The sequence below is a fragment of the Pinus tabuliformis genome, chromosome 5_2, assembly GCF_031772625.1.
Source record: "Pinus tabuliformis cultivar Carrire ecotype Pingquan chromosome 5_2, CPIR1, whole genome shotgun sequence".
In the NCBI taxonomy this organism is placed as follows: Eukaryota; Viridiplantae; Streptophyta; class Pinopsida; order Pinales; family Pinaceae; genus Pinus; species Pinus tabuliformis.
The window spans coordinates 491,354,035-491,642,392 of NC_142306.1; the positions used below are offsets into that span (position 1 = coordinate 491,354,035).

At 37.8% G+C, this 288,358-nt stretch overlaps 1 protein-coding gene and 1 pseudogene across 3 annotated transcripts; one reads left to right on the top strand and one right to left on the bottom strand.

Annotated features, from left to right (window-relative positions):
• Window positions 1-15,203: 15,203 nt before the first annotated feature.
• LOC149159847 (uncharacterized) lies at window positions 15,204-240,140 on the bottom strand. Of its 3 annotated transcripts, XM_089436586.1 has the most exons (6): window positions 240,028-240,140; window positions 239,579-239,876; window positions 238,756-239,024; window positions 161,208-161,329; window positions 161,003-161,085; window positions 15,204-15,656 (listed from the first exon to the last, which is right to left on the bottom strand). In XM_089436586.1, the coding sequence occupies exons 2-6, from the start codon at window positions 239,810-239,812 to the stop codon at window positions 15,354-15,356; spliced, it is 1,011 nt and encodes a 336-aa protein (XP_089292712.1). In that variant the 5' UTR covers window positions 239,813-239,876; window positions 240,028-240,140; the 3' UTR covers window positions 15,204-15,353. The 3 variants fall into 3 exon arrangements, with proteins under 3 accessions (XP_089292712.1, XP_089292713.1, XP_089292711.1); XM_089436587.1 differs by lacking the exon at window positions 240,028-240,140 and having other exon boundaries at window positions 161,003-161,034; window positions 239,579-239,998; XM_089436585.1 differs by lacking the exon at window positions 240,028-240,140 and having other exon boundaries at window positions 239,579-239,996.
• On the top strand, window positions 127,558-154,308 carry LOC149159848 (putative MO25-like protein At4g17270 pseudogene; annotated as a pseudogene).
• Window positions 240,141-288,358: the final 48,218 nt, after the last annotated feature.

Sequence of the window (288,358 nt, forward strand, 5' to 3'; positions counted from 1 at the left end):
AGGTTGTTCGATGTAAACTTCTTCTTCTAATTCGCTATTCAGAAATGTTGACTTAAAATTCATTTGGTAGACTTTTATTTTTCTTGAACATGCATAGGCGAGAAACATCTAGATGGCTTCCATTCTGGCAACTGGTGAAAATGTTTCTTCAAAATTGATTCCTTCAACCTGTGCATATCCTTTGCAGACTAATCTTGCCTTGTTCTTGGTAACTTGTAATCCTTCAACTGTTTTTCTCCCCTTGAACCTTTAATGAAACTACCATCTTGTTCAAACTACCTTCCTGTCAATCGTAGACTTGTGCCATATACTGTTGCATAGACTCCTCTTGTACAAACATTAAGGAGTCAACAAGCCAGATTGTTCAAAATAGTGAGTCACCTAACGGGCCATCTTGACTTGAGTCATTATCTGAAGCAACTGCTAATTCCTCATGACCTTTTGCTTTTACAAATCCTGAAAGCATAACTGCTAAAACCTTGTTATCTACTTTGTCTTCTTGTACCTGTTTCCTTTTCCAGACCTTCTTATTCCTGCAATCTCGAGCCATGTGCCCATAGTTATGACACTTGAAGCATTCAATGTTGTCCATAGGCAATTCCATCTGATATCTGCAACTGTGAGCGAGCGCTATGGCCATAGTTATGGCATTTGAAACATTCAATATTTGGCCCATCTAGCATGTATTCTCTTTTGACAAAATCATTGTGGAACCTGTCTCATGATCCTACAAACTTGCTTCTAGGGTTTTGCAGATAATGATTGTACATGTAAAAAGTTTCACAATCCCTAGCCATATGTCCATAGTTAGCACATAAAAAGAAATAACCATTAAATAAACGGACATACCTGGAAGATTTTTCATTCTTCTTTGGAGGCAGTGTTGTAGTTTTTGTGGTCTTTTGTTCTTGATTGCTTTGGTCTTGTTCTTTGGAGTTGCAACATGCTTATTTGGCTTTTCACTTTGATTAACTTCCTTCTTAGAATCATCCTGCGAAGCTGTGGAGCTTGTACCTTCATCAACTGGAGCTTTACCATTTTTAATTGCCTTCATTTTTGCTTCTTTATCTGTCTTATCTTGTAAGTATTCTTTTCTCAATCCCTTGATTTTGTTGATCTCATCACGGGTTGCATCAAGTTCATCTTGCTTTTGAGCAAGATCTTCTTAAAACCGTATTTTCAAGATCTTCCTTCTTTTTTCGGCCTCCTCAACTTGTAGCTTGAGAAGAGTGGTATTATCTACTTCTCTGTTGAGAACCTGTATCTGTTCCTTTTGCTTCTCATTTTCAATCCTGAGCTTGCTTATTTCTTTTGGCGAACAACGAATATGTATCTTTGATCATATTCCTTCTTTTCAATTTCTGCTTCCTGCATTTGTTGTGTGATCCTGCTAATCTCTACAACTGTTGTGTCAAGTTCTCGTTGCTTCTATTGGGCTTCTCTCTTGAGGTCTCGTGTCACTATTGATTTCCTCCAATGCCCTTGAGCTGTTGGCTTAGTTTTGGATAGTGTTTCCCTTCTTCACTTCCTTACGCAGCAAGACTACTTCGACTTCTAATGCTTCCCTTTCTCAGTTGCTTTCTTCCAACTTCTTTTGAAGTGACTCTTCAATACATTTTTGTTCTTCAACTTCAATTTTGATACCTTGAACTTCTTCTTCAAGAGTATTGGAACGGATCTTCTAAGCCTTGAGCTCTTTTATAAGCTTGATTGCCTCCTTAGAAAATTCTTCTATGGTCAAACCTTCTTCTTCATTGTTTGATACCTCTTGTTTATTGTGCTTGGCCATAAACAATACTCTCTCATTGGCTTCTTCTTCACTGTCACTGTCTTCATCGGATGATGAGCTATCTTTGACATTTGAGTCACCTGCATATATATTCTCAAGCTTGTCCCATACATTTTTGGTGGTTTTACAACCCAACACCTTATGATAAGTAGATTCAATAAGTCCACTGATAATAATATTCTTTGTTTTTGCATCATTTACCAAATTCTTCTTACCTTGTTCATCTGCGGTTGGTGTAAAGCCATTTTGAACAGTGTCCCATACTTCGTAACCTTGCGCCAAGAGATAGACCTCCATTCTTCCTTTCCAGAGTGCATAATTATTTTCATTGAACAAAGGTACACCATTCTTGGTATGCTCCATGATCTCCTTCCAGTTGTTAAACTGTTATTGAAGGAACCAAGCTCTGATACCAATTGTTGGAAATACTGAGAGAGGGGGGAGGTGGGGGGAGGTGGTGAATCAATATTCCTTTCAATTAGTATTATTATTAATCTTTTAGAGCATTAGTTAATATTCAATTATTATCAGTGTTTGTTCAATGATAGTAGTAAAGAAAAGGAACACAAATGCACATAGTTTTTAAGGTGGAAACCCCCTTTGGGACAAAAACCACCTGAATGCTTTTCTAATAATTCTTTAATCTTCAACTCCAATTGAAAAGAAAGCTCCAACTTCTTAGAATCTAGAAAAACATTCTTCTCCAACTCCCACTAGATGGACGCTCCAACGCCCAAGATTCTTCAATAGTCAACTGAACGGATGCCCCAACACCCAATGAGCTACAACTCACCCTAGCACCACCCTACCACCTTGAAGTTTTCACAGGCTTGAACCTGTTGGTGACTTCATGCACCAGCCTAGCACCACCCTACCACCCTATAGAAGAATAAAATAAGAATGGACTCCCGTACCAGGGAAAATGTCCCACTTTACAATGATATAGAATGATGTAGAAGAAGAAGACACACTAGACCATAACCCCAACTATGACACAACCACCTAATGATGATCCTAGACCTCTCGACACTGCCTCTTCAACTCTTGGCAGATAGACACTTGTACAACTTTTACAATGATGCTTTTACAATGACTTTGTACAATGATACTTTCACAATGATTATATGCAGTGCTGCCCACTTGAAGACTTCATGTGGTGAACTTCTTGCTGCTGTTCTACACCTTGATTGCTACTTTTGTCATGCTACCCTTTCTCACTCTTCAGAACATTACATTATTCATTGAGTTTTCTCTTGATGAATATATAATACCTGCAAAAGTATTCAAGGAAATACCCATGACATGATAATAGCAAAACTTACCTCATCCTGCAGAGCATATGTAAGTGCTAAACAAAAACAACAAATTATAATATAAAGAACCTAATGCAATTAAGAGATGAACATGCATATACACAAGATACTTACCTGGATCTTACCTCTGCTGCATTATTTTGCTGCACCTTGCTCTTTGCTGCCCTAGAAAGTTTGGTCCTTTGCACCCCTTGATAGCACTTGATCTAGTTTTTTTTTTCTTTCCTTCTAGGAACATGATATTGAATCTGATGTATCTCTATGATTTCATATCCCCAATATGTGATCTTTGGTCCTGTAGTAGCCCTCTGAGTCTTCTTTCCAATGCCACAGGTTTGACTTGATTTGGATTCTTCAAGACAAAGTTATGCCCAATCTCTCAAAGTGACCTAATTATGGACTAGTTCAATAGAGCGAACTTGTATGATGTGCCACGTGTCATTGTTTCCTCCTTCAGCTCTGAAATTGATACATAGAAAACTACAGTCCGTGCACTATCCGCCACTTTTTATAGAATTCCAATCTGCTTCTCGAAGAGAGAGTTATGGCGATTTTCCCAAGGTCACCTATTTGAGATGAAATTGGGGAGCCTGCAAAACCCCTAACTTCCACAGATCATATCTATGAACTTCAAGTTTGATATTCTTTTCAGCAACTTGTTCTCTAACAAAATGATATTTGTTTGGATTGTGTTTTGTTTTTGATGCATGACAAGAATCTTGGAGATGTTGATGGCATTGGTGTTATCACAGAAGATGGGAATAGGCTCACTGAATTGTACTTGAAGATCTTGCAAGGTTTGTTTCATGCAAAGGACTTGAGTACAACAAGCTTTCGCTGCAATGTATTCTGCTTCCACTGTAGATAACGAGATTGAGGTTTGCTTTTTGCTCAGCCATGATACAAGAAAACCACCTAGATATAATGCTACTCCACTAGTACTCTTACGATCATCAACGCTTCCTACCCAATCTGCATCTGTAAAGGCTTGAATAATGGGATTGTTTTCCTTGGGATACCACAAGCCATATTCTGTTGTGCCCTTTAGATATCGAAGAATTCTTTTGACGACAGTAATATGTGATTCTTTTGGTGCTGCTTGGAATCTTGCTACTTGTCCAACTACTTGCATAACATCTGGTCAGGAGGCTGTTACATATAGAAGACTACCAATCATAGATCTGTACAACTTCTGATCCACATCCATAGATGAGTCGTCTATGCTCAATTTGCAACTTGTTACCATCAGAGTAAGGGTGGGTTTGCAATCTTCCATTTTGAATTTCTTGAGCATTTCCTTGATGTACTTGGCTTGACATATAAATATTCCTTTCACTTGCTCAGATATTTGAAGCCCTAAGAAGTATGTCAACTCACCAAGTAAAGACATCTCGAACTCACTTTGCATCTTTGTATCAAAGTTCTTACTTAGTCGATCATCATTTCTACCAAAGATTATATCATCCACATATACCTCAACGATTGTTAAATTATCTTTATCTATTTGTACGTAAATATTGTTATCAACAGTACCTTTCTTGAACCCTTGTTGACGTAGATATCCATCAAGACGAGCATACCATGCTCTGAGAGCCTACTTGAGACCATATAAAGCCTTCTTTAACTTGCAAACATAGTCTTCTTTTCCTGATAGTAGAAAACCTTCAGGTTGTTCGATGTAAACTTCTTCTAATTCGCCATTCAGTAATGTTGAATTAACATCCATTTGGTAGACTTTTATTTTTCTTGAACATGCATAGGTGAGAAACATCCGGATGGCTTCCATTTTGGCAACTGGTGAGAATATTTCTTCAAAATTGATTCCTTCAACCTATGCATATCCTTTGCAGACTAATCTTGCTTTGTTCCTGGTAACTTGTAATCCTTTGCAGACTAATCTTGCTTTGTTCCTGGTAATTGTTTTTCTCCCCCTGAACCTTTAATAAAACTACCATCTTGTTCAAACTACCTTCTTGTCAATCATAGACTTGTGCCAAATACTGCTGCATAGACTCCTCCTGTACAAACATTAAGGAGTCAACAAGTCAGATTGTTCAAAATAGTGAGTCACCTAACGGGCCATCTTGACTTGAGTCATTATCTGAAGCAACTGCTAATTCCTCATGACCTTTTGCTTTTACAAATCCTTAAAGCATAACTGCTGAAACCTTGTTGTCTTCTTTGTCTTCCTGTACCTGTTTCCTTTTCAAGACCTTCTTATTCTTGCAATCTTTAGCCATGTGCCCATAGTTATGACACTTGAAGCATTTAATGTTGTCCATAGGCGATTCCATCTGATATCTGCAACTGCAAACGCTATGGCCATAGTTATGGAATTTGAAACATTCAATATTTGGCCCATCTAGCACGTATTCTCTTATGACAAAATCATCATGGAACCTGTCTCGTGATCCTACAAACTTGCTTCTAGGGTTTTGCAGAAAATGATTGTACCTGTCAAAAACTTCACAATCCCTAACCATATGTCCATAGTTAGCATGTAAAAAGCAATAACCATTAAATAAACAAACATATCTGGAAGATTTTTCATTCTTCTTTGGAGGCGGTGTTGTAGTTTGTTGTGGTCCTTTGTTCTTGATTGCTTTGGTCTTGTTCTTTGGAGTTGCAACATTATTCTTTAGCTTTTCACTTTTGATCAAATTCCTTCTTAGAATCATCCTGCGAAGCTGTAATGTATTCTGCAATTTTGTTATTAGGTAGTGATACTTTCAAAGCGTACAACCATTGAACACATCACACTGATCCACATTACACTGTTGCTATCTCCTTGAGAATATTCAATGCACTATGGTGCAAATGCCCCATGCACCTATGCCACAACTCCCAAATCTCCCTGCTTGAGTCATGGCTTCCTCTACTGTTTAATGTTGTGGTTATCTCAAACTGAAATCTGTATAGAATTTTGGACCTAACCCCAATATTTTTTGCCACATTGGAGTTTGAGGGTTTTATAAAAACCTTCCCTATATGAAGGTCATCTTGTACCCCATATCCTGCAATGATGAAAATGAAACGAGATTCTTCTTGAGCGTAGGAATGTAAAGGACATCTCTAAGATTTAGAGGGTTTCTTGACTCCCTCTCAAATCAAACTATACCAGAGCCCTCAACCCGATACTTTCCATCATATCCCATATCATTGTCAAACTACATATCCCTTTCTGATAGTTCTCTGAAGTACTTCTTATTTCCTATCATATGACAGGATGCAACATTGTCTACATACCATAAACTGGTAGCCATTGAGCTTTCCATAAAAGTAGTGAGTGAAAAATCCTTCTCAAAATGAGAATATAACTCATCTATCTTTATAGAGGCTTCTACTTGGTCCTTCCTATAACCTTTCGTCTTGTTAGGGAATTTAGTGGCATAATGCCCAAATCAGTGACATGAAAAGCACTTGATGTTACTAAGATATTTCTTCTTCTTCCCACCCTTCGATCTTGGGTCTCCACCACCACTACGCCTTTTTCCCTTGGATCTACCTCCTTTGTTATCAAGGGAAAAATTCTCTTCATCTTCCTTGGTATTAACATGAGACCCAACTTGTATCTGAATTTCCACTTGAACGTAGTCGCCCCACAATGGCTCCCAATCTGGAAGCTCTTCTCTGGCGCAAATCCCATCTATGAAGGCTTTGCATGACTTGGTTAATCCCAATAGGGGAAAATTCACTAAATCCCTATCTGGATCTATCTTTCCCACACTCGCCAATTCTTCTCTCACTTGGGTAAACTTGGTTAGGTAAGGCACCATATAATTTGACTTGGACATTTTAATATTCCTGAGCTTGTCCTTCAATACCAACTTCCTAGCCTCTCTCAAACCATGGTATACAATAATGATGGCTTCCCACATGAATTTGGCTATCTTCTTCTTAATGAGGTGAGGAATATTGTGGTCTTTGACTCCCTCCAAGACAATTCTTCTTGCCTTGGCATCCTTCTTGTTATGTTGAGCTAACTACTGAGGGTCAGTAATTGTAGCTGGGATTTATCCAAAAATTCCCATACCCCTTTCTCCTCCAATACCATTTCTATCCTCTTACACCATGAAAACAAGTTGGATTCACTATCCAATCTGCCCTTAAATCTGAGACATTGATATGCCATATTGCCAATTCACACTGCTCAAAGAAAATGTGCACTACCTAGAAACCCTAGTGGTAAAATCAATATGATAAAATCACTCCCTTTGAATCAAATAACCCATTCTTGAAGTTAAAACTGTGTTTGGCCTTCACTCAAAGTCTAAGCCCTTATACCATGTTAGATTTCCTTAAAACCCAATTTTTGATTCACAATTCTCTAAGTTTAAAACCCTAAATACAAACAACTATTGCACTATAAAATTAAATTGCAAATACACAGAATTTTCTAACTTATCATGTAGAACGGAAAATAAATAAATAAGAAGATAGACACATTCAACACATTGAACACTATATATACCTAGGAAACCCCAACTCCAAGGAAAACCTCCAATTGTGTGTAATTTCTATTAGCTCCACAAATAATAAAATTTCTAGAGATTTATATGGCAAGGAATGCTTCCCTTTTATAGAAAAACTACACTCAAACTCTTATATGAATCACAAGCAAGACAACCGCTGTGCAATTCTTGCATATATCTTCTCTTCTGCGCACATGTGCACACTATACAACTGTGAAGGTCGATTTCTACTTGCACATTGTAACTCGTTGTCTCACTGTGTAGGTTATGGGATGGGCTAAGGCTATTCAACCTCTTCCTTCCTATAACCTCTCGATCCCATATTTGCTTGCTGATTGTTGAAGGCCCTTCTCTTGTTGAGCCAATAACACACTCTTCGTGCTCATCAAACTGACCACTTTATCTGCTATTATACTTTCGACCTCAACCCTAACATCACTCTTAATGACTAAGATTGAATTGTGATGATGGGATAAGATTAAATCACAAGTTAAGTTCAGAATTGTTAATTTTTCCTAAGTCAAACTTCAGGAAATAGTTAAGTAAATTAATATTCTGCTAAAGTGGTTATCTTTTGGGTCTGTCTACTAGCCTTAACACCTAAGCAAGTAGAACCCTTACTTCTCTACTCTAATCAACAACGATTTTTTGTAAATTTTTTAGTTGTAATAAAAGGTTTATTTATTATACTTTACTTTGCGAAATGCATTGTACATGTAATGAATTTGGAAATTATGGATCTAAAAGGAGTGGTGGGGTCCTTAACTATTATCTTTGTTGGTTTCCCTAGTGCTCTCAATATTTTCATTAGATAAAAGGAAATGGGAGTTTGAGATACACCCAATATGGGTGGTGTTGAGGGCGTTGGTTTTGAATTTAACTCCTCATTAATGAGGACTTATAGTTTTAGTGGTTTTCTCCTCCTCACTTTTTCCTTCTATTACTGGGGCATTGCTTGACCCTTTAGTGGAGTAGCCATAACTATTTTCTTATTATTTACTATATTTGGAGTGGTCTAGGGAAATGATGCATCCTATGTCACACTATCTCTTGAGTGGTTTTGTGTAGATTCCATGAATTGTAGTTAATTTACTATATTATCTTGAGGAGCACACTTATTCTCCTTTTGTTACCTAGCCATTTTTCCTCCACCCAATATTTTTACAACATAAATGGAAATAAGAAGATAGACAAATTCAACACATGGAACACTATATATACTTAGGAAACCCCAGCTCCAGGGAAAACCTCTAATTTTGTGTAATTCGTATTAGCTCCACAAATAATAAAATTTCATTCTTATCCTGAAGATGAACCACACTGGTTGGTTCGAAACGCGTCGACCAAATATTTTCAATGTGAATTTTTCCAAAAATTTACTTATATTAACATAAATGGAAATTCTTCAACAATTTATAATAATTATGGTGATCGAATTCAAACTACTACTATTTCTCATACCCGATGATTATATTAGGATGGATGTGTTGGTAAATATTTACTTATTCTATCAATGCAATGTGTTAGAGATTGAGTGTTTATCTAACTCTGATCGCTCTTTCTTATCATTTCCTTTAGTCATAAACAAATTGTATTTAGGGGCCCATAATTTATCCTCTCCTTCCAATGCTAAAGGAAATCGTCTGCACCACTTTGGGGTTCCTCGATGGACCTCTGTGCCCTGTTATTTTTTTGCAGACTTGTTTGCTTGTTTTTTCTTTTAAGATTGTTAGAGCATCTCCAAGATTTTCTTGCTGGTCAGGGTAACTTCCAACGTTATTATGTTCTTGTTGGTCAGAGTATCTTTCGACATGTTATCTTGCAAGTCAGTGTATCTTCTGGTGTTGAAAGAATAATGAGTGGCTGCCCATTATTGGCCTATATCTGGTGCTCCCTACTGTTGTCTAGGATTCTCTTTGTGGACAGAGACGATCCCTCTAACCCAATGAGTGGGACTAGCAACCAACATGAAAATCTATTGGACACTTTCCTAAGTTACAATTGAAATAAGAGACGAAGAAGATGGCCTACCTCATTCTGATGCTATCACATCTTCCTTTGTTGAAGACCTTGAATCACTTGCGTCACGGGCTTGGTCCTGCTGCTCACAATGTTTAAACACCTGCACAAGAGATCAAGACACAACAAGGCATGCAAATACAAATAACATAATCAAAAGTAACCTACTTAACAAATCAAGGAGTGTTAAGATAAATGATACATGAGCATACACATTTATGGAAAATGAACCAACAGTTGTATATTAATAGAATAAAGGAGGAAGCATACAACCAAGCCTTGATGTCAATAGGCTCTCCTTGAATGAATGTCCAATTCCAAGCTTAAGCTCTCCAAGCACTCCTTCTCCAAGCCAATTGAGTATCATGTAGGCAGAATCTTAGCATAAGAGTGCAAATAGCCAAAGAACAACCATTTGGGAATGGGAGAGGATGAATATATAGGTAAGGAAAGGGAGTAAGGATCTCTCCAAAACTAGGAGAAGGCCCTCATCTCAAGGACGTAGCTCATAGGGATAAGACCAAAAGGCCAATTTGAGAGAACTCGACCTCATCCATGCCGAACAACCTCCAGCTCATCGCTCTGGAAACTTCTAGATCATGAAGCTTCTCATCCTCTTTGGGAAAATTTCCTTTTAGGGATCATTGCAGGTATTCAAGCAAACAGAGTGATGGCATCGCGGGGCTAGTATAGTGCAACTAGCGACCATCACGGTTTTTAGTATCATAAGAGTGATGATTATATTTTATGGTTTTAGAGCCATTTTCCAATCAAGGCATTTTCCAATTAGTGTTTTAGGGAGGATCTAAGCTACATATTTGAATGAGTACACTGCATGATGGTCATATTTCAGGCACTTCGGGGTATGTCACAGGGAAGTGCGGGAGGTGTGATAAAACACTGTGTAACAGATGACCCCTAAAGCATGAAGGCAGAACAGGGAGTGATGGCTAAGATGATTTACGAGCTTTTGCAAGGATGAGAACAAACACTGTCAGGAGACCTACAAATCAATGATGCATATACATATACATATTTGAGATCAAAACATGAATCCACGGTATGGACGCAGCCATCTGAATAATAAGGACTATGTGAAAGGATCCATGGTATAAGCACAACCATCCAAATGAAAAGGATCATCTGTAAATCTAAGATCCAAGGTATGGATGTAGCCACCCGATATAGAAGGATCATCATAAATGTAAAGTCCCATGGTATGGTCACAACCATCTATATAGCAGAAACATGTGTACAATCATGAATAACACATAAATCCACGCAACCTGAGTCATATCAGACAAGACTTAGGGTCTTGCGCTCCATCCCAACCCGATCAAAGTACGAATTCTAACATGCGAATGAATGTGTCGAAGTTAAACATGCTAGAAAACTACCTGATTACTGACCAATGATGTGGACCATTAACAGACACGAGAGAAACCACCAATAATGAAAATGTCTCTCAAGGTACTACAATACAATCCATGAATGTGAAAAAATAAGCTGAAGTTGAACACTCGTGGAATCACCCTATCGAAGGACAATGATGAAAACCTGTCATCGAATGCGAAGAAATTGCCATTAAGGAATGCAAGCTCTAAGCTACTGAAAGGGAGTCTCTAAGTCATCTCCCTAGATAAAGAGCTGAATTCAACAGGAAGTGATCCGTCGAAGGAGGGCCATGATCAGTCCCCCATCATTGACATGAAACGAGGAATAAAGTGGAATGAAATGAATAATATCCAAGACTGTAACAAAAGGTCAGACAATGTATAGGTAATAGACTGTAGATAGGACTTCTCTTGAACATTGGCGACACGACTCCGGAGTGTGGCAGCATTTGACTCATCACAAGACTAAAGGTCACGATGACGAAGTGGAATAGTCAGATGAGAGGCAAAAATGGATCACCCAAACCCGGGAGGGCAAGTGACTGAGGATATCCCAAACCTGACATGAAAAGCAGAAGAGTGTCATGTTCAAGAGCGACATGTTGCCTATACAAAGGATGTTTCATTTTCATTTTTCCCCACTATTTCTAGCGAGTACCCCAATTATTTTTATCACAAGCTTGAAGGGGATAGCATATGCTTGTCATATAAGTTCATTCTTCGAATGAATCCATCCTAGTAAGTTTTACGAGCCCTAGGAAGGAGAAACTTGGTCTCATCATGGTGACGAGTCTTTTGTTGTAAAATTTTTAATGAGTCTGACGGAAGAATAACTTGGTATCTTTTTCATATTTAGAGAGTTTGAAAAAGAGACGAAAAAGAAAACTCCATCATGTCCCTTTTCATAATTTGTCCCTCGAACCCGAAAAGGTAGAAAACAATATTCGAGAGAACCTCTTGACCATGTCGACCAAGGTGTATCTTTTTCGTAAATAGTCAATTTCAACTCGAAAAAGGGGTAAACGTATACTGAGGCGACGTCAATTCATTTAATTTAACGAGTTTGAAAAGACAAGTATTCGACAATCTTTTCATGTTTCGAGAGTTAGAAAAGAACTTAAAGATGACTCCAGGGGGGTTCCTTTTTCGTTTGTTTTTAACAAGTCCAAAAAAGAGATAAAACAAAAACTCGTTGAATCAGTCAAGAATAATCAATGTATCCACCAAAAAGTACCTGTAATTGCACAAAGATAACCACTGATCACTGATATCGAGAAAAAATAATAAAATATTAATAAAATAATGGAAAAAATGAAATTAAAACTTATAAATAGACTACAAGTCAAAACATTTTTACCATTTCACTGGAGTAAGTTTAAGAGTGCATTTTTACCCCATTTTCCTCGATTTTCAAGCGAACGGTGTGGGAGATCCACAGCATCATTTCTCGAATCGTCAGCAACAGGTAAGAGCTCTGCCTTTGCTCTTGGATTTCATTACATTTTTATGCATTTTCATTGAATTTTTCTTCTTGGAAAGAGGGATTTTAATTTTTTAACCGCGTGGGCGATCATCACGGGTTTTCTCATCGGACCCACGATGGTCGCCCCTGAGCCGAAAGGCCCTCGTGATGGCATTGCGTGTTTAATAAAAACAATCCTCTCTATGTACAGAGACGATCCCTCTATCCCAATGAGTGGGACTAGCAACATATGTGACAATCTACTGGACACTTTCCTAAGTTACAATTGAAATAAGAGACGAAGAAGATGGCCTACCTCATTCTGATGCTATCACGTCTTCCTTTGTTGAATACCTTGAATCACTTGCGTCACGGGCTTGGTCCTGCTACTCACAACGTTTAAACACTTGCACAAGAGATCAAGGCACAACAAGGCATGCAAATACAAATAACATAATCAAAATTAACCTACTTAACAGATCAAGGAGCGTTAAGATAAATGATACATGAGCATACACATTTATGGAAAATGAACCAACAGTTGTATATTAATAGAATAAAGGAGGAAGCATACAACCAAGCCTTGATGTCAATAGGCTCTCCTTGAATGAATGTCCAAGTCCAAGCTTAAGCTCTCCAAACACTCCTTCTCCAAGCCAAATGAGTAGCATGTAGGCACAATCTCGGCATAAGGGTGCAAATAGCCAAAGACTAACCATTTGGGAATGGGAGAAGATGAATATATAGGTAGGGATAGGGAGTTAGTATCTTTCCAAAGATAGGAGAAGGCCCTCATCTCAAGGAGGTAGCTCATAGGGATAAGACCAAAAGGCCAAGTTGAGAGAACTCGACCTCATCCATGCCGAACAACCTCTAGCTCGTCACTTTGGAAGCTTCTCATCCTCTTTGGGAAAATTGCCTTTTAGGGATCATCGTGGGTATTCAAGCAAAAAAAGCGATGACATCATGGGGCTAGTATAGTGCAACTAGTGACCATCGTGGTTTTTAGTATCATAAGAGCGATGATTCTAAAATTAGGGTTTTAGAGCCATTTATTTTAGGGGAAGCTCAAGACATTTTCCAATCAGTGTTTTAGGGAGGATCTGAGTTGCATATCTGAATGAGTACATTGCATGATGGTCATGTTTCGGGCACTTCGAGGTATGTCACAGGGAAGTGTGGGAGGTGTGACAAAATACTGTGTAACACCTACCGAGTTTCTTTGAAGGGCCTGCATGCCCTATATCTTGATATTAGTCACATGTAATATGGGAACTATACTGGAACATATGCTATATGTAAACATATTTTTATTTAATAGAAAGTTTTTGGTTTATTCTTTTCCGAAAAACAATAAGGAAATCATGTTGTTGGTCCATGGTACTACATTGCTAATATCATAAACAAAATACCCATAAGGCAAGAATTGTGGTTTTCCTTGAGCATTTTTGTAGGCATCCACTAACTTATTCATAATGCGACAACACCAGTTGAATATTTTCTCTTCACATAAGCTTTGATTATGTGAAATTTAGTTTTGGTGCTTTCATTGGTTCATTCATTGCACATTACTTTGTAAGCCACTAACTTTGAAGCCATGATGACTAGTCCATAGTCAATTTTATCAATGCCTACTCCATATTCTAAAAAAGTTATACTTGTAATATAATTCCTTCACTATGCCACATCACTAAGGCTTCAGGTCTCATGTCATAAGAAGTGGCTTAACATCTAGCACAATGATTAAAAGTCTAGTTATGTCATGCAACATTTTGAGGTTTATTATAATTTTATACACAACCATAAGATAACACCATCAATGTAAAAGATAAGTTACTAGATGTAACCCACTCAATTGGATGTCTTCTTGAAACATGGAACAATACTTCATAATCTTTGACTTTAATAATGGGTCAAATGTTGAATAGAAATTCAAAAACTCATTTTTGTTCTTGTTGAACTTCCATTTTGGCATAAGCTTCTAATTTCAATGTCAAGAACTGTTACGAATATGAGAAATCCATATATGGGAGTGCCATTGGCTCTAAAAATTCCTTCAAATATCCTTAAGATTATGGAACTCTCTCATTGACCACCTTGGCTTGAAACACTAGATTCTTCGTGGGTTAAACAAGATTCTTCTTTTTGTGGAGTGACCTTTGTTTAATGTCACAAAAGGACCAATATCATTAGATACCAAACACCAAAATTATTTATGTTTTGCACAATATTACCTCCATCCCAAATATTATCAAACTCACGACTACTAAAATTATAAGAAATAATAACAGTTAAACTCATGCTTATAAAAATTATAGACAACAACAAATTAAACATTTTCTTAAACATTTTCATAAATAAAAACATGATACAAAATGTTATACACAAACACAAATACAAATAGACAAGTCAACATTATTACCTAATATCACAAATCATCTAATATACATTTAATTAACACATACATCAATATTAATGTAAAATTATAGACAACAACAAATTAAACATTTTCTTAAACATTTTCATAAATAAAAACATGATACAAAATGTTATACACAAACACAAATACAAATAGACAAGTCAACATTATTACCTAATATCACAAATCATCTAATATACATTTAATTAACAAATACATCAATATTAATGTCTTCAGATTAGGACACCACAATACTATATAGAATGCTCCACACAAACTCAAAACATATATGCACACGAGTTTATTTCCTAATATGACTAAATATCTAATATGCATTTGAGTAACAAATATTTAATATTATTAAATTGTCGCCCTTGTTTTACAAAGTTCTTATAATATATAAAACTCGCAAGAAATAATGTAAATATTAATAATTTAATGGATCTTAAAACAATAAATAAAATTGGCCAGAAATATTGGATATGCTAATTGATGAGAATAATTTTTCCACCTCTAGCATATTTCTCAGATTCAATAATTGCCTTCCAGAATTCTTCTAGTGGGAACATCTGCCCAACAAGAGGCAGGATAACATTTTGTTCCATTAATATTAAGATATCTGAGATGCACTTTTTCTTATTATCCTCATTCTCAACAAAGGCATTTAAATTCCACCAACTTACTTTCACTTCTCTCATTAAATCATTGATACCAACAATGACATCTTTTGATCCGAGAACGCCATATATGAAAACAGTTCCCTTATCTCTCACATTTCCTGCTACAACCTGCCAAAAGTTAAAAGTATCAGAGAGTTGTTGATATTCATTCATTAAGTACTTGATAATTAAATTGAATTTTGAAATTTAAAATTGTTGATTTTATTAAATTATATATATATATTTTAAATATTAAACCTATTTTTATTTTAAATAATTATATATTAATTCAGCTTAGATATGTTTAGATACAAATCTAAACATCTCAATTAAATCATATATCATAAGTACTTGGCTATAACATTCTTACATTTCTTATATTTTAAAGTAATTTTCTTCCATATCATGCCAAGTTGTTTGGCATAAGCACTCACTGAATTGGATCATAAGGCTTTAGTTATGATGTAGGTGAACTAATCAAGTATCAAATTAAAGAGATATCTATGTGGTTTAAAAGAATTATGTAGTGTATTAATTAAGTTTTCAATTTATTGTTTTTTATTTATAAAAAAAAAGTTTGTTTATATTTATTTTTAGGTTAGAGTATATTTTCTGTTTTGTTTATAGGAAGATTATTGGTAATTTGATGTAGTTTTATGTTTTGTTTTTTTTAATATAAGTTGTTATTATTTTTAGGAAGTTTTTTGTTTTGATGAGGAAGTTAACAAATATATTAGACTAAAGAAGAAATGTATAAAGATTATCGAATGATTGTGGAAACTCACTAGAATTTGTTGGAGAATGGAGCTACTCTCCGAAACAATGTGCATAGGTTGAATTATTGGGTGATTTTTTTAGTAACTTGGAAAGAGAACTAATGTGAAGAGAAGCAAAAAGAAATTACTAGACTCACCAAAGGTCATAGAAAACTCAACAAAGGTAATATGCATCACTTGAGGAGTTGGGGAGGTGTATTTTCAAGCCTAGCAAGTGAAGTGATGTGTGAATCCTCACCCCTCATTGTTGACACCCATAGAGTTGTGGGTTGATTCATTAAATAAAAATTGTAAACTTTAAATTGGCTAAAATTCTAGGAAGAAGGCCAAATTAAGATTTTGTATAGAAAGAAAAAAGGTAGTAGGAGAAGCCATGAAATGTACTGTTGCAACTAGTGTGTGCTTAAGAATGAAAATGAGTCACTAGGCATCAATTGGGAAGCTAAACACATAACCCGGGGAAGGAAGTGATGCACAACCCTCATCCCTCATAGTCAAGAATGACTGAAGACCAAAAGGGTTCCCTAAAGGTAATGCTAACTAATTAAGGAAATATGAAGACATATTTGTATGTTGTGTTAGTGTAGTGACGTGCAGTGGCTTAAAAAACATCAACTAGCCCAAAAAAAACCTTAAATCTATCTAGAGTCAATGCTCTTGAGTCAAGAGGTTGAGTTTGTATTTTTTGGCATCTTGAAAGGTGAATAAATGCCTAGGGAATGAAGGGAACTCACCAAAACCTCAAGAAAATGACTTGAATTATATATTATTAATAAATTTGAAAGTGAAATTGTGGTGCAAAAGAACTCAAACAATAATGTGCATGAGTTGACTTCATGAATTTATCATAGAAACATTTCACTATGCATTTCCAAGCTTGATTAAATGCACAATGGAAGAAATCCAATAAACGCACTAGCATTTCTATGCTCTTATTGTATATAGATTTTTGTATCACCAATCTTTATAAAGTAGTTTGAAGAGACTTCTCTAACACAAGTGCTTAATTGAACATGTTAAGCCCTATATAAGCCCCATGTTATATTGAGTGATTACATTTCTATTGTTATAATTTTATGTAGGCTAGAACCTTTCATGGTCCCATTTTATTATAATTGTACCTTTTGCCTCCCATATATACACCAAGGAGAACTAGTCTTAGGATCATGAAATCTTGTATTGTATATTGGATTCATTATTGAAGGAGGGTTCCCCCCGAAGAGGATTGTAATTATTGATTTCTTATCATTTCTTTTTCTAAATATGTCTAAAATCTATTATTGTAACAAAATGATACATGGAGGCACTGGCCTTTGCAGTTCTTAGCCAAAGTTCATGGCATATTGCAACCAAAACAAAATGAAGACTGCCCAAATGAGGGAAACCATTGCAGTCCAAAATAGATTTGTTGCCCTCGCAGGGGAAACCAACATGTGAACATAGTGTGATATTCTTTTGAAAACAGCTTCAAAACTAACTATTTTGCTCAAAAATGCAGAAATAAACCCATAGGACTGGGTGTCGGGAACCTGAAACCTGAAGAAACGTGTTCTTCAAGAATTAGGCACCTGTAGGCATCGAGGTCATCCTCTTCTTTTTGCAGTTCACCCGTGTCTTCCTTCTCACTCTTGCCGACCATGGGGTGGTCCAGATTTTCTCGATTCTGCTCTGCAGTGCCTTCAGCTGTTTGAATTCAGCTGCGTTTGGAAACTGGGCTATCAGATTTGAGAGCAGAAGGCTCCTCTTGAAACGTAACTGTTATGGTGGCCTTGATAAGAGGTCGATCCAGAGAGCATTGGTATGTGAAGTGAGCTGTATAACTGGAATGCTGAGAGCTGGAAGGGAGAGTAGTAGCTAATGGACAGGTTTGCAAAGGCTGGGAGCTAACAACACGAGTGCGACCCCTGCCACTGCGTGTATCAGGATAACGAGCCGTGAAATGATTTGACGAGGGGGAGGAAGAGTCAAAGACAGTTGAGGGAAAAGAATGGAGCGTTCTGCCTCTGTTGCTGCCCCTCCTGCAACGCATTTGTTGACGCAGCCGAGGCATAATTTCATAGGGAGAAAGGGACTGACTGTGAGGAGTAGGCACATAGTAGAAAAGGTCACTTAGGGTGGCGTTATCAGAGGCGGAAGGCTCACAAGTGAGGGTGAGGTTACATAATAGGCTCTGCGAATAGTGCTTGCCCTTCCCGAACTCTATACAACAAAGAATTTGGCATCTCCTGCCTATTGTCGTGCGAGTGCTTGGCTCCACGACAGCCAGGGGGCACTTACATTTTAGAGTCAGAGGAGCATAAACAGATAAGGATGCAGGCTGAAGAGCGCCTGAGGTCTCCATAATGAAGGGCCGAGCCGGGATGGCAGTGGTAAATTGGTGTGAGTGCAACATTGAAGCGCATTTATGAAGGGCTGTAAGACATTTTTATGGCGCGGTGTGTGAGATTACGGGCGGCCATGTGGCTACGCCACTTGCCGGTCCCTATCTCCACCATCGCATCAACCATTGAAAACACCTGCATCCAGGAAGTTTCTTATCATTTTTAAGGTGCAAAGTTCATAACATTTGATACCAAAGCATATGAACCAAGGGTTTTGTTGTTTCAAATAGGCCATCTTAGAATTTTTACTATAAATTTTTTCTACGAGGTTTCAGATGGTGAAATTGTGATCATATTGAGAAGAATTCTTTGAAAACATCTAGTTAAAATTTAAGATATCGGTTCACTATATTATGCTCCTATACCAATAGGTGTCATATATCATGATTGACTTGATGAGCTATGTAATATGTTCATACCTTTACTTGTTGCAAATGTTTTCCATATTTGTGAAAAAACAAAAAATTAAAAAATGTAAAGAGGGTATGCCCTAGAAAAAGAATAAAAGGGTAAAAAGAACAAAGAATAGGTCAAAAAAGAAAGAAAATGAACCCCAACAAAAAGAAAAGACCATGAAAGTGTGCAAGGCTAAATGCCACTACTTTTTTACTTTTGTATAATAAAGATTGTGTGCAGCTTGTCATCTATGCCACAATTTATGAATAGTCAAATAGCTTAAGCTTGGCTAGTTCATATTTTCAATTTTATGTTTTAGAGATAGAGAATAAAAATCTGACCAAACTGTTTAATCTTGGCAGATAAGTAGATAGGTAGAGTGAATAAAATGAGTTCAATAGTTTAATCTGAGCTTTTGGATGTAATAAGGTTAGACTTAGATAGATATCTTGTTGTAAAAGAAAAGAAAGTTTGACAAGGGTTTGCCAGTCTAAGTGCACCCTAATAAAGAAGTGAAAATGCTAGGTAAAGTAGGTAGGGTAAGTAGATGATGGTTGTAGAATAAATTGTGATGAAATGGTTAAGTACAAAGCTTAAATATTGTAATCTTCATCACTAGACAGAAGCATGTATCACATGGAAGGCACATCAACATTCAAAGTCACAATAATTAACTTCCCCTTTCATTTCTCCTAAATTTTCACTAATTTCCTAAGTGCTAAAAGTAATTACCATAGTTAGAGGGGCTCAGAGCATTTGTCTGACTTTTGGAGGGACCGGGCCCTCGGCCCAATAATTTATAATGCCTAAGTATTTAAAATCAATATTCAACCCTTCATAAAATCATTCATTTCCTTGATAAATTTTTACTTAGGAAAATTAAAATATTTTCCATAAAAACCCTCATTTTTCACTTAGCCTAAGTTTTAATATACACATGAAAATATTTTAGAGTTAGCGCATTTTCCATTCAACGTCATATTAACTACTAATTTATGTTATTAAGTAATTCCCGTATAAAAATTTACCTACTCCCGTATTATTTTAACCATGTAAAAACCCCAAATTTTTACATATCTCGCCTTGATGGTTAAATATAACCATAATACATCATTAATTGGGATTAATTAGTTAATCTGTAACTAATTAAGAGCCTCGACCCCCACCACATTAAATAAAGATTAATTAACCCTCATGGTTAATTAATAACTTTCCCAACCAGTCTCGTTGTTCCCGATATGATTAAAAAATCTTTAATTGTGTTGGGCCCGCCCTCATTAAACTCCCATCACTTCGCCTCCCTGATAGCCATTTGATCAAGCCCCCCACATCCAATGGCTGTTGTGCATATCGCACGGCCCTCTGTGACCGAACGTTAGCGCGTGATCGCGAAAGCGGTTTTGCAAACAATACCCTCGCCATGCTTCGCTCATTGTATGTTATTGCGCGGATGAGCCCAAATACTGCCTCCCCTCCAAAAGCGATGCGATGAAACCTACTTATCGCTTTCCCGCAAATGAAAAAAAAGTCAAATCACCTCTGCTGATGCAACCTGTTCATTTAAAGCCAACTTTCATTTTCATTTACCCGCCAATATCAACCGTTTACTCGTTTAAACACAAAAACCCCAGTTTTGCTCGTTTTCACCTGATTATGCAGTAAAACCCTATGTAACCCATCTGCACCACCTGAAGCCTCTGTTAACTGATTTGAGCATGGTTTATCTCCCGAAAAGCATTCTTGAATCACTCCACAGACCTTTCAAGCTCAAATGAAACCTTTTCGACCTCCCGTGCAAGCAAATGCTTTCTTAACAATTTGTTTTATTGTACAGGTGTGTTGAGAATGCAACAAGATGATGGAGATTAGTGGAAAGAAGTCGCTTTCACTAAGTGGGCCCACAGGCTATTTTTGGCACAAAGTCTATTTTTAGACATATGGATTATGGTCTATGAGTTGAAGGATGCTATTTGTGGATGATTGGTCATGTTGGTAAAAATAGATGGACTTCTATTTTTAGACATATGGGCGGTTTCTATTTTTAGACTGTCAGGCTAAAAATAGAACATTCGAATATTATTAGCTCATACTAATATTTGGACTATAAACATTATCTTATCCTCTTGGAGCACTTCAGTTTGAGCTATAGATGTGGCACATGCAGCTGTCAGAAGGAAATACGCTTTTCTTGTGGGTCAGTTGAGCTATTGCATGCAGGACTTTAGTTAGAACTCATGTGGTTGAGTTTGGTGGAGTTGATTGTGGAGTTGATGGAGTTGTGTTCAGTTTGACTTGGTTGAACTAGTTGTATTTTAGTCTAACTAAAGAATACTCTAGTGATGAGTTGTGTGAATTAATTATTAATTAATTCACTAATTATTAACTCATAAAGCAACTGAAGAATATATCAGTTAACTCAGTGCATGTACAGTTCAGTGGAGACAGGTGTTAGAGGTTGAGATTGCTATCAGTTGTGACTATAGTTGTGCATGAGATTTGCACATGCATGGATGGAGATTTCCCATGAGGCTTGCGTAGTATAACCAAAGGAATTCGATTTCACAGTGATTGATTCTCTTGCAGGATTGCGCAGTGGAGGCAGGCAAACAGTGGAGGAGATTTGAGGCTTCAGATCTGAGCTAGTTTGTGTGTAACAGGTGGAGATAGTACTGAGTACTTGTGAGGAGTATTGTACTATGTATTGTTACATGTTCTCTATCATTATAATATACAGATAGTGTGGGGTTTTCAGCTGTATGCTTTCCTCGGGTTACATACTGTGTTAATGTGCACATGCAATTGATGTTTCATTGTTTTTGATGCTGCTAAATTGATGATCAACGTAGAGGAGGTTATGTATTGTGCATGTATTCTGCAATAGTGTATAATCGGGATAATCTCTATGAATAAGTGTCATATTATTCAAAATTTCTACAAGGTGATCAGAAGACCACAGCCTCGGATAAACAGTCTTAATCCTAATCATAAGACCTGTTTACTCCAAGATTGTTATCAAGTATATTCAAAGAGAGACGAAAAATAAAACACAGTTAAAAGACAAGCAAAGGAAACATGGAATTAAAACGATTTACTGTTGAAATAGACAATAAAAACATAAACTACACATGGAAGGTAAAAAGGACACAGTAAAGAATAGTCAAAGTGTATCATGATTAAAGAGTATCATATTGAAGACCAAGTCAAGTAAATCAGCTAGCATGAAGATAAATAGTAGGGAAGACAGTTACAAAGTATAGCATACAAATTCATGTCAAAGTGAAGACAGATCAAAAACAGAGCGGTAAAAGTAAAAAGTAAACAATAAACAGTAAAAGTAAACATGAAGACATTAAGGGTTAAACAAAGATGAAAACACTTTCACCAGCTACAATGAAGTTTATCCAAAGTAAAAGTGAAAAACAGTCAAAAGAAGTTCAAGGTTAAAAGATGAAATCAGAGCAAAAATGGTACATTCTTCAGAAATTTCCTGTTTAAGTCATAGTTTTGCAGAAACTATTGTGGCCAATCCAAGAAGTATTTTGAGAAACTGGAGGAGGTTTTTGTTCCTAAAAGGCTAATATATAAAAACCTCTCACTTTTTACACAGGTATTACCAAAAGGGAGATAAGTGCATGTCTTCACAGCCTATTTTTCAGTTTGTGCAAAGTCTGTTTTTGACATCTTTTTACAGAGAATATTGTGAACAGCTGGAGATGAATTTTGGGAAACTGAGAGAGGTTTATCTCACAAACATTCCTATCTACAAAAACCTCTTTCAATTTTTACATATCTATTACGGATTGAGATATAAAAGCGTATCATTGGACCCTAAGTTTGCATAATTTCTGGGGCAGAATGCACAAAGGAAGGATGCAGTTAGTGATTGGGATGCCTCATCATCAACTAAGAGTTGCTATCAAATTCGACTTTCTCTTCTTTGTCACCATTAATCCATAGAAATAGTGCCAAATAGATTCATTAGTTTTGAATGTCCTTTATTTAAGTTCTATTAATGTAAACAGTTGGAGATATTTGTGAAACTAATCTTGATATTTTTTCAAGATATTTCAGTTTACAATTAGTATAAATACTTCTTCATTTGAAGTATTTTGGATGGATTCTTAGACATTGCTGTAAAATCGATTACTTTGGAATAAAGTGTTGTTGGACAAATCTTGCATGGTTGGCTGGATGAAGAATTAATGCAAAGGACTTTTCAAAGGATTCATGTGTCAAACACCGGACAAATAAATATCTTATATCTCATGTGTTATTGTTTCCTTGTTTATTATACCAATTGTGTTTCATATATGAATATTAAAACGAAAAAGAATAATTCAGAAAGTGCTCAAGTGTAATCTGTCTTCAATTGTTTTTATTCTAAATGTTTTCTTTTAAACTAGCATAAGCAATGAATTCTTAATTGCTCTTGTTACCTAGTTTAGTCATTTTGATCATTTAGTAAAAAATTCTTAATTGCTTTTTATTGGTGATCATCAAAGTTCCCTCCTCTTAAAACATGTTGAAGGATTCTTAATTTCCCTCCATCCCTTTTAAGTCCATTCCATCTTTTCAAGTCTCTATTTGCTCCCTGTTTAGCTATCTTGCCCTTTGGAGCCATCCTTTGTTGAAAAACCAAATCCAGTTGAGCCATCTTCTTTGACTCCATTAGCCCAATGGCCTAAAATATTCAGTCCTATCTCTCTGCTACTGAATTTCACCACCAAATACAATCAAAACCCCTAAGCTGTCATAACTAGCCTAATATCTTCCAAAACAAAGCTAAATCTTAAAGAGAGAGCCCTCTCTGGGTACAGATTGGCTAGATTCTATACCTAAAAGTTGGTTTGTGGTTACCTCGGGACCCTTTCCCTCTTCTTACAACTTCAGGGAAAATCTGAGTGATAACATAGTGGCGACTCCACTGGGGACGAATAGTTTGTTTGTTTGTTATTATTGTTTGCTTTATAAACTACAGATGGAGCCTGAAGTTAGCCAGGTAGCCTTTGAACTGCTCTTGCTTTGCAAGTGCATACTAGATGAATGCTGCTTCAGTCTATCTCTGGTTTAGTTTATGAACTGAACATCTAATTTCCAAACATTCGACCAATTCCTCATGTCAAATAAATCTTTAAGAAATCTCATATCTAAAGCCTCTTAAAGAAATCATAGAAGTTGTTTTCAAAATTCATAAAAAAAAAATAATCACAAAATACTCAAAATTTGGCTTCTTGGAGAACTAACTTTTTCTTCAGAATTGTTTTATAGGTTTAGATATGATCTATGATGGTGGACAGGGATCAGAAACACAAAGGTTAAAATCATCCACCTGGCGACTTCAAATCAATTTCACAATCAAGACTCCACTGGAGGAATGAACTTGAAAGAACTGCGTGAAAAGATCAGGCTTTTAGCTTGGATTGTTATCCAAGACACTATGTTCTTTCTCATTGATAAAATTTTTCAATGTATATTGTATTTTACAAATGATTTTAGATTAAATTTTTATTATTTTCCTTTGAAAAATGTAGATATAAAGTCTCCTTACACATTTGAACAACAGTCTTCTAATTCTTATGAAGATCATTTTCCAATTGAGGAGAATAAAAAAATTAAGACTAATCATACAATCCCTAGACATATTCCAGTGCCTCATAAAGTTCCTGATAGGTATAAACCACTCATTTTACCTCCTACACTCCATGCTTTCCCTAACGATTATCCCAAGTATCTCCCTAAGTTTGATGGAGAGAATGGTATCACTACCCAAAAACATATTCAAGCTTTTGAAGATTATCTTAACTTATTTGAAGTAGATGAAGAGGATGTCAGTATTAGCCTTTTTGCTCTTTCTTTGCAAGACAAAGTCAAGAGTTGGTTGAAAACGCTTCCTGAGGCAAGCATCTCAAATCTCAAATAGTTTCTCAAACTCTTCCTCGATAGATGGATAATCAAAGTCAATTTTCTCATAATCATAGACGAATATAATTAGTTAAAAAGACATCGAGATGAAACAATACAACAATTTTCAGATAGATTTAATCAAATCTATTATTCAATACCATTAAATATAATACCTCCCCTTGGTTCAGCTCTTTTGCATTACCCAAGAGCATTTGATTCAGAGATAGAATTTTATCTAAGAGAAAGAAACCCCTCAACAATGGAACAAATGCAGAACATGGCAGTAGATGTAGAAGTTAATCTGCAAATTAGAAGAGAAAAGTTGAAAGTAGAAAAAGACGAAAAACTCAACATTTTGATAAAGAAAATAGAGGAAATGATTCATAAGATCACAATGAAAGTTGAATGTTTTGTTCAAAATCACCATGACACATTTGTTTCACAAAATGAAGAGATTGACAACCATGAACAAATTCTTGTTAATTTCAACTACCATAAATCTGAAGATAGAGTTATAGAACCATATGTGGAGAGGAAATCTACTGATCTAATGTGTATGTTTGATGACAGTACTTCTTTTGATGATTTTCCCAAAAATGATCAGTATGATGATAATTATGTTCTTCAAATCCAAACTAACTTTACAGAGCAATCAACGGCTAGTTTGGGGAATAAGGAAGTTTGGGTTCAGTAGCTTGAAAATAGTGATCATCTTGTTCATTTCAGCTATGAGAATGAGGAGGAAAGTGCAGAAAATTTTGAAATCAGTGAAGGAACTTTACCATTTTGTTTTGCTTCATTTCAATTTATCAGAGATAACTATCATGCAATTAGAAATCAAATGTCAACAAGTTTTGATATTAACTATCTAGAGGGCAATAAAATCCTTGTTCAAGACTTCTCATATCTAGATTTGTAGCCCCAAAATTCCATTGAATGTTAGGTTGCAGAAGAAGACTTGGAAGCTGGAACATATGATCAAATGATCCAAGATGATTCCTTACCTCTTTGTTTTGAATCATTTCAATTTTTAAAGGAAATCTAGTATACAATTTTTAAAGAAAAGGAGGAGCAGCTTGTAGAAATCTAGGAAGTCCCATTTGAACCTATATGTAATAAGTTGCAGCAATCCTTCCAAGTTCTTTATGATCCAGTAACTGATAGGTTGGATGATGAATGAAATCATAATTTTTCTCCATTAACACACTATGAGAGTCAAAATAAAGATGATAATAGTTTCACCATACAAACACTACAATCAGTAGAAATATCATCACAAAGCTCATCTGAAAGTCTACAGGGTGTTAAAGATAAAAGTGACATTTCAGTTTCATGGCATGGAGGCCATCCACAACAGATGTACAGTTTTTTGAATCAGTTCAAGAAAAGTGTATATGTTTTACAAGATCATTTTGTACAGTTTATAGATTCAACAAAGGAGATCAGGAATTTCCTTATCTTCACAAAGGTTAACAAAGCTATATTTGATTGCAAGATCTCAATTTTAAACTCCAACAAGCACAAGCAACAAAGATCACCAATGTATATTATGCTTGAGTGGTTGCATTGGTTGTTTCATTTTACTTAACTAGCAGTCAAAAAGCTGATTAGAGTAAGTAGGCAGGATTTCAGTTTGATTTAATTCAGTTTTTAGTAGATTATGAAATAAATCTTTAAAGATTTGAATCCAATCAAAAGGCCTTAAGGTCTTGATGATTTACTAATTTGGTTTGAAGGTTGCAGCACCTTTTAGTTTCAGGTCAGATCTCAAGTTGTGCAAGAAAAAGGTTAAAACGAATTTTGATAAAAGGACCAAGGCTAAAAATTCCTAGCTAAGTGACAAGGTGCTCAAGTGGGATTCAAGAAGGAATAATAAATGTTTAAGTGTTGATTGGATGGTAAAATTGTGAAGTTGAAGCTCGAAGAGAAGGCCCTAAGCTTCAGAAGTATTACTGTCATACATACTGTTGTACTCCTATACTAATAGGTTTCATATTTCATGATTGATGGGTTGGGCTCTGTAATATGTTCAGCATTATCCTTGTTGCAAAGGTTTCCATATTATCAAAAAATAAAAAAATTTAAAAAATGTAAAGAGGGTATACCCTAAAAGAAAAATCAAAGGGTAAAAAGAATAAAATGGTCAAAAGAAAAAATGAGAAAAATGAACCCCAAATAAAGAAAGACCAGGAAAGTGTGCAAGTCCAAAAAGTCACTACTGTTTCATTTTCTATAAATAAAGCATTGTGTGTAGCTTTTTAACTTTTGCCACAATTGATGAATGGCCAAACAACTCAATCTTGGCTAGTTCATGTTTGAATTTCCTGTTTTAGAGATAGAGAATAAAATCTGACCAAACTGTTTAAACTTGACAGATAAGTAGATAGGTAGAGAAGCAAATGAGCTCAACAATTTAATCTGAGCCCTTGGAAGTAATAAGTGTAGACTTAGGTAGGCTTACCATGGAGAAGAAAAGAAAATAAAAGTTGATGAGGGTTTACCAGTCCAAGTGCACCTGACTAAAAATAAGAAAAAATGTTAGGCCAAGTAGGCAGGGTAGGTAGAGTGGTGTTGCAAAAAGATACTTGTGATAGATTTTTGCCTCTAGATGTGTCTCTCTTTATCTCTATCACTAGTACATGGCGAACATTACTCTTGGAGCAGCTCAAGCGAGGTAGATTCATGACTAACTTCCCTTCATGTTTTTCCCCAAGTCACTTACTAATTCCCCCCTCAAATATTAAGATCTGCTTAATATCACTAAAACCACTCTTCTCATTTCATAAACCCCTTTTCACTTCAAAAAGCCTAAGTTTTAATGTGACTTGCGAACATTGGCTTAAGCGCTCAAAATCATTTATCATATTAACTCTGACTTATTATATAAATCCCATATATTTATTCCCATCCCGTACTATGTATATATAATACAAAAATCCCAATATTTTAAATATCCCTGCCTTGGTTGAAATATAACCATATATATGTTTGTCAGGGATTAAAGGTTTATCTGAAACCTTTTAATAACCCCCACGCGCAAATCGTGGGATAATTAATCACCTGGGTTAATTATAACCAAGCCCCGCAGACCAATGAAAATGCCCCTGATACCATTAATAACAGTTTAAATATACCAGGCCCGCCGCTTAGCCACCCGCCATCTCCAGACTTCGTCCACTGTCCGATCAACCACCGCACATCCGACGGCTGAAAAACATTTCGCGCAGCCCTTCATCGCCGCGCTTTAACCCGCGGGGAACCGGCGGTATTGCCCCCATACCACTGCCATGTGTCGCGCTCCCAGCATGATCGCTCGTCCTCCGCCCGAAACTGCGCAACCCCAAAAGCAGTGCGGGCAAAACCGTTTACCACCCCCCTTTGCTGACGTCATCCGCTGACGGTAGCTGACCTTCTGCTGACATCACCCACCATATCACCACCACATCGTTCGCCACGTACTCCCGCTGACGTCATGCTTACGTCATCCATCCTTCAAGTCGTAAATTCTTGCCAAAATTCATTTTTGACAATTAAAAGGGAAAAGGGTCATTTTTGCTATGTTTTTTGCATATAGCGCCCTGTGTTCTCCTGCAGATAAAATCAACCGAAATCAAATGTTCCAGCTCCATCGATGAGCTCGCGGACTCTGCCGACCCGCCATTTTACAGCTTCTTCCTCTTCAAACACAGTTAAAAGCAAACCGAGGGAGTTCCGAGCTCACAGAAGAAAGAAACAGAGATATACAGGGATATTTTGTTACCTTAGCCAGTGAACCTTCAGAAACATGAATGGCCAAAGGAAAGGCAATGAGGAGACATGTTAGTAGTTCTATTTTGCCAGACAGTGGTGAGCCGGGGTCGGTTCAGCATTAAAGAGCATCAAAACAAGTCAAAGAGTATCAGTTCAAGAATTAAAGTGTATCAGACGAGCATTGAAGATGTCAGAACAGAATTAAAGAGGGCAGATCAGAATTTAATGCACAGTAAAGATAGGCAGTCGGCGCAGAGCTACTACAGAAGATAGCTGCAAGTCGAACTCTAAAAGCCTGCCTCCAGCACAACATTAGTTATCTTTCTCTAGCTGCCTCTATGTTACTTGTAAATTATTTTAGGTTAAAACTAGATATTATCTCACCGCTGTGATGAGATATCTCTTGTACATATTTTTGTTGTATAAATACCCCATTCATTAGAGTTTGAAAGGGTTGGGTGCTGTGTAAATTCCTAGACTGCGTTGTAATCTTGAATATTTTGGAATACAAAGCTGTTGGAACCAACTGTTGTCTGGCCTACTGGATGAAGAATTGAAGCAGAGGACTTGTCACAGAATTCTTGAATCAAACTCCGGATCAATAAGTCCCCTATATCTCGCGTTTTATAGTTTTCTTGTTTACTATATCATCTGTGTTTCATAATCTGAATGATAAAGAAAATGGTTAATTCAGAATTTGCTTGACTGCACTCTGTTTTCAGTTTTTATTATTCTCTGTGTTTTCTTCAAAATTAGAATAAATAGTGAATTCTTAATTGCTCCTGTTTTGCTGATTCTCTCATGTTGTTTATTTGCTAAGGAATTCTTGACTGCTCCTTATCAGTAATCACACATTTTCCCCCTTTCAATATGTTGAAGGATTCTTAACTGCCCTTCACCCATTTGAGCCCATTCCATTTGCTTCAAATTTTTCATTTGTTCCCTTTTTGACTACCTTGCTCTGTGAAGCCATCCTCTGTTAAGAAACCAAATCCAGAAAGCCTATTTCTTTGACTCCATCACAATGGACTGAACTGTTCTGTTTTACCTCTCTTTTCTATTGAATCTTACTACCTGTTATCACTCAGGTTGTTCCCAAAAGTTGTAAGAAAGGGAATACAACTGAGGTAACCACAGACCAATATTTTAGACATAGATTCTAGCCAATCTGTATCTAGACAGGGCTCTCTCTTTGTGATTTAGCTTTGTTTTGGGGTGTATTAGGCTAGTTATGAAGTGCAAGGGTTTTGTTTAGAGTTTTGGTTGGAGGGATGGGGACTATATAGAACAGTGAGGTGAAGCTGAAGCATTTCAATCCATTGGGCATGATGGAGTCAAAGAAAGATGGCTTCCTGGGTTAAGTTTATTATCAGAGGATTTATCGCAGAGCAAGGTACTCAAAAATGGAACAATTTATAGGCTAAAATCTAATGGAATGGAGTCAATGCGCGAAGGGCAATTAAGAATCCTTCACCATGTTGACAGAGGGAAAATGGATGATTATTGCCAAGGAGCAATTAAGAATTCCTTAGCTAATATTCAAGATGAAAGAACCAACAGAAACAGGAGCAATTAAGAATTCACTGTTTATGCTAATTCTTGAAGAAAACATTAATAATAACAGAGATTGAACACAGAGTGCAAACAAGCAAATTCTGGGTTATTCTTTTTCTCTATTACTTAGATCATGAGACATAGATGATATAGTAAACACAAAAACTGTAAAACACAGGTTAGAAGAGACTTATTGATCCATGAAATGATTCAAGAATTCAGCAACATGGTCCTTAGCATCAATCCTTCATCCAGTGAGCAAGATAAAATGGTTCCAACAACCTTTTATTCTAAGATTGTTCAGTATTACAGTGACAGCTACGAATATCCACCTCCTGCCAACCCCAAATACCTTGTTTGGGGGGGTATTTATACAAAAATGCTTAAGATATTGTGCAAAATATCTGATAGAAACAAATATCTATTGACAATTAATGTTTCATTTACATCGATAGAGACAGACAATCTCGAAAACAGGGAGACAATAAATGGTGCAATAATTCATGCTGCGCTGGTTGATCTGAATTAAAGAGAAGTACTGGAGGTAGGTTTTGTAAGTCGGTCTCCCAGTTGCTTTTTGCGGATCCTTTGCACTGATCTTTCTATTCTGGCCGGACTTCCTTTAATACTGATATGATACGCTTTAATTTGCAGGACCGTGCTTCATTTTTGTTCTGCGCATTTACAATAGATGGTGCACAATTTTGATTTGACCAATGATAAGTCTATAGGATCTCCAGCATGCTTTGCCACCACTCTGGTCCTGGTATTTGATGTCTTTGCAGCTTCCTTAAAGTCTCATCTATCCCTGTATACCTGAAGAAATTAGGTGGGGTGGTGAATAGATGCTTCACCTCATGCTCTATGTAAAAAAGATTTTCCAGGCTGTCATACAGGGACTGGCCAGATGGAAGTGCCTTTTCTGTTGAAGTACTTGAAGATGCACTAGCTTGATTGACAGAAAATGTATTTAATTTGTGTATATAGTCCTTGTGCTTCATCAAACGATCATTATCTCCCACAGGACTTGGCAAACCCTTTTGATTCAAAACTGTAAATTTGTCTATAAAAGAGTCAATTTCTACCTGCATGTCCTGGCATCTTCTGTCCAAGTTTTGCATTAGAGTTCTCATGGTTAGAACTCTCTTGACATCCAAAATGGTACCTATTCTGTCTCTGATATCTAGTGTTGCCAGTTCTTCATTGGTTTTGTTATTCAAAAAATTAATTAGCCTGTTAGCTTGCTCAGGCATTTGCCCCAATACAGCTCTTGTTTTTTGAACTTCCACTTGGGCTACTTTTATCAAATCAATTTGTTCATAAATGGTCTGAATAGACCTCCATATACCACTAAGTGATTGAATGATGTTGTTCCACAGGATTCCTCTGATTTCTGCCAGAGGCTTATGCAGAGAGAGATCTTTTTCTAAAGATTTTACCTTATTTTCCAATGCTTTGACTTCTCTTGTCTTTTCTGCCACACTCATTTTAGATTTATCATAGCTCTGCTCAATCTTAGCCAGTTTTTCTTTGACTTGCTTCAATTCAGATACTTGGAGTTTTAGCTCCTCCATGGCTTTGATTAACTGCTCTGTGGTCATGGTTGTACTGCTGCCTGGTGCTGTTGTTGTTGATGTTGTTGCTGATGTTGCTCCTGTGATGATTTCTGCAGTTGATGCTGGGACAGTGGAGGGCACTGCAGTTGTAACTGTGGGAGGGGCAGTTGTGGCCATTGGAGTTACTTGAGGTGGCTGGGAGGTTGACACTCCCTGCTTTTCTTGTAATGCTTTCTCCAATTCCTGCTCTGTCTCACTTAATCTTTCATTTAACCTCATGAGCAGGTCCATCATGTCCTTCTCGGATTTCTGCTACACAACATCTGCTATCTGTGGATGCATAGAAGGAGGCATCTTGTGCTGTTTCCTGAGGGCAACAATGTCCTCTTCCTTCTTCCTTATTAATGCTTTTATGCCTTTGGCATCTTTGGGATCATGTTCTAACTCAATGATAATATCTTCCAAGGACTTAATCCTGTTATCCTTTGCCAGAGAGGAAGTTTTCTCTAACTCTAGCTGAGCAGAGGTGTTTTCCAATGAATTTTGCAATTTATGAGCCAACATTGCCTTGTCAGCTAGTGTAGAATATACTATTTCTCCCGTCTGTTTGTGCAGCTCGATCTGATTTATTGGGTGAATGTCCTTGACCAAGACCTCCAGATTTGTCCTTATATAATCAGTTGCCGATTGTGGTTGCTGTACCTTGGGCTTGAAGTAGCTCATGATCATTTTGCCCTCCTTTATATCATATGCAGACATCAATCTTTGCTATTTTTTGGGGGCCATTTTGAGATATTGGTCATAAATTTGCAGCCTCAATGGATCATTTCTGGCCTTAATCTCTGTGAATGTTCTTTTGACATCAGAGGTCTGCTTGCTTGGTGGCCTTGTGGATGACACTTCCACACTATGCTGCCTTTCCAGCTCTTGCCTGTGTGAGCTGGTTGATGTGTCTATCAGTGGGGATGTCTGTGGGCTGGTTGCCCTCTCACCTCTTAGGCTTTCTAATGTCTCTTCAATGATTTCCTCTTCAGATAGAGGATTGAGTCTTTGCCTCTTAGCACTTGGTTGTTTTGCAGGTCCACTGATGGGTGTGGCCTCTTCTATGTACCTTTTCTTACCTTTTTCCTCATTTAGAGGAGTCTGCAATGCTGGTATCTCTGGTGCTTTGGTATGTACCGGAGGAATTTCCTCCTGCTGATCTGTCATTTCTTGCTGCTCTGTGCCTGCCACTTCCTTGCCCTTTGAAGAACCTGAAACTGGTGTGCTGGCCCCTTGTATAGGTTGCTGTGAAGTCCCAGCAGAAGATGTACCCACTCCGGCTTGCTGAGGCAGTTTGAAAGATACTTGTCCAAAAGAGTCCAAGTCAAGGGTCTTTTCTAAATCTTTCATAGCTTGTTCCATTTTTTGTTGCTGAGTAAGTTCTTCTACTAATGTACCCTCTATCCATTCATCCTGATTGGCATATTGTTCTATTTCTGGGATCCTATGATGTGTGTAAGCGGACAACCGATTTTTTACTTTTCTTTCACTTATAAAGCCATTTGAGTCATATGGTACCCACCAGAAGCTTTTCTTCAATTTAAGCTCTTCGCCTAATATTTTGTCAGCATCTTCCCATGCTTCCCTTTTGTTAATGATAAAGGGGCCTAATTGGTTTCTTATTCTCAGCTGAGCTTTCTTTTTGGCATTGCAAAAATGAGTCAAATCTGCATTAATAAGTTGTCTGAAATATTCCAGAGCAAACAGTCTCATAGGCACATATTTGGGCAGCCTATAAGGGCACAACTCATAGCCATATATCCTAATCTCAGTGTGGTCCTGGTAGAAGTACCAGTCACCTATCCTGTAGTAGTAGTCACCTATCCTTATGTCACCAGAGAGCCTAGGAGGAGGAGCTCCTATTAATAAAGTGGAGGCTGGGTGTATGAACATGTCAATGAATTCACAGTAAGTATAAGGGGATTCAGAAATTGTGTGGAAGACAAAGGCCTAAAAGATTACAGACCTCCTCTCTCCTTTGGCATCCAATTTTCTGATCGGAAATATGAAAATGTCTGGGTGGTAATACAACAATAGATGATATATGAAACTTGTGTATTTAAACACTCCTCCTCTTTCCAAATTCATAAATTGACCATGGATTTTGTCAACAATGAAAGAGGCATAGTCATACTTAATAGCAGGGGGCTGCCCAGGAGTGAAGGTGGACAACAGAACCATGACCATTTCATCCACAAATTCACTGGACTTGAAAGCCAAGATTATTGATATCATGTCAAGAATAATTCTTCCAGTCTCATTGAAGGAGACATATGAATAAGGAGGTGGGCCTTGGGGCTGGCATTCTGGCTTCATGAATAACTTGGCAATCCGGGCTATTTCTGCACTAGACAATTGAGAGCCTTGCTCCAGCAAATATCCCATGGAGAGAGGAGCAAGAGGCTGAACTGGATGGAATTGTAACATTTCATTGATAGACTCAGCAGTTATGTAGAAAAGAACAGCTTGTGATGGAGAGATGACTACCTTACTGACAGGGTCATAATTGGCACAGCAGTGGCGAACAATATCTGGGAATATATTGACTGAGGGGAGGTAGTACCTGGAGATATTGGATTCCCATATTCCATAGATGTCAGAATTGTCCAGATGACTGTTTCTGACTAGGCAGAAAGTTTGCAGATGATTTTGGCAACCAATTGGGTCTCTTATTTGGAAATCTCTGTCGGCCAAGGGTAAATGATGCTGGTCTGTATGAGGTGCATTGAGAGGCGCAACATTGAGGGTGACCGGGGCTGCCATAATTCAATTGTCTGTGTTTTTTAATTCGGAGGTTGAATTTTTGTAGAAAAAAGGTGACAGAGCAGCTACGGGTGCTTTGGTAGAGAAATTGCGAGCCGTTTTATCTTGAATTTGGCTCTTTACAGGCACAATTTGCAGAGGAAAACCAAAAACACAGGTTCAGGAGGTGGAAGAGGGTAAATACTGTGTTTTGAAGCGTATGAGTGTAATTTGCAGGTCGATCGACAAGCTGAGCAGTGGGATGCTGGAGTTTGCTGGTCAGGGTGGCGAATTGGAGATCCAGCAACTTTTGAACGTGATTTTGCATGCAAAAGTTTTGGGAGAATAACGAATAGAAACGAGCGAAAATGATGTTTTTACGGGTTTTTAACAAAAAATCGGCTTCGCGGGTTTTTTGGCACTTTTGGTCGGATGACGTCAGCATGGCGGGATAGTTTGTTGCGACGCATGGTACGGAAGGGTGACGTGGCGATGACGTGGTTGTGACGTTAGCGGGGGGGTTAGCGGGAGCGATAAGTGGTTTGGGCCCGCACCGCTTATGGGCCGAAGCGGTTTTGGTGGGGAGGGCCGTGAGCATGCCGGGAGGGCGCCGCGTGTCCTCTGTACGGTGGGAATACCGCCGGCTCCCCAGGCGGTAAAGATCGGGAGTGGAAGGCCTTGCGATATCATCGTGGGCCGTTGGATGCATGGGCCCAGATCCAACGGCTGGCATGCAATGGAGATGGTGGAGGGGTATGGTGCGGGACCCAATCAATAAACAATGATTTTAAACCTATCGGGGGGTGTGCTATTGGCTGTCGGGGAATTAATAGTTAATTAACCAGATGTTAATTTAACTTTGAATATTTTGCACGCGGGGAGGTTTTTAATGCATTTCGGGTGAACCATTAAACCCTTATTTATAAAGTCTTATGGTTATATGTTAACCAGGACCGGGATATTAAAATTTTTGGGGTTTTTTGATATGTTTATATAATACGGGGGGGATATAGGGATTTTATATGGTAGTGTTAGGAGTTAATATGGGTTTATGAGTGTAAGAGCCAAGTCATAAAGTTCAATAACTTAGGCTAAGGGAACAAGAGGATTTTTACACAAGAAATGTGGTTTCTTTGCTTTGAGCAGGAATGTTATTTTCTTCAGGCTTTTTTCTTTATGAAATGGAGTGATTTAAGAGTATTGAGCAGATCTCAATATCCTTGGGGGGAGGTTAGTAAGTGTTTTTTGAGAGAAGTGTGAGGGGAAGTTAGACATGCACCACTTGACCTGTAGCCAAACCATTGCCATTGTACCTATGATATCAAATGAGATAAACCTCTTGAGAAACAAAAGTTAATCATAAACATGCTTCTGCAACATCAAAACTGCCTAGCCAGCTTTACAGTACCTAACTTTTTTTCTTCCTTTTATATGGGTGCACTTGGACTAGCAAACCCTTACTCTCTTCTTTTCTTTTGACTGCAATCCTATCTAAGTCTGCCCTTATTTCTTCCAAGGGCTCAGATTTAGCTGTTGAGCACCTTTACTTCTCTACCTAACTACTTATCTGCCAAGATTGAACTGTTTGGACAAATTTTATTCCCTATCTCTAAAACAAGAAATTTAAACATGAACTGGCCAAGATTAAGCTGTTTGGCCATCCATCAACTGTGGCAAGAGTCAACTAATTACACACAATGAGATTCTTCTATAAAAATAGAATAGTAGTGGCATTTTGGACTAGCACAGTTTCCTGGTCTTCTTTTTGGGGTTCATTTCTTATCTTTTTGACCAATTCATTCTTTTTTCCCTTTGATTTTTCTTTTAGGGCATACCCTCTTTACATTTTTTAAGCTTTTTGATCTTTTCAAAATATGGAACCTTTGCTGCAGGGAAAGGATGAACATATTTGGGATTTTACCAATTAATCATGAAATATGACACCTATTGGTATAGGAGCATAACACTAGCTCCACTTGGGGATGGCTTTTCCAGGTGAAAAGTCAAGAACAACAGGTCAAATAGCCTTATATTCAATTCTTGTTGCATTCTAAAATCTTCCCTTGCTGTAAACAAATTGTACAGAGGACCATGTAAAATGTAGACATCTCTTTATGAGCTAATGCAAACATTTGCACCTCTGTTTTGGATACTTTGTCTTACTGTTTGTTCTCATATTTCAGCTCCCAAGTCTTCTTCTTCAACTTTTGTTTAAACCAAAAAGATAACACAAAAAGGTGGTAAAGTTCCTTGACTTCTTCTCAAAATTTCCTACATATTCCTTCCCATTTTATTGCTGTAATATACTGCAGAAACTAAACATTCTTATGTACAAGTTAGAGTCCTGACATATCAACAAGCTGGATCAAAATAATGCTTCAGCATCCGACCATTAACTGGTCCATCTTCTGCTTCTGTACCATCCGGGCTTTTCAAAAAGTAGGTATTGTTTGCTTGTGAGGCCTGCATAACAAAAGGTCCCTTCCAGAGTAAGTCAAACTTCCCATGTTTTCCTTTATCTTCCCTTCTGGAATCCCATTTCAGTACTTTGTCTCCTATGAAAAAATCCTCTGCCTTGGTCCTCTTGTCAAATATTTTCTTGAGTTTTTTTCCAACACTTGACATCTTTGATATACCTCTTCTCTAGTCTGCTGCAAATGTATACTCTGATTTATCCTTCTTTGGATGCCATTGGGCTGTATTTGGACTTCTTGCAATAATTTCATTACAGGTATTCCCAAGGAGGAAGGAAATACAACCTCCATACCATATACAAGCTCATATGGACTAATTCCAATGGATCTCTTGGCAATTAACTTGTCTGCCCATAATGCATTTATGAGCTTCTTATGCCAATTTTTCTTGTTTTCTTCCAACACTTTCTTAATGATATTCATGAGGCTTTTGTTGGACGACTCAGCTAGACCATTACCTGGGGGTAATAGGCTATGGAGTGGCCTAAGGTAATGTGGTATTTGTGACAGAAATTGATCATTCTCTTGGATTTAAAAGCAGTAGCATTGTTTGTTATAATCTTTTCAGGACAGCCAAATCTAGATAGGATGTTGGTCTCTAAGAATTGCATGATCATTGAATCATTGGACTATCTACAAGGGATGGCTTCTATCCATTTGGTAATATAATCTATAGCAGTCAAAATCCATTTATGCTGGCCAGAAGAGGGAGGGTGAATTTCCGCAATGAAATCTAAACCCCATTGCTAAAATGGTCTTTCAATGGAAACTGGTCTAAGGGGTAGAGGCAGAAGTTTTCTCTTGCCTTCAAAGATTTGACATTTATGGCAAGCAGTAACAAACTTTTTGACATCAGCAAACAAAGTGGGCCAGTAAAATCCAGCCCTTAGGATTTTATCAGCAGTTGATTTCCAATACAAATGCCCACCACAGTCCCCTGCATGAAATTCTTTGAGCACTTTGTCAGTTTCATCTTTAATTAGACAATTTAGTAGGATACCTTCATGATTTTTCCAAAAGAGAGAACCATCTAGAATACAAAACTTTAAAGCTTTCATTTTTATAAACCTTTTCTTTGTCCTGGATAACCTTGGAGGAGCCTGCAGGTTTAATAATACATAACAAATATCAACATACCAAGGTGATTTTAGGAAGGCCTGGCTGATTTGTGGAGTCGCCATATTTTGTTTGTTATCCAGTTCATTAATATCTAGGGCTTGGCAATTGGTTTCAGTCAAGAGTTTAGCCAATCCCTGTCCTTTTATGAGCTTTGTAGGTTTTATCTCAATATCATACTCTAATATAGTCGCAATCCATTTACCTATTTTGCCTTCAATGCCTTCTTGGGTCAGGATATCTTTGACAACAGTGTTTGGCACATAAGCTATTATAGGAGAGTACAGTACATAGACTCTAAAATCTTTGATGGCTTTCACAAGTACATAAGCTTGTTTTTCGATGATTGGGTATTTTAGAGGTGCATCCCTCAGTGCTTTGCTAAAGAAGGCTATGGGTTTTTCACATCTTTGATCATCTTTCTGTAGCAAAACAACAGCAATAGTGTGTTTAGATGCAAATGAAAATATAATGAAGTTTCTGTCAAATTTTGGGCTTGTGAGGACCGGAGTTTTCGTTAAAGCTATCTTGATTTCTTCAAATGCCTGCTTGGCTTCTAATGTCCATTTGACCTTGGAATCATTTTTCAGCATATTATTCAACAATCTTATTAATTCAGCCAAGTTGGGTATGAATCTTCTCAAAAAATTAATTTTCCCTAGGAAAGCTTGGAGTTCTTTGACATTTCTAGGATGTGGGATTTGTAAGATGGCTTGTATTCGGTTAGGGTCAATTTTGATGCCATCTTTTGAGATTATGTGACTTAACAGTTTGCCTTCTAGGCCAAATAATGACTTCTTTGGATTTAGTGATATACCGTATTTTCTGCAGGTTAAAAACACTTGTCTGAGATGATCTAGGTGTTGCTGATCTGATTTGGAAAACACAGTGAGATCATCTAAGTATATGACTAGAAAATCATGAATTTCTTTAGAAAAAGCTATGTCCATTGCACGTTGGAAGGTTGCCCTTACATTCTTGAGTCCAAATGGCATTTTCACATATTTGAAAGTTCCCCACGGCATTGTAAAAGCAATTTTTTTTTTATCATCAGGGCGAACTAAAATCTGGTTGAAGCCTGAAAACCCATCTAGCAGTGAAATTCTAGAGGCTCCTACTACCCTTTGTAAAATGTGGTCCATCTTGGGTAAGGGGTAGTGATCTTTTAAAGAGACTTTGTTTAGATTCCTCAAATCAACACACAGTCTGATTTCTCCTGTTTTCTTTCTAGTGGGAACTAAATTGGAGACCCATTCTGAAAATCTGATGGGTGCAATTGTCCCAGCTTCATATATTCTTTTGACTTCTTTTCCAATGAGAGGAAGCAGTACAGGGTTGACCCTTTAAGTTTTTGCTTGAAAGGTTTTTGATTTTCTTTGAGGGGTATTTTATGCTGAATTACAGAAGTATCATAGGACTTGAGATCTTCATAACTCCATGCAAAAACATCCTGAAATTATTTGAATAGTTCAATATATTTCAGCTTTTGGTCACGAGGCAAAGTTTTGGACAATTTTATCATTTTAGGATTCTGTTCAGTCCCTATATTATAGTCGTCAATTTCTGCGTTTAATGGCTGCATTTTGGGTTTCCTTGGGATATCATTAGAATCAAAAATGTCTTCCAGAGGAGTCAAGCCTGTGGGTAAAAAATTGTCCTTTAAATCAATAACTTCAGACTCTCCTCCAATAGTTTCATCAAAGTCTATTTCTTTAAGCTCTTGCAACTCTTTGTTGGTAAATTTTGTTGGATGTAGTATTTGAGTTGCTGTTTCAGCTGAAATGTATGTTTCAACTTTGTCTATTTGATCAACTTCACAAATGGTGCCTGTGTCTATATTGGTGCTGGAAAATTCTTCTTTCAAGGTCAGGAAATTATTAATCTGAGTGTCATTGTCAAACACTTGCCAGTTTTTTATATTGTCTGGTACAGTTGGCCTGTGTTTAATTTCAGCTGTAAAATGATGATTAGGCTCAAATGGGAGTTTACAAGTGTTGACAAATGTTGCCAAGTTGTGAGCATGCAAATTGTGTTTCCTTGGAAGTTTAGCAAACTGAGTTTCAAGGTATTGAGTATTTCAATCGCTGCTCCTCTATAAGACCTTAATCTAAGATCATTTGTGAGGAAGTTTCCTTTCATTTGTTGAATAACTAAATCAGAATCTCCTAAAATTGATACCCTAACTGCCCCTAAGCTTTTGATCACTTTGAGTCCTAGCAGGAGGGCTTCATATTCAGCCATGTTATTAGTGCATCTGAAATTCAACCTGTATGCATATCCTTCAGCATGATCATTTTCCATGTTATGTATCCAAATTCCTACTCCAGCTCCTAGTTTATTGACAGATCCATCAAATTCTAAATACCAAAGGATTTCTTGGTTACAGCTAGTATCAGGGATCTTAGAAATTTGCTTACTAGGCAGATTTGGATCTTCAGTTTCATGTGGTTTCCCTTGAGTGTCTGATATAACAATTTTTTGAGAAATTTCTTGGGTTTGGGCAATAGGTTTTTTATTTATGATCTCTTCTTGTTCAAGTGCTAAAACCTTGCCATGAGTTGGAGGGTAAATTTCAGCATTGTATAGGATAAAGGAGTCCATATCAGAATGCCTGGAATAGATGGGAAAATTTTGGGGTTTCTCCTGGCTGCTGACCACGTATTTCATCAAAGTTTCTTGGTATAATCTCTTTGGCTGGCCAAATACTGAAATTGTGGCATAGGACATGTCCAGCTGTAAAGATCCCTGGAGCTTTGCACCCCAAGATCTGGACAACAACATGCCATATTTTGGTGGAATATCAGCTACCACTACATCCATTAAAATTTCCTTAGCAGGGTATTGAACTAGTGATACACATAAATATTTGATCAATCCTAGACATCTGACCTAGCTTGAATCAAAAGAGAACAAGTCTTTGTATGGCCTAGTGATATCTAGGTCCAACTTTTCCATTATAGATTTGGGCATTAAATTATGGAAAGCTCCAGAATCAAACATTGCATTGTGCAGTACTTTGTCATGAATATTCAGACTAACATAGAAAGGAGGGACCCCTCCCTCTGCTAATTTACCATTTACTTCAGGGCGAAAAATTAATTCTGGTTGATCATCAAGGACATTTACTGCATCTCTGTTTTCAGAAATTTGAAGTGATCTACTGATTTGTTCTCTATAGACATCATGCCTAGCCAATTCTGACAATGGGATTGCTATTTTTAACTTGCCTATTTCGGTCTCAAGGTTAAAAGGTTTTTCTGTTTGAGTTTTCTCATTTCGGGCAGCGAAATTTTCTTTTTCAGCTATTTTTTCAGTGTTTTTTCCTTTATCAGGAGCAGTGTTGTGGGCTGAAGCTGCTTCTATGTCAACTTTTGCAGGTTCTCCCACAATTTCTTTGGAAGGAATATAAGCTAAAGACTATTTATTAGTTTGTTGATTATCCGAAATATCTTCAACTGTTGCACTGTTTGGGTTAGGAATTGTTTTAGGAGGAGTTTGCATGGGAGGGTTCTTAACTTTAGGTCTGCTAGATTGTTTAGTTTCTTTTATTTATTGTCATCAGGGACATCTATTCTCCTGCGTCTGAGATTATATTGCTTGTGAACTTCATAGATGGCAGTGTCATATCCTTCTCTAAAATCAAATGACTCACCTGATTGGATTTGAAACTGATTAAGAGTGTGAGCCTCCTGGACTTCTTGGCTTAGGAAAATTTTTTGTTCACTACTAAGCCCCATTAAGTTAATTTGGGTGTCTTTTGTTGGTTCACTAGAAGTTGAAGCTTCAGCATAGTTTTCTTGGAATGGAGGTCTAATGTTTTGGTCAGGACCAACCTTTCCAGTATTGGGATTTTGATTCTTTCTGAAATTTGGGTTTCTTCCTGCGTTGTTTTGTTGACCATCCCAAGGGGACTTCCTCTCAATTGTTTCTACCCTATCACCAAGTTTTTCCATTCCTTTAATGATAGCATCTAATTTCTGCTCAAATGCAGAAGGTTCTTCTTTAATGGGTATCCTCCTTTCAGCCCTAGCTCGAGCTCGTTTGGAAATCAGGTTGGCTTCAACACTGACAGCTATACTCTGCATGTCTTCTGGGCTTAGAGGAGCTCTTTCCCTAAGCTGGTATGCCATGTCCGAGTCAAATCCATCAGGGAATTTGATCAAGGCCAAGTCCGGTGGAGGCCTAAGATTTTGAGGAATGGTATGGTACACATTGTTAAATCTGGCGCAGTAATCTTGAACAGTTTCTTGTGGACTTCTCTTTAAGTTTTCATATTCTGGTAAAATGTGGAGGGGATCTTTTTTCTTTTCCCATCTGTTTAGGAAAGTCTGAAAAAGAGCTTCAGGATCAGCAATAGTGTTTGCAAGGAGTGTTCTAAACTAGGTTCTAACATCCCCTATTAAGCTTTGGACAAAGATTTTCATTCTGACATCATCATCATCAATCTCATAGTTTTCAAAATAATCCATCATTTTCTTGGTGTGTTGTTGAGCTGTGTAAGTGCCAGTACCATCAAAATAGGTGATTTTACTTTGATAATCTTGAGGCATAGCCCTGGATTTGCAGGTAATTGCAGGGGGGCATATCGGTTTGCCATATTTACATAGACAAGTGTAACAGCTGGGAGAGCAGGGATACTAGTTGAAATATGTGTTGTGGATGGGGGAGTGGAGAAGATGGTTTGAAGTGCTAATGGTGAACTAGGAGAAGCAACAGTAATGGTAGAAAGGACTGATGCTTTTGCAGGAGTAAGCTCAGATTGGGTAAGGCTCTGCTGGCTTTTAAGGTGTTTAGGAATCAGATTAGGATTTTGGAACACAGGTGTGGGATTTGGATCTGGATTTGATCTAGTGTAACAGATCTTCTTCTTTGGAGCCAACTTCTGAATATATTTTTGGTTTTTCTTGAAATATTTGAAGAATACAACTTTAACAATGTCTTGTAGGAAGTTTTAGAATATGGGAGTTTAGAATTTTCATAAAGATCTATTAAAACATGGAACTGATTAAATATTTGAAATAACTGTTCAAAGCCTAAAACTAGACTGGAGATAGACTGAAGCAGCTTTTATTTACTCCTATAATTGCATAGCAAAAATCAGTTTCCAAGGCTACCTGGCCAACTTCAGGCTCCATATGTAGTTTTAAAATTTAAACAGCAAACAACAAACAATCATTCAGGTTCCCAGTGGAGTCACCAATGATGTTATCACTCAGGTTGTTCCCAAAAGTTGTAAGAAAGGGAATACAGCCGAGGTAACCACAGACCAATCTTTTAGACACAGATTCTAGCCAATCTGTATCCAGACAGGGCTCTCTCTTTGTGATTTAGCTTTGTTTTGGGGTGTATTAGGCTAGTTATGAAGTGCAAGGGTTTTGTTTAGAGTTTTGGTTGGAGGGATGGAGACTCAATAGAACAGTGAGGTGAAGCTGAAGCATTTCAATCCATTGGGCATGATGGAGTCAAAGAAAGATGGCTTTCTGGGTTAAGTTTATTATCAGAGGATTTATCACAGAGCAAGGTACTCAAATATGGAACAATTTATAGGCTGAAATCTAATGGAATGGAGTCAATGGGTGAAGGGCAATTAAGAATCCTTCACCATGTTGACAAAGGGAAAATGGATGATTATTGCCAAGGAGAAATTAAGAATTCCTTAGCTAATATTCAAGATGAAAGAACCAGGGGAAACAGGAGCAATTAAGAATTCACTGTTTATGCTAATTCTTGAAGAAAACATTAATAATAATAGAGATTGAACATAGAGTGCAAACAAGCAAATTCTGGTTATTCTTTTTCTCTATTACTTAGATCATGAGACATAGATGATATAGTAAACACAGAAACTATAAAACACATGTTAGAAGAGACTTATTGATCCATGAAATGATTCAAGAATTCAGCAACATGGTCCTTAGCATCAATCCTTCATCCAGTGAGCAAGATAAAATGGTTCCAACAACCTTTTATTCCAAGATTGTTCAGTATTACAGTGACAGCTACGAATATCCACCACCATCCAACCCCAAATACCTTGTTTGGGGGGTTATTTATACAAAAATGCTTAAGATATTGTGCAAAATATCTGATAGAAACAAATATCTGTTGACAATTAATGTTTCATTTACATCGATAGAGACAGACAATATCGAAAACAGGGAGACAATAAATGGTGCAATAAATTCATGCTGCGTTGGTTGATCCAAATTAAAGAGAAGTACTGGAGGTAGGTGTTGTAAGTCGGTCTCCCAGCTGCTTTCTGCGGATCCTTTGCGTTGATCTTTCTGTTCTGGCCGGACTTCCTTTAATGCTGATGTGATACGCTTTAATTTGCAGGACCATGCTTCATTTCTGTTCTGTGCATTTACAACAGATGGTGCACAATTTTGATTTGAGCAATGATAAGTCTATAGGATCTCCAGCATGCTCTGCCACCACTCTGGTCCTGGTATTTGATGTCTCTGTAGCTTCCTTAAAGTCTCATTGGTCTCTGTGTACCTGAAGAAATTAGGTGGGGTGGTGAACAGATGCTTCACCTCATGCTCTATGTAAAAAAGATTTTCCAGGCTGTCATACAGGGACTGGCCAGATGGAAGTGCCTTTTCTGTTGAAGTACTTGAAGATGCACTAGCTTGATTGACAGAAAATGTATTTAATTTGTGTATATAGTCCTTGTGCTTCATCAAACGATCATTATCTCCCACAGGACTTGGCAAACCCTTTTGATTCAAGACTGTAAATTTGTCTGTAAAAGAGTCAATTTCTACCTGCATGTCCTGGCATCTTCTGTCCAAGTTTTGCATTAGAGTTCTCATGGTTAGAACTCTCTTGACATCCAAAATGGTACCTGTTCTGTCTCTGATATCTAGTGTTGCCAGTTCTTCACTGGTTTTGTTATTCAAAAAATTGATTAGCCTATTAGCTTGCTCAAGCATTTGCCCCAATACAGCTCTTGTTTTCTGAACTTCCACTTGGGCTACTTTTATCAAATCAATTTGTTCATAAATGGTCTGAATAGACCTCCATATACCACTAAGTGATTGAATGATGTTGTTCCACAGGATTCCTCTGATTTCTGCCAGAGGCTTATGCAGAGAGAGATCTTTTTCTAAAGATCTTACCTTATTTTCCAATGCTTTGACTTCTCTTGTCTTTTCTGCCACAGTCATTTTAGATTTATCATAGCTCTGCTCAATCTTAGCCAGTTTTTCTTTGACTTGCTTCAATTCAGATACTTGGAGTTTTAACTCCTCCATGGCTTTGATTAACTGCTCTGTGGTCATGGTTGTACTGCTGTCGGTGCTGTTGCTGTTGATGTTGTTGCTGATGTTGCTCCTGTGATGATTTCTGCAGTTGATGCTGGGACAGTGGAGGGCACTGCAGTTGTAACTGTGGGAGGGGTAGTTGTGGCCATTGGAGTTACTTGAGGTGGCTGGGAGGTCGACACTCCCTGCTTTTCTTGTAATGCTTTCTCCAATTCCTGCTCTGTCTCACTTAATCTTTCATTTAACCTCATGAGCAGGTCCATCATGTCCTCCTCGGATTTCTGCTGCACAACATCTGTTGTCTGTGGATGCATAGAAGGAGGCATCTTGAGCTGTTTCCTGAGGGCAACAATGTCCTCTTCCTTCTTCCTTATTAATGCTTTTATGCCTTTGGCATCTTTGGGATCATGTCCCAGCTCAATGATAATATCTTCCAAGGACTTAATCCTGTTGTCCTTTGCCAGAGAGGAAGCTTTCTCTAACTCTAGCTGAGCAGAGGTGTTCTCCAATGAATTTTGCAATTTATGAGCCAACATTGCCTTGTCAGCTAGTGTAGAATACACCATTTCTCCTGTCTGTTTGTGCAGCTCAATCTGATCTATTGGGTGAATGTCTTTGGCCAAGACCTCCAGATTTGTCCTTATATAATCAGCTGCCGATTGTGGTTGCTGTACCTTGGGTTTGAAGTAGCTCATGATCATTTTGACCTCCTTTATATCATATGCAGACATCAATCTTTGCTGTTTTGTGGGGGTCATTTTGAGATATTGGTCATAAATTTGCAGCCTCAATGGATCATTTCTAGCCTTAATCTCTGTGTATGTTCTTTTGACATCAGAGGTCTGCTTGCTTGGTGGCCTTGTGGATGACACTTCCACACTATGCTGCCTTTCCAGCTCTTGCCTGTGTGAGCTGGTTGATGTGTCTATCAGTGGGGATGTCTATGGGTTGGTTGCCCTCTCACCTCTTAGGCTTTCTAATGTCTCTTCAATGATTTCCTCTTCAGATAGAGGATTGAGTCTTTGCCTCTTAGCACCTGGCTGTTTTGCAAGTCCACTGATGGGTGTGGCCTCTTCTCTGTCCCTTTTCTTACCTTTTTCCTCATTTAGAGGAGTCTGCAATGCTGGTATCTCTGTTGCTTTGGTATGTATTGAAGGAATTTCCTCCTACCGATCTGTCATTTCTTGCTGCTCTGTGCCTGCCACTTCCTTGCCCTTTGAAGAACCTGAAACTGGTGTGCTAGCCTCTTGTATAGGTTGCTGTGAAGTCCCAGCAGAAGATGTACCCACTCCGGCTTGCTGAGGCAGTTTGAAAGATACCTGTCCAAAAGAGTCCAAGTCAAGGGTATTTTCTAAATCTTTCATAGCTTGTTCCATTTTTTGTTGCTGAGTAAGTTCTTCTACTAATGTACCTTCTATCCATTCATCTTGATTGGCATATTGTTCTATTTCTGGGATCCTATGATGTGTGTAAGCGGACAACCAATTTTTTACTTTTCTTTCACTTATAAAGCCATTTGGGTCATATGGTACCCACCATAAGCTTTTCTTCAATTTAAGCTCTTCCCCTAATATTTTATCAGCATCTTCACATGCTTCCCTTTTGTTAATGATAAAGGGGCCTAATTGGTTTCTTATCCTCAGCTGAGCTTTCTTTTTGACATTGCAAAAATGAGTCAAATCTGCATTAATAAGTTGTCTGAAATATTCCAGAGCAAATAGTCTCATAGGCACATATTTGGGCAACCTATAAGGGCACAACTCACAGCCATATATCCTGATCTCAGTGTGGTCCTGGTAGAAGTACCAGTCACCTATCCTGTAGTTCTTGGAGAGTTGTAGAATCTTCCTTATGTCACCAGAGAGCCTAGGAGGAGGAGCTCTTATTAATAAAGTGGAGGCTGGGTGTATGAACAGGTCAATGAATTCACAGTAAGTATAAGGGGATTCAGAAATTCTGTGAAAGACAGAGGTCCAAAAGATTACAGACCTCCTCTCTCCTTTGGCATCCAATTTTCTGATGGGAAATATAAAAATGTCTGGGTGGTAATACAACAATAGATGATATATGAAACTTGTGTATTTAAACACTCATTCTCTTTCCAAATTCATAAATTGACTGTGGATTTTGTCAGCAATGAAAGAGGCATAGTCATACTTAATAGCAGGGGGCTGCCCAGGAGTGAAGGTGGACAACAGAACCAGGACCATTTCATCCACAAATTCACTGGACCTGAAACCCAAGATTATTGATATCATGTCAAGAAGAATTCTTCCAGTCTCATTGAAGGAGACATATGAATAAGGAGGTGGGCCTTGGGGCTGGCATTCTAGCTTCATGAATAACTTGGAAATCCGGGCTATTTCTGCACTGGACAATTGAGAGCCTTGCTCCAGCAAATATCCCATGGAGAGAGGAGCAAGAGGCTGAACTGGATGGAATTGTAACATTTCATTGATAGACTCAGCAGTTATGTAGAAAAGAACAGCTTGTGATGGAGAGATGACTGCCTTACTGACAGGGTCATAATTGGCACAGCAGTGGCGAACAATATCTGGGAATATATTGACTGAGGGGAGGTAGTACCTGGGGATATTGGATTCCCATATTCCATAGATGTCAGAATTGTCCAGATGACTGTTTCTGACTAGGCAGAAAGTTTGCAGATGATTTTGGCAACCAATTGGGTCTCTTATTTGGAAATCTCTGTCGGCCAAGGGTAGATGATGCTGGTCTGTATGAGGTGCATTGAGAGGCGCAACATTGAGGGCGACCGAGGCTGCCATAATTCAATTGTCTGTGTTTTTTAATTCGGAGGTTGAATTTTTGTAGAAAAAAAGGCAACAGAGCAGCTATGGGTGCCTTGGTATAGAAATTGCGGGCTGTTTTAGCTTGAATTTGGCTCTTTACAGGCACAATTTGCAGAGGAAAACCAAAAACATAGGTTCGGGAGGTGGAAGAGGGTAAATACCTGTGTTTTGAAGCGTACGAGTGTAATTTGCAGGTCGACCGACGAGTTGAGCAGTGGGATGCTGGAGTTTGCTGGTCAGGGTGGCGAATTGGAGCTCCAGCAGCTTTTGAACGTGCTTTTGCATGCAACAGTTTCGGGAGAATAACGAATAGAAATGAGCGAAAATGATGTTTTTATGGGTTTTTAACAAAAAATCGGCTTCGCGGGATTTTTGGCACTTTTGGTTGGATGACGTCAGCATGACGGGATAGTTTGTCGCGACATGGGGTACAGAAGGGTGACGTGGCGATGACGTGGTCGTGACGTCAGCGAGGGGGTCAGCGGGAGTGGTAAGTGGTTTGGGCCCACACCACTTATGGGCTGAAGTGGTTTTGGTGAGGATGGCCGCGAGCATGCTGGGAGGGCGCCGCGTGTCCTCTGTACGGCGGGAATACTGTCGGCTCCCCGGGCGGTAAAGATCGGGAGCGGAAGTCCTTGCGATATCATCGTGGGCCGTTGGATGCATGGGCCCAGATCCAACGACTGGCGTGCAATAGAGATGGCGGAGGGGTATGGTGTGGGACCCAATCAATAAACAATGATTTTAAACCTATTGGGGGGTGTGCTATTGGCTATCGGGGGAACTAATAGTTAAATAACCATATGTTAATTAACCTCGAATATTTTGCGCGCGGGGAGGTTTTTAATGCATTCCAGGTGAACCATTAAACCCTTATTTATAAAGTCTTATGGTTATATATTAACTAGGAGCGGGATATTAAATTTTTTTGGTTTTTTTGATATGTTTATATAATACAGGGGGGGGGAGATGGGGGGGGAAATATAGGGATTTTATATGGTAGTGTTAGGAGTTAAAATGGGTTTACGAGTGTAAGCGCCAAGTCATAAAGTTCAATAACTTAAGCTGAGGGAACAAGAGGATTTTTACATAAGAAATGTGGTTTCTTTGCTTTGAGCAGGAATGTTATTTTCTTCAGGCTTTTTTTTATGAAATGGAGTGATTTAAGAGTATTGAGCAGATCTCAATATCCTTGGGGGGAGGTTAGTAAGTGTTTTTTGGGAGAAGTGTGAGGGGAAGTTATACATGCATCACTTGACCTGTAGCCAAACCATTGCCATTGTACTTATGATATCAAATGAGATAAATCTCTTGAGAAACAAAAGTTAATCATAAACATGCTTCTGCAACATCAAAACTGCATACCCAGCTTTACAGTACCTAACTTTTTTTCTTCCTTTTACATGGGTGCATTTAGACTAGCAAACCCTTACTCTTTTTTTTTCTTTTGACTGCAATCCTATCTAAGTTTGCCCTTATTTCTTCCAAGGGCTCAGATTTAGCTGTTGAGCACCTTTACTTCTCTACTTAACTATTTATCTACCATGATTGAACTGTTTGGACGGATTTTATTCCCTATCTCTAAAACAAGAAATTTAAACATGAACTGGCCAAGATTAAGCTGTTTGGCCATCCATCAACTGTGGCAAGAGTCAACTAATTGCACACAATGAGATTCTTCTATACAAATAGAATAGTAGTGGCATTTTGGACTAGCACACTTTCTTAGTCTTCTTTTTGGGGTTCATTTCTCATTTTTTTGACCAATTCATTCTTTTTACCCTTTGATTTTTCTTTTAAGGCATACCCTCTTTACATTTTTTAAGCTTTTTGATCTTTTCAAAATATGGAACCTTTGCAGCAGGGAAAGGATGAACATATTTGGGATTTTACCAGTGAATCATGAAATATGACACCTATTGGTATAGGAGCATAACAGCACCCAAACTCAAAACAAAACCCTTGAACTTAATAACTAGCCTAATACCTTTCAAAAACAAAGCTAAATCATAAATCATAAAGTGGGAGCCCTCTCCGGATACAGATTGACTAGATTTTGTATCTAAAAGATTGGTCTGTGGTTACCTCGACCGTATTCCCTTTCTTACAACTTTTGGGAACAACCTGAGTGATAACATCATTGGCGACTCTACTGGGGACCTGAATAATTATTTGTTACTATTGTTTATTTCATAAGCTATAGATGGGGCCTGAAGTTAGCCACGTAGCCTTTGAAACTGTTTTTGCTTTTGCAATTGGAGAAGTAAATAAATGTTGTTTCAGTCTATCTCTGGTCTAGTTTATGGACTAAATATCTAGTTTCAAATACCTGATCAGTTCCTCTTTTCAAAAAATCTTTAGGAAAGTTCAAAACTCCCACATCTAAAGCTTCCTACAGGAGACTGTTAAAGTTGTATTGTTAAAACTATTCCAAAAAAAAAAAAAAACATACCTAGAAACTGGCTTCAAAAAAGATTCATTACACCAGATCAAATCCTAATCCTAATCCCCACCTATGTTTGAAAATCCTAATATGATTTCTAGGATTTTAGAAGACAAGAAAGCCAAGAAAATTCTGCTAGTTCACACCTTGACAAACATTTGCAGAACTCCATTCAGTCTGAGCTTACCTCTGAAAGAACACCAAACCTTTCTGTGATTACTATAGCTTCTCCAAGTTCACCATCAGCACCTCAAGCTACCCTTTCTACTCCTCCATCTACAACACACATTCCCATTGTTATCCCCACTCCTCTAGTTGTCACACCTATTTCTGCAACCATGGAAAACCGATATACTCCCCTAAACTTGCCTGCCAATTTAGGGGCTATGCCTCAAGACTATCAAAGTAAAATCCCTTCTTTTGAAGGTACTAGCACTTACACACTCAACAACATACCAACAAAATGACCAACTATTTTGAAAGTTACGAGATTGTTGATGATGATGTTAGAATGAAAGTTTTTGTTCAAAGTTTAACTGAAGATGTTAGAACCTGGTTTAGAGCCCTCCTTGCAAACAGTATCAATGACACACAAGCTCTTTATCAGACCTTCTTGAGCAAATGGGAAAAGAAGAAAGATCCTCTCCACATCTTATCAGAATATGAGAACCTAAGAAGAGGCACACAAGAGACTGTCCAAGATTACTATACCAGATTTAATAATATCTACAATGCTATTCCTTAGAATCTCAGACCTCCTCCAGATTTGGCCTTGATTAAATTCCCTGATGTATTTGATTCTGATATGGCATACCAACTTAGGGAAAGAGCTCCTCGAAACTTAGAAGAAATGCAGAGTATAGCTGTCAGTGTTGAGGCCAACCTGATATCTAAACGATCTAGAGCCAGAGCTGAAAGGAGAATACCTTTCAAAGAAGAACCTTCTGCCTTTGAACAGAAATTAGATGCTATCATTAAAGGAATGGATAGTCTTGGTGATAGAGTAGAAACAATTGAGAGAAAATCCCCTTCGGATGTTCAACCAAGCAACACCGGGAGAAATCCAAATTTCAGGAAAAATCAAAATCCTAACATTGGAAAGACAGGGCTTGACCAAAATATTAAGCCCCCATTTCAAGAAAATTATGCTGAAGCCTCAACTTTTGATGAACTAACAGAAGACACTCAAATTAATCTAATGGGACTCAACAATGAACGACAATTTTTCTTGACCCAAGAGGATCAAGAAGCTCACATTGTGAAACAATTCCAAACTCAGTCAGGTGAATCATTTGATTTTAGGGAGGGATATGATACAACCATTTATGAAGTCTACAAACTATACAATCTGAGGAACAAAAGGATAGATGTCCCTGAAAATAACAAACAAAAAGATACCAAGCAGCCTAACAAAGGTAAGATCAGTAAGCCCCCTTTACATATTTTTTCTAGAACAGATCCTAACCCTAATAACCCAATTGTTGAAGATATATTAGACAATCAGCCACCTAACAGAAAACCTTCCACTGCTATTCCTGCTAAAGAAAAAGAAGAACAACCTCTAGAACATGATTTGGAAACAACTTCAGCCCTTAATCCCACTCCTGAAAAGGAGAAAAATGCAGAAAATTCAGCTGTCCGAATTACAAAAACTCAGACCGAAAAACCTTTTAATCTTGAGACAGAAGTAGGCAAACTAAAGATAGTTGTTCCATTATCAGAATTAGCTAAACATGATGTCTACAGAAATCAAATCAGCAGATCACTCAAAATTTCTGTGAACGAAGATTTTGTAAACGTTTTTGATGACTAGCCTGAATTGATATTTGTTAGAAAATTATATATTACGGAGCAATGGAACACATAAAATATTGCAGAAATATAAACACAAAAAATGCATAAGACAAGAGAGACACAGATATACGTGGTTCACCCAGTTTGGGCTACATCCACCCCGAACAGCCAGACCTTCCTTTCTATTATCCAGCAAAATGAAGAGACACAACCTACAACAGATCCGTTGTAATATCCTCTGTTTTCTCTCACAGTTTTGCCTCTCTGTTTTTCACTTAGAGAATACACATCTATCTCTCAAAGTCAAATACAATGCCCTCATACAAAGAGAGGGGTTGCCTTCTAGGGCAAAAAACCCTAAACTAAACATAAGTTCTACCGTTAGATCATCCGCCTAATGAACGGCCCAAATTGACTAGAAATTACTATACTTTTACAAGGCAATTTTACATCTATTTTTGGCTTCGGGGGTGCTGCCCCCAAACCCCCACCGGGGGACCACTGTCCCCGGACCCTCCAGCCGGGGGGGATCGGCCCCCCCGAACCCCCGCAGGGGGGACAAGTCCCCCCCGCACCCCCCCGCGTGGAGGGGTGTACAAACTTCCTGGGGTATACATCCGACTGAAACAAAAGACCTCAGAACAATCATGCTCCACACACGACAATATTTGGCCCTGAAGTAAATGGAAAAACAACAGAGGGAGAAGTTCCTCCTTTCTATGTCGCTTTAAACATACATGATAAAATACTCCATAATGCCATGTTTGATTCTGGTGCTTTCCATAACTTAATGCCTAAATCTGTAATGGAGAAACTTGACCTTGACATCACCAGGCCATATAAAGATCTTTTCTCTTTTGATTCAAGTAAGGTCAAATGTTTCGGTTTAATCAAAGACTTATGTGTGTCCCTAGTCCAATATCCTACCAAAACCATCTTAACGAACATAGTAGTAGCTGATATTCCACCAAAATATGGTATGTTATTGTCTAGATCTTGGGGTGCAAAGCTTCAAGGATATCTACAATTAGACACTACTGTTTCAATGTTTGGTCAACCCAAGAGAGTATACAGAGAAACTTTAATGAAGTATGTAGTAAGTAGTCAAGAGAAACCTCAAAATTTCCCTATCTACTCAGTACATTCAGATATGGATTCTTTTATCCTTTACAATGCTGAAATGGATCCTCCACATCAAATAAAAGGTTTAACAGATGAAACAAAAAAAATTGCAAATCAAAGGTCTAGTGCCCGAATCCAAGAAATTTTTGAAAATCATGAAACATTAGATAAACCAAAAGAAACTGAAAAACCAGATCTCCCTGCTAAACAGATCCCTGAAACACCAGATACAAATCATGAACATGAAATCCTTTGGTACTTAGAATTTGATGGTTCTGTGAACAAATTAGGAGCAGGAGTAGGAGTCTGGGTGCACAATCTTGAAAACAATCATGCTGAAGGCCATGCCTACAGGTTAAACTTTAGATGCACTAATAATATGGCTGAATATGAAGCTCTGTTGCTAGGTCTTAAACTGGTCAAGAAATTGGGAGCAACTAGAGTGTCAGTCCTAGGAGATTCTGATTTAATCATTCAACAGATAAAAGGGAAGTTCTTGACAAATGATCCCAGATTGAGAGAGTACAGAGATACAGCTATTAAGATCCTCAACACATTTTTGGAAACTCAGCTTGCCAAAATCCCAAGAAAACATAACTTGCAAGCTCACAGCCTAGCAATGTTTGCCAACACTTGTAAATTACCATTTGAACCAAATCATCAATTCACAACAGAAATTAGACACAGGCCAGCCATACCTGATAATGTAAAGAACTGGCAGGTGTTTGATAGTGATAATCAGATCAACAAAATTTTTACCCTAGAAGAATAATTTTCCAGCACTAATGTAGATGGAGATACAGTTAGTGAATCTGATTCAACAAATCAGGTAGAAACAGACATTTCAGCAGAAAACGCAACTCAAACGCTTCATCCAATGAAACTTACCAAAGAGGAAATACAAAATCTTAAAGAAACAAATGTTGATGAGATTATAGAAGGAGAAACTGAAATTATCAATTTAAAAGACAATCACTTGCCCAAAGGATTAACTCCTTTGGAAGATCTCTTTGATTTCAATGACATTCCAAAGAAACCCCAGATGGAACCTCCAAAAGCAGACATTGAATACTACAACATAGGAACTGAAAAGAACACAAAAATGATAAAATTATCCAAAATTTTGCCCCTTGATAAAAACTCAAGTATGTTAAACTAATCAAAGAATTCCAGGATGTTTTTGCCGGGAGCTATGAAGACCTGAAATCTTATGACACCTCTGTAATTCAGCATATAATACCCCTCAAGGAAAATAATAAACCATTCAAACAAAAGCGCAGAAGAATAAACCCTATACTGTTTCCTTTAATTGAAAAAGAAATCAAACGAATGTATGATGCAGGGATAATTGCTCCAATCAGATTTTCAGAATGGGTATCTAATTTAGTGCCTACCAGGAAGAAAACATGAGAAATCAGATTATGTGGTGACTTAAGAAATTTAAATAAGGTTTCTTCAAAGGACAATTACCCTTTATCTAAGATGGATCATATTTTACAAAGAGTAGTAGGTGCTTCTAGGAGTTCACTGTTGGATGGGTTTTCAGGTTTTAACCAAATTCTGGTTCATCCTGATGACCAAGAAAAAACTGCATTTACAACACCATGGGATACATTCAAATATGTTAAGATTCCATTCGGACTTAAGAATGCAGGGGCGACCTTTTAACGAGCAATGGACATAGCTTTTGCCAAAGAAATTCACGATTTTCTGGTTGTATATCTAGATGACCTCACTGTGTTTTCCAAATCAGATCAACAACATTTAGATCATTTGAGACAAGTGTTTTTAAAATGCAGAGAATATGGTATTTCATTAAATCCTAAAAAATCTTTGTTTGGTCTAGAAGAAGGCAAATTGTTAGGCCATATCATCTCCAAGGATGGCATCAGAATTGATCCTGCCAGAATAGAAACCATTCTGCAAATATGCCACCCCAGAAATGTCAAAGAACTTCAAGCTTTCTTAGGGAAGATTAACTTTTTGAGAAGATTCATATCTGATATGACTGAATTAATAAGATTGCTAAACAACATGTTAAAAAAGGATTCAAAGGTTAAATGGACAGCAGAAGCCAAACAAGCATTTGAAGAAATTAAAATGGCTTTGACCAGAACACCAGTCCTCACAAGTCCAAAGTTCGATAGAAACTTCATAATTTTCTCATTTGCGTCAGAACACATCATAGCAGCTGTTTTACTGCAAAAAGATGATCAAGGATGTGAAAAACCCATAGCCTTTTTTAGTAAAACACTTAGAGATGCACCTATGAATTACAAAATCATGGAAAAACAGGCTTATGCACTTGTGAAAGCCATTCAAGACTTCAGAGTCTACATACTGTACTCACATGTAGTAGCTTATGTGCCAAATGTTGTTGTTAAAGACATCCTGACTCAGGACGGAATTGAAGGCAAAAGAGGTAAATGGATAGCTAAAATATTGGAGTATGACATTGAAATAAAACCTACAACGCTGATAAAAGGACAGGGATTGGCTAAACTCATGACTGAAACAAACTTTCAAGTCCTAGACATCAATGAACTAGATAACAAACAGGAGATGGTGACTCCACAAATCAGCTAGGCCTTCTTAGAATCACCTTGGTATGCTGACATAATTCATGTATTATTAAACCTACAGGCTCCTACAGGGTTATCCAGAACAAAGAAAAGGTTCTTAAAGATGAAAGCTTCAAAATTCTGTATTTTAGATAATGCTCTTTTTTGGAAAATCATGAATGTATTTTATTGAATTGTTTAATAAAGGAAGAATCTAACAAAATTCTCAAGGAATTTCATGCAGGGGAATGCGGTGGACACCTTTGCTGGAAATCAACTGTAGACAAAATCCTAAGGCTGGATTTTACTGGCCAACCTTGTTCGCTAATGTAAAAAAGTTTGTCACTGCTTGCCACAAATGCCAAATTTTTGAAGGCAAAAGGAAACTATTACCCTTGCCCTTGAGACCAATTTCCATTGAAAAATCCTTTCAACAAAGGGGTTTGGACTTCATTGGAGAAATCCATCCTCCCTCATCTCGCCAACATAAATGGATTCTCACTGCCACAGACTATTTCACCAAATGGATAGAAGCCATTCCTTTTAGACAAGCCAATGATACAATGATTATAGGATTCTTAGAGACCAACATCTTGTCTAGGTTTGGCTGCCCTGAAAAGATCATAACCGACAATGTTGCTGCCTTCAAGTCCAAGAAACTGATAAATTTCTGCAGCAAATACCATATCACTTTAGCCCATTCCACAACCTATTACCCTCAAGGTAACGGTATAGCTGAGTCTTCCAATAAAAGCCTAATCAATATTATTAAGAAACTGTTGGAAGAGAACAAGAAAAACTGGCACAAAAAGCTTATAAATGCACTATGGGCAAACAGACTTACTACAAAGAGATCTATTGGAACTAGCCCTTATGAGTTGGTTTATGGCATGGAGGTTGTGTTTCCTTCATCTCTAGGAGTCCCTGTAATGAAATTGTTGCAAGAAGCACAGGTGGAACCCAATGACGTACAAAGGAGAATAAATCAGACCATCCATTTGTAGCAGACTAGAGAAAAAGTGCACCAAAGATCTCAAGTGTTACAAGAAAAACTCAAGAAGATATTTGATAAAAGGACCAAAGCAGAAGACTTCTACATTGGAGACAAAATTCTAAGGTGGGATTCTAGGAGAGAAGACAAAGGAAAACATGGGAAGTTTGACTTCCTGTGGAAATGGCCATTTATCACCCAGGCATTGCAAGGCAACAATACTTACTTTCTGAAGAGCCTGGATGGTACAGAAATAGAAGAAGGACCAGTGAATGGTCAAATGTTGAAACATTACTTTGATCTCGTTTTTTAATGTATTCTGACTCTAACATGTACATACTATATCCTTAACAATGTCACAGTTCTGAATGGGATAACAACTTGTTGCAGTTGAAGCCCGAAGAGAAGGCCCTAAGCTTCACAAGTGTGCTGTCATATATGCAATAAAGCAACCAGCAAAGGAAGATTTCATAACACAGTCCAAGTTATTCATAAGGCCATTTGACCTGTTGTTCTTGACATTCCACCAGGGAAAGCCATCCCCAAGTGGAGCCAGTGTTGTACTCCTATACCAATAGGTGTCATATTTCATGATTGACTGGTTGGGCTCTGTAATATGTTCATCATTTTCCTTGTTGCAAAGGTTTCCATATTATCAAAAAATTTAAAAAATGTAAAGAGGGTATACCCTAAAAGAAAAATCAAAGGGTAAAAAAAATAAAATGGTCAAAAGAAAGAATGAGAAAAATGAACCCCAAATAAATAAAGACCAGGAAAGTGTGCAAGTCCAAAAAGCCACTACTGTTTCATTTTCTATAAATAAAGCATTGTGTGCAACTTTTTAACTTTTGCCACAATTGATGAATGGCCAAACAACTCAATCTTGGCTAGTTCATGTTTGAATTTTCTGTTTTAGAGATAGAGAATAAAATCTGACCAAACTGTTTAAACTTGGCAGATAAGTAGATAGGTAGAGAAGCAAAAGACCTCAACAGTTTAATCTGAGCCCTTGGAAGTAATAAGTGCAGACTTAGGTAGGCTTACCATGGAAAAGAAAAGAAAAGAAAAGTTGATGAGGGTTTGCCAGTCCAAGTGCACCCGACTAAAAAGAAGAAAAAATGTTAGGCCAAGTAGGTAGGGTAGGTAGATTGGTGTTGCAGAAAGATACTTGTGATAGATTTTTTCCTCTAGATATGTCTCTCTTTATCTCTATCACTAGTACATGGCGGAAATTACTCTTGGGTAGCTTAAGCGAGGTAGATTCATGACTAACTTCCCTTCATGTTTTTCCCCAAGTCACTGACTAATTTCCCCCCCTCAAATATTAAGATCTACTTAATATCACTAAAACCACTCATCTCATTTCATAAACTTCAAAAAGCCTAAGTTTTAATGTGACTTGCGAACATTGGCTTCAGCACTCAAAATCATTTTTCATATTAACTCTGACTTATTATATAAATCCCATATATTTATTCCCATCCCGTACTATATATATATAATACAAAAATCCCAATATTTTAAATATCCCCGCCCTAGTTGAAATATAACCATATATATGTTTGTCAAGGATTAAAGGTTTATATGAAACCTTTTAATAACCCTCGCGCGCAAACCTTGGGATAATTAACCACCCGGCTTAATTATAACCAAGCCCCGTAGACCAATGAAAATGCCCCCGATACCATTAATAACAGTTTAAATATACCGGGCCTGCCGCTTAGCCACTCGCCATCTCCAGACTTCGTCCACCATCCGATCAACCACCGCACATCCAACGACTGATAAACATTTCGCGCCACCCTTCATCGCCGCGCTTTAACCCACGGGGAATTGGCGGTATTGCCCCCGTACCACTGCCACGTGTCGCGCTCCCAGCATGTCGCTCGTCCTACGCCTGAAATCGCGTAGCCCCAAAAGCGGTGCTGCCAAAACCGTTTACCACCCCCCTTGCTGATGTCATCCGCTGACGACAGCTAACCTTCTGCTGACATCACTTGCCATATCACCGCCACGTCGTCCTCCATGTACTCTTGCTGACATCATGCTTACGTCATCCGTCCTTCAAGTCAAACTCCCACCAAAATTCATTTTTTACAATTAAAAGGGAAAAGGGTCATTTTTGCTACGTTTTTTACATATAGCACCCTGCGTTCTCCTGCAGATAAAATCGACCGAAATCAAATGTTCCATCTCCATCGACGAGCTCGCGGACTCTGTCGACCCGCCATTTTACAGCTTCTTCCTCTTCAAACATAGTTGAAAGCAAACCGAGGGAGTTCCAAGCTCACAAAAGAAAGAAACAGAGATATACAGGGATATTTTGTTACCTTAGCCAGCGAACCTTTAGAAACATGAATGGCCAAAGGAAAGACAATGAGGAGACACGTTAGCAGTTCTATTTTGCCAGACAGCAGTGAGTCGGGGTCGGTTCAACATTATAGAGCATCAAAACAAGTCAAAGAATATCAGTTCAAGCATTAAAGTGTATCAGACAAGCATTGAAGATGTCAGAACAGAATTAAAGAGGGAATATCAAAATTTAATGCACAGTAAAGACAGGCAGTCGGCGCAGAGCTACTACAGAAGACAGCTGCAAGTCGAACTCTAAAAGCCTACCTCCAGCACAACATCAATTATCTTTCTCTAGCCGCCTCTATGTTACTTGTAAATTATTTTAGGTTAAAACTAGATATTATCTCACAATTGTGATGAGATATCTCTTGTACATATTGTTGTTGTATAAATACCCCTTTATTAGAGTTTTAAAGGGTTGGGTGTTGTGTAAATTCCTGGACTGTGCTGTAATCCTGAATATTTTGGAATGCAAAGCTATTGGAACCAACTGTTGTCTGGCCTACTGGATGAAGAATTGAAGTAGAAGACTTGTCACAGAATTCTTGAATCAAACTCTGGATCAATAAGTCCCCTATATCTTGTGTTTTACAGTTTTCTTGTTTATTATATCATCTGTGTTTCATAATCTGAATGATAAAGAAAATGGTTAATTCAGAATTTGCTTGACTGCACTTTGTTTTCAGTCTTTATTATTCTCTGTGTTTTCTTCAGAATTACAATAAATAGTGGATTCTTAATTGCTCTTGTTTTCTTGATTCTCTCATGTTGTTTATTTGATAAGGAATTCTTGACTGCTCCTTATCGGTAATCATCCATTTTCCCCCTTTCAATATGTTGAAGGATTCTTAACTGCCCTTCACCCATTTGAGCCCATTCCATCTGCTTCAAATTTTTCATTTGTTCCCTGTTTGACTACCTTGCTCTGTGAAACCATCCTCTGTTAAGAAACCAAATCCAAAAAGCCTGTTTCTTTGACTCCATCATGCCCAATGGACTGAACTGTTCTGTTTTACCTCTCTGTTCTATTGAATCTCACCACCCAAACTCAAAACAAAACCCTTGAACTTCATAACTAGCCTAATACCTTTAAAAAACAAAGCTAAATCATAAAGAGAGAGCCCTCTCTAGATACAGATTGGCTAGATTATGTATCTAAAAGATTGGTCTGTGGTTACCTCGGCTGTATTCCATTTCTTACAACTTTTGGGAACAACCTGAGTGATAACACATACAATAAAGCAACAAGCAGAAAAACAATTTCATAGTGTAGTCAAAATCATTCAGAGGCCATCTGATCTGCTGTTCTTGACTTTCCACCAGGAAAAACCATCCCCAAGTGGAGCCAGTGTTATGCTCCTACACCAATAAGTGTCATATATCATGATTGACTTGATGAGCTATGTAATATGTTCATACCTTTACTTGTTGCAAATGTTTTCCATATTTGTGAAAAAACAAAAATTTAAAAAATGTAAAGAGGGTATGCCCTAGAAAAAGAATAAAATGGTAAAAAGAATAAAGAAAAGGTAAAAAAAAAAAGAAAATAAACCCCAACAAAAAGAAAAGACCATGAAAGTGTGCAAGTCTAAAGGCCACTACCTTTTTACTTTTGTATGATAAAGATTGTGTGCAGCTTGTCATCTATGCCACAATTTATGAATAGTCAAACAGCTTAAGCTTGACTAGTTCATATTTTCAATTTTATGTTTTAGAGATATAGAATAAAAATCTGACAAAACTGTTTAATCTTGACAGATAAGTAGATAGGTAGAGTGAATAAAAGGAGCTCAACAGTGTAATATGAGCCCTTGGATGTAATAAGGTTAGACTTAGATAGATATCTTGTTGTAAAAGAAAAGAAAGTTTGACAAGGGTTTGTCAGTCTAAGTGCACCCTAATAAAGAAGTGAAAGTGCTAGGTAAAGTAGGTAGGGTAAGTAGATGATGGTTGCAGAGTAAATTGTGATGAAATGGTTAAGTACAAAGCTTAAATATTGTAATCTTCATCACTAGACAGAAGCATGTATCACATGGAAGGCACATCAACATTCAAAGTCACAATAATTAACTTCCCCTTTCATTTCCCCTAAATTTTCACTAACTCCCTAAGTGCTTAAGGTAATTACCATAGTTAGAGGGGCTCAGAGCATTTCTCTGACTTTTGGAAGGAGCGGACCCTCGGCCCAATAATTTATAATGCCTAACTACTTAAAATCAATATTCACCCCTTCATAAAATTATTCATTTCCTTGATAAAGTTTTACGTAGGAAAATTAAAATATTTTCCATAAAAACCTTCATTTTTCACTTAGCCTAAGTTTTAATATACAAGTGAAAATATTTTAGACTTAGCGCTTTTTCCATTCAATGTCATATTAACTACTAATTTCTGTTATTAAGTAATTCTCCTATAAAAATTTACCCGCTCCCGTATTATTTTAACTATGTAAAAACCCCAAAATTTTACATATCTCACCTTGATGGTAAACTATAACCATAATACATCATTAATTGTGATTAATTAGTTAATCTGTAGCTAATTGAGAGCCCTGAACCCCGCCACATTAAATAAGTATTAATTAACCCCCACGGTTACTTAATAACTTTCCCAACCAATTTTGTTGCTCCCGATATGATTAAAAAATCTTTAATTGTGTTGGGCCTGCCCTCATTAAACTCTTGTCACCTCGCCTCCCCGATAGCCGTCTGATCAAGCCCCCCACATCCAACGGCTATCGTGCATATCGCACGGCCCTTCGCGACTAAACGTTAGCGCGCAATCGCGAAGCAGTTTTGCAAACAATACCCTTGCCACGCGTCGCTCATGTATGGTATCGCGCGGATGAGACCAAATACCGCCTCCCCTCGAAAAGCGGTGCGATGAAACCTGCTTACCGCTTTCCCGCAAATGACAAAAACGTCAAATCACCCCCGCTGATGCAACCTGTTCATTTAAAGCCAACTGTCATTTTCATTTACCCTCCAATATCAACCGTTTACTCGTTTAAACACAAAAACCCCAGTTTTGCTCGTTTTCACCTAATTGTGCAGTAAAATCCTATGTAATCCATCTACGCCACCTGAAGCTTCTGTTAATCGATTTAAGCATGGTTTACCTCCCGAAAAGCATTCTTGACTCACTCCACGAACCTTTCAAGCTAAAATGAAACCTTTTCGACCTCCCGTGCAAGAAAATGCTTTCTTAATAGTTTGTTTTACTGTACAGGTGATAAGAAGACCACAGCCTCGGATAAATAGTCTTAATCCTAATCATAAGACCTGTTTACTCCAAGATTGTTATCAAATATATTCAAAGAGAGACGGAAAATAAAACACAATTAAAAGATAAGCAAAGGAAACGTGGAATTAAAACAATTTACTGTTGAAACAGACAGTAAAAACCTAAACTACACATGGAAGGTAAAAAGGACACAGTAAGGAATAGTGAAAGTGTATCATGATTAAAGAGTATCAAATTGAAGACCAAGTCAAGTAAATCAACTAGCATGAAGATAAACAATAGGGAAGATAGTTACAAAGCATAGCATACAAATTCATGTCAAAGTGAAGACAGATGAAAAACAAAGCGGTAAAAGTAAAAAGTAAACAGTAAATAGTAAAAGTAAACATGAAGACATTAAGGTTTAAACAAATATGAAAACACTTTCACCAGCTACAATGAAGTTTATCCAAAGTAAAAGTGAAAAACAGTCAAAAGAAGTTCAAGGTTAAAAGATGAAATCAGAGCAAAAATGGTACATTCTTCAGAAATTTCCTGTTTAAGTCATAGTTGTGCAGAAACTATTATATACAATCCAAGAAGTATTTTGAGAAACTGGAGGAGGTTTTTGTTCCTAAAAGGCGACTATATAAAAAACTCTCTCAAGTTTTACACAGGTATTACTAATAGGGAGATAAGTGCATGTCTTCATAGCCTATCTTTCAGTTTGTGCAAAGTCCTGTTTTTGATACCTATTTGCAGAGAATATTGTGAACACCTGGGGATGAATTTTTGGAAACTGAGAGAGGTTTATCTCAAAAACATTTCTATCAACAAAAACCTCTTTCACTTTTTACATATCTATTACGGATTGAGATATAACAGTGCATCATTGGACCCTAAGTTTCCAGAATTTATGGGGCAGAATGCACAAAGGAAGGATGCAGTTAGTGACTGGGATGCCTCATCATCAACTAAGAGTTGCTATCAAATTTGACTTTCTCTTCTTTGTCACCATTAATCCATAGAAATAGTGCCAAATAGATTCATTAGTTTTGAATGTGCTTTATTTAAGTTCTATTAATGTAAACAGTTGGAGATATTTGCAAAACTAATCTTGATATTTTTTCAAGATATTTCAGTTTACAATTAGTATAAATACTTCTTCATTTGAAGTATTTTGTGTGGATTCTTAGACATTGCTGTAAAACCGATTACTTTGGAATAAAGTGCTGTTGGACAAATCTTGCATGGCTGGCTGGATGAAGAATTAATGCAAATGACTTTTCAAAGGATTCATGTGTCAAACAGCAGACAAATAAATATCTTATATCTCATGTGTTATTGTTTCCTTGTTTATTATACCAATTGTGTTTCATATCTAAATATTAAAACGAAAAAGAATAATTCAGAAAGTGCTTAAGTGCAATCTGTCTTCAATTGTTTTTATTCTAAATGTTTTTTTTCTAAACTAGCATAAGCAGTGAATTCTTAATTGCTTCCGTTTCCTAGTTTATTCATTTTGATCATTTAGTAAAAAATTCTTAATTTCTTTTTATTGGTGATCATCCAAGTTCCCTCCTCTTAAAACATGTTGAAGGATTCTTATTTGCCCTTCATCCCTTTTAAGCCCATTCCATCTTTTCAAGTCTCTATTTTCTCCCTATTTAGTTATCTTGCCCTTTGGAGCCATCATTTGTTGAAAAAGAAAATCCTGTTGAGCCATCTTCTTTGACTCCATTAGCCCAATGGCCTAAAATATTTAGTTCTACCCCTCTGCTACTGAATTTCACCACCAAATACAATCAAAACCCCTAAGCTGTCATAACTAGCCTAATATCTTCCAAAACAAAGCTTAATCTTAAAGAGAGAGCGCTCTTTGGGTATAGATTGGCTAGATTCTGTACCTAAAAGTTGGTTTGTGGTTACCTCGGACCTCTTTCCCTCTTCTTACAACTTCAGGGAAATTTTGAGTGATAACATAGTGGCGATTCCACTGGGGATGAACAGTTTGTTTGTTTGTTATTATTGTTTGCTTTATAAACTACAGACGGAGCCTGAAGTTAGCTAGGTAGCCTTTAAACTGCTCTTGCTTTGCAAGTGCATAATAGATGAATACTGCTTCAGTCTATCTTTGGTTTAGTTTATGAACTGAACATCTAATTTCCAAACATTCGACCGGTCCCTCATGTCAAATAAATCTTTAAGAAATCTCATATCTAAAGCCTCTTAAAGAAATCATAGAAGTTGTTTTGAAAATTCATAAAAAAACAAAATAATCATAAAATACTCAAAATTTGGCTTCCTGGAGAACTAACTTTTTCTTCAGAATTGTTTTACAAGTTTAGATATGATCTATGATGGTGGACAAGGATCAAACACACAAAGGTTAAAATCATCCACCTGGCGACTCCAAATCAATTTCACAATCAAGATTCCATTGGAGGAATGAACCTGAAAGAACTATGTGAAAAGATCAGGCTTTTAGCTTGGATTGTTATCCAAGACATTATGTTTTTTTTCATTGATAAAATTTTTCAATGTATATTGTATTTTAGAGATGATTTTAGATTAAATTTTTATTATTTTCCTTTGAAAAATGTAGATATAAAGTCTCCTTACACATTTGAATAGTAGTCTTCTAATTCTTATGAAGATCATTTTCCAATTGAGGAGAATAAAAAAAATAAGACTAATCATACAATCCTTGTACATATTCCAGTACCTCATAAAGTTCTTGATAGGTATAAACCACTCATTTTACCTCCTACATTCCATGCTTTCCCTAATGATTATCCCAAGTATCTCCCTAGGTTTGATGGAGAGAATGGTATCACTACCCAAAAACATATTCAAGCTTTTGAAGGTTATCTTATCTTATTTGAAGTAGATGAAGAGGATGTCAGTGTTAGACTTTTTGCTTTTTCTTTGCAAGACAAAGTCAAGAGTTGGTTCAAAACGTTGCCTGAGGCAAGCATTGCAAATCTTGAATAGTTTCTCAAAGTCTTCCTTGATAGATGGATAATCAAAGTCAATTTTCTCATAATCATAGAGGATATAATCAGTTAAAAAGACATCCAGATGAAGCAATACAACAATTTTCATACAGATTTAATCAGATCTATTATTCAATACCATTAAATATAAGACCTCCCCCTAGTTCAACTCTTTTGCATTACCCAAGAGCATTTGATTCAGAGATAGAATTTCATCTAAGAGAAAGAAACCCCTCAACAATGGAACAGATGCAGAACATGGTAGTAGATGTAGAATTTAATCTAAAAATTAGAAGAGAAAAGTTGAAAGTAGAAAAATACGAAAAACTCGACATTTTGATAAAGAAAATAGAGGAAATGATTCATAAGATCACAATGAAAGTTGAATGTTTTGTTCAAAATCACCATGACACATTTGTTTCACAAAATGAAGAGGTTGACAACCATGAACAAATTCTTGTTAATTTCAACTACCATAAATATGAAGATAGAGTTATAGAACCATATGTGGAGAGGAAATCTGCTGATCTAATGTGTATGTTTGATGACATTACTTCTTTTGATGATTTTCCCAAATATGATAAGTATGATGATAATTATGTTCTTCAAATCCAAACTAACTTTATAGAGCAATCAAAGGCTAGTTTGGGGAATAAGGAAGTTCAGGTTTAGCAGCTTGAAAATAGTGATCAACTTGTTCATTTCAGCTATGAGAATGAGGAGGAAAGTGCAGAAAATTTTGAAATCAGTGAAGGAACTTTACCATTTTGTTTTGCTTCGTTTCAGTTTATCAGAGATAACTATCATGCAATTAGAAATCAAATGTCAACAAGTTTTGATATTAACTATCTAGAGGGCAATAAAATTCTTGTTCAAGACTTCTCATATCTAGATTTGCAGCCCCAAAATGCCATTGAATGTCAGGTTGCAGAAGAAGACTTGGAAGCTGGAACATATGATCAAATGATCCAAGATGATTCCCTGCCTCTTTGTTTTGAATCATTTCAATTTTTAAAGGAAATGTGGTATAAATTTTTTAAAGAAAAGGAGGAGCAGCTTGTAGAAATCTATGAAGTTCCGTTTGAACCTATATGTAATAAGTTGCAACAATCCTTCCAAGTTCTTTATGATCCAATCACTGATAGGTTGGATGATGAATGGAATCATAATGTTTCTCCATTAACAGACTATGAGAGTCAAAATCAAGATGATAATAGTTTCACCATACAGACACTAGAATCAGTAGAAATATCATCACAAAGCTCATCTGAAAGTCTACAGGGTGTTAAAGATAAAAGTGACATTTCAGTTTCATGGCATGGAGGCTATCCACAATAGATGTACAATTGTTTGAATCAGTTCAAAAAAAGTGTATATGTTTTACAAGATCCTTTTGTACAATTTCTAGATTCAACAAAGGAGATCAAGAATTTCCTTATCTTCTCAAAGGTTAACAAAGCTATATTTGATTGCAAGATCTCAATTTTAAACACCAACAAGCACAAGCAACAAAGGTCACCAATGTATATGATGCTTGAGTGGTTGCATTGGTTGTTTCATTTTACCTAACCAGTTGTTAGAAAGCTGATTAGAGTAAGTAGGCAGGATTTCAGTTTCATTTAATTCAGTTTTAAGTAGATTATGAAATAAATCCTTAAAGATTTGGATCTAATCAAAAGGCCCTAAGGTCTTGATGATTTACTAACTTGGTTTGAAGGTTGCAACACCTTTTAGTTTCAAGTCATATCTCAAGTTGTGCAGGAAAAGGTTAAAAAGAATTTTGATACAAAGACCAAGGCTAAAAATTCCTACCTAAGTGACAAGGTGCTCAAGTGGGATACAAGAAGGAAGAATAAATGTTTAAGTGTTGATTAGATGGTAAAATTGTGAAGTTGAAGCCCGAAGAGAAGGCCCTAAGCTTCAGAAGTATTACTGTCATACATACAATAAAGCAACAAGCAGAAAAAGAATTTCATAGTGCAGTCAAAGTCATTTAGAGGCCATCTGATCTACTGTTCTTGAATTTCCACCAGGAAAAGCCACCCCCAAGTGGAGCTAATGTTATGCTCCTATACCAATAGGTGTCATATATCATTATTGTTGGAAATACTGAGAGGGGGGGTGAATCAGTATTTCTTACCTTTTTTTTACTTGTTCTAGTGATTGCCAAAAGCATATATAGATATGTATATGTATACACAGAACACAGAAATCAACAGCTGGAATAAATGCTTTTATTAAAACTCAAGATAGTGCAATGAAATAAATACAATATAGGTATATATCTGACAGTGAATAGTTTCCAAGCTCCAACTTGGACTTCAGTGAGGCTCCAACCTCCAGAGCACCAACTCTATTTTGCAGTGGTTTTGCACTTAGGAGCACCTACCCCTAATGACTTTAGTCTTGTTCAGTTCGGAGGCTCCATCCTCTTGGGCTCCAACTCAACCTTGGTATAAACTGGTACGCTGTTACACTCTATTCAGCTGAGGTTCTCTCACTCCTATTCTCCTGCCTCTGCTGCTTCTACAGTCTCAGCTGCTTCCGCTGCCTCTTCTACCTCTGTTGCTTCTGCTACCTCACACTCTGGTTCTTTACCATCACAACAACACCAACAGTTCTCTGTTTTTATTGTTTTATACATTCTCATGCCTTTGTCCATTCGTTTCCGCTTACTCGCTGGCTCTTTGGCTTCCTCCTCACCTGCTTCAGCTTCCTCTGCGCTGTGCAAGTTCACTGACTTTCTGAGGACACGTAGATTCATTTGAGAGGTCCAAAACTCCATGGAGAACACATCTTACTGGTTACGACTGTAACAACGCTCCTTTAACAATGATTGTGGGCATACACAGAGCTCTGCTTCATTTAATGGATTGCCACGTCCAATCGCAATCAATATCGCCATGAATCACCCCATTTACCTGACGTTCAGCCTTCTAAAACCATCAGACACAGCCATCGTAAGCCTTTCGGCTTAAAACCACCCCGCAAGCAAACATGGTTACACAGGAAAATATATGAAAAAATAGGTGAGAAACACTAATGGCAGATTTCAAATTTAGTTTACCCGCTTCTATTCTTGTATCAGGTCCACAGCTCCATCACAATCGACGGATTTAACATCCCTTCGAGACTAGCGACACAGCGGAAGCGATATTACATTGGACCATGTTGCAATCGGACCATCGGGTCCATGACTTACATCGCAATCGGCATTCGGGAGAGTGTAATTCCTTTGTGTATTGTTGCGATGGGCGGATGCGATATAGCATTCAACCATAACATAATGCCGCATCGGGTCCGCATGCGTCATCGCAATCGGAGGTTTCGGTGGTGACACATAGCCGAACCGCCGATTAGCGTTGTCGCCGATATACATATATATGCTGATATCTATCTATCTATCTATCTATCTATATATATATATATATATATATATATATATATAAACTTCTTCGCCGTTCTCCTGTCACATCAATAAAAAAACACTTGAAGTTAAACCTGTCGTCTGATCATTCATCAGACGATTCGACGACGTTCGCTCCTCCTGATCCCGCGAACCACCCGCACATTAACTCGCGATAAAGCAATTTTCAACTGTTCCCTGCCACCACGCGTCACAGTTCTAATGGAATTGCAAGCCCGTGTATGAATACCACTTGACTCCCAAGGATGGTGTGAGCATTACCGCTTACCGCTTAAGCCTGCTCTTCCCGGCCGATAAACCTTATGCATCTTCCGCGCCCCGCGACTGTTTTCCACCTCACCTTCCCGATAGCCCAGGTCGTGTTGTATCTGCCGTCCATCTGTGCAATCTGATGGTCAGCCTCGTTCCTCCATTTAGTTCGTCTACCCGCCATAAAGGCCGCACTCCTTAATTTCTCTGTGCATCCAAAGGCTGTTTATAGCTGTTGCCTGCATGCATATAAGCTCTCCGATGACTTATTTGCATGCCTCCATTGGCTCTGTCTGCTCTTTGCGCTGTTTTCTCCTCTGGTGGTTCTGTCTCCTCCTCTTGGCTCTGATAACATTGTGTGCTCCTCTTGGCTCTGTCTACTCCTTGAATATTGCCATATTGACATCAATGACAATCTGTGTCCAGCAATGATTGACTTGATGAGCTATGTAATATGTTCATACCTTTACTTGTTGCAAATGTTTTCCATATTTGTGAAAAAACAAAAAATTAAAAAATGTAAAGAGGGTATGCCCCAGAAAAAGAATAAAAGGGTAAAAAGAATAAAGAAAATGTCAAAAAAGAAAGAAAATGAACCCCAACAAAAAGAAAAGACCATGAAAGTGTGCAAGTCTAAATGCCACTACTTTTTTACTTTTGTATAATAAAGATTGTGTGCAGCTTGTCATCTATGCCACAATTTATGGATAGTCAAACAACTTAAGCTTGGCTAGTTCATATTTTCAATTCTATGTTTTAGAGATAGAGAATAATAATTTGACCAATCTGTGTAATTTTGGCAGATAAGTAGATAGTAGAGAGAATAAAAGGAGCTCAACAGTTTAATTTGAGCCTTTGGATGTAATAAGGTTAGACTTAGATAGATATCTTGTTGCAAAAGGAAAGAAAGTTTGACAAGGGTTTGTCAGTCTAAGTGCACCCTAATAAAGAAGTGAAAATGCTAGGTAATGTAGGTAGGGTAAGTAGATGATGGTTACAGAATAAATTGTGATGAAATGGTTAAGTACAAAGCTTAAATATTGTAATCTTCATCACTAGACAGAAGCATGTATCACATGGAAGGCATATCAACATTCAAAGTCACAATAATTAACTTCCCCTTTCATTTCCCCTAAATTTTCACTAATTCCCTAAGTTAAAAGGTAATTACCATAGTTAGAGGGGCTCAGAGCATTTGTCTGACTTTTGGAGGGACCGGACCCTCGGCCCAATAATTTATAATGTCTAAGTACTTAAAATCAATATTCACCCCTTCATAAAATCATTCATTTCCTTGATAAAGTTTTACTTAGGAAAATTAAAATATTTTCCATAAAAACCTTCATTTTTCACTTAGCCTAAGTTTTAATATACACATGAAAATATTTTAGGCTTAGCGCTTTTTCCATTCAGTGTCATATTAACTACTAATTTATGTTATTAAGTAATTCCCCTATAAAAATTTACCCGCTCTCGTATTATTTTAACTATGTAAAAACCCCAAATTTTTACATATCCCACCCTGATGGTTAAATATAGCCATAATACATCATTAATTGGGATTAATTAGCTAATCTGTAACTAATTAAGAGCCCCGACCCCCGCCACATTAAATAAGGATTAATTAACCCCCACAGTTAATTAATAACTTTCCCAACCAATCTCGTTGCTCCCGATATGATTAAAAAATCTTTAATTGTGTTGGGCCCGCCCTCATTAAACTCTCGTCACCTCACCTCCCCGATAGTTGTCTGATCAAGTCCCCCACATCTAATGGCTGTCATGCATATCGCACGGCTCTCTGCGACTGAACGTTAGCGCGCGATCGCGAAGCGGTTTGCAAAAAATACCCTCGCCACGCGTCGCTCATTGTATGGTATTGCGCGTATGAGCCCAAATACCGCCTCCCCTCCAAAAGCAGTGCAATGAAACCCACTTACTGCTTTCCTGCAAATGACAAAAACGTCAAATCACCCCCGTTGATGCAACCTGTTCACTTAAAGCCAACTGTTATTTTCATTTACCCACCAATATCAACCGTTTACTCGTTTAAACACAAAAACCCCAGTTTTGCTCGTTTTCACCTACTTGTGCAGTAAAATCCTATGTAACCCATCTGCGCCACTTGAAGCCTCTGTTAACCAATTCGAGCATGGTTTACCTCTCGAAAAGAATTCTTGACTCACTCCACGGACCTTTCAAGCTCAAATGAAACCTTTTCAACCTCCCATGCAAGCAAATGCTTTCTTAACAGTTTGTTTTATTATACAGGTGATTAGAAGACCACAGCCTCGGATAAACAGTGTTAATCCTAGTCATAAGACCTGTTTACTCCAATATTGTTATCAAGTATATTCAAAGAGAGACGGAAAATAAAACACAGTTAAGAGACAAGCAAAGGAAACATGGAATTAAAATGATTTACTGTTGAAACAAACAGTAAAAACCTAAACTATACATGGAAGGTAAAAAGGACATAGTAAAGAACGGTCAAAGTGTATCATGATTAAAGAGTATCATATTGAAGACCAATTCAAGTAAATCAGCTAGCATGAAGATAAAAAGCAGGGAAGACAGTTACAAAGCATAGCATACAAATTCATGTCAAAGTGAAGATAGATGAAAAACAAAGCGATAAAAGTAAAAAGTAAACAGTAAATGTAAACATGAAGACATTAAGGGTTAAACAAAGATGAAAACACTTTCACTAGCTAAAATGAAGTTTATCCAAAGTAAAAGTGAAAAACATTCAAAAGAATTTCAAGGTTAAAAGATGAAATCAAAGCAAAAATGGTACATTCTTCAAAAATTTCTTGTTTAAGTCATAGTTTTACAGAAACTATTGTGGCCAATCCAAGAACTATTTTGAGAAATTGGAGAAGGTTTTTGTTCCTAAAAAGCTAATATACAAAAACCTCTCTCATGTTTTACACAGGTATTACCAATAGGTAGATAAGTGCATGTCTTTACAACCTATTTTTCAGTTTGTGCAAAGTCCTGTTTTTGACATATGTTTGCAGAGAATATTGTGAACAGCTGGAGATGAATTTTGGGAAACTGAGAGAGGTTTATCTCAAAAACATTCCTATCGAAAAAAACCTCTTTCAATTTTTACATATCTATTACGGATTGAGATATAAAAGCGTATCATTGGACCCTAAGTTTGCAGAATTTCTGGGGCAAAATTCACAAAGGAAGGATGCAATTAGTGACTGGGATGCCCCATCATCAACTAAGAGTTGCTATCAAATTCGACTTTCTCTTCTTTGTTACCATTAATTCATAGAAATAGTGCCAAATAGATTCATTAGTTTTGAATGTGCTTTATTTAAGTTTTATTAATGTAAACAGTTGGAGATATTTGTGAAACTAATCTTGATATTTTTTCAAGATATTTCAGTTTACAATTAGTATAAATACTTTTTCATTTGAAGTATTTTGTGTGGATTCTTAGACATTGCTGTAAAACTAATTATTTTGGAATAAAGTGTTGTTGGACAAATCTTGCATGGCTGGCTGGATGAAGAATTAATGTAAAGGACTTTTCAAAGGATTCATGTGTCAAACACCAGACAAATAGGTATCTTATATCTCATGTGTTATTGTTTCCTTGTTTATTATACCAATTGTGTTTCATATCTGAATATTAAAACGAAAAAGATTAATTTAGAAAGTGTTTAAGTGCAATCTGTCTTCAATCGTTTTTATTCTAAATGTTTTCTTCTAACTAGCATAAGCAGTGAATTTTTAATTGCTCATGTTTCCTAGTTTACTCATTTTGATCATTTAGTAAAAAATTCTTAATTGCTTTTTATTGGTGATCATCGAAGTTCCCTCCTCTTAAAACATGTTGAAGGATTCTTAATTTCCCTTCATCTCTTTTAAGTCCATTCCATCTTTTCAAGTCTCTATTTGCTCCCTGTTTAGCTATCTTGCCCTTTGGAGCCATGCTTTATTGAAAAACCAAATCTAGTTGAGCCATCTTCTTTGACTCCATTAGTCCAATGGCCTAAAATATTCAGTCCTACCCCTCTGCTACTGAATTTCACCACCAAATACAATCAAAACCCCTAAGCTGTCATAACTAGCCTAATATCTTCCAAAACAAAGCTAAATCTTAAAGAGAGAGCCCTCTCTGGGTACAGATTGGCTAGATTCTGTACCTAAAAGTTGGTTTGTGGTTACCTCGGACCCCTTTCCCTCTTCTTACAACTTCAGGGAAAATCTGAGTGATAACACACTATACTTATAGAGATATGATCTAAGGAAGTTAAAGTCCTTGAATGCTCCTAAAATCAGTTTAAAACTTGTTAGTTTGGAATTTTCATTGTAACTTTCTAGTGAGATGTTTCAGACAATGAAATTTGAATCATATTGAGGCAAGCTATCATGGAATATCTAGTTAAAACATCAGATCTTGGTTCAATACACTTGCTTCGAGGAAGTTAGGGTTCCTAAATGCTCTTGAAATCAATTTTAAACAAGTCAATTTGACATTTTCACTATAATTTTTTCTCAGAAACTTGAGATGGTGAAATTTGGACCATATTTAAGTGGGATCTTGGAGAATATATAGAGAAAATTTCATTGTTTAGTTAACTATAATTACTGACATATACTTTATGGAAGTTAGGGTTTGGGAAAGATCTTGAAATCAATTTTAAATAAGTCGTGTTGGTATTTTTGTCTAAACTTCTTTTTTGGGAATTTTAAGACTATGAAATATTAAAGGATATTAAGAGACATACGAAAGTACTCTAGGTAAAAAATTTATCATCATTTTTGAAGAATTGGATACATGGCATGTTATACAAGTTTGCTCATGGGAAGAGGACGAAATCCAAGTAGTTTTGGGAAAGTTACCATAACTTTCACTTGGCACATCAAATTCTGGTTAGACCTGGGAATTGGAATGAAGACATATCAAAGTATTACAGACATGAGTTTCAGATTTAGAAGGGCTCGAATAATAGAGATATATAAGGAAAAGGTTAACTATTCATGTATTCTCCAAATTATGGTTTAAAGATATGTACCCTACAAGCAACATAACTTTTGATTAAAATATCCATTTTTTTTGTGACTGGAAATTGTATTAAAATGAGTACTATTATTATTTTCTCACATGGCTCAAAATAAAGGTTCAAAAGCTTCTATACCTAATAAACATCCTAAAGGTTCATTCAGGAGCTATGGAGAAAGTGAAGACTTAGAATTTAGGTTCTCCCAATTAGAGAAGAAAGTGAATGAAATGAATGGTTGTATGTTAAAAAAAGAAGGATTTATTAGGATTCAAGAAAACCTTAAAAGAAAAATAATGCATGAAATGGAAAAGAATAATAAAGAAACAAAAAAGAAGATGAATGAAAATAAGGAATAAATATAAAAATCCATAAAATAATTACAAAACATTCTATTAAAGGATCTCTCTAATGGGTTTTCTCAGAAGTATGCATAAGGGGTACTCATTAGATGTGAAATTTAATTTTACATCCAACAAGTGTCTACACTTGAAATTTGAGTAAACTTATTAAGATATAAGCCAAACATACAATTAAAAAAAGTGGTTTTCTTCTTTTCCCTCTAAAATTCATAACTCTTATTTTACTAATTTAACTATTAAGTATTATTTTTCCTTAGGAGGCCACTTTTGTGTTGAAATTTCCTCTATCAATTATTGAAGAAAATACATTTTCTTCCACTAAAGAATAAATTGAAAAACTTAAAGAGGATATGTATACAACTCCCATCATGGCAATAACTGACTTCACAAAAACCTTCATGGTGGAGTGTGATGCCTCAGACCATGTCATTGTTACAAATTTGGTGCAAGCAGGAAATCCCCTTGCATTTCAAAGTAGTGAACTTAAAGGAAAGAACTTACTTAGACCCATGTATGAAAAATAAATGTTGGCCATAATACATGTAGTTAAGAAATGACACCTACCCAATAGGAAGGCACTTCAAAGTAAATATAAACCATGATAGTTTGAATTAATTCTTGGAACGAAGATTATCTTCATAAGGGAAACATAAATGGGTTAGAAATATGTTGGGTTATGACTTTGAAATTATCCACAAAAGGGAAAACAAAATAATGTGGCATATGCACTCTCAAGGAAAGGAAAAGACACAAGGGTTTACTATGCACTATTTCCTTTCCACTATCTAATTGGGTGGAATAAGCAAGGATATAATGGAAGAAATATGAGAATGTATGCAATATATTCAACAACCATAGGAGGATCCCAATGTAGCAGAAAAATTCACCTGGAAGAATGATTTATTGTTGTATCAATATAACTTATAATTAAGTATTTTCAACTCAAACAAAGGGTCACTTTGAAATTACACACTTTTTTAGTAGGAGGATATTTAGGGTTCTTGAAGACATACCACAGGATTAAGAAATATTTCTTTTGGGAAGTTTTTAAAACAAGTGTGGAAAAGTTTGTGGCTAAATGTGTGGAATTTCAACAAAAAAATTGGGAGACAATCAAGACCCTATGGTTGCTTTAACCATTAGCCATACAAAGCTAGCATTGGGAAAAAGTTTCAATGGATTTTATTATAGGTTTACCCAGATATGAAGGGAATAGTGTCATTATGGTATTGGTAGATGAAATGAAAAATGTATGCCCATTTTTTAACTCGTTCTCATCCTTTTAGAGCAAGTACAATGGAAAAATCATTCATGGAAATAGTCGAACAACTACATGGAATATCAAAGATAATTGTAAGTGATAAAGATCCAATTTCCACTAGAAAATATTTGGACTAAATTATGTTATTAATTGGGTACTCAGTTGGATCACAACTCATCTTACCATCCTCAATATCATGGACAAAATGAGATTGTGAATAAATGTTTAAAGGGATATCTATAATCCTTTGCATTTGATGAACAAACACAACAGGTCAAATAGTTTCCCTTGGAAAAATGGTGGTACAACACATCCTTCCACACTTCATAAGATATGTCAGTTTATGCCACTTAGTCACATATGTAGTTCCCTCAATGACTTATAGAGGTTACATGGTAACCATTTTTCTCTTTCTTTTTCTTTTTAACTAGCTTGAAAATAAACTTTGATACCACTTTGTCACACACCCCTACTAAATTTATCCTAACCACACTTGCAAAAACTTGATTTTCATCTCTCATACATTTTGTCAAACACTTTACATGTATATGTTTCTTCAAATACTTTGTATACAACCAATTAAGCAATCTTTTTCATGTAGACATTTTTTCAAATAGTTTATATGAAAACAAATAAGAAACATTGCTTTGATTCTACTTGTAACATACTAACTAAAATATACCACTCAATCATGCAAATTTTTATTTCTATCTTTGAGCACATTCAACAACTCTCTCTCCCCCTTTGAAATCAATGACAAGGGGTTTTACATGGAAAACAAAATTACATGGAGACAATTAAATACATAGCAATTGTTGACATACTGCCCCTGAAGGGTTGCACCATACACTCCCCCTGAGATGATGAACAATCTCCCCCTGCATACATGTGAGGCCATACATCCTTAAGAAAAAATTCACTTTGAAGAAGCAATACATCTTGAAATGAGAAATAAGAAGCAAGAAAAACTATCCATAATGGTTTGAAATGTGCATGTAATCAAGCAACCACCACCAATTTTCCAAACTTTTGCAGCTGAAAGTGCTCCTATTGGAAGACTTATGATAGTAGTTATCTCCATGAAAAACTCCTCAATGCCTTCGAAAAGGCACCACAGACATCTTCTCTCTAAGATATTTAAAATGCTCCCTTGGAAGTGGCTTAATGAAGACGTCTACAATTTGTTCATTTGTGGCTATATACTCCAGCCTCACAACTTTGTTAACCACTTATCTCTTAGAAAATGATACTTGATTGGTTTATGCTTGGTCTTGGAGTGAAGAATTGGATTCTTGGAGATTATTATTGCACTTGTGTTGCCAACCATGATAGGAATATGATCATTGTACTCAATGCACATGTCTTGAAGAGTTTGCTTCATCCATAGTATGCGAGTAAAACAAGAGGTTGTTGCTATACATTCAACTTTAGTAGTCGAAAAAGAGATGGAAATTTCCTTCTTGCTTGCCCATGAAACCAAACAATCTCCCAAAAAGTGAGCTGCTCGTGAAGTACTTTTCATGTCATCAATACTACCATCCTAATTGCAGCAGTATAAGTAATCAGATTGAAATGTTTACCTTTGGGATACCATAAGCCATAATCATGAATTCCTTGAAGGTACTTGAATATTCTTTTCATTGCATTAACATGACTCTCCTTGGGATGAGCTTTAAATCTTGAGACAAATCCTACAACTTGCATGATGTCAGGCCTAGAAGTAGTTAGATACAATAAGATTCCAATCATAAAGCGATAAGTGGATTGATTTACCTGATTAATCATCTTTACTCAACTTATAAATAGTTACCATAGGAGTGCTCACCATTTTGCAATCTTACATGCCAAATTGCTTCAATTTCTCTCTTAGATACTTTGATTGAGAGATAAAAATTCCTCTATCACTTTGAGTAATTTGCAGCCCAATGAAAAAGGTTAGCTAACCTAACATTGACATTTCAAACTCATTTTTCATATCTTTAGTAAATTTATGGCCCATCTCATACAAATTTCACCCAAAGATGATATCATCTACATACACAATAATTATTAGAAAATGATCACCTTAAAATTTGATGTAAAGATTATTGTCTGTTGATCCCTTTTTGAAGCCTTGTTGTTGTATATGTTTGTCTAGCTTTGCATACCATCCCATTGGAGCTTGTTTCAAGCCATAAAGAGCATTTTTCAACTTGCACGCTTGGTTCTCATCTTCACCCAATTGAAAACCTTCAGGTTATTCTATATAAGCTTCCTCTTTTAGATCACCATTCAAAAAATATGATTTAACATCCATTTGGTAGATTTCATATTTTTATAACATGAAAAGGACAAAAACATTAGAATGGCATCTAATCCAGCTACTGGTGCAAAATTTTCATTAAAAAATACCTTTTACCTAAGTATACCCTTTGCACACAAGTATTTCTTTGTTTCTTATCACCTTTCCTTCTTCATTGAGTTTGTTCTTAAAGACCCACTTTTTCCAAATATTGTTCTTTCCCTTTGGCCTCGTTATAAGCTCCCATGTATTGTTCTTCTCAATCTGATCTATCTCTTCATTCATTTCCTTGATCCAGATTTGATCTTCTCTAGCCTCATTGAAACTCTTGGGCTCTATTTGAGATCATAATGCAGAGTTTGATTGAAGTTGTCCAACAATTTCCTCCTTGTTTGCACTCCAATTTATTTGTTCCCAAGTATTTTACTTTTTAGATGTGACTTGGTGGAGCAATTACTGTAGTGGAGATATTTCTTTCTTCTTCCTCTCCTTCATCTTTGTCTGAAATTTCTTGGTCCTCATATTGTATAAAATCATGTTCAATTGCTACATCTTTGGAATCATTAGATTTGGGCAACACTTCATCAACAACAATAACAATACATTCATTTAACTTCTAGGTCATCTTGTTGTAGCACTTATATCCCTTGCCCTTGAATGAATAACTAGGGAATATGCCCTCATCAGCTCTTGAATCGAACTTTCCAAGCTTATCTTCAGTTCCCTTTATGTAGCACTTGCCCCCAAATACTTTGAAATGATCAACCTTTGTTGGTCTTTCTTTCCACAACTCATATGGATTTTTTTCACTATTAGGCCTAAGGAGAATAATATTGGCCAAATACACTGTTGTTTAGGCTACTTCTCCCCAAAAAGTATCTGCAACACTGACTTCATACATCATAGCTCGTGCCATGTCTTGGACCAATATATTTTTCCTCTCAACCATACCATTTTGTTGAGTTGTTATAGCTATGGAATATTGCCTCTTGATCCCATGTTCTTCACAATATTTGTCAAATTATTTAGACATGTACTCACCTCCTCTATCGGATCTAAGACACTTGATCTTTAAATCAATCTCATTCTCAACTAGTGCCATAAAATACTTGAACTTGTTGAGCACTTCAAATTTCTCCTTAATGAGCATGATCTAGGTGGATCTAGTGTAATAATCAACAAACAAAATGAAATATCTCTCTCCTCTTGGGCTTTTCTACCTTGTAGGAACACATATATTTGTATGCACTAGCTCTAATGGTATAGTGGTAGAAAACTCATTGGTTTTGAATTTCACTTTTGTTTGCTTCCCAAATTGATATGAGTTGCATATAGTGTTATATGTTTTGGACAATTTGGGTAAGCCTTTATGATGAGGCCTGGTATTGCATCAATGATGTTGCAACTTCCAAGGCTCTCAACTTAAATTATCAACCCGGGGTTCGTACAAACTTAGAGGTGACAATGTTATATGCACAATAGGTTAAGTTCTACTCATGTTACCCTCAGCCATTAGATCAAATCAAGGTATTCATAAACCACTCGTTCAACTAACTACAAAGAGAATTTCCTATGAAATCATATCATGATTGTAAGGAAAATGAACATGATTCTAATTACATAAATGAAAATGTCATTCATTACATCTAAAGGCTAATTGTCACTGCATGAAAGGAATATACTAGTCTAGTTGTAGAGGTAAACCATGCTAGTCTACTTGCACACCAATCAAGTTAATATTCTACTTGCATGAATTATTTATCTAATTGCAACTTGCTTGAAAAGGAGGAATTCAATCTTCAACACAACTATGGAATTAAAAAATACTAAGTCTAATTCTACTTGTTGTTTTGTGTTTGTAGTGAAGAAAATATAGGGTTGGAGTGGTCTTGGAGTCTCCTTAATCATGAAATAAAAACCCAAGGGCCATTATTCAACATCAAAATTCAAGAGTCAAGGTTTGGAGCAAATCTAGATGGATTTAGGTAGTCCTATAGGATTGCTACAGGAGGCCCTGTTTTGCTACAGGAGTGGATCTGAGAGCTTTATGATGGAAAGGATGGTGTCTTGAAGGTGGAGGAAGGTGGATGGAGGTGAATGAAGGGTGTGGGTTTCGCAAAGCCTAGTACTCCTCGGAGGCCTATCTTGTACAAAGTTTCATGCCCACGGTGTCCTTAATTGGCCTTGTAACTTGTAAGGGTGATCTCGGTGGTAGATTTTGAGAGCAGCATGAGGTGTCCAATAGGGAGGTGGAATGACCTAAGTGGATGTGGATGAATGTGCCAACCCCTGCAAGTCAACAACAATTCCTGTAGACTAATCAAGTGCATGCATTAAATGATCCATATTTCAACAAAATGAATCAAAGTGGAAAGAATGAGTTGAATTTTATTTCTTTAAGTTCGATTCTACCCTATAACATATACCCACTCTAATTTCCAAATCAATGCTACTAACTTCTAAGTTGTAGAAACCAAGCATGAAAAAGAGTTACAATCCAAAACTTAACAATTTCCAAGAAATCATAAAAACATATTTTTGGCTTGTGGCTGTAGATCCTCGAGCCACACTTCCCACAAGAGAGGTGGTGGTCAAACCTACAACTACATTTTTTGTAATATAATTCCTACTTAAACAAGGAAATAAATACAATAAGTTGAATAAGAACAAGAAAATAATACATGAGAGGGACTAAAGCCTCTGGGTTGGGCCCAAACTCAAGGGTTTCACCCCTCCAAAGTTAACTCAGATGTAGGCTAACAATAGTCTTTTCATTGACAGATAATAAGAGACACATACATCACGTGAAAGATGAAAATAACAATATCAAGCACTAGGCACTTAGTAGCTACTCCTATCTCCCACAAAAGTTCAAATCCTAATGAGCCTTTAGGCTTGTTTATTTATACAAAAGTAACTGAGGGGTAGCTCCCTTGAAAGGAGGATTGATTCCCTCTAAAATATTGAAATTGGGGGATTTGGTTCCCTTGGATCTTCACATGCACCTGAGTTCCTCGACTGTTAGTGAATTCAAATTGTTGGTGAGGAATCTTTGATCTCAAGCTGAGTTGGAGAGTTGATGTAGTGGACAAGCCTCCTATATTCTCTCTAGATGTCTCCAACAAGCCCTTGCATAGTAAATATCTCCAAAATTGCTTCTTTTGCTGCATATTAATCACATTAGGCCATGAAATATGAAAAGCACCCTTTGGTCTTCCTACTAAGAATATTATGGATAAAAATGCAAATTAATGTGAGAAAAGAAGAGTTTTTTAAGGGCTGGAGGATAGCACAATGGGCCTCAAAATATACCTATTGATGGGACCCATCACTCTAACTACATTCTTGATTATTTTGATTAGGTTGTCAAAATTGACATGACCCAATCTTCTATGCCATAACCAAGGCTTTTCTACTTTGCTCATGCAACACTTATGTCTGGTATCATCAAACATGTAAACGTTTTTATCATTCTTGATATCTTTTGCCACCAAATTTCTCGATTTTGAATTCATGATCTCACACTCTATAGATATGAATATCAAATCATGTCCATTATCACACATCTGACTCACGTTGAGGAGGTTGTGTTTCAAACCATCAACATAAAACACATTCTAGGCCTTGGTCCCCTTATCCAATAGGACTATTCCTTTTCCTTTGATGGGTACTGTTGCATCATTTCCAAAACTGACATTTCCTTTCTCATACTCCAATTCTAGAAATTTTCTCTTGTCACAGGGCATATGGTTAGAGCATCCACTATCAATAAGCCATTTCTCATGCTGATCATGAGCTATCAATGCTAGCTCACATCTTTCAAAATTGGTTGCTCTTGAGGAGGCTACATGGAGGAGCTTGAAAAACTAGATTTGCATTCACTTTCTTTATGACCAAAATTATTGCATCCGAAACACTCAATCTCATTCATTAGTGGAGAAAAAGGATTTCTACCATTTGCATGCAAGTTGTTTTAACCTTGAGGAACTCTTTTGGAAAGAAACTTCATTCTACAATTGATGGCCTTGTGTCCAAAATTGTAACATGCAAAACAATAATCATAAAATAGAGTAGGATACCTGAGTTTTTGTTGCCATGTAGAAGGGGTAGAATTGGAGGATCTTGATCATTTCATTTTCTTATTCTTGAAGTATCCTTGATGATTTTCTGTTGATTTAATTGGACCACCATTTTTATGCTCACCGTTATTATCAACCAAAGTCTTTGCTTGGTCTTATTCCCTTTTAGAGCATTTGTGTTACTGGAGCTTGCATGATCCTTGACATTTTGTTGAGGAGGTTTAAACCCCAAACCAATTTTTTATTTTGGATACCTTTTCACATTGATAATTTCCTTCAAGGTTTTAGATCCCTTTATGAATTTCGGATTTAGACACACTTCAACGTTTGCCTTTGATATATCTGATCTTAAGGCAAAAATTTCTTCTTCAAGTTCGTGACAGTTCTCCTTCGAATTTTCTAGCCGGTTTGTAAGAAGATTTTCCTTCATAATTGCCTCTTCCAATTGTCTCTTAATAAAAAATATGTCCTCTTCATGAGAACATGCATTTTGAATCCCTCAAATATTTTGCTTCATTGACTCGCTCTCTTGCTCCAACTCGGCCATATTTTTTTGTTGAATCATGATCTGCTAAAGTAAGGTATCCTTGAATTTTTATAGCTCTTTTATATCTGTCCTCAAGGATCAACAAAAGAAGGCTTATTCTCCTTTAATTTGTGCACTTCCTCCTTCAAAATAATTTTTTTATTTCTTTCTTTTCTTATCAATGAGTTCAGTAATGAGTTCACCTTCCTAATCTATCTGTCCATCTTAAGGATCAAATCCATCTTTAGTTTCAAAAACCATAAAAATTCATTCATTGTGATCTTATTTTGATGATTATTTCTCACTGCTACCCTTTGAATAGTCACTTTCTTCTTTGGATTAAAATCACTTTTTCTTTTGATTTGTACCCTTCCCAAAATTTTGAGTTTTATCCTTGCTTTTTGTCTCCTTCTACTTCTCCGCTTTTTCATCTCTTGTAAATGTGAACTTTGCAGTGAAATTTCCAACCCTTCCACAATCAAAACACTTGAAAGGAAACTTACCTTTGTACTTTCTAGATCCTCTCTTTAGTTTCTTGGCAAACTAAGCAAAGACTTGGTCATATTCACTACTGTATTGATCCTCCTCTTCCTTGATCTTCTTTGGAAGTTTCTTGAGTTTCTTGGAAAGATATTTGACATTTTTGGAGGCCTTGAAAACTCATTCAATAGGCTCATAGTTCTCCTCTTCAATTTTCATTTCATAATTCGTAAGGATCCCTAAAAGTTGCTTCAAAGTAAGAGTGATCGAATCAACCATTTCCTCAATTGCATAAACTTTTGGGTTAAATCTTAGAGGCAAGGACCTCAAGATTTTCTAAATAATAATTTCATCTTTAAATTTTTCATCTATGACTTTGATTAGATTTGTCACTACCTCAACTCTCTGAAAATAACCACTGATGGTTCCTTCTTCTTTCATCCTTACACTCTCAAACCTCATCCTATAGGTTTAGAGTTTTTCCTTCTTCACCTTTGGATTTCTTTCATAAATATTCTCAATTTTGTCCCATACTTCTTCGGCTGATTTACAATGCATGACCTTTATCATCCCATTCTCACTAAGAACTGCCAAAATGGAATTTCTTCCCTTGGCATTGTTTTGATACATCTTCTTTCCATCAACATTCGTAGGGAGAGTAGCAGGAACAACATATCTAGACACCATCATAAAATAAACATCAACACCTAGGCTCATCAGGTGTCCTTGCATTCTTATCTTCCATACATTGTAGTTCTCTCCATCAAAAACTATAATTTTAACCTCTTAACCATCCATAATCCCCTGATCTATTTGTCCTTTCATCGGTTAAGCTACAACAAGGAAGCCGACTTTGATACCAATTTTTAAACACAAGTAATACTGTGAGGGGGGGCGGTGAATTGGTATTATAAAATATTAGATTTTTTTTGCAAATAATAAATTATTTAGATCTCAACATCAAATCCACATAAAAGTAAACATGCACAAGAAAAACACAATCAATCATCACATGCAGACACTTGGATTTTAGGTGGAAAACCCCCCTCCAAGGAAAAAAACCACTAAACTGTTTACTTCTTCTTCTTATTATCTATTGCTTTGAAATTTTCTCATTTACATTACATCATCTATCCACCACTACTAATGGAGCACCCACTCCTTGATAGAAATAAAAATGTTGGGTAATTCCAACTTGGAGCACCCACTCCTACAATAAACAAATTTGCATGCACTTAGCTTGAAGCCACCACTTTGTGCACAAACAATTATGGAGAAAATATGGAAATTATGAACTGAATCACTACTGCAAGATGCACAAAATAATATCAATAAAGAACCCTATTGTAGTCACAAATCCACACTCCTGATGAGAAAACAATTCTCCACACAAACTCCCTCCAAAACATATTTTCAATCCCCGCGCACAACTCAGAATCACTGTTGATGATTAATCTCTGAAAATTTTGAAGTTTTGAATAGTCTGTTACAACCAATTATTTCTAAATATTTCGTCCTTAGCACACTACGCACACTCACATTGTCACAACTCATGAGAACAAACCAAATGAGGTCCTAGCCTTCTCGTATTTGTAATTACTTGAAAGGGTTAAATCAATAATTATTACAAGTGATGAAACTTCCAAAATTTATTTTCAAATGCTCCAAAAAATTCCCAGATCAAATTCTTGATTTAATCTATCCATTTACTACATTTAATGATTGATACTTTAATTTTAACCACGTTCTAGAAGCTCACGAACCTTTTTCAAACTTTTCCTGGAAAATTTCGAACATGACCATCGTGAAACAACTAAAAACATTTGATGTGTGCGTGAAATTAAGAGAAAAACTCATGTTAGCCTTTAGCTGCACAAACAAACCTAAAAATTTTAGTTGCAGCCAAGACCCTCCCATGGCATGCCAGTGGCTAGAGCCTTTCAGCCACACACACAACCCTGCTTTAGGGAAGTTGGGGAAACGCATAATTAAAAACATAAAATCTATGCCTCCAACTTCCAACTCAACTTCAAGGGGTGATAAGGTGTGTGTAACATCCTTCCATGCCCAACATAACTTCATGCAACCATCTGAATGAATCAATGAAACTCAACACAAGACATCAACTTATAAGTGGAAATACCTCTATCAAACTTGTAGCTCAACTTCAGATGATAGCTTGCTACACCATGACAACTCTTCTATAAACCTCCTGAGACTATGATAACACTTTACAACATCATGACATCCTTTAGAATGCATACATAAGAGTCAAAGTAATACATAGTGAATCATGAGTACATGACTTACAATATGTGACATCAATGGCAACACAAACATGCCAACGCCTTTAACACATTTTTTCAAATGCTTTGCATGCAAATAGACATAGATCGACTATAATAGTAATATCATACAACAATGATAACATACAAAAATACTAAAACCATCCAAAAAACAAAGTTTTCATTTGGGCATTTAATTGAAAAATATGTATGTGTTGTAGCAGCACAACCAACCTCCAATTTTTTTCCTGTGCTTTGATTTGGAGTCTTCCTATCCACAGGAGCCTATGTTGCACTGATTTAGATATTCATGCTTCGACTGAGACTTATATTTTTCAATTGTGCTTGTGTTTTCTTCTTTCCACACTTAATTGATCTTTTAACTCATAATATAACCTCCTGACTTGGTCACACAACAGTTTTGGGCTTGCCTCCAGAAACAATGCAATCCTTGAGGGCAATCAACCTTGATTGGAATTGTGCAGTTCAAACTGGCATTCAACCTTGAGCTCTGAAATTGTGTCGACATGGAAGGAAGCCCAACACTGAGCCCAGAAACTGTGCAATCCCTCATTGAGCTCAAAAAATGTGTAGTGCATTGAGCTGGAAAGTTGCCTAGTTCTTATAATTGCACAGTCTTTCTCGGCAGTGTGCATGGCAAGTTTCCCTAAAAAAGAAAAAAAAAAGGGAAAAATCTAAAAAACAAAAAGTATCCCTTAAAAATAGGAATCCATTATTACTATCCCGAAGGAGGCACACTCACTATTTTTAGAAACTTCTGCCAAGTGTCTCTTTTTCCTTGATTTTATGCATGTGCATCATAAACCCTAATTCACTCAAATATATTTAATTGATGCCTCTAGAACTCATTTGTACATTCGACCTTGGATATCTAGCATTCTCGATGAGATCAAGGAACCCTCAGTGTGGTCATCGTCGCTTTTCCGGGTGATTTTTGCTTTTATTATCTGTTGATGCTTTCTATTGTTTCGCTTGTGTGAGTGTTGTTTTACTTATTTCGCTTCATAGTTTCTGGCATTTCAATTTATTTTGGCTTGTATAAGTGTTGTTCGAAGTTTTCATTTTCCTTTCACAAGTGTCACATTGGTTTTGTTATTTTTGCACCAATGGTCATCGTTGTGGTGACCCTTCTCACAAACTTGATTTTCCTTCTGTTTGTTCAGTTTCTACACTTGATCTACATTGATGTTTTCATACTTAGTCAGTTTTTCACTCAAGTTCACATCATTACTTACTTCTGCTTAGTTTTCACACTTCCACCGAGAAGATCTGTACTTTCCTTGGCCAGATTTTTCCTTTCCTATCTAGGCGTTGTGCAATTCTAAGGCTCAAGCTGAGAGCTTGGCCTATGGAACTGCACAATGCATAGTATAGGATGGCCCAACTATGCATTGCATAGTTCCAAGGCTCATCCTATCACCTTGGCCACTGAGACTGTGCAATGCACAATTCCCACAACCAGGTTCCCTTGGTTGTTGATGAAAATTGCACAATTCCTCTCATCAGTTGATCAATTTGTTGCTTTATCATGATTTGAAGGTATATTTTCAAAATCTAATGTTTTCTTGCCATGAATGTCCTTTTTGTCCCATAGGTACCACACTTTTGAAGCACCTCTCTAGCATTCTTTGTTACCGTGGCACCAAAGAGAGCTGCTTCAAAAGAGATCACTGAAAGCAGTACTGGGGAAGCAGTTGAGAAAACACTAGTAGACTTGCCAGTGTATGCAGACACTCAATTGTTTATAGAAAAGGGGTCAACACTAACATGGTAGCAAGTTAATGATTCTCTTTCAGGAAAGAGCCTTGAGGTAGATCTAGAGGACCAACAATTTTATCTCAGTATCCGACAGTGAAGACTACACAAGGTTGCATGTAGATATCCAACCTTCCCATATGGAGATGTCATCTGCTAGATTATTTCACACATTGATGAGAAGACCATGAAATTGAGCTATACTAGTGGACAAAATCTTGCTACCTTTCTCGCAGAAGATTATTAGTGCATGTATCACTTGCCCGAGCCGGTGAAGCTCATGGATTCATTTTTCTATGCCAACAACATCTATGTGAACACAAGAGATATCGTCAAAGGCTAGGTGTAAGAGCCATCCATGTTTTGAGAGACACCCACCCATTCATACAAGACAAAGTTACTCTGGAACGTCTACCAGCTCTTGGTTATATGAGCTTGCAGGATCCATGGTCAACAGAGCATGAAGATCTTTCCTGAAGGGTGGGAAGTCTTATTGAACTAGGTTGTGAACGAGGGGAAGTCATTCAACTGGTCATATCTGTTGGCTCGACACTTGAGAGCCCATGTAGCACAAGCCCATTGTCCTTGCAAGGGGGAGAAAGCAAGGTTTTATATGTTTGCATATTTACTGGATGCAATCTTTGCACAACATTAGTTTCCTGGCATGAAATGGACACGGACACCATGAGAATTTGTCTTGCATATCTATTGCAAGCTGCTTTCAAATTGCAATCATCAAGCAGTAATGGAACAACTATCTAACCATTTCATCATCCTGCTTTACGGGCTCATCTTTAAAGAAGAACCATTTTGTATGTCACGAGGAGCAATGGAGGAAATATCAGAAATTTCAGATTGGTATGCCTCACTAGGTGGTACCTTCCTTAGAGTGTTTGACAGAGAGAAGTCACCACATGTTTTACCAAGGTATGCCACCGACAAACTTGTCATGCAAGAAGTGTCATATCACCTTTCCACAGGGTTGTCAGCAGCTTTGTATAGGAAGAAGAAAGCACCATGGCCCACTCTTCCTTTGAAAATTGGATTATACGAGATAAATAACTTGAAAGTTGTGTATACCAAGGGAAAGGAGATAGTGAAGTTTGCATTCGGTACTTGAGATTTAATCTGTATGGTCCTCGTAGTATTTTCAAGGACCACTGTATGAGAATTTACTTTCAATGGATTATTGAGGCTTTTCATTAGCCAGAGGAGGACCCATGGAGGAATTTATACAATGCCTCCAAACTCCATGAGTCAGTCAGTTTAGCAAGGAATTTACGAGCTACTCAGTAGAGGGAAGTAACTCCAGAAGAAACAATAGTAGAAGGAAACAATCCCATGCAGGACAAGGGAAAGAGAAAGATTGCTGACAATCCAGGGGGAGAACAAAGTTGAAAGATGAAATCGTATCCTATTCTTATGAAGGAAACTTTAGCAACAAAAGCGAAGACGAAGAAGAGGATACAAAGAGAAGAGAAGAGGAATAGAGAAAAACATAGATAATAGGAAGCATAACTGAAGTTGTAGGAAGCAGAACAGAACTGAAGGAAGAACAAGATTTGAGGAGGAGAGAACAAGAAGAGAAGCTAAAGCAGGAAGAAGAAGAAAGGCAAGGAACAATAATAGGGGAAACACTGCCCATACAGGTTGAAAATCAGTAACAGAACCAACCAACAGCTGAGGAGGAAGATGAATAGATGTAGGATCCAAGATCTTTGTCAAAAGATTGAGCACTTGATTGAAGTTACAGACATGGAATCGATGGAATAAGAGTTGTATAATGAATATGTTGACTTGATTCCGAGCACACCACTGGTCACTATTTAGTCTCCACTACTTCCAACAACAGAGCCAACCCCGAGCGAGGAAAGGGATGTTGTTCTTCTTGATGATTGTTGGCTTGAGGGGCTCAGACCCAGGTTCAGAGTTAGCTGCACTAATCAACAAAATCCTTTATCACCGGCGCTTTCAGCAATGATCTACTTGCGTAGACCGCAGTCTCACCCGAGGCAATATTGGGGGACGCTGGAACTAGGATTTCGCATCCAGAAGGAATATGGAATGTGGCTCTTGACTTAGTATGACTCACCTAGAGATCTATTACTACGCTATGCAATCTTACTTAATATTACATCAAATCTGATCTATTCATACAAAATGACTACTTTGCATATCTAAAACTCTATCTACTGTGCATAAATCAATGGATCTTAAATGTAATTAAATATAACAACATTCATATATTAATTCTAATCTTATCCTTTATTGCGCAACAAAAAAGTAAAAAATAATTGCATAAAGTAAAGCACAAAATGTAAGTACACATGTATGCCTTCAAAATCTTCTTTATTATCTTTAGATCTTCACAATTATAGTCCTTCTTACCCTGCGCACAGCGCTGTAGGGGCCTACCTACACAACTGTAGACTTACCAAGGTCTCTACGCACACAACTGCAGGAGCCTTCCCCTTCACTCTAACACAAAAAAACAATTATAGACTCAAAACATCAAAACATATTCATCATCCATCATTTGATTGGTGCGTTGACTTACTAAGACACCCTTTATATATCTTTTTCTCTTACAATACCATGGTCTGCAAACCATGGGCAGAGCTCAAAACATACAACTTGATCCCATCCTTTTACAAAATAAGGGGCTTTGACCCACACTAAAGCCCCTATGACTCCTAAAACATTTTGCGAATCTCTCTCCGCTCCTCAAAATGCGGGCTCTTTACAAAACTTTGACAAAAATTTGACCTAGGGGAACCCTACCTAATAGGCCCCCAACACAAATATGTGACTCGTCTCGAGTCACTCAACTAGTATGTCCTAAATCTTCACTTTGAGACCACTGTATGCATCCTTCAAAGGTTGGAGTGTCTTTGCGCACTGCGTGGCGGCCTGTCATACTTCTTCTACCAACTTCTTTGTCGTCTGTCCATCTGTCGCTAGAACGATGGTTCTTTGCTTCTGCCTTATGATCTTTAGCTTGCTCTCCACTGACTATGAGAGCTAAATGGCTTCATTGGCCCATGGTTGCATTCCTGCTAAAATGATATGCTCCTTTCACTACAACTCATCGATCTGTCCCTGCAAAAACTTTCCCTCCTGGAGACGGGTAAACTGTTGCACAGGTGCTAAGGTCTACGCCGTCACTTTGATTTCATCAAACTGTCGTTGCTTGTCGCGGATCTCTGCCTAGATCTTCTGTACATGTGGCTCCTCCTATAGTGAGGCCCATATCTCTATAGTGTCTTCGAAGATCTAGCTATAGTCCTTGACTGTAGTATCTATATTTTCCATAGAAGCCTTGATATCCGCTTCGCCTTGCTCGCGAACCTCTGGTGGAGTTGCTAACTACAGCCTCATCATGATCCTTGATGGCATGATTCTTGTCCTCGAACATTTTTTTGTTTTCATATTTAACTTCTTTAATTACCAACAAAGCACGTTACTCCCACACCTTTAGTTCATCGATGACTCCCTGATTTAACTCGTGCAAGGTCTGAATGGGGAGTGCCACAAGATTGATACTCAGATTCTTCGAGTCTTGCACACACTCCTGATCTTTGATAGTCTCAAAATGTAGAGCACCACCTGGTAGTGGCACAACCCGAAGCTCAGATGTGATTTCCGTTGTCTGTGGGCTGCCTGCAGTTGTGCTTGATGGTACCACACTCCCTTGAACCATGCTCGCCTGAGCCACGCTCGCTTGAACCATGCTCGCTTGAACCTACAGCTCCTTGAGGCCCTTTTGGACCTCAGTCGAAACTACTTTATACTGGTCTTTGTAAAAATTTCTCTATGGATCAAGTAGCTCTGATACCATGTAAAAATTCTCACTATAGATCACCTGATAATGCAATGTACTAAAGAAAAATACTTGATCTACTTCTAGTATAAAACTTTGCAGAAGCTTAATCAATTTAAGCAAGATCAATTGGAACACATATAACAGAGAAGAAGAAATCATACACATGAAACAAAGAGGAATACTTTAGGGAAAGTGTCAGCTAAAAATCCCGCTATCTGTATTATCATACAAGTGGAAATATCTCAGGATTACACAAAGCTTTAGCTCTCAAGCTATCTAGCTCTCAGTACAATCCCTCACTGCTGCTCATAGACAGAATAGACAACAAATATTTTTTCCTTCAGTCCTCCAAGCCTCCTATTTCATTGTGTAGTTTCTCTTGGGTCCTCCAGCTGCAACCTGTGTGATTCTCACCTCACACACAACACTGACCTATGAAATAACCATGCAATCCTGAAGGAGATAATTCCTTCTGCATGGATGAGTTTCCTTTATAGGAAAAATCCTCCAACTGATAGTACAATGTCCTTGTCTTTAATCTCAACTGGGTCTTTCTCTGAACTGACATGCATTGGTTATTTATGAGAGAATATTTAGTTATCTGGAGTACACTAGTTGCATGCATGCATGCATTAACTGACTGAACTCACAATTAGTTCCTCCAACTGTTTGGAACTAATTTAACTGGACTTAACTCAGTTAACTGAGCTAACTAATTACAACTCAAATACAACTCATCCTTATCTCCTTAATTAAGGGATAACTTCCTCAATCAAAGGGATAACTGTTGCATGTCTTCACAAAGACTTCATGTTTGATTTTCTCCAACTAATTAACTCAAGATGAATTAATTAATTATTTTTCAAATAGCTAGTGAGACTAAATTCGAATTTTAATTCTCAATTTTAATTCAAGGACAAATTAAAATTGGAATATATCCCGAAATTCTATTTATAGCAATGCTATTTTTAGCATTTCTATTTTTTGCTATTTCCAACAGAGTTGGAGTATATCTTGAAATGCTATTTATAGCAATGCTATTTTTAGCATTTCTTGTTGCTATTTTCAACACTCCCTCGATCCTGAACCTTTGGAATGTTCTGCATGCAACACTTCTCTCAAGTGTTGTTGCTCCAGCAACTCCAGAAACAAAAAAAAATTCCAACCTGAATCAGCATGATGCCTCTGTCATCAAAGTCTTTGACTGCTATTGCCTCTGTCAATTGAAAACTCTGCACCTTTGTGCTCTTCAGTATCTGACTACTCTAGTCTCTGTCACTTTGATCTCTGACTGCATCAATCACGCTGATTCCTCCCGCTGCATCTGTGTTGCTGCTAGTCCTGTCTCCCAGGACTGCATCCGCACTGCACCTCCTCTCATCATGTTGCATCGTGCTGCCCACTGTTGCACTGTAACTTAGTTACTGAGAAGCAAGTAACTGATCTCCCAACTGACCTCCTTGTTGGGATAGAAACACCCTCTGATGTTGAATCTCCCTTTACTGCTCCATCCGCACCTGTCTCTACCCACTAAGCCAGTCCTGCTACTCCTCGTGGGGGCTCCCATAGCAAGGTCTAATCAAAGAGGTTGTGTACCTCATGGATCCTGCCCCTATTTTAACCTTCTTGAGACTATCACTTCACATCGCCCCACCTCACGCCTGGAGGTATGGCTGCATGTGATCCCTTTGCCCACTTGGCTCGAAATTTCCCCCTACTGGAGGTGTCTGCATGAGTGGATGCCTCTACTCGATTTCCTCTCGACTTCTTTAGTTGTGGCTGCTCCACAACCTCCTAAAGTTGCTTCACCAATTGTGGTTCCTCCACAATTGTTTGAGACTTCTTCTAGCACTACATGTTGAGAGGTAATGTACTCTCCCTCTCAACCACCAAGTCTCCAACAGTTGCCTTGATCCTCAAGGCTTTGCATGCATCTTGAAGCTCAAGAGCATACAGGTTCTTGACTTGTGAACCGATCTACTTCACTTGCCTCGTGGTGATGTGTCTAAGGAAAACCTTTCCCTTACTAAAGACTACATCATAGCCTTTGTCCTCCACTGTTGCAATCGATACCAAGTTTTTCTTCAAACCAGGCACATACTTCACATCAGTCAGGGTGATAGAAGCTCCATGCTCCCTCTGAAAAGCAACCGTACCTTCACCTGAAACATGGTACTTTCCATCATTACCCATCTCTATGCACATCTGGAGGTCCTTCTCCTCCAATGTACTGAATAAACTCTTATCACCGGTCATGTAGAATGAGTTTCCACTGTCAAGAAACCAACCACAACCCATCATCGATGAAACCATGCATGCGATGAGGGTAAAATCCAATTCGAACTGAGAGGCCAATGCCTCACCTTCAGATACTTCCAAGGATCCCTTCTTGGATTTCTTCAATGGACAATTAGTTTCATAATGGCCCACCTCATGATAATTAAAGAATCTCACTTTATATTTGTCAATCTTCTTCCCACCATGAGAAGCACTCGATTTGGGATGAGAATCCTTCTCCTTCCCTTTCCTTGCCTTACTGGCTAAGGCTAGATTTTCTTCATCATCCTTGGATGAAGAATCATCTCTGGTGCTCCTCCTGATCTCCTCCTGCATCAGATCCGACCATAGTCGTTCCCAATTCGGCAGTTTCTCTCTTCCATTCACTGAGTGCTGGGAGGTATGCTAGCTCTTAGGAAGACCGAGGAGAGAAAGACTCACCATATCATCATTGGCTGTCATGATTCCTACACTTCCAAGCTCATCTCTACAGGTGATGAGCTTGTTCAAATATGTAGAGATTGTGTTGCCCTTTTCACACTTGATTTTCCGAAAATTTTCCTTCATCGCCAACTTCCTTTGGTCGATGTTATTCTGATATAGATCTTTCAATGTATTCCACATTGAAAACGGAGTCTCCTTCCCATGGAGACTCGAGACAATATGGTCTCGAACTCCCTCTAGAAGAATCCTCCTCGCTCTCGCCACACATTTCTTCCATTCCACCAATTCTTGGGCATTGGCTGCTGCTGGCTTGGTGACTTCTTGATCAATGAAGTCCTTCAAACCGTTGTCCTTTAATACCACTTCCATGCAATCCTTCCAGGCTATGTAATTCGAGCTGCCATCCAAGGCATACTCGAGTCTCAAGCCATTCAACGCCATTGGTGAACTTTGAGATGTGATAAGAAATTGATCTTGTATCTACAATCAAGAACTTCAAACTTCGAAATTCTCCCTTCTTTGTATATTGTTCTTCGCTTTGATCACCTTTGCTTTGATCAACTTGGCCCTGATACCATGCAGAAATTTCTCTATGGATCAGCTAACTCTGATACCATGTAGAAATTCTCACTGTAGATCACCTGATAATGCAATGTACTAACGAAAAATACTTGATTTACTTCTACTATCAAATTTTGCAGAAGCCTAATCAATTTGAGCAAGATCAATCTAAACACATATAACAAAGAAGAAGAAATCATACACATAAAACATAGAAGAATACTCTGGGGAAAGCCTCAGCTAAAAACCCCGCTATCTGTATTATCATACAAGTGGAAATATTTCAAGATTACACAAAGCTTTAGCTCTCAAGCTATCCAACTCTCAATACAATCCCTCACTGTTGCTCATAGACAAAATAGAAAACACATATGCCTTCCTTCAGTCCTCCAAGCCTCCTATTTCCTTGCGCAGTTTCTCCTGGGTCCTCTAGCTGCAACCTGTGTGATTCTCACCTCACACACAACACTGACCTCTAAAATAACTGCGCAATCTTGAAGGAGATAGTTCCTTCTGAATGGATGAGTTTCCTTTATAGGAAAAATCCTCCAACTGATAGTACAATGTCCCTGCCTTTGATTTCAACTGGGTCTTTCTCTGAACTGACTTGCATTGGTTATTTATGAGAGAATATTTAGTTATCTGGAGTACACTAGTTGCATGCATGCATGCATTAACTAACTAAAGTCACAATTAGTTCCTCCAACTGTTTGGAACTAATTTAACTGGACTTAACTCAGTTAACTGAACTAACTAGTTACAACTCAAATACAACTCATCCTTATCTCCTTAATTAAGGGATAGCTTCCTCAATCAAAGGGATATCTGTTGCATGTCTTCACAAAGACTTCATGTTTGATTTTCTTCAACTAATTAACTCAAGATGAATTAATTAAGTATTTTTCAAACAGCTAGTGAGACTAAATTCGAATTTTAATTCTCAATTTTAATTCAAGGACAAATTAAAATTGGAATATATCTTGAAATTCTATTTATAGCAATGCTATTTTTAGCATTTCTATTTTTGCTATTTCCAACAGAGTTGGAGTATATCCCGAAATGCTATTTATAGCAATGCTATTTTTAGCATTTCTTGTTGCTATTTTTAACAGTATTCAATGTTCCCCGTATGTCTTCTGTCACAACTCGAACTGTGTCTCCAATCTCATCGATGTCCCCCTTGGTGAGGGCCATCGATTTTGTGCCAACGGATTTGTCCAAATTGTTCTTCTTCTGCGTCCCTCTAACACTTGATTTTCGTCGTTTAACTATGAATGGGGAATCTACCTCCTCAGTGTCAACAAAAGGGTCTTCACCACCCTGATCGCCTCCTTTGGTGTCCTGTTCCTCCTGTTCGGCTTCGTGCTCTGCCTCTAGCGTAGTGTCCTTCTTTAGCTCAATTGTCACTTTCTCAGCCACCTTCTTTTTTCCCTACCTGGTTGGCTGCTTCTCTGTCTGTGCACCTGAAATATATTTCGTTGCTCGACTGGTACTTACTTGTTCTATCTCTACTCCTTCCGTGGGTGGAGTTAGCCAATCACTTGGCCAGCTGCTCACCACTTGTGCGATGTCATCATTAGTGACCAAGAATGGCAGCTCGTACCATACCTCCTCCAAGTCCTTCTTGGCATGGATATGTACATGGTGAAAGTCCACCTTGAAGTCTGCAATTGCTCTGTATTGTTCAAATATAAATGGTGACAACCTTGACTTCTGGTTGATCATGCTGTGTAAATCCATTTAAAACAAGACCCAAAAAAAGTTTGTTCTTTGTAACATGGGTGGGCTCCTTGGAAGCCCATAGCAAGGCATACCTCGCAGCCTCATAGATGTCAGGGTCCATAGTGGGGAGCTGTGACTCCTTTGGCGTTCTCCATTCTATCAACGCTATCAAGAAAAATAACCACGCGTAGTGGAATTTCTTTCCCTCTTCTTATGCCTCCCAGTAGTCATCCAAACATTATTGGCACAAATAGCCTGCCCAGTTAAACTGGACACCCTTGCTGTACTGCGCAGCCAATGATACGACTGAGGCGGATACCTCATCCACTAGACACTTCCTCATAACTTTCCAGATCAAAATGTGAGCAGAAAAGCTCACAACCTAATCATTAATGGAGCTGATGACAAATCCCCGAGACTTCATGATCACATCATAATCCCTCTTCATTGTCTCGGCCAACTTTTTCTCTGTAGATCTTCTAACAAATGCGTCAGCAGGGTTTGCTCCTTTCTTCTTTGCTTTCTGATTCACCCAATAATGGAATGTAAATAGTTTCAGTGAAATTATCACAGTTTATTCTGAATCTCTTTCCGCCCCACGTAGATCCAGTCTTGCGTTCTTTAAACATCAATCTTCTTGCATGCGCAGTACGCCCTTTTGAGATAACAACATCTTAATCCAAAGCTTTAAGGAATTCAAATACTTACCTCACGAACCCTTGAAAAACTGACGCTCAGCTTCACTGTAGGATATCGATGTGTTAATCACAACTTTAGCAATAAAGCCTTCAAGAACACTATTGATCCAGTAATCAACAACCCTTATGATCTTATTTTCAGTCTTTTTGAATCACTTAATCAACACTGGGGTCCATGCAGTAGGCTTGTTGCGCTTCCAATAGGTCTTACTTTCAGCTGGTTTTGAAAGCCACTCATGCAACTCGTTAGCGAACGATGCAAAAAAGATATCATGCTGTTTTGTTAAGATATACCTCTGCAACCACCTTTTGTTGACATGCGCAAATTTCTATTCTCTTGTGCTGCAAATTCGCGCACCTTCTGATTGACCCAACCTTGAATCTCTTTTTTGGTGAGATGCCACCATTTGTTGGCTTGAGGGGCTTAGACCCAGGTTCAGAGTTAGCTGCACTAAGCCACAAAACCCTTTATCATAGACACTTTCGGAAATGATCTTCTCGCGCAGACCGCAGTCTGACCCAAGGCAATATTGGGGGATGCTGGAACCGTGTTTCCGCATCCAGAAGGAATATGGAATGTGGCTCTTGACTTAGTCTGACTCACCTACAGATCTATTACCACATGCTGTGATCTTACTTAATATTACACTAAATCTAATCTATTCATACAAAAATGCTACTTTGCAGATCTAAAACTATATCTGTTGTGCGTAAATCAATGGATCTTAACTGTAATTAACTTTAACAACATTCATATATTAATTATGATCCTATCCTTTATTGCGCAGCATAAAAGTAAACATTAATTGCATAAAGTATAGTACAAAATGTAAGTGCACTAGTCTGCCTTTAAAATCTTCTTTATTATCTTTAGATCTTCACAATTACAATCCTTCTTACCCTGCGCACATCGCTGCAGGGGCTTGCGCACACAACTGTAGACTTACCAAGGTCTCCGCACAAATCTCTGTAGGAGCCTTCCTCTCCACTCTAACATAGAAAGACAATTACAGACTCAAAACATCAAAACATATTCATCATCCATCAATTGATTGGTTCGTTGACTTACTAAGACACCCTTTATATATATTTTTATTTTACAATACCATGGTCTGCAAACCATGGGCGAAGCTCAAAACATACAACTTGATCCCATCCTTTTATAAAATAAGGGGCTTTGACCTGTCCTAAATCCCTCATGACTCCTAAAATACTGCGTGAATTGCACTCCGCTCCTCAAAATGTGGGCTCTTTACAAAACTTTGACCTAGGGGGACCCTACCCAACAATGATGATATGGTAATGAATATGTACAATCTGTCATTTGATGAGTTCCAAAAGAAGATTGTACAATCGCTGAGAACTAATTTTCTGGATGATCATGCATTACCTGCATTTGTTAGAGAAAGGGTGATATTGGTAGACACTAGGAAGAATCCAAATGCCATTTTCGAAGCCAACTTGGCCTTCACAAGTGTAACAAGATCAAATATTTAGTAATTGAGAGCCGAGAATAAGAAATTAGCACAGGTTTCCAGGTAAGAGGAAGAAAAACTTTGTGCAGTAACACAGAACACAATTTTTGCATAGGTCTACTTGGAGGAGACGAGACTAGTGATACTTGCTGAAGTATCAACACTTGGAGAAACCATGTGGAAATTCTTTGCGGAGTTTGTGACCGTACATAAAGCAATTTTCCATTTGAATGGCCTATAACAATAGAGAAAATATTTTTTTAAAACTCTTAAGAAAATATAAGTTTCCATTACTTATGTGCAAGAATGGACAATGCGATACAAAGGGGCACCACTTGACTTGGGGAAGAAAATGAAGCCACAAGTAGAGCTGGAGAGAGCAAGAGTTCATATGTTGATTCAAGACAACAAGCATCTCACCTCATTTATTGATAACATTAAGGCCTCATATGTATGGTTTTGCAGTAGCTTGGATGTCTTAGTGAAAACACACAAGATCCCATCAGTTGGCTCGCTCACTAAAGGGAAACCTAGGAACCAGGTCTGGCAGGAGATCGAAGAGTACTTGGAGTAGGTGAGACAAATTTCCACCAAGGAAGATTTGGAGTTGAACAGACAAAACATGCATAACTACATCAATGGTCTTGTCCAAATTAGAACAATGTTGCTAATGCTTTAGAGGAAAGTTGAACTTGGTTCCAAGTCATTGTACCCAAATTCTATGGAGGCTAGAGTCCACTTCTATCCAGACACCATCACATAGTTTGGGGATGTCATCACACAATACCAAGCTTGGCACCAATATGTGACTGAGAAGCATCAAGTGGAAGTTGTTGAGCTATAGTTTCCCCAAACTCAAGCATCATAGTATTTTTTCTTGTTAGGCTATCAAGTTATCTCTACCCTATTTAGAACATGCGAAGGAGACATTCATGGAAGCTAAGAAGAGCTTCACGAAGGCCTCCACTTCAGATAGTAAGGATCAACTAGAACCCGGGAGGGATCCTTCAATGCTCACTACCTTTCTGGAGACATGCATGAAACTGCTACGCAACAGCAAGGCAGTAAAAGGACTACAGGAACTTATCACTAGGTGCGCGGGGTCAGGAGAACCACGCATGGTTATGAAATTGGGAAAGCATACATTGCTCACAGGAAGGGAAATGAGGTTGACTGCGCAAATCAATGAGTATGAAATGGATCAGGTAATCCCGGATCTTGGATCAGATGCGAATGTACTGCCGAAACAAATGTAGGAACACATGGGCAGACCCATGCTACAATGGTCTCCTATTCAGTTGCGAATGGCGAACCAATAGAAGATCTTGCCCATGGGAATATTGCACGGGGTAATGGTGGATATTGAAGGTGCGAGCGCGTAGGTGGATTTTGAAGTGATAGAGATTGTCGATGACAACAATCCCTATCTCGCACTATCAGGAATAGACTAGGCCACTGATATGAACGGAGTCATAAACATGAAGAAGCGCAAAATGATTTTTGACAAAAAGTCACTATGCGTAGTAGTATCACTAGATCCAGTCGAAGGAGCACGATACACTGAACCGGTGCGCGATGATGATAGTGATGACGATCTCGATTGCATCTACAAGATAACCATGCGAGAATAGGATTGGGTGAATCCGACTCCAGATGGAAGGATTTCGTGGGAGCGCGAAAGCTCTTGCACTTCGGATTTGGATGAAGAAATAGAACGATGGCAGAATCGGTTGCACGAAGTAACAACACTCAACTACAACATGATGGTGTTGGGCAGTGGATCCCCCGCGTAATGGTTTTAGGGCTTAATGCCCACAATTTTGGGTATTGGTATTGTAAAGGCTTCACGAAGTGCACGGAGTGTGAGTTGTAATAAGTCAAGTCAAAGGGTAGCCTACCCTAAAATATTGTAATCTAATATAGAATGTGTAAATAGAGCGAGGCTCTAGGTGTAGAGGCAAGGGAAGTGAAGATTAGATCTAAACTGTATGGGTTTCTGAAAGTAATATTTGATCTAAGTCTATAATTCTGAGTCATGGGTCGTGGTAGTAGAAGAGGCTCTGCACCTATGTGTGTAGAGGCCTAGTAGAGTCTGCAACTGTGTGTGCGGACCCCTACAGCTATGTGCGCAGGGTAGGAAGTGGATTGTAACTGGAAAAAGCATTAATAAAGATAAGTTGGTTTTGGAATATCGCATATCTGTTGCTCTGTTTCTGTTTATGCATTTGTTACTATTTATGATTGCGCACAAGTCTATTTATGTTGAATAGTAAAGGAACGCATTGGGGCCATTTAAGTTAATCCAAGATCTATAATACCAATAAAACATACTAAGGGTAAGGGATCTAGACAGCGCCACCTCACGCTCGGTACTAGGGCTATGCGAAGGTTGGATAGTTGCGTGAAACTATACAATTGTGAAAGATCGTTTCGCGAACTCTCCAAACCTCATCAAGACATCCTTGGGGTGCGAAAAACTAGTTCCAGCACCCTCCCATACTACCTCGGGTGAGACCTCAGTCCGCGCTCCGCGGATTGTTGCCAAAAGGGGCGGTAGTTTTTGGATTTGTTTAGCTAAAACATTTCTGAAACTGGGTCAGGCCCCATCAAGCCAACAAATGGTTCCGTTGCCGGAACCAGGATCTGCCTAAGGGATGTCTGATGTCGGAACACTGGAACCCTACAAAGAAAGAAATTGAAGATTGGTTGGATCAGAAGCTTCACGAGTTCGTGATACAGGAAAACAAAACCGCACAAATATATGAGAAGAGGTGGTTGGATCACTATGTATATACAGAAATTCACTAGATCTTCTTTGCGTCCTTCTCTTCAGAGTTGTATGATTTAATCGCGAGGTTAGTTGACAGCTAGGGAAGGTATAAGCTCGATAAACCGATAGTGTGGACTCCAGAGTTGGTGCGTAGGCTAGAGGCCTCAGAAGACTAGATCACGCAGGACGTCGACCATTGGCTCGATCGGATAATAGGAGGGTTTATCACTGAATTTGTGATAGACATGACTGTAAGCTATAGCGAAACAGAAAGACGTTTTCTCAAAGTACCGCGAGGTAAGTACATCAAATATTTGAATACCTAGATTAAGATGCTGCTATGTGAAAAATGGGTGATGCGAATACATTAATGAGTGGAATGACGCGGAGTGGAAAGGTCTAGAAAGGTATCGAAGGGTTAGGAAACAGTCCTTTAATTTCACCTCCGTAAGTGAGCGAGGAAGAGCACGCTTGGGTTTATCCAAGGAGTGCGGTCAAGCAACGCATTCCACAGATACCATCCCCACGTACGCCGCCACCCACATCACCTCCACCTAACCAGCAGTTTAGCATGGCGAGTGCGATCAAGCTGCTTGTATTCAGAGGAGTAGGGAACGAAGATCTAGATCAGTTTTGGTTTGTAGTAAGAGTAGTATGGGAAGCACATGGGGTTACGGATGATAACATTAAGAAGGCCACATTGGTAAGCGCACTGCAGGACTGTGTGTTGACTTGGTATATCAAGCACTCAAATGATCACCCAAATGCAGGAATAGTAGAGATCTAGATCGCGTTGAATAGAGAATTTAGTCAGCTGAAATCTGAAACACAGTCGATCATCGGATTTAAGGAGATCGCGATGCTTCTAGGCAAAACCCCCTGGGATCTGGATCAGAGACTAAAAAGTATGATCCGTGAGGCTAATATGACACTAACGGATGCGTAGCACCACGCGTGGTTTGTGGCGTCTTTGACACCACACCTGAGGACGGTACTGTCACAGCAGAAGCTCTCAACCCAGGCAGAAGCATTGGAAATGGCGATGAGGTTGCATGAGACGTCGATACAGGATCCAAGGTTGGGAGTCCAACAAATCCATGCGCAGCTACAAAACCTATGCTTGGAGATGTAGAGTTTGAAGCAGGATAGGGCACCCCAGCCGGAAGCACGCGAAGAAGTGTGGTGCATAAAATGTAAAGGTCAGGGTCATGATAAGGATCACTACCTAGTATTTGAAAACTATTTGGCGAGAGGGGGACCAATGCCGTTGAGACCAGAGCCTTAGGTAGGGCCAAGCGTGACACTTGCGCTATGGTGTGTGATCTGTCAGGTGGGAGGAAAGCACACTACAGACAACTGTCACCTGTTGCAGAAGTATACGCAGACTCTGCAGCAACTATTTTGTAATTTCTGTAGATCAGTGGGTCACTATGAGCGGACGTGTTGGAGCTATGAGCTAATGATGGATAAGACTCCAGCCTATCGAATGAAGACAAAAATGCGAGGCCGCGATCCAGTCGTAGTAATAGCACGTGGTGGATTCCAAGGACACGGACGAGGATGAGGAGGAATGGGATGCAGACGAGGGCGCGGGCAGCTAATTTGTTACAATTGCGAAGGACCACGGCACTACGCTCGCGATTGTACCAACCCAACGAGAATATCTTGTCTATACTGCGAATAGTTTGATCATGAAATGGTAGATTGTCTGACGCTGATTGCAAAAATACGCGAGAAAGGGGTACTACAGCCTACTCCAACTCAAAATATCCAAATGATGAGGTTGGAACCGCGTGAAGAAGACCCTAACATGAACATGGTTCTCAGAAGTGGTGCAACCATAGGGGAAGATAAGGGAAAGCAACTCGAGGGCGATACATGGGTTCATAAGGCTCCTACGAAGGAACCTGAGTTTTACTTGGAGCGCACAAGGGAAACGTTTATGGAAGCTAAAAAGAGCTTTGCGAAGGCCTCTACTTTAGGTAGTAAGGATCAATCCGAGACAGGAATGGATCCTTCTATGCTTACTACCTTTTTAGAGACATGCATGAAGCTGCTACACGACAATAAGGCAGTTAAGGGACTATAAGAGCTGATCGCTAGGTGCGTAGGACCGGGTGAACTACGCGTACTTTCAAAATTGGGAAGGCATGCATTGCGCACCGGGAGGGAAATGAGATTGACGGTGTAGATTGGCGAGTATGAAATGGATCAGGTGATCTTAGACTTGGGTTTGGAGGCGAATGTGTTACCAAAACAAACATGGGAACGCATGTGCAAGCCCGTGCTACATTGGTCTCCTATTGAATTATGGATGGCAAACCAACAAAAGATTTTTCCCATGGAAAGATTGCAAGGGGTAACAATGGATATCGAAGGTGTGAGCACACAGACAGACTTTGAGGTAATAGAGATTATGGATGACAGTAACCCTTACCCTGCGTTGCTAGGAATAAATTGGGCCACGGATATGAATGGAGTCATCAACCTAAAAAAACGGAAGATGATATTCGAGAAAAAGTCCCTACGCATTGTAGTTTCGCTAGATCCAACTGAAGGAACGTGCTACACTGAACCTATGTGCCAAGATGACAGCGATGATGAGCTGGATTGCATTTATCAGATAACGATGGAAGACCAAGATCGGGTGAACCCGACTAAAGATGGGAGAATTTCATGGGAGCATGATAGTCCCTGTACATCAGATTCAGATGAAGAAATAGAACGCTGGCAAAACCAGTTGCATGAAGTCACAACGCTGAATTGTAACATGATGACTCAATCACTATGGTGTGTAACGACCGAAGTAAGGGAAATTCCACCAGATGATGGGGTACCAAGAATGGATGGACCCTTAGACAAGGTTGAAAGTACTGTATCCGAACGGCAACAGTGCGGTTCGCTCGAATGGGTGTTGCATGCGACACCTGCACGATGGGGGCATCTATGTCAGAAGAATATCGAAAATTGGCACGAAAGTAGAAGATGGATGCGTTTACAATTTGGCAGACCCCAACTAAGGCAGATTGGTGGGAGAAGGCATAACAACTTGTAAGCACACCAGACGTATATAGAATGAATTGTTCCAGTGCGCAGTAGTACTACAATAGCAGGCCCAAACAGGAAGCATTGGAGGAAGAACATGATCACACTACCAAGTGCGAGGGGGGGATCGTTTGCCAAGGTACACGAAGTCATGAATAAGGATCCGAGGATACAATGTAGAAAAGGGAACCTATGCACCCCAGTGGCCAGAGGGGCATATACGGAGCTATGTAAGAACCTGGCCACGAAGCTGAGTCCGAGGCCACTGAATGGTATAGGAACTGAGGTCCTTGAAGAACCTCCGTAGAGGGCTGTGGATGTAACAATGTCGATGAAGAGAATAGTGTACGAAGTCTGGACTGAAGAACTCATAAGACCTTACAAAGAGGAGTATAAAGGGATGCAGGAAGCTATTCGGCTAGGGAATGCGCAACTTCGTGAACTGGAAAGGAACAGGATACTACTGCGAATGAAGAATATGATGCTGGACCCGGAGATTAAATAGCTGGAAAAGGAACTAAAGGAGGAATTTCTGAATGAAAAACCTAGAAAGTCACAGCCGAATACGTGCAAACCTAAGGAGGAATTGGAGGAGTATGACCGCAAGATAATTGATTGAATGCCATGGTTAAGGTAGCGCCTCACTCTCGGGAGGAATAAGGAAAGCGCGCCGCATCCGGCAGTGTGCGTAGTAGCGACAATAGAGAGCGTGTTGCAGGATGCTCGCCAAGACATGATAACGGTGCAGTAAGGAGGTACGACCACCTGACTAGCCGAAGAGGAGACAGTTTCAGTGCTCCAGAGAGTTGAGAGAGAGTGCGGGACTATAAAACAGTCTATTAAGGAGATGTACGACAATAGGGATGCGCGTAAGGTTGGTATGTCACAAGGGTTGTGGCCGCACAGAATGGGCTATGCTACTGCTCAAATAAACAAGGAAGTGACTGTTGGCATCAATGTTCATGACAAGATGTCCGAGTTAAGGCGAAAAGGAGTGGGCGGTGGACCTTCTAGCATTAATGAGCCAGAATATGGGGGGGCGGTCGAATTTGAATTTCAACGGGCCTATAAATCGCAGATGGCCCTCCACCGAACAACCCCTGGCATCTTGCGAATAAAGTTGTTGCATTATCAAGAGGGCCTGAACATGATGAATGAGGAGGTTTTAAGAGCAAGTTCGTGGTTTGAAGTGTTGCCGAAGGATACATAGGAGTCCCTGATCAGAATCATGTCAACAACCAAGGAAGCCACGCAAAGTCCTACGCCGCCAGTAGGGGATGCACTCCATATGTCGCCGCGAATTCCGCGGTTCGACAAACTGTCAATGGAAGAAAAGGGCAAAACAATTAATATTGAGAGTGACGATGAGGAAGAGGTCCATTCGACCTTTGTCGAAGAGATCGAACCAGAGGAAGAGATGCAAGAAGACATCCAACCAGTATGTGCTATGGAAAAAATGCCCAAGTATGTCCCTCCGCGGAAAGGGAGGGTAAAGGTACCTAAATATTTGGATGTCGTTAAAAGCACACTTAACACCCCATCCCTCCCCGAGGGGGTTCTATTCGAAGGAACGACTGTAGGCCGCATTCCCAATATGATAGTGTGAAGAGTTTTGCAGACTTTAAATCGGATATGCACCATGTGTATATCCAGGCACGGAAGGATCCAGAGAAGAAGTGGACCACACTCACCTTCATCGCAACAGATGACGCTGTTTTCGTCATGCCTGACACCTGGCCACCGGAACGGCGTGCACCAGATGCGGTGGTTTGCGATGAGACGGAGATTCAAAGACAGAAGGCTGCCGCCAAGTTTCTAGCACAACAGAAGCGGAACGAACAACTTGCTGAGGAAGTACGGGCATCCTGGGAGGCAGTGAAGGTTGCCGCTAAAAAGGCAGCGGCAAGAGGCGTCGCTTCGACAGAAGAAGAAAGAGGCCCAAACGTGACCCCAGGGCTAGGAACGGATGATATGACAGAAGGTGCGAACCTAAGCACCACCTCTACACCCTTAAAACAGCACGTGCGATAGAACGAACAGGGTCGTGAAAGAAGACTAAGGCGTCCAAGTTGGATGGGGAACCTATCACACTAACCGAGGGTGACCTATGCGACATCGGTGATACAGTTCGTGAAGTCACCGGGGAGGTGGTCTAGGAGGCATTGATGGAGAAGAAAACTATGTTGGGGGCACTCAGGATGCAACTACAGGAACTTCAGGTACGACCCCCACAGTAGGAAATGGTAGCTACCTACGGGGCTATGGGTACGCCGGCAACCGAGCAGTTGCTGCCTGCAAAAATGGCTAATACTGTCGTGCTGCCGGCAGGAGCACTGACAGTAGACAACGCGGAGGACAGAGCTACAATAGGCCGGCTCAGTGGACTTGGATTAAACTTGGCTGCCCTCCCATGAGAAACCTTATACCAGCTACAGGATGGAGCAATGACAGAGCTCTACGCTAGGGAAGGACGCGCAATACAGATGCTCAATGAATAGCGAATCAACATCAAGCAGTTGAGCCTCCAATGCGATGAAGCAGTAGCACAAACTCGGCAGTTGGAGCAAATCGTCGAGGAAGCGTATCACTGTGCCCCTAAGGTCAAGATTGCAGTAGACTTACCAGTAGGCATACGGATCCACAAATTGGCCAGTAGATTCCGTGAGGCGAAGGAGGAAGCAACGAGGATCCACTTGGATCTCAACTTGCAGATCACAGAGCTGAGGCTCAAGGTGCAGCCCGCTACACTGCCGGAGGTCCGAGAACAATGACACCATGCCATTCAAGTAGGGTTGGAAGCCATGGAGCACACCATACAAGATTGCACTGGATTGCTAGATCAGTCACTCGTCACTGTCACTTCACTGCAGGAAGACCAAATGCTCCAATGGTTAGAGACAGAAGCGCGGGAGTTGCAGTAGGCTTATGATAATGTTCAGGGGACCGCACAGACGGTCGCCCTTACTCAGCGGCTAGCCAAGATGAGGGAGGCCCAGGCTCTAAAGGCCCAGGTGGATGCCGCACGTCAAAAAGAAGCAGTGCTTAAAGAACGCATTCAGCCTTGGCTCGAGGAAGCATTCACGGTCACTGCCAAGATCGAGGGAAAATTGGCACACATGTAGGGCGTATATGCACTCAGGCAAGGACTTGCACCTAACAACGAAACATCGGAGATACGCACGCAGCAGGTACAACAGACATCGGAAGAATGTGCTGTGGACATAAGTGAAGCGCAGAGATTGCTGGATGAACTTTGCGCAAAGATCACTGCACCGGCCAAGTGACTCGGGATGAGTCACGATGTTTGTGTTGGGGGCCTGTTGGGCAGTGGATCCCCTGCGTAATAGTTTTAGGGCTTAACGCCCACAATTTTGGGTGTTGGTACTGTAAAGGCTTCGCGAAGTGCACAGAGCGTGAGTTGTAATAAGTCAAGTCAAAGGGTAGCCTGCCCTAAAAGATTGTAATCTAATATAGAATGTGTCAGCTTACCCATGGTCCGTAGACCATGGGAATGTATAAATAGAGCGAGGCTCTAGGTGTAGAGGCAAGGGAAGTGAAGATTAGATCTAAAGTATATGGGTTTCTGAAAGTAATATTTGATCTAAGTCTGTAAGTCTAAGTCGCGGGTCGTGATAGTAGAAGAGGCTCTGCACCTGTGTGTGCAGAGGCCTAGTAGAGTTCACAGCTATGTGAACGGACCCCTGCAGCTGTGTGCATAGGGCAGGAAGTGGATTGTAACTGAAAAAAGCGTTAATAAAGATAAGTTGGTTTTGGAATATCACATATATATTGCTCTCTTTCTGTTTATGCATCTGTTACTATTTATGATTGTGCACAAGTCTATTTATGTTGAATAGTAAAGGAATGCATTGGGGCCATTTAAGTTAATCCAAGATCTATAATACCAATAAAACATACTAAGGGTAAGGGATCTAGACAGCGCCGCCTCGCGCTCGGTACTGGGGCTACGTGAAGGTTGGATAGCTGTGCGAAAATGTACAATTGTGAAAGATCAGTTCGTGAACTCTCCAAACCTCATGAAGACATCCCTAGGGTGCGGAAACCTGGTTCCAACACCCTCCCATACTACCTCGGGTGAGACCTCAGTTCATGCTTCGTGGACTGTTGCCGAAAGGGCTGGTAGTTTTGGGATTTGTTTGGCTAAAACATTTCTAAACCTGGGTCAGGCCCCATCAAGCCAATAGATGGTGAGATCACTGCGCTGCATGACAATAGAGGGAAGGGATCTGCCTACATATGACGGGTTGACAACAGTGGATGAATTCCTGAATAAATTTGAAAGCGCAATACCAAAACAACTGCGGTTCGATGCTCTGAAATGGGCACTGTGCGTGACGCCTGCAAGATGGTGGGGTACACATCAGAGAAGTTTTGAGAACTGGCACGGATGCAAGAGGATGATGCACCTATGATTTGGAGAACCCTAGCTAAGGATGAGAGCCGTTGCCAGGGGCAAAATAACTTGTGTGCCCACCTTTCCCAATGGGTATAGACATATGACATGTAGCCCACATTGGCACACACCACTCCTAGAATAGAGAATTGGAACAAAACACAATAGTAAGAAAGGCGAAGTGCGCCAAGAACTATCCACAGAGAAGCATTTGACCGGGTGTACGAAGTGTTGAACAAGGTTCACTAGGTGAAATGCATTGACTGGGACCTGCACGTACCAGCGGTTCGATGGGCCTATAAGACCATGTAAAAAACCCTGACTGCGAGAATGATTTTAAGGTTGAGGAATAGGGTAGGGACCGTAATTTCTGAGGCACATGCAATGATGAATCCACACATAATAGCACCTGCAGGTGCAATAGTGCGCGAAGCCTAGAACGAAGAAATCATACAGCTATGCGAGGTAGAACACATAAGGCTTCAAGAAGCCATTTGGCAAGGGAACATTACACTTCGCGAACTCAAAAAAGATCGGGTACGACTAAGGAAGAAAAGCATTTGGATGGACGCAGAGGTCAAGAGGTTGGAAAATGAGATCAAGCAAGCATGTCTCGTCGATAAACCAAGGATGGCAAGGTACGGTGTGAATGATCATACCAATGAATTAGAAGACTATCGCCAAGAATTTATTAGTCTGCTACCATGGCTAGGGCCACATATCACCACACACAGTAACCAGGGGAATGCATTGCATACAGTAGAGCGTGCGACACCGACTATCGCGAGGGAAATTGAGGATTTTTCATGGACTATACTAGAAGGTGAGATGGAGCCTCACACAGGTGGTGCAACCACCTGACTAGCCGTAGGGAGAATAGTCTCAGCGCTCTAGGCAGTTGAAAGGCAGCACGGGACTATAAAATAATCTGCTGGAAAGCTGTGCACAGAGTCATCATGTCACAAGGTTTGCGCCCATACACGGAGGACTGCACTACCGCGCGGGTAGGCTAGGAAGTGACCGTTGGTTTCACTATTCATGATGAGATGTCCAGTTTGAGGCCAAATGGAGCGGGCGCGATAGACATTTAAGATAGTAGTTATGGGCAAGATTTCAGAAAATCTGCCGCCAAGAAAGCATTAATGGCCCAGAATTGGGAAGAACGGTCGAATTTGAATTTAAAAGGCGCTATAAAACTCTAGGGGTTAGCCACGAGACAACACTTGTTCACTTGAGACTTGAGCGGTTGAATAGAACACAGAGTGTTGAGTGCCGAGCAATATTCGAGCCCCTAATTTTGCGAAAGACCGCATACAATATAGATAAGATGACAGATACTAGGGGAGGTTTGGTCTTTGAAGAAGGAACTGCCGGCGAGGCTGCTCTGACCCACACGATACACGATATTCCTGAAGATACTAGGGATGCACCAGAAATACCGAAATCACCTCGGACACCGAGACCGAAAAAGATATGCAGGTAGTGGGACCACTCCGCATGTCCCTGAGGAATCTGCGGTTCGGTAAGCTATCAATGGAGGAAAAGGGCAAGGTTGTCAGCATTGAGATAGATGAAGAGAAGGAGGACTTACAGGCTCTGATTACTGAGGTAGAGGAAGAAGAAGACGTGGAGGCGGACATCCAACTGATGTGCCCTACAACAAAATTGCCTGAGTATGTCCCTTCAGGAAAAGGGAAAGCTAAGGTACCAAAGGATTTGGATGCAACGAAGAGTACACTCCAGACCCCACTCCTCCCCGATGAAATTACCTTTGAGGGTCCACTCTTAGGACATGTGCCTACCCTAAAATTTGAAGACTGGGACCCCGCGGATAGCGAGAAGTTCCCACACTTAGAGATGGAGAGCCTAATGAAAAAAAATAAGGAGGGGATGATGATCACATTACAACTGTGAAAATGGCTATGCAGTGTGGAGAAGGTTGGGTTGCTTCATCTGCTGTGGATACCACACTTTCACCGCACGCCCATCGCCATTTTTGTCATCAGGCAACTGCTTTGCCTGGTGCATGACGGGTATTGATGGATGGAGGAGCCTATTCCCATCACGGCAGATCTCATCCATAGAATTTCTCGGCATCCCTGTAAGGAATGAACCCTGTGACGATAGCAGGAAAAAGTGGCGATTTGGCTCTCACAGAAGCCATGAAGAAAAAACATAAGCTCGAGAAGAAAAAGAGGGGTTACACCATCAGCAGTATCAAGGATAAAGGGGTGCGCGTAGCCACCCAACTCTTGGCCGGTAAAGTAATGAGAAAATGTTGCGGCGATGAAGTACCAGCGCCGGTAGTTGCGTTGGCCAAACAATGTGCGGAAGGGGTCCAGTTCAACTGGGCCGAATTCCTCTGCGAAGAATTTTTTATCAACTGCAAGGAGGCCCAGGAGTAGGGCAAGACCTTCCACTATGTGTGGTTGCTCTTATCCATCTTGCTGGTAGTAGGAGAACTGCTAGAGGATAGTAAGTTCCTGATCATTGAGCATGACTTACCAGAGGCCGCGAAGTACGCTTCGCTCTGGGCTACCAAGGATGCGAAGTGGATTCACGATACAAAGATTTTTTGGGTGCTCATGGAGGTGAGCATCCAGATGTGGATTAATATGAGGTCGCACCTATCCCCCATAGTGCACAACAGTCTGCAGAGTTTTACAAACTTCAAGGCGGACATGCACATCAGGGCATGAAAGGATCCAACGCAGCAGTGGACAATGCTCCCATTCATATCCACTAACGACGCGATCTTTACAGTGTTAGAGACATGGCCTCTCGAGTGGTGTGCCCTGGATTTGGTGGAGTTGGAGAAGACAACAGCGTGTCAACTCGTCGAGAAAAGGCGCAACAAAAAAGCAATAGTCAAGGTCAGGGCAGCCCGTGAAGTGGCACAGGCAGCCGCGGAGCAAAAGAAGGTGGCTGAAGCAGCAACAACATCGAAAATAGCAGAGGCCGCAACAACGTAGGCAAAGGAGGGCCAGGAAGTGTCTGCAGGATAGGAGGCAGATGACACAGACCTTGCAGAAGAGGGCGCGGACCCAGGAACCACTTCGACCCAACTCAAATGGTCATGCATCCTAGAGAGATCGAGTCCACGGAAAAAGGTCAAGGCCTCGAAGCTAGCCATCGACCCGATCACATTAACTGAAGGAGACCTCTATGACATTGGCGAGACGGTTTGCGATGTCACCAAGGAAGCGCCCTAAGAAGTTATGACGAGCAACAGACTGTGTTGGGGGCCCTAAGGGCACAACTCCAGGAACTACAGGTGCGGCCCCCACAGGAAGATTCCTTGTCCACCTATGTCGCAACAGGTACATCAACAACAGAACAGATGCTACGCGCAAGGATGGCCAATACCATAGTGTTACCGGACGGAGCGCTAGCAGTAGCAAATGAGATCAACAGAGCTGCAGTTGGCAAGATCAAAGGAGTTGCCCTCAATTTGGTTGCCCTTCTGTGAGAAACACTGTAGCAACTATAGGATGGAATAACAGCAGAACTCTGCGCTAGGGAGGGCCGCACGATACAGGTTCTGAGTGAGAAAAAGATAAACATCGAGCAGCTCAGCCTACAGTGTGATGAAATGGTATCACAGACTCAGCGGTTGGAACAGGTGGTAGACGACGCTTGCAAATGTGTCCCGGAGCTGGCCATCCCAGTAGATCTACCAGCAGTAGAGCAGATCCATAGGTTGTCGACCAACGTCCGCGAAGCCAAAGTAGAAATGACAAAGGTTCAACTGGAGCTGAATCTTCAAATCACCGAGCTGCGGTTGAAGGCGCAGCCTTCCACTCCCCCGAAAGTTAGAGAACAGTGCACTAGTGCTATCCAAACAGGGTTGGAAGAAATTAGACATGCAGTGCGAGATTGTACCGGTATGTTAGGACAAGCATTTGCAGTCCTCACATCTTTGCAGGAGGACCCCAACATACAACACCTGGAAATAGAGGCGCGTGAACTGCAGGTGCAGTACGACAATGTCCGAGGAATTGCGGAAATTGTAGTCCTCACTCAACGACTTGCGAAGATGCAGCAAGCTAAGGCACTGAAAGAGTAGGTGGATGTGGCGTGATAGAAAGAGGTAGTTCTCAAAGCGCATGTCCAGCCATGGATTGACGAGGCCTTCACCATCACGGCAGATATCGAAGGCATGCTCGCACAGATGTAGGGGATGTATGCGCTAAGGTAGGGATTTTCTCCTGACAAAGAGGCTTTGGAAGAGCACATGAAGCAGGTCTAGCAAACCGCAGAGTAGTGCACTGCGGACCTTCGAGCAGCACGGGGCCAGCTGGAGGGACTCCACGCCAAGATCGCCACGCCGACATAGTGACTTGAGGGTGAGTCACGATGTTTGTGTTGGGGTCTTGTTGGGCATGGAATCCTCCCACAACATGTTTTGGGGCTCAAAGCCCAAGTTTTGGTCAAATATGTTGTAAGACTGTGAATTGCAGGTGCGGAGTCCAAAATGTATGTTGAGTCGTAGGGTTGTTCACCCTAAGTTTTGTAATGTAATGTAATGTCATGTCAGCCTACCCATGGTCCACGGACCATGGGATTGTATAAATAGAGTGAGTTTCTAAGTTGTAAAGGAAAGGGGAGATGGATTGATGTAATGATCTAGTAGCGGATAGAGAAGAAGTCTAAGTGTCTTGGGTCATAGTAGTAGGAAGAGGCTCTGCAGCTGAGTGTGTAGAGGCCTAGTAGAGTCCGCAGCTGAGTGCGTGGACCCCTGCAGCTAAGTGCACAGGGCGAAGTTGAGTCTGTAACCCAAGAAGAAGAATAATAAAGAGAAGTTTGATTCCAAATACTGTGTATATGTTTTTGTATGATCTTCTATGCATTTATACTATTTTGTTTATCACGCACACTTATATGAATACTGAACACTGTTAAGTATAATTGGGCTCATATAGATAAGTTAAGTAATTGGATAATATCAGGTTAATATTAAGGAACTTTAGTAATAACATGGATCGCGCCTCGAGAAAGACTGCACGAAGGCAGCATTGCAGATAGGTGTGCATAGCGACATGCGCGCAGGTTCAAACCGCGGACCACCGAAAAGCCATCAAACATCTCTAGGGTGCGGAAACCTGGTTCTAGCACCCTCCCATACTACTTCGGGTGAGACCTCAGTCTGCGCTCTGCAGACTGTTGCCTAAAGGGCCAGTAGTAACGGGATTTGTTTGGCTAAATCATCTCTAAACCTGGGTCAGGCCCATACAAGCCAACAGTCCTTATTTAATATTTATAGTCCCTCAACCCGCCCCTCTTTATTTATTTATGTGCCACACACAACTAGGACTATTCCTAGTCCTTAGAGCCATCTAGTCCAAAGAAAATGTGTTGCAGCACATTCATTTCTTGTTATATAAGCTATCACTCAAAGCTCTTAACTAGTCATAAGGTATGGACCTATCTGTGTTCTATTACCATTCCTTTTTCCAATTCAAATTTTATTAGTGAGAGATAGAGAGATATGTATGAGAGAGTAATAAAAGAGAGAGAAAAAAATAGAAGCTTAAGAACCATGAAGAAGAACCCATTGATTTCTCATCCCTCTTACTCTTATAATCACACCTTAACCCTTTAACTTCTCGACCTTTTAGCTTCTTAGGAAGGCTAACCATCATTTCAAAAGGAAATATTCACCCAAGTTATATTTTTACTCTTAAGTCATATTTCCCCCCTCCCCAAGGCATCATAATCTATTGGCTTCCCCTTTCTTTGGCTTTGTAATTTTTATTAATAAAAATAAAATTACAACATATATTAGAGTTTGACATCAAAGCATCAATGCTGGCACCCAAACATTATATGTTCTTAATTACATTACAAAAATTTTGGTAATGAAATGGATGCCATGCACTTTATGGATATCATACTCCATACATCACAATAACCTTGAAAAGGATTATAAAGGATCAAGCAATAGAGGAGCATATGTAGCACTAATAAGAGGTTTTAAAACTATTGAAGTATAAATTGGTTGTAGCACAAAATATGATGAATAGACATGCAAACCAATGTCACAGTGAAAGGGAATTTGAAGTTGGGGATTGACTATTTGTGAGATTACAACCATATAATCACATGTTACTCAAGAAACAAAAGACGAACAATAAATTAGCACCGAGGTATTATGGAACCTATAAGGTGTTGCATAACATTTTAAGTATGGCTTAAAAAATTGCATTACCTCCATATTCATCGTGTACATCCAGTCATCCATGTTTCTTGATTACATAAGGTAATCAATGAAAATATCCTAGTCCAAACTATTTCGATAGAGATTAATGAAAGGGGGAAATTATACTAGAACCATAAACAATCCTAGAAATAAGGATTAAGCGACCGAGAAATTAAGCAATCACTAAGTACATCATAAAATGGAAGAACATATCAGTGGAAGAAGTGACATGGGAAGATGAGTTTTTCATGTAGAAACATTGATAGATAGTCAAGTGTGGAGAATAACACTTGTGTTGTAGTGGCTACAACCACCCTCCAAAATTTTTCCTTAACATGTTTTGGAGCCTCCCTACCAGCCTTACACAATACTTTGTCTTGATTCGTCAAGTACTCAAGATTCAGTATTTTCCTCGCACAAAGGCAGCCTGTCGATCATAGTCGATCCATTCCCCTCATAGGTTGCTTACCCAGACTTGGTCCAGCTATAGGTTGAGCAACTTCCCCTTGAAAATTGCGCATTCCTGGAGGGAAACCAACCTTCCCTCTACGAATTGTGCAATCCTCTTTGAAAACCTCCTGAGCTCCAGGATTACGTAATCCAACCAGCCAACCTTCCCAGTAGGATTTGCACAATTTTTCCCAGTAGTAGGCTATTCAACCCAAGATTTGCGCAAATCTGGGTAGCAGTCAGCTGCTCTGCCCAGAAATTGTGCAATCCCCTTGGGCAGCTAGCCCAGCTCCAAGCCAGGAATGCACATTTTTCATGAGCAGTTGAGCACTCGCATGCATGAACGGTCTGGTTCACCAGTTCCACCCAGGACCGAGGAAACTTGACTTGCATGCATGCATGACTTGATCTTCCCGGAATAGCAAGAGACAACATGAAAAAGGCATCCCATGATTTAGGGAACTATTTTTAGCAGCCGAGGGTTACATGCAAAGTTGTTTTAGAAGTTTCCCTCCAAGTGTCATTTTTTTCCTAGATTTGTGGCATGCATGTCATGAGACCAAACTTATTTATTCGACGCATCAAAGCTCATTCATTCACATCGATCTTGGAGCTTTGACATCCCACAGCACATCCAGGACTCTTCGACGCATCTGGCTCTGCTAGTCACGGGTAAGTGGCCTCAACTTGTCTTTTTCAGCATTTCTATCGCTTCTTGTGTATTCACTTGTGTGAGTGTTGTTTGCCTGATTTCTTTGAATGCCTGCTGTTGTTTACATATATTCTAGCTTGTCGCATGCATGACACTGTTTTGCACAAACATTCGTCCAATCGATGGATGACCTCACCCACATGCATGTTGATCTATTTGCTAAATCTTCCATTCATGTTTTGCATGCAATGTCTATCACTTCTACTATCACTTAGTGTCACCATGCATTTCATCGACTTACTTGCTTTCAGTTGCTTGTCGGCAAGTCAGGCCAACCTTGGCCCGGTCTCTGCCTTCACCAAGCCTGCATTGCGCAATTTGGGGAAGGAAGGCTCACCTTCCTCTCTAGATTTACGCATTCTGGCCTAGCACTGGTCTCCTAGATTATTTCGCACATTCTTGGAGGACAGTGGCTGCTTGGCCTAGGAAATTGTGCAAATCTGTCCCTAAGCTAGTAGTCCTTCCTAGCTAGAATTACGCATTGCGTAATCCTAGCAGCTAGCTTCCCAACTGGATTGAGCATTTCGTAGATCTAGCATCTAGTCTAGCCTCCCAAACATCCTAGAATTCCTTTTGCGTAGTTCTGGCAGCCAGTCACTCAGCCTCCCAGTGAAATTTGCGTAATCTTGCTCATCAGTTTCCCAGGTATGTGCTGTGTCCTTCCCTGGATTTTCTTTGTTTTCATGACATATTTCTTGCCATACATGCCGCTTGTTTTTAGATATTTCAGGTGTTCATCTGTCTCAATGGCTTCCAAGAGAAAAGGATCTCAGGACACTGATGGTATGGCAGCTGGAGTAGCCGCTGAGCAGGTGTCCTCTGGTCTGCCGATCTATGAAGATACGAAGTTGTATCTAAACAAGGACATCAAACTTAAGTGGAAAAAGGTGAATGAAACATTCATAGGTACTTTTGGGGAAGACCTTGAGGACTGTTAGGCATACGCGAACATTCATAAGTTCGAATTGTACCGATTGCATGCAGATACCTTGCATTCCCATGCGCGGACATGATTCATTGGATCGTCTCTCACACTGACCCCAAGATGATGAACTTGAGCAGTGTCAGTGGGACGAAGCTTGCAACCTTCTGGGCAGGATATTACGATGAGATGTATCAGATGACCGAGCCCATGACTATCATCACTCCCTTGCTTAGCTTGCCCAACAGTAGAGGCCACTCTAGAGACACTCTAAAGGATTAGGTAAAGGAGCCAGATCATTTCAGGATGACCCCCAATCAAATCTATAAGACGAAGATATTGAGGAAGGCATACCAACCCTTGGTCATATTCACATGTCAACTGAGTGGCCATGCGAGCACTGAGACCTTCCCTCAGAGTTGGGTGGTCGCACTGGACCAACAGGCTAGAGAAGGATGACCATGCAACTGGTCTGGCATACTCGCTAATCAGCTGAAGCAGCAAGTCACGAAGGATTGACAGTCACCCGAGGGCATGCATGTAGAGATTTACATGTCTGCCTGCATTCTAGATGCAGTCTGTGCCCGACATGAGTTCCTGGGCTTAGAGTGGGCATGGTCATTGACGAAGACTATTGTGAGCATGTATTTCAAGTTATTGTCCGAGTGTAGCTTCAGAGGAGTGATCATACGACTTTCTGACCATCTTGTCACCCTAGTGTATAGGTTGATATTTGAACAGGATCCACCTTGCATGTCAGAAGACGCAATGAAGGCATTGTTAGGCATTGCAGATTGGTATGCCTCACCGAATGACACGTTCATCCGAGTGTTCAGTGTGGAGAAGCCTCCGCATGTTCTACCAAATCTTGCATTAGACGTGCTTGTCATGCAGGAAGTAGCATATCATATCTCAACATGATTAACAACTAGGCTGTAGCAAAAGAAGAAGGCACCTTGGACCACTCTTTCATTGCAGATTGGGTTATATGAGATCCGGAGCATCAAGCAAGCGTATGTCAAAGCTGAACAAATGAAGAAGTACATGTTTGATCTCTGAAGCTTCAACCCGTATGATCCACATTGCATTGTGAAGGATCATTGCATGAGCATTCAGTTCAATTGGATCCATGGCGCATGTCATTGGGCTGAGGAGGACTCATGGAGGTATTGCTTCAATTACTCGAGACCCAATGAACAAGTCGGTTTTGCCATAGAGTGGTTGGCATAGCAGCATGAAGCAGCATCACGGAGAACACTAGTAGTAGCAGCAACAGCAGAAGTAATAGAGTCAAGCATACCTATGCGTGACAAAGGGAAGAGAAAGATTTTTGACCACATGGAGGAGGAACAGAGCTGCAAGTTTCAAGTAGATCCACTTGTAGAACAAGCAGCTATGGATATTAAACAGAAGAGGTAGCAGCGCGACAAGCAAATCGTAGGAAGGCAGAGGGATAAGAAGAGAATGGAAGAAGCAAAGAAGGAGTTGCATGAGCTAAGGGAGCAACTCCAGAAAGAACAAGAGCTGTGCCAACAGGAGAAGGAAACACAACACAACAGATTCAGTAGGGGGCGCATCACGTTCAGACATACAAAGCAACACCTGTACAAGTAGTTGATTCTTATAAATAGCTGGCATTAGGTGAACAGGGTGAACCCTCCTAGGGGCATGACTTTGATCATGAGATAGAACAGGGTCTTGAACAACTGGATGTAGACATGGAGCAACAGGAGTTGGAACAGGACACTGACCTTATGCCTCACCAAAGAGAGGTTGACTCACCTAATTCAATGCATCCAAACGATGAGCAAGTCTCAGATGACCAAGGAGGCATTGAGATCCTTTGTGGTCAACTGGAAGTAGAGATGCACAACATCTTCTTTGACGAATCTCATCAAAGAGTTGTGAAGTCTCAGAGAGTACCAACTCCGGAGGACCAAACATCCCCTACGCAATTTGAAGAGCAAGTGATCATGATTGATGTGCACAAGCATCCAACTGCGTTGGTCGATGCAACTATAGTGTATGTCAAAGCCACTAGCTCAAGTGGTTCTTTTCTCATAGCTAAGAATGAGCAAATGGTGAAGGAACTACAGGTGGCCAAGAAGGGAGGAGACTTGGTGACAATGTCTGCTCGAGCTAAACTAAAGAAGGCAATACTAGATGAAATATTGTCCTTGGACACAATTATGCGAGCATTGTACTCCAAGTTTGGTACCGTGCATCAAGCAGTCGTTCATCTCCATGAATGGCTGCGACGATGTGCAAGAAGAGTATGCATCTTGAAGAACATACATACTGCAGTTGATAACATGCGAGCATGGACGATGAAGTACAAGTGAGCCCCGCTTCACTTGCCAAATATGACAAAGGCCAATGCGGTCGAGATGCAAGCACGCATACGAAGTCAGGTCCAGAACTATGAAGACCTACCACAACTCATCACTAGCATACAGGTTTCCCATGCATGAGTATTAAAAAGCATGGAGGTGATAGTGCACACTCATGTGATCCCATCACTTGGGACCCTCACCCAGGCGAAGACAAAGAAGCAGGTCCAATAGGATATTGACTCGTACTTCGATGAGCTGATGCGCACCGCCACCAACCCAGACTTGCCTATCAGTGCAGACATCATGTGCAAGTACATTGCTGGCCCGACCACACTAAAGACAATGATGCGCATGCTCGCAGACGAGTTGGACAAAGGAGCCCGAGCAGTGTACCCAGATGCTATGGAGGCAAGGTTCAGGTTTCAGACAGATGTCATAGAAGAACACACAGACACTCTCAAGGACTACTAATCTTGGCATCAAATGTCACTATAGATCAACATGAGGATGTCGAGCAGTTGGAATTCTATGGTTGTCTAAGTCCGAATGATGTCTAGTTTGTCTTGTCCAAGCCATTGTTCACATGGGTACCTGTGCATTGTAATGTTGAGTCATGTCAAGTGTAAGTCAGGTGTCAAGAGTGGATGTAACAGTCATAGAGTAGGTGAAGAGTCATGAGGGTAGTTGAATGGTCACAAAGGGGAATGTCAAAGGGTCACCCCACCCTTTGCTATAAATAGTCCCTCATAGCTCATTGTATAGGCTTTTGGTCAACCAAGCTTCTACTAAGACTATTCTGAAGAAGGCTTGGACAATATTGTAACACGCCTTGGATTCTCCACTGCACAGAGCTAGTACATCTCTTTAGAGGAGCAGGCGGATGTGGCTGTAACGTTCCACTATTGGGGCTAGTAGGTTTACATGGATGTATTGTATGATTGTGACTTACACTTCTTTATATAATAAGAGCCAACACATTTTCATGCATATGTTTTTATTGTAGTTGGACTGCTCCGGTTGCTTTAATGATATGTGTTGTTTAACTTGCGTACTTGTGTATGAACTGATTCACATGCAATTATATGAATCTTGTTGTTAATGCGTTGCATATGTTGTTAATTCTATCACCGTTTGTGTCGACTGCTTTGTCGGACATTAGACAGACCTTTCACTTGAACCTTGCTATAAAAACCATCACACTCGTCTCACATTGATCCGTGAGTGTTGTATGTGTTATCTTACCTTGTATGATGTGACTGCCGCATCCGAGTGGACTGCTCCGTCGGAAGCTGTGCATGTCCTTTGTCTTATGTGTTCCTAGCCGATTTGGGATTGATCCCTTTCAACCTAGAATTCACCTTCACCTCCTTCCCCTTTTGAAGTGTTGGAACCTCTCATACACCTTCCTTGACTCACTGCATCAGTCACACCCTTGCTGCTGACAGAGTTATTCTACTTGCCTCTATGTGACATCGTGGTCAAGGCATTATTTTACGACCCATTGTTGGGACTCCTACACCAAATGGTCTGAGGTCTAATTGGGACTTCTTACTGGGGAAATCCCCTTGACATGTTGGCGGGTCCAGTACCGTCAACATTTCTGGCGCTAGAAGAAGGGCCTGATAGCAAGCAGAGTCCTCTCATGTAGTTTTGAACCTTTGCATATCTTCCATGGAGCCTTGCATTCTTCTTCCCCGAAGGTGTTTTTTGAATCATGAATATGTCTCCATCTCGGGGAAGCTTTTTGATCTCTTTTCCACTCACACGTATGATGGTGAAGGCGAAGTGGTTTGGCCTAAACACTTACATAACTTTCTTTCCATGATTGATGGGAAAGATGAGTTTACTGATGAACATGCCAGTTTGCTGCTCGCATTGACACTTTATGAATATTTGTTTCTTTGGGTGCTCAGCTTACAACTGACACCATGCAATCATTTGAGAACTTTTGTGATCTTATTGAAGACACATTCTATCATTTTGATTCGGACCATCTTGACTGGAAACTGTTACAGCAACAGAGGGCTCCGAATGAATCCATTATTGATTTTTGGCAACGCTTCCATGACTTACAGTTTCAAGCTCTGAGGAGCCAGAGGAAGTTCACTTCTCTCTAGGACCGGTTCGAGTACTGTCTTAAGAAATTTGCCTGTCTCAAGAGAAAGCTTGAGATCAAGCCTCGCTCAACCTTCTTCATTGATGGAACTACACAATCTCATGGGGGAGCAGGCATCGTCTCAATGGACTGTTTGCCTCCCTATCATTCAACAGTTCCATCATCGGCCAGTGATGATAAGGATCATGTTTGCACACCTGTTCATCCTTCACACTCTCCCAACATCACTCCACTCAATTTTCGTGTGGATTTGGTTATGAGTCCTTCAAGTTCTCATATGCATTCTTTTCTTTGACCTCCATATTTGCACTCAGGTGTTCCTCTGGATGATGCCGTCTTGTCTTCATCCATTCTGGACTCTTCACTTGTTGTGAATGAGGAACAACACACTGATAGAGTTGGCCTTGCACAACCAACATGCGCTGTCATTCATGAAGAGTATGAGTGGGAGCTTGAGCATCAACACTCGGCAAAGGATGACTCCCTTCTGTCTGGGCCCCCTCTGTTCTTTCCTAGCCTCTTTGGTGAACCTTCCATCCATGATTTTGCATTTGTGTCTTCATCCATGGATGCACCCACTATTGATCACTTGCAAGACTCACCCGATGTTAGTCCGTCATTCGACAATGGAGAGCATAATTTATTCATTGAAGATCCACTTGATCCTTCATTTGTATTTTCTGGAAACACAGAGGATGATTTCGTTCACTTTTCATCTACCCCTCTGTTTGTTTCATTTGTTCATGAGGATGGCGAAGAATTCATTGATTTTTCTGATCGTGGTGATCGTGATCCATTTTCTTCCAATTTTGATCATGATCACGAATCTATCGCAATTGATCTTTCGAAGCCACCGGTGTATGATGATCTACTTAATGATGAATTTGAGACACCCAAGACTATCGAGGCACTTTAGCCCAAGTTGATGGTTATGTCAGGCCCTTGCTCTCTTGAGGTTAGTCTCACTTCTGATCATGAAATCGTTCAATCGCCCAAGGATCCTCATCACTCATCTGTATGCATTGAAGATCCATCTCACACATAGATCACACTTCCTCCACTCGAACTGCATGACCCCATTGTTCATGCTTTGGAAGAGTCTTACATTACAAGCACTCGTCCGTGACGCACGTTGTCTTTGTTTCTTTCGTTTGCTTGCATGTCATAGTCAAGAGTGTGCTTATGCTTCAAAGTTGCACGTAGTGTCACACAACACCATGAGAAGTCCACAGACTATTCATCATGCTCCTGCACTCACTTACGTCACATGGGCAATTTGAAACACGAAGTGTGGTTGTATTCATTTTTATATCTTTCTTGCTTGCTGGTTCACACCACTGGGCTGCTCACGGACCATGGGTCTACCAATGCACTAGTGGATGCATTGGAAGTATCACTTCACGTGATTAGGCCCATGCAACGTTAGTATAGGAGTAGGAGTAGTATTTGCTTTCAGTTGTTTTCTTTCATGCTTGTTTGCTTACATGTTTTGTTTGCTTGATTGTTTGCTTGCTTATTTGTTTGATTGCTTTTCTTTCACTTTTTCCTCTGCTTTTTCTTGGCTTTGTTGTTAGTTCATTCGCTTGTTTCATTCGTAGGTTAGTTCACATGAAACCATGTGTGACTCATGAAACGAGCTGGGTAAAGTACAAGAGGGCTTGTACAACTATCATGACTTGGTTATCTGTTATCTTGCCTCTATATGATGAACTTGTCACTCTTAGTCCATGATACATCGAAGGAAAATATGTACTCTTCGAAGTGAACCTTGGTGTCAACACAACGCTTGTGCGCTAACTATTGTCACCTTCTCTAGTCATTTGTTTTTGGGTTAACCCTTGTCAGTGCAATCAAGTAGAGTAAGGTGTGGGGGAAAACCTTAACAGGCATGTCAAAGATATAATAAACTACTTCTCTGCTGGAACAACCTCTTATGCTCTCAATAAGTCAGGATCCCTCTTTTGCCTCTGAAATGAATAAGTGTTATGCATAGTGAAAATGAAAAATGGAAAGTCAAAAAATTCAAAATGAAAAATAAATAAGGCAAAAGAAGAGAAAAGCTTCCTGCATAGGGAGGTGATGCAAGTAACTCCATCGGGGTACTGACCAGGCTCGCTGGCAACAGAGCCATGCTTATGTTCCTATGTGACTCCACCAGTGTACTGTCCAGGCTTGCTGGTAGTGGAGCAAATACTAGAGATGAAACTAAGACTCTGACGACTATACTGCTTGTGCACCTATATACCCCTCAACCCCAATTGAAACAACTATGTTGACTTAGCTTGGAATGTGTGTCAATTGACTAGGGGCTTGGCAGATGCTACATCTTACAATCGAGTGAGTGTGAAACCAAGATGAGCTAAGAACTGAACAATACTTCCGGAGGTGTTAGACTTTCTTTTTATGAACAAGGTCTATGCAGAGCGGTGGAGTTCTACCAGTGTGTCGCCAAGTGTTGTAGCGGCTACAACCACCCTCCAAAATTTTTCCTTAGCCTGTTTTGGAGCCTCCCTACCAACCTTACACAACACTTTGTCTTGCTTCGTCAAGTACTCAAGCCTTAGTGTTTTCCTCACACAAAGGTAGCCTATCGATCAAAGTCGATCCATTCCCTTCACAGGCTTCTTACCTGGACTTGGTCCAACTGTAGGCTGAGCAAATTCCGCTTGAAAATTGTGCATTCCTGGAGGGCAACCAACCTTCCCTCCTGGAATTGCTCAATCCTCTCTGACAGCCTGTTGGGCTCTAGGATTGCACAATCTTAGCAGCCAACCCTCCTAGTAGGATTTGTGCAATTTTTCCTAGCAGCAGGTTGTTCAGTCCAGGATTTGCGCAAATATGGGCAGCAGTCAGCTGCTCTACCCAGGCGCAATCCCCTTGGGCAGTCAACCCAGGTCCAAGCCAGGAATGCACATTTTTTTCCGAGCAGCTGAGCACTCGCATGCATGAACGGTCTGGTTGACCAGTTCCACCTAGGACCAAAGAAACTTGACTTGCATGCATGCATGACTTGATCTTCCTGACATAGAAAGATACAACATGAAAAAGGCATCCCATGATTTAGGGAACTATTTTTAGCAGCCGGGGGTTACATGCAAAGTTGTTTTAGAAGTTTCCCTCCAAGTGTCACTTTTTCCTAGATTTGTGGCATGTGCGTCATGAGACCAAACTTATTTATTCGACACATCAGAGCTCATTCATTCACATCGATCTTGGAGCTTTGACATCCCACAACACATCCAGGACTCTTCGACACATTCGGCTCAACTATTCATGGGTAAGTGGCCTCAACTTGTCTTTTTCAACATTTCTGTCGCTTTTTCTCTATTTGCTTGTGTGAGTGTTGTTTGCTTGATTTCTTTGAATGCCTGTTGTCGTTTACATATATTCTAGCTTGTCCTAGCTTTGTTTCAATTTTCGTTGCTATCTCACTGCTGTCGCATGCATGAAACTGTTTTGCATGGACGTTCGCCCAACCGACAAACGACCTCACCCACATGCATGTTGATCTGTTTGCTCAATCTTCCATTCATGTTTTGCATGCACTGTTTATCACTTCTGCTATCACTTAGTGTCTCCATGCATTTCATCAACTTACTTGCTTTCAGTTGCCCGTCGGCGAGTCGGGCCAACCTTGGCTCGGTCTCTGCCTTCACCAAGGCTGCATTGCGCAATTTGGGGAAGGAAGGCTCACCTTCCTCTCTAGATTTGTGCATTCTAGCCCAGAAATGGCCTCTTGTATTGTTTTGCGCATTCTTGAAGGACAGTGGCTACTTGGCCCAGGAAATTGCGCAAATCTATCCTTGAGCCAGCAACCCTTCCCAGCTGGAATTACACATTGCGTAATCCCAACAGCTAGCTACCCAACTGGATTGCGTATTTCACAGATCCAACAACCAGTCCATCCTACTAGACAGCCCAGGCTGCCTTTTGTGCAGTTCTAGCAGCCAGTCACTCAGCCTCCCAGTGAAATTTGCGCAATCTTGCTCATCATTTTCCCAGGTATGTGCTTTGTCCTTCCCCAGATTTGCTTTGTTTTCATTGACATATTTCTTGCCATGCATGCTGCTTGTTTCCAGATCTTTCGGGTGTTGATCTGTCTTAATGGCTTCCAAGAGAACAAGATCTCAAGACACTGATGGTATGGTAGCTGGAGCAGCTTCTGAACAAGTATCCTCTCGTCTGCTGATTTATGAAGATACAAAGTTGTATCTAGACAAGGACATCAAATTGAAGTGGCAAGAGGTGAATGAAACATTCACAGGTACTTTTGGGGAAGACCTTGAAGACTGTCAGGTGTACATGAACATTCATAAGTTTGACTTGTATCGGATTGCATGCAGATACCACGCGTTCCCATTCGCGGACATGATTCACTGGATCGTCTCTCACACTGACCCTGAGACGATGCCCTTGAGCTATGTTAGTGGGATGAAGATTGCAAACTTTTGGGCATGAGATTGCGATGAGATGTATCAGATGACTGAGCCCAAGACTATCATGACTCCCCCCTTCAGCTTTCCCAATAGTAGAGGCCACTCTAGAGACATTCTGAAGGATTGGGTAAAGGAGCCAGCTCGTTTCATGATGATCCCCAATCAAATCTATAAGACAAAGATATTGAGGAAGGCATACCAATAATTGGTCATATTCGCATGTCGACTGAGTGGCCAAGCGAGCACTGAGACCTTCCCTTAGAGTTGGGTGGTCACGTTGGACCAATTGGCTAGAGAAGGAAGACCATGCAACTGGTCTGGCATACTGGCTCATCAGCTGAAGGAGCAAGTCACGAAGGCTTGACAGTCACCCAAAGGCATGCATGCAGAGATTTACATGTTTTCCTACATTCTAGATGCAATCTATGCTTGACATGAGTTCCCAGGCTTAGAGTGGGCATGATCACCGGCGAAGACTATTGTGAGCACATATTTCAAGTTATTTTCCGTGTGCAGCTTCAGAGCAGTGATCATACGACTGTTCGACCAGCTTGTCACCCCAGTGTATAGGTTGATATTCGAACAGGATCCACCCTGCATGTCAAAAGAAGTGATGAAGGCATTGTTAGGCATTGCAGATTGGTATGCCTCATCAGATGAGACGTTCATTTGAGTGTTCAGTGCGGAGAAGCCTCTGCATGTTATGCCAAAGTTTGTGTTGGATGTGCTTGTCATGCAGGAAGTAGTGTATCATATCTCAGTAGGATTAACAGCTAGGCTGCAGTGGAAGAAGAAGGCACCTTGGCCCACTCTTCCATTGCAGATTGGGTTATACGAGATCCAGAGCATCAAGCAAGTAGATGTCGAAGCTGAACAGGTGAAGAAGTACCCGTTCAACCTCCGAAGCTTCAACCCGTATGACCCACATTTCATTATGAATGATCACTGAATGAGAGTTCAATTCAATTGGATCCATGGGGCATGTCATTGGGCCGAGGAGGACTCATGGAGGTATTGCTTCAATTCCTCCATACCCAATGAATAGGTCAGTTTCACTGTAGAGTGGTTAGAACAACAGCACGAAGCAACATCATGGAGAACACCAGTAGTAGTAGTAGTAGCAGAAGCAGCAGAGCCAAGCATACCTATGTGTGACAAAGGGAAGAGAAAGATTGTTGATCACATGGATGAGGAAAAAAGTTGCAAGTTTCAAGCATATCCACTTGTAGAACAAGCAGCTATGGCTATTCAAAAAAAGAGGCAGCAACGCAACAAGTGAATCGCGTGAAGGTAGAGGGATAAGAAGAGAATGGAAGAAGCAGAGAAGGAGTTTCATGAGTTGAGGGAGCAACTCCCGAAAGAACAAGAGTTGCGCTAACAAGAGAAGGAAACGCAATAGCAACAAATTCAGCAGGGGGCACATCACGTGCAGACATACAAAGCAACACCCGTACAAGTAGTTGATTCTTCTGAACAACTGTCATTAGGCGAACAGGGTGAACCATCACAGGGGCAAGACTTTGCTCATGAGATAGAACATGCTCTTGAACAGTGGGATGTAGACACGGAGCAGCAGGAGTTGGAATAGGACAATGACCTCATGCGTCACCAAAGAGAGGTCGACTCACCTGCTTCAATGGATCCAAATGATGATCAAGTCTCGGATGACCCAGGAGGCATTGATATCCTGGGTGGTCAACTGGAAGCAGAGATGCACACCATCTCCTTTGACAAATCTCATCATAGAGTTGTGCAGTCTCAGAGAGTACTGACTTCGGAGGACCAAACATCCCCTGCACAATTTGAAGATCAAGTGATCGTGATTGATGTGCTGAAGCATCCAGCTGCATTGGCTGATGCAACTAGAGTGTATGCCGAATCCACTAGCTCAAGTGTCCGTTTTCTCATAGATGAGAATGAGTGAATGGCGAAGGAACTATAGGTGGCGAAGCAGGGATGAGACTTGGTGACAATGTCTGCCCGAGCTGAACTAAAGAAGGCAATACTGGATGAAGTATTGTCCTTGAACATAGTTATGCGAGCATTGTACTCCAAGTTTGGTACCATGCATCAAGCAGTTGTTCATCTCCACGGATGGTAGTAACGATGTGCAAGAAGAGTACGCATCTTGAAGAACATACATACTGCTACTGATAACATGCGAGCATGGATGATGAAGTACAAGGGAGCCCCGCTTCACTAGCCAAAGATGATGAAGGCCAATGCGGTTGAGTTGCAAGCACGTATCCAGAGTCAGGTTCGGAACTATGAAGACCTACCACAACGCATCACTAGCATACAGGCTTCCCATGCACGAGTATTCAAAAGCATGGAGGTTATAGTTCACACTAATGTGATCCCATCACTTGGGACCCTCACCCAGGCGAATCCCAAGAAGTAGGTCCAACAGGATCTTGACTTGTACTTCAACAAGCTGACGTGCATTGCCACCAACCCAAACTTGCCTATCAGTGCAGACATCATGCGCATGTACGTTGCTGGTTCGGCCACACTAAAGACAATGATGCACATTCTCATAGATAGTTGGACAGAGGAGCCTAAGTAGTGTACCCAAATGCTATGGAGGCAAGGTTCAGGTTTCAGAAGGATGTCAAAACAGAACACACAGACACTCTCAAGGGCTACCAATCTTTGCATCAATATGTCACTGTTGATCAGCATGAGGATGTTGAGCATTTGGACTTCTATGGTTGTCTAAGTCCGAATGATGTCTAGTTTGGCTTCTCCGAGCCATTATTCACATGGGTACATGCACATTGTAATGTTGAGTCTTGTCAAGTGTAAGTCAAGTGTCAAGAGTGGATGTAACAGTCATAGAGTAGGTGAAGAGTCATGAGGGTAGTTGAATGGTCAAAAAAGGGAATGTCAAGGGTCACCCAACCCTTTGCCATAAATAGTCCCTCATAACTCATTGTATAGGCTTTTGGTCAGCCAATCTTCTACTAAGACTATTTTGAAGAAGGCTTGGACAATATTGTAACGTGCCTTGGCTTCTCCATTGCACAAAGCTAGTACATCTCTTTGGAGGAGAAGGTAGATGTGGCTGTAATGTTTACTGTTTGGGCTAGCAAGTTTACATGGATGTATTGTATGATTGTGACTTACACTTCTTTATATAATAAGAGACAACACATTTTCATGCATATGTTGTTATTGTAGTTGGACTGCTCCGGTTGCTTTAATTATATGTGTTGTTTAACTTATGTACTTGTGTATGAACTGATTCACATGCAATTATATGAATCTTCTTGTTAATGTGTTGCATATGTTGTTAATGTTGTCACCGTCTGTGTTGACTGCTCTGCCGAACATCAGACATACCTTTCACTTGAACCTTTCTATAGCAACCATCACACTCATCTTGGACTGATCCGTGAGTGTTTTACGTGTTATATTACCTTGTATGATGTGACTACCGCATCCGAGTGGACTACTCCACCAGAAGCTGTGCATGTCCTTTGGGTTGTGTGTTCCTAGCCGAGTTGGGACTGATCCCTTTCAACTTGGAACTCACCTTCACCTCCTTCCCCTTTCATAGTGTTGGAACCTCTCATACACCTTCTTTGACTCACTACATCAGTCACACCCTTGTTGCTGACAAAGTTATTCTACTTTCCTCTGTGTGACATCGTAGTCAAGGCATTACCTTACGACCCATTGCTGGAACTCCTACACCAAACGGTCTGAGGTCTAATTGGGACTTCTTATCGGGGAGATCCCCTTGACATGTTGGCCGGTCCAGCACCGTTAACAACTTGTTATAAGGGGAGGGGTATGTTGGACCCTATACAATCCTCATGTTAACTATGAAATCCCTTATTAAGCCCTAGATATTGAGTGATTACATTTATGTTGTTGTATTCTTATGCAGGCTAGAACCTTTCATTGTCCCAGTTTATTATAATCGTACCCTTTATGTTCTATATATATACTAAGGATACCTAGTATTATGATCATCAAATCTTGTCTTTTACATTGTATTCATTTTAAAAGGAGGTTCCCACCTTGAAGAGGACTATAATTTTCGGTTTCTTGTGGTTTTTAAGTTGCAAGGTTCATGACAACACATGTGAGGATATCTTTGTTATTATTTACCTTTGATTTTTCCATGTCAATGTGAAATTTACATACATATTCATTATATGCAACTAATATGGCTGAAATTGCATATTGAAAGAGGAAGTTAATGCTTTTGGTAACAAATAACCCTCTCCAAACAAGATTAGGAAATGGACACTAGATTAAAGATGACCTCCAAGTGTACACAAATCCCATCATTTAAAAAAGAAAGTTGCAAGTCGAGATGTAATACATAAGGAAAACCAATTTATATTGATGACAAAAGTAATTGGGGCATTATTTTTCTTGTAAGCACATGGAGACAAATTGTTGGTTAAAAATGTGACATGAGTTAAGGAAAATTGTATGATATTTACTATTTTTATTTAAGAATATTCTCATATTCGTACAAAGGATGAATACAAAACTATATAAGTCTATTAAGACAAGTAGCCTAGGCAGTCCAACAATTTAGAATGGTACGATGCTAAGATTTATGCAACTAAAAGGCCAAGAATAAATGAAAAATTTATAAATAAAGCCATTTTAGTGCTTCAAAGGTATGTCTTCTTGGAACTATAATATATCTTCATATGTTAATAGGATATGCTATTAGTTTGTATGTTTATACTCTTGCAAAGTTATGAATAATTGTAGACTATTCTCACCTTTCATATTTTTCATGAGCCTTTTAAGAATGGATTTTCCAATTTGTAGAATATGATCATGCTTATGATTTATATGCTTATTTTATGTAGCATTTAAAAATTGACGTGAAGTAGGTGCAAAAAATTGGTATGCTATCCTTAGTTTCTCAAATTTGCTTTGGGGTTAGTGTAGATTATGGTTGGTGGAATATTTCCTTGAATTTTTGTATTTCTTCCTTTGTTTCATGTTACTTGGTTCTTAAATGCTCATAGCTAGGATTACAATGTTGTTATATTATTTTCATTTTGAATTAAAATTCATTGCTACATTTCATTTAGTTCATAAACTCAAATTATTACATGTAGTCCATACTCAAAGGGTTTGTCGTTCCAATGGAGGAAGGTATAATTGGGTCATTTTGCTTTGTGAACTTGTGAGTTTAGTAGTGGTACTTTCCCATGTCAATACATCATTCATAGAAAAGTTGATGAAATTATTTCCCCATGTTATTACAAGTGTAATAATGTTAGAAATCTAAATTTCTAATTTTCTATTTGACTGTTAAAAATACACCATATGATTTCCGAATGTAATATATACATTTAATTGATAAAATTTGAATGATAATTACAAGGCTAAGGTGATGCTCCTTAAATAGGAGTTGATTGGCCATGCCTAATTAGAGAGACATGTATCTTGGGACTAATGTCTCTTCATTTAACTAATTAATTGTTAATTAATTGATTACAATTAATGATTTACTTAGTTAAATAATATTTTAATTAATTTTTATGAATTTAAGTTCATAACATTGCCTTCCCCTTAAGATGCTTTGTCCTCAAAGCATAGGTAGGCCTGGGTGTTGATGCAGGAAACGTTTTGATTCCCAAGACGAATCTTCCTCTGGTAACCTCTTCCATTTGATGAGGTATTCCTTTATTGTCTTGGATCGTAAAACCTTTTCTTGGGTAGCGAGTATACCTTCAGGTTAAAGGACTATTCTTCCTTCTTCATCAGTCTCTGGTATTTCTGTTTGCACTATTCAGTTTTTCCCTAATACTCTTTTGAGACTTGATATATGAAAGGTATTATGGATTCGACAATTGTCGGGTAACTTTAATCCATAAGCTACACTACTTATCTTTTTGATTATCTGATATGGTCCATAATATTTAGGTGATAATTTGTTCTCTCCATGTTGTTTTCGTGATAACTGCTTGTAAGGTTGGAGTCTAACAAGGACCCACTCTCCTTCCTCAAACTCTCTTTCATAATAGTGTTGGTCGGCTTGTTGTTTCATTCTATTATGAGCCATGGTTATATTTTCCTTTAGTAAGTTGATGATCCTTTGACTTTCTCCTAGGTGGTCATTAACTGCTGGTACCCTAGAATCAAGGAGTGAAAAATATTTCCACTTGGGTTGCTCGTAACCATATAAGAACTATAAGGGTGTCATCTTAGCTGACGTGTGGCACATGGTATTATACCACCATTCTTTCTGGTGTATGGGTCCATCTTTTTTTTTATCTGTAACGAAGCAATGCAGATATGTTTCCAAGAATTTATTAACAATTTTGGTTTGCCCATCTGTTTGGGGGTGATAGGTCGAACTCATGTTGAGGGATATCCCTACTTGGTGGCAGAATTCCTTCCAAAATTTTCCCTTAAATCATACATCTTTATCGTTGACGATGACCTTAGGGAACTCGTGTATTTTGTAAATATTTTTACAAAACACATCATCAATTTGTTTAGTTGTCTCTATGTTTTTAATAGCTATAAAGTGGGCATATTTAGTGAGCCTTTCAACTACTACAAATATTTTATCCTTCCCGTCAGATGTAGGTAGCCATTCAATAAAGTCCATTGAAATATCTTCCCACTTCTGATTGGGGATGTGTAGTGGATGTAGTAATCCCGGAGTTGGTACATTTTCACTCTTGTTTCTTTGACAAGTATCACATTCTGCAACATATTTCTGCATTTCCTTGCTCATATGCTTCTAATAGAATGACTATCGGATGTTGTGCTAAGTCTTATAGAATCCGACATGTCCGGTTGCAGGTGAATTGTGAGACTCTTTTAATATTCTCACCTTAAATTTGGATGCAGGTGTTAGGTAAATTCTACCCTTGTACAATAGGATGTGATTCTTCCACTCGAAATTTGTATACTGACTAATATTCTTAATCATGGAGTCACAATCCTCATCCTTGGCATATTCGGCTCATATTTCGTCCAACCAATCCGGAAAAACTATCATGGCGGCACATGTTGTGTGGTTGTCATCCTTACATGAGAGTGCATCAGCTACGACATTCTCCTTTTGCTTTCTTGTGTAATATTTCTAAGTTGAAAGATGACAATTTCTCCATCCATTTCTATTGTTCTGTTGATAATTTATTTTCCTGAAGTAAGAACTGAAGACTGTTGTGGTTGGTTCAGATTGAAAATTTACTTCCAAGCAAATATTGGCACCACTTCATTAAAGTGTGTATGATGGCGAGCATCTCCTTTTGGTATGTTCATTTTAAGCCTTCTTGTTTATTAAGTTTCCTGCTCTCAAATGCTATAGGGTGGTTGACCTGCATTAATACAACTCCAATTACGAACCCATAAGCATCACATTTGACTACGAATGATTTGGAGAAGTTAGGTGTTGCTAGTACTGGTGTGGTTGACATTACTTCCTTTAAAGTCTCAAAACACTTGTCTGCTTGGTCATTCCACTGGAAAGCATTCTTCTTTAACAAATTGGTTAGGGGTGATGTCAGATGTGCATAGTTTTTTATAAATATTTTGTAATACTCGGTTAAACCTAAAAATGCTCTTAGCTTGGATACATTCTTGGTTTTGGGTCATTCTTTGATTTCCTTGATTTTGTTGGGATCCACTTGGTATCCTTCCTTGGATATCACATGTTCTAGGTATTCAACTTCATTTTTCCCGAACATACACTTTGATAGCTTGGCGTAAAACTGGTTCTTCTCCAATAAAGACAATACTTATTCGAGATGCTTGAGATGTTATTTCCACGTCTTATTGTAGACCAGAATATCATCGAATAAAAATAATACAAACTTCCATAGATAAGGGTGAAAGAGTTCATTCATGGTTTCTTGGAAGGTGGTTGGCGCATTTGTTAATCCAAATGGCATGACCTTGAACTCATAATTCCCTTCATGAGTCCTGAATGTTGTCTTTTTTACATCTTCTAACCTTACTCGTATTTGGTAGTAGCTTGATCTTATATCTAATTTGGAAAAGTATTCTGCTCCATGTAGTTCATCTATCATTTCATCAATGAACGAAATCATAAACTTATGTTTAATAGTGATTTTGTTTAAAACTCTGTAATCTATACATAATCTGAAGGATCCATCCTTCTTCCTGACTAATACTACAAGTGCAGTGTATGGACTTCTACCTTTCCAAATGATTCCATGCTTCAGCAGGTCTTGTATTAAGCATTCTATTTATGTCTTGTGGTGATGGGGATAACGATATGGCTTAGCATTTACTGGTGTTGAGTCTGGTTTGACTTTGACGATGTGTTCAATTTGCCTCTCAGGGGATAACTTCATTGGTAGATCTTGAAAAAACTTCTCGTATTTCTGAATCAAGGATGAAATTTCTGATGGCTGATGAGTCACTTTTTTCGATAATAACTCCAACTACTAACATTATGCGACAATCGATGATGCCCCCTTGCGAATAAGTTTCTTCATCTATTGAGCGGAGATGACTTGAGTTAGTGGTGCCTGAAACATGAACAAATTATATTTCCTTCCATCCCACTTGAATTTAATGAACTGCTTAATGTGATTTGCTGAATATGTGCCTAGTGTTTTTAACCATTGTACACCTACAACGACATCTACTCCTCTTAGGGGAGCTGTATAAAAACTGGACTCCATTGTGTATTCGCTTAATTGCAATTTAACCTTATGGCACTTGCTTACTCCATCTATACGTTTTCCATCTGCTACCATAACTTTTAAATTTGCTACCGAGTAAGCAAAAATGTTCAGTCTTTTTGGAACATTGACATCTATGAGGTTGTATGTACCTCTTGAGTTTATTAGAATTATAACACTTTGCTTCTTGATGTGACCTTTAAGCTTCAGTGTTTGTGGTTGAGTTATCCTTGTGATGGCCACTAAAGAAATTCGTGGCATATATTCTTCTGATTCCGGACTAGGGTTTGCATTTTCTTCATTGTCCTCTTCATTAGAGCTGTCTTCTAAAGATTCTTCTTCTCGTTCAACTTCGTAGTTATACAATTTTTGAATTGCACATTTGTGTCCTGCGTAATACTTGTCTCCACACTTCCAACATTTGCCATCATTTTTCCTTTCAACAGTAGTTTGTTGTTTTCCTTCATTTCACATTGGTGGTGGAATGTACTTGCTAGTGTTCTCTAATGATGGTTTACCCACCTTCCCCTTGGAATAGTTGTTAGTTCTCTCGTTACTGGCATATGGTGGCCTGTGGAGTTTATATTTCTGCTCGATAATTATGGCTGAGTGTCTGGCCTCCTCAATGGTTTTAGGTTTATGCAATTTTAATTATTCGTGAATGTAATCTTTAAGGCCATAACGATATATTTTTAACAACTCTTCATCTAAGAACCCTCTCTGCCTTACTGCTAATACTTCCCATTCATGAGTGTATTCACTCACTGATCCTTTTTGTTTCAGGCGAATGAATCTCTTGTAGACATCATCCTCCTCCTCGTCATGAAACCTTTTTAGCAAGGCATTTTTAAAGTTTTTCCAATTAAATAAACAACTCGTAAATTTAGACGACCGCCACAAAAACCAATCGTACGCATCTGCTTCTAAGTAGTTGGATGCAGTCATGACTCTTTCTTACTCACCAAGTGGAGGGTTTGCTATAAAAAAGGCATCCATCTTATTTACCCATACAATAACGCCCTTATAGTTCTTACCATCATACGTAGGTAATTCATTTTTCATTTTAAGATGGTTCCTTTATGAAGATTTAGTATAATATTGACTTCCTTCGAAGTGAATTTGTGGTATTTGCTACTTCTCATGCCTCAGAAACTCATGCTTTGGAGAAGTATCATCTTCTGGAGTCTTGGGACTCTATGTAGCTGAAGGTGGATCCGTCTCTCTGAAAAGCCGACTCATCAAGTTTTTTAAGTAAGAGATATCATTCGCCATATGGTCCTACTTACTAACTGACTTCTCGACGTTATCTACGCATTTATTTAATTTGTTGATGCCCTCTTGAATTTTTTTCATATTCTCATTGTTGTTTTTTTTTTTTACAATAACGGCTAGTTTTTATTTAAGATTCAGAAAAACAGCCGCCGAGGGCTTTAATAGGGCTACTCTGTATTTCCTTATTATAGATTTTGCTTTCGTTTTGATAGGGGGCGAGGAGAGTACATTTAGATTTTGATAGGTTCGCTGAAGGAATTACACTGTGATTGCAGATAATGGCTTGAATATGCACTTGATCTGGTTTCAGAATGGCGTCTTGGATTTCCGCTGCTTTTGCATGTCGCGTCTTAGCTCTGCTTCCTAGCTTGCAGAGAGGAGACCCATCACTCTGGAGTTCCTTTGCTAGATCATCCAATGGCTCATTGATTGTTTTCTTTTGATTTGTCTGGTGGATTGTTACTTTGTACTCATGATTGCTAAGAGAGGTGTCAGCATTGCCGACATTGCTTGCCGTTTCAACATAGAATGCTGTAGAGGCATTTTTGCTCTTAAATCTAGCTTTGAAGGAGCCCTCGTGAACCCCCCAGCACCTACCCAACTGATTGTAGAGAGACGCAGCGGTGAAGTCCAGCATGGAGCAGAGATCGAAAATGACGAGGTTGCTTTTTTTCCTTGTGGATGAGTCCACGTCTCCTAACAGCTGCCAGCTAGAATTGGTTCGGTCCCGTAGCTCTCGGGGATGGAGAGATATCTGAACCAGTGGATTACTCCAAGGAGCGAAGGCCCAGTCTTCTCCAGAATTATGGAATGTTGCAGTTTGATTCAACATCATTAACTAATAGAGATCTCCTGCTACAGATAGAGCCTAGATTGGCTGCCAAGTCCACCTATGAGTTTAACTTCCTCAGAATATGATAGAAGGAGATTTTGCGGAACTTGGGCAAAACTAGTTTGATTTTTTTTAGTGTGGGGGCTAAATGAACCTGAGAATGGATCTTTTGAAAGTTCATAGCCTAGATAATTAGTCTAGAGTCTCCAAAGACTGAGATGGAGAGGAGATTCCTCTTGATAGCCAGATTTAGACCCTGCCACAGAGCAAGAGCCTCTGCTCTGTTGTTAGTTTCATGCCCCAGACCCCAAGCAAATCGCAGCTCAGTTGAGCCACCTGGACTCAAGATAACTCCACCGCCACCCGCCGCTCCTGGGTTACCTTTAGAGGCCCCATCGAAGAAAAGGCAGTGATCATCCAAAGCTGATCTCCATTTGATGAATTCCTGTTCTTCCAGACGAATTTCCCAATGAGAAGGGGCTTTAGCAGGGGGAATGGGTCTATTTTGATGGTTTGGAACTAGCTCTTTTAGCCATTGATCTTCCTCACTGTCCAGAATCATACCGTTTCTTATGGCGGGTTTGGCTTCTAAGGCCTCACCCAACAAAACTTTGATCTTAGAGATAATTCTGACTGGATTACAACTCTCCTCCCTAAAAATTCTGTTGTTCCTCTCCAGCCACAGTTTCCAGCATGTGAATTTGGGAATCCACATCCAACCAGTCTTGAGAAGGCTTTTTTGGAGAGATAGAATGAGGATAACCTGGTTCAGTTTCTTAGCAGGTTCAGAATATTTCCGGGAAGCTCTATTTTGTCAGGTCCTAGCATCAGGACACCCCTCCAAACTTCTTGAGCAAAGGGGCACAATAACAACAGGTGATTAGCCGTTTCTTCATCCGAAGCACAGAGAGGGCACCTGGAGGGACCTTCCATTCAATGCCTTCTCAGGTTATCTCTAGTGAGGATACTTTTATGCACCAAATTCCAGCAAAAGAAGTCAATTTTGGGGAGAGCAGGAAAGGATCAAATAAATTTCCATTGAGTTGGCTCTGGGGGAGCGTTTGGGATAGCCAACATACTTTTGCAACCTTCTGCTACTGAGTATGAGCCTAAGAGAGAGCCCCACCCTCTTTTGTCCTTAGAAGAGGCCTTTAAGGGAGATTTTCCTTGGAGAAAATCCAGCAATAAAGTGGCTTCAACATCCAGCCAATGAAGGACCTCCCCGAGATTCCAACCATCCCAAAGTCTTCCTGCATCATTTGTCCAATTGGATATGTCCCAAAGGGTTTCCAGATTGCTGGCTTGAAGCCAAACTCTGATATTTATAAGTTTTTCTATCTGATTCAAGGGCTGATCTCCAACGATCGAATCTTCCCAAATTCTTATTTTTTTCCCATTACCTGGGATCCAGTATAGCTTGTGACTGAAATGTTTCATAGCTGTGAGACAGAGTTTAAATACCGAAGATCCTTTGGTTATTCTTGGAGGCTGGTCCAAACACCTCAAGCGCTGCCCATGAAAATATTTTTTCCACAGAACTCTCTTGCTCCAACTAGGTTTCCTAGAAACAATGTTCCAAAGGAACTTGGAGCCCAGAGCAAGATTTTGGGCTGCCAGATCTCGCATTTGGAGACCTCCTTCCAAGAATGACTTCTTAAGAGTGTCCCAGTTTACTAAATGGAGCCTTCTTTCATTATTTTTCCCTCCCTCCCACAGAAATCTTCTCAGGAGGCCATCCACTTTACTAATAAAGGTTTTAGGGGCTAGTAGAATGGAGTTCTGATATAACGGAAGACTTATGAGAACAGATTTCATTAGGATTACCTTCCCAGCATTATTCAACCAAGAGGCTCCCCAAGCTTGTATTATGAGTTTTAGCTTTTCTAGTAGGGGCATCTAGTGAGCTACCTTAGGATTTGATTTGAAGATTGGGATCCCAAGATACTTAAATGACTCCCAGGTCAAGGTTCCTTCCATTTCTAACAGCCTTGCTATGCATGTCAATTCCTTGATTGAGCAATTCTAGCCATAGATCATGCTTTTTAGATAGTTGATCTTGCTGCTCGAAACCTCCCTATAAATGTCCAGCTCCTTCTTGAATTTCCTAGTAGAATTTGTGCTAGCTCCTCCAAGCAATAATGTATCATTAGCAAACTGGGCATGATTTATGTCTTTGACCTTGTAAGCCATCCTTAGGCTTGGCAGAGTTTGGATCTGTTGACAGTAGTCTAGCTGGAAACTGAGCACCAAAGCTTGAATGGTGTAAAGAAGCGGGGACAACGGGTAACCTTGTCTTAGCCCCCTCAAGGCCTGGAAGAATTCCATTGAGTGACCACTAACCAAAGGCGCTATCCAAGGAGAGGTAATGCAGACTTTCACCAATGTTATGAGAGCTTTTGAGAAGCCAAATTTCTCCATCACAGAAAATAGGAAATCATGTCTCACCCTATCAAAGTGTTATCGGGAAAACTAGTGTCTATGCAGAGCTGCTAGTCCCACTAAGGCTGGTAGCTGCCTTAGAAACAAACAAACTAAAACTACTTTCGTTTTCCTTTATGAAAAATAGATAAGAGGGGAATAAAGGAGACCAACCTCTGTCTTGCGCTTGGTTCCTTACTTGATTCCTCTCCCTTCTGATAGATCTTTTCCACTCGCTTCCTCGTATACCTAGCTTCAAAGAGCACCTGTAGAATCAAAGCAGCATAACACTATCCAAGAACATAGATCTATTATCATAAACAATATAGGACCAGATATATATTGACCACACAAATGCATATATCATCAATCATTCAAGAATGTGGAGGAAAACTTGAATAGCTTTATTAATAATCAAGAAAAGAAAATAGGATTACAACCAATTGTTCTGACCCAGTGTCATCCCCCCAGCAAGAGAGCCCTTCTTCACCTCATGAAAAGCTTAGATCACCCAACACTATGATATTGCACCAAGAAACCAGCAACACTTCCTTACAAGATACAAAATTCCAGCCTCTGGATCTCTAGGATGAGGGATCCATATATAGATGTTTGCAAGGGGGGTGAGTCAGCTTTTGAGATTTGATTAGTGTCCTCTCTCTGATAGTTCTTGAATCCACTTGGAGATTGGTGATCTCTTACTCATCCCTAGGCGAATGCAGAGAGGCAAGTGTCACAGGAGAAGTTTATGGAAGATTCCATGATTCTCCACCTTGCAGATTGACCGCCATTTGTCCACTCTCACCCATCGCACCCCATAGAAGGGCTTTTCAAGATGCATCGCACCTACCGTGTGTATTTAGGTGGGATGCAGCGCACTTTAACCATGGAGCAGGTGAGATGGTCCTGTTTTGACTAGTTCTGAGCAGTTTTTCATGGAGAACTTCTGGGAGAAGATGTAATCAGTTGACCTTGTTCTTTTAGAGGTTGGAACAACACTTTTAGGGACTTTAAGAGCCCTTGGTTTATGGACATTTATGATTGGGGTTGCAGTTCCCAAAAATGTCTATAACAGTTGCCCCCTAAAGCATGAGGTCGTTAATCTGTTTTGATGTCAGGTGAAATGCTTTATCATGAGGATATGAAGTTTTTTCGAGCTGGAAGGCGACCTGTAATAAGATACAATGCAATACATTATCTTCATAATATTTTCATGATCTAGCTGAGGCGGGCATTCCCATGCTCAACTTTATAAATTCATTTTCATGTACATAAGACAGACAATCGTCTGAGTGTAGACTGATGATTCTGGGAGAGCCATCATCCCTTAGGTTGGATGATTATCTGTGCAGTAATGATGTACATTTGATGTCTTTATTTTCCTGAATATATATCACAGCCCGAATGGATGAAACTAGATCCGGGGTCTTCAATCTCGTTCGATCTTCACTCAAAGTACAAGTCGATCCATGTGAGAGATGTTTTGGAGTCGAACATGGAAAGACATCGCCTGATTACCGGCCAATGATGTGAGCTGTTAATAGGTGTGAGAGGAATCACCAATAATGATGATGACCCTCAAGGTACTACAGTACAATTCACATGGTGTGAATAAGGGACTTGGTGTTGAACACCACACAAAATCTTTCGGTCGAAGGCCATTGATGTAAACCTGTCGCCGGAAGTGAGAAACTTGCCATTGAGGCATGCAAGCTTCAAAGTACTCAAAGGGTTGTTCCTAGATAGACTTCTTGGATAATGAGCTGATGTCGACAAGAAGCGATCCATCATAGGAGGGCCTTAGCGAATCCCACATCAATGACACGGAACGGAGCAAATGATTTAATGGAGGTGAAAACGATCTGGTGATATAAGGTTCAGGGTGGCGGTCATTAAAGAATGGAGCGTAAACGTACTGTAGTGGGTGAGACACAAGTGAATTCTCTGAGCGACTTCTCTTGAACATATCGGCGATCGGTAGCATTAACCCCAAATATGGATGGTGTGACGGAACCATGGTGATGTGACCAGTGAATGGAACAACCCAACTCGACTCGGATGCGGAGTGAAAGTGTCATGTTCAAGAGCGACTTGCTACCAATAAAGTTTCTTCAAGTTTTCTTCCCAATTTTTCCCCCGTCATTGCTGACCAGTACCTCTTTATTTTTGTCAAGCTTGAGGAGGATAACATATTCTTGTTCTATAATTTTCCCTTCGGGAAAACCCATCGCTATGTTTTAACGAGCCTAGCGATAGTGAAACATGTTCTTGTTTGTATAGACAAGTTTGTCGCTATTCGGTTTTAACAAGTTTAACGACAAGGATAACTCGATCCTTTTCAATTTTAGAGAGTCTGAAAAGGGACGTAAAGAAAACTCCAATAATCCTTTTTCATCATATAATCCCTTGAGTCCGAAAAAGTATAAAACAATACAAAAGGGATGAATTTTCAGTACTTTTAACGAGCTGAACAAAGCAAGCGCTCGATGTTTTTGTGTAATAATCCCTCAAGTCCAAAAAGATTAAAATCTAAAGGAGGGATAGCACTTCTGGTCGCTTTAACGAGCTGGAGAGGCCAATGGCTCGGCAATCTTTTCATATTTTACGATTCAGTTGAAAAGAGCTTAAAGGAGACTCGTTTTTTGAGGAACGAGTGATAAATTCGGGTAGCAGCTGTTTCCAGGTAAGGTTTGGAATTTTCCAATCATGGCAGTGTCACAAGGATGGCTAATAGGATCACTCTTCGCAACTGTTCCTCAAAAAGGGTAAACAATCAAATGGAGGTGAATGATCGGCCAAAACAAAGTGGAGGTGATGATGAGAACACGACCAAGGCTTCAAAGGCTGATGGTAATACATTCACAATGGTTATTTACCAGAAAATGGTTCATTTTTTAATGAGCTTAAACTCTGGGGGAACATTTGCTCATTGCTTATGTTTATTTTTTAACGAGCTTGAATTCCGCGTTAAAACTGCTCGATAATCCAGTCGTATAATAAGGATGTCTCATATAAAAATGGCATTTTTTCAAAGCTTTGCCCCACATCCTTTCTTTATGCAAGTTAGGAAACGACCAATCCTACAAGTTTAAAGGGTTAGAGGACCTACAAATTTAAAAAATAAATGGTCGCTCTTCGCTTGCACGCCAAAAGGTTTGCATGCCCCCAGGTATAGCGAAGTAGAGTTTCCAGGTTACCCCTCAATTTGCAGACAAAACATTTGTTTTATCGGGAAAGGCCTACCTTTTCCAGGTTACCCCTCAATTTGCAGACAAAACATTTGTTCTATCGGGAATGGCCTACCTTAACAGAGCTATCTTATTTTGGTCTAATCCCATTTTCCAAAATGGACAGGTGTGTCAGCCAGTCATATATCCTCCATGGAAACCTACCCTATACCCAAGGTTTTCCTGTCGAAACAGGCCAGGGTGCATGCTCCCTGGGTTTTAGTCATATCCTCCGAATCACTCGCACTCATCAGGAGGACGGACCGGGGATTGATGAGACATTACTTGCGTGAAATGACCATTCAGGGTTGGTATATGACTATTTTCTATGTGTGAACTGGGGAATGAAAGCTGGTCTACGAACTTGACCACTCTTCCTTCATGCGGAAAACACATTACTCTAAAGAGTGAGGAGACAATGGCTCCCATGCAATAAATATAGTCTCATCCAAGGAGTAGATTATAATCCAGGGGTCCTTGGACTACCATTACGTTCACGTGAACAGTTTTCCCTCTCAATGTTATCGGCACATTGGGAAGGATCCCTAATGGTCGACTGGTTCCTTTGTCAAAGCCTGTTAGATTTCTCATCTCAGGCAAAAGCGATGGCGAACCAAGCGCTTTCCAAGTAGTTGAGGAAATGATACTCACAGAAGCCCCTTCATCTATGATGGTACCGGCCATGACCATTCTATATATCTGAGGAATGTTTCGAAATGGTACACTAGCTAGTAAGTAGGGTCTGCCTAGTAGATTCCAATCGAAGGAAACAACTAGGTTGCTTGGAGGTGGGACCGAATAGACGGCCGGATATGACTCTGACGAACTTCCTTCCTGTGGTAAAGGAACGGGTAGACTGCCCCCATGTTCATCGGAGTCTGTGCTTACAAAGAGAATTTGAACGGTGTCATTCTTGTTCTCTTTGGTGACTGTATCATCTGAAGATGGATCCTCTGAAGGCAAGACTGGGTCAACTGCCGCCTCGACCTTTTGACTTTCGTCTGGTGTGGATTCAGATGGTTTATCTTCAATGATAGACACTTCGGCCGACCACAAGGGCATGTCAACTGGATTTTCAGCTAGTGACAGACTCGGCAAGAGCTTCTTATATCCAGGAGGAAGCCGTAACGGTGAAACCGGACGGTCGTACAAAACTCTTTTAGCCTTGTCTAAGAAGGGACAATGGTGGACGGCGTGATCACCTTCACACAGTTTACAAGGAAATTCACATCTTCCTTTTTGTCTAGGGGCTTCACTTTCACTAGTTGACGGTGTGCTTTCAACATGATCATCAAAGGTTGATGACACCAGATTGTGCAAACGAGGAGACCAGTCCCTTAAGATCCGAGGGATGCAAGGACAATCTCGATGATAGTGGTCTCCTTTGCAAATGACACATGGTGATTTAGGCCTGGATGGTGCAATGTGTGGATTTTTGCTAGACAATGCCTGGTCGCCCCTTTTCGCCTTTGGCTCCTTCTTCTTCTTCTCTTTCTTTTTCTTCTCCTTCTTCTTCTCAGTTACTTGATTTTTGGCTTTACCAGCTTCATCAAGTGAAGAGGAAGGAGGAGAGGAAGAGTTGGATGAAGTAGAAGGTTGGGGGGTAACTCTGGTATCATTTAGTTGCTGACTTGATTGTTCAGGAATCACAGTGTTCTGAACGACAGAGGTTGAGAAGAGCCATACGGGCAAGTCGATTGTCAATCTTGGAAGTGACAATGTGGCCATATGGGGCGCACCAACATCTCCCCAAGAGGAGAAAGGACTAGGATTTCCCCCAAGGGGAACTCCTTGGTTGGTGGACTCCATTTTTTTCAACCTAAGACCAACGTAGGAAAGGTATATTTAATCCGATTAAAAAAAAAATTAGACGCTTTGACACAACTTGCTTTTTCAGTTTTTAAGAGTCGAGAAAAAACAAAAGATGACTCTAGTCGCCTTTGATTTTTAATGAGCCTGAAGTTGCAAGTGCTCAGATGGACCTTTTCCTTTAAGGAGTTTGAAAAGGAACGAAAGAGACTGCTCTGGAAATCTAGATAGAAGGATTACCAAACCAATCACAAAACTTCAGAATACTTTTTACGGTATGGCAGTCAATCTTCTCGAATGCTGTGTTCAGTGCATTGCAATTGATAGGGTGACAGACACGGCTTCCTATGGATAAAGGATAAAGCCTATTGTGGTCTCCCAATATATACTCGACGGTGCGTGGGAGCACAAGTCCATACTGGCACTTATCGTCTCAAAGTGGAGGAATCACCCAACCAACAATGAAAACAACAGTTACCAGGCTTTACGACGCCGGAATACGTCTCTAGCCTAGACTTCTAAATGTTGTGCGTTAGGTTCCAAAGAGTTTTTAGATTCATTAAATTTATTTTACAGTTGATCTTGCTTAAGAAATTTTCCTTTCAGGTTCACCGCGTGATGTAGATGTACAATTCCTAAAATTCAATCTAAGATGATAAACAATCGTTTAATCTTCTTTTTGCAATGAAAATCCTAGCTACTAAGGAAAGAGAGATGACGTTCTTTCAACATAGAGCAGAGAGCACACACTATATGCACTATCCTAAATCAAACCAACAAACAGTCTAAATGCAAATGCACGTGCATGTATTTGTTTTCAGCCTTCTTAATGTGTGAATGATAAAAAGAAAGCTAAGCGCAAATCTAAATTATTTTTCAAAGCAACATTACTAACAAGTTTCTTTTCAAGACAAAATGAAGACAATGACGACACTTTGCGATTTGGAATTGAAAACTTTCTTTCGACACTTGAAAAACTACTAATTCAAATAAAATACAAGAGTAACAATGTAATCGACTATCAAGAAAAATCAGATTCTCTTCTATGACTGAAAACGACACTTGCGACACTTTTAAATCAAGAAATGACAGTTCAATTACGCTACTTCTTTGTAAAAGAGAACTGAAAATGGCTTAAAATACATAAAACATTTACAGTTCTTTGCACAATGGAGGTGGAATAATGGCAAGGAAGGGGGTTTCAATAGAGGTGTACTGACTACAGGCAACAAAACTCTTGAATAGAGCTGAAAAGAGTGAAAACAGAAACCAAAATCTGAGAGCAGAAAAGGCCTTGTCTGATTAGCGCACCTGTAACACAGTGAACAAGAGATGTAGCGCACCTACTACACTTGGGAAGTGCGATGCATCTAGAATTCATAGAAGAGACAGTGCGCTGGACCAGGGACGAGATTTTAACTGGGTTCCGGGTCACAGTTTGCAGCTCAGTTCAGGGATTTAGGCCGAGCAAGTGGTAATCAGTAAATCAATCACAGGGGTAGATCTAAAGAGGTTACTAGAGCCACCACAAGGGCAATTAGAGAGCTTGTAAATCGATTGTTCAGTTCATAAACAAAACCCAGAGATAGACTGAAGCAACGTTGATCTACTTTGCACTTGCATAGTAAATGCAGTTTGAAGCCTAGCTAGCTTGACTTTGGGCTCCGTCTGTAAGTTTATAAAGTAAACAAATGTAGATAAACAAACAATCTATTCACTCCCCAGTGGAGTCGCCATTTTGTTATCGAGAAAACTAGTGTCTATGCAGAGCTGCTACTCCCACTAAGGCTGGTAGCTACCTTAGAAACAAACAAACTAAAACTACTTTCGTTTTCCTTTATGAGAAATAGATAAGAGGGGAATAAAGGAGACCAACCTCTGTCTTGTGATTGGTTCCTTACTTGATTCCTCTCCCTTCTGATAGATCTTTTCCACTCGCTTCCTCGTATACCCAGCTTCAAAGAGCACCTATAGAATCAAAGCAGCATAACACTATCCAAGAACATAAATCTATTATCATAAACAATATAGGACCAGATATATATTGACCACACAAATGCATATATCATTAATCATACAAGAATGTGGAGGAAAACTTGAATAGATTTATTAATAATCAAGAAAAGCAAATAGGATTACAACCAATTGTTCTGACCCAGCGTCATCCTCCCAGCAAGAGAGCCCTTCTTCACCTCATGAAAAGCTTAGATCACCCAACACTATGATATTGCACCAAGAAACCAGCAGCACTTCCTTACAAGATACAAAATTCCAGCCTCTGGATCTTTGGGATGAGGGATCCATATATAGATGTTTGCAAGGGGGGTGAGTCAGCTTTTGAGATTTGATTAGTGTCCTCTCTCTGATAGTTCTTGAATCCACTTGGAGATTGATGATCTCTTACTCATCCCTGGGCGAATGCAGAGAGGCAAGTGTCACAGGAGAAGTTTCTGGAAGATTCCATGATTCTCCACCTTGCAGATTGACCCTGCCATTTGTCCACTCTCGCCCATCGCACCCCATAGAAGGGATTTTCAAGATGCATCACACCTCCCGTGTGTATTTAGGTGGGATGCAGTGCACTTTGACCATGGAGCAGGTGAGATGGTCCTGTTTTGACTAGTTCTGAGCAGTTTTTTGTGGAGAACTTCTGGGAGAAGATGTAATCAGTTGACCTTGTTCTTTTAGAGGTTGGAACAACACTTTTAGGGACTTTAAGAGCCCTTGGTTTATGGACATTTATGATTGGGGTTGCAGTGCCCAAAAATGTCTATAACACAAAGGCATTTGTCAAATCTAGCTTAATCACCATGCCTTTCTCTTTTCGATGACAACTTGAGTGAATTGCTTCTTGCACCAGCACAATATTGTCAAGAATCTTTCTCCCTTTGATGAATCCTCCTTGGTTTTCAGGGATGATTACTGGAAGAATTTTCTTAAGACGGTTGGCTATTGTTTTTGTAACCAGTTTATAACTTGTATTACATAGAGAGATGGGTCGGTCTCTGCTAAAGTCGGTGGCACCTTTATCTTTTGGAATCAAGGCAAGGAAGGCTGAGTTGGTACTGCCTCCAATCTTGGTACATGTCTGAGATTTCTGGACCATTCTCAGAAGATATTTTTTAATTGTAGGCCAACAAGTCAGGTAGAACCTTGCTATGAACCCATCAGGGCCCGGAGCTTTATCCGATTCCATGCAATCCAATGCTTTTTTAATCTCATTCATATTGATCGGAGCAGTCAGCATAGTATTGTCAGAGTTTTGAACACATTGAGGAATTAGATCAATCAGATAGGCTTGAGAATCGATGGGAGGGTCTTCCGGGGCCGAGTAAAGATCTTTGAAGAAGGAGTGGGCTGCTCGCTTTATGCCTTCAAAGTCTTTAATCACAGTGTTTTGATAATGAATTTCATTTACTGTTTTGAAGTGCTTGGATGCTTCAGCTTGCTTATGGAAGTAGCTTGTATTTTTGTCTCCGACCTGTAACCAAAGATTTCTGGACTTCTGTCTCCAAAACTCTTCTTCATCCCTGCTTACTTTATGGAGATCTTTTTGTAGCTCTACTTCTTTTTGAAGAAGGGATTGAGTTACATCGGAATTCTCCATTGTTAATTGATGGCTTGCTAAATTGTCATGCATCTCCTTTCTTTTGGTGGTGGGCGTTTTCAAACTTTTTGCCCACTCCTTGAGCTCTCTTTTAAGTCCCCTCAATTTTTCTTCCCACACAAAGAAAGGGGAGCCTTGAACTTGCCGGTTCCAGGGCTCGGAGACCACCTCCTGGAAGCCTTCTTGATGAATCCATAGAGAACTGAATCTAAAGGGAATGGGGCCCAGATTTCCATCCAAGGAGAGCTCAAGCAGAATGGGTTTATGGTTAGAGGTGTAGTTCGGCAGGATTTTAGAGGTGGCCATTAGACCACATGTCAAGAAGGAGAATTGGATTAGAAATCTGTCCAAGTGAGCAGCAATATGGCCGGGGCCTATCCTTTTGTTGGACCAGGTGAATTTCCCAGACGAGGGCTTGATATCCTCGAAATCCCAACCTAAAATGAGGTCTTCAATCCATTCTCTAGTTGGGTCCCTGACTAGCGAGCTCCCCTTTTTCTCTTCTGCGGTTAGCATAACATTCAGATCACCTGCAATAATAATATTTTCTGGATTTTGCAAGAAAAGATAGGACTAGAGCCAATCCCAACAAATTTTTTTCTCAGATGGTAAGACCAGAGCATATAGATTGAACATACTTACTTTATGGCCAGATTCTTTATGGAGGAGCTTAGTGAATAGCCAATGGCGGCAATATTCTTCATAAATCAGATCATATTTGGAGCTATCCCAAAAGGAGGCAATCCCTCCAGAGGCACCTTTGGCACTGACTGCTCTCCCTTGGCCTTTATGCCAGAATGCTTTGCTTGCTTGGAGGAGTAGAAATTCCTCCAGCTTTGTCTCCTGGATGAGAAGGATTTTAGGAAAGTACATCCTCACAATGTCTTTCAGAGTTTCTTCTTTCAACCTGCTGCCTAACCCTCTGCAATTCCATGAGACATATTTCATTATTTACTGGCTTGGGAGGTTGTGGCTCCTTTTGGAACTTGACCGTGCTTGCACCTGGATCTGGTGTTCATCATTCCTTTGAGAGTTTTCTGAGAGCCTTGGAGTACATCTAGATAAGTTTTTTCCTCTCTCTGTTTCTTCTTGGACTTTTGACCCCTAGCCAACTTGATAGGAGTGACTTGCGAGCTGTCTGATTCAGAGACTCCATCTTCTAAATCTCCCTCAGAATCGGTGCCCAGACTGATGTGCTCCTCGTTTTCTTCTTTTCCCCCTTGATCATCCTCTGATGGAGGAAGATTTGACTTTGCCTCAGCTTCTTTCACTTTCTTCGACGGGTCTTCTGGTTCCTCTTGGATCCCAATGGCATCCGTCTTTTCCCCAGAGGAAGAGCCTTCTTTTGGAACTTCTTTGGCTTTTGGTTTAGGCTGGGGCTTCACCAATGGCCCTGAATTTTTCTTCTCAGTTGGTTTTGGGATTGCCTTGCCCTTTTTTATCTCTTTCCATCCTTCTTCGTCCACTTTGTCCCTGGTTGGAGCTTTTGGGAAATTTCATTGGAAGTGTCCATGTTCGTGACAGGTTTTGCATTTGAAAGGCAATTGCTTGTAATCCAATTTTTGATAGTGATGCCATTCTCCGACTGTAAGTTTTACCGCTTCAGGCAGTCCAGCTTCCAGATCAACTTCCACACAGATTCTTGCACAGGTATATTGGCCCTTGTTATTTGCTTTGTCAATGAAACAACCTAAACCATTTCCAATCTTCTGCAGGGTGTGATAGCTCCAGCAATGGATCGGAAGATTGGGAAGCTGGACCCAGACTAGGACCTCTTTAGGGGCATTGACTGAGGGATCGAAGTCGAGAGTCCACTTATTAAGATACAGACCCTGATTTCCCATGAAATACAGACCGTTTCTGAATACCAGATCTCGATCTTCTTTGGATGTGAACTCAAAAATGAAATACCCTCTTCCGATAGCATAGCAGATCACATTGTTTTTCAGCTGAGGTCTCCAATTGCGTTGGATCCAGTCATCTATTGTTTTTGTAGAGGGCCAGTGTCCCATAAATTGTCCTACCAAACCTCTGTCAGCTAGGGCTAGGGCGATTTTTATCGGTTGGTCTTCTGGCAGGGCAATCTCAGGAATTTCTTCCAGCTTTTTGATAAATTTTAGGACTTCTGGGATCAATTTTTTCTTCCCTTTTTGCGTTAACAGTCTTCGGAAAGCTTCCTCTGATGAGATTGGTGGGGTGGGAGAAGGCTCCCCACCCCCAGGCGCACTCATGGCGGTGGCTGTGGCTTCTCTGTGGTCGCAAACCTAGCAGACACAGTCACTGTGCGTGGGAGATCGATTGGTGTTGGAATTTATATCGTCATTATTGTTGCTTGCCATTTTGTTTCGTTTTTTCTTGAAGACCCAATTTTTTATTTTATATATATATATATATATATTATATATAAATAATTTTAATTAAGTTAAATTAATGTAAATGCCAATAGTTCGAACGATGACTATGCTACTGACCTGTCATGACCATTTATCACCACCGATTCAGACCGCTGATACCTACTGTTTGGATTGATACCAGACCAAGATCGCTTGACGACTTGAACATGGTGGGTGTGTATCAACAGCAACGTAACCGTTCGAGGTACACGCTACAGCTCACAACACCAGTCATGGCCTCAGACCTCGCAAAGGGAATAGTGGGAGCGTATCCACGCCACTGAGCCACTCAACGCCAGTGTTGCCGATTATTTTTACGCAGATGCCACAAACAACGAGTTGTTTCCACAGTGTTCATTGTTCCATGCCTAATGCAGATGTCTCCTCCACGCCCAATAGTGTACACACTACTATTCCTAGAGCAACAATCTTGCAACAATGAAATGCAGGTTGCGGATGGAAGGCCCGTAGGGCGTGACGACTAGCAGAACGTCGTGGGTGTCACCAGACTAATTTTGGCTCTGATACCACTGTTAGAAATCTAAATTTCTAATTTGCTATTTGACTATTAAAAATACACCAGATGATTTCTGAATGTAATATATATATATATATATATATATATATATATATATATATATATATATATATATATATATATATATATATATATATATATATATATATATATTTAATTGATAAAATTTGAATGATGATTACAAGGTTGAGGCAGTGCTCCTTAAATAGGAGTTGACTGGCCATGCCTAATCAAAGAGACATGTCCCTTGGGACTAATGTCTCTTCATTTAACTAATTAATTGTTAATTAAGTGATTATAATTAATCATTTGCTTATTTAAATAATATTTTAATATTTTAATTAATTTTTATGAATTTAAGTTCATAACAAATAAAATGAAAAAAATGATTTAAAATTAGACATTAGTATTCCAATACAAGATACATATTATCTCTTGTTTATGACACTTTTCACATGGATTTTATATAAATGCATTTCTTTCTTTGTATCATAATTATCTCACCAATGAGTTCCTATTAATGGGAAATATATCCTATGATGACTCTACCTTTCATTCTATTACCATATTTGACTCTAAAACCAAAGTCAAGATCATGCTTATCAACATATATTTCTTTGATATGATAAGGTATGCCCAATGTTCTGCCACACATCTCCTTCTATATACTCATTGTCATCTTTAAGATAATCGACACTATCCTTATTCTAGAAAAATGCACCATGCCATTTTTTTATGGCAATGACTATATGTAACAATGATCTTAAACAATCATACACCATAAAAGAAATCATCGATCTCCATTCCCCTAGATCTTCTTCAACAAAAATGCCATGCTCTATGGAATACAAATATATAATAATAAGTATCATAAAATGATACTTCCAACCTCCACAAATGCAAATGGACACTCAGTATGGGTGAATTAGAATACTCATTCAGCATATCTGTTTTCATATTTATCATATCTACATGTTGATCGATTTCCCAATATCTTATTTGAGTCAAAACAATATTTTTTCATCTCCACCTTGATACTTTGGTACTAGCCTTACACACAACAAATATTTTCTCCGTGTACAAAAAATAAATTAATAAATACTCTTATAGATCAATCCCAACCTCAACATGAAGAAAAGTCATGTATTCTTGAATTTTTTGATAAACTAACAAAATGGGGAAGTATACATTGATATTATTGAAGACAAAGTTTCGTATTGTATGTAACAAACTTTCTTTTAAGTTACACCTCAATTTTTCAATCAAAATATCAAGACCTTAATATAATCTAGGGAAATCCTAGTGCCACACTAAAAGTATGATCCATTGTCACCACAAAAATAACCTCTCTCACTTCACAACTAGTGAAATTTAAATTATAGGGGGTGGTGTGTGTGTGTGAGGGGGGGCGGGGGGGGGAAGGGTGGTGAGGGGTGCTGGGGGTGCTCCCTAATGATTCACATGTTCTCCCAATTAAGTGCAAGCATATAATATTAGATTAGATAATAATGGTATATTTAGGTGTTTTTATAGTATATTTCGTGGATTAAGTAGGACCAATGGCTATCTTCTTTGGAAATAGAGTTTGAAATGATGGAAAAAATGACAAGAGAAAACAAAGGATATTTAAAATTGTCTTAATTCTTAATGAAGAGAGTGTGAAACATAAAATCCTCATACAACTATAAGAATTCCATAGATAATGTAACAAAATCAAGGAACAATATTGGTATTCATATTAATCAAGTGATAGTAATCTAACAACAATGATTATTTATATTTTAGCTCTTACAAGGATAACACTAAGACCTAGCAATAGTCTTATTTTAGCATCATGTCTAGCTCAAACTCCAAAAGAAGATTTCAACTCTCTATCAAAAAATAGAGAAATTTAAACCCATACACAACCTCCAACTGTAATACTTCCTATAATAATTTATATGTGAAATAATAAAAGTAAATGGAAGGCTCAATTACATCAAGACAATCCCCAAGGATCCCAAAATAGAGCACCCCAAGCCCATGTATATGATCTCCAAGTATCCATATCTTTAGAACGGTCTATCCTTCCCTTTTATAGATTTAAAATACAATCGAAATATTAATCATATTGACAAATTCATAGATGATGATCCTCCCATACACCCAATCATTAAATAAAGAACTAATTAGTTCATTAAATGCATCCCTAGGGTCTCTTATCCACTAGTATACAAAGGGTTTGTACAAGTATGTTTATGAAAAGCTTGATGAGGAAGATACACAAACTAAACTCCAAAAAGAAGGAATTCTAATTCTTCTTAGAATTATCAAGTAATATTACTTGAAAATAACCCTACAAAGAAAGTACTTACTCATTGATAGTGGAATAAAACGTTAGATAACTTAGATCAGTTGAACATTGCATATTTGATTCTTGCATTTTCTTGGGTACTATACTTAAGCAGAACTTGCTAGCTCATTTAGTGTTCCCCTCGTAAAATTGGGAGTGTAAATGCTAATGCAAGTATTTAGGGGTTTTTCTTGACGATTTATACTCTTGTTGAGAATGGTGATTCAGTGATGGTGTATATGATGGAAATTGGCACTCATTTCCATTAGGCTACCTTGTTTTGGCAGGTGAGTAATTCTTCTAAAAGAGCATAATTATGGAAACATGTGATTGAGAAATGTGAAGATGGAACTTTCAAAGCTTTTTGTTGAGTATCAATCCTAGTTAAGGAGAGCTTGGTAGAGCCCAGTGAAAATATCAATGTCTTTCTTCAGGCATATAGTTCACAACTTATGCTTGAAGGACTTTCTCTCACATTTGACATGATGTTCATTGCTCATAGTGAAGTCCACGTCATGAGAGAACTTTTGAGATTTTTCTAGAAAATATGATGTGCTTATTTGGATGAAATAAACCTTAACCTATGCAATATAGTTAATAAGCATATGTGGAGTGTTCAAACTCCTCTTCAACAATACAAAGGAATTCCAAATAACATTTTAATCAAAATTGAAAAAATGATTTATCTTGCGATGGATACTATGATCTCTTTGCTCAATATATTTTAAGCTCATGCATTTTTTAAATATGGTGATATCAAAGTATTGCAATGTATATTTTGGAGTCTTATACTATGAGGAAATTCTTTGGTTTTATACAACCCTTGAATTCAAGCATTGCTTCAGATGCAACAACTACATTTAAGGATTTTTGAAAATACATAATCCAATTGTAGATGCCTTTCTAAAAATGATTTATGACTGGTTTTGTGTGGAATACAAGAAGGAACAAATGGAGCCTCCAAATTACATTACGAGTTAGCAAGTTATGAAGCTGCTTGGAAACATTTTACTAGATCACTCAAATGTTGTAGTCATGACATGCTATGTGAGCTCAAAAGAAGAATTGTGAATCCTAATTAACCTTCTCACGGAATCTAAAAATAACATCCAAAATTGAATCTTTCCATGTATTGAATCTCTTTGTGTAAAATAAAAATAAACATCTTGAAATTGTGAGCATACTTGTAACCAATTGGGAAAAGCTACTTCATTTTTTATTGTTGGGAAAGATGATTAAAAATTTGATTAAGACAAAGCTGAAGTCGTGAAAGAAATTGAATCCTTGAAATCTAGGTTAATATCTTGTTTGTGATCTATTACATAATATCCTTATTTATCAAGATTTTGATTTTCTATTGGAACTTATACTATGCTTGAATTTTATGCTAGAAACAACACTTTTGAATGTTGGACTTGCATGTTACTTAATCTCATTTGAAAATATTAGTTGATCAATGTGAGATTAAGTAAAAGACTATCGAATGACCTTAAAATTATCTAAGAAATTTGAGGAGATTAATTTTATATAAACATGGTTTCATTCTCTCAAGAAGGAAAAACTGAGAGATTTATAGTCCTTAAAAGGTATAAGAGAATGATGGATTTATATAACATCTGTAGCGCTCCTTCCTATCCCCTTCTAATGCACTAGGCTGTGGGAGGTGTTACTTATTTCTCTAACCTAACCTCCAAGGTATGTTATGAACATGGGTTTACAAAAATCATTAGACAAATTTTAAGGTAAAAAATGGGCCTAAAAACAAAAATTTACAACAAAAATCAACTTTATAAGAAACAATAAGATTCAATTTGATAATGTCAACCATGAGGGATGATTAATCATTTTTGGAGTAAAAAGGTAAAAATAAAAATAAAATTAAAAAACTACTTTTCAACTTGTATTTTCAACTTATCTCCCTACAATTATACTTAAATTTCAAGTGGGAGCACTCACTAGATGCAGAATTTAATTTTGTAGCCAAGGGGTACCCATGTTGCATACTTTTGATGGACCCCACTACACGAAAAATGTGACATACATGAAAAACATGATTGCAATCACGTTTTTTCATGTATTTCACATTTGTCATGTAGTAGGGTCCATCGAAAGTATGCAACATGGGTACTCCTTGGATGAAAAATTATATTCTGCATCCAACGCATGCTCCCACTCAAAATATGAGTAAAATTGTAGGGAGATAAGTTGAAAATACGAGTTGAAAAAGTAGTTTTTTCTTTTTTCCCTCTAAAAATTGACGAGGTAATGTAATCTTATTTTATTATTTCCACTATTATTTTTTAATATTCCTTAGGAGGCCCAGTTTAGACCCCAAAATATCTCTAATGATTTTTTTTCAATTTCATCGAAACTTGAAAATAATACTACCATCATGTTTAGCTCATTGAGATATTTCCAATGAAATAAATTTTATCTCAATATGACACTTGAATTGAAAGTTATGACCATTTGAATTTTGACAAATTATATTGTGCCACATCAGTAAGGGACTTCCATAGGGCATTCACATGTGACCCATGTGGCCTTTTCATGTCACCCCAAGTGGACCCCCGATCACTCATGATCCTAATGTGGAACCCACATGGCCATTACAAGGCCTTCATGGCACCTACCACCTCCTCCCAAGCTACTAGGTCCCACCAAGCCCGACTTTTTCATTTTGTGTTGTAATTCTTCATTATGTCTCATTCCACAGATATTTGGGATGTCACACATTATCCAATGTTAACACACCCTCGAAAAACTGAACCTTTAGATTACTTAGTTATGTTGTGGAAAATCTATCTCTGCAAACCTTTGGGGTCCACAATGGTGTGCACAACTCACCACCTCTAGATCTCCAATTCCTCAGATCACTCACAAATTATAGGGGAATTTTGGTCCTAGTCCCACTTGGGAATTTCTCATGTGTATTAAAATCCACACCCACTAAATGCTATGGATTGTGGATGAAACATATTGCAAAGAAATCTTTTCTTGCACATATGTTCCTTCCAAGTGGGGCCCACCTTGGATATTCGGTCCTAAACCATGCTCCTCACCAAAATCTAGTTTGACAGAAATCAGGTTTATTCCTAAAGTTTACAATTCTTGACCATCTGGATGCCCTAGACTAATTGTGCATCTACGAGTTAACAAGATATCCCCCCCTCACACATTCAAATCCAATTCGCTCTTGGGATATGAAATGGTATTTTGCCTAGATACAAGTCTACCAAGAGACAATCCGGTCCTAGATACATCATCCATATTTCTACAAAAAGTTGTAAGAGGAAGAAATCAAGGAATTTTATTAGAATTCCTTATGACAAAACATTTTCCTAGAACAACAAATTCCAGGGATAAGATCAAAATTCTGAAAATCAGCCTCTAAAGGTATTATGCCATGACCACAAAGGATTTAATAGAACCAACAAGCCTAACTTACACCAAATCCTAAGAAAATGGAGAAGTGGCTCCAAATACTAGATTTTTTATGAGAACCATAGAATATGCTTTATATGTGAAGCTCAAGACATTACAACAATGTACATGTGTGTGTATCCATAACATTCCCACATTTCTCTTAAAATAAGTGACTATCAATTCTTAACTGAATATTTCTTCAACATATATTTCATGGATTATCTCCTTGCCATGTGAAGTATTTTATGGTATTAAACAAGGAATTGAGCCACTAGATTCATAAACATATCAAATAATTGAGAACACTTGCAATAACATGTTAACTGAGGGGATTCAGGAAACGAGTCATATTTATGTAAATAACTTTGCAATTCATGAATATAATAACAATCACATAGATCTAGATGTTCAACATAACTATGAAGGCATATAAAGAAAATTATTCACCATGAACATACAATAATCTCAAAAACCTTCCATAGGTAGTGTTGATCCATATATTTACATATCACATCTTAGACATTTTCATCATCCATAGTTCAAAAGAATATGAATAAATATACTTATTTGTTTAACTTGAAATGGTTGGAAACTGAAGGAGGAACTTCAAATATCGACCCAATCATAGGCTAGCTCCACTGCAACCCTTTCTTGTAGCTAACCACCCCCAAAATAAATTAGAGTCTGAGGAGTTACTTGCTCAAGGGAATTTCACAATGATGTTTAGTCAAATAAAACAAGAGAGGGATTCCATTGTCCAAGTGATTTTTCAACTTCTCTCTGGAAATAAGCACCACATTGACTCTTTGCCTCTTTGAAATCAATCATAGGGATTCACCCAAGGCACAACTGAAGTAATACTCAGTTCTAGGAGATTAAATACAATATATGGGTGGTTTATAAGCTATATTTTCAAGGGAAGCACTATAGGAGTCTATAAACCAATGTTTGGGTGGTTTATCAACTTACTTAACAAGCATTAAGTGGTTTATTAAATTCCTCAACATGCATTTAGTTGTTTATCAAATCTTTTAAGCAAGCACCACAATGCATCAACTCACCTACCTAGTGGTTTATCAACCTTACAACAAGCACCCAAGTGGTTTATCTACCCATTCAATAAGCACTAAGTGATTTATCAGCTTATCCAATAAGCACTTAGTGGTTTATTAGCTTACTCAGCAAGCATTAAGTGATTGAAATCTTCACTCGACCACTAGCCAATCAAACAAAGGCACGCATCCCAAGCCTCAACACAATTATAGGTAATTCGTTTTCAAAAACATAGAGCACTAGGTCAGGGATATTTCTTCTTTTTCTATATCTACTTGAGCATTTCCTTTTTCCATGTGTTGCTACCAGTCACATCTCTCCTCTTCACATACCCTTACATTCTCTTCTTGCATTTTTGTGTGTTCTCCTCCTGCCCTTTGTGATCTACGCATTTTTTATTTTTTCTATCCCCCTTTCATGTTGTTTTTTCTTCCACTTGGATAGTTTTCCTCCCCCTCTCCATCATATCCCATGAGGAAGGGGCTAGTATGGGCACCATCCTCCACTCAGGTGACCCATATCAAAACATTACTGCCTATTTGTGTAGGCCATTCAATTCACATGGGTGATAGGTAATAGAATTAAATGAGGTGGGTGTGGTTTGGTTTTAACAAATCACAAACAACCTTTCCTCCTTATATCTCTAAATCAGTATCCTATCCTTAAGCTCAATCATCAATTTAATTTTTACATAAATTAAATAAACAAATTTACATGGTGACATTTACATCGGGTGCAACAAAAAGGGTTGTTAAAACATATTTGTTAAATATGCTACAATATTTGTGATGCTAGTAAAGGTAAGAAAGGGGAGACAAATAAGATCATTAAATATTATAGAACTTCAACTTGATGATGTAACAATGGACATAGGGTTGCACTAATATGGAGGACTAGAGGGAATTAAGTAAGCAAAATTGTGTCTATATAGATCTTGGATGTTGGAATCATTTGATACTTGATTGGGCCAGCCTATATGATATGATATAGGGCTGAACTACAATGCTAATAGGACTAGAACAACTAACACATATGATGTAGGGGTGACCTACAAATGATATTTTAATTAGAAGGTCTCATTTGTATAGGGGTTAGAGTTGACCTATATGTCTTGAATGGTCTTAAATGATGATGTTTATTTAAGAAGATTTGGGGGATGAATTAATCAATTGGAATGCTTGATGACATTGAAGGGCCTTCAAAGGCTTGAAACTACACCTTGGACCCACTTCATTCCCTCATTTACAAATGTTTGTCATTTATGAGGGGTTGAGCCCCTTCAAGCTAGGGTTTATGGATGAACAATGCATTCTTGAGTAAGTGGCCTCTCTAAGTCATTCATATTTATTTATTAAATATATTAAGTGCAATGTGCTTATATAGTGGTGAGTGTGCATTTTCTTTGTATTGTTATTGGATAGATCCTATCTTGTAAACCCTAGGAAAAGTTCTAGTGGAGAACCTTCCCTTGAAGCTATATTAAATCTTGTAAAATTCCAATAGGAGGATATAGTGTGGTTATTAGTGCACAACCCTAGTGATATCCCTTAGTCCATTCATACGTTATAAAGGGAGAGCTAGTTGACCCCATATGCCCAATCAAAAGACACTAACTTATGGTTCTCCTGTCAAATATTACATTATTTTTGTTGAAGAAACATTATTGCACTATTAAATAAATCAATACAAATTAAATTGTCATATAATGATATTATACTTCATATTAAATAATTAAATACAACCAGAATGGACTAATTTGGAAATCAAATTTCCCACCATCTCCTCTTTTTGAGTGAATTAAGTCCACATGGAACACATCAATCTCTTATTATTCCAAGGGCCTTTTTATTATGTTTCTTTAACTACATTAATGATCATATAAATATATTAAATGAGGGATCATGTTTATTAGGCCTACATATCCTCTTCATCAAACACTAGTTTCCAAAGTTCAACCCATTGACCATGTCTACTACTAGCACAATAATTTGGATCTAGATGTTGAATATCCCCCATTTATATGGATTCTTTCAAGACTAAATATAGTTGAAATACTATAAGGTGATTTTTAAAGGTTCTAATCAACCAAATAAAAGAGGGCATCATTACTTATGCCCACATTTATGTAAATATGACTTGATTCTAGATCTTTTAGATAAGATAATTATGCATTGTAACGATTCTGGTTGGATCTAAGAACTAGATTATGAGAATACATAATTTTGTAAGAAAATTCTATCAATAAATATACCATTCAATAGTGAAAGTCCTAAAGCCATGATCCCACAAAACTTCAAAAAAAGGAATTCTTTCACTTTAAAACAAGGGCATTCACAAAGGTCCTATTCTCACCCTTTAAGGTAAGGGATAAATAATAAGCTATGATCATGCAAACTAAACCAAGAACTAGTGTATGAAGCACTCATATAGACATTCTCTCAAGGGATGAAGTATCCATGTGATTTTTACGACTCTTAACATAAAAGAAAAACAATCCTTTCAATTGATGTTGATAAAGTCTATTAGGCTTTCCCCATCCTTGCATGATTGGAAGGAGTGTAAATATGTTGCAAAGAAAGAGAGCAAGTAAAAATGCCAATGTTCAATGTCTCCAATAAAGGGACGTAATATTTTTTTAATGAATTTATAGAAAGTGTTCCACCACTAAATCTAAATGGAATTCTAATTATTCATAATAGTCACTAGTTATTTCAATTCTATTCCATAGAAACTTTTCTTATTGATGCAAACATAATTGTTGTAATGTACATTTTATTTATGAAAACACAATTATTAAACCCTTTTAATTATAAAAAAAATATAAATATAAATATAAAATATATGTTTATAAAATATATTTTTCTTAGGGATTTTTAGTTTAAACAACTCACATTACTAAAGGCATATTGTGTGCATTGATTGTGCATGAAGAGAGTAATATTGTTTACAATTAGGTTTATAGAAATTATGCTATAAGCTCATTTGGTCTTGCAAGCCTTTAAAAAGAAAGTCATATTCCTTCAATTTGCAGAATTCTTGATATCAAAATGTATTATCTTTGATACGATTGAGTGGTTATGCCGGGTGGGGGGTAGATTTGTTGAAAATATGAATATTGTAAATTATAGGTAGGTTATAAAATGTCATTATTGATATTTTAAGTAGTATGTGTATAGGCTTGAGTGGGGAAATATGTGTTTAAAATATAATTATTATAAATTATAGGTAGATTATAAAATATTATACTTGATGTTTTAAGTAGTATGTGTAATTTGAAAAAAGAAATGAATTTTAAATATTATTTTTAGTTATTTTAAATTTTATTTTATTTATAAATTTTTTTATATTTACATTTTGGTTTTTGGAATTTTGGTGTTTGGAATCAATTTGTAATAGTTTTGTTTGTGTTTTTTCTGTATTAAAGTATAATAACATTTATTTATTATTTATTATAACATAAAAGTATTATATTAAATGAATTGTTTAATGTAATAGGAATGGAAATTTGATAGGGTGATCTTATACTGACCTTGGATAACATGCCTCCAACTGCATCGATGCCTGCATAAGCACCTTCACCATTTGTAATTTTCTTGACCCTCATTGCAATGTCTACAAAATAGAAAACAATCATTGAATATATTCTTTGATGCAAGGAGATATTGACACAAAGAATATAATTCTCCAACTTTTATTCACATCGATTTTTCATTTAAATTTAATCATTTAATTACCTTCTTTTTCTGAATTTATAACTTCATCAGCACCGATGGCAATTAGCTCATCCTTTAACTCATCTCGTCGAACAATGTTAATGGTTTTGATATCCCAATGCTTCGCCAATTGAATGCATTGCCTATTAGTCATAATAAGACATATCTATATCACATTAGCTAACATTAAATTCTTATTAAAAACAAAGATCTATAATGAATTCATATTATTCTATTAATCATCAAATAATAATATTATAACATCAAGTTATTAAAATACAAACTTCTTTAAAATTTTATCAAATATGTCGATTCAATCAAACATCTAAAACTCCCTTCACAAGATTTACAACCATGATCTTTAACTATATGAATTATGCAAATTATGAATGACCATGATTTATCCCTTCTTTTCTCAAAGGCACTGTGCCAAGGCATACGTAGAGGTAAAAAAATTTCCACACAAAGTCTAGAGGAAAATATTTAGATTTGAAAAAAAACCTCTTTTAAGCTCAAATTCAATTGATATATCTTTGTATTCTCTTAGGTATCCAAACATTTATAGATGAATGTTAAAACTAAATGATCAAGAATAGATTAAGAACAAGAAACTTTTTCTAGGCATTCAAATTCTTTGTCAAAGAGTAATGCATATCCCATCTAAACATGATATTTGAATGTGGAAAACACAAAAGAAATGTCAAACCAAGAAATGATAATTTTTGTGAGAGTTCTAGAAATAATTTCCATTAGCCAACATTATAGATAGAAAAGTCATTGGGCATAATGAAATGAATCTAGTTAATTCAATTAACACATCATAGACATAGTGAACCCAAGCTATGTGAATATATTTTCCAAGCTAAAAATTTTATTATAAGTGAGATAAATTAATATTATAATTTTGAGTGCCACGATGTTCCCCATTTTTTATGAAATCCTTGGTAAAGAATAAAACATTCAAAGTGGGGGAGTTTTTGTTATCCCGCTATGTCTCTATTTTGAGGACTTTTACAATCAGTAATCTATATAGCCAAAATAGTATGTGAAAAAGAGAATATATTACAAAAGCAAGGATGAGCAAGAAGAAATCGTGTTGTTGATGCCAAATTCTTTTCTATATCTCAAGATTTCAACATCCCAATTTGATTGTTTATTTAACTTTGTGTTCTTGTTCTCAATTAGATTACTTCAATTTCTTCATACATTTTTAATAGGACTATCTTCACTTTATAGAAAAGGTAGATGAGATGATTATACTAAGAGGTTATGTAAATATTAAATTAGTTATGAAGTGGTTATAACTTCTAACATGGATATGGCTAATCAAGCTATTGCTAATTTACTTAGTCATCCTACACATGTGTTGTCATTTCTTTTTTCATTCTTATTTGAATGAGGACGAAATACCAATTTTCTTTGTTGGAAGTTGTTGAATCCAAGTCAGATGGTTAAAACCACACAACCATGATCTAGACATATTCATGGCCCTCACCTATGTGGCACTATTTATGTGTAAACTTCCATGGATATTCCACTAGACATTTTGTCAATATGAAATCTATACTACGAAGGTTATTTTCCTTAGAAACCTAGCTTTATTAAGTTACTGTTTTATGCATGTAATATTTAAAATGTGGAAAATAGAGAACATGATAAAATATAATATCTCACAAACATAATGTAACATACCCTCCCATCCCCTTGAGATATTCTTGGGCAGTGGAAGGTACTACATCAAGCTAAGCCGACTTCCATGGTCTCGTTATGGATATGGGTTCTTAAAATCCTCAATTTTCAAATTTCTTGAAATCCAAAGAAAATACCACCATTGCGGCCTGCTTTTTGAGAGCTTCCCAATGATATAAATTTTACCTTAATTTGATAGCCAAATAAAAAGTTATGAGCATTCTAACATTTCACCATTAAAACCCTATCACATAGCCAAGGGCTTCCCACGTGGAGCCCACTTCACACCCTCATAGTGCCATTCCACGTCTTGGTACTAGCATGTCCTTAGTTAGACTTACATGGATCCAACCACATAAATTAACTATGCAAACCCAAAAGACTGACTTCTTAATGTGTTCTATGCTCAATTCCTGTTACAATGATTTTTCAGTACTTTGGGTCCCCTGATGCGAAGACATATCGTATCTACCAAACCCCAAACCCAAAATCAATTTGGGTGTGGGTTCACCTTTGATTCTTTAGGCCATTTAGACTATCAAACATAATTTACAATCAGCTAAAGGTCGAACACCAGATCTCTCGAAATTATTTGGGCTTGGGCCCACATTTGGGTCTTCAGGCCATTCAAGCAATTAGTTGTGACAACCAACCCCAAACTTCTAGACCCTTGGTCTGGCTTAAACACTACCATGGGCACATCCATTATTTATTATAAATTTAACTCGGGTAATTTAATATATAAACAATGTATTCCCTAAAGGTACTTGCACTAATGAAATATGATTATAAATCATTCAATAATTAACTTCTTAGGCCTTGCCCAATAATAATAATTAAGCTATATAAATAAACAAGAAATTCAAGGCTTCACTCTAATCAAACCCATCAGAGGAAAACAACAGAGCTCCAGTTCAGTTTCCATTACATTTAGGAGTAGGTGATTTATCCCCAATTTAAATGCACTTAAGATTACCTGAATCTCAACCCTTCTTAACAAATAATTATTATATAAAGTGCACAAAGAACACCAAGCATACATGGAAATTAAAAACTTTTAATGGCGTAATTATGTAACAGGTCTCAATATTAGGCCAAGCCCTTAGCATATTATAACAATATTTGAAAAGTCCAACAATATGCAATCCAAGCATGAAAACAATTTAGAATTATCAAGCCCTACATGGCCACATGCAATAAATTATCTTTGCATATAAGAAACAAAGACACATTTCTTATAATCAGAAGGAAGTGTTAGTGTTAGTATCTGCATATTTCCATCAGGGATCAAAAGTCGCTCTTTGCATTGTCATTTTAGGGGTCCCATACTAAATTTTTTTATCATTCCACTAGGTCATGCAAAACAATTAGTCACTAATGGTAGTCCTAATCCAAAAACATCACTCTTCCCTAAATGTGATTACTTGCTGGCCTAGTTTCATATCTTGTTCATTGTACATCATCCATAAAGTTATTTTTATCATGCCATTTGTATCAGTCATGAGGTCATTATGTCGTCTTGAAATTCAATCCTTCAAGGTCTCATTAGGTCTTTAGGGTTTTTCAAGGTTTCATTAGGTCATTAGGGTTGCCAAGGTTCCATTCCATTGCATAAGACCAGCAAGTAAAGGGTGATCAAATAACATCCTTTCACCATGTGAAGATGATTTGTAAAGAGGAATGCTTATTTCATTATGTAATTTTATGTCTTTCAAATGTAATAATTTCACCATCCCAAGCTGTTAACTTAGTGTTCCAAAGATGCCAGACAATCAAAAGATCAATTTTTCAAAGGAAATAGTCAAGCGAAAGGGTAAAGTTTCAAAGGGTTAAGTGCATGCCAAAGGAAGTTGTTTTTCCTAAGGGTGTCCAAATCATCATTTTCCACAACCACTAAACCCTAATTTCATCACCAATTGAGCTAGGGTTGGCTATGAAATCAGAGACATCTGAGTATATGAGGCATAAGGGAGGTCATTTCAGCGAGTATGAGGCCATTCCAACTCATACACATCATGTCCCCATCATTTTTCGATCAGTCATTCCAAGGGACAAATCATTTTCCACACATAGGGCCGGTTTTTATTCAAACTATGTTTTAGACCAAACAGGGAATAATTTGGAAAACGTGAGGGAGTTTTTTGTTCACAATATGCCAAGGAAGAAAAACCTCCTTCAATTTTTACACAGGTATCATGGTTTTAGAGAAATGTCAAAAATACAATTGCTACAAGAGAGTTGCTGCACTTCTGGAGTGACCTTGGGAAAATCCAACTTTCTCCTAGATGGAGTGACCAAATGACTTGTTTGATGAGTGAAATGGTAACTAGACAAAGATATATTTCCAATGAGCTATTATGAGCTCAATTTGGAGTTGAGGAAGGCCTCCAAAAGTTGACTGAAATAACACTGCATTTTGGCAGCCTCATTCAGCACATTTTGACCAGTCTTGTGAGATTGAGCTTTTTATAGGTCAAATGAGATCCAAATTGAAAAATGCAAGCTGTTTTGGAAATTAGACTCAAAAATATTTCCAATGAGCTATCCCATGCTCAATTTGGACATTGCGAAGGCAATCAAAAGTGAGATTGAATTGGTGTTGCGTGTTGGTAGAGTGGAGCTGCGCGTTTCAAGCATCCAGGAGTGGCACTACATGTTGAGGACTTGGCGTTGCACATTGAGGACTTGGCATTGCGTGTTGAGATCGGTGCTGCATGTTTGGAAAATTTTCGCAGTGTTATTTTACACTGGCGCTATGCTTCTAGGGTGGTATTGCACGTTTATGCACCAATGTTGCGCGTTGAACAGGAAGGCTAGAAAAGCCTCAAATCTTCATACCAACCTCAAATTTCTCTCTCTTTCCATCATTGCAAGTAAGTTGACATCCCTCACTTCAGTTTTGGTTTGCAAATCAAACTTATGAGCATCATTTTCCGTGATAAACATGAAACCCTAAAATTCTCCCTAGTGGTGCCTAAAACCCTAAACCCTTATTGTTCATCCTATCACCTATTCCTACAGCTCTAAACTCTTTCCTATCCCTTTATCCCTCTTCCCCAAGGGTAGTCTCTCGAACAAAGCAAGCCCTCCCTCTCATTTCCTACTCCCTCATTCATTTTTAGCCCATAAAGTCATTTCCCATCCCCTCATTCCTAAAACACTTTCATTCATTCCCTCCATACAATCTCTAGTCTTGCAAACATGGACACAGAGGACCAAGACTATGAGGAAGAGGCAAACACAGGCAATGACACCTCAGCAGACATAGCTAGGTAGCAGAGAAAACCACACAAAGGAGGTAGGATTATCAGAGAAGAGCCATCAAACCTTAGGGAATTGCAGGCCTCTCAGTTGGCTGTCACATGTTTCAAATACCTTGGCTGCTATGAGTTCTGTGAGCAGGTAGAGAGAGTTCAACACCACCCTGAGCTCACTAGACTTTTTGTAGCTCATCTTTGAGACAATGGGGTGACTCTTGCTGGGGTAACATTCACAGTTTCACCTTCCATCATTTTAGATGCCACCACGATTCCAAATGTAGGGGAGAAATGGTACAAGGCCCAGGACTTGAATGAACACTACTATGAGCCTTATGTCAAACCCCAGTGCAAAAATGAAGTGAAGAGACTTTTTCCTTTCAAATTTCTCAAGGACAAGTATGTCCCCATGATGAAAATCATCATAAAGTATTTCACTTGTGAGGACAGATTCTCCATGTTGTACACCTATCACATCAGGCTCCTCATGCATTTTACTAGGGTGAGGATGTTAAACCTCCCTTACTTATTGTTCAGGAATATTGAGAAGATGGCTCATTTTGTCCAGAAGAAGCCATACCCTTAGCAGATGAGCAGTCTCTATCATTACTCCCTTATCAAGATCATTGTGCTTTATCATCTCAGTCTCCTCAACATCTCTTGGGAGACCTTTATTTCTCATGATATCTTCAGGGGTCCTCAAATTCCTCCACCAGTGTCTCAAGAAGCACGGGGACCTTCTAGCAGTGCCCAAGTGAAAATAGATGAGGAGGCCAAGGAGACTAGAACTACTGAGCTGCCCGTTTACATGACATATCAAAGGGGCACAAGGAGGTTATTTGCAGCTGATAGGCAAGTGTTTTCTCCACGGGATGTGGAAGGGACCTTGCCTTCTTCATCAACTCATAGGAAAATGCTAGCTCCACAGGATGTGGGAGGGGCTTTGCCTTCTTCATCGACACAACAGGTACAAGTGCAGCAGCTACACAAAGGGAAGGAAAATATGCCGGAGGAGAGTTTTGATGATGAGGAGGAAAGAGACTTTGACTTGACTAAGCATGATGAGTCGGAGCAGCGTTATACTCATCATGGAGTGGAAATCATTGACTTAGAGGCCTAGGATGAAGAAACCATAAAAGACATCATCATACAAGAAAAAGAGGCTCAAGTACAAGCTTTGGTAGATAATTTTGAGAGGGCTAAGTATGTCATCACATACTTGGAGCAAGAAAACAAGCAGTTGAGTGACAAACAAGTCCTCATGGAGCTGGAAATTCTCAAGGTAAAATGACAAAGTGGCAAAGAGGCATAAGTCACTTTGACTCCTATTGAGAAGGAGATTGAAGACGATAGAGAGACTTGGCTTGAGAGAGTCAACTTGCACCTTGAGAAGCTGCTACAAAAGGCCAATAAAGACAATCAGATGATCAGACACATGGCTTATCATTACAGGACTCGAAACAAGATTGGCAATATGAGGGTCAAGAAAATGAAAACTAGGCTTAGCAGGCTTTGAAAGGAAAAAAGGAGGAGGATAGGCTTAGGATGCTTGTTGAAGCTTCCTTAACTCATCAGGACACTTGATGATGGTGATTCTCACCAATTTTGGGCAACTTTGGAGGAAATTTTGTCATTCCCAACATTTTGAAATTTCATACACTTAATGAAGAAATGGTTTGTATTTTTGGATTTAGAACGATGAGGACATGCACCCTAGCAAGTTTCAAAGTTTTTGGGGCAGAACTGGTCCACCAAAAGGTCAAAAAACACCCTAGAAATGAACTTTCTGCCACTTTTTGGACACATAGAAGCAATCTTGGGAGAATCTAGTTTTGAGGGGTCAAATGAGCTTCAAATTTAGACATTCTAGGTGTTTTGGAAATTATACTTGAAGACCTTTCTAATGAGCTATCATGAGCTCAATTTTGATGCTGGGAAGGCCTCCAAAATGGACTTGAAAGTGGTACTGTGCGTAGGGTAGTTTTTGCTTAGGGTTGCTATTTTTCCAATTTTTGACTATGATCATGGATTCTCTCTCATGGATGATGATTCACCATTGTAAATGATGACTTGGCATGTAATTATGATAGATAAATAGTAATATAGGGTAGATTCATTGCCTTAGAAGTTAGTTTGAGCTCAAATGAATTAGTTTTTCACTTTTAGAGGCAAGTTGTTGATGATGCCTATATTCCTGTTTCTTGTTCAGTATTAGTTAGATTAGCTCCTCATCTTAGGGATTTGACCCCTGAGGATGGGAGGAGGTTGAATTCATGTCTATATCTTCTTCTTCTTTCTCATTGTAAAGGGTTGGACTCAGTTGGATGCTCAAACCTTGATTGTACACCTTTTGTAAGCAGTTTGGCAGGAGATTAATAAGAATTGTAGCTATTTTTATGGGATCCATGTGGTATGAGTTTTAGTACAGTTTCTTCTTCTGTGATCATGTGTTAATGTGTTTTGTATGCTTCTTTAATCATTTCATTGCTTCTAGTTGAATGTTTTCAAGTTGATAGGCTAAATTCACTACATCAGTGCTCTGCCTTGGGAAACCATTCACCATTTCATGTTTTTTGCAGTCTAGGAAGGATCCATGGTTTTCACATGCCCTTCTTAGCTTCTCACCAGTCTAAAACATCTCACCCCATCAAGCCCTTGAGTGCTAAATCCTATGCCTACGTTTCCCCATTGAACACCCTACAATTCTGACCTAGTTCCCTAGACCTAAACTGTCTAGCTCCTCCTGATCCGGAAAAACCACTTCAAAATCCAATCAAAACTTATTGCTACTATACCTAGTCTAAAATCCTTTTCCCAATCTAGTAATCTTGGCTGAGATCCTCATGGAGAGAGCCCTCTCTCGGTCGAGTAGGGATAGCTACTTGGCTAAGCGTGGTTTGTGGTTACCTTGGCTTGCCTTCCTTAAGCCTGAGGTTCAATCTAGGTGATAACAGGAAGAATACCAATTTAAGTTCATATCACATCCAAGGTGGTTTTTCGCTTGTTGCATTCATGCCTCAGTGTCCTACACCCATGCAAGATTAATACCAAGCTATACATTAATTTCATAAAGAACCATTCAACAAGTTCATAACTTAGAATTTATTAACACTTATCTAAAAGTATGTATAATGATGAATGAAACAGAAGGTGGGACTTCAATTTTCCACCCAACCATAGACAAATTGCAACCAATATTACTTGCAGTTGTCACTCCCAAGCCAAATCCATAATCCATGGGGATTTCCTTCAACTTAGCTTTAGAAGTATGGGAATTTTATACACTGGTGGTTTATCAGCTAGGTAAGCACTGCAATAATTTCATACACATGGGTGGTTTATTAGCTCTGGTAAGCAATCTAATAGTGGTTTATCAGCCCGATAACAAGCACCTTGAGTGGTTTATAAGCCCTCTCAGCAAACACCCTCTTGCCTTGTGGTTTATCAACCCTTCAACAAGCACCTTGAGTGGTTTATCAACCTTTTTGAAAGTACCCATCACCTATCTCCTCATAGATTTCCTTGAGCTTCTCCAAGATTGAACATACACACAATCAACAACATCGTCACCAGGGAATTCCATTCCCTCGGCCTTAGTAGGTCACACCAATTCTCAACCAATGATCAAAAGTTTCTTTCTCAATGTTTAATTTCCATTCATTCCAATAAAAGACCAAAAATAGACCAACCCCCCTCTTATTTCTCAAGTCCCTTTTTATCTCTTTCTTGTGTGTCCCTTCGTGTTCCTCAGGGAATGTTTTTCTTCTTTTCTAGATCTTTCTTGTTGGCAAAACATTTAATTAAGTAGTGGTTCCAACTATCACCACTCATATTCATCTTCCTGTTCCCTCTTAGAGCGTGGATTTGTGGTCCCACCCTTCAGGCTATTTAATTAAGTTTATAATAATTCATATTCATAGTACAATTACATTAAAAAAATTAGGGGGAGCATACCAGGATTATTACAATCCCCACCACCTTAAGTGTAACACTATCCTTAATGTTCTTATCATCAAAATGATAGAGTAGAAATGAGATTTACAAACAACCCTTACATTCACTTATTTAGCTAACAAAAGATGGGTACATCACCCTTATTTTCTCATCCATCTCCTAGGTGTCTCCATCAAGTCCAAAGTGCTTCCATTGAACCTTAACCTACTCTAATACTTGATTTTGAAGCATAATTTTCCTCTAATTTGAGATGCATAGTGGTTCTAGTTGGAACTCTCCCTCGGCTTCCACCTATATCACAGGTCAATGAACAACATGGTTAGCATCATGAACATAATTCTTAAGCAATGAAACATGAAAAACATCGTGTGCTTTCACTATGGGTGGTAGGGCCAATCTATAAGCCACTGGTTCCACTCTTTCTAAGATCTAAAATGGTCTGCAATATTTGGTTGCCAACTTTGCACATGAGTCCACTTTTAATGATATTTTCTTTGGCTTAACACAAAGATAGAAATGCTCTCTCACTTGTAACTCTTTATGCATTATTTTCTAGTCTGCATAACTCTTTTGTCTATCCTCCACTATCTTTAACTTCTATTTGAAATTGACCATCTCTTACTCCATTTCGTTCAACATATCAGGTCCAAGGACTACTTTATTTACTGGGTCATCCTAGCTGATAGGAGTGTTGCATTTCCTACCATATAATGCCTCAAATGGACTCATTCCTAATGCCTCTTCATAACCATTGTTATATGCAACCTTCAGTAGTGGAAAGTATCCTTCCCACTTCCTTGGTTGATACATGAAGTACATCCTCAACATGTCTTCCAATATCTATTCATTATTTCTGTTTGACTATCTATTTAAGGATGGTAGGAAGTGCTAAAAGCTAGTTGGGTTCCAAAACCAAAAAATAATGACTTCCAAAAATTTTAAGTGAACTTAGAATATATATTTGATATTATATGTTTAGGTACTCCATGCAACCTAAATATTTCTTTCATGAAGATATGAGCTATGCCAATTGCTTTATGAGTAGAGTTAACAACTATAAAGTGAGTTTCCTTGCTCAACTTGTCCACTACCACTACGATAGCATCATGTTTCCTAGCTATCTTGAATATTCTCATGATGAAGTCCATGGATATGACTTCCCATTTCCATTCTAGGATTAGGATTGATTGCAACAATCTAGTCGGATGTTTGTATTCCGCCTTCACTTCTTCACATTCCAAACACTTAGCAATTTATTCAGCTATATCCTTCTTCATTCGTAGCTCATAATATGCTTTCTTCATGACTGATATCATCTTATGGTAACCATGATGACTTATAGAAGATCTCTTATGGAACTCATCCATAAAAATATATCTTAAATCAACTGCATTAGGTACATATTTTCTATTTTTGAACAACATTATTCCATCATCATTGAGCTAGTAAATTTTCTCACAAGTCCATCTAGTTTTTTCCGCCAACACTTCTCTACAGGTGGTTCTCTCCACATTCCCAACATTGCATGGGACTTCTCTTAGACCACTCAACCTCTTCATTCATTGATTTATAAGGTTCATTTCTACTGATTATGGAGTTTTCTTGATGTTCATTCTCAATGGAGGTATTAAACCTTTCATTCTCTCCCCCTTTCTCGTATCCTGAGCTCCTCTACCATTTTCCTTTAAAATTTCCCTTATATTTCTTCTTCTAGTTAGTCCAAACATCAGTCTTATGCTTAGAATGTTCATAATAGTTCTTGTTCTTTTGAATAACCTCCTCCAGAGTCCCGGGTTCATCAAATTCTATTATGTCTTAGTATGCATCTAATAATCCACCAATGTAACTTTTTATGTTCGTCTTCTCATCCTTAATATGATGTACATAAATCATTAGTTCCAAAAATATAATGGTATACTCAGGTGTCAACTATCTTATTTTTTGTTCATAGAATTCCTTGGCCCTACTATCATAATATTTTTCGGATAGGTACTTCTCCCATAAGTACTTTTCAAACTTCCTCCATGACAAATCCTTATATCCGATGTATTTTATGTTCTTGAGATCCTCCCACTATACATTAGCCTTTCCTTTTAGGTTGAAAATAGCCACCCTATCATTCATGTTCTCAGAATATTCAAGCAGCTTAAAGTACTTCTTCATCCCCAAGATCCAAGCCTTTATGTTCTTGAGATCCTCCCACTATACATTAGCCTTTCCTTTTAGGTTGAAAATAGCCACCCTAGCATTCATGTTCTCAGAATATTCAAGCAGCTTAAAGTACTTCTTCATCCCCAAGATCCAAGCCTCTACATCTTCCTCTTTCTTCATCTCTCCATCAAAGATAAGAGGTTTTTATTTCTTAAATTCTTCTTGCATGGGATTCTTTCTTCTCTTCCTTTGATAATGATTTCTCTTAGTTGTAGTTGCTAATCAGCTGTTAGGACTAGTTGATTCTCTTTCTAGAGTGTTGAGAAGAATTGTTCCTTCTTCTGCATGTCTTTGTCTTTTTCTCGACTGGGTTCCCTTTGCTCTATTAGTATCCAACTTATAATCTTGAATATCTGATGAAATTTACTTGGGCTTATACCTCTCATGGTGGCTGGTACCAAATAATTGTTGCCTCGTCATTGCATATATAATAAAATCTATAATAACATAACATTATTCTTCTTTAACAATATTTTCGTTATTTTTCTTGCAAGTTTTTATTTAAGCTCTTAGACTTCTAAGGGTCTCCATAAATTCAAGAGTACACTCCTATTTCATCTTTCTAATTACATCTTCTTAGGACCTTGTTATACAAGAAAATGGCCTCCTCATCAGCTCAGAGGAGAAAGGCAGTTTGGCTGAAAGATTGACCAAGGTCACAGTCTTGTTTGTTGGGGTAAAGCTCCCCAGGAACTAGCAAAAGGCTTTATAATGCTCCTCAGCCATGAACCAGGGGCATTAATCCCTAGGGTAACTCTCTATGTTTCCTTAGGGGAAACGTTAGTAAGTTTTGGTGAGTTTCCATAGGTCAAAGGAGCGGGTTGACTGAATAATACCCCACCATTTACTCATATATCAGCTTGAAAAGCATGAAACATCCATATTTGACATGTTTGAGGATATTTCTATTTCTAACAGAGTATAATGAAAAGGGAAAGAACAATAAAGCATGGAAACATCCCAGCTTTTGCCAAAGGGAACTCATGAAAGAGTTGGCAAGGTTTAGCCTCTCATTCTATATATTTGAGGCTTGGAGCTTTGTGAAAGAGGTTGAAAGAATTGAAAGGATTGCCTACTTACTGTTAAAGCTTTGCATAAGACATTGGTTCACCAAGAGGTTAAGAAGAGAGAGAGAGAGGAGCTAGAGGAGTATGGGAAGCTTGATGCAACTGATGGTTGTAATCACTCTTTCCTATCATTAATATAGAATTGCAATTGTGTTGTCTACTCCATGGTGTTGATGTTATGATTCATTTACATGTTTATGCAATACCATTGATTATGAGTAGCTTAGATATGTGTAGTTAGATATCCTTATGTATTCTTGTTTTTATTATTAGGGTTATATGCTGTAGTATTACTTCTTGTCTTGTTTATCTACAGGTATTGATCTAGGAGCTAGTTGAGAGGTCTTCCACTCCGCTACATTGGGTTCTCCAACAACACTGCACCAAGATCTGAGGTAAGACTATTCCCTCCTACTTTGATTATCATTTCATTTATATGGATATGTACATGTCTCTTTGTGCCAGCTTCAACTAAACTGATATGTATGCCAAGGATCCCGAGAAGATCCTTGAGGGTATTTCCACTGCAATCACCCGTGCATTAATCCCTATAGCAGAATTGGTGACTCCGTTGGGGAATATAATTAGTTCCCGCTTTTCTCCTACCAAGTTCCCAGATCTCTCTTTCTTCCAGGCCCTCTTGTACTTCTTGGTTCCCTTTCTAACCACTCAAGACTATTCAACACCCTCCTCACTGTGCTCAACTTTTGATCTAATCCCAAAATATCTCCATTAGATATTCTACCTCCCTAACGCACCCCAACAGTGTAACCAGAGGTTTATAACACTTTACTAGTTTGTAGACAGGGCGTTAGTGCAGTCACTAACTCTTTGTGTCCTCTTCTGAAGTGTGTTAGCTAGCCAAATCTTGATAAACAATCAATTTTGTGAACTCCTGGGTTGGGGAAGCTACCTGTAGTTTGATCAAGGATTTGTAGTTGTGCATGTTTGTTTGATTGCCTATTTCCTAAGCATTTTTTATTTTTAGGAAAATATCTTAACTGCTTATGTTTTTCAAGAAAAAAATACAAAAATTTTACAATTTTTCTGCTTAGTTGGTTATATTATGCATTTATTTGGTTTTAAAAGTTGTTAGAGAGCATTTCATGTCTGCAAGTTGTGCTTTTGTTTTACTGTACTGGATACATGGTACATATTTATGTATAAATGATCCTCTCCTTGTAGAAATAACTCATTCATCGAAGTGAAATTAAAAGCATTTTCTGCATGGTTTGTGTCAGAGTCCCACAAAACTCCATACATCAACACCCCTTCCAAAGACATTAACAAAGTACATTTAAAATTTATCTCGTAATAAAATCAATCAGCAACTCTTTTTTGAGTAAACACACATATTAGTCTAGGCTAGGATCTTGGGTTAGGCAGTTGTGAGTTAACTGCCCAAGATCGTAAAATCGAGACTAGTGTTGTTAAAGAGGGAAAATCCTACTACACTCATACTATCCGGGACCACTCCAGTCAAAGAGGAGCTAAATGTGAGACAACATTGGAATGTGAAAGAAGGTAGCCTGCCTTTGATTACATCTCCTTTGGGTATTCTGTGTATCAGGGATCCCTTCGGGGATATCAGAGCTAAGTCGGGGACTCAGGTATCCTGCCCACACAGCATACTGTCTGCGACCATGCCCCCCCCTAGTAGTGTCTGTGATTTGAGGTAACCATAGTGGCCATACTTTTTAGGGACGAACATAAGGTGATTAGGGTGGGCTGCCCTAGTACCTAAACAGACAAACCTACTTTGTCTTCGATTTTTGGGAGGGTGCTCATCTTCATGAGAGTATTTGGCCCCTTAATCTGAGGTTCAGGTGAAGCTCAAGAGTAATCATAACTGTACATTTGGCCAGCTCTCTTTTTTATCCATTTTGATACCGAGTTTCATCTCCAGCAAATGGTGGTTGTCAGACAGAGTCATATCCCCTGCTTGTTGATTGTCTTTTTAGAGTATTTTTTATTTTTTAGGTGCCAGTTTATTATCACTGAGACTATAATAAATATCACTATAATTTTTTTTTAATAAAATATATCGGTCACCATGGCTACATATGACCCTTGTCGCCAATTTAGGCAACAACAAGGCCTTCCTCTATAGACTGTGGAGGATCCGTCGAGCCTCAGTGAGCCAGATTACCCATCTTCGGGTAATCAGTCTCCAATATATAACACTAAATCAACCAATACATCCCAAAACTCAATACTGCTAGAAGATTTCTTTATTGAAGGTTTTGAACCTCCTTATACTAAAATTATCATTGATCCATTAGGACTGTTATTGATTCAGGTTGCACCTGTACCTGCCATGTCTTCCACTATTCGTACACCCACCATTCCATCGACAACTAATGGGTCATGGGCTTTTGTGGACAATTTTGTTCCACCTCCAATTCCCCAGTCGATAGTCAGTACTACACTGCTGACCGTGAACCATGCTATCCAAACTATGCCAAGTTTAATCACCTTAGTTACACCCAACATGAGTGGAACCCAGTACAAGCTGGTTTCTGCCTCTTTTGTGTCAGCTCTTGGACCTTTTCCAAGTGCTCCAAATAGCGTGGTTATCACGGGTCCCTTCAGCAACCCCTTTGGTTGGAATCCTTTGTTTAGTTCAAACCCCTAGGTTCAAATGCGAGGGGGCACTGTTCCCAACATGCACATACTGACAAGTGGCATTATAGTTCCCCCTTTATTTATAGGAAAAACTGGACAATCATTGATTGACATGAATCCTCCACATGTCATTGAAGTGCTGACGACCAACTATGTAGCTAGCGGGATCCCTCAACCCGGTCTTGCTCAATCCATTTGGGCACCCCATTATCAACCTTAATTGAGTCAAGGGGGAAATTATTATCCTAGGGGAAATCAATCTTATATCACCTAGAATAACAACCCATATGGACAACAACAATATATGGTTGTTCCTCAAGGAAACTTTTATTCAACAAATACTATGTATAATGTTGGGAACAATATGATGGGAAGATCGCAAGGACCCTCAAGTCATTTGTTATCACCCTAGTCAGAATTGGGGGCACCAAACGCTTTTCCTTTTTTTTCAACACTCGACATCCTCAATCTGTACAAATTGACCAATGACCCCATCTACCATAACATACATTGGCCTTCAATCCCACACAAAATTCCTATTGACATCCTAAAGTTTGAAGGCAAACAAGGGAAGGATATGGGTACACATATCACCACCTATCATCTATGGTGCGTATCAAACTCCATGGTGGACGATAGTAACCGGCTTTGGCTTTTCCGATGCATCCTTATTGACAATGATGCCAAGTGGTACATCGAGTTACCACATGCGTCAGTTAATACCTTTGGGGCCTTGGAATGGAATTTTTTAAAGCACTTTCAGTTACTCATTCGCTATGAAATTGGGACGGAACTCCTTACTACTTTATGCCGAGACACCTCCACCCACATCTCCAATCAGATTCATGAATGGAGACGTAGGCAGAGGCTAGTCAAAGCACCCCTTTCAGATTACGTATTAGCAGATTGGTTCTGTAAATCTCTTCTTCCCCAAATCACCAAGGAAGTTTCCTTAAGTGGTGCTGTCACTGAAGACTAATCCATTCATCGTGCCCAACACCTAAATTTTATTTATTCACAGTCTGGGAACTTCCAATTCTCCTGCTACTCAGCAACCCAGTGCGCACACTGATGGTATTATCAGCACTACCTTTGGGTCTGCTATAAAACAACTTAGCGGACACATTGCCTAGTTGTCTGTTGATCTTGCTACCCAATCAGTTTCTCTTCCTACCGTTGTGATAAACTCTACGCAGTATACACAAAAATCCAGCGGTAAGAATAAGAAGAATAAGAAAAATACCGCTCCTTCTAAAGAGCAACCAACTAAGCAATCTAACCCAGAGCAGAAAGCTGCTGCGACACCTGATAGCGGTAAGGACAAAGCTGTCAAGTTTCGTTGCAAAATACCATATGACACATCGTTGTCCACACCTCGAAGAATGCACAAATCTTCTTGCTCAAAAGGACACTGGTCAAACCCCCGTGGTCCTAAACAACCCTTTCCCCACTCAGTAGAAACAACATCTTATTTCGAACCCGCCACAACCCCCACAAGGGGGAAACAATGGTTCACAACATCCTTCTACTGGTGAACGACCATCTACCATTTACACTTTTGAAATGGTCAATCTTCAAACGCGACCCAAAACTTATGGATATCCAGTTGCTAACGCTCAAGGTGTTGCCTCGAGTTCAAACCCACTGCCGCCCAACGATCTTCATATCGAAAGGCTAGTTGCTGATCTTGTAATTCACCCCCCAAAAGGGGCACTTCATCACACAACACATAATACATCTGCATAAGCTACCCATAACTATAATATTGTAGAAGATTTGGTGCAAGCACCGTTAGCTATATCTACACTCAAAATATTGCAAACTTGTCCAGAACAAAGGAAAGCTCTACTTTTGGCTATTGGTGTGATTGACCCTCATGATTCCATGCTAGCAATATTTGACATGGAGAAATTTAAACCTCCCCTTTCACACCAGCTTTCATTTCAGGGGCAAATTTTTTCGAAAGGACGAGGGGTACATAGGACTGTCATTGACGAAGGTGCTTCGACCTACGTCATGTCCACTTCAAGTTGGCTCGCCTTCAGTTCTCCAACCCTATTCTCACCGTCAAATCTGCTTGAAGCATTCGATGGCCATAAATTCATCCCAAAAGGTTACCTTTTCGACTACCCCATCACTCTGAGTGGGAAAATAGTAATGGTGGACATTGAAGTTGTAGATTGTAAACTCGACTATAATCTAATTTTCGGCCGTAGTTGGACTTATGCCATGACTACCATTGTGTCTTCAATTTTCTGCCTCATCCTCTTTCGATTGGATGGGAGAATTGTCACAGTGGACCAGTTATCCTTCTGCACCCCATATTACTCCCCATTGCCTAGCGGCACTATACCTTTAGTGGGTGGCATACCTAACTCTTAAGTCAGTATTGGTACTGGTCTATTAAGGGGTTCTTCCGTGATGGGTTGCTTTCCTCTCCCATCACCTGAGGTTCCACAGACAATTTATATGGTCTCCACCATTCCTCATAACCCAACCGATCCCTGGATCCTCTCGGAAACTTCAGACATTGAATCTTATGGATAAAAAATGTCGCTGTCACCAATAGAATTGGCTTATCAAGCCATTCAATCTACATCAGATTCTATTATCACTTTGGTCAAGACCAATGGTACCATCTCCTCTCCCATAATGACTCCCTTTAATGATCTCCTTAATGAAGTCGTACCTACGAATGAAGCTATTTGAGAGATCTTGTCTTTAGAGGATCAACCTTGGGAAACCTCTCCCATCATGGCTCCTTTTAACGATCTCCTTGATGAAGTTCCACCTATGGATGAAGTTATTCGAGAGATCATGTGTTTAGAGGAGCGAACTTGGGAAAAATCTAGACATCGCGCTTTGATATCCGATTCAAACGCGACAGTTGTAAAAATCCTGCCTTTTGAACCACCTGAGATTGTTCCCTTGATTTATTCGACTGTCCAAACTATGGATTCAGAAGGAAACTTGGGAAATATTTCAAACACTGTGCCCATCACTATCTCAGTCAAAACAGGTATTGTGGAAAGCATTTAGATTGGAGCTAACTGCACTCTTGACGAAATTGTGAGCTTCATCCCCCCTTTTAAGAACTTCTGCGATGTTTTCACTTGGTCTTATGAGGAAATGCATGGAATAAACCCTTTTATTGTCAAGCATGATATCAAGAAGCTCCAAGAATTTATTTTTTATGGTATTTTTCTTGCTTGTTAATCTGAAAAACCTCGAGTCTACTTCTTTGGGCTCGTTAAACTACTACAAAGAAGATATGAGTGTGTTCTTTTTTGGGACTTTTTCTCGCTCTTGAACTGAAAAATCCCCGAGTTACTTCTTCAGGCTCGTTAAAATCTTATGAAGAAGATATGAGCAACTCTTTTTCTCTCTTTTTCTAGCTCATTAAACTGAAAAAGATAGTATGAGCATTCTTTTTAGGGAATTTTTCTCGCTCGTAAAATTGAAAAAACCTTGAGATACTTCTTCAGCATCATTAAAAACTTATGAAGAAGCTCTGAGCATTCTTTTTAGGAAAATTTTCTCGCTCATAAAATTGAAAAAACCCCGAGTTTTTGTCATCGGGCTCATAAAAATCCTACGATGACGATATGAGCGCTTTCTTTTTTGGGACTATTTCTTGCTCTTAAATTGAAAATTCCCTGAGTTTTTCCCTTCTTTGGGATCGTTAAATCTACGAAGAAGGCACGAGCAGTTATTTTATCTCTTTTTACTTGCTCATTAAACTAAAAAGATACCTTGAGTTTTCTTCATTTGACTCGTTAAAATTTGATGAAGATCTACTGAGTTTGTCTTTGTGTGACTCATTAAAATTTCACGAAGAATATCGAGTTTACTACGTCCCCTCGTACTCGTAACAAAATGAGGCAAACGTCTATTGAGCATAGGTTGATCAATTTATCTGAACTCAGTAGACTAACTTACAGAAAAGGAACTATGTTGGGTATACTATTAAACCTTCGTCGCACCCAATTAACAACTATGACAAAGGGACCCCCCTGGAGTTGCTCTTTACGATCTTTTCAGACTCTCTAAATATGAAAAGACCACAGAGTTTACCCATCTGGACTCATTAAATTTAATTAGATGGGGAAAATTGGAAACCACAATTGCTTTGTGTCTGTATTTGGAAAGATTTTTTGGTAGCAGTTGTTCCCTTGAACATGGCACTCCCTCAGAACAACCTCCTTTGTCGACCTCTCAAAAGAACCTGACCATCCTATTATTTTAGCCTATATACTCTGATGTTCCTACATCCCTGTATCCTAACACTCTTTGGTGTTCATGAGTCTAGAGATGCTTGGTTAAAACTTTGTGTCGTACCGTCTATTGTTCAAGGGATCCCTTTATCCTTTGTTTCCTATATCAACCGTCAATCATATACTTCCATCATGCCCTTTGTCGATTTGACCCATTGCTCAAAATTTATCTTCAAAAAACAATCATTCTTGTCCTGTTTTGTGTCGACTGATGTAGGACACATTATTGCCTACCTTTCGACAGGTCTCTTCCTATCGACTTCAACACTCTATCTAGGAAGCAGATCCAGAAACATATCAGTGCCTTGGAACTTGCAAACATTAGTGGCAGGTTACCTTGTGTTTGATCAGGGGTTTTCATTATTGGCTCCTGGTTGAATGATTCTATGAGTGTTTGATGACAACATCATTATTCACACTCGCTAGATTGTAATGCGCATCTTGGAGACCATCATCATTATCGGTGGCCATCCTTGCGTGTATTGACAATTTTCATTATCGATTGGTAATCAGATGATTTCATACATGTTCGGCCTCAATGAATTTATTCACATGTCTCGAAATATGTTGTTAAGAAGAAGCGATGATCAAGACCTTGGGTAGAGGCTTACATCACTCAGCCTTGTTTCCTCTCCCAAGCTGTGTATATTATTTTTCGGAGATAGCTCGTCAGGATGATCCTATTATGACACAAGTTCCACATTGTGCTTATCGGTGGACATGATCATCATATCTCTTTGTTGAGAAATCACTCTAACATAGCTACTAAGCGTGGGAATGCCCAACTCAGGACATGATTTTAGATTTTAACATGTGGTTGTATCAAGTTTCTCATAGTCCCAAAGCTCTGATCCTCTCTCTCTTTTTTCCAACACGACAATTCTAAAGTATTTCAGCCATCGTCTTTGTCTCTGATCTCACACTTTAGGGGGAATCTATTATATAGGAAAATGACCTCCTCATAAGCTCAGAGGAGAAAGGCAGTTTGATTGAAATATTGACCAAGTTCACAGTCTTGTTTGCTAGGGTAACACTCCCCAGGAACTAGCAAGAAGATTTATAACGCTCCTCAGCCATGAACTAGGGGTGTTAATCCCTAGGGTAACTCTCTGTGTTGCCTTAGGGGCAGCATTAGTCAACTTTGGTGAGTTTCCAGAGGTCAAAGGAGTGGGTTGACTGAATAATATCCCACTATTTACTCATATGTCAGCCCGAAAAGCAGGAAACATCTAGATTCGACCTGTTTGAGGATATTGTTATTTCTAATGGAGTCTAATGAAAATGGAAAGTGCAATAAATCATGGAACATCCAAACTTTTTCCAAAGGGAGCTCATGAAAGAGTTGGAAAGGTTTAGCCTCTCATTCTATATATTTGAGGCTTGGGGCATTGTGAAAGAGGTTGAAAGAATTGAAAGGATTGCCTACTTACTTTCGAATCTTTGCATGAGACATTGGTTCACCAAGAGGTTAAAAAGAGAGAGAGAGAGAGAGAGGAGTTGGAGGAGTAAGGGAAGCTTGATGTGACTAATGGTTGCATTCACTCTTTCCTATCATTAATAGAGAACTGCAATTGTGTTGTCTACTCCATGGTGTTGATTTTATGATTCATTTACATGTTTATGCAATACCATTGATTATGAGTAGCTTAGATATGTGTAGTTAGATATCCTTATGTATTCTTGTTTTGATTATCAAGGTTATATGTTGTAGTATTACTTCTCGTCTTGTCTATGTGTAGGTATTGATCTAGGAGCTAGCTGAGAGGTCTTCCACTCCGCTACATTGGGTTCTCCAACAACACTGCACCAAGATCTGAGGTAAAACTCTTCCCTCCTACTTTGATTATCATTTCATTTATATGGATATGTACATGTCTCTTTGTGCCAGCTGCAGCTAATCTGATCTGTCTGCCAAGGATCCCAGGAAGATTTGTGAGGGTATTTCCACCACAATCACTTGTGCATTAATCCCTATAGAAAACCATGTTGAGATATGTTCGTACCATACTACTATAATCTATTGTGCATATTTTCACATCCCTGTTGTACCCTAATGTATACCTATATGCTATTACATACACACAACTGCTAGCCAACAAAAACTAAAAAGGAGAAATACGCACTAATATCCATCACCTTGGCTTATTTTAAGGTGAGGTTATCTATGACAACAAATCTTGGTCAATACAAAGATAAAACACTAAATCAATAGTTCTTTCCACAAATCATTACACCAACCACAACAATACACTTATGTAAACAAGAAGGGAACTTTAGTAGTTCCAACATTAATCTTGGTGTGTGCATGTGATCCTTTCTATGTCCAATGTGTGAATCAAGCTCTATTACCACTTTTTAACACACCCTCTCATCCCCTTGAGTTATTCTCAGGCAATAGAAGGTGTTACATCAAGATAAAATGACTTCCATGGTCTCATTATGGAAATGGGATCTCAAAAATCCTCAATTTTCAACTTTCTCAAAATCCAAAAAAAACACCACCATCGCAACCAAATTTTCAAGAGTTTTCTGACAATATAAAGTTTACCTCAATTCGATACCTAGGTCAAAATTTATGAGCATTTTAATGTTTAAGCATTAAAACCCCACAACATAGTGAAGGGCTTGCCACATGGCACCCACTTCACACCCTTATAGTGCCTTGCCACCCCTTGGTGCTAGTGCATCCTTAGTTAAACTTATGTGGCTCCAACCATGCTAGTTCATGACGCGATTCCACAAGACTAGCCTCTTAACACATTTTGTGAACAATTCCCATTACAATGATTTTTTGGGAATTCAGACCCCCTACTGTGAACATGATATCGTATACGAAAAATACACAACCCCAAATCTATTTGGGTGTGGGCCCATCTTCTGGTCTTTAGGCCATTCAGGATGTTAAATATACTTTTCACTCTCGAAGGTCGAACCCCTAAACTCCCAAACTCAATTGGACCTAAGCCCACATTTGGGCCTTTGGGCCATTCAAGTCATTAACTATGACAGCCAACCCAAAAATTTTAAATCCTTGGTTCGGGTTAGACCCCACCATGAGTGTGCCCATTAGTCTGTTATGAAACCAGCTCACAAAAAGATAGAAAAGAGAGATCCACGCCTTAGAATTCAGCCTCTTCGAGGGGGCAACCTCCTTTACATTACATAAATGAACAATTCTTGGATGATACAAATGAAAAACCTCCTTTCTATATATAGGAGTCTAAGGGTCACAATATAATCAAGCCTACATAACAATAATATTATAGGGCACAAAAATAACAATAGAGGGATTCTATGGGGCACAATAGTAACAATATGGGCACTACATGGGCACAACAATATAAATAAGGGGTATAACTACAATAGTAATGGGGTAATCACTAGTATTATAGGGACCCAACATGCCCCTCTCCTTCAAAAAAGTGTTGTCCTCAACGCTTGAGTAGTTCTGGATACTTCTGCATAAAATTCTCATCCTCCCATGTGGAATCTTCAGCGGATAAGTTCTTCCACTTGATAAGATACTCTGAAATTGATCGATTTCGTAGCTGTCGAGTTCTTGTTTCTGTGACTGCTTCTGGTTCCAATATAATTTTTCCTTCCTCGTCAAGTTCTGGCAATATTGTTTGAACTGGGAGCTTGTCGCCTATAACCTTCTTTAAACATGAAACATGGAAAACTGGGTGCAATCGAGAAGCTGCAGGAAGCTCCAATTTGTATGCCATAGTACCAATCTTTTGCAACACCTTGTACGGACCATAATACTTTGGTGATAATTTATTATCCTTCTTAGCTTGCTTGAGGGACATTTGCTTATATGGTTGTAGCCGTAGGAATACCCAATCACCTACATCAAAACTTCTTTCACTGCGATGTTGATCTGCCTGTTGTTTCATTCTATTCTGTGCCAACACGAGGTTATCCTTTAAGAGTTGGAGGACTTGTTGTTGATGTTCGATGTGATGTTCCACTGCCTGAACCTTAGAATTTTCTCTTAAATATGATGTGATGGATGGTGGTTGATACCCATAAAGTGCCATAAATGGGGTCATTTTTGTTGTTGTATGGAAGGAAGTGTTATACCACCATTCAGCCAGAGGCAACCATTTGACCCATTGTGTCTGTTTATCAGATACAAAGCAACGAAGATATCCTTCCAAACATTTGTTTACTATCTCAGTTTGCCCATCAGATTGAGGATGATAAGATGAGCTATGAGCTAACTGAGTACCAAGACAAGAAAATAATTCTGTCCAAAAATTTCCAGTGAAAATGGGATCTCTGTCACTTACAATAATCTTTGGGTTTCCATGTAGCTTTTGAATTGTTTCCATAAATGCAGTAGAAACTGTACTGGCTTTAAATGGATGTGATAATGCACAAAAGTGTGCATACTTGGTAAGTCTGTCAACTACCACCATGATGACACTCTTTCCCTCAGACTTGGGTAAACCTGTGATAAAATCCATTGAAACCTCCTCCCAACGTTGGCTTGGAATGGATAAAGGTTGTAATAGACCCGGTGTCTTAATTGTTTCAACTTTATTTTGTTGGCAAACCAAACATTCTGCCACAAACTTTTGAATATCTGATTTAAGGCCATCCCAAAAAAATTCCTTCTTAACCCTGTGGTAAGTTTTTAAAAATCCTGAGTGCCCTCCTAAGGGAGAAGTGTGCAATTCCATAAGAATCTTTTGTTTTAGCTGGGAATTCTTACAGAGGTATAAGCGATCTTTGTACCATAACGAATCATTTTTCCAGCTAAATGTATCAGACGTACTGGAATCTTGTTGTAGCTTTCGAATAAGTGCCCACACTTCTTCGTCATTCTTCCATTCCTCCCTTGCTTCATTTATCCAATCTGGTTGGATAATAGAAATGGCGCACAACAATGCTTCCACATCCTCATCCTTTCTTGAGAGTGCATCTGCCACCACATTTTGCTTCCCTTTTTGTAGATGATTTCAAAGTCATAACCCAACATCTTTGTGACCCACTTTTGTTGCTCTTCAGAGGATAATCTTTGTTCTAAAAAGTATTTAAGGCTATCATGATCCGTTTTTACCTTGAAGTGTCTTCCCATTAGGTAGGGTCGCCATTTCTTAAGTGCATGGAGTATTGCCAACATTTCCTTCTCATAAATAGCTTTTCTTAAAAACTTTCCCTTGATTGGACGACTTTCAAAAGCAATGGGTCTTTCATCTTGCATTAGAACAGCACCAATTCCATTTCCTGAAGCATCACATTCCACAATAAAGGTTTTTGTGAAGTCCGGTGTAGCTAAGACCGGTGCTTGGCACATTGCCTCTTTAAGATGTTCAAAGGCCTTTGTTGCTTCCGGAGTCCATGAAAATGCATCTTTCTTCAATAATGTTGTTAGAGGTGCTGCTATTCTCCCATAATTCTTAACAAACTTGCGATAATACCCTGTCAACCCAAGAAATCCTCGCAGATGCTTTATGGATGTGGGGATTTTCCATTCCTTAATGGCTTTAATTTTGCTAGGGTCTACCTTAACTCCTTCATGAGATACAATATGACCCAAATATTCCACCTCCTGGACTCCAAAGAAACATTTGGATCTTTTTGCATATAATTGTTTCTCCTCCAATAGTTGTAGCACCCTGTCAACATGTTCAACATGATCCTTCCAAGACTTGCTGTAGATTAGTATATCATCAAAAAATACTAACACAAATTTTCTAAGGAATGGTTTGAAAATTGAATTCATCAAACCTTGAAATGTTGAAGGTGCATTGGTAAGGCCAAAAGGCATGACCAAAAATTCATAATGACCCTCATGAGTTCTAAATGCCGTTTTCGGAATGTCTTCAATCTTCATTCTGATTTGATGATATCCTGAACGAAGATCCAACTTGGTGAAGTAAATTGATCCATGCAATTCATCCAGTAATTCATCAATGACAGGAATGGGGAACTTATCTTTAATAGTGAGCTTGTTGAGCTCCCTATAATCCGGACACATGCGCCATGATCCATCCTTCTTGTGCACCAATACTACTGGAGCAGAGAAAGAACTTTGACTCGGTTGAATTATACCAGCCTCTAGCATTTCTGCAACCATACGTTCAATTTCACTTTTTTGGACATAGGGATATCTGTACGGCCTGATGTTTGGAGGAACACTTCCTGGAATCAGATGAATAGCATGATCATGATCACGCATAGGTGGGAGACCTTTGGGAGTCTCAAATACCTTGGAATGATTGTCCAGGACTTTTTGGAGATCTGGAGAAATAGATGATTCCAATGTGGAAACATCTAGCGAACATAATTGTGCAATTACACCTCTTTGCTCCTTTTTTAGAAGCTTTGTCATACCATTAGAGCTGATTATCTTTCCTGGTTTCCCTGCAATACCCCTTAATTCAACTTCCTTTCCTTCCACAGAAAATTTCATGAAAAGTTCTTGAAAATTAAAAGCTATTGTACCCAAGGATTGTAGCCATTGGACTCCTAGTACAACATCAGCACCTCCCATTGGAATGGAAAGCATTGGGCTAGTCAATACATATTCTCCCATGGATAGCTTGATATTATGGCACTTTCCAGAACAATTTATTGTTCCTCCATTTGCAATCATCACTTGACACTCTGGTGCTGGATATAGGAAGCAATTCAATTCTTTTGCTACCCTACAATGAATAAAATTGTGGGTGCTTCCTGAATCAATCAACACTATTACCTTTTTCTTCTTGATTTGTCCTTCTATCTTGATGGTTTGAGGAGTGGTAATTCCCGCCAATGCATTACAAGATATGGTCGGATTTATTTGTTCTTCATCTAGGCTTTGTTCCTGGAATATATCCTCTTCTTTTGACCTTTCTTGCTCCTTTTCTTCTTCCTCTTCACAATCTATGTAGAATAATTTCTTCTCAGCACACTTATGACCTTTTGTGTATTTGCTATCACAATTGTAACAAAGCCCTTTTGCTCTTTTTTCTTCCAATTGTTGTGGTGTCAACCTTGTAGGTTGTGGAAGACTATGGGCAACAACACTTCCATCTTTATAGTTGTGAATGGTATGCTTCCTAGTTGCCATAATTTTGCTTTCCATTTTTCTTGCTAACCTGAATGCCTTCTCTAATGAATCAGGTTCCCAAAGGCGCACATCATGTTGGATATTATCCTTTAAAGACCCTATGAACACATCAATCCTATGCTCCTCTGGAATATCTTTTACCCTTATGTTCAATTTTTGGAACTCCTCAATGTGCTCCATTATTGAACCCTTTTGTTTGAGACTTATCAATTGGCTAAAAAAAGTGTTGCTTTTTGTATCCTCATAATGTGCTATCAATTCTTCCGTAAAAATTGCCCAAGTGATAAATTGTTTACGAGAACAAAGCCATTGATACCATACAAACTGATTTGGTTCCAAATATAAAGTTGCCATACGTACCTTTTGTGTGTTTTGCACATTATTGAGATCGAAGAATTGCTCCATCTGTAATATCCATGTGGCGGGATCCTTGCCATCAAACTTCCTCATATCGATTTTTGGAACATGGTGAGTCTTCGATCCAACATTAGAGTCTATGGAATCATGATTAACATTTCTTTTGTTCTCATCATGAGTTTCCTTTACTACCTTTTCACCATTAGTAACCCTTTCTTGTAGCAACTTCTTCAATTCATCCATCTTATCATCCATGCCATCAATTTTAGCGTCCATGCCATCAATTTTAGCGTCAATCTTAGCTTCCATGCCATCCATCTTAGCTTCCATTCCCTTTATCTTAGATTCCACGCCATTTACTTAGATTCCACGCCACTTATCTTAGCTTCTGTTAGCTTTTGTGAGCGTGACATTTGTTGCACTTGTTCTTGTAATTTTGATATATCATGTAGCATTTCTTCCTCTTCTTCATGAGTCATGCTAGAGCTTTCAGGTTCCTTACTAGGTGTTTGCATTTTTTTTCCTCGGGGCATCAGTTACCGATAATAAAGTTTTACTATGCCCTTTGAATTCCGTTAAACCAAGCTTACACAAAAATTAAAAAAAAAACTACACACCTTTTTTCACTTTATAGAAGCCTGATATTGAATCTGATGTATCTCTGTAATTTCGGATCATCCAATTCTGAAATTTCTACCTGTAGTAGCCTTCTGCATCCTCTTTCCAATGCCACAAGTCTGAGCCAAATTGGATTCTCCAAGGAAGAGTTATGTGAAATCTCCCACAGTGACTTGCTTTTAGACTTGTTCAGTAGAGCGAACTTGTACGACGTGCCACGAGTCACTGTTTCAACTTTTGAATCTGAAACACACATACAAGAAACTACAGTCCGTCCTCTTTCTGTACCTTTTTACGAAATTTCAATCCGATCCTCAGAGAGAGAGTTATGACGATTTTCCCCAGGTCACCTGGTTTGAATGTAATTCAGGAGTCTGCAAAAAGGCCAACTTCCTCAGATCATATCTCCGAAAATATCATACGAAATGCTCTGAAATTTGCACCCAAGGTTTAACGCCAATTCTTCTCAAATGGGTTTTTTTGGCGACTTCTGAAACATCACAGAAAAAAAAGTTATAGCGAAAATGCCACGATGACCTGTTTGGAGCAGCAAAACCCTAGAATCCAAAGCTCTGATACCAAATGTTATGAAACCAGCTCACAAAAAGATAGAAAAGAGAGATCCACACCTTAGAATTCAGCCTCTTCGAGGGGGCAACCTCCTTTACATTACATAAATGAACAATTCTTGGATGATACAAATGAAAATACCTCCTTTCTATATATAGGAGTCTAAGTGGTCCCAATACAATCAAAGCCTACATAACAATAATATTGTAGGGCACAACAATAACAATAGTGGGCTTCTATGTGGCACAATAGTAACAATATGGGCACTACATGGGTACATCAATATAAATAAGGGGTATAACTACAATAGTAATGGGGTAATCACTAGTATTATAGGGACCCAACATAGTCATTATAAATTTATACTAGTGTAATTTAATATATAAAAAATGTATGCCTCAAAGTTCCTGACACAAATGAAATATGATTAGAATCATTGGATTATTTTGTTCTCAAGCCTTCCCTATTACCTCCTCTCCGATAAGAAGAATTAAGTTATATAAATAAATAAGAGCTTCAGGGCTTCCCCCAGATTCAGCCCATGAGAGGAAAATAATAGAGCTAGAGTCCATTTTCCATTACATTTAGGGGCAAGGGATTTATCCCCAATATAAATGCACTTAACACTGTATGAATATTAATCCTTCTCAACAATTCATTATTAGGTAGAGCGCATAAAGAAAAGCAAACATACAAGGTAATTAAATACTTGTAAGAGCGTATTTATATAACATGTATCAACACACATTAAACCAAGCCCTTACCATATTATAATAGTATTAAACAAGTCCAATAGTCTTCGAATTTAGCATGCAATCCAAGTATGAAAACAATTTAGAATTACTAAGCCCTACATGGCCACATGAAACATATTATCTGTTATGAAACCAGCTCACAAAAAGATAGAAAAGATAGATGAATGCCTTAGAAATAAGCCTCTTCGAGGGGGAAACCTCCTTTACATTACACAAATGAACAATTCTTCGATGATACAAATGACAAGACCTCTTTTCTATATATAGGAGTCTAAGGGGTCATAATATAATCAGAGCCGACATAACAATAATAATGTAAGGGCACAATAATAACAATAGTGGGCTTCTATGGGGCACAATAGTAACAATATGGTCACTACATGGGTACATCAATATAATAAGGGGGTTGTACTAATAACATTAAGGGGTTACACTAGTAGTATAGGGGCCTAACATGCCCCTCTCCTTCAAAAAGTGTTGTCCTCAACGCTTGAGTAATTCTTGATGCTTCTGTATAAAATTCTTATCCTCCCATGTGGAATCTTCAACGAGTAAGTTCTTCCACTTGATGAGATACTCTGAAATTGATCGGTTTAGTAGCTGTCGGGTTCTTGTTTATGTGACTGCTCCAGGTTCCAATATGATTTTTCCTTCCTCTTCAATTTCTGGCAATATTATTTGAATTGGGATCTTTTGCAACTTTTGAATAAGTGGCCATACTTCTTTGTCCTTCTTCCATTCATCCCTTGCTTCTTTATCCAATCTGGTTGGATAATAGAAATAACACAAAACAATGCTTCCACATCCTCATCCTTTCTTGAGAGTGCATTTGCAACAAAATTTTTCTTCCATTTTCTATAGATGATGTCAGAGCCATAACCCAACATATTTGTGACACATTTTTTTCTGTTCTTCTAAAGACAATAGTTGTTCTAAAAAGTATTTAAGACTATCATGATCCATTTTTACCTTGAAGTGTCTTCCCATTCGGTAAGGTCACCATTTTTTAAGTGCATGTAGTATTGCCAACATTTCCTTTTCATAAATAGCTTGCTTGAGATGTAGTAATAAAAATAACCAATCACCTACATCAAAACATTTTTCACTACGATGTTGATCTACCTGTTGTTTCATTCGATTTTGCACCAAAGTGGTGTTATTCTTTAAAAGTTGGAGAACTTGTTGTTGATGTTCGATGTGATCTTTCACTGCTTGAACCTTTTTCTTCTTGATATGTCCTTCTATATTTAGAGTTTTAGGAGTGGTAATTTCTTACAATCCTTTACAAGATATGGTTAGATTCATTTCTTGATGCTCGATGTGATCTTTCACTTTGTTATGAAACCAACTCAAGAAAAGATAGAAAAGATAGATCAACACCTTAGAATTTAGCCTCTTCGAAGGGGCAACCTCCTTTACATTACATAAATGAACAATTCTTCGATGATACAAATGAAAAGACCTCCTTTCTATATATAGGAGTCTAAGGGGTCATAACATAATCAGAGCCGACATAACAATAATAATGTAAGGACACAATAATAACAATAGTGGGCTTCTATGGGGCACAATAGTAACAATATGGGCACTACATGGGTACAACAATATAATAAGTGGGTTATACTAATAACAATAAGGGGTTACACTAGTATTATAGGGGCCTAGCATGCCCCTCTCCTTCAAAAAGTGTTGTCCTCAACACTTGAGTAGTTCTTGATGCTTCTGTATAAAATTCTTGTCCTCCCATGTGGAATCTTCAGTGGGTAAGTTCTTCCACTTGATGAGATACTCTAAAATTGATCGATTTCCTAGCTGTGGGGTTCTTGTTTCTGTGACTGCTCCAGGTTCCAATATGATTTTTCCTTCCTCTTCAATTTCTGGCAATATTGTTTGAATTGGGATCTTTTGCAACTTTTGAATAAGTGGCCATACTTCTTTTTCCTTCTTCCATTCATCCCTTGCTTTGTTTATCCAATCTGGTTGGATAATAGAAATAGCACAAAACAATGCTTCCACATCCTTATCCTTGAAGAGTCTTCCCATTCGGTAAGGTCGCCATTTTTTAAGTGCATGTAGTATTGCCAACATTTCCTTCTCATAAATAGCTTGCTTGAGATGTAGCTGTAAAAATACCCAATCACCTACATCAAAACATTTTTCACTACGATGTTGATCTACCTGTTGTTTCGTTTGATTTTGCACCAAAGTGGCGTTATCCTTTAAAATTTGGAGAACTTGTTGTTGACGCTCGATGTGATCTTTCACTGCTTGAACCTTTTTCTTCTTGATATGTCCTTCTATCTCTAGAGTTTGAGGAGTGATAATTTCTTCCAATCCTTTACAAGATATGGTTGGATTCATTTCTTGATGCTGGATGTGATCTTTCACTTCTTGAACATTTTTCTTCTTGATATGTCCTTCTATCTTGATAGTTTGAGGAGTGGTAATTTCGAACAATGAATTACAAGATATGGTTGGATTCATTTCTTCTTTCTCGATGTGAACTTTCACTTCTTGCACATTTTTCTTCTTGATATGTCCTTCTATCTTGAGAGTTTGAGGAGTGGTAATTCTTGCCAATGCTTTACAAGATATGGTCTCATTCATTTCTTCCTTCTCTGGGGTGGGGTCCTGGCGTATATCTTCTTTTTTTGATGTTTCTTGATCCTTTTCTTCCTCCTCTTCATATTCTATGTAAAATAATTTCTTCTCAACACACTTATGACCTTTAGTGCATTTGCTATCACAATTGTAACAAAGCCCTTTTTCTCTTTTTTCTTCCAATTGTTGTGGTGTAACCCTTGTAGGTTGTGGAAGGCTAGGAGAAACAACACATCCATCTTTATAGTTGTGAGGGGTACGCTTCCTGGTTTCCATAATTTTTCTTTCCACTATGTCACAAAGCCCTTTTACTCTTTCCAATTGTTGTGGTGTTGCTCTAAAGAATGTGTTGCTCTTTGTATCCTCATAATGTGCTATCATTTCCTGCGTGAAAATTGGCCACGTAACAAGTTGTTTACGAGAACAAAGCCCTTTGTACCATAAAAATTGATCTGGTTCTAAATATGAAGATGCAATACATACCTTTTGTAACAGTTATACACCATGTAGATCAAAATATTGCTCCATCTGAAGTATCCAATTTATCGGATCCTTGCCATCAAGCTTCCTCATCTTGCTTTTTATTGATTTTAGGAGCTCGACCTTGAAATGACTATAACTCTGTACTTTTAGATCTTTAAGTTCTGAAATTGTGACCTGTAGTAGCCCTCTATGTCCTCTTTCCAACGCCACCAGTCTGATCCAAATTGGATTCTTTAAGAAAGAGTTATACACAATCTCCCAAGATGACATGATTATAGACCTTTCCAGAAGAGCGAGCTTGTATGAAGTGCCACATGTCACTATTTTGACCTTTGGATCTGAAAAAGATACATAAAAAACTACAGTCCGTCCTCTTTCTGTACCTTCTGACAAAATTTCAATCTGATCCCCAGAGAGAAATTTATGACGATTTTCAGATCATATCTCTGTAAATATCACACGAAAAGCTCTGAAATTTAGACCCAAGGTTCAGCGCGATTTCTTCTCAAATGGGTTTTTTTGCGACTTCTGAAACATCACAGAAACAAAGTTATAGTGAAAATGCCATGATGACCTACTTGGAGCGGCGAAACCCTAGAATCCAAAGCTCTGATACCAAATGTTATGAAACCAGCTCAAGAAAAGATAGAAAAGATAGATCAACACCTTAGAATTCAGCCTCTTCGAGGGGGCAACCTCCTTTACATTACATAAATGAATAATTCTTCGATGATACAAATGAAAAGACCTCCTTTCTATATATAGGAGTCTAAGGGGTCATAACATAATCAGAGCCGACATAACAATAATAATGTAAGGAGACAATAATAACAATAGTGGGCTTCTATGGGGCACAATAGTAACAATATGGGCACTTCATGGGTACAAAAATATAATAAGTGGGTTATACTAATAACAATAAGGGGTTACACTAGTATTATAGGGGCCTAACACACTTCTTGAACATTTTTCTTCTTGATATGTCCTTCTATCTGGATAGTTTAAGGAGTGGTAATTCCAACTAATGTATTACAAGATATGGTTGGATTCATTTCTTCTTTCTCGATGTGATCTTTCACTTCTTGCACCTTTTTCTTCTTGATATGTCCTTCTATCTTGAGAGTTTGAGGAGTGGTAATTCTTGCTAATGCTTTACAAGATATGGTCTGATTCATTTCTTCTTTCTCTCGGGTTGGGTCCTAGCGTATATCCTCTTCTTTTGATGTTTCTTGATCCTTTTCTTCCTCCTTTTCATACTCTATGTAAAATAATTTCTTCTCAGCACACTTATGACCTTTAGTGCATTTGCTATCACAATTGTAACAAAGCCCTTTTTCTCTTTTTTCTTCCAATTGTTGTGGTGTAACCCTTGTAGGTTGTGGAAGGCTAGGAGAAGCAACACTTCCATCTTTATAATTGTGAGGGGTAGACTTCCTTGTTGCCATAATTTTACTTTCCACTATGTAACAAAGCCCTTTTACTCTTTCCAATTGTTGTGGTGTTGCTCTAAAGAAGGTGTTTCTCTTTGTATCCTCATAATGTGCTATCATTTCCTCCATGAAAATTGACCACGTAACAAGTTGTTTACGAGAACAAAGCCCTTTATACCATAAAAATTGATCCGGTTATAAATATGAAGATGCAATACATACCTTTTGTAACAGTGGTACACCATGTAGATCAAAATATTGCTCCATCTGAAGTATCCAATTTACCGGATCCTTGCCATCAAACTTTCTCATATCGCCTTTTCTTGATTTTAGGAGCTTGATATTGAAATGACTATAACTCTATAATTTTGACTCTTCCAATTCTGAAATTAAAACCTACAGTAGCCCTCTGTGTCCTCTTTCCAATGCCACTAGTCTGAACGAATTTAGATTCTCCAAGAAAGAGTTATGCACAATCTCCCAAGATGACCTGATTATATACCTTTTCAGAAGAGCGAAGTTGTAGGAAGTGCCACATCACTGTTTCGACCTTAGGATCTGAGAAATATATACAGGAAACTACAGTCCGTCCTCTTTCTGTAACTTCTTACGAAATTTCAATCTGATGCTCAAAACAAAAGTTATGACTATTTTCCTAAGGTCTCCTGTTTGGAATGTAATTCAGGAGTCTGCAAAAAGGCCAACTTCTTCAGATCATATCTCCACAAATATAGTGCTAAAAGCTCTGAAATTTGGATCCAAGGTTCAGCACAATTTCGTCTCAAATGGGTTTTTTTTTAGCTTCTGAAACATCGGAGAAAAAAGGTTATAGTGAAAATGCCACAATGATCTATTTGGAGCAGTGAAACCCTAAAATCCAAAGCTCTGATACCAAATGTTATGAAACCAACTCACAAAAAGATAGAAAAGATAGATGAACACCTTAGAAATAAGCCTCTTCGAGGGGGAAACCTCCTTTACATTACACAAATGAACAATTCTTCGATGATACAAATGACAAGACCTCCTTTCTATATATAGGAGTCTAAGGGGTCATAATATAATCAGAGCCGACATAACAATAATAATGTAAGGGCACAATAATAACAATAGTGGGCTTCTATGGGGCACAATAGTAACAATATGGGCACTACATGGGTACATCAATATAATAAGGGGGTTGTACTAATAACATTAAGGGGTTACACTAGTAGTATATGGGCCTAACATTATCTTTGTGGATAAAATATCAAGACACCTTTCTTATAACTACAAGGAAGAACACTGATTTAAAATTCATAACACATTCATGGTAGTTTCAGGCCTGTTGCATTCATGCATCAGTATCCTACAACCATGCAAGATTAATACTGAGGTATATTACATTACATTCATAAAGAAACATTCAACATGTTCACAACTCAATTTTTTTTAACACTTATTTGAAAGTATGTATAATGATGAATGAAACTAAAGGCGAGACTTTGATTTTCCACCCAACCATAGACTAATTGCAGTCATTATTACTTGCAACTATCACCCTCGAGCCATATCGACGATTTAAGGGGATTCCTTCAACTCAGCTTTAGGAGTGTGTGAATTTTATATACACAGGTGGTTTATCATATAGGCAAGCACCATAGGAATTTCACACATTTGGGTGGTTTATCAGCTATGGAAAGCACTCTGAAAGTGGTTTATCAACTCGATGACAAGCAATCTGGGTGGTTTATCAACCCTCTCATCAAACACCCTATTGCCTTGTGTTTTATCAGCTCTTCTTCAAGAAACTTGAGTGGTTTATCATCATTCTTACAAACACCCATCACCCATTTCCTCAAAGATTTCCTTGATCTTCTCCAAGCTTGGAAACACACACTGTTACACAACATTTTGTCTCTATCCCTATATTCCCCTTCTACGATCCTATAAGACCTATAAAGTGTACTCGACATGCTTTCCCATCATGAAGAAACTCCCAGTATGTCCCTCTTCATTGAAGAATAATTCCCCTTTGCATCATTTCCCAAGAATCTTCCTTCTATCCCAATTTACAAGGCCGACGCTACTGACTAGTTTTCTCCTCGCTCCGATTTACAGAGGTTAAAACTAGCCCTCGCACCGATCGGATCGACTGAGCCCTTTTCCAGTTGCACCGATTCTTTTTTGGAAGGTTTTTTAAATAAGGAGCTGAAGCTTCCATGTCTAGAAGCTTTGTAATGGAATTCTGGTAGATGGTTGGGCCGGATAGTGTCGAGGAAATTAGTTTGGGCTCCTTTCCCCTATTAGGGTGGAACAACCTCAAGAGATAATACCTTCTCACATGATGAGAGGAACCATCTTCCATCCATATAAGCTATATAAACCTCTCTTTTTCCCAAGCAAAAGCTAGTTGGAGTTTTGGAGCAAGTGTGAATAACCAGCAAGTCATTTATAACTTATAGCTTTCTAGTGTGTGTTTGAGGGAGAATAGTGTGATTTTGGTTTGGTTTGAGACTAGAGGGAAAGAGGCCTTAAACTTCCATTTTTTGGGGCTATCCATGAAGTGCTAGTAGAAGTGTGGGAACCTAGATATGTCGGAGGAGACCGACAACGTCAAGGCACCAGTTGTAATCTCTTTCTGATTTATATTAATGCAACTATCAATTGATTTCCTACATGAAGTGTCATTTTACATCTTTATGGCTTAATGTTCCTTGACCTATTAAGTAGGATGAATACAATATTGCATGTTGTCACGTTTGTTGTTGTTTTCTTGTTTTAGGTATTCGAAGGAAGGAAACGGAAGATAGCTGGAGTGAGGAATTAGGATCATCACCAAGAAAAATAGCATTCTAAGAGGTAGGCACTCTTAATTGATTCTGGATTAAGGATATTTTCCATAGATTTTTTGTTTGTGGCTAGACCCGCTTTCCAGGCTAGAGGAATTATTTATGTGTGCACTAAGAATTACCTGCACCGCAAATTGGCGACTCCGTTGGGGAGCTAATCCTTCTATTTGATTGATTGTCATTTTATGGTTTTGTGTGAACTTTTCTAGTATCACCATTTCCTTTTAGTGTTCTTTGCTTTGCTTGGTTTACTGCTCTGAGCCTGAAATTTATAGTGGCCAGTCTGGTCTTAGCCTTTGAAATTTTTTATTTTTTTCCTTGAATCCTCGATCAGAGCATTTATTTTTTTTTACAGTCGCACCGATCAGTGTGAGTTTCTCAAAAATAGTCGCACTGGCCCCCTTTTGGCGTGTGTTGTCAGTTAGGTAGTTGTGTCGATTCTTGTAGGTGAAGATCAGGGTTTACCCTAGATCATAGCTAGTGCGTCTTGCCCTTCTGATTTCTGTCTCTCAACATGTTTTGACTGTGTTCTCCCTGACTGGAAAGCTTCATTAGCTTGGTTTGTGTGCTTGTTTGGTTTAGCCCACCCTTTGATGTGTTAAGCCTGGCCCTATGTGAAGTTATTTTTTATTTTTTCTTTGAATCCCTCGATCAGCACTACCTGTAGCTTGGCCAGTCATGTCGATCAACCCATCAATGCTAGTTTTAGTCTGCCCAGTCATGTTGGTCATGCTGATCAGTGCTAGTTGTCAATTAGGCAGTCATGTTGGTGTCTGAGTTAAGAAAAAATCAGAATTTCTCCCATTCCAGTGCCAGTGTGTCTTGACCCTCAAACTCTCTTCCTCCACCCAGAAGTGAATAGGATGCTTTGTTTGCTGGTTTTGATTGATTGATTGGATTGAAGTTTCATTGCTTGATTTTTTGAGTTTTTGGGATGGTTTCTATGACCCTAGGGAATCTAGGTCAATTACCATTCATTTGTTTGTTTACTCATTGTGTCAAGTTTCTGATTTACTGCTTCATTTAATCCATCTTTCAGTCGCAACATCTCCATTGCTTCATTTCAATTGAATGAGTGAAAGAGTCTCATTTGTTCTCTTATTTCATGTGTCTTTTTCCTCGTTCCGAGCATAGATTACATTTCTTGTTTTGTCAATTGAAGCATTTATGTGTTTGGTGTGTTCGATTCAGGGAAAAAGTTCTTTTTAGTTTCATTTATTATGCTTTGGATTTGATCGATGCTTGTTTTTTTGGAATTGTGAAAATTTTCATTAAAATGCTTTATGTGAAAGATTCATTTTGCATTTTATGAAAAGAAGAACATCATTTAGTTTACTTAAGTGAAAATATCGCGTTAGTAGCGTTATTGAGAAGCTAGAATTGCATCATCATAAGCATTGGAAATGAAATGAAACTTCTTTTGTTGTTAAGAGAAGATTAAGTGCATTTAGGACATGTATTAGTGAAAATTTTCATTATTTGATTGTTTCATTTATTGTGTGCTCTCTATCCCTCAATTAGTGTTAACTTTCATCGAAGAAATATCTCTTTTCTCATATAGCTGCATGTAGGATTTTTGTCAGATGACAGCGGTAGGGCCATGTAATTGAAACCTAATTCAAGATCAACCGTTAAAATTTATTGAATTAACCTAAGGAAGCATTGAAACTTAATGCTCACATTTAGTGGTCTAGGCTACAGACGTGTTCCGACGTCTTTAAACCTAGCAGTTGTTGTTCACTTCAGCATTAGACATCGCTAGTATGGACTTGTGCTCCCCATACCATCATGTATATAAAGGGAGACCCCACTAGGTTTGCAATCCTTTATCCGTTGGAAGCTGAGTCTGCCACCTTGTAAATGTGATACACCGAACACAACATTCAGGGAGATTGCATGCCCGTACTTCTCGGTTTTCCAGGAGGTATTCTGCAGTTCACGGTCACTTTGTAATCCTTTATGTGTAGAGTACCATGAGTAGTCATTTTTTATCTTTACTGACTCTTTAAATTTGAAAAGATTATCGAGCACTTGTCCTTTTGAGCTCGTTAATTATGAAAGCAGCTAGAGTCACCTTTTGTCCTTTTATCGACTCTTAAAATATGAAAAGGAAAAGCTTTGTTTCAGTGTCTTAAAATCAACTCCCCATGAAATATTCCTAGTTAAAGTTATCTTTCTTAGTGTTTCTTTAAAAGTCGATTCCAATGGCAACATTCCCAAAGTCTACCAGTCAAGGGTTCCCCTCGGATGGGAATCTTGGTCCTTTTCCTTCTATTGGAAACGTTGGTGCTTCTTATATGGTGACATTGTCCCTTCCTAGGTTAACCATTGGTCTACCTGTTTGGTTGTTTTTGACCTCGGTGGTCTCGAGCGTCCTGAATCTTGTCCAAACATCTCCTTCATTCGAATCATATCATGATGATTCTAAGGTTGACCCCTCTCCTTCTTCCCCCACTTCTTCACCCTCCTCTTCTACTTCGCCTGGTGAAAGTTTCAAATCTAGTAACTAGGAGGCTAAGAAGAAGAAGAAGTCAGATAAGCGAGAGGCCAACCATGCGGCTATTACTCCAAGTGCACCTCTCGTAGACAAACCTTTTGATCCTCCATGGAAGGTTAGATTCCCTTGCAAGTTGTGTAAGGGTGACCATCTCCTTCGAGATTGCTTGGCATTCCCAAAGTCTTAGAGGTATGGTCTCAAGACCTAAATCGACCATCCCTGTCAACCTCTAGAGATCATGTCGATGCTACACCTTCAACTAATGATGGTAAGAAGAAGGGAAAAATTAGATTCCCCTGTAGGTTATGTGAAGGAGAGCATCTTCTTTACCTTTGTCCTCTTATGGATAAAGCTTCCAAAGTTTTGGAAAACCTTGCAGCTCCTCAACCCCAACTTCCTGTTGGTTATTAGAGACTTTCTTCTAACCCTCTCCTAGTTGGTAAAGAGATTAACTTGCATTCATCTCTTGCCCATCCTGCTCTTCTTCAGCATGACTCTCTTGTGTCTATTCCCGACCAACCATTGGTTGAAAAGAGTGTTGACTTGGCTCCACCTTCAGTTGTTCACTCTGTTCCCGAAGAGAGTAGTGATCATATTTCTCATGTTCTTCTCGTCTCCTCAGATTCTCATGAATCGAAGAGCGACCCTCCTGTCCCAGTTGTTTAGGAGAGTCCTTCTCCTTCTTCTGTAGGGCATGGGAGCAATCATATGATACCCCTGCTAAGTAGTTCTGTCATTTCTTTTGTTTAGAGTCAATTGACTGCTTTACACCTCCCATCTAATGTGCCTTTCCAGATCACAGTACAAGCCTATAATATGGTAGTACATGGAACTATATTAGATGAAGGCACATCTGTTAGCATCATGTCTTCTACTACTTGGCAAGATTTGGGCTCCCCACAGCTTGTGCCTGTCACTTAGAATCTGTTGGCTTTCAACAAAGGAACCAGTCAACCCTTGGGGGTCCTTCTAAAGTTCCCTATTACTTTGGGAGGAAAGACCGTCTATATGGACATGATGGTAGTCCAAGGTCCCTTAGATTTCAATCTTCTACTTGAAGGTGACTATGCTTATGTCATGGGAGCTCTTGTTTTTTCACTTTTCCATGTGCTTTTTTTTCCGCACGGAGGGAGAATTGTGACCATTGATCAACTGTCGTTCATTGGTCACGAGGCACCTCCTTTGCAACCATCGTCCCTTATCGGCTCTTGTTTGCAAGTAGTACCTTCCACACCATAGGTCAATTATGTGGCTACCCATTCCATCTCCACATCTGCTGATGATCATACAGATGGTATTGTACATTATGTATTGGGGGCATTGGAACCTGATCTGTCTTTGGTACCAAGTGACATGTATTCGTCCCAGAGCGTGGTTCTTCCATCTAGTGAAGACCTCTTGGGAGCCATGTTCTCTTATGGGTCATGAAAAAATGTCATGAGGATGGTTCCTTGTCTTGTGATAACCTCGTTAAAAAATGAATCAAGGAGTGTGAGGATAGTTCCTGGTCTTGTGTCAACCTTGTTAAAAAAATGAAACAATGAGTCAAGAGGATAGTTCCTTGTCTTGTGTCAAGCTCATTAAAAAATGAAACAAGGGTCTCGAGGATAGTTCTTTTACTATGTCAACTTCGTTAAAAAATGAAGCACAACCCTTTTCCCAATCGAGTCTTTTCTTAAGATCTTGTAAAATTCCAGTCGATTCTTTCTTGGATCTTGAAAGTGAACCTTCATTCCATTCACCTAGTTGAATGAAATGAAGCTTGGGGGGCATGTACCTCGAATTGAGTCATTATGCTGGGGGCATGCAAACTTAACTCAAGCATATTTTGTCTTTGTTTCAAGCTTGTGTAAAAATGAAACCAAACTCAAGCATAGTCTTTCATTTCAAGCTTGTGCAAACATGAAACCGAATCCAATCAGAGTTCCCCATGGTTCAAGCTTGTGTAAAAATGAACCCATGCCCGGTTTACATCTCGTGATTTCCTTTTTTAATCAGCTAATTTCTGCTAGATGATCCTTGGTTGTTTTATTCCATCGCCACCGTCTCTTTGGCCGATCATATGCTTTCACTTGGTTGTTCTTTCCTTTTCTGAGGAAAGCAACAATGAGTGGTTTTATTAGCTAGCCTCTTGACCATTACATGTTTTGAGTAGTTCCATCATAACCGGAACCAGTTTCTACCTTTATACCACTCGTTCCTCCTGGAAAAGCCACCTTTAAGCTCTTTTCTGACTCGTAAAACATGAAAAGATTGCTGAGTATTTTTTCCCTTTTTCAACTCGTTAAAGAGAATAAAAACAGGGGGTCTGCTTTCAAGCTCTTTTCTGACTCTTTAAATATGAAAATATTGTTGAGATCTTGTCATTTTGAACTCGTTAAAGGATGTGAAATGTCGTGCACTTAGTATACGTTTACCCCTTTTTCGGGCTGGGATGCACTATTTACGAAAAAGGCACTCCTTGACTGAAATGGTCAAGCGTCTCTCTCAGGTATCTTTTTCTACCTTTTCGAGCTCGAGAGATACAAATGTACGAAAATGGACCATGTGGATTTTTCTTTTCCGTGTCTTTTTCAAACTCTCTAAACATGAAAAATATACCGAATTACACCTTTGCCAGACTCATTAAAACATTAAACGAAATTGGATTCGTTGCTATGATGAACTTGAGCTTCTCCTTCCTAGGGCTCATTAAACTTACTAGGTCGGATTCGTGCAAAGGATGAACTTATAGTGCAAGCATATGCTATCCCATTCAAGCTTGCAATAAAAGATAATTGGGGTACCTGCCAGAAATGGTGGGGGAAAATTTGGAAATTCGATCAATCGTGTCGGCAGCTAACTCTTGAACATGACACTTTCTGCTTCATGTCGGGATGGGATATCCTCCTTTTCATTTGACCTTCGTGGGTTGGGCTACTTATTTTTTACCTTCCATTTTATCTCTGCCATGTCCTTATGACCACCGATCTTATGGTTCACAGCTGCCAAACTTCGGAATCGTGTCGCCGATATGTTCAAGACTCAGTCCTTCTGCAGTTACACTTACTCCTAATTCTCTTTATCATCTGAAATCATTTGCATCCCTTTCTCTCATGTCGATGATGTGGGATACATCATGGCCCTCCTTCGACATGGTCACTTCCTGTTGACTTCAGCTCATTATCCAGGAAGCTGGCTGAGAGACTCCCTTCCAGTACCTTAGAGCTTGCATGCCCTAATGGCAAGTTCTTTGCACTCGATGATAAGTTCACATCATTGGCTTTTGATCGGGTGATTTCATGGGTGTTCGACATCAGTTTCTTTATTCACATTCCGTGAACTATGCTGCCAGTACCTTGAGAGCCATTTTCATTATTGGTGGTCTCTCTTGCGCTTGTTAATGGTTCACATCATTGACCGGTAATCAAGCGACTTCCTAGCATGTTCGACTTCAACACATTCATTCACATGTTAGGATTTGTACTTTGATTGGGTCATTTGGAGCGCAAGACCCTGGGCTAAGATTACACAAGTCCAGGTTGCAAGGTGATGTGACATGGCCATGTTGATATAGATGTCTCTTTTAGATGGATGGTTGCGACCATACCATGAGTTGCTATATGTGATCCTTCTCATTATTGGGTGGCTGTGACCATACCTTGGTTTCATTATGATCCTTCATGTTGGATGGTTACGCCCATTCCTTAGATCCACATGATCATTCTCTGGATGGCTGCGTCCATACCACAATTCATGTATCATTATTCAGAGTTTTCAGTGATGTATATGTATATATGCTTTCTTGCAGGTTTTCCAATGACAGACTCCGGTTCCCCGCTTCCACTTATAAATAATTTCACCCCTCACTCTAGTTTGGCTTTCACGCTTTAGGGGGCATCTATTACACAACATTTTGTCACTGTCCCTGTACTCCCCATCTGTGATCCTGGAGGACGTCTACAGTGTACCTGACATGCTTTCCCATCATGAAGAAACTCCCAGTATGTCCCTCTTCATGAGCAGAATAATTTCCGTTTGCATCATTTCTCAAGAATCTTCCTTCTATCCCTATTTACAAGACTGATGCTACTGACCAGTTTTCTCCTCGTGCTGATTTACAGAGGTTAAAACTAACCCTCGCGCCGATCGAATCGAATGAGCCATTTTCTAGTCGCACCAATCCTCTTTTGGAAGGTTTTTTAAATAAGGAGCTAAAGCTTCAATGTCTAGAAGCTTCATAACAGAAGTCTAGTAGATGGTTGGGTCAGATAGAGCCAATGAAATCAGTTTGGGCTCCTTTCCCCTATTAGGATTGTTGCACTAAAAATTGTCACCTTGACATTCTGCTATCTGTGTGAGTTCATTACCACTCATACTTTCCTCCTCTGCAAGTCTAAAACATCAGTTCCTCATATCAAGCCTTGAAAATAAGAGAAAAGTATTTAAAACTCTGGTTCTGCACTTTCTCTTTGTCTTACCTACGGTCCCGCACCTAATGGTCAAGTCTCCTACGCACCTGACCACACTATCTCTGTGTTGAAGGTGTGGACCCATGTAAAAGTTAGAAAGGCATGAGTATACTCTGAACAACTCACTTTCAATCATTTCTAGAAGCTTCTGGAAGGAATCTTGAGGTGGCAAGTTCGCTCTTTTAAGGTTCATGTATCCCATACCTCAAGGAGATAACCCCTTGATGTGAGGAGCTTATCCCTTTGAAGGAGGATTCTATCCCTTCATAGCTGGACCTGTATCCTCCTCTTCTGCACTATAAGAAGAATCATTGGGCTGGTTACTTAAGAGGTTAGAAGCTGAATATTTTTGAGGTGAAATGCTGCTGGAACTTAGTCTTCTTTAGTTGAGTTTTTATGAGGAGAGATTACATACCTCTAAGATCTCATTTGGAAGAGTGCAGGGCTTGTCAAAATAAAGGAAATTCCTGTTTCGGACCTCAGGAAGAGCTTGTTCAGCATTAAGGCTGAAAAGGTTGTAAGGTTCTTCTACTTCAAAGTTAATACAAATAAATTTGTTTTTCTCAACAAGCTGTTGATTCATGGTTTATTTTATGGATTCCTTGATCACCATAATAGACATTATTTATGATATTTTCTATGCAGGTGCTATTTAATGTTTGCTTGTTTGTGATTGCAGGTCTTTAAAGGTAACTCTTTCGAATGATTGGAGGGTAACTCTTTCGAACGATTAAAGGATGACTACTACGAACAAGCATTGGATCTAAGGTAGGATCTTAACACCTTTGTAGTATTTATTTATAAATCACATATGTCTAGAGAAAGATAGGTTTGTTTGTCTGTTTGTTGCTAGACTATCTTCTAATACTAGGGAGATTGGTTTTGTCCGCAAGATCGATTTATTCGGTCAACAAGGATGGAACAACCTAAAGAGATAATACCTTATCCCATAACGAGAGGAACCATCTCCCATCCATCCAAGCTATATAAACCTCTCTTTTTCCCAAGCAAAAGCTAGTTGGAGTTTTGGAGCAAGTGTGAATAACCAGCAAGTCATTTATAGCTTATAGCTTTCTAGTGTGTGTTTGAGGGAGAATAGTGTGATTTTGGTTTGGTTTGAGACTAGAGGGAAAGAGGCCTTAAACTTCCATTTGTTGGGGCTATCCATGAAGTGCTAGCAGAAGTGTGGGAACCTGGATATGTTGGAGGAGACCAACAACGTCAAGGCACCAATTGTAATCTCTTTCTGATTTATATTAATGCAACTATCGATTGATTTCCTACATGAAGTGTCATTTTACATCTTTATGGCTTAATGTTCCTTGACCTATTAAGTAGGCTGAATACAATATTGCATGATGTCACGTTTGTTGTTGTTGTTGTTTTCTTGTTTTAGGTATTCGAAGGAAGGAAACAAAAGATAGTTGGAGTGAGGAAGTAGGATCATCACGAAGTGGAATAGCGTTCTAAGAGGTAGGCCTCTTAATTGATTCTAGATTACGGAGATTTTCCATAGATTATTTTCTTGTGGCTAGACCCACTCTCTCGGGCTAGAGGAATTGTTTGTGTCCACACTAAGAATTTACCTCCACCACACACACATAGTCAACAACTTCACCATTCCCTTAGCCTTAGTATGTCATACTAACACTCAACTAGTGCTCAAAAATTTCTTTCTCAATGCCAAATTCCCATTCCTTCCAACAAAGGACCAACAAGAGAGAAACCCCCCTCATGTTGCTCAAGTCTATTTTTATCTTTATCTTGTGTGTCCCTTTTTGTTCCTCAAGGAATGTTTTTCTTCTTTTCTAGATCTTTCTTGCTAGTTGAATATTTAATTAAGCATTGAAACCAATTATCACCACTCATATTTATCTTCCTTTTCCCTATGGTCCCAACCTCCAGTCTATTCAATTAAGTTTATAATCATTCATAGTCATAATACAATTACATTACAGAAGTTAGGGGGAGCATATTAGGGGTGTTACTAGGAGGTTGGAGTTTCTCTTCATCATTATCTTTGAGCCAAAGTGGATTTTCATGATTGGAAATAGTTTTAGTAGGGGGGTAGAAAATAAGTTTCTTGGTAGAATTTCCCCTGAGAGATAGTCATATTCAAAGACCTACAACGAATGTACACATCAATAATACCCAACCATGGTCTTCCCAGAATCAATGGATATTTCCCAAGATTAGATTTAGGTTTTAAAACCATAAAATAAAATAGATGTTCCCATGGGTATACAAAAATAACTATATCCTCTAGGATTCCTTTTCTCTTTACCATGGACCTACTAGCTAATTATAGCAATGTTGGAGTTGGTCATAATGCTAATAATTGGTGCTTTTACATAATATATTTTGTCATAAAACTGATAGCTTCCCCCAAATATATCAAATATTAATTATGGGAGTATTATTATTATTATTATTAATGGTTACAAATAGACATCCAAGGTCCATATATTTTGCTGTGAAAATTTTTCCCAACATTAAGTCATCCAACTTTCCCATCACTTGAACTATCTTGTGGTCCTTCTTTTTCCTTCCTGTCTTCTTAAGAAAAAGTTCTTTGACATCCTTAACATAGATAGAGACATCCTTTATGGATTGAAATAATGGAATTTTAACACATGTTTTTAAGCTCCCATAGAAAATAAAATTCTAGTCATGAAGGATGTTTTTCTAAACATAACCTTTCTAGGTATGGGAGAAATAACTCTTTTTTCTTGTGTAGGTTTAAGAGGGGAGGATTTATCAATTAAATTATATAATCCCAAAAGATATTCCTCATCATCCCATTCTTCAATGCTCGGGGTAACTGAATCATGAATCACCTTCCTCGATTATAGATGAATATCCTAACAATCCATTGGAGAGATAACATAAGTGGGAAAGTGAGGTAGTTCAACAATGTAGGTAGGTTGTATTACTTTATTGTTCAGGCTAGACATGAGTTGGGAAAGAAATTATGGTATTTGGGGTATATTTTTAGATGGTAACTAAAGTTTTGTGGATGTGTTTGAGGAGGATAATATTTTGAGACTTGTGATGGCATATTTCCAAAAGGAGGAGGTCCCTTCAACCCTATGCCTATGTTTGATTCTATGCTTGAGTAGGCCATTGTTTCCATGCTACTAGGGGATACAAACTAGATAATGGATTTTGATGTGGAGAAAAATACTAAGGAGTATCTTGTGTTGAGCCAAATAGTCTGGATGGCTAAGGTTTATTTTTTGTTAGAAAATAAATTTGCTCAGTCTCCTCATTAGCCCCTTGAAATATTTCCTTATGTCATGCTAGAGATGGACAATTTTGAGTGACATGTTTTTGATCAGAAATGTTACATATTTCCACACCATCTGGGGGAAATTCTTAGAGAAGGCGTTTCTTCCAAAATATGGGACAAAATATTTCCAAGGCTAACTCATCTTCCACCATATTCGTTTTCACTTGTAGAGTATTTATCTTGGAAATCAATGTGCTAATGATATTAGTCTTAAAGTTGTCTAACAAATTTCCCTTTTGATATTTGTTTAATCCTATCCCTTCTAATATGTTATCTCTAAAGATAATATTATGAGAATAGCTTCCATATTTATAACTTCCTTGAGAATAACATCTACATAGCTCATAAATATCCTCAAAGGTTAATTTGGAAACATCCACTGCTCCCATAAGGTTTACGGTGTTAATGCAATCCTCCCATATTCATTTAAGGAAAAGGATACATAGAGTTTCATTATCTAAAGTATTTTGTTTTGTCCTCTATAGATTGTATTGGAATCTGTCTATGCAATCTTCTAAAATTTCATCATTTGCTTGTGACACCTTGAATATTTCTTCTTCAATGTCTTGAACCTTAGTCCTGATATTTCATCAAGAATTTAATCTTCATCTCATCCCAAGTTTGGATAGAGTTTCCTCCAAGTCCCATAAACCAACAAAGAGTTGCATCATTTTAAGTAGCTAGGAATAATTTAACTTTTGTACATCTGTATAGTAACAATAGCTATGAAAAAGGACCTTATTTGGGTTTTCACTTGTGAGATCACACATGTTGGGAAGAATAGAGGGAGGGATATTTTTCATGAGAACCATTCCATCATGTTCTTGGATAGGGAATTCAAATGGATTAGGTTCCTTAGGGTCATTTGTTTCTTCATATTCCATTCCTACAAATGATTCTTTTGACTATTCAGTTTCACTTGAATGTTTGTGTTATGGAACCTTATTGGAACCCTCAGAGCTTTTGGGTCCCCTCGTGGATAGAACTACTTCGTCCAATACTAGGGGTTCTTCATTACGATACTAACCTATGGTATTATGAGGTTATTTTGGCTAGGGTCTAGTGGGTCCCAACAAGGTTCCTTTCCTTTATTTTCATGCCAATATGTTAATATGAATGGATACTATTGCACCACAAAGTTTTTCTAGGGTTTTTTATTTGTAATTTTAATGGAGGATGTAGGTTACCAATAGGGGTAATCAACAGTTTCCTTTTGTCGCTTCTAGTGCTAGAAATTTTCCTACCCTAACCAAGTAATCAATCCTAATTCTCTTGAGTGACTCCCTGGCAACGATGCCAAAAATGATGGTGTTACCTCATGAAATGATCAAGATGCAAGGATTTGTTTCTCCATGTATATTTCCCTTATATCCATCAGATGGTGTGTGAATGTTCAAATCCAATCCCAAACAAGTTATGCTACTACCATCCACATACGTAAAACATACAAGAAAGGAGTAACTGTATACTTCAACCCTCATATATTGAAGTAGATTTTGCATATCCTTGGCTACTAAAGATCTTTCTCCTACCCAGATATCCTGCTATAGCTTCTAGACTTGATCTCATATGCATAATCATGAACATACAAAGACAATATTTTCCTCCATGGAAGGAAGATTAACTTAACAAGTAAACTTAATACATAAACATGATAAAGTTATGAATATCATAAACAAGATATTATAAGGGAAATAACTTTGCATTCATATTATTCAAAAGTACAATACATGATATACCTTTAGATAGTGAGACCTTCTTTCTAATCCTTTGTATCTTGCTCTCCTTGGCTTATCTATATACTAGGTAAATATCATGTACAAGGAAAGTATGGTAGAATTACACCAACACAACTGAGTAATAATTTCTTCGTATACCCCCCCTTGAAAGGGCCTCATTATATATGACCTTCTTCAAAATTAGGAGGATGTATATAGAAACCTAGGGCCATGATAATTTAGGCTTAATGGCATGTGAATTGGGTGGATATAAATCATGGATCGACTTGATGGTATGTGAACCAAGAAATTACAACTCATGCACAAGTTTCATGGTCAATTATGAGATTTTCCGAACTGGCTAAGAAGGTTCTTCTCAATTATGAATTTTTTTATGAATTAAATAATTATTATTTCAAAATTATGAAATTGTGACAAAATAATGATGAGAAATTACTCAAATATGTAATTTCATCCCTGTAACATCGAATTACTTCCTTGTAAGACCCATATAAGTGAAAACAAGAGTGAAATGGGATCCATTCTAGCGAATAATTGAGGTAAGTTGAACTTCGGTCTCTCACACTATAGTCTAGTGGAAAATAGGATTATAATAGACGCCTCGTAATGTAAGGTTGAAATGCATTATGAAGACATATATGAAAATTTGAGGAAGGATTTGACACCAAGCAATAATATCAGATCCATACTGATCCCAATTCTTAATTATAAGATAATCATCCCCAAAGTGGACATATCCATACTTGGCATAAAGAGAAATTGAACATGGCCACCAACCATAGGTTGTATATCCATGATATGAAATTCTAGTACATGGACATGAGACATACACAGTGGATTCATGCAATAAACCAAAATATCATAGCCATTAGAAGATACAATGTGGATCTATGTCACAATATACATCAGTAGGAATATGGATGCATAGAAGGTACCTGCCTTAAAGTAGTATTCAAAATACATAAAATGATACATAACTCTAATGAAACTTGGTAATGGTGATATATAAGAGTGAGATATACCTATCCCTATGTCTTCTACTCAACTTCGATGGTACGGATTTACAAAATGCAAATAAATGAGTTGATGCCTATCATGGTAGAAACCATCTAATTACTAGTAATTAAGGTAGACCATTAATATATTTGAGGGGACCCATCAATGATGAAAATGGACTGAAAGGTACATATCATAGTTCACTAAGTGTAAGTAATTGAGTTGATGTCAAGCACTCATAGAATCAACTAATTAGGATTCAATGAGGCAAATCCATTTTCAATCACAAGGAACATTTCCATTGAGGTTTGCAAGCTCCATGGTGCTCCTAGTTCCTAGATCAAACTTCTAGATAATGAGTTGAAGTTGACAAGAGGAGATTCATCAAAGGGGAGCACTCATTGGATGCGATCACATTCTTTCATGTACTTTTCATTTTTTGTATTGCAGGGTCCATCTAAAGTATGTAACATGGGTACTCATTGGATGAGGAATTAAACTCTGCATCCAACAAGTGCCCCCCACTCGAAATTTCAATAAAACTATAGATGGTATAAGTTGAAAATACAAGTTGAAAAAGTAGTTTTGTTTTTTAATATTTTTACTTTTTTACTCCAAAAATGGTCAATCATCCCCCATCATTGACATCATCATCGTGCATCCTATTGGTTCTTATAAAGTTGATTTTGGTTGTACACTTTTGTTTTGAGGCCTATTTTTTACCTCAAAATTTCTCTAATGTCAATCAACATGGATAAGATTGAGAGTTGATATGAATGGATGAAGTCATGAGGTACAATTGACATATGGGTGGCCAAAAAAAAGGTCTACAAAGATTGCAGTTGGCCAACTTAGGATTGGACACCCCTTGAACATGAAACAACATGACACACAAGGGACTTGGTATCATTGACTAATGAGCATCACATGATACTACACATCGACATTGGAGGCATTGAAGCTTGATCCATATTGACTCAAAGAGTAATCAACCAGAGGAGTGAACAAAATCATATGTATGGTATGACTCCTAGGTAAGCTAAAACTAGCTATAAGGTAATGATGCAAACAAGTGCCATGTTTAAGGGAAATGTGAGTGACACTACCATTTTGATGAATATAATGGAAAAAAGTGATCCCCACCCCCTTTTTCTCTTTTATGTATTGGGATCTCTTTCATAGTTTAACGAGCATGAAAGAGAAGACAAGTAATCTTGATAGTGTCTTTTTCATTCAATTTTAATGAGCCCAAGAAAAGAGATAAAAGGATAATTGATAAGGTGTCTTCCTCATGGTTTAATGAGCTTGAAGAAGAAGTAGTAATGTGCATGATACAAGGTGTATTTTTTGTGAGGTTTTAATGAGCCAAAAAAAGAGATAAAAGGATGCTCGGTACCCTTTAGTGTTTAACAAGCATGAGGAGGACATAAAGGAAGCTTGTCATGAAGGAACAAGTGGTATAATGGGTAGTAACTAGTTCTAATTTGATGGAACTACTATACGTAGAGTGAAGTAAAGAGACTAGTAGGGTAGACCACTCATCGTAGCAGTCCCTTTAGGAAGGATTAGAACACCAAGTGAAAGAAAGCAGAAGAGGAAATGGAAATTTGATTTTTATGATGAGATAAGACTAAATCATATCAACATGCATAATTGAAGCTAAAGGTAGTATAAATCAGAAAGTAAACAGAGTTTTGAATCCTATCAGTGTATGGCTAGAAGATAACAAAGAAGATAAAATGAGGCTCAGATTCAAAGTCATGGTGGGTCAATAGGAGGGATGAGAAAGTGATAAAAATATGTATCATGGAAACCAACACAACAAAGAGGTGCTAAACTGGGGGATCCATGTGGGTGAAGGTTATATCGCACAAGTTACAATTTGTAAAGAGAGACAGGTTAGTATCACAACTTGATAAGGTTGGACATAAGGCACAATGAATATGGAAATCATGGTCAATGATGCAAAAAAGATGGTAATAAGAGACCTACCCCTATATGTCAGGTTCAAGAGAAATAAACCTAAGGTTCAATGGATGTCACAATAAAAACTCCACCCTATCCTGTAAAAACCATCTAGAAAGACTAGACCCATGATTAAGTCACATAATGAAAGAAACAAAACATGGCCGAGGTAAAAATAGGACAATATATTTTTTATTTTTTTGAGTTTTATATTTTTTAAGATTTTTTAGCATATATGATGTACTAAAAGAGTGCTCACATTACACACTGAATTAAAGCTAAAATACATATGTACAAGGTACAATGATGTTTAGTAGGTCTTGTCAAGTTATGCCCACTACAAGGAAAAAGCCAAGGATTCCCACATATGAAGTCATGGGCTATTGTGGGTACATATTGATGAGCCTCAATATTGAAACAAGAATGCTACAACTCCCAAGGCTACCAACTATAATTATCAACCCAGTTTTCATGCAAACATAAGAGGTATCGGCACTATATGTGCAACATACAACCTGTCCTTTCTTTGATGTCATGATGTAATGGAGTGCATGTACTGAAGTCAAATCCTAAACTAATTGCAGAAAATGAAATGCTCGAAATGGAAATCTTAACCTATTGCAAGAAAAAAAGTATAAGGAAATAAACCTATTATAATTGCTTAAAGTAAATATCATGAACTAAATGTAAATCATTAAATTTTAAAGAGTTTATATCCATTAACAGAGTTCATTGGATGTGGCAATCAAGAAAATCATCATTGTATTATCCAATCCATAAATCTGTCCATTAGATGAAATGTTTTGCATGGGTAAAGAGGCAAGTCCTAAGTGGTATTTAGTCTTACCTAATCATTGATTTAGATTCTAGGGGTCTTGATTCAACCCTAAGGGACAATAACCAAGCTTCTTGAGCGAATCTGGGTAAGTATCTACATGTTGGAAGGCTACTACAGGGTTTCTTGTAGTTTATTACAAGGTTGTAATTCAACGAATGACCAAACAAATCAAATCCAAATTAGATGGGACAAATTTTTTATTGACTAGGATGTATTAGGTATCCATTCCAAGTGGAATCACTCAAAAAGACCTCTGTGAACCCATGTTAAGAAAATGGCAGAAAATTACTAGTCTAAAATTTAGAAATTCGAGAACTAGTGAGCTAGTAAATATATCAAATCCCTAACCTAATAAAGTGAAAATGAAATGGGGTAAGTTTTGTTATTAACTATAATGTTTTTGTGATATAATGCAAGTGGAATCAACTCGATTGAATCTCGTTAGAATGCTCTAAAAAATAGTAGAAATTTACTGTTATTTGCCACAAGGGACTTCTAGAAATCTAGATTTGGGAATAAACAAACTAATCCAAGTAACTCAAAAATTACTATGACCTTCCAAAGTTGTTGCAATGATGAAATGATGATTATGATCTTTCAAAATAAATTACTTCAACCATTTAACCCAATCCTACAACAAAAAATTATTAATAGTAAATGCAGAAATAGAAAAAAGACAAGAACAAGAGATGCATGTGAATAAGAAGTGAAAGGAAGAAAAGAAAATGATACAAAAGGGCTTTGAGGCTCCTGGGATGGCCAAGCCCAAGAAAAATCAGATTCCTATAAATAAGACCAAGATCTAGAAGCTGAACATGTCACCAATCTTCATCATTTCCATCAATACAATTACATCCATGCAAGAAATGACATTGGATCTACAAAAATACAAGTTCTCTCCACAAGAAGACTAAAACAAATCAACCCCTAGAGGCAAATTCGACTTGGTACTTATACAAAATGATTAGGAATAATTCCCTATGAAAGAAGGAATCATTCCCCACCAAAATCCCTTGATTAGTGGATATGGTTCCCAACACTAGGAATCTTCATTAAATGACAGGGAACACATTCCTAGATTTTCTCAATCATTGGAGCTCCACAATATGTGCCATAAATCTATAATATATTGTTGATTTATTATTTAATATTGATCCCCCTGTAGTAGGGAGTAGGTCCCTAGATTATCTCCTCCTCCAAATCTCCATAATCTGCCCAATATTCTCACAATATTCCACATAAATAAATAATATTAGGCACAAATATGAAATTATCCATAAACCTTCCGAATGAACATATTAAAGCTAAAAATACATTATATAATGAAAAAAAAGAGGTTTAATGTGTTGAATGATGGTCAGATGGGCCTTAATTTATGTCTAATTTAGATGCATGGGCCTTAATTTATGTCTAATTTAGATGCCTGTCCTTCCCCACCGCTGAAAGTGTTGCTCATCCTCTGAGCAACTTAGTGACCTCATTGTGCCGCATTCATGGCCCTAGTGTACTCTCTCTTGTGCATTCCTTAGTCCTTTCTCGTAAGAATCTTGGTTGTAAGTTCTGCAAGGACAAGCAAAAAAAAGTAGTTGTTCTTTTCATGATTGTTTAATAGTCTTTCAAGCAAAAAAAACATAACTTTCCTCTTTGTAAGTGAACTCTGTTGGCTTGTACATCCATTTAATTCATATCCTCTCCCTTGAAACCTTCATTCCATTTTCACTCATATTTCCAATTCTATTTGTACATAGAAAAAATCACAATGTTTCTTGAGACCATTAGCTTGCCTTATTCCCCTTATTCAAGATGGGTTCTGGAATATTTTCCAGTTTGGCAAGGTCTTCCACATCCTTTTCCAACCTTTTGCTACCTTTTTCACCACTTGGACACCTATGAAACCTTCAAAACGCCTTTAGATGAGAATTAGGACATTCTGTAGTAAATTTGTGTTTCCTGTAGTAAACTACAGGAATCCTGTAGCGGTTCCTATAGTACTACAGGAAACCCTGTAGTAGTTCCTGTAGTACTACAGGAAACCCTGTTTAAACTTTTTTTGAGCAGACATGATAGTCTCAGCCTAGGGTAGGTGCTCAACTTGATTTCCATGCCTTTCTCCCATTTCTATAACATCTTTTAGGCCTTGGACAAAAGCTAGAAAGAGATTAGAGACTTCGAATTTAAGCTTCTATGATCCATAATCTATATGATAGAAATATTTTCAGAAAAATCACATCAGAAGAATTTTGTCGACGCGTTTCGAACCAACTAGTGTGGTTCATCGTCAGGACAAGTTGAAAAATCAAATCATGGCTACATGTTAAATAGGGATAGCAGAACTTCCAATGGCTAGGTTTGACTAGAAAACAACTATATTAGACTAGACTGGACAAACGGCTATAATCTACCATGAAATGGCTAGATTTGACTAGTCAAATTATTTAGTTAAAATAATATTATTAGAATAGTTAATATATGTATTAGTGTTTAATATTAATACATTTTTATAACGTTTGTCATTAAAGTTAAATACGAATATTACTTTATTATTTTGGTTGGTTAAGTAAAATGTTAACCAAATTTGATTTAAAAATAATAAAACTGGGGACTATAATAAAAAGTAACATGTAACATATATTAAAAGATCTAGGGATAATAACAATTAGTAATGTTATGGATTTTAATAATATTAAATATTATTATTATTATTACTGTAGTATTATTCTTATTATTAAAGTTTGGTTAACTTATTAATATAAATTTTTATTAGTTAAGCTATCTAAAGGGAACTTAAACTTACTATTAAATTAAAATCATTATCTTATCATAGCTAACATCCTCTTTTTAACTAAAATAATTTGACTAGTCAAATCTAGCCGTTTCATGGTAGATTATAGCCATTTGTCCAGTCTAGTCTAATATAGCCATTTTCCAGTCAAATCTAGCCATTGGAAGTTCTGCTATCCCTATTTAACATGTAACCATGATCTGATTTTTCAACTTTTCCTGATGATGAACCACACTAGTTGGTTTGAAACACGTCGACAAAATTCTTCTGATGTGATTTTTCCGAAAATATTTCTATCATACAGATTAGAGACTTCTTGGAAAGCCTATTTTCGCCACTGCAGTTTGAGTTCTATTTTGATGGTGAATGCCTTCTTTCCTTTTGTTGCATTCTTCTTCTCTTTTGTGGCCTATATGATTACCTAATGGCCTTGGAGTTCTCTGTTTTGATTATGTCTCTCTTAGGCAATGACATTTTGGGTTTTAACACAATTTGTTCCTTTCTTCCTTCTTGTAGCGACATTTTTCCTTCCTGTAGCAGTCATTCCTCCTCTTTCAAGGTCTTATAATTGTATGGGAGATGAGAAATGATGTAGAGGGTTTGGAGGATGATGCTAGGGCTCAAAGGGAGTAGTGTAGGTTTGTGAAAATGGAGAGGATGTGCTCAATGTGTTTTTTCAAGAATTTTTCAAGGTGAGACAGGGTGTAGGGTTTGTTCTTGAAAAATATTATTTCTTTATTATGAAATGGGATGGATGAATGATGGATAGATAGTGGATATGAATTGGATGGAGGGCTTGGAGTGTTGTGGTGACTTGGCCTTTGCAGAAATTTCTTATTTTCACTGCTGTCCCCATTCCTCAAAATCATCACCCTTCCCAATTTGGCTTTTCCACATTTCATGAGTGAAGGACTGAGCTGCAATTAACTAGTTGAAGGCGTCTGAGACTGTCGACCCATTCTTAGCTTATAAAACCTCATCTCTCAAGCATTGAAAACAAATTTCTAACTATAATATGCTCAAAAGAAGAGGTGAAGAATATTGCATACTTGTACCTATCTGTTGTTGGAGGGGCATGCATGTTGCTGCTGAGTTGATGATCGATCCATGGTCCTCTGAAGGTGATAATTTCCTTTGTTTTCTTCTGCAAATATCTCCATATCTTGGTGATTCTAAACTTTTGTCTTCCAGTTACCATGAGCAAGCTATCTTAGTCATATCCGACTTTCTTGGAGTGTTAGGCTTGGTCATGGGTGATTTTCACCCTCCCTATACCTTATTCCACCATTAGGCACCTTTCCCACACTTTATTTCACCTTTTGTACCTTCCTATAGCTTTCAGCCTGTTTCCTGTAGTAAACTAGGACTCTTATAGTACTACAAGAAACCTTGTAGCAACCTTGTTTTGTCCATATCTCCCAAATGGTAGAATGGATTGACCTGAAATTTTCTTAGCATGTTTCCATCATCCTTATTCACCTTCCCATAAAAAAAGTTTGGCCAATGAATGCATGAATCGCGAGAAAAAAATAAAAATGGTTGAAGTTGATAGAGGTCGATTTCTTGGAAACTGTGCTCTAGAATTTTCTGAAATTGATTGGGCATGTTACCATCATCCATATGCATCTCCCCATGAAACAACGTTTTAAACGGATGCACAAATATCGAGAAAACAAAAAAAATGGTTGTAGATGATGGAGGCCGATTTTTCGAAAACGGTGCACTCGAATTTGCTGAAATCGCTTTACCATGTTACCATCATCCATATGCATCTCAACTGAAACATATTGGCAAATGGATGCATGTTTTCAAGATATGACAAAAATAAATTTCTGCTCTACGTATTTCTGTTTCCTATAGTAAAATAGAACATTCCTATAGTATTTTAGGACAACAAGGAAACTAAATGGGAAAAGCTTGGGAACGATGGGTGGATGCTAGAAATAGATGAGAGTGATGGATTGGCATGGCCTTGGTCCTCTTGGAGCATTTTAGCAAAGGAGGAAAAATTCAAAGTTTGACTTCCTTTGACTAATTTTTATTTTGGTGCCAACTTGTTTTTGTTGCTTGCAGATGTTGGAAAACACTTGCATTCATCAGAGAGATAGATGGAGCAAATATTTTTTATTTTTTTCCTCTTTTTTTCTAGGCCTACTCGTCGCCTCCATGAGGTTTTCAACTAGTAGATCTGCCTAGGCGTCGCAAAAGAGGTTTTCACCTAGGATCTTTTTTTTTTCTCTTTTTTCCAACCCATTGACCGCCTCATGGAGGTTTTAAATAAGTAAGTCAATATTAGGAACCTCAAAGGAGGTTTTCACTTGAGATTTTTTTTTCTCTCATTTTTCATTTTTATTTTATTTTTTCTACCCTACTCTAATTGAAAAACAAAATCACTTTCAAGTATAAGAATTCTTCTAATGGATCCATGTGCACATCAAGATGACAGAAAAACTAATGTGTAGACTTGAAATGTATGCTTTGACATGTACCTGAATTTCAGAGATCAAATACTTTCACTTTGATGATATCAAGCATATTTGAACAAGAGAGTGTTGCTACAACTTAATGATTGTGTGGAACCATATTCCAATATAGTTGTGATGCCCCTAGTACACTTGCTTAGTTGGATCATCTTGGATGTATTCTTCTACTATGACCTTCAAATCTTCCTCTTTTTGTTGATTGTTCTCTTGAACACATGGCGGATTTGATGGTAACCATGGTGGAACTTTCTCAATCTCTAATTTTGATGTATTCTCTTCATCAAATGCATCTCATGATCCTTTGGTATTCTCATTTGAATCTTCTTCTTCTAGATGTGGTCCTTTAATGATATCAAGATAATCTCTTTTTTCTAATATTATTCTGAGCTGAGATGAATACCATTGAGATCAAGAGGATATATTTGGAAGTGTTGTACCTCAGCATTGTAAGTGGGCTGAGCTACTTCATTGTGTGGGTTTGGAAATGGTGGTACAGGTAGTTGAGTGGGAGTGGAGATTTGAGATGGATGTGGTTGGGGTTGTGGTGGAGGTGGATGGTATGGATAACATGGATATGGGTATAGAGGATATTGACGAAAATATTAAGGATATTGTGGATTGCTCACATAAGTTCCTTTTTGGGTTTGAGATGGCCAAAGTTGCCATGGAAATGGTGTGTTCCAATTACTTTGAGATGGATGCGCATAAGCTTGAAATTGTGAATTAGGATCTTGCATCATATCAGGTTGAATAGGCTGCCATGGTCCTCTTGGAGCTACATAACATAGTTGCATTGGCAATTGACTTGCTCCATTGTCCTCTTGGTAAACTTCCTTCAACCTTGGTAATGAGGGGCAATATTTACTAGTATGTGATTCTACATGGACAACACAAATATCATCATCTTCTTTTTCCTCATCTTGCATTCTTAACATTTGTACTTGTTTGCTTAGATTGCTAAGAATTTTTGTTTTAAAGTCATCAAACCAATTTCCAAGTTTAGATTGACTTACTGATCTTAATGCTGATTTACTTACTCTTGCCCTTCCTCTTGATATGTGTTTGCATGTTTCAACAATTTCTTCAAATGATAATTGGTATACATTACCTCTACTCATGAGATCAAGGAGATCAATCCACTCATCCCTAATTGTTCTAAGTAAGAGGGTTTTTAGTGTGTTAGATCCTAAATGATGTAATTTTTCCCTTTTAACATTATACATGAACTTATCTATTAGATCTTCAAGGCTCTCATCTTCTTTTTGATTCATTCTAAAGATTTCTTCTTTAAGATCATGATCTTTATATTTTTCTATAAATATTTTCTTCATATCATTCTATGATCTTATTGAATTAGTCCCTAAACTCATGAACCATTTAAGAGCTCTATCCTTCAATGTTGCCAGAAACAATCTCACTTTTTTAGTGTTTAATAAGTAACCATAAGATCTACAAACAATTTCAAATTAAAAGAGAAAGGTTTCCGTACCATTTGACCTTAGACCATGAAATTTTGGAAGAAAAGATGGAGGGATGTTCTTCATGTGTACACTACCATCAGTATCTTGAATGAGAAATCCAAGAGGATATTCTTCATTGACATCATCTCCATCCATTTCTTCTACATTATTTGCCATCCCTTCATCTTCTACCTGCAAAAGTGGATGGTGATGTGGCTCTTACTACACCACGTGATCAAATGGGGGAGTGGGTTGGTATTGGACAATTTTTTTGTTTTTTATGATTGAATGAAAACAATAATCAAATGCACTTTTCTATTTTTGAAATGAAATATTCCTAATGCAATTCTTTTTTTCGTTTTGCAAAAAGTAAAAAGAAATGAATCAACTAAAGGAAGAAAACAATGCATACTTTGACACCTCCTTGGCAACGACGCAACACGTTATGAGCCTCAGTGTTGCAACAAGAATGTTGCAAATCCCAAGGCTACCAAATTTAATTATCAACCCATGATTCGTGCAAAATTAAGAGATATCGGCACTATATGTGCAGCAAACAATATGTCCTTCCTTTATTGTCATGATGTAATGGAGTGCATGTACTGAAGTCAAATCCTAAACTAATTGTAGAAAATGAAATGCTCGAAATGGAAACCTTAACCTAATGAAAGAAAGAAAATACAAGGAAAGAAAATTATTCTAATTGCATAAAGTAAAGATTATGAATTAAATGTAAACCATCACATTTTAAAGAGTTTAGACCCATTAACAGAGTTCACTGGATGTGGCAATCAAGAAAAGCATCATTATATTATCCAATCTATAAATCTATCCATTAGCTGAAATGTTTTGCATGGGTAAAGAGGCAAGTCCTAAGTGGTATTTAGTCTTCCATAATCATTTATTTAGATCCTAGGGGTCTTAATTCAACCCTAAGGGACAACAACCAAGTTTCTTGAGTGAAGCTGGGTAAGTATATTCATGTTGGAAGGCTACTACAGGGTTTCATGTAGTTCCAACTATAGGGTTTCCTGTAGTTTACTACAGGAAACAACAAATTTTCTATAAGGAGTTATAATTCACCGAATGACCAACCAAATCAAATCCAAATTCGATGGAACAATTTTTTTTTATTGACTAGGATATCTTAGGTCTTCATTCCAAGTGGAATCACTCAAAAAGACCTCTGTTAACCCATGTTAAAAAATGGTAGAAAATTACTAGTCTAAAATTTAGAAATTCGAGAACTAGTGAGTTAGTAAATCTATCAAATTCCTAACCTAATAAAGTGCAAATGAAATGGGGTAATTTTTGTTATTAACTAGAATGTCTTTTTGATATAATTCAAGTGGAATAAACTCGATTGAAGCTCGTTAGAATGCTCTAAAAAAGGGCATAAATTTACTGTTATTTTCCACAAAGGACTTCCAGAAATCTAGATTTGGGAATAAACAAACTAATCCAAGTAACTCAATGATTACTATGACCTTCCAAAGTTGTTCCAATGATGAAATGATGCTTGTTATCCTTCAAAATAACTTACTTCAACCATTTAACCCAATACTACAACAAGAAATTATTAATATTAAATGCAGAAATAGAAAAAAGACAAGAACAAGAGATGCATGTGAATAAGAAGTGAAAGGAAGAAAATAAAATGATACAAAAGGGCTCGAAGGCTCATGGGATGGCCAAGCCCAAGGAAACTCAAAGTCCTATGAAGGATTGCAAGATCTAGAAGCTGAACATGTCACCAATCTTCATTATTTCCATCAATACAATTACATCCATGTAAGAAATGACAGTGGAGCTACAAAAATACGAGTTCTCTCCACAATAAGACTAAGAAAAATCAACCCCTAGAGGAAAATTCAACTTGGTACTTATACAAAATTATTAGGAATCATTCCCCATGAAAGGAGGAAGCTTTACCCACCAAAATCCCTTGATTAGTGGATATGGTTCACAATACTAGGAATCTGCATTAAATGACAGGGAACACATTCCTAGATTTTCTCAATCATTGGAGCTCCACAATTTGTGCCATAATTCTAGAATATCTTGTTGATTTATTATTTAATATTGGTCCTCTTGTAGTAGGGAGTGGGTCCCTAGAATATCTCCTCCTCCAAATCTCCATAATCTACCCATCATTATCACAATATTCCACAAAAATAAATAATATTAGGCACAAATATGCAATTATCCATAAACCTTCATAATGAACATATTAAAGTTAAAAACACATTATATAATGCAAAAAGAGAGGTTTAATGTGTTGAAGGATGGTCATATGGGCCTTAATTTATGTCTAATTTAGAGACCCATCACATATTCCACACCATGATGGGGCCATGTTGTAGAGAGTTGAGTTTCTTGATTCCTAAAGGTTGATGATCTTAGGAAAAACCTACAACCACATTGTTATTAGGAAATACTCAAGCACGTAGAGAATGAGTGATCTTGTGATCTAGTATAACTCATCGACAAGGGATATTATACATAAAGGGGGTACAAGGCCACTTGTCAGTGGGATGATGTGGGTTGGTAAATTCATCGGAATGTTCAGTATCAAAAACCCAAAACTTGACTTAGCCTAAGGGTGGCATGTCTAGGAGTGGCCTAGAAAATTCCCCTTGGCTTGATTCAAGATTTATTTTTCCAATCTATTCTAATTCCTCGTCAAGAATAATAGAGGCATAAAAAGGAAAAGTTTCTCTAGGATTAAAAAGTTGATCCATGACTTCCAAGATGGCTCGCTAAGATGAATACTTGACATTGAGGGAGTCATGTGGAATACAAAAAGTGACATCCTGTGTGAGAAACGATTCCTGGTTAGGTTTGATATTAGGATGTGGTTTCTAACCAACATCAAGAGGCACTAAGGGAACTAATGGAGATGAAATATATTTTGCTAAAGGTAGCATATGATCACCATATTAATCAACCTACAAAGGAAAAGGAACCACCCAAGGGTCAGGAGATTGATGGGATCCACTAGCGATGGAAAAGATCATATGCATAGAAGTGATAGAGGTAGATGGTTATTAGGTGGGGGCATAGGGAAAAGAACAATAAGTGATGGGATTTTAATAAGTACCATATTGATTCTCTAATACACTAGAAGGTTAACTCCAACAAATTACATAATAGTGCCTATAGCAGTAAATAGTACACAATAGTCAAGTTGATCGACCATGAAAAATATTTCCTCGATGAGGAAAGAGAAGCACATGAAACATTGACAACATGAAAATAGTCATGGCATAAAACCATCTAAGACCAAGTAGAAAGTTATAATCCTATGGGGCTTTGAAAAATTCAACATCTACAGTAATGGTTTTTCTACCTAGCTTGATGGAAAATGAAGGAATAATGCCTTAAGGAATAACGGTATGTCCATCAAAGGCTTGAAGCATTGTACTTGACTTGACAATTATTTGAGAACCACGAGATTTCCAGCATGACACAACTATAACATAGGAGGAATACCCTTCATCCACAAGCATTTGGTGTACATCTCGATTGAAGACACACATCATGATATGGAAGGAAACCTGATGGGAGAGTCTAAAATGAGGGGCATCAATGTCAAATGTAATTAAAGTTGAATCTAAGGGATAAAAACCTTTAATAATAGTCAACAAGGCTTTGCATTGCATAAGATAACTCTATAAAACCTATAGACCAAACATGGAACTTGGTACTTGGGCTAAATCCTCAATGATATTATAGTTCTAGGAAACTCATGCATTAGGATTTTGTGTTGACATTTGGAGAGCACCCTTAGGTGGTGAACAACTAGCTCCAAAGGTTTATCTAGCATGAGAGGTTAATTGGGCATAGTGGGGGTGACCAGGTCCTTAGAGGGAGAACTTGAATTTGGAATATCATAATATTTGGCTCTCATGGACAAGTTAATATACTCACATCACACAATAATATGTGTATGGCCTCTAGGAAAATTATGTTGTCCTCCATTTCCCATTAGTGAAGGTGGAGGAGCTTGTGTAACCATTTATTGTTATGGCTAGCCAGGGAATGGATGGGTCAACATGGTTGACTACTATGTGGCTATTGGCAGTGTGAGGAAATGATGAATCTCATCCATATGTGTACACTCATGAGTTAAGTGATCTCCTTGAAAAATATTATAAATGAATTTGACCTGGCCATGTTTCTCATTCATGCCCCCGCCTTGATTGGGTTGGTTTTGTTTGGTATATTGAGTAGGTTTAGAAGTATTTTTCTACTCTTTTCTTCTTCTTGTCTCTAGGTTTCAAAGGATTCTTAGGCTATGTGGAATGCACTATATGAACCTTGGAATTTGTCTCAAAAGATGATGTTTGTTGAGAACTTGATGTAGTTGCTAAGGCTTGTGAAGTGACTATCAATTTCCCCAAATGAGAAGCTAAGTGGAATTATAAGAGATGGAACCAATCACACTATTATAATGCAATCCTAGTTTAGGTTATAGTTGATGAGATAAAGGTTAAGGAGCATTAGGGATGATATCATACACAGTTTCTCATTAAGAATAAATCATATCAAGATGTTGGGCATGTAAAATGTCCTATTCCTTATTATTTGCCTCATCCATGGTGACATCTTTGGCTATAGGTGTAAGCAAGGATCAAGTGAACCAATTTTTAATCAATTTTTTAGGAAGATTAGTACTAAGTAACCTCTTTCATTGCTTCCACTCATTTATATGATAAGAAATATGAGTAGAGGTGTCTTGTTTGAACGTTGACAGGAGGTTATTTACTAAGCTATTACCTCATAAGTAATTGGAAATGGTTTAAGAAGGTTCATGCCAAGGAAGCATAGTCACTATAGGATTCTCTATAAAGTTCGATGTACCATTGGCCACATATATAATCATCCATTGGAGACTTTGAAGAACAAAAAATATGGTAAGTGGTAATATGTATGGATGGGTTTTTTCCTAACTTCCCTTCAAATTTAAGAATATCATATCGTAATTTGGTGGGCATATGTGGCCACCTAGGATCATGGAATATGGGGTCATTGGTAAGTTTGTCCAAGTTTGGAAAATCAAATCATGTTAGAAATGGAAGTTAATGTTGGTTGAATGGATTAGTTAGTAGATATGGGACTGCTAATGGACCTTGTGATCCCCAATAAAAAATTTAATGGAGGAAGAGGGTTTAAAAATAGGATATGTCGACCCATGGAATTGGATCCTTAGACCAATAGGTGTGGTGAAATTATTTTGGTCCCTCGGGGGAATGCCCCTAACGATAAAAGAAATCCCAAAAGCATGATTACAAATGGGATTGTACCCGACACTGTACGGAGGACCTCCCGATGTAAAAGCACTGCCATAAGCATAAGAAGTTGTTGTCATAGTGGTATAGTGGGGTTGAAGCCCCAAGGTAAGCCAATCCCTCCAAAGGAAATAATAACTACAGAGAAGGTCATTCCTCCTAACATAGAACTACCCCATGTATGATATGTTTCTCCAAAAACATTATTTACCCCATACTAATTAGGGATAAACATAGATCCCCCACCTCTACATGTTTCCCAAAGAAGATAAACCCATATTAGGCATCAAAATTGTCAAAATCACTGAGCTATATGGAAACCACTTGGATTCCATTGGTTGGATTAGGTTTTTCCCCATTCCAAACACAAAGGTGGATGAAGGTATGGGTACATACAAACTTGAAAAACTTGTTGGGGTTGCCAAAGAAACTGGTGGAATGCCCCATGAAGAGGATATCAATGTTTCGAGTGTCAGAGCAATGGGCCCTATCACATTGATCAATGGTAACATGCACATAAAAAATGACAATCCTAACATAGACGGAGATAAGGGACCCATTTCCCCAATAGTAGAGGAATTACTCTCACCAAACTTTAGATGAGAGAAAAAGGAGAAAGGTTCAGAAGTAAAGGCACTTAGTTGTACAAGTACAAGGTCAAAAAGGTTGGTTAAAGGTGGATTGATGTGCAATTTCGGACTCTCCTCTATAACCTCAATAGAAACCAAGTCTTCCTCCCCAAAAACATGGTTATAAACCCCAACTTGGTTTGATCTAAGTCTTTCGATGTCATAACTATCCTACATTTTCTAGATTGTGGACCCTCTTCTATAGGAGAAAGGTTTAAAAGTATTCAAGAACATCGGATAGTTTGGTTATCCATGGTGAATATAATCTTTTTTTTTAATCAATTAATTTGAGGCTCCACCATGGCCAACTAGACTCATACTAAACAACATAGACTATAAAAATCCCTAAGAGATACAACAAGAAAATCATCGTAAAGGTACCTCTTGAAATCCAAGAATCTTAAGCCAATGAAACCCATAATTACCTTGGAATAACAAAGGAATAGAGAAGCAATTACCTTGAAATTCATATATCCACCTTAATCAGTGATAGTGAACTTGATGGGGTTGAGCGTCGGGCCTCCAAGAGCACTGATATGATGATTCACGTCCACCTTAGGTACCATGGGAACTTCCCACCCATGGTCATCTATGTAAGAGTCCTAGAATATATACCACCAAGGTTACCATTTCATAGTCAAATGGTTGAGGGGACATGTGTGATCAAAACCATACATGTAGGCAGGGTATCTAAGCCTAAAAACTCCAAAGATATTGCTCAAATTGAGTCGTATGCCTCTTAAGGAGATCACCCTATAACAAACACAATTCAAGGACACCAATAGCCTAAGAGTGGGGATGACCTATAGATTCCCGATGTAAATACATTCTTAAATCCTTTGCAAAAGGAGATTTCCTAGTGATGTCGCTATGATAATGGATTTACACTCTTAGTATTTTAAGTTTCAGTTTAATAGCCCTAAAGAATCTTCTCTCCAAACCCTACTCCAAGGCTCTACAACCCTAAGATATTTTTGGTTTTCTATAACCAAAAAGTCTATTTAATTTTATTAAGGCTTTATTTTCTGGTTTTTGTTTACTCAGGGGTAATGGAGTGTAACTGATATGGTGTGAAATGGATCAACACCAATCACAATGCAAACTATATGAAGTGCAAAATTTTCACATTCAATTTTGATGAAAACTAATTAAGGAAGGGTAGAGAGTATATTTTCTTTTTCCTAGTGACAAACAAATTCATATTCACTCTGAAATTCACTATATCCAAAAATGAATATGACCAACAAAACAACTCAAAAATAAAAAAATAAACTCTTAAACAAAGTTAAAGCAATTGCACCAACAAGCACTCAAAAGCTCAAAACTAAGGATTTGTAAAAGAAATCATGAACAATGGTCCATCTCATGTTATATAACTAATAAGTTTAAATACAAAGTAAGTTTTATATTTTCAACTCAATGCAAACTGCAAGAAAGAGGTTACTTACAATGGCCTACAAGGAAAACAAACCAAACATTAGACAAGGAAACAAGACTAGAGAGACTAAAACAAATAAACTTTCTTCACAATCCATCCACACAAGTATATCATAAATAAATATTGTGGCACTCAAATCTAGTTTATAATGTCACAAAAATGATTAAAATATATATCACCCAATTAAGCAACCAACGCAAAACATATCACACAAACTAGAACAAGGTACAAGATGTAATCAAATCTCTTGAAGGGGATTATATGTGAATTAGATTTGATTTAGTTTTGACCCCCCAACAATAGAAAATTATAGATCTAATTTTTCAAATTATATCTCAACAAAAAATATAACAAATTTTGCAAGAAATAAAAAAATAAAATAGAGCAAAAATCTTCAAAGGCTATTAGTTAATGAATACATATTATAAATATATCATATTGTATTTCAAAATAAATCTATGAAAATTCTTGATCTAATGGTTTTGTTTTTATGTAAGACAAAGGTATTGATGAAAATATATGGAAAAAATAATTTCACATGGTCGTCATGAAAAATCAGAAAACAAGTTGGCTTTCAATAAGCCATATCTTCCTCATCTGGACACCATTTTAGATGATTTTTTATTTTTTATTTTTATTTTTATTTTGGCTAAAATTCTGAGAAGAACTCAAATATGTAGTTGTTTCACTAAAATTTTGTACATAAAATCATATAATTCGATTTGAAACCCACAACTTGGTTTTTCCTCATTATTTTTTAAAATTTTAAAATAGATTTAAGATCTAATTAAATGAAAACAAACTCGTCCTATAAGAGGCCTAGACAAGGTAAAAAATAATAGAGGAAAAATCAGCAATAGGCATAAATCAAAATCCCAAAACCAAGGAAAGAGAAATCAAAACACTAGGAATTTACTCCCCAATGGAGTCGCTAATTCTGTTACCTCAAGAAATCCTCAAGAGGCAAGGAGTTGTTTCTCCATGGATATTTCCCTTAGATCCATCAGATAGAGTGTAAATGTTCAAATCCAATCCAAAATAACTTATGCTACTACCATCCACATACATAAAAGATAAAAGTGAGGTAGAAGTGCATACCTTAGCCCTCACAGATTGATGTATATTTTTAAAATCCTTGGTTGTTGAAGATATTGCACCTACCTAGAGATCCTACTCCAATTGCTAGACCTAATCTCCTACATAATGATGAACATACAAACACAATGCTTTCCTCCATGGAAGGTAGATTAGCTTATAAATTCAACTTAATTCATAAACATGATCAAATTATCCATATTAGAAACAATACATTAGAAGGGAAAGAACTTTTCATTCATATTAATCAAAAGTATAATACATGATATACCTTTAGATGGTGAGGCCTCCTTTTTGATCCTCAGTATCTTCCTCTCATTGACTTATTATGGACTAGGATAATCTCATGTGCAAGGAAAGGATGGTATAATTCTACCAACATAATTGAGCAATACTTTCTCCTTATCTCCCCCCTTAAGATGGTCTTATCATATAGGAATTTTTCTGAACTCAGGAGGATGTATTTGGACACCTAGGGCCATTAGATGTTGGGCTTAATGGAATGTAATTGGGCAGATACAACTCATGGATAGAATTGATGGCATGTGAATCGAGCAATTACAAGTCGTGCACAAGTTTCGTGCTCAATTATGAGCTTTTTCCAACTCACAAAGAACCTTATTCTTAATTATGAAATAACTCTCATTTCATAATATGAAATTGTGACAAAATAATTATGAATTATGTAATTTAATCCCTATAACATCGAATAAATTCCTTCTGAGACCCATATTAGTAAAAACAAGAGTGAAAGGGGATGCATTCTAGCCAACAACTAAGGTTAGTTGAACTAGGGTCTCTCTGACTATAATGAACTGGAAAATAAGGTTATAATATATGGTGTGTTTATATGCTTCACATTTTAAAGGAAATTCAAGGGTACATTGTTCAATTATTTTTTCAACCTAGGTTTTGTGTGACATGTGAGGCACTCTATGCAGTATACACAAGAAGTAGGTTCCTCACTTGCACTAAATGACCTCAGTTACTAAGAAGGTAAAACCTATGGGGACATAGGTTCTGGATGAGGGATAATCCTAGTGTTTTCCCACAACTCATCTAAATTGTCCCCCCACATACCCACATTATTTTTTTTGGTGTTTGGCTTTGTGTCACTGGATAGGCCAAATCTAGGAAATTCCACAACACGCCAATTCCACAAAAACTCTTGTTATAGTTTTGGTAACAACTTGATTATGTGGAAATTGGCCACAAGTGTCATCACGTTGAAGGAATTTTTTTGAAAATAAAACCTTGTACTATCAACTACCAACATTCATAAATTGAAAACCACACACCACTATGACAAATCACTATGATAAATAACTATGTTGAATTTCCTTGTTGAAAAACTATGATAAACCATACCTTGGAATTGGAACACATGCATAAAAAGTACTAGAATGGAATAGAGCTATTTATATCTTATTGCTAATGAGCTAACATACCCAAAGCAAAAGGAAATGATTGGTAAGCACAAATCCTTACCTTGATTGGGTCCTTCCTCAAGGTCAACTTGTGTTATGATCTTACAAAACTACCATCACATGCTCAAATACAATTTGAAACCATACACAATAAATAATTTTAATCAAAACAAAGAGTGACAACAATCTTACAATGAACACTAAACAATTTATATTAAACTTGCAAATTGTTTATTGGTGCATCAAAACTTACACATATATAAGGAAACAAGAGGGGTCATCACATAGAAACTTAGCGAGTTCTCCTCCTATTTGAACCAAGCTGATTAAAAGATAAGACAATATATTTAATATTGATTTATAGTAGAGGGCAAGAGAACATCGCTTCCATTCTAGTTACCATGGGAGGCAATTCTCCTCATGGGAAGCATTAACCATATGTTGACTGTATGAGCTCTATGGCATTTCCACTGGCATTGCATGTCAAGACATAAGGAAAACCTTTGGTTGGTATTTTTTCCAAATGTATGCACCTCCCATGTAACTATTCTGAGATTTTGATGCTTGTTTGGGGATACTCACAAAGTAATAATATTACATGTGCAGTCTATGTAAAAACATACTTGTTAATGCTTGACTGTTGTAGACAAAATTCGTAGATCTATTTTTCAAGTTGGCTTTGTTGGTCCTTTAAAAGTGGCACCTATATAACCCACGCAACTCTAGATGAACTATCATGGCATGGTGGGGGTGGAAGGGTTCCATTGTTCCAACATTAGAGGATCCTTGTGTCAAAATGAAAAAATGAACACATATTCAATTATTGTTCACATGTCTTTACACATGTAACTTGATATCCTTGGGTTTTAATAATTGCATTAACTTAAGATCATTTTCAACCAAATTCAATTTAGTTATCACACTTATGTATACCTACACCTTGATAAAGACGCCTTAGTTCCAATCCAAACAATAAAGTGAAAGAGATGTAACAAATATTTATACCTTGAACTATGAGATCAAAAAATACATATTTTATGGGTTCAATATCAAGGAGGAGGTATGAAATGGAAGAAAAAAGGGATAACTTGGTGGAAAAAATAATGTCAATTTTGTAGCTCATCAATGATGCTAGGAGGTAGATGTTTCATGAGTTTGTTGGAGTTTCCTAACGACTTTTGGATGGTGATGTTGCATTATTTTTGTCACTAGGAAGAAGTGTTCTACAAGGTCCTATTGTGTTGGACATGTGGTGGGACATAATTGATGATTGAATGGGTTAGCATTTCAATTATCCTCTTCTCTTTTGATGTTTATGTGGTTGGAGGATGTATTATGGTAGTGCACTTTTTCCTTGGTGGGATTTCCTTAGTTTATATGATTTAATTTTGTATCAATTGTTGGATATAACTTAGGTGGAATGTGTGTGGTGACATTAATACCCTCGTCGATGTACATTTTCATAAGCTAGAGTTGGAGTGTGGGGCATTAGATACATTTTTTGCGGTCAAGCCTTTTCTAAGGTTTGATGATGTCATGATCCTTTGGTGGTGCACCCTAGGTTCAAACCTAGGTGGATCTTCTATTTGTCATTATGTTGTTATCAGGTTGGATTTTGTTAGGGGATAACATGTTTACATGGTACAATTATTAATGGAACACACCCCCACTCATTGGAACAATTCTTCATGTTGATTTAATTAGTTGGTGGCTATTGCGAGTTTGGAATATGGTTTTGTTTCAACAATAAGTTTTGTGCACACATGTTTAGGTTGTTTTAACCATTTAGTGGTTAATTTAAGCCATTTTATTACCCCGGAGGTTAATTGATTGAGCACCCTACCTAACTTGGTTGTTTTTCACACTTGGAGGGATTTAGTTGGAGGTTACCTAGGTTCTTGGATGGAGTGCTCATCTCTCGGGCATAGTTTCCAATGTTTATATGATTATTTTATTATTAGAATGATTGGAAATTTTTTATAGGGAACACTTTCTCATGTGCATATGATTTGGTTTTTTCATTTGAGATATTGAGAAATAACATATGCTTTTGGCATGAGCATTAAGGGATTCTAACCACTTATGGAACTCCTTTCTAGGGAACACTTCACAAGGATATATTTTATGATTTTATGGGTGTTTGAGGTAGTTAAATGGATTAATTTTCTAGGGTGCACTTGTGGAGATGGTTAACTTACTATTTTTTTGTTTGATTGCCTCCTTTCTTGTGAAGTGCTCCATCTATTTGGCATATTGCACATTCATCCATGGAGTTGGTTGCCTTGGGATTCACACATTGAGTGGATTGGTAATATGCATATTGTGTACCAGTTTCTATTTTTGGAGATTGATTATGGAGTATTCTCTTAGGAGGATTGTTTTCTTGTTTTATCTCTTGTGCACATTAGAGGGTGCACTTTGTTATCTTTCGAAGTGGACCCTTGAGAAAATCCTCCTAGGTTGAACATTATTAAATTATATTTCTCATGCATCTATTCTTTGAAGGTGAATCCTTGTGGACCTATTGCATGATGATGTAGTTTTCATGCCTATTTTTATTTGTATGCCCTATCATGAAAAGGGAAATTTATCCTCAAGAGTGTCATGTACACATATTTTTGTTCAACGAAACAGTTATGGGACTACCCATTAGAACATATTTATACAACTTTTTTCACAATTTTCACCAAGTAGAGCATGTCTCTAGAGATTTGAACCCGCCACAGCCATAGGCACAATATGTGCCTCTACTGATTGAGCTCAACTCCTTTGACAAGTGTCATGTCCACATATTGTGACACGGCCAACCAGGGATTGAAGATGGATCCAACTACATTTTTATATTATTTCCTTAACCTGTAATGGAGTTAGTTAATAGATAAAAATTCATTATTGTATGATCAAAAGGACTCTTGATAAAAAATATATGTATCTCCATTCTAAGGGTTTCTGGAAATTTTGGGATTGAAGAACTCGCCCCTTGGACTTCCTTTGTACAAAATGTACTTAGAGTTTGTTGGAGGATTGAAGGTATAATATCATTTTTATTTTCAGGCTTTAATTGTGCATTTAATTTTAGATGTGGATATTTTATAGTAGGAGACCCTTGTAGCATGCTACATTCCTTGTAATGAACTAAATGTCCTTGCAGAGGATAAAACATATATCCAAAAATTATGTCATATGTGGACCCAATATGAGATTGAGAGACTACAAGTATTAATATTAGTAATTAAATGCATGTGTTTATGCATCTTCGTATTATTTGATAATTATATTAATATTTTGGCTCTTATTTGTATGTAGGGGTTGGGTGTCCTTTTTAGCTAAGCCTTCATAAGGGAGGGGACTCATTTAAAGATATCTAACAAATGTTCCACTGAGGAGAGGTGGAGGATAATTTTATCACTTACTAGCAATTCCATCCATACATACTAGGGTTGGATCTAGGTGTACCCTCACTATTAGGATTGCACAATATCATGAGGCTACACAAATCACCAATGCAGAATAAAGAGGAGTGGCACACTAAGAACATAGAATCCTTACTCACTAATAAACCATGAGACACCCATAGAAAGTTACCAAGGTTAGCATTGGGTGCACCCTTGCTCCTAGTGATATTGTTGCACATCCCATGCGAATGTGTACAATAAACTTAGAGTTGTGTTTATTCTCACATGTAGTATTATTATTATTTGGATTTTAAAATGCAGTTACTAAGTATATCATCTGAAAATAACACTCACTGTAGCAAAATTCTAAACTACTTCTCATTTAAAACTTAGTATAGTTAAAAGTGCATTAGTTTTACATTTTAAATAGAAAATGGAATTTAGTTGTGTTCAATAAGTAGGTTTACTTGAAAAAGGTGGAAAAATAGGTGAGTAATATGCAATTTATATAATTAATAAAATTAATAATGATGCATGAAGCACATGTGATATATTGCATTATGACTATATAAATAAAGTAATAGAGAGTACATAAGAAGGGACACACAAATTTTGGATTAACAAGTTTATGGAAATGGATTTCACGGAGATTTGAGGAGAATGATTTTGGCTGTGTGAAGCCCTCGTCATGTGCTTTTTCAACCAAAATCATCTATCTACAACTTTTCTATGAGAGACATAGGCTATTTATAGAAAATTTCATCTTTTGGTGAGTTTTCATGGCTCAGAGACCATGGGAAGAAGAGTATGGTGGAAATTCAACCATCTTAGTTTGTGTTAAAAATATGGGAGCTTGGAGTAGGAACATAAGAATGAGAAATGATTTGTCAGTTTTGTTATGATTTTGAAAAATATAGACAACTTGTTATGTGTAAAGTAGTGTTCTATGTATGAAGGTATTGATATAACAATAGATAAAAAAAAATCTCATAGATTGTTTGTAAAAATATCTAAATAAAAAGGTATATATTTAGTTGCACTCTTCAAAAATTTGCAATATATATGAGAATGGCTATTATGGAAGGCTTATGGTTTGTAAACATTATGAGTAAACACAATGCTTATAGTTGTCATTTACATCAAAATTCTCATGAAATAAATAGTTAATGGATTGAAACCTTCGATTACTATGTTTTTTTGCATTACTAATTAGTGAAGGATGTATTATGCCATTTTGTGGGCATGCCAATGAATGGAAAAATGATTTTCCTCTACTCAGCTATTCACCGCATGTTGATGGTATTTTTGATAATTTTTAATTAATCAAAGCAAATGGGATGTTTCTAATTCAAGTAATGACTAGATATTACCAACCTTTGTGTTTTACAAATGAAACCTTTATGGTTTAGTATAAGGAGTTTGTGTTTTATGAGATGATATCTTTGCAATTTTTTAATGGTTACTTTCACCATTGCGGATGGTATGTGCATGGAAAATCCTAGATAGAAGTATGGGGTGTTTTATTATATTGTTGTGAACCATTCTTGGTGCATGAAGCTTTCAACCAACTTGTGGCCGAGGTTCCATAGTGCTTTGTAAACAACGAGAACCTTATGGACAATTTTGGCCATAGTATGTGTTTAAATTACCCACCCTTTGCACCCTCCATGTTTAAATTACCAATTTTAGTATATGCGTTCACATATAAATCAAGCATTGAATTTTTTATTAACTATAATATTTGATGTTAAGATACATCTATGTTTTTCCAAAGAAAAATGCATGAAATCTATTTAAATTTGAAGGGAAATAGCACTACTTAGATATATGCTACACTTACAATTACATAAGTATTGTACACTTTCTATCCCTTTAAAAGTAATCGTCATTATTTCCCTTTTTCTCCTCCTTGTTTCTAACCTAATGTCACTATATTGAAGAAGGGTCCACAATGACTAATGATAATTCATAAGGTGGGAGATAAGGATTCGTAGAGGGAACTCATTCCTTATCAAAATTAGTGGAGTAAGTTTCATGAAGTCTCTTCATTGTCTCCATAAGGGCAACATGTACAACTACCACCCTCAAGGATAAATGAATGACATTTATGTATTCTTCTATATATTTTGAGGAAGAATAGGATTCCTCATTAAAAAATTATGAACAAATAATGTTCTCCTTCTCTAAATTAATGATTTGCTAATTTGTAGCAGTTTGTACATTATCACCCTTCAGATCAATTGCTCACATTCATGCCACATTTTTTTATCTAGATTTGTGTACTCTATTTCCTTCAAAGAAAGCATTTGCTTGAGGATAAGAAACATGGAGATGTTTTTTTTTTTATTGGAAGGCTTGACACCATAAAGTTCTATTCTCATAATTTAGAAATTGAACCTAGCTAAAATTGTCCTATTGTAAGAGCATTTTGTCTTGGAGACCCTAGCATAATTTCAATCCCAACACCTATTCTAACACATGTGTACAGACCCAATTAAACCCTTTCTAGATTTGTTTTTATGTAACTACCCAAAGTATTGTTGATATTTAAGAAATTCAAAATGCCAAAAATGAAAGTGTAGATTTGGGAATCAAACACAAGCAAGTATATTTGTTATAGAAATAGTTCTAGAATAAAGATAGGGAAACCATAGGGTAACAAAAAGACCCCCTCAACCCCAATACTAGGGCCCTCTTTCAACACTTTTAATAATCAACATGATTGTAAAACTAAAAAATAAAGAAATACTTGGGGCATAGATAAATCTCACAATCCTTTGTCTATGTCTAATAAATCCATTATCACAAATTTGAAGTAGAAGGCCATAAACTAGTGACTTTGCATATTAACATAGAGGATTTGTAAAATAAAAGTGAAATCTTTGACATTTGGCTTGGGGACCTTGAACTTTGTCATTGCTTCAAAGTTCTACACAATATACACATTGGACAAATGAGTTTTTGGAAAAACAGAGTTGGAAGGTTTGTTTTTTATTGTATTCTTGAAGGAAATATACTATGAAATTGAACACATTCCATGTCCCAATTCTCCTCTACATAATTATAATACCAAAATGATGTTTGAGACTTTGTAGATGTTACAATTGAACATCGAATATTGGTCCTCAAGTTGTTTACCTTAAAAAATAAGGTGTTGCTAGTACAAAAAAATATTATAAAATATCCAATTTTTTTCTTTATATCCACAAAATAATTTGTGGAATTCACACACAAGAATGAGGTTCTCTCAAAATGTAATTATTTCATCAAATGCTTAACAAACAAACACTTCTTCAGATACTTAGAATGCAAGTATTTCATGAAACACTTAGTCTGCACCCTTTGGAACACAACTACATAGATCAACTATTACTCCATTTTGAACATAACAATCATCAATAAGACCTAAAGTATATTTCATAATGATCTTGGAACATCATAACATATGGAAAACTCTAGGATGGTGCTTGTCAAGGAAAAAGACCTATGTTAGCACGTATAAGTGTGTGGGAACTTGTGTGAAATCAAGCACTTTGTATACAAAGAGAATTGCATTTGAGTAAAAAATCTTGCTCTAGCAATCCTCCACTACTCTATGAAGGTTTACCTTTGTCTCTAGTTCTTTAACTAGCCAACTATTTACAAGAGGGTTTGCATAAAGCATGTACAACATCTTATTTTGAAGATGTTCACATGTGTCACCATGGAAGGGTTGAATTTGTATAATAAATCACCATTTTGGTTAATGAAAAATCATTTTTGAAAGTTATTTATAATATAAACAATCTCTACATCTAGTTTTCAACCGTGGGTGGTCTTACATGTATAATATAATCTCCTTGTTGTTTGCCACTCCTACGAATTTCGCCAAAGAACTACGGTATGACTAACGTTGGCTTAAGTGAAGAAGAAAGGTTTTCATGTAGCCTTTTACATGTCAACACGTATACCATGACTTCTTTTGCAATTGAACTCCGCCAAACAGTTAGTATAAAAACTAAAATCCTAATTCGTATCATTTATGTAAAAATTAAACAAACAAGTATGACAATTTTAGGCTGGAAACTTCTTGAATCAATGTGAAACAACACTTTTTATTTTTGTAGTGGTAAGGGTCCTTTCTAAAGAATAAAAGAGAAGTCTAATGGTGATATTACATAACTCGATTAAATATAATAATTAAATAAAACTAATTGAAAAAATATATAAATTTTTATACATATACATACATACAAGTTTCTAATTATCATTTATATACATACATACAAGTTTCTAACTATCATTTATAATTGTGGTTAGTAATCTCAAGGAATTAGACTAAATTTAAAATTGTAACCTATTATTTTTCTATCAACAAACATGATTTAATAATAGCCTGAATGTTTCTACATTTAGTAACATATTGTTGATGAGAGCTTGTGGAGTCCTGCGTGAATTGTTTGAAGAGTGCATTTAGTAACATTTAGTAACATTTCGGGTGAACACTTCACCCAACTTCAAGGGCAAGAAGAAAACTAATGATAGGAAGAGTGCAGGACCATAATATATAGAGATTGAAGGAATTAGTCACTTTAACGTTTATCGCTAATGGCTAATTCCCTCAATCTCTATATATTATGCTCATGCACTCTTCGTATCATTAGTTTGCTTCCTACTCCTGAATCTCTATATATTATGGTCGTGCACTCTTCCTATCATCAGTTTGCTTCCTGCCCCTGAAGATGGGTGAAGTGTTCACCCTAAATGTTGGGCTCTTCAAAGTGTTCACCCCAAATGTTGGGCTCTTCAAAGTGTTCACCCCAAATGTTGGGCTCTTCAAACAATTCACACACGACTCCAAAAACTATCATTAACAAACATGATTCAATTAATTAAAGTTACAATCCTAAACAAAAAAATGAAATATAATATATAAAAACAAACCTAAACAAAAATATAATAATACATAATTATTTTAAAATTTTGTAAAATTACACCAAATTGGTGTATGAAATCTCCTTTTTTTATAGGACAAGGGACCCCCACACAATAATTTTACTAGTGTTAAAGTCTATGAAGACATGCATACTAAACATGATTCAATTGATTAAAGTTACAATCCTAAACAAAAAAATGAAATATAATATATAAAAACAAACCTAAACAAAAATATAATAATATATAATTATTGTAAAATTACACCAAATTGATGTATGAAATCTCCTTCTTTATGGGACAAGGGACCCACCACACAATAATTTGACTAGTGTTAAATTCTATGAAGACATACACACTTAACATGATTCAATTAATTAAAGTTACAACCCTAAACAAAAAAAAATGAAATATAATATATAAAAGCAAACCTAAACAAAAACATAATAATATATAATTATTGTAAAATTACACCAAATTGATGCATGAAATCTCCTTTTTTATGGGACAAAGGACCCACCACATAAATTGGTGTATGGATTCTCCTTCTTTATGGGACAAGGGACCCACCACACAATAATTTAACTAGTGTTAAAGTCGATGAAGACATACATACTAAACATGATCCAATTAATTAAAGTTACAACCCTAAACAAAAAAATGAAATATAATATATAAAAACAAACCTAAACAAAAATATAACAATATATAATTATTGTAAAATTTTGTAAAATTACACCAAATTGATGTATGAAATCTCCTTTTTTATGGGACAAATGACCATCACATAATAATTTTACTGTTAAAGTCTATGAAGACATACATACTCTAAATCCTTCCAATTCTCTATGACCTTTTAGGAGAAAACACATGCTTGAACTGTTAGAACCACTCAAATTGTATCAATTCTTAAAAAGCCACCAATATTATTATTAATATCATCTTTTCACTTATCTATAACTACTATTTTAAAGGATAAGGTTGATTAGTGAGTTTATCCATTCTTCCATTATTTAATTGCTCTAATTAATAAACAAGGTAGCACTCAGAGCCATTAATTTCTGCTGGACGGAGGGTGAGCGGTGGAAGACATACCTTCCGAGAACAGACCCGGCCGCTGTTTGCAAGAGATACTTGCCCTTGGGAATCTGGAGGTCGTGAAACATCCCATAAATAGTCCACGGATTGATCACAAATTGGGCAGCCACGGCATCCGGGATCGTGTCAGGGACGGGCACCACATCCTCCTCCGCTACTTCCACGTAGTCCTGCCACGCCCCTTCTCCTCTACCGCAGTAATACTTCCAGAAAACCAGCGGTATCACTCGCTCCCCAACTCTGCAGGATGTCACCCCTTCGCCAATCTGTGGGCATAGCAATTATTTTATAGATTAGTTTGTTTTGTGTTAATTGTTGTTGGCTTAAGAAATTGGCAACAAACTTCCCAAATTATAAGAACAAATTGGCTACAATCTTAACACAAATTATATAAGAGTGATAAAGAACATATCGAATATTGAATGCAATCTTATGGCAAATTAGAAAGAGGATAACAATTATTTTTCTAAATATTATTAGAAAAATCATTATGGGTAAATTGAATTAAGATAGGAATTAAGATGGAAAAAAAAGGATCATCTTGCCCAATCATTTAAAAAAAATAACAAAATTATACATAATAAACAAATTAATTATTTTATCTATAAGATTTATTCTATTCACAAATTATAAAAAAGATAATCATTTTGTCTCATCACCAACTCCCTACTTTTCTGCTTCTGAAATTTTGGTATTTGAAATCGATTTGCAAAAATCTTACCCATAATATTAAATAAAAATAAAAATATAACAATCATTCTTCACCACTATTTTAAAAATTACTCAACTTCCCTACCTACCTAATAAACAAATTACTCACCTCATCCACAACGCCTACTCCTTCTGAACCGTGCACTGCGCCCTTGTCTTCGAAGCGCCCAAGAAAGCTGTTGCGTATGTAGAGGAGATCGACGGGATTCACTGCGCTGGCAATCATCCGCACCACCACGTTGTGGGGCGACGGCCGTGGCTTCTCCTTTCTCACAAGAGACACCGACTCAGCGGGATTCGATCCCGGGAACACCGTCTGAACTATTGCTCTGCCCGTCGCCATTGCAAAGGTGCTTTTTCAGCGTTTTCGTACCAGAGTCTTCTTTGTCATGTAATGTCTGAACTTCCTGCAGGGCAAGGTTGATATAGGTGTCATGTCACGAAGGAATGTGAAACACTAAGTCAGCTATAATATTGAATGGTAGATTTGTTCTTTTCTGTCACTTTCTGAACCAGGAGAAAAAATCAGGGATAAACATACATATCTGGTACACAAACCATTTTCGATACATGCCCATTGAATGGTAGATCTGTCCCTTTCTGCATTGTGGACTGAACATAATCTGGACACGCAGCAATTTCAATGCAGATCAACTTTATGTGAACCAAAGTGGCCAAACTAAAATCGGATAACAATTCTTATCAGTGAGGATGTCAAAACGGTGTAATATCATTTTCAATGCAGTTCAACTTTATATCGATAAGGATGTCAGACTAAAATATGCTATAATATCATTTTCAATGAAAGATCAACTTTATATCAAACAAGATTCCAAATTAAAATGGTTTGATATTTTCTTTTTATGGTTGGTTGTGTTATATTCTTTCCTGTACCACAGATGTGTACCACAGATGTGCAGTAGGGTTATAGGGTGTTTGAGGGGGTGATTACGGGGTTCGGGGTAGCTCCCCTTGAATTTTTTTTGGATCCATGGTTTTGTCCATGATTTTGTGCATGGTTTTCACACATGGTTTTGGGTGCGATGATTTTTAGTCCATAGTATTGGATGCTTTGACATGTATATATATGTATTGTAACATTGAAAGGAACATAATGAAAAATCAATCTAGTGGGATCCAGGGAAAAATATCTGTGTATGTTTGTTTTATGTGTTATGCTCTCGCTCTTGTTTATTTTCTGTTTTTAAATTCATATGCAGTTAATTTCTGTAGGGGTTAAAACCTACATTTATGATAATGTTAATGATAGATTAACTATTTAGTAAGATTTATATGATATATGTGTTATAACAACATCTTTATGTGGTTTGCTTTGCCTTTTAAAAAAAGTGATTAATCAAATTTTGTTAATATTTAATAGTTTTGGCGATTAAATTTTAATTTCTCTTGGTTTTTGGTAGATTCTAAGTTCAGATTGATCTAACAAGTGCCCAAAAGCATCAATTCTCTCAACACGCAAATATTTTTTTAATACATGTCCCAAATCATATTTGGAAGTAAAAAAACATATAGCCATGGGTCTCCCTCTATATATAATTATTAAGTAGTGAAGGAATTAACTATCTTTTTAATATTAAAAGTAAATTAATTTTTTTTGTTTCTTTTCAATTACTTTATCTCTGTATAAAATGGATGTAAAATTAAGGTGGAAATCGAAGTACTTTATTTATGGTCAACATTGTTTTCTTTTGGTTATTACTATTTTTTTAATTTGTTATTGTAAACATTATTTTATGATTTTTAAATGTAACATTATGTGACAACATCTCCCTCGTACTAGGATGTCTCTAAAAGCAAAAAAAGGTGTGTGTGTGTATATATATATATATATATATATATATATATATATATATATATATATATATGTATATATATATATATATATATATATATATATATATATATATATGTTTCACATTCTACACATTAAAATGTTAATGCATGATCCATATGACTCTTTCTATACATATTTATTTTCGTTATAATAATTTTTAAAATGTTGTGTGTGTGTGTTATTGATATTTAAATTGCTACATGTAAACTCCATGTTAAAAAAATGTATGAATTACAAAACAAAGAAAATTATAGGAAGAGATATGACCTGAAGCTCTGCTGCATCCAACTCATGAGGGCTAGAATTTCCCTAGCCACTGTTGAATCCTTCATTTGCAAGTGTCATCGTAGAGGCCTTCATATATATTCATTTCCAAGGAATTGTGTCTGCGTTTGTGGAAGTCATTGTCCCCTATTTGAAATCTCCTCTCGACTCTCTGTCCATAGATCATCAACTTGCTCATGGTCGCTTTGTGGATTTATGGAAAGCCAACTATCTTTGTTGTGGGATTTGAGAATAAGGTCCCCGCCATTTTGTCAGATCCAATCTTATGTCATCGTCATTGCCTACATGTTCAGGTTTTCCTTTCTAGATCTCGAAGGGTTAATAATATTTCTTGTTTAATGGATTTCCCTTGCAGATTAATGCTTATGGACAACTCTTAAGGAATAAGCAGGTGTTGCTTTTGTTGCATGCACAATGAGTGCTCCAAATAAATTTGCGAAGAAGGTAGAATTAACCCCCTCTTTGGATTTGGGATTTTCTCCCTCTACAAAATAAAATATGGCTACTCCGAAGGAAAAATGATTATTGGGAAAATTTATTGGGTTGTGGCCTAGTTATGAAATTGTTGTAGATTGGGTTTCTGTCAATTGGACAAATCATGAACCCTCAAACACTTGTTATTGTGGAAATGGGTATTATCTATTTCTTTTTGAAAACCAAATATATAGAGACTTGATTTATAAGTCAAGTCCTTATTTCATGGGTAATAGAGATATGTTTCTCACTCTTTGGTCTATGGAAATTCCTATCTTTTAGTGGCCAATTTTCTTAGGATTTGCGCAAGGAAATATGAGGCTTGGTGAGCAAAGAATTGGCTAAGTGTTTTCCATAGTTTTTCATTGAGCATAGAGAACAATTATTCTTTTGTAGGTTGAGCTCAGAGCTGGAGCTAACAATTGTAATAGTGTATGTATTCAACTAATTAATGCAAAAAAGATTGAGGGGTTTTTCCTAGTTGGGTTCCCATAGAAATCACTGTGTATTTTTGGTTTTGCTTATTCCATGTATATGCACGTTGTTCTAAATTGTGATTTCCATTCCTTAGACTAGTAGAGTAGAATTGTGTCTCTTGTTTTTTAGGTTGAAATATTGAGCAGTTTCAATTTCTATCAAATTTCTACATGGTATCAGAGCCATGAAATCACATTAGAACCAATATTTTGAACTTGTCTCTCAGGAATTTTGAAGTAATAGATTCAGTGCAACATTTTTTCTTCAAGCTCGGGAGAAAGTCTTTCAATGGTCTGAAATTGGAGTATTCCCTGGAGGGTAGCTTGAATTTCATAGCTTGTAAGGATCACATAGAAGTAATGCTTGATGACAATGGTGTCTTAGAATATGTGAAGACTAATATTGCAAAACCTCCACAGTTGGATGCACAACAGTTATCCTAGTGGAAGAAGGATGTTGCAAAGGTGAGAAGAATTATTCTAGAAGGTGTGAGAGACCATGTTATCTCAAATATCCATGGAAAAGAGACACCATTTTCTATGTGGAATACACAGAGTAAGCTATTCGAAAATAATAATGACCATAGAAAATTGGCCCTAAAAGACAAACTTTGAAATATTAGAATGAGACTATTTTGCAGTATCTCTTTAGGATTAGATAAGTTCAAGATGATCTTGGAGGGGTCGGGGTGAATGTAGTAGAAGATAACCTGGTGAGTGTAGCTCTTCTAGGCCTTCCAAAATCTTGGCACAACTTGTGGTCTAATTTGGTTCAAGAAGAGTTCAAGAGAAATAATAGATATGTAACATCATCCAAAGCTGAGGATGAAGAGAATTTTGCATTGGTTGGAAAGGGGAAGAAGAGAAAAGGAAAGAAGACCTAGAGAAAACCAAAATCGAACAAAAATAATGGCAAGAAGAAAGACTTGAGCAAGATAAAATGCTTCCACTGCCATGGGCATTATGCAAAAAAAATGTCTGCACAAGAAGTCTAACAAGAAGCCTTTAGGAGGAGTAGCAGGTGAAGCACTGGTTTCACTATTCCAATTAGAATTCACCCTAATAGCATGAATGGCCAACACTATTATGGGCACTGTGTGGTATCATGATTCTGGTGCCTCGTTCCATATGACAGGGTGCAAGGAGTTTTTTAGTAGCTTGGAGGAGAAGGATCTCCAGATGCATATTGAAATGGGGGATGATGGGAGGTATAGTGCTATAGGAATTGGTACTGTCACCTTTGAGAGGGAGAAAACCTCTCCTCTTCGCTTGTTATGTTTGTACCTGGGCTGAAGAATAACCTGGTCTCTGTATCAGTTTTGGAGGATCGTGGTTATGATGTTATTTTCAATAAAGGGAAAGCCTTTCTAAGAAACATAACTATGAGGCAAGTGAAGCAGATAAGTGTTTAAGTGAAGAACATTTATAAACTTGAGGGGGAGATTCCACTGCATCGAGTAGTAAGTCTAAAAAAGTGCATAGTCGAGATGTTGGAAATTTTTTGCATAGGAGATTACGTCATTTACACCATGGTGCCTTAAAAGTCATGCATCAAATTACCATCGGTCTCCCTAAAGGCTCCCTTGACCATAGGATGTCTGCAAGGGTTGCAAATTGGGGAAATATGTCAAATCCACTTTCAATGGCCAAGATAGAAGAGAAGATGCAATCTTGAAGCAAGTCCACTCTGATGTATGTGGACCCTTTTCTATAGTCTCCACAATAAAACATAAGTACTATGTTATTTTTATTGATGATTTCTCTAGAAAATTCTAGATCTTCTTGATGTGGAAGAAGGATGAACTTTTCTCAAAATTTGTTGATTTCAAGGCATTAGTTGAGAAGGAGACTGGGAAAAGGTGAAAGCTCTAAGGAGTGACAATGGAGGTGAATTTGTTTCGCATGGATTCACGGATTTCTATGCTAAAGAAGGTATTCGAAGAGAACTGACAACACCCCATAACCCACAACAAAATGGGGTAGTTGAGAGGAAGAACAAGAGCGTAGTGGTAGAAATAAGGGCCATGTTGCATGATTAGGGGCTACCATTACATTTATGGGAAAAAGAATGCAACACCATAGTCTACTTATAGAATCAGAGTCCACATAGAATATTGGGTATGTGCTAGAAAATTATATATTACAGAGCAATGGAACACATAAAATATTGCAGAAATATAAATATAGAAAATGCATAAAACAAGAGAGACACATTTATACGCAGTTCACCCAATTTGGGCTACATCCACGGAGAAACAACCAGTCCTTCCTTTTATATTATCTAGCAAACTAAAGAGATACAACCTACAGAAGATCTGCTGTAATTCCCTCTTCTCTCTCGCTCAATCTCATCTCTCTTCTCGCTCAGAATACAGATATACATAGACGCAATACAATTCCCTCATATATAGTGAGGGGTTTCCTTCTAGGGAAAAAACCCTCAATTAAACATAACTTCCACCATCAGATTTCTGCCTAATGAACAATCCAGATTGACTACGAAATTACAATATTTTATCAGGAAATTTTACATCTATTTTTGGCTTTAGGGGCATTACCCCCGATCCCCCCACCAGGGGGGCTCCCAAAGGTTGCAGCAACCCCCCCTAGACCCCCCTTGCAACGCAAATATTACGGGCGACGTTGCCGCCCCATTACAAACTAGGGTCCAATGTGGCAATACCTCTGAATAAACAAGATAATCAGGCTCCACACCCAATAGTATGATCACACCGAAGGAAGATTTACCTGGGAGAAAGCCTGATGTGTCTCATTTCAGAATTTTTGGAGCTTTAGTTTATTGTCATGTCTCCAAGGATTGAAGGAAGAAACATGAGCCTACAACAGGGTTGGGAGTTTTGTAGGATACACCGAAGCTCCACACAATTATTGGGTGTATTTTCCTTCACTGAGGATGACAATTGTAAGGAGAGATGTCAAGTTTGACGAGGACAAGGCTATGAGATGCTCTCTGGAACAAGAGCTGAGTATCCCATTGAAGCAGGAGATTATAGCTCCAAAGGAGGAGCCTCAGGATGAGCTTTAGGAGGTTGTGGATCAGCGACTTGTAGAGGAGCAGACACAAGGTAGAGTGGAGGCACTCACTCAACCATAATCTTCTAGGGAGGGGAGAAATAAAACCAGATAAGTTGATAGATTGTTACAGGATACTAAAACAAGTGTGGGTGCCATTACATCAGAATGCAGGTAGAGGAGGTTACTTGATATGTACACTGGTTACATGGCTCTCATGACAAAGCTCATTGAGACAAATCCTTCTTCATTTGAGGAAGTAGTTTCTTAACCTGTTTGGGTTGATTCCATGATGGAAGAATACAAATCCATCATGAAGAAAAGTGTATGGGAGGTGGTGTCGATACCAAAAGCGAAATCAATGGCTGGTTTGAGATGGATTTACAAAGTGAGGCATGCAGTTGACGAGAGCATCGAGAAGTACAAGGCCAGATTTGTGGCCAAAAGATTCTCTTAGATAGAGGGAGTGGACTATGAGGGAAATTTTGCAGTAGTTGCAACATATTCCTCAATCAGATCCATTCTAGCATTGGATTCACATATGGGGTAGAAAATCCACCATATGGATGTGAAGACCACCTTTCTCAACGATGTTGTTGAAGAGGAAATTTACATAGAGCAGGCAGATGGATTTGAGACATATCATCGAGAGCCACATGTGTGCAGAATCAAGAGAGCATTGTATGGTCTCAAATGGGCATCTCGAGCATGGTATGTTCGGATCGACAGTTATCTCATTGGATTGGGCTTCGCCAAAAGTGAAGTCGATGCTAACCTCTATCACATTGTGGTAGATGGTAAGTTGTTCATTCTTGTTTTGTACGTCGATGATTTAATATTGATGGGTGATGAGTAGCTGATCCACTCTTGCAAAGAGGATATTGCAAGGGAATTTGATATGAAAGACATGGGCCTCATGCATTACTTCCTTGGGTTGGAAGTATGGCAGGGTGATGGTGAATTTTTTGTGTCTCAAGGAAAGTATGCTACCGACATACTTACAATATTTCGCATGGAGAATTGTAAGCCCATGGAAACACCTCTAGCTACAAACTAGATGAAGGAGAATGCCACTTCAGGTGAAGAGGTTGATGCTACCATTTACTGAAATCTTGTGGGTTCACTGATGTATCTTGTGAACACACGACCTGACATGTGATATGCATTTAACCAACTCATTGAAGCTATGGTGAGGCATAAAAAATTATATTGGAAGGAAGCAAAGTATGTGTTACGGTACCTCAGAGGAATTACCTAGTGTGGATTATGGTATAGACAGACAGAGGGAGAGAAGTTGCAAGGCTTCACCGATGCAGATTAGTCACGGAGTCCATCCGACAGGAAAAGTGATCTGAAAATGGGGCAATTAGGCTTCTTGTCTAACTTACAAGAACCTCTCCCACTTCCAAAGCTTTAAATATTCCCAAGGCTATATGATTAACCAATGCGGAATTAAAAATGCTTGAAAATAGGTGTATGTTGGTATTTGTTTTTAACTACTTATATGCTTTAGAATCTATTGTTGTGCTGTAAGTTGATGTGCTTAAACTGATATATAGATACATATAACAATAAATAATGCAGTAGTAAAATGAACACATAAGACAACAAATTAATTTGGAGTTCACCCAAAACTCTTAGGCTACATCTCCTTGAGCTCTAGTCAATTCGACTAGGCTCTTCGGGATTATGGCAAAGTCCTTTTACAAGCTCTTAGCTCAACTCCACTGTTTTACACAGCAACAATAGGTTCAGAACACCATCTTATCCCCTGGCTCTTGAAGCTCTCGGCTTTCTGGATCTCGGCTTTGGCTCTTGGCTCTGGCTCTTGCTTTTTTGAAACCTTCAGCTCTCTAGCTTTTCACTTGATCTCCAAGTGACTCCAAAGACTCCCTCCACTGCTCTACGCATTAGCTTTCACTCTCTTTGGCTCTTTTTGCTTCTGCGATGCCTACTTATTATCTATTTTAGCAACAACTCCTGCTTATCCTTTGTTCTCTGTCAGTCTATGGCTTTTAATCCAATCGACATTATCTGTTCATTTCCTCTTCCCAGGCTTTCTAGCTCCCAGTCTCTGTCTATTCGAATCCCCCTTCTGAGCGTTAGCAATCATGACATAACGCCTTCACGGGAGGTGGCCACCTATTCTACAATGGAAGAATCCATTAGGCCTTTGAAATCCCCGAAATAGCCATTCTCTGTTTACACAGAGAAATACATTCAAAAACGGGAAAAATCCGTAGAAACATTGTTCATCGGACCTCAAATATCCATAGATCCGCTCTATACTTCTATCGGGTCTGCCTTTAATCGCTTATCGCATGTCGCAACTGCCATATTCCTTGCTTTCCCTTTGTATTTTAAAAATACATTAAAACATTGCAAAATCCCGTAAAATGGCTTTAGATGGACTTGAAATATTATATATTTGCATTCCTAAACCCTTTTGGGTCCGGTTTCATCGCATCGGCGCTTCCCTTCATATTTCGTTTAATAAACAAAATACATGAAAATATATAGAAAACTATCGTTTGACAAATCTCAAAATATATCAAATATTGTCTATAGCCTTGTCGGGTCCGGCTATCGCATCGCATATATATATATATATATATATATATATATATATATATATATATATATATATATATATATATATATATATATATATATATATACAACCCCGCTCCTTTGTAATGCTCCGACACGATATTGCGATGCGACTTGTCGCAATAGCATATCGCATAAGCCCGAGGTCTTTCCATATGGTATGGCCTATGCCAACACCGATTGTCATTTACCGATATCGGTGATTGCGATATCGCATCGGCCTGGTCCTATCGCATGTCTGCCTTCAATATCCTCCGCCTGTCATCGTCGATTGTGATATGCCTATCAGATTTGGACCATTGATCGCCCAGATCTAACGACTCCTGTGTGTTGCTCTTTTGACCATCGATAAACCCGTTTTCCACTATTTCTTCATATTTTTGGGTCCCGATAGTGTTTTCTGCCTTTTTTGAAGGTTCTCCTTTTGCGATAGTTTCAGTCTTTAGAAGACTTAGAGGGTTTTTAGGACCCATTTTTAGGGGATTTTGCGCATTTTTCCAAAGGATAAGGGGCAGCTTCATTTTATGATAACTTTCGCATCCTAAGTCCATTTTTGCCCATTCAAGTTACAGTAGATTCAGAATGAGATGATCTCTGCAATGGGGCTAGTTCTAGGAACTTCCTTGGACTTTTATTTTCCTCAGTGAGGAACACTTAGACTTAGGAGTCTATCCAAAATCCATTTTGGATCACGCCTTCCCACTAAAAGAACTTTTGGTCTCCAAAAGATTGATATACTAATCTAAACAGTAAATGAAAGTGGCTCACCCTCTTCTTTCAGCCTCCCCCTACACTTGCCTTGCATAGTGCCTCTGAACCAAAGTTTCTGACCACTTCCCTTCTTGGATGGGCTAGTCTTCCTTGGAAGAGCTACCTTTTTCTTTGCCTTCCTATAGAACTCTTGCTTAAATGGTCATAGAAGGTAGTTTGAACTTCTCTGCCTTGATCATTGATCCGAGGTGGCTCAAACAAATGTGAAGTACACCTACTCCACAAAACTTTCACTTGTACCTGTTTGACAAGCTGTCAACAATAGCTGTTAACAACAACAGAAATACAGACAACAACTGGATGGTCTAACTCCTGCTTCAACAAAAGAAACAGATTTCATATCTTGTGAACACCTCCATGCCTTATATCTGCATACAAATGATGGAATAGGTAACAAGCCTACAAAACATGCCTTTAAAACAAATGACCCTTCAAGTCAAGCATGTAGAAAAAGACCATTTGGACTCTTTCTCAAAAGATGGAACACTTCATTATTACCTCCATCTTGGAGACCAATCAACTTTTTCCAAGTTAATATTGCATTACATGCATATTTACAACAAAGAAATCAACCCTTCAATTTAATTACACATACATGTTCAAATACAAGGAAAACATCAACATCCCTGTGTTCATGCACATCATGCTTATGCATGCATTTCATCCTTCGACTTTTACTTAAGCACACTGTACTTTTGAAGCTGAAATGAAATATAATGTTGCAACAACAAAGTGAGTCTCCTACTCAACCTTTTTCCATTCACCTTCTTGGTAGAAACCTGCAACTTGCATTCAATTACCACATAAATGCAAATGAATGCATCAATAGACATGCAACCTTAATTGGAAAAGAACTCTAGCCATTTCTTACCAATCTAGTTCCAAGGTCTCTCCTTTGTCTACACATCAGCATCAATATGTGAATCATTCTGAGATACATCAGCATCAATATGGAATCTTCCTTTCCATTTCTGCCATCTTTTCCTTCCACTTTCATCAGCTTTTGTGGAAGCATTGTTGGATTCAGAATCCAACTCCTTTTAGCAAGATGCCCTTGCTTATGACAGTAAGTGCAACACATGTGCATCCTCTTGACAACATGATTTGCCTTGTCCAATGGACCTTTGGCTTTTTGCTTCTTTTCCTTCAAAAGTTTCCTGTATGTGGCCATTCTCTTCCAACATCTGGAAACATGATGGTTATCCAAACCAAAAAAGGAACATGCAATTCTTCTCCCATGCTTATGTGGAAACTTACCATGCTTTGGAAAATCAAAAGGAATATGTTTAGAACCAGATTTATACCTGCCTCTTTCACCTTTATTGCCTTCATGAGGAGGTGAAGCAACTGAAGAAGTGGCTCCCTTTGGAACACCCTCAATCTCTTCAATGCTTTCAGAGTTTCCACAACTCTCTAGTTCAAGTGTGTGCTTTTGAACACCTGCGTCCTGCAAGTGATGGTTCAAGCCATTGCATTCCTCCTGAGTACAATCTTCACACTCTGTAATGCAACTCCTTCTTGGGGCTATTTCAATGGCCTTCATGGCAGCTTTGGAACTCTCTCCATAATACTGTCCATAGCCAAGACCCAAGTACTTAGGCCTTTCCTCAACCATTATTGGTTTAACAATACCTTGTTCATGCTTTCCCAAGCCCTTTCCTTCATAGCCCATCTTGGACATTAGCTTGGAACCTATGCCTCTAGTATGTTTTTCAAAAGAACCAATATAAGAATTCTCTAAAGAATTTGAAGACAAATTGGAATGGTTTATCTCTTCTTCAAGCTGATACTTGACCAAGGCTTCTTTGGCAACAAAGAGTTGTGACTCCAACTCATGCATTCTCTTCGGGTTCATATTTGCAATATGAAGTTGCCTCTCCATTTCCTGTAGTCTGTCAGAAAGCAACTGCTTCTCTTCCTTCATGGAATTCAACTACTCTCTAAGTATGCTGCTCTTCCTTCCATCCTCATACATTTCTCTCACCTTGTCCATCATGATGAACAAGTCTTGCTTCAAGTCTCCATCATAGAGTCTTATGATGGAGGAATTTGAGGATTCACTTGTAGAAGTTGTCATTATATCAATGAACAAAAGAACTTCAAACAAGATTAATAAAGTGCTTTATTAAGCAACCTTTTGCAACAAACCTCTTGTGCTTCAAGGATTGCTTTGAGGTCCTTGGGAATAGAAGAATGCCTTCAACCCTTATTCCTTCTTTTCCTTCTTGGACTGAGCTATTAATAACTTTCCCTTCACCTCTACAAAGTCAAACAATAGTCAGTCTGCAACAAGCATACAATCAACCTCTAACTGTTTAAACACCTTTCAGACAAGCAATCTTTGCTTTGTCAATCAAGCATTCTGATATAACCTCCTTTGAAGGTGGGTTTAATCAAACTTAGGCTCTGATACCACCTTATCTGAAAATGGGGCACTTAGGATTCTTGTCTAACTTACAAGAACCTCTCCCACTTCCAAAGCTTTAAATATTCCCAAGTCTTTATGATTAACCAATGCAGAATTAAAAATGCTTGAAAATAGGTGTATGCTGGTATTTGTTTTTAATTGCTTATATGCTTTAGAATCTGTTGTTGTGCTGTAAGTTGATGTGCTTAAACTGATATATAGATACATATAATAGTGAATAATGCAGTAGTAAAACAAACACATAAGACAACAAATTAATGTGGAGTTCACCCAAAACTCTTAGGCTACATCTCCTTGAGCTCTAGTCAATTCGACTAGGTTCTATGGGATTATGGCAAAGTCGTTTGACAAGCTCTTAGCTCAACTCCACTATTTTACACAACAATAATGGGTTCAGAACACCATCTTATCCCCTGGCTCTTGAAGCTCTTGGCTTTTTGGCTCTCGGCTCTGGCTCTTGGCTCTGGCTCTTGATTTTTTGCAACCTTCAGCTCTCTAGCTTTTCACTTGACCTCCAAGTGACTCCAAAGACTCCCTCAGCTGCTCTGCACATTAGCTTTCACTCTCTCTAGCTCTTTTTGCTTCTGCGCTGCCTGCTTATTCTCTGTTTTAGCAACAACTCCTGCTTATCCTTTGTTCTCTATCAGTCTATGGCTTTTAAGCCAATCGGTGCTATCTGTTCATTTCCTCTTCTCGAGCTTTCTGGCAAACAACCTCTGTTCGTTCGAATCCCCCTTCTGAGCGTTAGCAATCATGGCATAATGCCTTCAGGGGAGGTGGCCACCTGTTCTGCAACGAATGAGTCCATCGGGCATTGAAATCCCCGAAATAGCCATTCTCTATTTACATAGAGAAATACATTCAAAAACGGGAAAAATCCATAGAAACACTGTTCATTGGACCTCAAATATCCATAGATCCACTTTATACTTATATCAGGTTCGCCTTTAATCGCTTATCGCATGTCGCAACTACCCTGTTCCGTGGTTTACCTTTGTATTTTAAAAATACATTAAAACATTGCAAAATCTCGTAAAATGGCTTTATACAGACTTGAAATATTATATATTTTCATTCCTAAACCCTTTCGAGTCCAGTTTCATTGCATCGGTGCTTCCCTTCATATTTCGTTTAATAAACGAAATACGCGAAAATACATAGAACACTACCATTTGACGGATCTCAAAATATATCAAATATTGTCTATAGCCCCGTCGGTTTTGGCTATCGCATCACATATATATATAACAGCCCCGCTCCTTTGTAATGTTGTGACATGATATTCTGATTCGACTTGTCGCAATCACATATCACATAAGCCCGAGGTCTTTCCATATGGTATGGCCTATGCCAACGCCGATTGCGATCCACTGATATCGGCGATTGCGATATCGCATCGGCCCGGTCCTATCACATGTCTGCCTCCGATATCCTCTGTCTGTCACCATCGATTGCGATATGCCGATCGAATCTGGACTGTTGATTAGCCAGATCCAATGGCTCCTGTGCGTTGCTCCTTTGACCGCCGATAATCCTGTTTTCCACTATTTCTTCATATTTTTGGGTCCCGGTAGTGTTTTCTGCCTTTTTGGAAGGTTCTCCTTTTGCGATAGTTTTGGTCTTTAGAAGATTTAGAGAGTTTTTAGGACCCATTTTTAGGGGATTTTCCCCCTTTTTCTGAAGGATAAGGGGTAGCTTCATTTTATGATAACTTCTGCATCCTAAGCCCATTTTTTCCCATTCAAGTTGTAGTAGATTCAAAACGAGACGATCTCTGCAATGGAGCTAGTTCCAGGAACTTCCTTGGACTTTTATTTTCCTTAGTGAGGAACACTTATACTTAGAAGTCTATCCAAAATCCATTTTGGATCACGCCTTCCCACTAAAAGAACTTTTGGTCTCCAAAAGACTGATATACTGATCTAAACAGTAAATGAGAGTGACTCACCCTCTTATTTCAGCCTCCCCCTACACTTGCCTTGCATAGTGCCTTTAAACCAAAGTTTCTAACCACTTCCCTTCTTGGATGGGCTAGTCTTCCTGGGAAGAGCTGCCTTCTTCTTTGTCTTCCTACATAACTCCTGCTTCGATGGTCACAGAAGGTAGTTTGAAGTTCTCTGCCCTTGATCATTGATCCAAGGTGGCTCAAACAAATGTGAAGTACACCTGCTCCACAAAACTTTCACTTGTACTTGTTTGACAAGATGTCAACAACAGCTGTTAATAACAACAGAAATACAGAAAACAACTAGATGGTCTAACTCCTTCTTCAATAAAAGAAACATATTTCACATCTTGCGAACACCTCCATGCCTTACATCTGCATACAAATGATGGACTAGGTAACAAGCCTACAAAACATGCCTTTAAAACAAATGACCCTTCAAGTCAAGCATGTAGAAAAAGACCATTTGGACTCTTTTTCAAAAGATGAAACACTTCATTATTACCTCCATCTTGGAGACCAATCAAATTTTTCCAAGTTAATATTGCATTACATGCATGTTTACAACAAAGAAATCAACCCTTCAAGTTAATTACACATACATGTTTAAATACAAGGAAAACATCAACATCCCTGTGTTCATGCACATCATGCTTATGCATGCATTTCATCCTTCAACTTTCACTTAAGCACACTGTACTTTTGAAGCTGAAATGAAATATAATGTTGCAACAACAAAGTGAGTCTCCTACTCAACCTTTTTCCATTCACCTTCTTGGTAGAAACCTGCAACTTGCATTCAATTACCACAAAAATGCGAATAGATGCATCAATAGACATGCAACCTTAATTGGAAAAGAACTCTAGCCATTTCTTACCAATCCAGTTCCAAGATCTTTCCTTTGTTTGCACATCAGCATCAACATGTGAATCATTCTGAGATACATTATTCATGGAATCTTCCTTTCCATTTCTGCCATCTTTTCTTTCCACTTTCTTCAGCTTTTGTGGAAGCATTATTGGATTCAAAGTCCAACACCTTTTAGCAAGATGCCCTTGCTTATGGTAGTAAGTGCAATGCATGTGCATCCTCTTGACAGCATGATTTGCCTTGTCCAATGGACCTTTGGCTTTTTGCTTCTTTTCCTTCAAAAGTTTCCTGTATGTGGCCATTCTCTTCCAACATCTGGAAACATTATGGTTATCCAAATCACAAAAGGAACATGCAATTCTTCTCCCATGCTTATGTGGAAATTTACCATGCTTTGCAAAATCAAAATGAATATGTTTATAACCAGATTTATACCTGCCTCTTTCACCTTTATTGCCTTCATGAGGAGGTGAAGCAACTGAAGAAGTGGCTCCCTTTGGAACACCCTCAATCTCTTCAATGCTTTTAGAGTTTCCACAACTCTCTGGTTCAAGTGTGTGCTTCTGAACACCTGCATCCTGCAAGTGATGTTTCAAGCCATTGCATTCCTCCTGAATACAATCTTCACACTCTGTAATTCAACTCCTTCTTGGGGCTATTTCAATGGCCTTCATGGTAGCTTTAGAACTCTCTCCATAAGACTATCCATAGCAAAGACCCAAGTACTTAGGCCTTTCCTCAACCATTATTGGTTCAACAATACCTTGTGCATGCTTTCCCAAGCCCTTTCCTTCATAGCCCATCTTGGACATTAGCTTGGACCCTATGCCTCTAGTATGTTTTTCTAAAGAACCAATATAAGCATTCTTAGAAGAATTTGAAGACAAACTGGAATGGTTTATCTCTTCTTCAAGATGATACTTGACCAAGGCTTCTTTGGCAACAAAGAGTTGTGACTCCAACTCATGCATCCTCTTCAGGTTCATATTTTCAATGTGAAGTTGCCTCTCCATTTCTTGCAGTTTGTCAGAAAGCAACTGCTTCTCTTCCTTCATGGAATTCAACTGCTCTCTAAGTATGCTACTCTTCCTTCCATCCTCATACATTTCTCTCACCTTGTCCATCATGATGAACAAGTCTTGCTTCAAGTCTCCATCATAGAGTCTTGTGATGAAGGAGGAATTTGAGGATTCACTTGTAGAAATTGTCATTATACCAATGAACAAAAGAACTTCAAAAAAGATTAATAAAGTGCTTTATTGAGCAACCTTTTGCAACAAACCTCTTGTGCTTCAAGGATTGCTTTGAGGTCCTTGGGAATAGAAGAATGCCTTTAGCCCTTCTTCCTTCTTGTCCTTCTTGGACTGAGCTATCAACAACTTTCCCTTCACCTCTGCAAACTCAAACAATAGTCAGTCTGCAACAAGCATACAATCAACCTCTGACTATTTAAACACCTTTCAGACAAGCAATCTTTGCTCTATCAATCAAGCATTTTGATATAACCTCCTTTGAAGGTGGGTTTAATCAAACTTAGGCTCTGATACGACCTTATCTGAAAATGGGGCACTTAGGCTTCTTGTCTAACTTACAAGAACCTCTCTCACTTCCAAAGCTTTAAATATTCCGAAGTCTTTATGATTAACCAATGCAGAATTAAAAATGCTTGAAAATAGGTGTATGTTGGTATTTGTTTTTAACTGCTTATATGCTTTAGAATCTGTTTTTGTGCTGTAAGTTGACGTAATTAAACTGATCTATGGATACATATAACAGTAAATAATGCAGTAGTAAAACAAACACATAAGACAGCAAATTAATGTGGAGTTCACCCAAAACTCTTAGGCTACATCTCCTTGAGCTCTAGTCAATTCAACTAGGCTCTTTGGGATTATGGAAAAGTCCTTTTACAAGCTCTTAGCTCAACTCCATTGTTTTACACAACAATAATGGGTTCAGAACACCATCTTATCCCTTGGCTCTTGAAGCTTTCGGCTTTCTAGCTCTCAGCTCTGGCTCTTGCTTTTCTGCAACCTTTAGCTCTCTAGCTTTTCACTTGACCTCCAAGTGACTCCAAAGACTCCCTCAGCTGCTCTGCGCATTAGCTTTCACTCTCTCTGGCTCTTTTTGCTTCTGTGCTACCTGCTTATTCTCTGTTTTAGCAACAACTCCTGCTTATCTTTTGTTCTCTATCGGTCTATGGCTTTTAAGCCAATCAGTGCTATCTGTTCATTTCCTCTTCTCAAGCTTTCTGGCTCCTGGTCTCTATCCATTTGAATCTCCCTTTTGAGCATTAGCAATCATGGCATAACGCCTTCAGGGGAGGTGGCCACTTGTTCTGCAATGGAAGAGTCCATTGGGCCTTTGAAATCCCCGAAATAGCCATTCTCTGTTTACACAGAGAAATACATTCAAAAACGGGAAAAATCCACAGAAACATTGTTCATCAGACCTCAAATATCCATAGATCCACTTTATACTTCTATCAGGTCCACCTTTAATCGCTTATCGCATGTTGTAACTGCCCTGTTCCATGGTTTCCCTTTGTATTTTAAAAATACATTAAAACATTGTAAAATCCCGTAAAATGGATTTAGACGGACTTGAAATATTATATTTTGCATTCCTAAACCCTTTCGGGTCTGGTTTCATCACATCAGCGCTTCCCTTTGTATTTTGTTTAATAAACAAAATACGCGAAAATGCATAGAAAACTGCCATTTGACGGATCTCAAAATATATCAAATGTTTTCTATGGCCCCGCTCCTTTGTGATGCTTCGACACGATATTGCAATGTGACTTGTTGCAATTGCATATTGCATAAGCCCGAGGTCTTTCCATATGGTATGGCCCATGCCAACGCCGATTGCGATCCACCGATATCAATGATCGCGATATCACATCGGCTCGGTCCTATCGCATGTCTGCCTCTGATATCCTCCGACTGTCACCGCCGATTGCGATATTCCAATTAGATCTGGACCGTTGATCGGCCAGATCTGACAGCTCCTGTGCGTTGCTCCTTTGACCACCGATAAGCCTGTTTTCCACTATTTCTTCATATTTTTGGGTCCTGATAGTGTTTTTTGCCTTTTTTGAAGGTTCTCCTTTTGTGATAGTTTTGGTCTTTAGAAGACTTAGAGGGTTTTTAGGACCCATTTTTAGGGGATTTTGCCCCTTTTTCCAAAGGATAAGGGGCAACTTCATTTTATGATAACTTCTGCATCCTAACTCCATTTTTGCCCATTCAAGTTGCAGTAGATTCAGAATGAGACGATCTCTGCAATGGGGCTAGTTCCAGGAACTTCCCTGGACTTTTATTTTCCTAAGTGAGGAAAACTTAGACTTAGGAGTCTATCCAAAATCCATTTTGGATTAAAAAGTACATGAGGTGTTATCTTCAATGTTGGGTCTGAAACTATTTCCTATTACAACAGGAAGTAGAGGTTCGTGGTGCTCAACTCAATAGAGGTTGAATACATGGCTATAAGCCAAGCAACATGTGAAGCAATATGAATGAAGAAAATACTTGTGGGACTATTCAGTCAGGAGATGGATTTGATAGTGATATATTGTGATAATCAAAGTTGTATTAAGATCTCTAATAATATGGTATTTCATGACATGTCCAAGAACATTGATGTATGGTATCATCATTTGCGGGACTATGTGCAGAGGAGAATTATGTTGCTACAGTACATTCCAACTTAGGAGAAAGACGCTGACATCATGATTAAGGCATTGTTAAGAGGTAAATTCTAATTCGAGAGGTGCAGGATAGGGATGGTGGAAAATCCATTTCTTGCTAAGAGGGAGTGTTGAAAAAATGTAGCAAGAAAGGCTCAATTTGACTTTAGTCTTATTCAAATTGAGTAAATCGAATTTCCACATCAGCAAGACAACTTGGAGGCAGTTAACTAGTGTGACATGGCTCTTGACACTTAGCTCAGTAAATTTGAGTTATAGGGCTTGGAGTTTAGTTATGCATGTGTGATTGCTAAATTTGAGGAATCCAATTCATTTATTTTCAATTGTATTCAGTTAACTGACCTCTAACTATTGTTGGAGTCAGTTGAAGGTCAATTTTTCAGTGGGACAACAGTCTAACTTAGAGATCTGTCAGTTAATTGATCAATCGTCCCAAAATGGCTAGTTCATGCAAGGAATTCAGATTCCTCAGCATAAGTGGAGATGATAAGCTAGTGTAACATTAGTTGTGAACTAGTTTTGAGTGTACAAGTGTTGCATGTAGTTAGTGATCAATCCTTGTGAATTGCACAATCAATTTTGAGGAAATTCCTATCTTTTAGGGGCCAATTTCCTTAGGATTTTCACAAGGAAATAAGAGGCTTGGTGAGAAAATAATTGGCTAAGTGTTTGCCAAAGTTTGTCATTGAGCAGAGAGAATAATTATTCTTTTGTAGGTTGAACTCAAAAATGGAGCTAGCAATTGTAATAGTTTCTCTATTCAATTGATTAATGCAGAAAGGATTGAGTGGTTTTTCCTAGTTGGGTTCCCCAAGAAATCACTGTGTATTTGTGGTTTTTCTTGTTGCATGTCTATACATATTGTTCTAAATTGTTATTTCCATTTCGCGGATTAGTAGATTAGAATTGTGTCTCTTGTTTTCAGGTTGAAAGCTTGAGCAATTGAAATTTCTATCAAATTTGTTCTATTTCTTTTTGAAAACCAAATATATAAAGACTTGGTCTATAAGCTAGGTCCTTATTTCATAGGTAACAAAGCTCTGTTTCTTACTCTTTTTTCTATGGAATTTAATCCCTTGATGGAAATTTCAGCTGCACCTGTGTGGATCAGATTTCCTTCTCTCCCTCTTCTTTGTTTGTATAAAGGAATTTTGAAGGCTATATGAAATAAATTGGGCAGCCCTATTTATTTCCAGTGACATGGCACATAGGAACCATCTTTCATGTGCCAAAATTTATGTGGAAATTTATTTCTCAAAAGGCCTCCCTTAGGAAATTCAACTAAATTTGGATGGTTAGTCCCACCAACAGGATTTGGAATATGAATAGGTTCATGTCATGAGCATGGACATTTTACAAAAACTTGTCCAAATTCTCCAGTATCTTGAAGTTATCCAAACCCACCGCCTCCTCTTAAAGAGGAGTAAGAAGAAAACATGCAAGGATTCACTCTAGTGAAAAGGAAACACAGGAAGTAAGGAAATAGGCAACAACAAACATGTAAGTCTGAATCTCTACATTTTCCCCTCTCTAGCAATAACTTTGAAGTCATGAATGTCCATGAGGAAGAAGACGAGAATCTTGAGTTCCAAATGGATTTGTTAGTGCCATATCAGGTCCTGTGAAAAATTATTCTTGATACAAAAATGAAGAAGGCCTAGATTAGGACTCTTCAAAAGTTCCTTCAACATCGAAAGAAGAAGAATCAAGTAAGGGGACTGAGAAGAAGGTCACACCCTCCTCATCTTCCCCTTCCTACTAAGAAGTGATTAAAAAATAGTGTTATTTCCCTCTAATAATAAGAAGTAGGAAATATCGTGGTAAAAAAAACTTTGATCGTGAGAACTATATTGCACCCCATGGACCCAAAAATAGGATGTCTACTAGAAATTCATAGAAATGTTTTGTTTCTAAATTTTCTTGTGCAAGTAATTTGTTAGAATCTACTCCTGGTAGTATGAAGCAGTAGGAATAAAAATCAAAATATTTAGTCTCGGAACTTTTCCCTATTTTCTCTTATTGGGAGGAAGCTAGTTTTTTAGTTTTTTTCAAAAGTGTCATTAGTCAAAAGACCTCATAGGAAGGAGATCATACTGTAAATTTTCCCATGTATTCACTATGGTTGAGCACATATTTAATACAAACTATTTTAATTTCTGTTAAAAAAAATGAATTACAAATTTCTCTAAAAAAACCTATTAATGGAATAAGAATTCTCCATATATATATATATATATATATATATATATATTGAAATATTTTATTCATGATTCACATTCTACACATTAATATGTTAACGTGTCCGAATATATATCGAAATAGAAAACATATATCTATAGAACTCTCTCTATGTAAAATTATTGTAGTCATAATCTTTTTTAATATATATATATATATATATATATATATATATATATATATATATATATATATATATATATATATATATATATATAGAACTCTCTCTAATTATTTTTAATATATAGAGAGAGTTCTATAGATATATGTTTTCTATATATGTGTGTGTGTTACATGTCGAATCCATATTAAAAAATGAATGAATTACAAATCTTCCTTAAAAAAATCTATTAATATAATAAGAATTTTCATTTATATATATATATATATATATTGAGAGAGATTATTTATGATTCATATTCTACATATTAAACTGTTAATGCATGTCTCAATCATATTTGTAAGTAGAAAACATATATTCATAGGACTCTCTCTATATAATTATCTTTGTTATAAATAGTTTTAAAATTGTTACATGTTTTTATATATTTATACTATTTTTATTATTAATATTTAAAATCTTACATTAGAGAAATTTTGAAATCAAATATGGATCTCAAAACCAAAATATACAACCAAAATCAACTTTATAAGGACCAATAAGGTTCAATATAATGATTTCAATCTTCACCTAAGTGGAAAAACCTATCAACTCAGGTGTCAAAACCAACAGTGAGGACAGCCATCTCTGGCTGCTATCCGCGAATGTCGGTTTGACTCATCACAGTTAGATAGGAAAACCACGCCACCTGAAATAACCCGCTGGTGGTCCGTAAGGGAGCAGGCTCATCACTCCTGCCAGATGCCTCTGGGTCTTGGGCCGTTAACCTGTTTCCTTACGTCTGAGGAAGACGAGCTCTTAGCCAAGCAGAAGCAGTTTTACGGCATACTCCAGGCCGAACTAATGATTTCAATCATGGGGGGTGATTCACCATTTTTGGAGTTAAAAAAAAGATTTAAAAATAAAAAAATAAAAACTATTTTTTCAACTTGTATTTTCAACTTATCTCCTTACGATTTTACTCAAATTTTGAGCAAGAGTACTTGTTGGATGCATAATTTAATTCCTCATCCAATGAGTATCCATGTTGCATACTTTTGATGGACCCTGCTACACAACAAATGAGAAATACATGAAAAACGTGATTGCAATAACATTTTTCATGCATGTCTCATTTTTTAGGTAGCAGGGTCCATCGAAAGTATGCAACATGGGTAGTCATTGGATGAAGAATTAAATTTCACATCTAATTGGTTCTCCCTCTCCAAATTTGAGCAAAAGCATAGGGAGATAAGTTGAAAATATGAGTTGAATTTTTTTTTCTTTTTTCCCTCTAAAATTTGATGATGTGTTCTAATCTTATTTTATTATTTCCAATATTATTTTATAATATTCTTTAGGAGGTCCATTTTAGATCTCAAAATTTCTCCAATGCAAGTCAAGTGCATATTAAAAAATAAATAAATTACAAATCTCTCGAAAGAATATATTAATGGAATTATCTCTCTCTCTCTCTCTCTCTCTCTATATATATATATATATATATAGAGTGTTTTTTTATTAATATTTTTTAAATATAATATATCAACTCAATGTTAAGAATGCAATAAACGCAGATATCCCTTACAATGAAAAGTGAAAATATCACAATTTTTTAAATTTAAATTACTTTTCTCTTCTTTTGTATAAACTTGATATAAAGCTATGTTATTTAATAAGGACATTGAAATATTTTATTTATGGCAACAATAAAATATTTGTTTGTCATCGATATATTTTTATTTTAATTGTTATGCATACCAACTAAACATAAAATGAATTACATATCATGTAAGATCAATTATATAGTTTTTACATGGCACTTGCCAACTCCATATTAAGTAGTGAAGGAATTACATATCTTTTTAATATTAAAAAGTAATTTTTTTTTTTTTACTTTCAATTACATCATCTCTATATAAAACAGATTTAAATTAAAGTTGGAAATTGAAGTCGAATTTGATTTATTTTTGATATTACTATTTTTTAAATTTGTTATTGTATTATTATTTTTTTATTTTTAAATGTAACATTACATGACTACATCCCTCTCATACTAGGATGTAAACGCCTCTTGGTGCAACAAAATTGTGAATGGAATTGTATAACATTATTTTTACATTTCCGCATGGCTTACATATTATAGTTTGAATGGGCCTAAGATTTAAGAATATATGTTTCCTTGTAAGAGGTTACATGTTCAAATCCAAAGGAGGTAGAGTATGTACACATTCATAGAGTTTAGTAGTCATTTTTGTGTAGCTAAAGTGGGTTGAGTGCCTCACAAATAATGGATTATCTTACACCAATTTTGTGACCTTAAAATTAGATTATTATGTAACCCACTAGGTGTAGATCAGTGGGCTTGAATGGGGTAAACTTAAAATTAGATTTTTATGTGACACACTAGGTGTAGACCAGTTGGATTGAGTGTGGTTTAGTCCCCACTAGTTGGCTTAAGTGGGGTTGAGGATGAATGCCACTTTTATTGGAACTAAACTATCACAAGGGGTGTCCAAGATTTATTGTAAAACCTGTGTGGGTCTAGTGATTAAGAACATGTCTTGTGAGTGGTCATAGATTCAAATTTAAAGGATGGTAGAGTATGTACACCTTCCTTGCTGCACAAACAAGGGGATCTCATGTACCATTTTGGTGTCTATCTTGATTATAACCTTAAAATTAGATTATTATTATTTTATAATAGAAATGGTTAAATTAAAAAGACAAGTTATTCTATGGAGGTGGGTCTATTGTCTCACAAACAATGGGGTCTCATACACCAATTTGGTGTCTGACTTATTTGTGTCCTTAAAATTAGATTATTATGTAATCCACTAGGTGTAGAGAAATTCACTTGAGTGGGGTTACCTTAAAATTAGATTATTATGTAATCCACTAGGTGTATATTAGTGGGCTTGGGTGTGGTTGAGGATGGAAGCTACTTTGGGGAGTTAAACTATCCCAAGGGGTGTCCAAGTTTTATTGAACAACTTGTGTGAGTCTAATGATTCAGAACATGTATTTCCTCATAAGAGGTCACAGGTTCAAATCCAGAGAATGGTAGAGTATGTATGTATTCCTTGTTCCATAAACAAGGGGGTCTTATACACCAATTTGGTGTCTAGATTGACTATAACCTTAAAAATAGATTATTATTATTTTATAAGAGAAATGATTCAATTAACAATAAAAGAAATTGTTACATTTTCTCCCATAAAAATGATAAAACAAATAAAATATTAATTTCAAATTAAAGAAGCTAAATGAATATGCATAACACTATTTATATGATTATAATTTCTTAACTATAAAAATTTAGGGGAGAAACATATTGAATTACAAATTAAAAAATAATATAATAATCATAAAATTAAAAAATATGATATTAAAATGTTAAATAAAAAAAATAAAAAAATGTATAATTATAATTGAAATTTATATAATCACTTTTAAAATAAATTATAATAGTTCAAATACAATCATAAATCCCTGCCAATCCTATAGTCGTACTACCTTTAACCATGCACTTATCAATTTTCATGTTGTTATATGTTTTATTTTAAATACAAATTAAAGTAGCTCTTGGGGCGACTCACTTGGCAAGCCCATGATATGTAAAGTTATGTGTTATGAAGGTCCTATGCTCAAATTCCCTGACTTTCAAAGTTGCATGTTGTCCCAAGGGGAAGTGGTTACACCTAGGGGTTATAGTGGTCAAATATATCAAACAATCCAAACACCTATATCTAAATGTAACCCAACATTCGAAAAGCCATGCACATCAACATTCCTCTATTTCTACACATGACGATGGAAAGCAATAGAATTAAAAGCTATCCAATCAAGTTATATCACCTTAAATATATGTTGTATGAAATAATTATTGAAGTCATTTATCCCATTAATCTAACTAACTACAATTAAGGAATCATTAAAGAATTGAATATTTTGAACACCTTTTCACCCAACAACACTGAAAGTTTGAGCGAAGAACATCCATGTTTGATGTTAGGTCATAAGTAAAAAAATGTATAATTCATTTTCTCCTCCTAATTTTAGATCACAAAAATATGTATTTTATTTTTATAATATTTTACAATACCCCTTTAGAAATAAAAATGCATGACATTAGCTTCTACAAATTATTCGACTAATGTAAATCTATCTCCTTGAGTAAGCTATCAAATGCATCACACACCATCTCTTTTCTACCTTAGCTATAACATAGTGCCAATCTCTTTTACTATTGCCAATGGGATTGAGTTAAAACCTTATATATTTTAATGATTTCAAACATCACTCTATTGACATGGGGATAGATGAAATATAAATCTAACTTCATCTTCATTTAAACTAGAGAAGGAGATTCATGAGTTTTGGACATTAGCCAAAATACATGTAGTAGGGTAATATAGGTCTAATATATCTTTTAGTTTGAGAGAATCCCTCGTTTTACAATTCTATTAAAATAGAATATCATCTACAAACAAAATATGTGATAGGAAAACACCATCTCCAATTTTGATACCTTTAAAGGCTCTAGTTCTTTTTGCGTCAATGAGATATTTTCTCAAACCTTTAGCAACGATAATGAATATTCATGGTGAGATAGGAAATCCTTGCATCAAGCCTTTAATTGGGCTCAAAATCTCTAAGGAAAAAACATTAATTAAAATTGTAAAAAATATAGAGGTCACACAGCTCATTAACCAATTAAGAAAGTAAAGAATGAACCCCAAGTAAATCAACATCATTCTTAAATGCATCTATATTTCACTATCATACTCTTTAAACAAGTCCAAGTTGATAATTGTAGACGTAATCTACGTAATTATTATTGTGTGTATCCCCTTTGGGTTGTTGGGTGCGGAGCTTGATTATCTTCTTTATTTAGAGGTATCACCTGTAGAAATTTCACCGTAGATCACCTGATAATGTAATATACTAAAGAAAAATACTTGATCTACTTCTACTATCAACCTTTGTGGAAGCTTAATAAATTTGAGCAAGATCAATTGGAACACATATAACAGAGAAGAATAAATCATAGAAATGAAACACAAAAGAATACTCAGCGGAAAGCCTCAGATAAAAACCCCGCTATCTATATTATCATACAAGTGGAAATATCTTAGGATTACACAAAGCTTTAGCTCACAAGCTATGCAGCTCTCAGCACAATCTGTCACTGCTGCTCATAGACATAATAGACAACACATATGCCTTCCTTCAGTCCTCCAAGCCTCCTATTTCCTTGCACAGCTTCTTCTTGGTCCTCCAACTACAATCTGTGTGATTCTGATCTCACACACAACACTGACCTCTGAAATAACTGCACAATCGTGAAGGGGATAATTCCTTCTGCATGGATGAGTTTCCTTTATAGGAAAATTCCTCCAATTGATAGTACAATGTCCCTTCCTTTAATCTCAACTGGGTCTTTCTCTGAACTGACATGCATGAGTTATTTATGAGAGAATATTCAGTTATCTGGAGAACACTAGTTGCATGCATGCATTAATTGACTGAACTCACAATTAGTTCCTCCAACTGTTTGGAACTAATTTAATTGGACTTAACTTAGTTAACTGGGCTAACTAATTACAACTCAAATACAACTCATCCTTATCTCCTTAATTAAGGGATAACTTCCTCAATCAAAGGGATAACTGTTGCATGTCTTCACATAGACTTCATGTTTTATTTTCTCCAACTAATTAACTCAAGATGAATTAATTAATTATTTTTCAAACAGTTGCTGAGACCAAATTTGAATTTTAATTCTCAATTTTAATTCAGGGACTAATTAAAATTGGAATCTATCCCGAAATGCTATTTACAGCAATGCTATTTTTAGCATTTTTATTTTTTGCTATTTCCAACAGAGTTGGAGTATATCCTGAAATGCTATTTATAGCAATTCTATTTTTAGCATTTCTTGTTGCCATTTTCAACACTCCCTCTCAAAAAGAAAGGCATTCAACTTGAACCTGATCCCGAACCTTTGGAATGTTCTGCATGCCACACTTCTCTCAAGTGTTGTTGCTCCAACAACTCTAGGAACAAAAAATATCCAACCTAAATCAGAATGATGCCTCTGTCATCAAATTCTTTCACTGATATTGCCTCTGTCGACTGATAACTTTGCACCTCTATGCTCTTCAGTATCTGATTGCTCTAGCCTTTGTCACTTTGATCTCTAGCTGCATCAATCACACTAATTCCTCCTGCTCGTGTTGCTGCTGGTCCTGTCTCCCAGCACTACATCCACATTGTACCTCCTCTCATCATGTTGCATTGTGTTGCCCACTGCTGCACTGCAACTTAGTTACTGAGAAGTAATTAACTGATCTCCCAACTGACCTCCCTATTGGGCTAGAAACATCCTCTAAAGTTGAAGCTTCCTCTATCGCTCCATCCGCATCTGTCTCTACCCACATAGCCAGTCCTGCTACTCCTCGTCGGGGCTCCCGTAGCAAGGTCTAATCAAAGAGGCTGGGTACCTCAAGGATCGTGCCCCTATTTCAGCCTTCTTGGGACTATCACTTCACATCGCCCCACCTCACACCAGGAGGTATGGCTGCATGTGATCCCTTTGCCCACTTGGCTCAAAATTTCCCCCTACTGGAGGTCTCTGCATGAGTGGATGCCTCCACTTGGCCTCCCCTCTGCTTCTCCAGTTGTGGCTGCTCCACAACCTCTTGAAACTGCTTCACCAATTATGGCTCCTCCACAATTGTCTGAGACTTCTTCTGGCGCTGCATGTTGAGAGGTAATGTACTCTCCCTCTCAACCACCAAGTCTCCAACAATTGCCTTACTCCTCAAGGCTTTGCATGCATCTTGAACCTCAAGAGCATACAGGTTCTTGACTCATGAACCAATTTGCTTCACCTGTCTCGTGGTGACGTGTCTAAGGAAAACCTTTCCCTTACTGAAGACTACATCATAGCCTTTGTCCTCCAACATCGCGATCGATACCAAGTTCTTCTTCAGTCCTGGCACATACTTCACATCTCTCAAGGTGATGCGAGCTCCATGCTCCCTCTGAAAAGAAACTGTACCTTCACCTGAAACACGATACCTTTCATCGTCACCCATCTCTATGAGTATCTTGAGGTCTTTCTCCTCCAAGGTACTAAACAAACTCTTATCGCCAGTGATGTGGAATGAGGCTCCACTATCAAGAAACCAACCACAACCCATCATCGATGAAACCATGCATGTGATGAGGGTAAAATCCAATTCAAACTGAGAGGCCAATGCCTTACCTTCAGATCCTTCCAAGGATCCCTTCTTGGATTTATTCAATGGACAATTAATTGCATAATGGCCTACCTCATGACAATTAAAGGATCTCACTTTAGATTTGTCAATCTTCTTCCCTCCATGAGAAGAACTCAATTTGGGATGAGAATCCTTCTCCTTCCCTTTCCTTGCCTTACTCGCCAAGGTGAAATTTTCTTCATCCTCCTTGGATGAAGAACCATCTTTGGTGCTCCTCCTGATCTCCTCCTGCATCAGATTTGACCACAGTCATTCCCAATTTGGCAGTTTCTCTCTTCCATTCACTGAGTCCTGGTAGCTATGCCAGCTCTTAGGAAGATTGAGGAGAGCAAGACTCACCATTTCTCCAATACCTTGTAGAACTTTTTCTGCAAAACCTCGCTCCGATACCATGTAGAAATTTCATCGTAGATCACCTGATAATGCAATATACTAAAGCAAAATACTTGATCTACTTCTACTATCAAACTTTGCGGAAGCTTAATCAATTTGAGCAAGATCAATTGGAACACATATAACAATGAAAAAGAAGAAATCATATACATGAAACACAGAAGAATACTCGAGGGAAAGCCTCAGCTAGAAATCTCACTATCTGTATTATCATACAAGTGGAAATATCTCAGGATTACACAAAGCTTTAGCTCACAAGCTATCCAGCTCTCAGTACAATTCCTCACTACTGCTCATAGACAGAATAGACAACACATTGCCTTCCTTCAGTCCTCCAAGCCTCCTATTTCCTTGTGCAGTTTCTCCTAGGTCCTCCAGCTACAACCTGTGTGATTCTCACCTCACACACAACACTGACCTCTAAAATAACTATGCAATCCTGAAGGAGATAATTCCTTCTACATGGATGAGTTTCCTTTATACGAAAATTCCTCCAACTGATAGTACAATGTCCCTTCCTTTAATCTCAATTGGGTCTTTCTTCGAACTGACATGCATGAGTTATTTATGAGAGAATATTTAGTTATCTGGAGAACACTAGTTGTATGCATGCATTCATTAACTGAGTGAACTCACAATTAGTTCCTCCAATTGTTTGGAACTAATTTAACTGGACTTAACTCAATTAACTGAGCTAACTAATTACAATTCAAATACAACTCATCCTTATCTCCTTAATTAAGGGATAACTTCCTCAATCAAAGGGATAATTATTGCATGTCTTCACATAAACTTCATGTTTGATTTTCTCCAACTAATTAACTCAAGATGAATTAATTAATTATTTTTCAAACAACTGTTGAGACCAAATTCGAATTTTAATTCTCAATTTTAATTTAGGGACTAATTAAAATTGGAATCTATCTCAAAATGCTATTTATAGCATTTCTATTTTTTGCTATTTCCAACAGAGTTGGAGTATTTCCTGAAATGCTATTTATAGCAATGCTATTTTTAGCATTTCTTGTTGCCATTTTCAACATCATTACGTTGGATCCCAGTTCCTAATAGGGCGAAAACGCTTCCCATTTAATCGCCATCAAGGGGGTCCAGGGGGGCCAGGTGGGGGGTGGGGGGGGGGGGTGTGGATGATGATTTTATGAGCCCCCACCCCCTTGGCAGGGATTCAGGGGCAGTGCTCGCGAAGCTAAAAATAGATGTAAAATTCCCTGTAGAATATTGTAATTTTGTACTCAATCTAGGTCATCCATTACGCGGATGATCTGATGGTAGAAGTTATGTTTAATTTAGGGTATATTTTACCTAGAAGGCGACACCTCGATTTATATGAGGGAATTGTATTGCGACTAGATGTATGTGTATTCTGAGCAAGAAAGAGAGAGGAGACTGTGTGAGAGCGAAGAGGAAATTACAAAAGATCACTGATAAACATAACATATTTGGTACACAAACAATTTTCAATACATGCCCATTGAATGGTAGATTTGTCCCTTTCTGCATTATGGACTGAACATAATCTGGACACGCAACAATTTCAATGCAGGATCAACTTTATGTGAACCAAAGTGGCCAAACTAAAATCAGATAACAATTTTTATATAAGTGAGGATGTCAAAACGGTGTAATATCATTTTCAATACAGTTCAACTTTATATTGAGAAGGACGTGAGACTAAAATGTGGTATAATATCATTTTCAATGAAAGATCAACTTTATATCAAACAAGAATCCAAACTAAAATGATTTGATTTTTTGTTTTTGTGATAATGATAATGATAGATTAATTATTTAGTAAGATTTATATGATATATGTGTTATAACAACATCTTTATGTGGTTTGCTTTGCCCTTTTAAAAAAAGTGATTAATCAATTTTTGTTAATATTTAATAGTTTTGGTGATTAAATTTTAATTTCTACGAGGATTTTATATTAAATTGATGTTATATTAAGGGTTTAATTCTCTCAATAAGTAAATCTTTTTTTTAGTGTAAAATTTAAGGAAATGTTTGCACATGGAAATATTTAATTTCTCTTGGTTTTTGGTAGATTCTAAGTTCAGATTGATCTAACCGCAACATAGATTATCGTAACTCTGAATCTACCAAGTGCCCAAAAGCATCTTTTCTCTCAACATGCAAACATTTTTTTAAAACATGTCCCATATCATATTTGGAAGTAAAAAACATATATCCATGGGTATCCCTTTATATATAATAATTAAGTAGTGAAGGAATTAACTATTTTTTTAATATTAAAAGGTAAATTAATTTTTTGTTTCCTTTCAATTACTTTATCTTTGTATAAAATAGATGTAAAATGAAGGTGGATGTTGGGTCCCTATAATACTAGTGATTACCCCATTACTATTATAGTTATACCCCTTATTTATATTGTTGTGCCCCTATTACCCCCATATTGTTATTTTTGTGCCCCATAGAATCCCTCTATTGTTATTTTTGTGGTTTTATATTATTATTGTTAGGTCGGCTGGATTATATTGTGACTCCTTAGACTCCTATATATAGAAAGGAGGTTTTGTCATTTGAATCATCCAAGAATTGTTCATTTATGTAATGTAAAGGAGGTTTCCCCCTCGAAGAGGCTGAATTCTAAGGCGTTGATCTATCTTTTCTATCTTTTCTTGAGTTGGTTTCATAACATTTGGTATCAGAGCTTTGGATTGTAGGGTTTCACTGCTCCAAACAGGTCATCGTGGAATTTTCGCTATAACTTTTTTTCTGTGACATTTCAGAAGTCGCAAAAAAACCCATTTGAGAAGAAATCGCGCTGAACCTTGGGTCCAAATTTTAGAGCTTTTCGCACAATATTTTCGGAGATATGATCTGAGGAAGTTGGTCTTTTTGCAGACTCCTGAATTACATTCAAAACAGGTGACCTGGGGAAAATTGTCATAACTTTCTCTCTGGGAATCAGATTGAAATTTCGTAAGAAGGTACAGAAAGAGGACGGACTTTAGTTTCTTGTATATCTTTTTCAGAACCAAATATCGAAAATTGTACACGTGGCACTTCATACAACTTCGCTCTTCTGGAAAGGTCTATAATCAGGTCATCTTGGGAGATTGTGCATAACTCTTTCTTGGAGAATCCAATTTGGATCAGACTGGTGGCATTGGAAAGAGGATACAAACAGCTACTACAGGTCGCAAATTCAGAACTAGATGATTGGAAAGTACAGAGATACATCAGAGGCAATATCGAGCTCCTACAAAGTGAAAAAAGGTGTGTAGATTTTTTTAAATTTTTGCTTAAGCTTGGTTTGAAAATTTATTTTGAAGGAATTCAAAGGGCATATTAGAGCATTATTATCGGTAACTGATGCCCTGAGGAAAGAAAATTCAAACACCTAGTAAGGAACCTGAAAGCTCTAGCATGACTCATGAAGAAGAGGAAGAAATGCTACATGATATATCAAAATTACAAGAACAAGTGCAACAAATGTCACGCTCACAAAAGTTAACAGATGCTAAGATAAATGGCGTGGAAGCTAAGATAAATGGCGTGGAAGCTAAGATGAATGGCATGGAAGCTAAGATGGACAATTTGAAGATAGATTTGAACACAAATTTGAAGACAGGCATGGCAGATTTGAAGACAGATTTGACAAATTTTCTACAAGAAATACTTACTAATGGTGAAAAGGTAGTAAAGGAAACTCATGATGAGAACAAAAGAAATGTTAATCATGATTCCATAGACGCTAATGTTGGATCGAAGAATCACCATATTCCAAAAATCGATATGAGGAAGTTTGATGGCAAGGATCCCACCACATGGATATTACAAATGGAGCAATTCTTTGATCTCAATAATGTGCAAAACGCACAAAAGGTACGTATGGCAACTGTATATTTGGAACCAAATCAGTTTGTATGGTATCAATGGCTTTGTTCTTGTAAACAATTTATCACTTGGGCAATTTTTACGGAAGAATTGATAGCACATTATGAGGATACAAAAAGCAACACTTTTTTTAGCCAATTGATAAGTCTCAAACAAAAGGGTTCAATAATGGAGCACATTGAGGAGTTCCAAAAATTGAACATAAGGGTAAAAGATATTCCAGAGGAGCATAGGATTGATGTGTTCATAGGGTCTTTAAAGGATAATATCCAACATGATGTTTGCCTTTGGGAACCTGATTCATTAGAGAAGGCATTCAGGTTAGCAAGAAAAATGGAAAGCAAAATTATGGCAACTAGGAAGCATACCACTCACAACTATAAAGACGGAAGTGTTGTTGCCCCTAGTCTTCCACAACCTACAAGGTTGACACCACAACAATTGGAAGAAAAAAGAGCAAAAGGGCTTTGTTACAATTGTGATAGAAAATACACAAAAGGTCATAAGTGTGCTGAGAAGAAATTATTCTACATAGATTGTGAAGAGGAAGAAGAAAAGGAGCAAGAAAGGTCAAAAGAAGAGGATATATTCCAGGAACAAAGCCTAGATGAAGAACAAATAAATCCGACCATATCTTGTAATGCATTGGCGGGAATTACCACTCCTCAAACCATCAAGATAGAAGGACAAATCAAGAAGAAAAAGGTAATAGTGTTGATTGATTCAGGAAGCACCCACAATTTTATTCATTGTAGGGTAGCAAAAGAATTGAATTGCTTCCTATATCCAGCACCAGAGTGTCAAGTGATGATTGCAAATGGAGGAACAATAAATTTCTCTGGAAAGTGCCATAATATCAAGCTATCCATGGGAGAATATGTATTGACTAGCCCAATGCTTTCCATTCCAATGGGAGGTGCCGATGTTGTACTAGGAGTCCAATGGCTACAATCCTTGGGTACAATAGCTTTTAATTTTCAAGAACTTTTCATCAAATTTTCTACAGAAGGAAAGGAAGTTGAATTAAGGGGTATTGCAGGGAAACCAGGAAAGATAATCAGCTCTAATGGCATGACAAAGCTTCTAAAAAAGGAGCAAAGAGGTGTAATTGCACAATTATGTTCGCTAGATGTTTCCACATTGGAATCATCTATTTCTCCAGATCTCCAAAAAGTCCTGGACAATCATTCCAAGGTATTTGAGACTCCCAAAGGTCTCCCACCTATGTGTGATCATGATCATGCTATTCATCTGATTCCAGGAAGTGTTCCTCCAAACATCAGGCCGTACAGATATCCCTATGTCCAAAAAAGTGAAATTGAATGTATGGTTGCAGAAATGCTAGAGGCTGGTATAATTCAACCGAGTCAAAGTTCTTTCTCAGCTCCAGTAGTATTGGTGCACAAGAAGGATGGATCATGGCGCATGTGTCCGGATTATAGGGAGCTCAACAAGCTCACTATTAAAGATAAGTTCCCCATTCCTGTCATTGATGAATTACTGGATGAATTGCATGGATCAATTTACTTCACCAAGTTGGATCTTCGTTCGGGATATCATCAAATCAGAATGAAGATTGAAGACATTCCGAAAATGGCATTTAGAACTCATGAGGGTCATTATGAATTTTTGGTCATGCCTTTTGGCCTTACCAATGCACCTTCAACATTTCAAGGTTTGATGAATTCAATTTTCAAACCATTCCTTAGAAAATTTGTGTTAGTATTTTTTGATGATATACTAATCTACAGCAAGTCTTGGAAGGATCATGTTGAACATGTTGACAGGGTGCTACAACTATTGGAGGAGAAACAATTATATGCAAAAAGATCCAAATGTTTCTTTGGAGTCCAGGAGGTGGAATATTTGGGTCATATTGTATCTCATGAAGGAGTTAAGGTAGACCCTAGCAAAATTAAAGCCATTAAGGAATGGAAAATCCCCACATCCATAAAGCATCTGCGAGGATTTCTTGGGTTGACAGGGTATTATCGCAAGTTTGTTAAGAATTATGGGAGAATAGCAACACCTCTAACAACATTATTGAAGAAAGATTCATTTTCATGGACTTTGGAAGCAACAAAGGCCTTTGAACATCTTAAAGAGGCAATGTGCCAAGCACCGGTCTTAGCTACACCGGACTTCACAAAAACCTTTATTGTGGAATGTGATGCTTCAGGAAATGGAATTGGTGCTGTTCTAATGCAAGATGAAAGACCCATTGCTTTTGAAAGTCGTCCAATCAAGGGAAAGTTTTTAAGCAAAGCTATTTATGAGAAGGAAATGTTGGCAATACTCCATGCACTTAAGAAATGGCGACCCTACCTAATGGGAAGACACTTCAAGGTAAAAATGGATCATGATAGCCTTAAATACTTTTTAGAACAAAGATTATCCTCTGAAGAGCAACAAAAGTGGGTCACAAAGATGTTGGGTTATGACTTTGAAATCATCTACAAAAAAGGGAAGCAAAATGTGGTGGCAGATGCACTCTCAAGAAAGGATGAGGATGTGGAAGCATTGTTGTGTGCCATTTCTATTATCCAACCAGATTGGATAAACGAAGCAAGGGAGGAATGGAAGAATGACGAAGAAGTGTGGGCACTTATTCGAAAGCTACAACAAGATTCCAGTACTTCTGATACATTTAGCTGGCAAAATGATTCGTTATGGTACAAAGATCGCTTATACCTCTGTAAGAATTCCCAGCTAAAACAAAAGATTCTTATGGAATTGCACACTTCTCCCTTAGGAGGGCACTCAGGATTTTTAAAAACTTACCACAGGGTTAAGAAGGAATTTTTTTGGGATGGCCTTAAATCAGATATTCAAAAGTTTGTGGCGGAATGTTTGGTTTGCCAACAAAATAAAGTTGAAACAATTAAGACACCGGGTCTATTACAACCTTTATCCATTCCAAGCCAACGTTGGGAGGAGGTTTCAATGGATTTTATCACAGGTTTACCCAAGTCTGAGGGAAAGAGTGTCATCATGGTGGTAGTTGACAGACTTACCAAGTATGCACACTTTTGTGCATTATCACACCCATTTAAAGCCAGTACAGTTTCTACTACATTTATGGAAACAGTTCAAAAGCTACATGGAAACCCAAAGATTATTGTAAGTGACAGAGATCCCATTTTCACTGGAAATTTTTGGATAGAATTATTTTCTTGTCTTGGTACTCAGTTAGCTCATAGCTCATCTTATCATCCTCAATCTGATGGGCAAACTGAGATAGTAAACAAATGTTTGGAAGGATATCTTCGTTGCTTTGTATCTGATAAACAGACACAATGGGTCAAATGGTTGCCTCTGGCTGAATGGTGGTATAACACTTCCTTCCATACAACAACAAAAATGACCCCATTTATGGCACTTTATGGGTATCAACCACCATCCATCACATCATATTTAAGAGAAAATTCTAAGGTTCAGACAGTGGAACATCACATTGAACATCAACAACAAGTCCTCCAACTCTTAAAGGATAACCCCGTGTTGGCACAAAATAGAATGAAACAACAGGCAGATCAACATCGCAGTGAAAGAAGTTTTGATGTAGGTGATTGGGTATTCCTACGGCTACAACCATATAAGCAAATGTCCTTAAAGCAAGCTAAGAAGGATAATAAACTATCACCAAAGTATTATGGTCCGTACAAGGTGTTGCAAAAGATTGGTACTATGGCATACAAATTGGAGCTTCCTGCAGCTTCTCGATTGCACCCAGTTTTCCATGTTTCATGTTTAAAGAAGGTTATAGGCGACAAGCTCCCAATTCAAACAATATTGCCAGAACTTGACGAGGAAGGAAAAATTATATTGGAACCGGAAGCAGTCACAGAAACAAGAACTCGACAGCTACGAAATTGATCAATTTCAGAGTATCTTATCAAGTGGAAGAACTTATCCGCTGAAGATTCCACATGGGAGGATGAGAATTTTATGCAGAAGTATCCAGAATTACTCAAGCGTTGAGGACAACACTTTTTTGAAGGAGAGGGGCATGTTGGGTCCCTATAATACTAGTGATTACCCCATTACTATTATAGTTATACCCCTTATTTATATTGTTGTGCCCCTATTACCCCCATATTGTTATTTCTGTGCCCCATAGAATCCCTCTATTGTTATTTTTGTGGTTTTATATTATTATTGTTAGGTCGGCTGGATTATATTGTGACTCCTTAGACTCCTATATATAGAAAGGAGGTTTTGTCATTTGAATCATCCAAGAATTGTTCATTTATGTAATGTAAAGGAGGTTGCCCCCTCGAAGAGGCTGAATTCTAAGGCGTTGATCTATCTTTTCTATCTTTTCTTGAGCTAGTTTCATAACATATAAGTTCAGATTGATCTAACCGCAACATAGATTATCGTAACTCTGAATCTACCAAGTGCCCAAAAGCATCTTCTCTCTCAACATGCAAACATTTTTTTAATACATGTCCCAAATCATATTTGGAAGTAAAAAACATATATCCATGGGTCTCCCTTTATATATAATAATTAAGTAGTGAAGGAATTAACTATTTTTTTAATATTAAAAGGTAAATTAATTTTTTGTTTCCTTTCAATTACTTTATCTCTGTATAAAATAGATGTAAAATGAAGGTGGAAATCGAAGTACTTTATTTATGGTCAACATTGTTTTCTTTTTGTTATTACTATTTTTTTAATTTGTTATTGTAAACATTATTTTATTATTTTTAAATGTAACATTATGTGACAACATATCCCTCGTACTAGGATGTCTCTAGAAGAAAAAAAGATATATATGTTTCACATTCTACACATTAAAATGTTAATGCGTCATCCATAGGACTCTTTCTATACATAATTATTTTCGTTATTTTTGGTAGATTCTAAGTTCAGATTGATCTAACCGCAACATAGATTATCGTAACTCTGAATCTACCAAGTTCCCAAAAGCATCTTTTCTCTCAACATGCAAACATTTTTTTAATACATGTCCCAAATCATATTTGGAAGTAAAAAACATATATCCATGGGTCTCCCTTTATATATAATAATTAAGTAGTGAAGGAATTAACTATTTTTTTAATATTAAAAGGTAAATTAATTTTTTGCTTCCTTTCAATTACTTTATCTCTGTATAAAATAGATGTAAAATGAAGGTGGAAATCGAAGTACTTTATTTATGGTCAACATTGTTTTCTTTTTGTTATTACTATTTTTTTAATTTGTTATTGTAAACATTATTTTATTATTTTTAAATGTAACATTATGTGACAACATATCCCTCGTACTAGGATGTCTCTAGAAGAAAAAAAGATATATATGTTTCACATTCTACACATTAAAATGTTAATGCATCATCCATAGGACTCTTTCTATACATAATTATTTTCGTTATAAATCATTTTTAAAATGTTGTGTGTGTGTTTTATTAATAGTTAAATTTCTACATGTAAACTCCATGTTAAAAAATGAATGAATTACAAAAACAAAGAAAATTATAGGAAGAGATATGACCTAAAGCTTTGTTGCATCCAACTCATGAGGGCTATAATTTCCCTAGCCACTGTTAAATCCTTCATTTGAAAGTGTCATCGCAGAGGCCTTCATATATAGTCATTTCCAAGGAATCATGTCTGCATTTGTGGAATTCATTGCTGCCTGTCTAGAATCTCCTCTCAACTTTCTGCCTACAGATTGTCTGCCTGCTCATGGTCGCTTTGTAGTTTTATGCAAAGGCAACTATATTTGTTGTGGGATTTGAGAATAAGGTCGCTGCCACTGTGTCAGATCCAAGCTTATGTCATCATCATTGCCTTTGTGTTCATATTTTCCTTTCCAGATCTTGAAGGGTTAAGAATATTTCTTGTTTAATGGATTTCCCTTGCAGATTAATGCTTGTGGACAACTCTTAATGAATAATCAAGTGTTGTTTTTGTTGCATACACAATGAGTGCTCCAAATAAATTCATGAAGAAGGAAGAATTAACCCCCTCTTTGGATTTTGGGTTTTCTCCCTCTGCAAAATAAAATGTGGCTACTCCAAAGGAAAAAGGATTATTGGGTTGTGGCCTAGTTATGAAATTTTTGTAGATTCGGTTTCTCTCAATTAGACACATCATGAACCCTCAAACAATTGTTACTGTGGAAATGGGTATTATCTATTTATTTTTGAAAACCAAACATATAGAGACGTTATTTATAAGTCATGTCCTTATTTCATGGGTAACAGAGATATGTTTCTCACTCTTTGGTCTATGGAATTTAATCCCTTGATGGAAACTTCATATGCACATGCGTGGATCATATTTCTTTGTCTCCCTCTTTTTGTTGGTGTAAAGGATTTTATAAGGATGTAGGAAATAAATTGGGGAACCCTATTTATTTCCAGTAAATTTGAGTTAGAGGACTTGGAGTTCAGTTATGCATGTGTGATTACTAAATTTTAGTAATCCAGTTTAATTATTTTCATTTGTATTCAGTTAACTAACCTCTAACTATTGTTGGAGTCAGTTGAAGGTTAGTTATGCAGTGGAACAACATTATAACTCAGATATCTGTTAGTTAACTGATCAAAAATCCCAAAATAGCTAATGCATACAGGGAATTTGAATTCCATAGCTGAAGTGGAAATAACAAGGTAGTGTAACATCAATTTTAAACTAGTTCTAAGTGTACAAGCATTGTATGCAGTCAATGATCAATCCTTGGGATTTGTGCAATAAATTTGGAGGAAATTCCTATCTTTTAGGGACCAATTTCCTTAGGATTTGCACAAGGAGACAGGAGGCTTGGTGAAAAAATAATTGGCTAAGTGTTGCACAGAGTTTTCATTGAGCAGAGATAATAATTATTCTTTTGTAGGTTGAGCTCAGAGGTGGAGCTAACAATTGTAATAATTTCTCTATTCAACTAATTAATGAAAAAAAGATTGAGGGGTTTTTCCCAGTTGGGTTCCCCCAGAAATCACTGTGTATTTTTTGGTTTTTCTTATTGCATTTATAAGCATGTTGTTCTACATTGTGATTTCCATTCCTTAGATTAGTAGAGTAGAATTGTGTCTCTTGTTTTTCAGGTTGAAATCTTGAGCAATTTCAATTTATATCAAATTTCTACATGGTATCAAAGCCCTGAAATCACATTAGATCCAATATTTTGAACTTGTATCTCAGGAATTTTGAAGTAGCAGCTTCAGTGCAACAATTTTTCTTTAATGTCGAGAGAAAGTCTTTCAAAGGTCTGAGGTTGGAGTATTCCCTGGAGGGTAGCTTGAATTTCATAGCTTGGAAGGATTGCATGGAAGCAATGCTTGATCATAGTGGTGTGTTAGAATATGTGAAGACTAATATTGCAGAACCTCCATAGTCGAATGCACAAAAATTATCCCAATGGAAGAAGGATGTTGCAAAGGTGAGAAGAATTATTCTGGAAGGTGGGAGGGACCATGTTATCTCAAATATCCATGGAAAAGAAACACCATTTTCTATGTGGAATACACTGGTTGATCTATTCGAAAATAACAATGACCATAGAAAATTAGCCCTGAAAGACAAAATTTGAAACATTAGAATGACACTATTTCGTAGCATCTCTTCAGGTTTAGACAAGTTTGAGATTAGCTTGGAGGGGTCACGGTGAGTGTAGAAAAAGATTACTTGGTGAGCATATCTCTTCTACGCCTTCCAAAATCTTGTACAGCTACTAGGACTCTGTGAATGGAAAGAAAAAATCATTGAATTGGGAAAGATTGTGGTCTAATTTGGTTTAAGAAGATTTTAGGAGAAATAACAGAGATGGAAAATCATCCAAAGCTGAGGATGAAGAGAATTTTTCATTGGTTGGAAAGGGGAAGAAGGGAAAAGGAAAGAAGACCCAGAGAAAACCTAAATCTAGCCAAAATAATGGCAAGAAGAAAGACTTGAGCAAGATAAAATGCTTCCACTACCATGAATATGGGCACTATGAAAGAAAATGTCTACACAATAAATCTAACAAGAAGCCTTCAGGAGGAGCAGCAGGTGAAGCACTAGATTCACAATTTGAATTAGAATTCACCCTAATAGCATGAATGACCAGCCATATTATGGGAAGTGTGGGGTATCATGATTATGGTGCCTCGTCCCATATGACACGGTGCAAGGATTTTTCCAGTAGCTTGGAGGAGAAGGATCTCCATATGAATATCGAAATGGGTGGATGATGGGAGGTATAGTCCTATAGGAATTGGTACTGTCACCTTTGAAAGGGAGAAAACCTCTCCTTTTCGCTTCAAAGATGTTATATTTGTACCTGGGCTGAAGAAGAACTTGGTCATTGTAGCAATTTTGGAGGATCGTGGTTATAATGTTATTTTCAATAAAGGGATAGCCTTTCTAAGACATATAGCTATGAGTAAAGTGAATCATATTAGGGTTTGAGTGAATAACTTTTATAAACTTGAGGTGGGAAATTCCACTGGATTGAGTAGTAAGGCTAAAAAAGTGGAGAGTCGAGATGTTGGAAAATTTTGGCATAGGATATTGCATCATTTACACCATGGTGCCTTAAAAGTCATGCAAGAAATTACCACCAGTCTCCCTAAAGGCTCCCTTGACCAGTAGGATGTCTGTAAGGGTCGCACATTAGGGAAATATGTCAAATCCACTTCCAATTGCCAAGATAATAGAGCAGATGCAATCTTGGAGAAAGTCCACTCTGATGTATGTGGACCATTTTCTACATTCTCCATAATAAAAAATAAGTACTATGTTATTTTTATTGAGGATTTCTCTAGAAAATGCTAGATCTTCTTCATGCGGAAGAAGGATGAAGTTTTCTCAAAATTTGTTGATTTCAAGGAATTAGTTGAGAAGGAGACTGGGAAGAAGGTGAAAGCTCTAAGGAGTGATATGGAGGTGAAATATTTTTGCATGCCTTCATGGATTTTTGTGCCAAACAAGGTATTCGAACAGAACTAACAACACCCCATAAACCACAACAAAATGGGGCAGCTGAGAGGAAGAATAAGAGAATAGTGGTAGAAACAAGGGCCATGTTGCATGATTAGGGGATTCCATTACATCTATGGGTGAAAACATGCAACATAATAGTTTACTTGCATAATTAGAGTCCACATAGAGTACTGGGTATGATCACACTAGAGGAAGATTTCTCTGGTAGAAAGTCTGATGTGTCTCATTTCAGAATTTTTGGAGCTTTATTTTATTGTCATGTCTCCAAGGATTCGAGGAAGAAACTTGAGCCTACAATAGATTTGGGAGTTTTTGTAGGATACACTAAAACTCCACATAATTACCGGGTGTATTTTCCTTCACTGAGGATGACAATTGTAAGTAGAGATGTCAAGTTTGACGAGGACAAGTCTATGAGATTCTCTCTGTAACAAGAGATGAGTATCCCACTGGAGAAGGAGATTATAGCTCCAAAGGAGAAGCCTCAAGATGAGATTTAGGAGGTTTTGGAGAAGCCACATGCAAAGGAGCATACACGAGGCAGAGTGGAGGTACCCACTCAACCAGAATCTTCCAGGGAGGGGAGAAAGAGAACCAGAGAAACTGATAGATTGTTACAGAATGCTAGAGAGAATGTGGGAGCCCTTACATCACAATGCAGGTAGAGAGGTTACTTGATATGTACACTGGTTACATGGATCTCATGATAAATCTCATCGAGACAAAGCCTTCTTCATTTGAGGAAGTAGTTTCTCAACCTTTTTGGGTTGATGCCATTGTGGAAGAATATGAATCCATCATGAAGAAAATTGTATGGGAGGTGGTGTTGAGACCAGCAGGGGAATCAGTGGTTGGTTTGAGATGGATTTAAAAAGCGAGGCATGTAGCTAGCTAGAGCATCGAGAAGTATAAGGCCAAATTTGTGGCCAAAGGATTCTCTTAGGTAGAGGGAGTGGACTATGAGGACATGTTTGCACTAGTTGTAACATATTCCTCAATCAAATCCATTGTAGCATTGGCTACATTGATGGGGTAGAAAATCGACCATATGGATGTGAAGGACGCCTTTATCAACGGTGTTGTTGACGAGGAAATTTACATAAAGTAGGCAGAAAGATTTGAGACATATGATCGGGAGCCACATGTGTGTAGAATCAAGAGAGCATTATATGGTCTCAAACAGGCACCTCGAGCATGGTATTCTTAGATCAATAGTTATCTCATTGGATTGGGCTTCACCAAAAGTGAAGTAGATGCTAACCTTTATCACATTGTGTTAGATGGTAAGTTTCTTATTCTTGTTTTGTATGTCGATGATTTAATATTGAAAGGCGATGCGTAGTTGATCCGCTCTTGTAAAGAGGATCTTGCAAGGGAATTTGTTGTGAAAGACATGGGCCTCATGCATTACTTCTTCAGGTTGGAAGTATGGTAGGGTGATGGTGAATGTTTTGTGTCTCAAGGCAAGTATGCTACCGATATACTTCAGATATTTCACATGGAGAATTGTAAGCCCATGGACATGCCTCTAACTACAAAATGAGGAAGGAGAATTCCACTTCAGGTGAAGAGGTTAAAGGTACCATTTATAGGAAAATTGTGGGTTCACTGATGTATATTGTGAACACACGACCCGACATGTGCTATGCAGTCAACCAAATCAACCAAAATGTAGTGAGGCCTACCAAATTATATTGGAAGGAAGCAAAGCATGTGCTATGGTACCTCAGAGGAACTATCCAGTGTGGATTATGGTACACATAGATAGAGGGAGTGAAGCTACATGGCTTCACTGATGCAGATTGGCCAGGCAGTCCATCCGACAAGAAAAGTACATCAGGTGATATCTTCAGTGTTGGGTCTGGAACTATTTCCTGGTACAACAGGAAGTATAGGTCTGTGGTGCTCAACTGAGAAGAGGCTGAATACATGGCTGCAAGCCAAGCAACATGCAAAGTAATCTAGATGAGGAAAATACTTGTGGGACTATTCAGTCAGGAGATGGATTTGATAGTGATATATTGTGATAATCAGAGTTGTATTAAGATCTCTGAGAATATGGTATTTCATGACATGTCCAAGAACATTGATATATGGTATCATCATTTGTGGGACTATGTGCAGAGGAGAAGTATGTTTCTATAGTACATTCCAACTTAGGAGAAAGATGCTGACATCGTGACTAAGGCATTGTCAAGAGGTAAATTATAATTCGAGAGGTGCGGGATAGGGGTGGTGGAAAATCCCTTTCTTGCTAGGAGGGAGTGTTGAAAAAATGTAGCAAGAAAGGCTCAATTTGACTTTAGCCTTATTCAAATTGATTAAATCGATTTATCACATCAGCAGGACAACTTGGAGGCAGTTAAATAGTGTGACATGGCTCTTGACACTAAGTTAGCTCAGTAAATTCGAGTTAGAGGGCTTGGATTTTAGTTATGCATGTGTGATTTCTAAATTTTAGTAATCCAATTCATTTATTTTCAGTTGTATTCAGTTAATTGACCTCTAACTATTGTTGGAGTCAGTTGAAGGTCAATTGTTCAGTTGGACAACAATATAACTCAGAGATCTATTAGTCAACTGATCAATCATCCAAAAATAGCTATTTCATGCAAGGATTTTAGATTCCTCAGCATAAGTGGAGATGATAAGGTAGTGTAATATTAGTTGTAAACTAGTTCTGAGTGTACGTGTTGCATGCAGTCAGTGATCAATCCTTGTGAATGGAAAAATCAATTTGGAGGAAATTCCTATCTTTTAGGGGCCGATTTCCTTAGGATTTGTGCAAGGAAATAGGAGGCTTGGTGAGAAAATAATTGGCTAAGTGTTTCCCAAAGTTTGTCATTGAGTAGAGAGAAAAATTATTCTTTTGCAGGTTGAGCTCAAAGATGGAGCTAGCAAGTGTAATAGTTTCTATATTCAATTGATTAATGAAAAAAAGGCTTGAGGGGTTTTTCCTAGTTGGGTTCCCCAGGAAATCACTGTGTATTTGTGGTTTTTCTTGTTGCATGTCTATGCATGTTGTTCTAAATTGTGATTTCCATTCCACGGATCAGTAGAGTAGAATTGTGTCTCTTCTTTTCAGGTTGAAATCTTGAGCAATTGCAATTTCTATCAAATTTGTTCTATTTCTTTTTGAAAATTAAATATATGAAGACTTGGTCTATAAGTCAGGTCCTTATTTCATGGGTAACAGAGGTATGTTTCTCACTCTTTTTTCTATGGAATTTAATCCCTCAATGGAAATTTCAGTTGCACCTGTGTGGATCAGATTTCCTTCTCTCCCTCTTCTTTGTTGGTATAAAGGAATTTTTAAGGATATATGAAATAAATTGGCCGACCCTATTTATTTCCAGTGACATGGCACATAAGAACCATCTTTCATGTGCCAGAATTTGTGTGGAATTTATTTCTTGAAAGGCATCCCTTAGGAAATTCAATTAAATTTGGATGGTTGGTCCCACAAACAGGATTTGGATTACGAACAGGTTCATGTCATGAGCATGGAAATTTTGCAAAAAGTTGTCCAAATGCTCTAGTATCCCAAATTTATCCAAACCCACCACCTCCTCCTAAAGAGGAGTAAGAAGAAAATAAGCAAGGATTCACTCTAGTGAAAATGAAACACAAGTAAGGAAATAGGCAACAACAAACATATAAGGTTGAATCTCTACATTTGCCCCTTTCCAGCAACAATTTTGAAGTCATGAATGTCCATGAGGAAGAAAACGAGAAGGTTGGGATCCAAATGGATATGTTGGTGCCATATCAGGTCCCCTAAAAAATTATTCTTGATATGAAAAATGAATAAGGCCTAGATTATGACTCTTCAAAGGTTCCTTCAACATCGAAAGAAGAAGAATCAAGGGGACTGAGAAGAAGTTCACACCCTCCTCATCTTCCCCTTCCTACTAAGAAGTGATTAAAAATTAGTGTTATTTCCCTATGATAATAAGAATTAGGAAAGATTGTGGTAAAAAAAACTTCAACCATGAGGACTATATTGCACCCCACAGACCCAACAATAGGATGTCTGCTAGAAATTCATAGAAATGTTTCATTTCTACATTTTCTTGTGCAAGCAATTTGTTAGAATTTACTCCTGCTAGCATGAAGCAGTAGGAACAAAAATCAAAAGATTTAGTCTGAGAGATTTTCCCAATTTTCTCTTATTGGGAGGAAGATAGTTTTTTTTTTTTTTTTGTAAAAGTGTCATTAGTCAAAACAAGTCAAAAGGGCTCATAGGAAGGAGACCATATTGTAAATTTTCCCATGTATTTACTATGGTTGAGCACATATTTAATACAAACTATTTTAATTTCTGTTAAAAATAATGAATTACAAATCTCTTTAAAAAAACCTATTAATGGAATAAGAATTCTCCCTATTTAGATATAAAATCCATATATAGATATATATAACATTGAAATATTTTATTCATGATTCACATTCTACACATTAAAATTTTAACGTGTCTTAATTCTATTTAGAAATAGAAAACATATATCTATAGAACTCTCTTTATATTACATTATTGTAGTTATAATTATTTTTTAATATATATATATCTATAGAGATATATATCTGTGTGTGTGTGTGTGTGTGTGTGTGTGTGTGTGTGTGTGTGTGTGTGCTTCATGTCAAATCCATATTAAAAAATGAATGAATTACAAACCTTAAAAAAATATATTAATATAATAAGAACTTTCATATATATATTGAGAGAGAGATTATTTATGATTCATATTCTACATATTAAAATGTTAATACATGTCTTGATCACATTTGTAAGTAGAAAACATATATTCATAGGACACTTTCTATATAATTATCTTTGTTATAAATAGTTTTAAAATTGTTACATGTTTTTATATATTTATATTATTAATATTTAAAATCTTATATAATATTTAGGGAAACTTGAGGTTTTGAAGGAGCGCTCTGGTGGAATGGCGATTTAGGGTTGCTAGAGAACCTGCAACGGTAGACTTGTACAGACCTCTGCACCTCTGTCATTTACTGCCAGTAATACAATAAACCATAAACAACAAGGAGAGTCGCGTGCATCATGAATCACCCCCAGAGGGAGGACGCTGCGTCTCCCCCCATTGAAAATGAAATTCCTCAAATGCATGAGGAAGGTACCGGACACACTGAACAAAATGGATCTAGAGCAGAAACGGATCCACAAAAGGCCAAAATGGATGACAAAGAGCATCCCCAAGTCACATCGACCACCTATAAGTCGGTTGCTACGGAACACTCGAAGATAGAGCTTCCAAGCCATCGGATCAATTCTCAGATCCAGTACATGAAATATCATGCCCTGATAAGCAAATTCATAGGACTATGGCCAACAGAAAAAGCGTTGCATGGTTGGATAGCAGCTAACTGGAAGCCGAAAGGACACATAACCCTGTAGCTAGGGCCTAAAGGTTTCTTCACAGCCATCTTTAACTGCCTAGAGGACCAAAATAGAGTCTTAGATGAAGGGCCCTATTTCTTCAATGAAGCTAGCCTATATTTGAGGGATTGGGTTGAGTGATTTAATCCGGACAAAGAAGACCTCAGCTGGGCACCTGTCTAGATCCATCTCTATTCAATCCCTTTGGAATACTGGGACGAAGAGTCTTTACAAGACATTGGAAATGATCTCGGCGAATTCATCAAAATCGCAGAGGAGACAAAAATTCGAAGATACACTTCATATGCCTGAATCTACGTTATATGCTTCTTAGAAAGGCACTTATGGATGCGGTAAGTCTCTATCATGACGATGTTGAATGGGTTCAGCTAATAGACTATGAACATGTCTCGTTTAGATGTAGGAGATGCCATGCCCTTGGCCATCTATTTCACGACTGTCCTTTAAATTAGAAACGCTCGACCCCCTCTGCCTTTGATAAGCCTGATTCAGATGGATTCACTAAAGTCACCAATCGTAGGAAAAATCACAAGAAACCTGCTATAAACCCTAAGTTGCCTCATGCCAGTTCATCCAAGCCTTCTACGAGCAATAGTTTTGAAATGTTGGCCCACCAGGATGGTTATAACTCTGAAAACCCCACCCCCTCAGAGGAGGAACCCAAGATGAACAAGCAATCTACCCATTTTGATTCCAAGAAAGCCCAAAAAGATACCCTACCCACAGACCCTTCCTCCTTGGCTCCACGTAAAGTCCCAGCAGGGATCTCTCAGGGCATGGAGGTAGATAACATGCAGCTTGCCTCTACAATGGCAACAGAAACAACAGAAGTTATAAGTGATACCCAACACATGGACGAGGAACCAGAAAGCATAGATATTGGGGATCTGGATATTCTTGGCCTAGAGCAGGCATGCAAAACAAAAAATTATGACAAAATTCCAGAGAGACAGCTGGAGAATCTGGAGGTGATCCTCTCAAGGGCACAATGGCAAAAATCCCTAGGCATACAGTCTGGAGGTCTTTGGGATGGGAAAAATATTACCAAAGACAACAAAAATAGAGGAAGGAAAATGAATCTCCAATGAACCATCTGCAATGGGGAAATGCTGGTGGAGTCAGGAAGAAACTCCAAGCTTACAAAGTATTACAAATCTCTCCCCAACATACCATCATGAAGCTAATCTCATGGAATATCAAAGGGCTCAATAGCCCCGGGAAATGTAGACTGATTAAAAATATGATACAGCAAGAGAAGCCTCAAATCCTCTTTTTGCAAGAAACCAAATGCAACTCCACCTCTATGGATCGAACTGCTACGAAAGTCTAGCTAGGTAGTCTTGCAGTTGCGGTGGATGCCTTTGGTGCTTCAGGTGGCCTGGCAATCATTTGGGACACACGGGCCATCACGCTCAATAACATTCATGTGAACAAGAATTTCATTTAAGCTATCTTCCACATCATAGGAACCAGTATACACGAGCATTTAACCAATGTCTACTTTCCTCAGGAGGCTTTGTACAAGGTAGATATTTTGAATACCCTTTCTTTAATCAATGTTGAAAGAACTCATCCACTTTGGATCACTAGGGGCGACTTCAATATGATAACCAAGCTGGAAGAAAAGCAGGGAGGAAGGAACAAACTGGACAAGGAAAGTAATAATCTAAAAGATTTCATTCAAAACAATTGGCTTATTGACATGCCATTCAACAATGGACTTTACACTTGGAATAACAAAAGAGTTGACTTGCATCAATTTGCTTCTCGTCTGGATAGATTTCTACTCTCAGACAACACAATCCATCTAGGAGGAGACCTCTCAGCTTCAATATTGCCACTCTTAGGATCTAATCACTGGCCAATTTCTCTACAATGGTCACGACCAGGCAATGCCACCCGTCGGCCATTTCGCTTTGAGGCTTTTTGGATGACACATCCAGATTTCATCAACCTAATTAATTCGAAATGGAATAATTTCTCTCCTCCCAATGGTTCAAAAATGTTTCAATTTCAGCAGAAGCTTAAAAACCTCAAGAGTAAAATCAAACAATGGAACCATTCTTCATTTAGTAATATATTCCAGGCTCAAATTGCTCTCGATAAAGACATGAAACGACTGCAGCAAAGAATCATCACAGAAGGTTGATCAGAGGAATCTTTAGAACA

Bases quoted from the DNA above. Each gene is read 5' to 3' on its own strand.
- LOC149159847 (XM_089436586.1), bottom strand. From the start codon at position 239,812: ATGGCGACGGGCAGAGCAATAGTTCAGACGGTGTTCCCGGGATCGAAT. The intron at 161,330-238,755 runs GTATGTCTTCCA...TATGACTAATAG, and splicing joins GCCGGGTCTGTTCTCGGAAG to GCAATGCATTCAATTGGCGA. The intron at 161,086-161,207 runs GTAATTAAATGA...TCTATTTTGTAG, and splicing joins TATAAATTCAGAAAAAGAAG to ACATTGCAATGAGGGTCAAG.